General features: G+C 49.2%; 1 protein-coding gene across 2 annotated transcripts; it reads right to left on the reverse strand.

Moving 5' to 3' along the window:
- Positions 1-4936: 4936 nt before the first annotated feature.
- On the reverse strand, positions 4937-233540 carry TNR (tenascin R). Of its 2 annotated transcripts, none has more exons than XM_029081118.2 (23): positions 233301-233540; positions 119147-119226; positions 53672-54218; positions 52823-53299; positions 47838-48101; positions 46911-47026; positions 43949-44099; positions 39511-39780; positions 38591-38776; positions 30239-30328; positions 28380-28643; positions 27563-27835; positions 26103-26222; positions 25794-25940; positions 24994-25113; positions 24296-24439; positions 23946-24076; positions 22875-23007; positions 20026-20177; positions 18238-18334; positions 13290-13451; positions 9997-10160; positions 4937-7988 (listed from the first exon to the last, which is right to left on the reverse strand). In XM_029081118.2, exons 3-23 carry the CDS (start codon positions 54153-54155, stop codon positions 7869-7871), a joined length of 4065 nt encoding a protein of 1354 aa, XP_028936951.1. In that variant the 5' UTR covers positions 54156-54218; positions 119147-119226; positions 233301-233540; the 3' UTR covers positions 4937-7868. The 2 variants fall into 2 exon arrangements, with proteins under 2 accessions (XP_028936951.1, XP_007667106.2); XM_007668916.4 differs by having other exon boundaries at positions 233029-233540.
- Positions 233541-268402: the final 34862 nt, after the last annotated feature.

Raw genomic sequence — 268402 nt, forward strand, 5'->3', positions numbered from 1 at the left:
TCCATCTAAGTGTCGTTTAGTTGGCCTTTACCCACTTCAGGAATAAGCACTGATCGCTAGTTTCTTTTCTTCCTGGGGGTCTCCACGCTTCCCTTCCCAAAAGGCAGGTAGCGGATCTGGCCTTGGGCAATGTCATCGGGACTTTGCTTCTCCACACTCAACCTGTCTGTTGTGAAGGCTGATTTAAACCTCATTTCAGTCTGGACTTGGTCTGGGCTTGTTTTCCCCCAGAGTAGATGAGTGGTATGCAAAGGGCTTGGGAACCTTCAGTCTTGCTCAGTACTTAATATTTATTCCTTAATGTGTTTACCAGCTCTGTTGTAGTCTCCCAAGTGTTTAGTACAGTGCTCTGCACACAGTAAGTGCTCAATAAGTACCATTGATTGATGTGGGGGGATTTTGCAGCTGTGTGGCTTAGTGGGGTGGGGACAGCTGTAACTCAACCTGCCCATTCGGGCTGGCCCCGCTTTCTTCCTCATTTCGGCTCAGTACATTGTTGTTCTGCTCTGAGCCTTTCTCTTGGGCACCACCCAGGGCCTGGGAAACACCTCCTGGATTTGAAGGGGGTGTGGTTGGCGTATGGTTTGACCCACTGGTACAGAAAAGTTCTGTCAGTAGCCCTGATCCAGGAAGCCCGAGACTCTGAAAGCTGCCTTCAGGACAGCTGTGCCAGGTCACCCAAACCGGGGAACTCTGATCTGAGTCAATGCCTATTCACAGCAATAAAGCAGGTAGTAGGTTACTCCTCTTTCCAGGAAGGTGAACCACAGGCAGTATAGTTCAATGGATAGGTCAGAAGAGACTCTGTCGCTATCCACAGATGGCCTCCTCCCACTGGCCTTCAGTCTCCCACAGGGTACCGCTGGCCGATGGGTTGAGAGTGTGGATGATCTAGGGTAAGCCACCACCCCCATACCTGGCTTGGGCATCAGTTCTTTGGAAAATATGATGTCTGGTAGGGGAAACATCACTGTTGATAATGTGGCTGGTAGCAGTAGATGCCAAGGACAAAGACATTGGAATGGCAGAAGAAGGGGGAAGGAGGAGCAGAGGAAGTCCAGACAGGTAGAGAGAGAGTGGAGGCAGGATTTGGGGGAGGGCAGGGTGGGGTGGGGAACTACAGGACAGGAGAGAAGAATGTGGAGAGTATATTTTGATAAATAATGTTGGTATTTGTTAAGCGCTTACTATGTGCAGAGCACTGTTCTAAGCGCTGGGGTAGGCAGAGGGGAATCAGGTTGTCCCACGTGGGGCTCACAGTCTTAATCCCCATTCTTACAGATGAGGGAACTGAGGCACAGAGAAGTTAAGTGACTTGCCCACAGTCACACAGCTGACAAGTGGCAGAGCTGGGATTCGAACTCAAAGAGAGGTGGAAAAGAAATGGGGAAGGAAGCAAACACTCAACAGATAAGTTTCATGCCACTCAGAAAGGCAAGTGCATTCATCTGCCATCTTACTTGACAGACCCACCAATCAGTCCTTCAGAATCTTTTATTAACATATAGAAAATGCATTAAAAAAAGGAACTATACATAGGCTAAGAGCAATCAGGACTAAAAATACAAGTTAACAATGGTTAACAAGCGTAGACCCCATTCTCCAAGCTATATTTCTGTTAAGGGGGAGTTGGAAGGCTGCTTGGTTTTCTTTTCCCCCCATTCTTGGTTTAATTTTGTTTAGTTTTTTAGTTCATTAAAGTGGCCATTGCAAGGGAGTTTTACACTTCCTTCTTTCTCTTAAATAAGCGCCATTCGAGCATAATGTATGTACAGAGTCAGTAAGAAGCTTTTGTTATCGTCTTCCTGAAAAGCTGGACCAAAGTTAAAATGATAAACATAAGCCTGAAGGGAGCTTGGGGGCTTGGAGTTTGGGTGGTCTGGTCCCAGGTGGAGAGAAGCTGGCTGGACTTGCCTTGTGCCACTGGAAACGGGCTTCCTCCAGGTCAGTCAGCATTGGGCACGTGGGAGTCCTCTGGGACACATGTGCTCAGGGAGTGGCGGGGGAGGGCATTCACCCAGTTCAGTGGTTAACTCTGGAGGGCTCAAGGGGTCCCAAACAAGAACTGAAGAACTTCTGGGAAGACTGGGACCCACTGTAGGTTAAACTTATTTGTCAGGTCTGAAAGGTGACTAGATATTCCTGAACTCGTGGTGGGTCTGCATTACTTCCCTTTAGCACTCCCACCCCTCTCCCACATGTGAGCTCCCTCGGACACATAACTTGGATTGGCTGCCAACTCTGGGGCCCAGGTGACTGTTGGGTGGGGCAGTGGACATGGTCATTTTATCTGGTTTATCTTGCGAAGCTGTGGTCGCACATGCCTACTCCCTCCCCCCTCACCCCCCCACCCCAACGGTGCCTGCCCACAAGTGATTAGGTATAGGAGGAGGATCCTATACTCAAAAGTAACCTCGCCCTCCTGGCTCGAGTGATAAATCCTCACTTAAAGCTAATGCCTACAAATGGGGGCACTTGGGGCAAGGGTCAAGCCCAAGTCAGAATCATTGAATCATACACATGATGTCTGAGGGGCTCAGTGGCTCAGCTAGCCAACAGGACACACCAAGTGCTATGAGATTTAACTTGTCACTGAGCCTGCTGAGGTGTCTAAGTGCAGAAGGCTCTCAGCTTGAGAGATGCTACCATCGCTGGGCCTAGTACTTTGAGAGGTTGAGGCTGAGGAGAGAAGAGGTAGTCAGAAGGGAGTGAACAGAGATCCGTTTTAACCTCTGACCTTTGCACTTCTTGACCACTCTGGGGAAGAAAGGAAGGAAAGTTGTGAGCGAGCAAGGGCTTTAAGAAAGAGTGTCTCCTGTCTGCTTCCTCTTTTTCTCCAGGGTGGGGGTCCAGACAGCCAAGCTATATTTCCAGGAGGGTGGGGGAGTTGGATTTTGAACCAGAAAATGAAAGAGGTCCCGATTAAGAGATTCCGTCTTAATGAGGAATGGAAGAAACTATTGAGTAAAACAGGAAATGATCTCCCAGAGTGGAAAAAATAAAGGGAATGATATCAGAGGCCCCTTTAGGACCAACTTTGGTGAAAGCCAAGCTGGTCCCACTCACCTCCGGGCGGCACCTTGGCTCAGTGAAGCCTGAGAGGGGTGAGTTACCTTCCTCGGTCAGGAAGGGTTGTTCTTGCTTGTTAGGTCCCCGGCCACTGTTGTTTTCAGGACAAGCTATGCTAGTCCAGGCCAGCAGCTTAGAGTAACCCGTGGGGCTGCCGGCAGGGATTTTTTGCTGGTGGAACATCTGGAGCCGTTTGCCCTGGGTCTCCGGGAGGGGGCTGAGTGCCTGGCAAGAGGAGGACTGCTGGGGCCCAGATGTGCTTGGAGATGATGAAGCTGTGCCAACCAGCCACATTGGTACAGGGTATAATTTATCTTCCTCCTCCTCCCCCTGGGCCTGAAAGCCTGAAACAGTTAGTTAAATGCATCCGTGAAATGGAAACCTACCATACCATTGGTCAAGGCCAATTTCATGGCCCAGACAAAAACAAGCCATTTTGACTGTTGGCTGGAGGGAGGGTTTTGAGGGAAGTGATGTTGCCCAGAGTGGCTAACCCTTCAAGGATGTTTGGGCAATTAAATGTTTGCAGGCTGGATGAGGTCATGTTTCTTTGTAGGGGAGGAGCTGGAGAGTTGTGTGTGTTTTTTCCAGTGCCTGCTGGCTCCCCCAAGGTTTGTGTCCACTGCCCTCTAGACTGCAAGCTCGTTGTGGGCAGGGACTATGCCTACCAACTCTGTTAAATTGTACTCTCCCAAGTGCTTAGTGCAGTGCTGTGCACACAGTAAGCACTCAGTAATATGGCTGATTGTTGAGCTGGAGGAGTGGCACAGGCAGGCCTGGCTGAGTGAGCGTGGGGTTAGAGGCAGAAACGGTTATGCTCACTCAGGTGTGGCCTGGCAGTCATATTTCCACATATTCAATCTGTCACCCAAACCTTGCTGGTTCAGCCTTCACCTCATCGCTAAAGTCTGCCCTTTTCTCCCATCCAAATCGCTACCATGGTAATCCAAGCACTTATCCTATCCCACCTTGATTACTGCATCAGCCTCCTTGCTGACCTCCCTGCCTCCTGTCTCTCCCCGCTCCAATCCATACTTCACTCTGCTGCCCAGATTATTTTTCTACACAACCATTTAGTCCATACTTCCCAACTCCTTGAGAACCTCCATTAGTTGCCCCTCCACCTCCACATCAAATAGAAACTCCTTACCATCGGCTTTAAAGCACTCGATTTCCTTGCCCTTTCCTACTGCAACCCAGCCTGCACACTTAGCTCTTCTAATGCCAACCTACTCACTTTACCTTGATCTTGTATCTCACTGCTGCCCTCTCACCCACATCTTGCCTCTGGCCTGGAATGCCTTCTCTTTTCACAGCAGACAATTTCTCTCTCCCCACCTTCAAAACCTTATTGAAGACACATCTCCTTCATGAGGTCTTCCCTCACTAAGCCCTCATTTCCCACCCTCTTCTGCTTCGCCCTGACTTACTCCCTTTTTTCACCCTTGCTCCACAGCATTTATGTACCTATCTGTAATTTACTTAAAGCCTGTCTCTCCCTCTTGACTGTAAGTTGTTGTAGACAAGGAATGTGTCTGTTATATTGTTGTGCTGTACTTTCCCAAGCGGTTAGTATGGTACTGTGCACACAGTAAGCACTCAGTAAATATAATTGCACAGCACTGTACAAAGGTCTTGGGAGAGTAGAATACAACACAGTTAGACACATTCCCTTCCCACAATGATCTTAGAGATTTATGTACATAGGTTATTTATTTATATCAATGTCTGTCTTCCCTTCTAGACTGTAAGTTCAGTGTGGGTAAGGAACATGTCTACCAATTCTGTTATATTGTACTCTCCCTGGAGCTTAGTACAATGCTCTGCAATCAATCACAGTAATTGCTCAGTAAATACCACTGAATGATCGATTGACCTAGGGGGATGGGACTTATTTAATCTGAACTCATAAAATCAGGGCTTATTCATTCTTAACTTTCATCTTCCAGGAGTGCAGCTCTCAACCAGAAAAGACCTACATGAATTACCAAGAACAGGCATCCAACTGGAATCCAAATGAAGCAACAGCCAAGGTACCATTGGTGGGGATGGGAGAGGAGGGGGAAAAAAAAAGAAATCAGTTATCCTCACAGGGCAGAGAATCTTGGATCTCAGGGTGCTAGCCCCACCTTTCCCAGAAATCTTGAATGGGATGAACCAAGTCTCCTTCCTGTTCAGCTGCAGCCCCCACCCCAACTAAATCGTTTCTACACTTACACACCCACAACTCTTCTTTGCCTCAGCAGGAGAGGACAGAGCTCAGTGGGGATAACTGAACAGAAACTTTTTCTAGCTGGGGCCTTCAGAGGAGAGTTTGGAGAACCAAGCAAAAAGTTGGTTCCCAAGGGCAGGGAAATTGCCTTTTGGAGTCACTTCCACAGAATGATCATGGAGGACAGGCAATCTGCTATAATTATGTGAACACTTTTGGGGCAGAATGTGTGTGTTAACATTTATTAGGTCAGGAAATTAACAGAACACCAGATGCTTGCTCTGTGTAGTTGGTGTGGTGGGGATTAGGTGAGCTGTAGTAGAGAGGTTGGCTAGACAGTAACTTTTATCTTCCTCATTGCAAGTAACAGACTTCTTTGTCTCTACTTCTTCACCTGACTGGGTGGCAGTTTCCCAGAGGCCCTGGCCACCAGGAGAGAGGGTGAAGGCAAGGAATAGCTTTAGGGGTGGGGAGACAGGGGTTCACGTGGGAAGTGGAGACTGGCCTCTGGGAACAAAGAGAGTGGCTCTGTTGTGAGGAATAGGATACATGCTTTTCTACAAAGTTATCATGGTTGGGCCACCCAAAGGACAGGGTTAGGTTTTCAGTGAGATTTCTTGGCTTTCATTTGAAATCACAGATTAGCTTGGCTGGGTCCCAGAAGTCACTTGAGGTCCCATCTTGAGTCATGTTTGGTGAGTTGCTTTCAAAACTCATTGATTCTATAGCTCAAACGATGTGGGCAACCCTTCCCTGCCCATCCTTGCCCTTTGGGTGGCCCTGGGTCTCCTTCTTTGGTTCCACAATCTACATGTAACTCCTGCACTCTTCTTTGGTAAGACAGGGCCCTCGATTAATCTTCCTTTTCCTCTTAACAATACTTGCTATCTTTAGTCTATTTCCTACTTCTCCAGAGCCAGTAATCTCTCTCCCGCACTCCCATGTTCACTGTGTGGAAGGATTCTGGTTTCTTACTCATTATAGGATGCCTGCGGGGAAACGCCACTCCCGCTGACTCAGCCGAACCTCTGGTCATGTTCAGCCAGGACAAGAAATAGTGCACGGTTGGACATAGTCCAGAAAGGGCAAGTCAGAGAAAGCATTCACTGACCCTATCCCATTTTCCCCAAGCACGCTATCTTCACTCTGCCTTTCCAAGAACGGCAAGGAGACTCTTGTTTCTCCTTTCTGCTCCAGCAAGCCTGAGTATGGTCATTCCCAGTGGAAAATGGGCACTTCCATGACCCAGATTCTTTGCTTTTTGGTCCGAGACCCAAGCTTGGTCTGGGCAAAAAACTGGACTCAGAATTGGAGGTGATGGAAGAGCCATCAAAAGAGTAGGCCAGGGGACTGGGTCAGTAGGGGTAAATGGTGATGGGGGAAGGGCACAGGGTGGTGTATGGATGAGGTAGGGCACTCTGGGACCCTTTCCTGTAGTAGAAGAGCTGTAGAAAGAAGTTTGAGCTCTCTGCTCTCCTTAAGTGGAAAAATCAGAGGGATAGTGAAAATCTCATGCCTAATGGGAGTAAGACTTTTGGCTGTCTCTCTTCATTCTTTCCTCTCCTTGGGGCTAGGTGGAATAAAAGGAGAAGCAGCTAAAGGAAGTGTTTCACGAGCTGTTATTCCCATCCCAGCTGAACTGAGGAAAACAGAATTTAGAGCCAGAGCAGGCTACTCAGGCCCATTGAGAATAGTGGCTTGCAGCTTTATCCCCTTCTCTTAGTGGGTCGGCAAAGGGGAGACTGAACTTGGGGGCGTGGCTTGGGGGGCCTGGGAGCAGGGGGCAGGCAACGGCTGGAGGGTGGGACTAGACGCAGACACATACCTATGGGCACTAGCTATGCCTCGACCTGCTGGGAAATCCATGATTGAGGTTTAAAAGTGGAGTCCCTGTTCTGGCAACTGCAGGCCCAAGGCAATATAATTTGGACAGGGGAGGAGAGGTAGGGAAATCCTTTGGGTACCCTACCACAAATCTGAGCGTCCCTTGGGTCAGAAGTGCTATGAAAGTTGGCCAATCCATGGAAGTGTAGGATCTGTGGCCTCAAGCAAGGCTTTGCTCAGAACCACCTGTTGCCTCCAGCCCTCCTGCTTGAGCACCACTGGTTCAAAAGGATGGATGCAGCCGGGGACGCTGGCTGGAGCTGCCAGCTGAAGGCCAATTAAGCTGCTGTTCTGCTCCAGGGTCTGCCCCATGGCTCTCCAGGTGCAAAGTTTAAGGGAGGGCATGTGGGGTAAGTGGGTGGAATTCCCAACCACCCAAACAATCTTGGCTCTATGCGATTTGCATTTTAGGAATGTTGGAGAAAATTTACCGTTTCCTTTTAATCGTCGAGGGAGAAGGAAAATTTTAGGCAAGTGGGGGGGGGGTAGGTGGTTGGGGTAGGGGGAAAGACTTGGCATCTCCTAGGATGGCAGTGCTGTGGTCACTCTCTCTCCCCAACAGCCTCCCCCTCCATCGCTGCTTCCTTCCACCACTCTTACATTGCTCTTGCCCATTATTATCTCCCCCCACCCACCCATTTCATATTATAAAATACAAACAAATGACAGAAACAGTTGGGCGTCTCTGGGTTCCTCCTGGCTCTCACGGCTGCAGGGACCTCCGTTTCCTCCCTGTCACGGGGCGGGGGGTGTAGGGGCGCATCTTCATTTCCACGAAAGGAATGGAAAACTCATGGCCTTTCCAGTGGTACCAGTTGATCCCCTGAGCGGCAGAAAGACAACAGGGGAGGTCAGAAGCGCCCCTCCCCTGCCCAACCCAATGGTGAGCGGGGAGAGGGGGAGCAAGCAGTGTGAAGTCGCAAGGCACAGCAGAGGTTGGGGTTGCCGAGATCTTCCCTCTGACCCACGCAGCAAAGGGGAGGGCGGATGTGAGTGTGGGAGTGTGTGCATAGCAATGCCCGGGGTCCACTGACACATCTACACACAGACTCTTGCTAGACTGCCAGTGAGGTCAGTTTCTACTCTGCTGTTCCCTAAGTATCTAGTAAGGTGCCCTCTACACATAGTAGGCCCTCAGTCTGTGTGTTGTTGACACTGTGATATGTATTTAAAACTTTCTCCAGGTCTGGAAATGGGTGAAGTTGGTGGAAAAGTGTTTTCCCTTCCAATAAGGCAATACGGCTCAGAAATTCTTCCCAGTGTAGACTGAGCCCAGTCTAGGCCTTTGAATAATAATATTATTATTTGTTAAGCAATTACTATGTGCCAAGCACTGTTCTAAGCACTGAGGTAGCTACAAGGTTATCAATCCCTGTCCCACATGGGGCTCACAGTTGAGGCAGGAGAGAGTAGGCTTTAATCCCCATTTTACAGATGAGGAAACTGAGCCGCAAGGTCAAAAGGTAAGCAGTTGGCAGAGCTGGCATTAGAACCCACATCCTCTGACTCCAAGGTACGTCCTCCTTCCACTAGATCACACTTTGAAAGAGGTAAGAGTTGGTGGGGGTGGGTCTAAGAGAGGTGTACCCATCATACCTGTAATTTATCATCTGTAATTTACTTATATTAATGTCTGTCTCCCCCCAGACTGTAAGCTCATTGTGGGCAGGGAATATGTCTGTTTATTCTTGTATTGTACTCTCCCCAGTGCTTAGTACAGAACTCTGAACACAGTAAGCACTCAGTAAATATGATTGACCGACTGATCGGTGCCAGGAGGGGAAATCTGACATCAGAGAGACTTTCCAGCGCCAACCAGCCTTCGGTTTTATGGCCCGGCCCCATTGGCCTCGGGGTCTAGTTTAGTGCTAGCTCATGTAAGGCTAGAGGTTAGGTTCTGCTCTTGGGGGCATGGGAAGTCCATCCCTCTCCAGACTACAGATAACTTGGGGTCGGACTGAACCCATTCTCTGGTTCCGCTTCAAGGGGTCCATCCACCTCCTGTGGGTAGGTGGGCCCAGGGATTAAGTATGCCCTCATCAGTTCTACTCCAATCCAGCCAGCCGTGGATTTCCAGGTAGAGTAACTACCTCTCTTGCTGCTTCTCACCACAACCCCCCTGGGCACCTTCCTTACCTCTCTCTCCTTTTCCCAAGGCACCTTGAATTGCATGACTGGAAAATGAGCTCTCTCTAGGGGTTATACAGAGCTTTCTTGCTCAGGGGTTTTCAACCATTTTTAAGACTCCTCCCCCTTCCCCCGGGATAGCTCAGGCTTTCCCCTAAGTACCTCGTTCCCCTTCTACTCATCCCTACTCCCACCCCACAGGAAGGGGAACAGTAGCAGCAGCCGGATCTGCTCTGTTTGTGAGGAGTTGGGAGATAGTAGCGGCAATCTCCTCTCTGTGCTCCTCTGCACAGCCATTTCTCCTCTCACCTGCTCTGATTGGCAGTAGACCACTGGAGCCTAAGGAGGGATCCTGGCTGAACCCCCTAAAAACTGCACTGCACAATACCACCCACCCCACTCCTCCAAAACACACCCCTCCCTCCCACCTCCCAACGCTGTACTTGTCAGCTAAAGACTTTGTCACTTCCCTCAGCTTTCAGGGACTGGTCAGCCCTCCATACCCTGAGGAACTAAGAGAGTTTGTTTCCTCCAGCTCCAACATTTTCTGTAGGAAAGAAACCTCAACGTTCAAATCTCCTCAGCCACTGAAGGCCGAGGAGAAGCTTGAGATCCCGGGGCTAGAGCCACGCCGAGAAGGGAGGGCAGCGAAAAGAGAAGTCGGTTCTTTCTGGCCCTCTACTGGTCCCAGGTCTGGTCCTTACCTGACTGTGCCTGGACTCGCCATACTTGCCGTTGAGGTTGGTCCGGTGGCAGTTCTTATACCACCAGGCCCCCTTGTAGGACACTGCACAGTTGGTCACAGCCACGTCGTTGTCCCTGTCCTGGGTGGAGAAAGGGCGTCCCTGGTGATAAGTCAGAGAATCCCCTACGGACAAGGAGAACCAGGTTAGAGCCTCAGCTGCACCTTGCCTTTCTGCCGGCCTTCTCCAAACAGTTAATAATAATAATAATAATAATAATAATGGTGGTATTTGTTAAGCGCTTACTATGTGCTGAGCACTGTTCTAAGCGCTGGGGGAGACACAGGGGAATGAGGTTGTCCCACGTGGGGCTCACAGTCTTCATCCCCATTTTACAGATGAGGGAACTGAGGCGCCGAAAAGTGAAGTGACTTGCCCAAAGTCACACAGCTGACAAGTAGCCGAGCCAGGATTCGAACCCGTGACCTCTGACTCCAAAGCCCGTGCTCTGTCCACTGAGCCACGCTGCTTCTCTAGTCCCAGAGAACTTCCTGGGAGGGATGATGAGAAGGCAACTTCAGGTATGCCCCCCCAAAATTTGGGAATTCTTGTGAAGGCACCATAGGGGAAATATATTGTTTCTTCAGGGAAAACACATCCAAAAGCTGGTCAACAATCTTAGAGTGGGTGGGGTGGCAAGAGCAAGGAGAGACCGGTAACAACATTCAGCAAAAATTAGAATCCAAGCAGAGGCGCGGGGGCCAGCCGTGCCATCCTGATGGATGTGCTCTTTGGCTATCTAACTGCTGACCTTTAGATCCTGCACTTTCTGGTTCAGTTCTGTCCCACTGCTGAGGCTCTGGCTGACAACACTTTGGTCAATGAAGATAGAGACAGAAGAGTCAAAGGTCAGTGCAAGCTCACTGTGAGCAGGGACTGTGTCCACCAAGTCTGTTGTTTTGTACCCAGTGCTTAGTACAGTGCTCTGCACACAGTGCCTCAGTTTCCTCATCTGTAAAATGGGAATTAAGACTGTGAGCCCCAAGTGGGACAACCTGATTGGCCTGTATCTACCCCAGCGCTTAAAACAGGGCTTGGCACACAGTAAGCACTTTTAAAATACCATAATAATAATAATAAGCAGCGTGGCTCAGTGGAAAGAGCACGGGCTTTGGAGTCCGAGGTCATGAGTTCGAATCCCGCCTCGGCCACTTGTCAGCTGTGTGACTTTGGGCAAGTCACTTCACTTCTCGGTGCCTCAGTTACCTCATCTGTAAAATGAGGATTAAGACTGTGAGCCCCACGTGGGACAACCTGATTCCCCTGTGTCTACCCCAGCGCTTCGAACAGTGCTCAATAATTACCATTGATAATGATGCTGTTCCGCTCTTCTCTCAAAGGCAGTCTGAATTGGCTTCTACTTCAATATACTCAAGATGTGGTTGGCTGGAAGTGCTCCCGTTACCTTTAGCGTACTGAATAAAAGCTTCCTACTTCTGACTATTAGTAATTAGGAAATAAGGCAAATTAAATTTAATCATCTCTGCCCCCTCGTTTCTAGGGCTTTTGCTAAAGAATGCAAGTCTGGAGCAAAATCTAGAGTGGAGAGGAGGAGAAAGGCAGTAGTAGATCTGTCTGTTGAGACTAGTTATGAATGCAAGGGTTTTGTTTTTTGGTTAAAGCTGAATGGGAACAGCTATGAGATCCTAATTTACCAGGGGTCAGAGACTGGGGCATCTTCTGAGAGATCCTTAGGATCAGAGCAGAGCTGGCCCACACCTGGCTTGGGTTACCTGGGGACCACCATGGGTGATGGATTTAAAAAAAAAACAACATACTTTTTTGGTATTTAAGTGCTTACTGCGTGCCAGGCATTGTACTAAGCTAATTGAAGATACAGTTTAATCAGTTGGACACAGACCACCATGTCCCATATGGGCTCAGTCTTAATCCCTCTTTTACAGATGAGGTAACTGAGGCACAGAAGTTAAGTGACTTGCCCAAGGTTACACAGCAGGCAAGTGGCAGAGCTGGGATTAGAATCAAGGTCCTTCTGACTCCCAGGCCTGTACTCTATCCACTGGGCCACACTATTAGCTCCTGCCATTAAAATAGAGGGATGGAGGCCCAACTCTTAGGCACTTTACCTAAGTGGTCTATAGGTAACAAAAGTATATTGTTTTTTCAGGGTAAACACATCCAAAAGCTGGTCAACAAACTTAGAGTAGGTGGGGTGGCAGCAGCATGGAGAGACCGGTAACAACATTCAGTATAAATTAGAATCCAGGCGGAGGTGTGGGGGCCAACAGTGCCATCCTGATGGATGTGCTCTTTGGCTGTGTAACTGCTGACCTCTAAGAGGTCTGTAGGGACTCCCTAGTGCCTTAAATAAGGACTGTGCAGAAAAAGTCTCAAAAAAAAAAGGACAAACTTTTAGTGAACCCAGTGATCTTTCTGAGGCCCACCCCAAAGTGGGCTTTTATTAACTTCAACTGGCTCTGTCAAATAGCAGCATGATCTAATGGTAAGAGCATGGGTTTGGAAGTCAGAGGATGTAGGTTCTAATCCCGGCTCTGCCACTTGTCTGCTGTGTGACCGTGGGCAATTCACTTCACTTCTCTGTGCCTCAGCTACCTCATCTGTTACCACATGGGACAACCTGATTAGCTTGTATCTACCCCAATGCTTCGAACAGTGCTTGGCACATAGTAAGCAATTAAGTACCATAATTATTATTCCTATTTTAGCAACTGAGTGAGGGGAATTACTCTATCAAAAAAAAAAAAATCATTAGTGTGAATGGCCAAATACGGATAGGTCTTGAGCTCAAATTTCCTCCCTATCACCCCCAGGAAACCATATGGGGAATTTTCCTTCTCTCTCAAAAATCAGCTATTGGAGTGGGAAAACTCTTGAGTTCAAGATTTACTCTAGTTCACCCTGATGACCTCGCCATAACCATCAAAGTTAAAGAAGGTTGAGAAGCAACGTGGCCTAGCGGATAAAGCACAGGCCTGGGAGTCAAAAGAACCTGGGTTCTAATCTCAGCTTCACCACTTGTCTGCTTTGTGACCTGGGGCAAGTCACTTCACTTCTCTGTGCCTCAGCTACCTCCTCTGTAAAATAGGGATTAAGACTGTGAGTCCCATTCAAGACTCCAGTGTTTAGTGACACACAGTAAGAGCTTAACAAATACCATAAAAAAGGCTGCTCTCTACCCAAGGGGCATGTGTTTTGCACCCCAGGAGTTTTGGATGAGTGGGGACCCTGGGGATGACTACAGTACTCGGGTCCCAGCGAGGGGCAAACGATACCTGAGGTGCCGCTGTAGATTCCTAGCCGAAGCTTGTACAGGCTTCTGCTGTCCCCAATGGAGAACTTGTCATAGTAGGCATAGGCCGCTTCCGGGCCATCCCGCATGTCTATACGCAGCTCATAGCGGCCCTGCGACGTGATCTTGTGCATGTTGTCCAGTCCTGTGGAGAAAAGAGAAGCACGTGATTCATATGGGGGGCCGGTCAGTTCCCAAAACTTGATGGGATGGCGGGGTGTCAGGGTGGCATAATGGAAAGAGGTCAGGGTCGGGAGAGTCGGGAGACCCGGGTTCTAGCCCTTGTTCTGCCATTCACCTGCCGTGTGACCTTCAGCAATTCACTAAGCCTCTCCATGTATCAGTTTCCTTATCTGCAAAATGGGGATAAAGTTTCCACTCTCCCTCCCTCTTAGACTGTATCCGATCAGATTTCTCTTGTACCTACTACCCTAATGCTTGCTATTAGTGAGTACTTAGTAAAGACCATAACCTATTAACGGAAAACGAATCAGGTCCTATTGCAAGGGCAGCTAAACCCATGGAAGGCAGGATGGGTTTAGGCCAGTCAATAGTATGTATCAAGTGACTACTGTGACGTGAGACAAAAAAGACGTCGCCTTACCCGAGTGGTGCTAGTAACAGTTGTAATAGTAATTGCTAAGTCTAAAGAAAACTGGGGCGATGTATCAGGCTACACTGGGAAAGCTATAAACACAGCCAGAGCTAAAACCTGTGACAAAATTCCAATACCAGGCAGCACACTGACCAAACAATGCAGTGATAAATCGGGAAGCAGCATGGCTTTGTTGGAAAGAGCCTGGGCCTGGGAGCAAGAGGATTCAGGTTCTAATCCCAGGCTCCTCCACTTACCTGTGATATGACCTTGGACAAGTCACTTAACTTTCCTGTTCCTCAGTTCCCTCATTTGCAAAATTGGGATGAGATACCTGTTCTTCCTCCTACTTAGACTGTGAGCTCCGTGTGAGACCTGATTATCTTGTACCTATTCTACCGTTTAGCATAGTGCTTGGCACACAGTAAACACTTAACAAATACCACGATAATTATTATTATTAAGTAATAAACTGAATCAAGATGGCCAGCACATCCATTTGAAGACTGTCAAATAGAATGAGGTGGCATCAAGGTATCAGGTTTAAGATCCAAATTAAAGGTCTGCAGAGCTGTAGGGTTATCGAATCTTCTCTATAGTTGGGCGACCTGGACCCCAGCAAAGGCACCATATCCCGCTCCTTGAGCAGCTCAGTCAAGTATCGTTTATGGGCCAGACTCAGTTTCAAATGGCGTGACAAGATCACCAACTACGAAGTTCTAGAACCTGACAGTTTCGTAGCAGCAAAGCTCTGCTCACCTTAACACAGCTATGCTGGGTGGGATATGTGAGGTGAATGAACGACAGCAGGACCTCCAAACGGCCGCTGTGATGGAGAGCTGAAAATGAGAAGCCTAAAGCCAGGAGAACAGAGGAAATGTTTTAAGGACATCATAAAACAAAGCCTCAGACAAATGCTGCATCCCAGCTGAAACTGCAGTCAAAAGCTGAGGGTAGTCCATCAGTGGTATTTATGGAGTGCTTACTGTGTGCAGAGCACTGTACTGAGCATTTGAGAGAGTCCAATACAAGAGTTGGTAGACACGTTTCTTGCCCACAACGAAATTTCAGTCGAGAAGGGGAGACCGTCATGAATATAAATGAAGAAATTATGGATATGTTCTTAAGTGCTGTGGGGCTGAGGATAGGGTGAATACCAAGTGCCCAAAGGATACAGATCTAAGTGCGTAAATGATGCAGAAGGGAGAGAGAGATGGGGAAAGAGGGGTTAATTGAGGAAGGCCTCTTGGAAGAGATGTGACCTTACTAAGGCTTTGATGGTAGGGAGAGTGGTGGTCTGGTGTATATGGGAGGGAAGGGCGGGGAGGTTTCAAGCCAGAGGGAGGATATGGAAAAGGGATGAGATAGGTGGGAGGATAGTCCAGTAAGGGTTTTCTCTGAGCAAAAGCCTTGTAAGGAAAAAGAGTAAAGGAGGCAAAAGAAAAAACGGTACCAGGCGCTGCATGCACTAAGCATGATAACACTACACAACCCAAGGGACAACCTTTCTGTTGCCGAATTGTACATTCCAAGCGCTTAGTACAGTGCTCTGCACCTAGTAAGCGCTCAATAAATACTACTGAATGAATGAATGATCTTTTCTCTGCACACAGTGCATGGGACTATAGGTTCTACATTAGCCTTTCCAGCCACACTTCACTATCGGGACTGCCTTCTTCCAATACAAAAGGAAAACCTTATATCTATATATAGAGTAACTGTGTTGGAATTATTGAGCACAACACATTATACCAAGTCCTTTTAAGAGTGCAATAAGAGCAAATATTTAGGAGACTGTTCTGCACACAGTAAAAGCTCAATAAATAGCAATAAATATCATGTATTGATTGACTGATTAGGCAAAACCTCCCCGGCCCAAAGGGAGCACACCCCCACCCCCACCAAATGGGTCTGTGCTTACGCAAGCAAAAAGGCCAAGTGTTCACTGGTTAGCAACTTCTCGGGATTCAGCCTACAAGCTCAAGCAAAACCAAACCACATCCCTCCCTCCTCCAGGAAGCTCTCCCTGCTCAGATCTACCCATTCTCCAAAGTCTGGAGAAAAAAAAAATCCCACTTCTACTTGTCAACGTCCTCGCTGGGACCGGGCCTAAGCATTAAATTGAGCTCTAAACCCTTAGCATAATCCTGGGCAACCGTGTGACACTCAGAAACACCGCCTGCCTGCCTGCCTATAGGGCTGATCCACTTCCAGACAAGCCACTGCATTCTTTGGCACCTCCCGTTTCCTCAACTCTGAAACTTGGCCTGCCACAGCCCTGGGGGAGATGGGTGGGGTTACTTCTGAGTGAGTAATGACTGATGTCAAAGGCTTATACATAAGTAAAGCCTAATAATCCTTCAGGGGTAATTTTGGTGGGAGGGCAATGTTTTCCTTTGGGATGAAGAAAAAGACTGGAGAATGACCAGCGGTGTCCCAAAGCAGAGGCCCCAGAGGTCCTGGATGTCCCCGGGGCTTCTTCATCCCACCGAACTTCCTATTTATTTCAAATCCTCCACTCTCCTGCCCCCAGCCCCAGACCAAACACCCCTTGACTTCGCCTCTGTGGCAGTCGCCACTCTTACCACTTCCCCGCCATTGAGCTCTGCTTAGGCAACCGAACATTATGTGAACAGGCACTGGCTCTGCCTGCATTTCCGAAAGCCACCCTCTTCACACCCATAGCTTCTCACCTGTTTACACTAAGAGAACAAGAGCAGTGAGGTCTAGTGGATAGAGCATGGGCCCAGGAGTCACAAAGACCTGGGCTCGAATCCCAGCTCTAGTTCCTCCCCTTGTCTGCTGTGTGACCTTGGCCAAGTCTCTTAACTTCTCAGTTCCTCAGTTACCTCCTCGTAAAATGGGGATTGAGACTGCAAGCTCCATGTGGGACACGGACTGTGTCCAACCTGATTATCTTGTATTTACTCCAAGTGCTCAGTATAGGGCCTGGCACAGAGAACACAGCAGACATGTGGCGAAGCTGGGATTAGAACCTAGGTCCTTCTGACTCCCAGACCCGTGGTCTATCTGCTAAGCCATGCTGCTTCTCTATTATTGGCATACATTCATTCTCCCTCAGTGAATATTCCTAGACTTTATAGGTCTTTATAGGTCTCCGGGGCTGCAGGATGGACCAGCCCTCTCTGCTGCCGTCAGACCCGGACCTATAAAAAAATCCCGTTCCCTAAGCAGTTCCATTAGCATCGTCCATACACCCCAGGAACATCAAGTAGCTAGGCGGGCTAATAAATGGTCCCATCTAAACATGGTCAGTCTATTAGCATTGAAACCCCGCTCCCCTGTCCTCAGCTTGGCTCCATCAGGTGGGGCCCGGGAGGAAAAATGGACAGCAGTGGAACGCCCCAACAGCTGCTGTCTGGTGAACTTGAAATGGGATGACTAAAAGCAAGGGGAACAGAGGAAGTGCTTTTGGGATGCAGAAAGTGTCATAGTTGAGACCACTGTGGCAGACAGACCAGCTGGGGCCACCCCAATCAAGAAAAGAGTGGCTCTTTTCAAGCTAAAGCTCTGAAAGGACAGTGAGAGAAAGGGCCAAAAATGGACACGGTGCTAGGCCCTGCAAACAGTGACTGCATTAGTCCAACGGGGCCTGGGCTTTATGGGTACATGGTGTGGCCATGTTTGTCGGTTCAGTCATAGAAACCTGGATTCTAGTCCCAGATCTGCCTCTGATCTGCTGTGTGACCTTGGACAAAGCACTTAACCTCTCTGGGCCTCAACCTCCTCATCTGTACAACGGGGGCAAGACTGTTATTGGCATCACCTCTGCCTTTGTATAGCGTTGAACTCATTCAGTAAGTTCAGGCCTAAGTCCAGCCTTCCTCCCTCACCACCTCCATGGACTGGAGGAAATTGCCCATCGCCATCTAGGACTTTTCTCCCCTTTCCTTCCTGAAGGAGAAAGCAGCACTTGTCCCCGGCTGCAAACGGCGGGCACTGTACTCTACTCATTTCTCTCACGAGACTACCTGGTGCCTTGTGCCTTTCTCGGGGACGAAAGGCCAGGCCGCTAACTCTCCATACTGTCTCCCCAGCCTGGTAAGTCTATTCCTCTGTAGTTCCCTTAGATCCCGCCAGCACAACAGACTGTTAATGACAGAGAAAAAGAGAGGGGGTGTTGAGGAGAGATCTAATAGCAGCAGGTGCTTCACAATAAGATGAAAACAGATCAATAGATGAGCGGCGCATAGAGGAGAACAATTCACCGGCGTAGGCCCGGGGCAGGCGGTAAAGTGGGAAGACACAATTGTTTCCCAAAGGGAGGCAAAGCCCCCGATAAAAGTGTGAAGCATTCCCCGACGGGAGTCCTTACCCAGCCAAAATTCATCCTCTAGGTTTCCAAAACCGACACGGTAATCCGCCCATTTCCGGAAGAAATCAGTCAGGCCATTCTGTCGCCGTTGGAACACCTAGCGGGAGACAAAATGAGAATGAACGACTGACCGAGGCTGACTGAGGGAGGAGGGGTAGCTCTCTGCCATGAAATGTTTTCCCCCATCCCCAGGACGAGAGAGAGGACCACTCCGTTCACTCCTGAGGGTCGAGGAGCCCTCTGCCGGCTCTGGCCTCACTTCCCTGGGGTCCGATCGGTGTGACGGATCGGGTTGGCCAGGCCCTAGGGCAGAGGAGCTCCCTTAGGTTCTCCGGCGATCAGGAGCTCCTTGTATAGACAACATTAGCCTGGCAAACAGCATAACGTGATGATGCCACACTCTGTTTTGCAGGAGTGCATCCCAGTCCGCCTCAACCTGGACCGCTGCTCTTGGGGGAGCCTCAATCCCTTTGCTTCCAGAGTATTTCCAGGACCTTCCCAAGTGGGTGAAACCAAGCACTGCTTCTGAGCCAGGCGCTAAAACTAAAAACAAGAGACCCAGAGGCAGCCGGAGCCAAATTTGTGCTTGGACCGGGAACAGGGCGGCTGGAAACCAGGACTGCCTATGTGAAAAACCGGACCGACAGCCACCTTAATTTCCACCCAATCCAAACCAGCCCCATGGTGGCCTCCATCTGAGGCCTACTAGTGGGCAGCTCAGACAGTGACTGACACCGCCAGCTTGCAGGCAAAGTAGCTACAAATGATTAATTTCCTAAGCCGTTTAAGCTTTAATTCCATTTACCCTCCAACAATTCAGCTTTAGCTGCCATTTCAAATTGCTCTTTAAGAAGGAGTCACAAATGTGTCAGAGATATGAAAGTGGATGGGTCTCAAGAGCGGCTGTTAGGAATAAAACTGCTATTTAACTCTGCTCAATGAGCAACTTGGCCTGTGGCCCCAAAAGCCTGGCTCTGTAGCTTGGCAAGGCTGTGGGGGCCTTGGGAGAGAGGATTTCTGCCACCCACCCAACAGGCTGTTACTTCCAGGCCAGCAGAGAAGCCTGTCGGGAGTCTTAGGATTTGGCCAGGGGCCACTATCATTCTGGATCCCCTGGGGGAGGTTGGGTTGTTTGGGGGCCGGGAGACACCCTCAGGCAGAGGGGCTGCCCCCCAAACCCCTCCCCACACCCCATCAGCTATACTCTTGCTGTCTTACTCCTCCCACAGCCTTAACCAACACAGAGATACTTTTGGGCACTTGTCTTCTCTTCCCACACCAGCAGCCCCCGGGAATCAGCCCAGTGACCTCCGCAGACTCCTGCTCATTTCCCACCCCAGCCTAGTTAGCCGCCTCCTGCATGGCCTGAGATAATGATAATAACCTTGGCATTTGTTAAGCGCTTAATATTTGCCAGGCATCTGTGTCCCACGTGGGGCTCATAATCTCGATCCCCATTTTCCAGAAGAGGTTACTGAGTCCCAGAGAAGTGAAGTGACTTGCCCAATGTCACACAGCAGACAAGTGGCAGAGCTGGGACTAGAACTCACAACCTTCTGACTCCCAGGCCTGTGCTCTATCCACTATGCCTGTCCCACCCCGTGGTCCCAGGCTGGGGAGACACCTGAGACCTGGTTGAGTTGTGGTGTTGGGTGAAGAGTTCAGAGTGTGGGGGGTTTGGGGAGTGGGCTCCTTTAGAAAGAAGCGCTGGGTGAGGGATGTTGGAATGGGGCAAGGAGGACCTCAGTAAGAGTCTCCCCTCCCTCCGTCCCCAGGGGGATGACTTACAATCCAACCCCCGCCGTCTGTGGTCATGTCACAGTAGACTTGCATCTTCTGGCTCAGGTCCCCGTGGATGGAGATCGTGTAAACCCCACTGAGGGTGTCTCCATTGATCAGGTGCTGGGCGCAGTCCTGAGGGTGGGTGAACACTCGGCCCCCTGCAACGGAAGAGAGGAAATTGTTCCAGAAGGAATCATACCTCGCCCCCATCCTCAATCCAGGTCCCAAAGTGGGGGCAGCACAGTGGTCTGACCCTCCCCAGGGCGGAGAGGGAAATGCAGGGAGAGAGGCTCAGTCCCATTGGTTGCTGAATGGAGGGTGACGCCAAGGAGCCTTCGGGGCCATATGTGAGGATCCAGGTGGATAAGCCTTAAGGGCCTGGCATTGTTCTCCGGAGGGACACTTGCGATTGTACTCCCAGACAGCATAAGAGGAAACTGGTGCCTACCTTGGCTGCTGTCCTGGGCAGTGGCAGAGAGGCTGCCTCTGACAGTGCTTTCCATAAGCCACTCTGCCCCCAGAGCAGCGGTGCCGTTTGATCCGAGCTTGCCAGGCCGGGTTCTGGCCTCAGCACCGAGGATATCTCAGGAGAGAGGAGGGGTACTACTTTTCTGCTGGGTGGTCCTCACCCTTCCTAGGTTCCAGGCTCCACCCTGGAGAGGGGAAGTGGGCTAAAACCTTAAACTGGGATCTTGACCACTCTTACAATTGCTACAAAGTCTCCAGAACATCTCCCCCGTATGGGGAGCTAGGGAGGGGATCCAGTCCTGTCGGTAATTGCCCCTGTACCCCCTCTAGGCTGTAAGTTTGTTGTGGGTAGGGAATGTGTCTGTTTATTGTTATTTTGAACTCTCCCAAGTGCCTAGTACAATGCTCTGCACACAGTAAGTAGGCACTCAATAAACAGGATTGAATGAATGAATGAAAGCTGCATAAAGCAGCATGGCCCAGTGGAAAGAGCACAGGCCTGACAGTCGGAGGACCTGGGTTCTAATCTTCACAATGTGAGCCCTGGGCAAGTCACTTAATGTCTTTTTGCCTCAGTTTCCTCATCTGTTAAATGGGAATTCAATACCTGTTCTCCTGCTACTTAGGCTGTGAGCCCAGTATAGGAAAAGGACAATGCCTAACTTAATTATTGTGTACATGCCCTAGCACTTAATACAATGCTCTCAAACAGTAAATACTTAACCAATATTATTATTATTATCATCATCGTTATCTTGGAATGTCAACAGATTTAGGATCCCTACCTATGACTCTGGGATTTTCCCTCTACCCTGTAGATGTGATGCTGTGTTCTGGTCCAGAGTGAGCAGCAGTGAGTAGACATTCCTCCATTTGGAGATGCGCAGGCTCTCAGTGGGGCCTCAGAATAGCTCCAGGTGACATATGGTGGAGAAATATTAGGAGATGGTTTCATAAATGCTTCCATAACTGGCCATGGCGTCAGCAAACTGAGGCATTAGGCGCCCGCTCTGCATTTAGCAGGCCAGGAAATAAAATGCAATCTGGGGATGTCATTCTCAGTTTATGTCTGATAACTACGCAAATAGGCTAGTTGTCTGTATGTTGTTTCATGTGAGTAGATTCTGTTTGAAGTGGCAGCTGTCTTCCCCAAAGAGTTTCAGATGGGGGGCCTCGGCCTGGACTATCCCGAAGAGCCGAGCTGGGGTGGGGCCTGGGAACCCGGCTTCTCCCATGGAGAGCTGAACATCCTGGCTGGGGACAGGCAGAGTTCAAAACGGAAATCTCTAGGAAGGGAAGAGGGCTGAACTTCTTCGGCCTCTGATCCAGGAGGGGAGCAGAGCACCCCTAGAGGGTCCCGTGGAATCCCACACTGGCCGAGACCCTGAATCACTGTGGACCAACTTGGCGGGGTAAGAGGCGTGGGGCAGGGGGATGGGGGTAGGTCTCTCTGTCGTGGAGACCGCAAACTTGCTCAGAACATGGCGCGGGACTACTTTAAGATGACAGGGCTCATAAGTAAGTGGGAATGGCTGGGATCTTTCTATGGAAACAAAATGGAATGCAGGGAGTGTCTCCATTAATGGGAGAGGTTGGGGACAGAGGGTGCCACCAGAAGGAGGGGCCCAGGACAGTAAACCACCTGGGATAGGAAAGTGGATGGAGAAGGAGTTTTGAGAGAACCTGGCCAGCTGCTTAGAGCTGCAACCTCTGGAGTCCTGCAATAGCATGTTGAAGGTCATCTCCCCTGTTCTTCCCTCCCTCACTCCTTCCCACTCAGCCTCATACAGGCTGTCCAGGGTGTCCAGAAACTAATGATTCTGGAACTTTTTTTGGCAAAAAAAGCCCAAGGCAAAGCCCCACACCTAAGATGGCACAGCAAAGAATCCCGCCTGAGAGGCAGATATATATATATATATCCTGGGGACCAGTGCCGACCTTAAGGCGCATCTGCCTGCTCCCTGCCAACTGGGACCAAGATTGGAGGAGATTAGAGACCACCCCGACCCCCAACACACACACAAATTTATGTGGCAGGAGAGACTGAAGGGCCATCTGCTGACCCTCCGTACCCCAAGTGCAATCTGCACAGACAGCTGATATCTTCACTTGGGAAGAATAGGCTGGGTCTCCGACCCTGTCTGCCGTTTCTTTGGTTGTGAACAGGCTTGTTTAGCAGGGGTCTGTGGGAGGAGAGGGGATTACATATTTCTCTGGCAGGGAGAGGTGATGCAGCCTCTCCAAAAGCTCAGTTCTGGGCTAACTCTAATTGCCCACAGACCAGAGGCAGGGGTGGGGGAAGGAGGCCAATGAGCGGAGGAGCATGCTCTCCATCTCTCCCACTTTCTCGCTCGCTCTCTGCTCTCTCCCCTCTCGCTCTCACTCACCTGTGGTGAAGACGGCCGAGGTGACCCCACTCCTGACCGCATCCTGGGCTGACTGCAGAAGCACGGTGTACTCCGTGTTCTCGGACAGGCCCTCGAGGCGAATCCATGTGTCTTCTGCATCCACTATCAGCTCCTGCACATGGGATTGCAAGTGGGGGTACGGGGGGAAGACCGAAGAACAGCTGGAGCATCCGAGGAAAGCTTCTTCCCCGTCTGAGGAAAGGGGTGTGGTAAGAACTAATATTGGATACACCCTCATCTCCAGCCAAGGCGAGGGGACCAGAGATCCAGGACACAGTGGAAATAAAACTAAACGACAAGTGCCATTTCCTTTGACCCCTTTCTAGGAAACGGGGCAAGCACAGGCAACCCTTAGGTCAGACTGGGCCAGCCACCTACTTGGGAGGTAGGGCATTAGGTATCTCTAAGAAGGGATGCAAGCTACTCACTTTGTTACTTTATAATAATAAAGGTAATACTAATTTTGGTATCTATTAAGAGCTTACTGTGTCAAATACTGGGCTAAATTCTAGGGGGGAGATAGGATGCAATCAGATTAGGCACAGACCCCGTCCCACAAGGGTCTCACAGTCTAAGGGGAAGGGAGAACAGATATTGAAACCCCAACATGCAGATGGGGAAGCTATGGATGGAGAAGTCAAGCCCTAGGTCAAACACCAGGCTCCCAGTCCTGGGTTCTTTTCATTAGGTCATATTAAATATCACTCAACTAGAGCTTTTTATTGAGCACCGCCTGAGTCCAGAGCAGTGTACTAAGAGCTTCTGGGAGTACAGCAGCAGCAAAGTACACATTCCCTGCCCACGAGGAGCTGGCAATCTTATTTTATCTGGGTCAGAGCAGAAAACGTACGAACTCCAAGTCTTCTCTCGCTAAGTTTTTCACGGGCAGGGATCATGTCTACCAACTCTGTTGGACTCTCCCCAGCATTTAGTACAGTGCTCTGCACACAGTAAGTGCTCAATAAATCCGACTGATTGACTGACAGATTGACTTTCTCCTCTCAGCAATTCCCACCGGCTGACTCTCTCTCCCTTAGCAGGAAAACTCACCTTGCGGCGCCCATCGGTGGCTTTGTAGTTGACGATGTAGTTCTCCACCTCTGCCACGGGTGGCTGCCACGAGATCCGGGCGCTCTGCCTGGTGACCTCGGTGGCCGTCAGGTTGGTGGGGGGATCCAGCACTGTGGAGGAGGGCGAGAGAGTAGGGACATTGGAGGCCCTGCCCCTGATGAGCAGCTGGCTTCCATTCCCCCATCTCCCGGCTCCCGGTCGGCCCGCGGGCAAGACGGGAGCAATCGGGGCCACTCCGTCCGGAAACGTCGGTCTGTGCACCGACCTGCCAGCTGGGCATTTCCCATCGGCCGCCTGATGACAGGCCAGGCCGCTCGGCATTTACTTACAGGTGGTGAAATTGGTCTTGACGGTGCTGCTGGTGAGAGGCCCGCTGGTGGCATACATCGTGACCGTGTAATGGGTGCTGGGGAGTAGGTCGCTGAGCTGGTGATCTTCGCTCCCGCCGTCCACCAGGATGGTCTCTCCAGCATCTAAAATCAGACAGACATGGGCTGAGCTGAATAGGAAGAGCCTTCTGGAAGGACAGCAGTTATTTTGCCAGGCAATGTGGCAAAAGGAGCAGTGTTGCCTAGTGGAAAGAGTACAGGATGGGGAGTCAGGAGCCAGCTCCACCACTTGCCTGCTGTGTGACCTTGGGCAAATCACTTAATTTTGCTGTGCCTCGGTGCTCTCTGTACCCCCCTACAGACTATCAGCTCCATATGGGATGGGATGGGACTGTGTCCCATCTGACTGGGCCATGTTGAATTAGTGCCCAGCACATTGTAAGGGCTTAACAGATACCACTATTATTATTAGAGTTACGGTCCTGTTGTATCCGCTTCCATTTATTTTTCAGTGTGGTGGGATCTGAAAAGTGACTGGACACAAATTAGTCCTGTCTGATTCACTCCAACTCCACACGGGGCAGGAGAGCAGAAAACCCCCACTCTCCCACAATCTTACCCAATATCCCATGGCATCCACCTGACCCTTTCATTCCACTTTGCCCGCCAGTGGTCCTGGCAAGCTAGAAGACACCCACCTGTGAAGTGTGTAAGCACAATGATGTAGCTCTCCACTTCACTCACTGGCGCCCTCCACTGCAGCAGGGCTTCCGTTGGGGTGACGTTGGTGGCGGTCAAATCGACGGGACTGTCCATGGCTGAAAGAGAACGGAAGACTGTCAGACACCAATAGGCGGGTCCTCCCCCCGTGTAGTTCAGTAATGTTGTGCTTTGCTGGCCATGTCCTCTGGGCCTACTCTTCTCACCTTGGCCAACCTCAAGGGACTTCCACGCCCTTAGTGCAGGGCTCTGCACTCACTAAGTGCTCAATAAATACCACTGACTGATTGATTGACTCTCATCTGAGGAACTCACGCTGTTAAGAGGTTGGGTCTACTTTCCATTGGCTCTACTGGGGCGGAACTGGGCCCAGAGGTAGGATTTTTTTCTTTTTAAGAATGGACAATACCCACCTGTTGACTCTTCTAAACAATATCTCTTCCTCCCTGGCCTGGAGGCCCGTTCTTTTGGGTCTGTTTCCCCACTGAATGCCCCACGCTCCTGGGGCACTGGGCAAAGATTTCCAGAGCGCCGCCTACTGCCCCCCACCAAAAGCTGCACCCAGGCTTCCTTGGGACTCATCTATGTCGACCATGTCTTCCCACCTCTGAGCATTATCCCAGATTTCTGTGCATGTGGTGTGGTGACTAGACGGTAAGCTCTTTAAGGGCAGGGAATACAGTGCGCCGGGGTGGGGGGTGCACCGGGATAGAGGCACGGCTGGGAAGGGGCAGCCCGGGGCCACCCTGACCCTGGCACCTGGAGAGCCGTCTCTCACCTGTGTGCACAAGGGTGCAGATGCGCTCGCTCTCCTCCCGCCCACGCACGCTGTTCAGGCTGATCTCGTACTCAGTGGCCGGAGATAGGTTGGTGACGGTGTATTTGGTGACGGTGTTCGGCACCACTGAGCTGTCCAGTCTCCCCACTGGGGCAGAGCAAACACACGGTTAGAGGCTGGCCCAGTCCTTGGGGAGCCCGGAGACCCTGAGCCCCAGTTTTGCCCCTCCCACCCCCCAAGCAGCGATCAGGGGATGAACCCTCCAACCCACTCTGTTTCCCAGGAGACGGGGCACATCACGGGGGTTACCTTGTGTCGGTCGATAGGATACCCGATAGTAGTCGAAAGGTGCGCTGGGCGGGGCCCAGGAGACCATCACAGAGTCCTCGGTGACGTTGCCTATTGAGATGTCTTTAGGGGGATCTATGCCTAGAGGGAGCCCCCGTCGGGGACCAAAAAAACACAATGCGGGTAAGGGTGAGATGTGAGATCCAGCCCATCCAGAAGCGCTAGCATCTCGACGCTGACTACCCCCGCCCCCTGTGCGGTCAGCCCGGTCTCCCCTTTGGACAAGCTGAGAGCCCCGTCAGAGGCCTGGGTAGGCATAGAAGCCAAGGTAAAAGGCAAACACAGGGGAGGGTGACGTTCAGGTTAAGCAAAGAAACGCCGATGGAGGGGACCGTCCAAACGAAGAACAAAATAGTTGAGCGTGCTGATCTGATAGGTCCCAGACCTCTCCTCCCTCCCTCCCCAGCCCCATTCCCAGAGCCCTCCCCTGATGCCCAGAGAACGTATTCTGCTTCCTGTGGCGAAGCAGCCAAATCCTGGCAGAAGGACACTGGAGCCACTCATTAATGCCATTGGGATTATCCCGATGCTGCCTATGTGCTTGTTGGCTTGGAAGGGATTTCGGGGCTTGTGATCTCAAGCAGGTCCATTTCCCCCATTTTTCTCACATGGGGTGTGCGCAGGGGGCGGGGGGCAAGGGAGGAGGGCAGTGGATTACAAGAAGGTTATCACATTTGGCTAAAAATCAAATCCACTGTCTCTGCTCCTGCGTTTCCCAAATGATGGGCCAATGGCAGCTGAGGCCCGTCTATGTAATTATATTAATGTCTGTCTACCCCCTCAAGTCTATAAGCTCAGCTTTTTTTTTTTCAAGTGGTGTTTGTTAAGGTCTTACTGTGTGCCAGGCATTGTTCTAAGCACTGAACTTGCATCATCGTACAGCTTAAGGCTCACTAGGTGGCAGATCAACCTCACTGACGCCCATCTGCAACCATGGGAAGCAGCTTGGCGTGGTGGATAGAGCACAGGTCTGGGAGTCAGAAGGTCATGAGTTCTAATCCCGGCTCCATCACTTATCTGCTGGGTGTGGGCAAGTCACTTCACTTCTCTGTGCCTCAGTCACCTCATCTGTAAAATGGGGATTAAGGACTATGGGCCCCACGTGGGACATGGACTCTGTCTAATCAGATTAGTTTGTATCTATCCCAGTGCTCAGTACCGTGCCTGGCACATAGTAAACGTTTAACAAATATTGTTGATAAAAAACAAACAAAACACCAAACAAAAAAAAAAACCAAACCAAAAAAAAGCCACCTTCTCCCTTCCCCTTAGATGGTGAGCCCCGTGAGGTACAGGGACCGTCTCTAATCTGATCGCCTTATGTTTTCCCCAGCCTTGGTACAGCTCTTAACTCACAGTCAGCGCATAACAAACACCACAGTTCCCCCAGCGGGCTATCCAGAGCTCTCAGGTTGGTTCACCTGTGGTGATGGAGCCCACAATGGGCTCCGAGGTGACTGTCCCATGCACGGCCACCAGATTCACAATGTACTCGGTGGCCGGCCGCAGCCCCGTCAGAGTGGCGTGTCTCTTGGTGGCGTCCAGCGAGACCTCCAGTGCCGCCTCCTCCTCCTCGTCCCGGGGGTTGTAGTTGAGGATGAGCCTGTCTGCGGGAGGGGAGGGGTCGCTCCAGGTGATGTTCACGCTGGAGGAGGTCACGTGAGAAAAGTGCAGATGGGTGATGGGGCGGAACCCTGCAAGGCAAAGGAAGTTAGGAACGCTGCAAGGGGGCTGGAACCGGCCCGGGCAGGTCACCCTTCAGACTGCCCGCTACCTGTCGGACTGCAAGTCCCTCTCCCAAGCCCAGCACAGGGTGCTCAGCCCACAGCAGGTGCTCAATAAATACCGCTGGATAAAATGAATGACTCCGAGGAGCGTTCACCCAGAGGGCCGAGGATGGGGTAGATCACCATCAGTATTTACTGAGCACCTACTATGTGCAGAGGACTGCTCTAGACTGCAAGCTGGTTGTGGGCAGGGAATGTGTCTACTTATTGTTATACTGTACTCTCCCAAGCGTTTAGTATAGTGCTCTGCACCCAGTAAACGCTCAATTAATGTGATTGAATTGAATGAATAATCGGGAACAGGCAACAGAAGATGATGACCCCATTCCTGCCCTTGGGGAATTGACAGTCTAAAGAGGCTCCTTCAGCTATAGAATTTCCTGTGCCTGCCTGGCTGAGCCCTGGGGGCCGGGAGGGTTGGTTGGGGGGCGGCCCTGACACAAGCGGGTACCTGTGAAGGCATCAACGGTGGACTCCAAGCTCTGCTGCCGGCCCCGCTCAGCAGTGACCGAGATGATGTACTCCGTCCCGGGCTCCAGCTCCGTCAATGTGTACGCAGTCTTGTCCTTGGGCACGGTAATCTCAGAGGACATCCCGGAGGCCGGGGTAAAGGTGATTCGGTAGTGGTCGATGGGGCCATCTGCCTTGGTCCAGATGAGAGAGATTGATGTTTCCGAAGAGGCTGTCACCATGAGCCCTCGAGGACTGTCCAGTTCTGGGTATTGAGGCCACATCTCATTAGGGCTTATTATGATTATTATTATATTTGTTAAGTGTTTACTGTGCATCAAGCCCTGTTCTAAGCCCTGGGGAAGATATTAGTAAATCAAGTTGGACACAGTCCCTGTCCCAGATGGTGCTTACAGTCTAAGTCGGAGGGAGAACAAGTATTTAATCTCCATTTTACAGTTGAGGAAACTGACACACAGAGAAATTAAGTGAGTTGCCCCAGGTCACACAGCAAACAATTAGCAGAGCCAGGATTAGAACCCAAGTCCTCTGACTCCCTGACCTGTGCTCCTTCCGCTAGGCTACGCTGCTTCTAGGGATTAGTACAGTTAACTAGGAGTGCCTCATTTAAAGGGGTCCCAGTTACCCTCCTGTGCTTTTAAATGGATCTGCTCTTAGGTTTTCCACTCTGAGGTCCCTCCGGGGGCACAGGTTTAGGGGGTGGAGACCCATTCCCAGATTGCTCTAGGGACTTTGGTCTAAGCCCAGGTTGACCTTAGGGTTCCAGAGGGTCCTGGGTGATGAACGGAGCTTCAGTGCTCCCTGGGGCTCAGTGCAAGCTGGAGAGGGGACCCTCATGGCCTCAGAGTTTAGCTAAGCCATGAGAGGATGTCTGAAGGAATACAGGACTTGGGATTTTCATGTCAGTGTGGGTCAGAGTGAGAAAATTGCCCATTAGGGTGGCCACATTCGGGATACTCTAGGAGCGCCTCAGACCCCTTTCAAGATTCTCTGGATAGAGGGAAGCTTTTTCTTTTGGTTTAAAGCTTGGAAGAGAAGTAGTAGAGCTGAAGGAGAGATACCCTCACCCTGCCCTTCCAGGGCTGCACCCATTTGCTCTAACCCAACAGAGCAAATCTTAGAGTGCACCACACCGGCGTTGTCCTACCGTGGCTGATACCAAGATTTCTGTGGTAGAGAACCAGCTTTTTCTCTCCGTGAGGGAAGAGGTCACGCTCCCAGAAAATTTGGCAGTCTGGAAGTCAGGCCTCCAATTTTAAGCAGATTTTTCCCTCTCAATTCTGATCCCCTCTCTGTGACTCGTGGCCTAGAAAACTCCTGTTGAAGCCTCCGCCTTCGCAGTCTCCCTGCCTTGGGATATGAGAACGCAGGTGCTGTCACACTGCAACTGAGGGATGGGCCGCCCACCTCGAGCAAAGGGCAGGGATCTCAGTGCAGATTTCATTCCCGAGGCCTCTGCCCCTGCTCTCGGCGTCGGTCCTCCCGGGTTCCTGGGGAGCTGTGCTGCCAGCCCTCAGAAAGGGAAAGCACAGCTCCCCTCTCTGCTAAGCCCGGGGACCCCTATCTGTGGGATCACCCGCTGCCGCTGCTGCTAAATCTCCATTTACTGAAACCACCGCAACCTCTGAGCCTCAACTCAAGTGCCTCAGTGGGATTTTTCTTTGTTGGCAATGGCTGGCGATCCAGGAGATGCAAATAAGAAGACATTCCTCATGCAAGAGAAGGCTCTGTGCCCCCATCTGACTGGAGTCCAGTCAGTAATATTTCCTAGAGCACCCCAGCATCCCACTTTTTCTTCCTGGCCAGCCCTGCTCAGAAGACTCTGGGCTCTGAACTCACCGGTCCGGGCGTTCATGGTGGCTGGTACACTCTGCTGACTGTCCAGGAGAGCCGAGATCCCAACACCATACTCCGTCCCCGGCTCCAGGTCTACCAATGGGCATAAAAAAAGCAGAGTTAAACTTCCTCCTGTTGGGTTGGAATTTGTGTGTGTATGTGCATAGTGACATGTTCCATTGCATGAAGTTGTTCCTTGCATAGGCATACCCCCAGGTTACAGCCACTCCCTGAGACATACAAGGAGATACAAGCTGTTAGGATTTGATACAGCCACCCTAGGACACACAGGCAGCCTAGAGATACAGCCGTTATTGTTTGACCCCTAGTCGATCTAATGCACCGTTAAAAGGTACCAAAACGAATGAAGAAGTTATGATATCACTATCACCAACACCTAAAATTTGGGGATTAAGCCGTTTGGCACCAATCTTAAGGAAAGCTAATGTATTTCCCAAAATATTTAAAGACGACCCTGATGGAGAAAGGAGTTCAAAACTGTGAAAAGATGTGCAGAAGCAGTTGGTCTGGCAAATGATACTTTTCAAAGGCTGCCATTCCATCTAAATTGGACAAATTCTTCACTAAAGTGGAAAGACCACTTCCACAGTCAGCAGAACAAGCTGCTACTTCTGCTGTCTCTTGCAAGGATTCATAATCATACTACCACTCATTTAATGTGATGTGCTCCAGCTGGCTTTAGTAAAAACTAAACAATAGTAACAACGCTAGCATATAGCACATAAGGGAATTTCATATTTCTCCCATGAACAGCTGTTCACATTACAGTCACATTCTCATGGATGGATTTATTGATGTACCATGGGGGTACGACTGTTCTCATCTCCCCTTTCTACTCCTGCCCGTAAAGAAGCCGAAAAATCCATTAGCATCAATAGCAGGCCCTCCTGAGGTAGCTTCTGGGGACTTCTACGATACGGAATATCTTCTTTTTTAAATGATATTTGTTAAGCACTGACTGTATGTCAGGCACTAGGATAGATTACAAGGTAATCAGCTTGGACACAGTCCTCATCCCACAAAGGCTCCCAGTCTCAATCCCCATTTACAGATGAGAATATAGGCACAGAGAAGTTGTGACAACTTCACGGCCACAGAGCAGATAAGTGGCAGAGCTGGGATTAGACCCCAGGTCCTCCGTCTCCCCGGCCCGTGCTCTTTCCACTAGGCCTCGCTGCTTCTTTCCTGAGACACTATGGGCTGTAAGCTTCTTGAGGCCTTATAGTTAGGTTTCCATAGTGCTTAGTACAATGATGACCCTGTGAGGGTGCTCAGGAAACAGTTGTGATGATACTGTTCTTACCCTGTTGTACTTTGGTTCTCAGACTGAGGTACCAGGCTGCGGGATATGAAGCCGGATCAACCCTTTGGCCTCGCTAGCACTTGCAAACTTATTTTCACCCTCCTCGGCAGTTGGGAATATTTACCATAGTTATAATTATTATATATGTTAAGCACTTACTGTGTTAAGCACTGTCCTAAGCGCTGGGGCGGGTACACGTTAATCAGGTCGGACACGGTCCACATGAGGCTCCCAATCTAAGTATACGTCCATTTTTTCAATTTGTTTTGTAAATCTGTAGTAGCAAATATTTTTTGTTTCCTCCACTAGAAAGTGAGCTTCTTAGGGGTGGGGAACATGTCACTTCTCTATTTTGTGCATCCAAAGCACCTAGCATTGAACACCAACTGAGTGTTCAATAAATGCTACTGCTACTCTTACTAGTACAATTTCTACCACTACTACTAGAGAAGGATCTGATGCTTGGCAAGTCATTCAGAGCGTACTGAATGTCAAAGGGCAAGAAGGGACCAGCAGAGGAGTTGGGTCTTCGGAGCACCTTTTCTCGTTGGCACCGCAGGTAAGACCAAGCTAAGTCTCCAGGGCAGACTTGGGCTTCTGATCCAATCAGGTCTCAAAAAACTTGGCTCAGGTGTTCCTTGAGCCTGTCTCCTCTCCTAAGGGCTTCCTCTGCTTTGGCACACTTAGACTGCTGCCTTTTGTCGAAACCCCCGATTTAAGGGTGCAGGGGACAACTCAGCCTCGCACTGTGGCTTGAGCTGCACGTCGGCTTCCATGTCACCCAGCTGCCTACAGAGCACTAGTTGGGTTCAGTGCCTCCATCGACGCAATGCACAAGGCCTGTCGCATTCTAGTTTACAACAGGCTAGTTTTCTCAGGCAAGTGACTGAGGCCTTCAATTGCCTATAATGAAGTAGACATTTCCAGGCAGAGAAGAAAGGTGACAGAGAGCAAGAAATAAGAAATCGTATGTTATCAAAATGATCCTACAGCTAACACTTTTCTTGGACTTTCTTATTTATAAAGCTTAAATGATGTGTTTAATAATTAATGATGGAAGCATCTTCTCCCAGGAGGCCGCAGAGTGAAATTTCAAACACTCCCCAGGCTGGGCTGAGCCGCGCTTTCTGTCTAGGGGCCGGTGGGGCGGGAGGAGGAGGAGGGGAAGCGGGGAGGAGCGGGGGCGGGCAGAGCTCGGGGCTTTGAAGCCATTGGTTTCCTTAACTCTCCAGGGGCTATATTCCTTGGCTAAATGTGGATGGTTGCTCTTCTCTGCTGAAAGAGACAGTGCAGGCCTAGTGCCCATCTTCCTGCTTTTTCTGATTCAGAAACCCTGGGGCTCCTGTTGAAAGACGCTATGGGATCTCTATATTCATTCACTCATTCATTCATTCAATCAATCATATTTACTGAGTGCTTACTGTGTGCAGAGCACTGCACTAAACGCTTGGGAAAGACAATTCAGCAACAAATAGTGGCAATCCCTGCCCACCAGGGGCTCTACAGGACCTTTAGCCCTTCCAGCTTCATCCCCCCCAATCCACAAATATCAGGGTGTCATATCTAGCTAGTTCTGTTCCTTTTGTTTTCCGGGAATCAGACTCCACCTGCCCACAGGAAAATACTTCTACCCTCTCCATCCCTTCCAGATGGGCCTCAACAGTGCTGTTGTTGCAGTACCATTCCGAAGCGGACAAAGGGGTAGGAAGAGAGTTAAGGATAGCTTTTGGCTCCAATGATGATAATAAATAAAAATAATAACTGTGGCATTTGTGAAGGGCAGAAGTGGCGTGGGCTAGTGGATGGAGCATGGGCCTGGAAGTCAGAAGGACCTGAGTTCTACTTCCAGCTACTTGGCCAGGGAAACCTGAAGATCTAGAAGCAGGTGGGTTGGAGAACCCACTGCCAACCTGCTGGCTCCCAGGGGTACTGAGGACTTCCACAGTGGATGGCAATGGGGAAGGGGTTTTTTGTTTGGTTTTATTTTTTCTTATGGTATTTGTTAAGCACTTACTATTTGCCAGGCATTGGTCTAGAACCATTGGGGTAGAAAAAAGTAATCAGGTTGGACACATTCTATGTCCCATATGGGGTTTACAGCCCTAATCCCCATTTTACAGATGAGGTAACTGAGGCACAGAGAAGTTAACTGGGCCAAGGTCACACTCCCTTTGTTCTCCCCTCCTCCCAGCCCCACAGCACTTATGTACATATCTATATTTATATGTACTGATGCCTGTCTCCCTGCCTCTAGACTCTAAGCTCATTATGGGTAGTGACTGTGTCTGTTTACTGTTGTATTGTACTCTCCCAAGCGCTTAGAACGGTGCTCGGCACACAGTAAGTGCTCAATAAATACCATTGAATGAATGAAAGTGGTGGAAGGTCCTTCTGACTCCCAGGCCTAGGATCTATAACACTAGGCCACACTGCTTTTCTAGATTAGGCTTGATCAGACCGGTGAATTAGTCCTGCATAGGCTGGGGCTTTTTCTTAGCTGCCTGGGCCACCCAGGGTTTTGGGGATATCTGAGGAGCCTGCTTGTCCCCTGGGAATGGACTGACCGAGCGCCTAGAGAAGCAACCTCATCTGCCAATCCCCAGTTGCTGCCGTTAAGGAAGAGGCTGATCCGATCAACTGACGCACAGAGTCTGATTAAAGACAAGCAGTTCTCTTGGGGGGGAATTGCCTTTCTGCCCATCAAATGTCTCGTCAGCCCCATCTGGTTTCCACAACCCGACCGTAAGAATCAGCGCTGCCGGCTACTGGAGCCAGGAAGAAAATGAACAATTCGTGCTCACCCCTTCACTGGCTACCAGCTTCTCCACCCTTCTCAGATAATCCGGTCTTATGCTGTCGAGCCATGTCCGACCCACAGCGACACCACGGACACACCTCTCCCAGAACGCCCCAACTCCTTCTGCAATCGTTTGGTAGTGTAGCCGTAGAATTTCCTCGGTAACAATACAGGAATGGTTTACCACTGCCTCCTTCCGTGCAGTAAACTTGAGTCTCCACTCTCGACTCCCTCCCGTGCCGATGCTGCCTGGCACAGGGGAGTTCTGACCTGTAGCACATTCCTGCCACTCGCCAGCCACTGTCCAAGCTAGGAATGGAATGGATACGCCTCTGATTGACTCTCTCTCCCTCCCACAGTCGAGACTGGTAGAGGACTGGAAACTCTCAGCTTCCATATGGGTTCTGGGAGTCCTCTCCCTGTCGCTTAAGCAGCGTGGCTCAGTGGCAAGAGTCCGGGCTTGGGAGTCAGAGGTCATGGGTTCGAATCCCGGCTCTGCCACTTGTCAGCTGTGTGACTGTGGGCAAGTCACTTCACTTCTCTGTGCCTCAGTTCCCTCATCTGTAAAATGGGGATGAAGACTGTGAGCCTCACGCGGGACAACCTGATGACCCTGTATCTACCCCAGTGCTTAGAACAGTGCTCTGTACATAGTAAGCGCTTAACAAATACCAACATTATTATTATTAATAATAATAATAAACTCACGACCCTTTTTTTCAGGCCTTGGCCCGTTATTCCCAACGCAATTCAGAGGAGCGGCCACTTGGTGTCAGCCTTCCATCGCCCAAAGGGCCTCCAGGGCAGCTGCACCCCCACTCTAACCCCACCGGACACCAGGAGCTAAAGTCGCAGCTCCTGTGCGGGTCGACGGACACCTGATCTGTGCTGGGCCTTGATGTGAGTTGACCTGCTGGCTTGGAACTCTAGGAAGAAGCAGATTCCATCTTGGAAATGCCTCTCCGGTTCCGGAGAGTGCCATCGAAAACCATCCCTCGAGGAGAAAGCCTAGGTGTTCCCACGGAACAAGTGGCTACGGAAAGGACCCCTTTCCCTGGGGGCATCTTTTGCGGGATACTGGCCGCCTGAGGAGGAGATGAGGGAAGGGGGTGGGCTCCCGGGCTGGAGGCGGGAGGGGCTGCTTAGTCTGTGCAGTGGGGTCCCCAGTGTTTGTAAATGTCTTCCCACCCCCCAACTCCATGAGGGGCAGGGAAGACAGGCAGACAGGTGGGTGTGAGGGAGACATTTCACCCTAAGTCTGCCCTCCTCCAACCCAGAGTGCCTGTAAATGCCCAGGCATGGCTTTAAAAGCCACGAAGAGAGAAATGTAAAGGTGCAGAACCTCCCGCCCCAGGAGGCAGCGAAGGGAACATTTCTTCTTGCCTAAGCTTCCCTAGACTACAGAAGTGGGCACAAAGTCAGAAATGCCTACCTACTCTGAGATGGGTGGAAATGCCAGCTAAGTTAAGGTCACCCAGCCCATATCCCCTCACTGGGAGTCTGGGTAAAGAGAGATGATCAGACCTACATTATAGTACTAGGCCGTAAGCTCATCGTGGGCAGGGATTGTATCTATCAACTCTGTTGTCCTGTTCTCGCCCAAGCACTGAGTACAGAGCTCTGCACACAGTAAGTGCTCAATAAGTACCATCGATTGATTTACCGATGCTGTAAGCTACTCCCTTAGTTTCCATCCCTCTCTGTATTTTCGGGCTGAAACCCGGGGACACCCGAGCCTGGGATGGTGTCGCTGAAGGAAGGGAAACCGACTCATTGCCAGAAGCCATGTGATTTGAGTGGACCCTATGGAGAGTTAGTAGGGGGTGAGAGATCACCCATTCCTGCAGGTTAGAGCCCGCCTAGATTCTGAGCTCTCTGACCTAGAATAAGGTGGTGTTCATTCAGTACTTCCCAGAGGCCAGTTAAGGAAAAGCCTTGGGGCAAATACAAGATAACCAGATTGGAAACTGTCCCTATCCCACACGGGGCTGATGATAAAAGGAGGAGGGACAGCTGGTATTTTAACCCCTGGTAATGCCCTAGGTTAGCCTATCTTGAGGCCCAGAATCATGGGGCGGTAGGTCCTAGGCCCTCATCCTCCAGCCTCCCCTTAACTGTTGCTGTCAGCAAGAGAGCTGATAATCTTTGAAATTCTTATTCCTCTTTGTGTAAATGCGGATTCCTTCCTTATATGAGTCTAATCCCTTCTTGGATCACATGAGGTTATTTGCTTTTTTTCCGATCTTCTCCAGGAGGGTGCTGTGGGGGTTAATTACAAGTGAGGGTCCTCCCAAAATTCCAATAAAGCAATTTTCCTTTCATCCTGGAGAAATCTGTGACTTCTTAATTCTGATGACCTGTACTCCTGTGTGGGGAGGTGGTAGCAGGTGCTCGACTGGCCTTTTCTCACTACTATTCATTGTTCAGTAGCACATCTCCTTTCCAGCAGTGTGGTCCTAGACTTGGCAGACTCTGTATCTACCGAACCAGCACCGAGGTCCAGGCAGACCTAGCTGGGGAGGAGGCTCGCTGCACGATGCTCTTTCCAGCCCAGTCCCCGGAACTCGGTTTAGCTTCGTTTTCTCCACAGCTCCAAACTCTCAGAAAGTGCCACTTGACCAAGTTGGCATGTTCCTGCTACGCTGCATTAACCCCATGCCCCAAATGACTCCCCGGGGGGTGGGATGGAGTCTCCCTTTCTCTCTCTCTTCATCCACCTTCTTGCTGCCCCACTCCTCATCCACCTTCTGTCTGGAGAAGGTGCTTATTATATTTATTTTTTCCAGTCCACCTGGCCAGAGAGCTCAGTCAAGGGATTAAGTGCAGAGTAGCTTTGTCCGCTCTCAGCCCTGGGTGCTGTCTGTCCTCCCTCCCTGGTGAGCATCGCCCACCTACCTATCCAGGTGGCAAGATGACCAGGGAGCCAAGATGTGGGTTTGGGAAAAGTATTACCAGAGAGCGCATGGGCAATCCCTGATCCAGTTCTGCCTTTTAGAGAGTCTCCCCCATATCCTGAGTGCTAATTCTGCCAAGGCTCTCTTGATCACCTCAATGGCAGGAGGCACTGTTCTGCCCTAGGGAGCCTCGGGGCCCCAGAAGTCCCATTTGCCACGTGTTGCAGCTGCAGACCCGGGGTTGCTCTGCCCCATGCAAGATTTTATGTTTAGGCGGGATTTTTGAAAAATTCAGCCACAAGAAAAACCAACTCCCATAATCCCCCATGCCTCCCCCTCACCTTTTCAATTCTAAAGTTTCAGTGTGCCGGTCATGTTGTTAGTGCCCCGCTGGCCACCCAGCGGAACACACTTCCCTCCTCCTGGGACCCTGTAGACTGAAAGCTCCTCCTCTAGACTGTAAACTCCTTTTTTATGGCATTTGCTATGCACTTACTATGTGCCAGGCACTGTTCTAAGCACTGGGGTAGATACAACCTAATCAGATAGACACGGTCCACGTCCCATGTGGGGCTCACAGTCTAATCCCATTTTACAGATGAGGGAACTGCGGCACAGAGAAGTTAAGTGACTTGCCTAAGGTTACACAGCAGACAAGTAGCAGAGCTGGGATTAGTACAGTGCTTTGCACCTAGTTAGTGCTCTATAAATATGATTGAATGAATGAATGGGATGAAAAGCCAGGTCCTTCGGACCCCCAGGTCTGTACTCTACTAGGTCACGTTGCGCTCAGCTGATCCTTGTGGACAAGGATTACATCTACCAACTCTGTTGTACTGTACTCTCCCAAGTGCTTAGTACAGTACTCTACACAAGTAAGCGCTCAGTCGATACCAAGGAGCAGAGAAGCTGCTGCCAAGGGATGCCTTCTACATAGGTCCCACGGCCGGCTTGCAGCACTGAGGCAGAGTGATGTCTGGTGCCAAGCGTCTGCTGAGATGCACCATGGTGGCGGAGAATAACGTGGACTGTGAAGCCCATCTCCGCTCGGCCGAGAAATCTGTGCTGAAGAGAGGACCTGGGGTTTGAACCTCTCGGGGAGGCGAGGCAAAGCAAATCAGCTCGACGAGCACAAGGCCCTTGCGGCTAGCGGGCCGTGCTCCGAGCTCACCCAGCCTCAGCTGGGTCTCGCGTTCACACCCCCTTCTGACATGAAAGAACGGGAGTGGCCTGGCCGGGGACCGAGTCAGGAGACAAAGGCCCTGCCCAGCTGGGGACGGGAGTCCAAGGCAAGCAAGTGTGAGTGCAAGGTTGGGGGTCGACGAGCGGGGACGACTCACCGGCGAGGCTGGCTTTGGTAGTTGGGCCCGGGCTCCTGGGGACCAGCAGCTCATGGTACTGTTCTCCGGCCAGAGTGCTGAACACCACCCGGTAATCCCGCACTTCCGCCTCACTGTTGTCCCATTCCAGGTCCAGGTTGGTGGCTGTGCGGGAGACCACCCGCAGGTTTTTGGGAGCGTCGATCTCTGCACAACAGCAAAGGAAACCTGATTCAGTTCTCTGGGGGCGAGGAAGAAGGATTGTTCAGAGTGATCCCTCGTCTGGCTTCGGGACATCCCTGAGACGGCTGCCCTCATGTGAGCCATTTATGGCTGTACATATCTGGATTGTTCAGACTCCCAGAATGCCCTTGGACGATGAGGAGGAGGAAGAAAGTAGGTAGTGGCTCTAACCGGGTCCTGGTCCCCACACTCGAGCCCTGCCACCTCCCCTAGACAGAGAGTCCCAGCAGCACTAGCTGTGCCGGTTACCGGTCAAAATGGAGTTGCGGGCAGTTCTCCCAGAGGAGGACTCTCACTCTTCTGTTGCCAATCCAGTCCGGTGGGCAGCTGTTCTGTTAACTGCCACTCATGGTGCAGGCTGCTGGGGAGGTAGGAAGGGCCAATGCCAGGCCCTCTCAGGGGCGGAGGAAAGGAAAGTCTTCCTTCCTGCTCTTCCCGACCGGGCAGCCAGATCCTCCTCCCGCCATTCCGGAGGGGCCTGGTGCCAGCTTCCCACGGGCTCCGATGCCTCTTACCGCAGCTCCTGGTCGGCCCGCTGGTCTACCTGCCCGGTCAGCCGGAGAGGGCGGTGAGTCAGAGCGGGGTTCTTGCCTTTCAGTCGCCATGGTCAGCACCCCCGGGGGCAGGGCTTGGGGAGCAGGGACCAGGGTCGGCCCAGCGGGGGAGGATTTGGAGCTACAGCCCAGTCCCGGCCTCACCTGTGGTGAAGTGGGTGGTGGTGGCGTCGCTCTCGTTGGCCCCGCGCACTCCGCTGACCGAGACCTCGTAGCGGGAGCCGGGCCGGAGGGCCTGCACCGAGTACTGGCTCAGGGGCGGCTGCAGCCGGAAGGTGGTTTTCCCGCTCTCCCCGCCCACCAGGCCGTATCGCAGGAGGATGAAATCGACTTTGGCTCGAGGCGGGGTCCACTCGACGAAGGCCACTGTGTCCGAGACATCACGGACTAGGATCTGGGTCGGGCCGTCAATCACTGGACCAAGTAGAGCAGTTTGTTAGAGACCTGCCAGCGAGAGCTGAGGGAGGCTGCTCCATGTTGACACGGCAATGCATATGCGTCCTCTCACTAGAGCTTCACCCCATCCCGGAGAGGTTGGGAGCATGGGAATTCTTACAGATGGGAAAACTGACACCTGGAGAGGTCGACTCACCTTGTCCCAGGGAAGCTAGGTGGGGCAGCAGTTCTTATCCACATTTTACATATGAGAAAACTGACACCCAAAGAGGTGTCAAGAGACCTGTCACAGTAGAGATTAGAACCCGGATCTGTCGTCTTGCAGGAGGTCCCTCTCCTCTAGACTAGGCTACTGGGTGTGGGCATGAGGTCATGGCTGGGGAGCCTCTAGACCGTAAGAGCTGGCCGGTCATCTCTTGCCCTGGGGCACAAAGGCCAGAACCGGACTTCAGGTGGGCACTTTTCCCTCACAACCCAACACCCGCGGCTCCCTCGCTGGCTAGCGGAATAGTCTCCGGGTTTGACCAACAGATGTCCCTGCTAAGCTGTGGCGGCCACCCAGCTGCCTCTTCTGCTAAGTTTAGTAACACACCAATAGGCGGTTTGCCTACTCGGAACAATTCCCTCACAGTCAAGTCTTCTCTCCTGTGTTCCCATCCCTGCACCCTCCCCACATGAGGGGCAGCGTCACTTCCCACCGGGAAGTCTGTCAGGGAGTCTGGGGCCAAGGAAGCCCTGTGAGGCCTTAGTGTATTCAAGCCTTTGGATCCTCAGGAAACCCTTCCCCCAAAGCCCTGACAGGATCTGTAGCCCCGAGCAGATGTGTTCTGGTCCAGGATGGCCTGGGGATCTGTGCTATCCTAGGGCCTAAGTGGCTTGGGATGGCCTGGCATGGTCCCAGCATAGCCCTGGGGATTGGAATTCACTTGGCCTGTGCGGGGAGGGATGCCCAGGAACCGGCCTGGGCTGGCATGGCCTGAACTGGTAGCTTCAGCCATCGTGAATCTGCCTGGCTGGTCACAGGGCCGCCCCCTGCTCTAGGGGTCCTGGTTGCTTGGGAACTGGGCTGAGCTCCAGGCATGCCCAAATGGCTGGGGTGGAGAGCCTTGGGCATCTTTCTCACCTCAGCCCCAGCTTCCTCGTTTACACAATGGGGGCGGGGGTGGGGCATCCTTGTTGCTGCTTGGCCCCATGGGCTGGGAAGTATAGAGAGACACTTCTGAGTTCTGAGCCTGAAAGGTGCCGTCAAGCCAAAATCATCACAGCGCGATGCGATCCTGTCCTTCAACTCCCTCAATCCACAAAACTTCCTGAATAGCCGACCTTATCAGATTGCGATTATAAAACCCACTGCAGGCTGCTTGTAATTTGCATTCATAAAACAGCTCATGTTGAAAAAGCTGTGTGAGCGTCTGACAAGGATCCAGGCCCTCGCGGGGTGCAGTTTGTACAGGCTAGCCGGCCAGCCGGAAGAAAAATATCAAGCGGCAATCTTGCACACAGTTTTGCACACACAGTCCTGACCGCCTGGGCCGAGAGGAAACGCTCCCTCACAGAGGCTGCACCCCTCAGGTCCGAAGGGCTGCGGCTGGCTGCCGCCACCCAGCCTCCAGGATGACTTTGGCCCTCAGTAGTTCAAAAACAATCAAGTTTTTAAGGGTCTTATTAGGACTACTACCAGGTCTATTCAGCCCAGGATTCTATTCATACAGTGGCAACAGGAGGCTGGAAGAAACAGCACGTCTCTTGCCCTCCTCGACTCCTTCCCTCATGGTCCATTTGACATCCCTGGAGAAACCATTATGGGCCAAGAATGTATCCAATGTCCTTGCTGAGCCCCCTTATATTTTCCACTGCCTCCCTTGCGGCAGCTTACCCCTTAAATGTACGCTAGTAGTTGGATCGGAACACTCAGCATTTGAAGTTCCTGAGTTTTCCTCACCAACTGTCAAGAAGACCTCGTCATCTCTCAGTCAATCAATAGATAAATTGATGATAGAGTCCTCCTCCCCACTAACTGCCACCAAGACCTCATCATCCCTCCTTACCTAGGGTTTAAAACTTGGGTTCTAGTCCCGGTACCAAGGCCGAACCCGTGCCCGGGAACTAGCCACTTAGCTCTGTGTCTCTCTTTGAAACTGGGGCTAGTCACAGTTCCTCTGGGGAGCTCTTAATTGCAAGGCGGAGGAATGTGGACTGATACTACATTGAGAGAGTTGAAGAAACAACATTGCGCTCATCTAAATCAAAGCTGGGATGACTAGAGCTGGCAGCAAGCCTAATAACTTTGATTTTATTCTCTTCTGTCGCTGACTCGGTTGCTCATCCAACTACTCTGTGTCTTAGTTTTCCCATCTATTAAGTGGGAAACTGGATGATAGTTGCCTCAAGGTGGCATTTAGAGCCTTTCTGAGCTACTTGACTAGAGTGCATGGCCTCTCCTGTAACTTGTGGGTTGCAATCTTCTGAACCCCACTTCTGAACCCGCTCTGCATCACGTTCAAGCCAGATAGACTTGTGTTGTTGGTCATAGTAGTGGGAATGGTATTGATCGGGCACTCACTTGGCGCAATGCACTGTACTGAACACTGGGGAAAGTCCAACCGAAGTCCGAGGCGCAAATGTTCCCCAAGTTCCTTAATGCATTTTATCCAAAATGAACAGTAAAGGCATATATTATAGAAGAATTGAGTGAACGAACATGATCTCTAATACCTCTCCTCAAATACAAAGAAAGCTAGTTAGGCAAACAGGCAATTAACCAATCAAACTTCTTAAGCATAATGAGCACTGAAGGGGAACTCGTGCAGGTGAAATAGGAATTAACCTGAGGTGCTACCGGGAACCCTAAACAAACTATCAAGTCTCCATTGAGGTCCAATTAGTGATGTTTCCTCTTGGTTTTCATTTCATCATTGCACTTTCTGCTCTAGGTAGGGTGGCGATGCTAATGACCAGAGGTAGGGAATATAAGAGCACGGAGGAAAGCTGGGCCTCTGGGCTGCCCCGCCCTAGCCCAGCCTGCCTGGCCCCTACCCAATCTGCTCTTTTATCCCTGGTAGCCCACGGAGCCCTCTGTCTGCTCTGCGGGGTCCTCTAGAAAAGAAAAGAATCCTGAGCCACTGCCACCCCAACTCACTTCCAGTGCTTGACCACAAGACAGAGGGCTGTGGGATCAGCTGAATGCTGTTCAAACTGTGCAGGCTGACACAACCTGGCCCCGGGGCTCAAGGCCCAGGCTAGTCGATTCCTGTGCAGAGTCCTGCAAGGGAGGGTCATGGGTATTCTCACCCAAAACCTGTCTTCCCACAATTTCCAGCTGGACCACTGTAATAATAATAATGATAATTGGAGTATTCGTTAAGTGCTTACCATGTTCCAGTCACTGTTTTAAGCACGGGAGTAGATACAAGATAATCGGGTTGGATACGGTCCCTGGCCCTCACAGTCTTAATCCGCATTTTACAGATGAGTGAACTGAGGCATAGAGAACTTAAGTGACTTGCTCAAGGTCACACAGCAGACAAGTGGCAGAGCCGGGATTAGAACCCATGTCCTTCTGATTCCCAGACCTCTGCTCTTTCCACTAGGCAATGCTGCTATAGGGCGACTACCGAATGCAATGCATTGTACTAAATCCATGGGAAGCAATGGAAATAAATCCCAAGAAAGCTTTGGGCTCTGGGTTGAAAATGTTCAAGCTGGCTAAGGTTTCCTCAGAGCCCAAGGAATATGTCCCCAGAGCAGGTGCCAGTTCCAGTTAAAGGTGGTAGACGGCATGACCAGTGTCCTAGAGGTCCCACCTGGCAACTACGGTCCCCAGGGAGTGGCCCCAGGGCAGGAGGTGAAATAATAAAATATAATAATGGTACTTGTTAAGCACTTACTACGTGCCAAGCACCGGTCTAAGCACTGGGGTAGACACAAGTTAATCAGTTTGGACAGTCCCTGTCCCAAATGGGGCTCACACTCTTATCCCCATTTTACAGATGAGGTAACCAAGGACCAGAGAAGTGAAGTGACTTGCTCAAGGTCACAAGGCAGACATGTGGCAGAGCAGGGATTAGAACTCAAGTCCTTCTGACTCCCAGACCTGTGCTCTATCCACTAAGCCACGCTGCTTCTCCCAGAAAGGTCAGGTGCGGGGGGGCGGGGGAGAGGAGGAGTGGTTAGGGAGGACACTCACGGGTGGAGACACTGGCCGAGGTCGGGGGGCTCCGGGCTTGCTCCTTGAGAGCCACCACGTTGACAGTGTACTCCTCCCCAGGCTTCAGGCCCGTCTGGTTGAAGGATGTGACGTCACTGGGGACCTGGGCGATCACGCCCCCTTCGTTATTCTGGGGAGAGGGAAAAGAGAGAGAAGCGGTGGTGGGATGGCCGGGGCCGTACAGCTCGCGTCCAATCTCCATGTCCAGGGGTGGCGTCTAGCCAGCGCACCCCTCATCTGACTCCATACGGAGGGAACCTCAGAGAGCCTCTTTCACCGTTCCCTCCAGTGTAGCCGTAGTAATAGTAATGGGATTTACTAATGATCTGTATCTGATGCTTATCAACTCCTCGGATGCCTCCTGCTCCTGCATATCTGTTCATGTCCAGCTGCAGTTTTGGGTAAACGCATACATTCGTTACTTTTCTTTCTGCTCACTGTGGACTCTTCCAGCAAGGCTTCCCAGGGTTTTTCAGAGTCCGGCCCCAGGACAACCACCTGCCCACCTCCCCCTGCAGGTGACTCTTTTTTTGTTTTGTTTTTTTGTTTGTTTGTTGATTTGGTTTTTTAATGGCATTTAAGAGCTTACTATGTGCCAGACACTGCACTAAGCACTGGAATTGATATAAGCTAATCAGGTTGGACGCAGTCCCCTTACCATAAAGAGCTCACACTCCCAATTTCCATATTACAGATGAGATAACTGAGGCATAGAGAACTTTAGTGGCTTGCCCAAGGTCACACAGCAGACAAGTGACGGACCTGGGATAAGAAACCAGGTCCGACTCCCAGGCCCGTGCTCTATCCACTAGGCAGCACTGCAGGGAACGTGTTTACCCATTCTGCTCTGTATAGTGCTCTGCCGCAGTAAGCACTCAAGAAATACCACTGACTGACTGATTGATTGACTTGGCTAGGACTTCGTTTCCCTTCTCTTCCAGGCCAGTCTTCAGAGCGGAGCCCTGCCTGACCTAAGGAGAACCTCACAGCAGCTGGAAAATTCTACTTTTCACATTTAAGGACACCTGCCGATCTGTTCTCCCCTGACATGAAATGGAAGATCTTTGACCAAGGGCGCTTAGGCTTCAACGATTTCTGGGCCATTCTCTGGTCTGGCAAATGACAGTGATTGCCTGGGCCCTTCTTTGCATCGCCAAAGACTCTACTTGAGGGTTACAAGTTGGAGGCGCTGGGGGAATCTGCTTTGTCTGTGAACCAAAATGCTCACTACCCTCCGATATAATATGACAAGCTCTCAGTCAATCAAGCAATGGAATTTGAGCAATTACTGTGTGCGGAGCACTGTACAAAGAACACAGGGCACTATACTAAATGCCTGGGGGATTATAAGAGAACTAGTATAGGCATTCTCTGCCCTCAAAGAGCTTTCAGTCTGGGGGAATGATGGACACTAAAAGGAAGTACAGATAGGAAGGAGGAAAAGGGGATAAGTACATGGATTAGTGCCTAAGTGTCATGGAAATTATGTACAAAAGTGTTGAGGGAAGATGTGAATACTCAGCATTGAAGAGATTTTGGTATCTGACTTGCCACTTTCTAAATAATTTTTTAAACTCTTCATGAATGTGCTGAGCTTGCCAATAAAAATTAGTCATTTGCTGATGTAGATTGTTCACGGCTACAGTTAAAATGGTTGATGTTAAGGAAATGTTAATTTTGTAGGCACTCCATTCTTAATCTGGAAGTGTATGTATGCCTTTGGCTATTTAGAACAGATGTGTGTGTGTGTGTGTGTGTGTGTGTGCATTTTAAAATCAGAGAGCTATTTGCTTTTATTTTGATAGGAGAGCAACTATCTTGTTCTCTCTGGCTGTTCTCTGATGGAAGTGCAGTTCCTCTACTAATACAGCCCAGGTGTTGCTTTATTTTGTTTTTTTAATGGTATTTGTTAAGTGCTTACTACATGCCAGGCACTGTACTAAGCGCTGAAGTAGATATAAGCTAATCAGGTGGGACACAGTTCACATCCCACATGGGGCTCACAGTCAATCCGCACTGTAAAGATGAGGTAACTGAGGCACAGATAATTTAAGCGAATTGAACACGGTCACAAAGCAGACAAATGCCGGAGCCGGGATTAGAACCCAGGTAACCCAGGTCGTTCTGGTTCCCAGGCTCGTGCTCTATCCACTAGGCCACACTGCTTCTCAATTGGCTGGCTGTTAGAAACTCCTGTGCCTGAGCAGGGCTTTCTAGCCAGTGAGCAATCTGCTGCAACTTGGCCAAAGAGAAGGGTTTTAGGAAGGGTCAGTAGGGTGGCTTATAAGAAACAGGGCTCAGCTGCCAGGTCTCTCCAAGCCCCCATAGGCTGGCTTTCCCTGGCTGCCGCTCCCAGGGCTTCTCTCTCTTCCCTTCTCCCTCTTTACTGCTTCCCACCAGGCATATGATGAGGTCTAAATCTGCAGAGATCTTTTTTAAACACCCCCCGCCCCCATACACACACACATATTCAGCTACACCCACTCACCCTCACTGAGATTCATTCAGAAATACACCATGCTGGTCCAGATCTACACACTCACTCTCACTGAGACACCCAATATACACACAAGCACAAGTGTGCACACAAACACAGGCGTGCACACACACACACACACACACACACACACACACACGCACCCATACTCAGAAGGCAGATCGCTTGGCCCAGATCGGAGTGGCGGCCCCTGAGACTGACGGTTTCTAGAGTTCCTTCCGTGCTCTCCTAGGCCCGAGCCTGAGGCAGCCCGCAGAACGTTTCTCTTCTGCTGCTTCTCCTCCCTTATTGCTTAAGCTAGCTCTTACTGAATGAGTGACACAATGAATCCTGATAGCGACCACCGCAGTGATTTGGAAAGGCGGGAGGAGTGAGTGACATACATCTTCCCCTCTTCCCCAACCCCTGGGGCTAGGGGTCGGGCTGCTTTATGAGCGGCATTACCTTTGGGATGAAGCTAATCTCCCATCCATCGAAAGAAAATGAGAAGGGTTCCCACTGCACCTCCACAGTGGTCTCTGTGATGGTCTTGAACCGCAGCCCTTGGGGAGTGGAGAGATCTGAAATAGAGCCAGACGGATGCCAGTCGCCATGAGCTCAACTCTCTGCCCTCTGCCCCGGTGGATCACACTGAACACCACAAAGAAATTTCCTCCCTCCCTTCCCCAATCCCTCCCTTTGTCTCTCCTTCTCTCTCTCTCTTCCATTCCCTCTCCCTCCCCTTCCCCGCTCTCTTCTCCTCTCCTGGGCCAAAGCCAGGATGGCCACATCTTGCCCATCAGATTTGCAACCTTCTGTTTTGTTCTGTTCTCCAGGACTCCTGGGAATTTCCCCTCACTGGCCATTCTCCTAGGAGGCAGAAGATTTCCAATCCGTCCTGCTTGGGGAGCCTCCACTAGCCCTCAGACACATTAGAGGCTGGCCAGGTGGGCTTACACGTCTGGGCTTTGATGTCTGTAACCTTGCCCAGAGGTGACATCTCATCATTTTGTATATATGTCCCTCCATTTGGCTCATTGTTTTTGCCCCCCCCTTTTTCCCCTTCAAGCTGAATACAACAATAGCCAGTCAGGAACATTCCAGACCTTAAGGGCCCCTGGCCCAGACCCCTGAAAGCCCAGGCCAATTGCTGAGCTGCCATGGCAACTGGGCCACCGAGGGAAGGTGAATTACTTCAGGCCAGCCCCGAGAGTTCTGGGAGGCAGCAGGGAGGTCCTATGGTCCTCAGTTTGGTCTGAGGAGCACCCCCCGACCCCGAAGTCTCTGGTGCCGGCCGTGGCCCCCCAAATTCGGGGGTTTGCTGGCATGGGCAATGGCTGAGAGGTTCTGTGGAGCCCAGGGTCCCCGACTCTTCACCAAGTTGGTACTTACATGTGGCCACCCTGGCCGTGACGGGGAGGCTGAGGATGTCACTGATGACAGCATAGACGCTGATATTGTAGGTGAGCCCTGGTTCCAACTCCCTGAGGGTGACGGTGCTCCAATCCCCAGGCACCCGCTGCTGGAGCTGAAGGCCCCCCGGGACCGTCGGCTGGTAAGAGATCACATATTCCGTCACTGCCATCGGCCCGTCCCATTCCAGCTCAACGGACCTGTCGCTGATGCCAGCCACTCGCAAGTCCTCGGGTGGGGCAACTAACGGGAGGCAATACACAGACAGTGTGAGCTCGAGGGACCCTCTCCCCACCCCAGACCCAGCTTGAATAATGCCCTTCTCCTCTTTTTAAAAATGTTTTTATGGTATTTGTTAAGCACTTACTATGTGCCAGGCACTGTACTGACAGCTGGGGTAGATACAAGATAATTGGGCTGGACACAGTCCTTGTCCCTCACAGGGCTCACAATCTTAAATCCCAGTTTTAGAGACGAGGGAACTGAGGTATAGAGAAGTTATGTGACTTGCCCACTCTTATACAGTAGCTCTGACTCCCAGGCCCTGTTGTTTTCACTAGGCCCAGTTGCTTCTCTCTGACTGAGCTCTAGACATAAATGATGCAAATCACTTTATATATACATATGGTCAGCCTCACACACAATCTGTCAGGATTGGACCCTAGAATATAGTTTTTGAAGGCAAAGGACTGAGGTTGAGGCCCACCACCTCTGTGTTTTTTTTGTTCTCTTGTATGTGAAATGTTGAGGTCAAATGCTGGAAACTGGAGTACTTTGCATTGGTCCAGTGCCAAAAGATTTACTGGGCACTTGGCTCAGGCAGTGCAATCAATCGATGACATTTACTGAGTGCTTACTGTGGGCAGAGCACTGAACTAAGCGCTTGGCAGAGTACAATAGAAGAGTTGGTAGATAGGTTCCCTGCCACAGGACTAGTCTAGAGCCTAGACTGTAAGTAGTTAAGCACTACTAAGGTCACATCTCCTCCAAGAGGCAAACCTGTGGGCTGAGAATGTGTCTACCAACTTTGACTTACTCTTCCAAGCACTTAGTACAGTGCTCTGCACAAAGTAGGCATTCAATAAATACCACTGATGATGACTGATGATGAAGTAATGGATTCCAGAGTGTAGCCTCACGTCTAGAACAACAACGGCTGGAATGACATCACCGAGCCATGCCTGCTGGAAGAAACAGCCGGTCTCACTCCCTTTTCAGCAGTGTGCTTTCCGACACGGCACAGTTGGATGTCAGAATCTACTCGGTGACTAGCTCTTACTTAATAGTGCAACCGAGAGTAGTTGTCGAGAACCCGCTAATTGCAGAACATGGTCCTAAGTGTTAGGGCGTACAATGCTGACAGACGATGCTGTCCCTGCCTTCAAGTAGCTTGCCATTTCTCAAGCCCCAGTCCTAGAGATCAGCTCATTTTCTTCTCCAGGCTCATTTCTCGAGTTCTCCCCAAAGGACCCATCTGTGACAGACTCTCATTGAAAAAATCCACGAGCTTATGGAGAATTTTTCCCCTCTGGCCTGGTTGCCCTGAAGCCCTGCCTCTATGGCGCTCTCCCAAGTGCTTAGTACAGTGCTTTGCCCAGAGTAAGTCCTCAGTAAATACTATGGATTGATTAACTGATTTAGAATTTAGATTTAGAATCTTGCATCTTGGCTAGTCTGGTCTCTGCCAAACAGGGGATGACAAACCAGTACTATAATTAATGGGTACAGCTCCCACATGTAAATGGGCACATTACTTGGATTGGTCTAACAGATGCCAGGCTTCTGGAATGTATTTATTGGATGGCTTCCCCACCTCACACATTCTGGGCCCTACCCACTGCACTCTGGCAGCAGAAGAGAGTGGCTACCATCCTGCTTACTTGTTGAAATGTCCTCTGGGCAGGGAATGTTTCTGTTATATTGTTGGGCTGTCCTCTCCCAAGCACCTAGTACAGTGCTCTGCACCCAGTAAGCACTCAATAAATACGATTGACTGATTGATAGTCATTGGTGCCGGTTCAGATCACATCTCCTGGTTCATCTTGGTAGGATGGAAGAGGGAGGAAAATGGGTGGGGCTGGGGGCAGGGACTTAAGCTGCCCTCCAGGACACTGGAGATTTTTTTAGGCCACCTTCTATTTTCTAGCTGATTCTTTGGCACAATCAATTGTATTTATTGAGCACTTACTGTGTGTTTGGGGGACTACAAGAGTTAGTAGTCATGATCCCTGTCCTTGAGGAACCTATAATCTACTGAGGGGAGAACCATCCAATTTCTGCTTCCTTGCCTTATTTTCTAAAATGGACAGGGAGGAATTTTAACCAGGTGAAGAGGCCCCCAAGAGAAAACTGCTTGATACATGGAAAACAACAGAATCTGGTGTTGTTCTAGTTGCTAGGCACCCCAAAATCTAGAACCCTGTCATAGCAAACTTGGTTTTTACTACACTTTCCACCTGATCTTCTGTTAGGGCAAGGCTTAGAGTCTAGCAGTAACAATAATGACTAACTATGGTATTCACTAACTGATTACTAAGTGTCAACCATTGTTCTAAGAGCTGTGGGTAGAAAGTTCATCAGGTCTGACACAGTCTGGGTCCCGATGGGGCTCATTGGAATAATAATTAAAACAACTGTGGTATATATTAAGCACTTATTATATACCAAGCACTGTACTAACAGCTGGGTTAGATATAAGCAATCAGGTCAGACACAATCCCCATCCCACATGGGGCTGCCAAGTCTAAGTAGACGGGTGAGAAAGCAGCAATTTGCCTCACCCACAACAGGGCGCATGCGATGTGTGTGTCCGGGAGGCCACCACTTCTCTCCCAGGAGTTACACAAACTTTAAATGGGTCTTGCAAATAGCCTCAGGTCTGGGACCAGAAATAATTTGTGGATTTTCATTTCTTACTCCTCTATACAAGATAAAGTGTATAATCCAGGGAAAGGCAGACCTTGTGGGTATATTTTTGGTACGGGTCAGTAAAGATGCTCTCACTTCATTTTTCATGTCATGCACTAATTTCTCTCAGGCTAGGAGGGCAGCTGGGATTTGCACCTTGCTGCTTTCTATGATACTTGTTAAGCACTTTCTCTGTGCCAGGCACCGTACTAAGTGCTGGGGTAGATACAAAGAAATCAGGTTGGACACAGTCCATGTCCCACATGGGGCTGACAGTCATAATCTCCATTTTACAGATGAGGTAACTGAGGCACAGAGAAGTTAAAGACTTTCCCGAGGGGTCACACAGCAGACAAGAGGCAGAGCCAGGACTAGAATCCAGGTTCTTCTGACTCCCAGGTCTGTGCTGTTTCCACTAGGCCATGCTGCTTCTAAGAGTTAACTTTCAGAGTTAAAGAAAGGTTGTGCCCCTGTTCCGATCCTAGACTGCTCCCCTCATCTGCAGTGCTTGCAGGCGTCAAAGTATGGGAAGTGTCCCAGGAGACTCCATTTGTAGTGACTTTTCAGTTGGCTGTGACCATGGCGTTCATTCAATTGTATTTATTGAGGGCTTACTGTGTGCAGAGCACTGTACTGAGTGCTGGGGAGAGTTCCATAAAACAGTAAGCAGACGCATTCCCTGCCCACAACGAGCTGGGAGTGAGGAGCTTCAGGGGCAGCCTGGCCCCTGCCCACATTCAATTTCCTGCAGCAGGCCGAGGCTCCTACTTCCGCCCCCTGGGAAGGTCAAACCCAGGCCATGGCAGTAGGCAGAACATTGGGTCAGGCAGATCAATAGCCTGATCTGATCTGGAAATGAAGAAACTAGGCCAATAGCGGTCGGGGATTCAGTCACAGTGGGCTGCGCGTTTGACTGAATGTTGAAATAATTTTCTCAATGAAGAGTTCCCGGCCACTGCCAGTGAGTCAGGGGTGGTTTCCCGGAGCGGGATAATAGGCTGAGGGGTGTGTTTCCTCTGTTCCGGGCCCCCCCCACTGGGAACAGTTATTCAGTAGCACAGCCCAGGATGAAGTGGGGGTGTGCTGGGGCCCTGGCACAGCCACCAATAGGATGAGATGAATGAGTCATCCACCCTGCACTTCCTGCCCCTGCTTCTTCGGTCTCGATCTACTGAATGCTGGAAAGTGAATCGCCTCTGGTTAATGTGGGTGATTTTCTGTGTACTCGATGCAAAATTCCCTTTCTAGAAAACGCCCTCCTTTCTGCATGTGTCTAATGGAAGAGTTTGGGAACGACACCCTCACGTGATTCCTTTCGCTGGGACTCTGACGCCGTGAAACAGACTGGCATGTGGCCGGGAGCTGGGACAAGATGTCGGGGTTCTTGGGGTGCAGGGGAGCACTCGAGGGACTGGTGCGGTACCGTGGGAGAGCCGGGAATCGGACACTCGATTCCTCCTCCCGGCGTGGTGCTCCAGGCGAGAGACCCCCTTTGCTCCTGATCCGGACTAGGGGTGCAGGCTGAGAAAGAGCACTGGCCCATGAGCCGGGAGACTGGGTTCTAGCCTCGGCTCTTGCTCTCTCTTTTCTCCTCTCGCTCCCTTCCTTCCTCCCAGGTTAGGCAAATCACTTAACCTCCCTGGGCCTCAGTTTCTTCATCTTTAAAATGGGGATAAAAATACCTGCCCATCCTGCTCCCCTAAGGGCTGCTGAAGGGACTAATGAGACAGTATATGTGAAGGAGCTTGGAGCTCCAGGAAATCAAGGTATTATTGGCCCCTGACCACTGGCTTTGGTTCTCAGCCCCGGTGAGGGCCTATGTCATTCCTTAACCTTTCCTGCTTTCTCCTCTTTGCTCTCTCTCCCTCTCCTCCACCCCACCAGCAGTGACTGAGATTGGAAACAGATTCACGTTCAAAGCAGAGGACTGGCTTTCTCTGCAGGCCAGGAGCTGATGGTCTCTGCGTGGCCTGTCCCCCGCCCCAACGTCCCGACCCGGCCCCACTGCCCCGTCCCCACCGGCCCGGCCTCTGTCCCGCTGCCTCTCTCTCTCTTACCCGCCGAGCAGTCCGGGCCCCGGTAGCCTTCCTCGCAGGAGCAGCGCCCGGCCTGGCAGATCCCTCGCCCGCTACAGGCGTTCAGGCAGCGCCGCTGGCCGCAGTCCTCACCCACGTAGCCCTCCTGGCAGAAGCAGGTGCCGTTGGCGCAGGTCCCTTTGCCCGAGCAGTCTCCGGGGCATCGCGGCTCACCGCAGTCCTCTCCGGAGAAGGCCTCCTCACAGACGCAGCGTCCGTCCACGCAGAGGCCCCGGGGGCCGCAGCCAGCCGGGCAGCGGTCCTCGGAGCAGTCGTCGCCGCTGGAGTCGCTGTCGCAGACGCACTGGCCGTCCACGCACACACCGCGGCTGGAGCAGCCCAGGGGGCAGTCGGGTTCCGAGCAGTTCTTGCCTAGCCAGCCCTCGTGGCACACGCAGCCGCACAACTCCAAACTGAAGTTGCCGTGGCCGCTGCAGTGAGGGACGTAGTCCAGCTGCCCTGGAATGAGCAAGAACTGGGTCAGGTGGTCCTGGCACCCTTTTGGATGTGGTCCCCCTCCCTAAAGGACACGTGCTGTTGAAATGCTGTCCCATAACCTGACTCCTCCCCCCCCAAAATCGGGTCCGTGTATCAGACTGGCTGGGCAGTGGGAAAAAAATCCCTGGACTGAGTCCCTCAGGTCGGCAGCAAGCAAAGTCTTACAGAGGCAGTCACAGAGGGCTGCGTACAAACAGGCCTTATTTTTCCCCCCAGCCCCCTGAAGAAAAGCAAGATCTTGGCCCATGGGACTCATTCACCTCCATCCAGTCTCCTTCCTCAATCCAAACCCCCCTCACTCCCCAGCAAGACCTCTCGGCACCAGTTAACTACCTGTGGCTGCATTGTCTGGACAGCAATTAGAGGTGCATTGGTCCCGGAGGATGGAAACCTCCCTCTCCAGCATCTCGATTCGACTCAGCAGCTCCTGCATGACCCGGACAGAGTTGGAGCACTCGCAAGCCTGCTTAGGGAGATTGATCCTGTGCGTGAAGGTGACCTGGCTCCCGCCGTCTGCGGTCTGGTCCGTGAACTCCGTCCTCCTCTCCTCTTCGGCACTCACCTCCCGCTCGGCCGAAGCCTCCAGCCCCGAGGAGCAGAGGCTGTCCAGGGGGACGTTGATGTTGTACACGTGGTTGAAGACCATCGGCCGCTCCGCGCCGGCCACGCCGCCCCCCTCGGCCGCCGCCGGCCTCCTGACTCGCTCGGTCGTGACCTCCAGCTGGCCGTCGGAAGGCGTGAGGACGGAGCCCAGCAGAATCAAGTTGATGCTGATCAGCAGGTTCTTCAGGGCCCCGGTTTCGCCGTCGGCCCCCATCCTCTAGCGAGGAGAAGCTGCGTCCGGGCCCGTCCGCGGCGGGGAGCCCGGCCCTGTGGGAATCTGGAGGACAGACAAACCAACAAGAGAGACCCGTTGAGATGGGAGCCTAGCCCAGGATAGGAAACAGATGGTACGTTTCCAGTGGGAAGAGACAGAGGCAACTAGGCACAGAAAGCAGAGGCCCATACTACCAACATGGCTGCTTCGTTTGTGGTATTTATTAATCATTTACTAAGGGGCAAAGCACTGGGTTAAGCACTGGGCCAGATACAAGATACTCAGTTCAGACGGTCCCTGGTCCAAATGGAGCTATGAGGTAGGGAGATTTTAAATTATTATTAATACACTATTTTATTATGGAGATTAAAAATAGTAATAATAATAATGGTATTTGTTAAGCACTTACTATGTGCCAAGCACTGTTCTAAGCCCTGGGGCAGATCCAAGGTAATCAGGTTGTCCCATGTGGAGCTCACAGTCTTAATCTCCATTTTACAGATGAGGTAACTGAAGGCTAGACAAGTTAAGTGACTTGCCCAAAGTCACACAGCTGACAAGTGACAGAGACAGAATTAGATCTACCCAAGCACTTAGTACAGTGTTCTGCGTGCAGTCAGAGCTAAAAAAATCCACTGACTGATTGATTGAGCATCTCCACTCTCAAAGGAACATGTTTGCCGCCTGCCCAAAGTGCAAATATTCAATACCCATTAGCACTCTTACAATAATCAACTAGGCAGATAACACAGTTCCAGATTATCACTTGTGCTTAAGTGCTTATGTGATTATCAGGAACAGTGAGAGCTGATTTTCTTTATAATCTTTTCTTTCATATCCTAATAGTTCTCTGGGTTTACAGAGGACTTTTCGTTCAGGTCCTGCCTAAACTACAGAAATAATAAACTTCAAACACCTCTGCCCTATGATTAGGTACCAAGAATCACAACTACTGTGAAGTGTCACACGCGGAAACATGCACACACTCTCAAACACATTTATATGTTAGGGAATATTCATGTTCTATCAATGCCCTTTCACCTTCTCAAGTATACGAACTGAGACTGATCACGAAGGTAGAGAGAGAGATTGGCGGGAAGAGAAATAACTATAGGGGTTGCACTGGATTTAGGGTCAGACTTCCCCAGGGACACCTTAATCCACTGTCTGTTTCTCCTTGCGGTGAGGCCCCCCTGGGAGTCAGATGGTTGCGAAGGGCCTCCCAGCCACACAGAGCAAAGGCTCGTGAGTGCTGTCCGGCTGCTCCTGCTCGGCTCTGAACCGCGGGATCCAGATCCTGGCACTGGAAAGGTTTGCAGCAGGGCCGACTTCATATGGAAAACCAGTGGGTGACCCTCCGGGGGCAGGGGGTGGCCGGCAGGGCAGTGGCAGGGGGAAACTTGATAGGGCCTAGCCTATCATGTCCCACCTGATTATCTTGTGCTTCATACAGTGCTTGGCATATAGTAAGCACTTAAACACCAACATTATTAATATTATTACTAGTCTCATTCCTGCACAGGTTTGCTCTGTGATCTTGGGCAAGTCACTTAGCCTCTCTGTGCATCAGTTTCCTCATCAGTAAAATGGGGATAAAATGTCTGCTCTCCCTGCGTCTTTGACCACGAATCCCATGTGGGACTGTGTCTGAACTGATTATCTTGAGCCTATCCTGCACTTAGCACAGTGCTTGGCATGCTGGAAGCGCTTACCAACCCTGACGATTACAGTTAAAATTAGAAGCGGCGCTTGTGTTCACAGGGACCTGGGAGGAGGATGGGATGGTTCTGGAGGTAGTGGGAAGGTCCTTAGAGAAATATTCTGAGCTCAGAAGGGAGGACAGATTTATGCGGTATAATGTCATGATGGGTGGCAGGGGGCAGCTCAGTCCCTTAGCCGGGCTGCCTACTCTTACTTATAACTGTGGCCAATATTCTGGGCTAAGTGCTGGAATAGATAACAAAGCAATCAGATTGGACACAGTCCCCCATTTCACAGATGAGGAAACTGAAGCACAGAGACGTTCAGAGACAGAGATGAGGCCAAACAGCAGGCACGTGGTCGAGCTGGGATTAGAAACCTGGCCTGCTGGCCCCCAATCCTGTCCTTTTTCCACGAGGATTTCCTCCAGGTGCATTCCTGAGTAGCAGCTTCTCTGTCCCCTGAGTATCCCGACCCCTTTCCTCAGGTGAAGCCCCAACATGTAGCAACCACACTGTGGACAGCCTTGTTCTCTGTTCTCTGTGTGTTCTCTGGCCAAGAGGCGGAAACTGTGGGAGACCAGTTTCCGGGAAGAAATTCCCTGACGGTGGCAGGTAGGGGAAGGAGCCGGGATTCCCCGACCTTATTCCCTTCCTTGAGCTCTGGCCTGGCCTCCTGGGCTCTCGACTGAGAGAACCGCTATCCCCATGGTGGACGGTGGCCCAAACGCCTGATCTCTTGCTCGACCTTCGCTGCTCACCGTCCTTTCAATCTGCAGCGGAGAGTCTCTGTCACCTCCTAATGAGCGGGGCAGTCTGCTAACCCCCAGTCACCTTGGGCCCATCTGGGCACTAATTACAGCTGCCTGGCTTCCAGCAAAGCTGTTGCCATTTGTCTCTCTTTGATGCCCACCTTCTAGGGAAGCCAACTGGCCACTCCTTGCCCCCTGGCCGCCTTCCAGGAGAGGGACTGAGACAGGCAGTGTGGCTCTAAGCCAGGCCCTGGGAGGCCCAAACAAGCAAAGCAAACCTGATTCTCAGATTACAGGAACGGTTGAGAGGACAAACGGCAAATCCCTCTTCCCTTCCTCTCCCAAACTGAACGAGGCCTGAATCAATAAGAGGACTGGAGTCAGCTTAGAAGAACAGAGAGGAAATAAAATTGTGGTAGTGGACTAGGCCGGTGAGGGGAAATGGGCAGAGGAGAAGGGAAACAACAGAAAGAAAGAAAATACCCCAGAACCAGCCAGAGGAAGGAGAGAGGAAGGAGGCGAGGAAGGGAAGCAGGATGGAGCGGGGAGAGAAAGACTGATTAGTGATTTGCACGTAGGGAGAAAAAAGAGGGTTACAGTGGCCAGGTAACTCAGATGGGAAGGCAATGATACACTACCAACTGTGAGCATGACAAATCGCTAATGATTCTACAAATGATAGCACAAGAGCATTGCCGAATTCGATAGATTGAATGATAAGGAGAAATCTGCCTGGTCCTATTGATTACTTTCCTCCTCTCCCTGTTTCCTTATCAATATAATTATCAGGGTAGGCACGGAGAGGTGTTCCCCTGTCATTTGAAAGAGGCAGATACCAGGTTCTTCCCTAATTCTGATTTAATGGAGTGCTAATGAGGTGTTTTCGCAGCTGATTTGCGGGGGGAAGAGGCGTGGCGTCACTCGCTCTTTCTGCTTAATGAGCTTCTCTGTCTTGTTGCTTCTCTTCCTCTGGCGTTATTTTCTCTGAACTACTGTGTTTTGAAAAGGTCGGAGAGGTTGTTTTCTGACTATCTAAAGCCATTCAACTAGCTCAGACAGGGGAGTATGGGGCAGACAAGAAGAGAAAATGCAAGCAGCAGCCTGCATTGAATAAGCATCACCAGCGGAGTTTGGTGGGTACCAAACCAATGCAGAACACAGTACTAGATGCTTGCCGAGGTCATACAGAGAGAAGAGCCTTCCCTGCCTTGAAGAGTTTACAATCAATCAACCTGTGGCATTTATTGAGAACTTACTGTGTATAAAGCACTAAGCGCTTGGGAGAGTACAATACAACAGCTGGGAGACATGTTCCTTGCCCACAGCGAGTTTACAATCTACAGAAGTTTTTGATCCCAATGCCCCTTTTTATTGGGCAGTCTCATCATCTGTGGCTTTTTCCTCTCGGCAGCAAATGGCTTTGCTGCCCAAGTGGAAAGGAGAGGCTGGAGGCAAAAGGGAGGTTGGAATGTTCCCCTGGCTTTAATAATAATAATAATAATAATAATTATGGTAATTTGCTAAGAACGACTGCAACATCATGGCTTAGGGTGAGAGGCCCATGGGGGAAGGTGAAGCAGGTACAGAGACCTCAGAAGAAGGAGGAGCCCAAATCCAGAGCGAGGTGAAGAGCTTAGTTCAAGCTCTACACACAAGGGTACATGCTCCATAAGTACCCCTGACTGATTGAGGGGAGAGGGTGCATGGAGAGAGGCAATCCCAGACACACAGCTGTCTAACCCCAGGCAGCCCGCCCGGCCAACCCCTCAGGGACCCAGAGCCCGGGGCTCTCCACTGGGATCAGGGCCTCATTCGGCAATCAGTGGGGGGGGGGGGGGGCTTTAGGGAACAGAACTTCAGCCCCATCCTCAAAAGCCCTGCCTATCACTCCACCTCTCTGCCACAGGAGTCGGAAGCTCTGAGAGCTTTGCCCTCATTGGAATTGGGGGGGTGAGTGAGGAGAAACTTGGCAAATTGCCACCTTGGTTGTGGGCAGGGAGAAGGGGAGCCGAAGGTCAGGGAGGCAAGGCCTCTGATGCCTGGCTGTTCCCCTGCCCTCCTCCCTCCGCCCCCCACCTTGCAGTCCACCTCCCCACTCATTGGGAGAGGCGGTATCCTCCAGGGTTAGGGGCCTGAGCAACTGCCATGGATCAGCCTCGGGTTGGGGCAAGATGGAGCTTGCCCAGCCGCTGCTGAGGTGATTTGTGCCTTTAGTCCCTCTTGGCTCAAGCTGCTCGCTGAGCCAGAACCATGTCCCAGAAGGAGCAATTCCCTTCCCTTTCTTTCAAATCTGAATTAGGATAAAAATCTTCTCCCCACGGATGGAAGGCCCCAGTGGAGGAGGAGGGTGAAGATGAATGGTGTGACGGTAATGCTGTTACCTTCGGCCTCACTGTGTCAGAAGAGAGTTGCTGTCGGCGTCTGGGGGAGTTCCAAGGGAGCTCAGATTTCTTGCCTCTCTACCGACGGTGGCCTTCATCGGGCCTGTCAGAATTCCAAAAAGGACCCAGGGGCAGAAAACTCCCCACAGACCAAACCCGGAGCTGTCAGGGAGGAGAAGGGAACCAGGGAATGGATGGATGGACTGAGCAGAGCTGCGATATCATGAGTTCACCCTGCCGGACCTTCGACTCCCCTCCGGGGGCCGATTTCAATTTGGTTTACACTTAGGCAGTGACAAGCCGGACTGATTTTGAACTCAGTCAACCTCCCTCCCACTGCTTTTCCTCCAACCACGAGTCCAGCCGATTTATCCTAGAATTCTAAGTGGTCGGGACTGGTTCGATCTCTGAGGGGTCACCTAGTCCTGCCTTCGGGCGGATCCGGCTTTCAATCCCTCCTACCCGGATGAGAATTAATTTGGTTTGTAAAGACTTTCAGGAAATGGGATTTCACAGCTTCCCTTGGGAAGGCATACTAACAGATAACACTCCTCAAGGTTTAGAAATTTTCCTTCTAGCTAACCTACATGTCTTTTGTTCATTTCCTGCTCTCTTACCCTTTGTAGAGATGAAGAACAAGACCAACAGAAAGCTAAATGACTTCTGACATTGAAATCAACGGAATGGAAGTTAGCGTAACAAGTGCACAACAGACTGCTGTTAGAATAAGGTGGGAATATGAGGTGAGTAAGAAAAGCTTGTCACTAAACTCTATTCTCATGCAATAGGGATTTCCCTTCCTCCCCCACCCCCCACAATCTCCTACTCTTTTGGGCGGAGAAAAGTTGATGCAGGTGCCAGAGCCTCTGAAAATCAGAACCAGAAGCACTCACTCAGAAAGCAGTAGAGATGATGACTTCGCGAAAATCTGTTCCTGAAAAGGGCAGGACAAAAATGGGAATTTATGTGGAAGAACATTCCTGAAAAACTCTCCCTGGGAAGCAGCCAAGCAGGAGGGAAGAACCAGGAATTACTAGGGCCAGTGGGAAGATGATCTGATTGTTACCCTTGGTGCTGGGTGCTTGAAGATTGCCCGTTGGAAACAGGGTGACGAAATGGGGAGGAGGCAGCAGGGGAATGTAGAGCAAATCTTTACAGCTGAGATAGATGGTGAGCCCCATATGGGGCAGGGATAGTATCCAATCTGAATACCTTCTTTCTCTTCCCCAAAGCTTAGCACATAATAAAGGCTTAACAAATGCTTTCATTTAAAAGAAAGTCATATAAGTGGAATTTTAAAAAATGCCCTTCCCCCACTGGCAGCAGGATTAAACTAACATGGTGGCTCATCCCAGCATTCCCCTGCTGTGCAGTAGCTGATCATGCTGCCTCCCACCATCTAGAAGACTCTTTCCGTGGCTCTTGGCCTCTAGATCCCAGAGTTTTGTAACCTGCCTCTGACATCTGTCCACATAGCAGCAGGGGCTAAGCCTCTGCTGTGTCCTTGCCAAGTTCCTATGCCTGATCGAGCTAATTCCTGCCAGGCACTGGCATCCTCTTGCTGTGCCCGTTATAGACTCTGCCTCGCGACAGGCTGACTCTTTGCTGCTGACCCCTTGGCAACAAAACTTTGCTGGGTTCCCTTAGTGCTGCTAAGCGCTGGATTCTTGGTGGTCATCCCCCTGCCTGCAGTTCTCCTCGCCTCCTCAGCTGGTTGGTGACCCATGTGGTCCAGCAATAGCAATTAAATGGTCGGAAAGGACACTTTCTGGATACAGAATGCTCACCACAAATGACTACCTCGACTCCTCTGGAAGGGAGTTTGTCTAAATACAAGTACCGTATCTGTCGATAACTAGCTAAATGAATCAAAGTTCATGGATTAGGGCTGGCATGTGAAGATCACAACAGAACCCGGGAAGGGAAGCAGCACGGCCTTGTGGAAAGAGCACGAGCCTGGGAGTCAGAGAGTCACACCACTGTCTGCTGGACAAACTTGGGCAAGTGACAACTTCTCGGTGCCTCATTTAGCTCATCTGTTAAATGGGGATTAAGACTGTGAGCCATGTGGGACATGATCTGCATCCAACCTGATTAGCTTGTACCTATGTGACTACAGTGCCGGTCACAGAGTAAGAACTCAATAAATACCATGGAAAAAAAGAAAAAAGGGTGAGGAAACAGGGTTAGAGTGACTGTGATGCACCCGAGGGGGTGAAGGAGCGAGACGGTGTGGCCTTCCACAGTGGCATTTCCGTGGGCTTGCGTCGGACGCCGGAGAAGGAAAATGACCATCTCTGCCTTCATTTTCTGGGTCAGCGGTCAGGAGGTTGGAGAGCTGGCCATGCCAGCAGTGCTGCTGGAAACTGATTTATGTGCCAGTGAGGCTGGGAGCCTAATCCATGGCAACTTCAATTTGCAAGCTCAGAGGCCGCATTTCTAATTAATTAAAACCGTACACAACCACACCGTCCCATTATAGCTATCGATTTTCTGATCACTCATTGCACCATTAAAAAAAACCCCAACTATATAGAGGCATATTCTCTTGGAAAGAAACCCCTCAGAATAGAAAGTTGCCAGTGAGCTCCTCACTTCCAAGAGCCACAAGTGAAAATTAGGGGTTTAATTGACATGCAAATGCCAAGTTGATGCTGCCTTTTCAGAAAATGTCTGAATGCCCTGTCTTGGTCATCCCGAAGGAGGGAAGGAGCAAGTCTGAGACTTGCCTCCACTTGTTCAGGTGCCTGAGGCCTCGTGGCTGTTAAAATGAATGCCCTTTGGGGCATCAATAGCCCTCTAGGTGCCTGGAGACTTAATGCACCTCCAAATCGACAACAGTTTATATTTCTTGACACTAAGCTCGGGCCCACTTCTAATAGTACAAGCTGCTTCTGGACCATTAAGGCCCTTTCCCTGAGGAGGCCAAACCCTGGCAAGGGCTTAGCTAATTCCAGCTCAACATTTATCTCTCCCCTAACTCCTGGGAAGCCCAGTTAACCCTGGAGGGGCCAAAATGCATTGTGAAGGTCAGTAGTTTGCTCCTGATTTTCAGACAAATTAAGATTGGGAGTCCATTTGTGAGAGCTTGGTCTAAATCTGCTTTCTCTCTTAATATACTGGTATTCAGGGCTTCATTGTCATCACTTGCTTTCTTCCCCCATATACAAGGTATTGGAAACACCATCTTTGAAAAGGAGAGGGTGTGTGTGTATATACATGAGGTGTGTTCATATACATATTATAGATATATGATGGCTCTTCTTTTCAAAGGAGAAATATTATACTCCTATATATAATGTATAATACACTCCATATATATCTATGCATATCTTTCCTTCTTTTCAAAGATGGCTCTTTTGCCATTGAGATCCTAGCCACACATTTGAGTGCAACCGAGAAGACCCACGTGGGACTGACAGTCCCTTCTGGATTATTTGCATGTAAAGCTAAATAATAATATTGGTGTTTGTTAAGTGCTTACTATGTGTCAAGCACTGTTTTAAGCGCTGGGGTAGATACAAGGTAATCAGGTTGCCCCACGTGGGGCTCACAGTCTTAATCCCCATTTTACAGATGAGGTAAATGAGGCACAGAGAAGTTAAGTGGCTTACCCAAGGTCACACAGCAGGCAAGTGGTAGAGCCGGGATTAGAACCCACATCCTCTGACTCCCAATCCCATTCTCTTTCTACTAAGCCACACTGCTTCTCTAGGCTCTCACTGGGCTAACAGGTCTGTCCCGTTCAGGGCTCTCTGTTTTTGAGAAGCTTGGCAAAAGCTTTTGCTCTAATCAATAAATCAGTGGTATGTACCAAGCGCTTACTGTGTACAGATCACTGTACTAAGTGCTCCAGGAGAGTAACCCTTCTTTTGGCTACTGCAGTCCAGGTTTGGCCTGGGGGGGCCGTGACAGTGGTCCCTGTGCACAGATGGGAAATCCCCAGGTAGCTGAGGAGCAAGTATTATTAACTTCAATTTGATTGGTCAGAAAGAGGCCTTGGGATCCAGGGAAGGGACTCGAGTTCACTCAGCAGGCCAGGAATTGAGAGATGATTGCTTTTACACTGCCATGGGTATTTCCCGAAATAAATGAGCATCCGAGAGGGACAGACGGCCCGGGCGGCAGCCTTTCTAAAAATTCTCCTGGCAAAAGCAGTTTGGGTACTGACTTGGGCATCAGAGATTAATTCTGGGTGGTTTTTCTCTTTAATAAAATGTGCATTTTGCCTCTTATTTAACTTTGCACTTGTCCGGTTTGACTGTGAGACTTCAGGATTTCTGTCTTCTCCATTACCTTGGAACTCATAAATCTTTCTAGTCATATAATTTCTTATATTCCCATTTCCTCCCTTTTCTAATCCACAAAATACATTCTGCTTTCCATTAGATTAGATGGGATCATCTTTGACTCATTATTGTTAAAGGAAGAATTCAATGTAATTCAAATGGTATTTTATTAACTATTACTTCTAATGACATGGAGGGATAATTCCTGTAAAATATATTATCACTACATATCTTTAATGCAGCAACAAAAGGGAAAATTGAGTATTTAGCTGCAAAGGGACCCTGCCATTCTGATGCTTTGATAATGGGGGCATGATTGAGAAGACTCAGTTTCCCTTCCAGAAACAAAACCCAGGAGAAATTCAAAACCAGCATAGGAAATTTTAGACATTTTTAAAGGGGAAAGGCTAATTCAACACCTCCCTTACTCTCTACTCTCTAAAGTGTTTTTCCCCAAACAAGTTAGAAAAATACAGCCAAATAAAATGAGATTTGCCTAGCAACAGCTCTGAAATTTGTTCACTGCCCCTGCCTTCTAATAAGAAAACCTATCCTTTCCCTTCTAGTTTGCATTATCAAACAGGGTCCCTGCGGGGAAGTCATTTTGGAAATCCTTCCCCTACTGAGAGAAACACCCGCTCCATTCACTGAACAAAGTGACTCATGCGGGTCAGATATTTCTAAAAATGGTTCTGAAAATCCCTTACTGTATCGGCCATCTGTTACATGTAAGCATAATTCGGATATGCACAGAGTGACCCCCTCGTGGTTGGAGCCTGGAAGATAATGTTTTCTAACGTAGGATGCTCTTCTAAAGGTTCCCATTCAAATTTTTCCTCCATGAAGCAATTGACATTCTTAAGCTCTGGATGTTGCCGGGAAGTGAACAGGATCAAATGCACGAGGGCTGTTTCTTTATTTCCTCTCAGGATGGTAATTACTGGGGCTCTCCTTGAAGGCTTTAAAAATGTTTCAGGTAACCTAAGATTTATGTTTCGGGTTCAGGTTCATGATACTGGACTGGGCTCGCTATGTACGTGGTATGGAGCACAATAACAATAATAATAGCATTTATTAATCACTCACTATGTACTAAGTACTGGGATAGAGTTAAGTTGTCAGAGCGGATGCAGTCCCTATGCCACATGGGGATTAAAATCTATTTTCTCTCCTATTTAAAGATGAGGAAACTAAGGCCCAACGAGGTTACCCAGGTCACCCAAAGGCCTGTTGGCTGAGCTGAAGCTAGAACTCTGGGTCCTGGGTTCTTTTCACTAGGCCACCTGGCTCAAAGGAGTAGGGGAACCTTGGGATGTTGCGAGACACCCTCATCGGGGCCACACATAGTCTGAGAGGGGCCCAGGCTGCCTCAGCAAGCTTGTCCAGGCAGGCTTCCTCATTCCAGGGTTGATGGGCACTAGATTGGGCCAAGGATCAGCTCACGACACTATGGACAAAGGGATGTCGTGACCTTTTCTGGGCCTCTGTGGAAAACATTTTAACTACTCCATACCCCAGTTTCCTCATTCATAAAAAAGGATAACGATACCTCTTCCTATCTCACGGGGACATTGTGAGGACAAAAATGGGATAAGTAATTGTGATAGCCTATTCACAGGCTCGCCAAACCCTGTTGGTCTATCTTTGTAACATTTCCAGAATCAACGCCCCTCTATCCAAATGACTTCCATGCTGGTCCAATCACTTGTCATATGGTGTAGTGGATAGAGCACGGGCCCGGGAGTCAGAAAGTCATGGATTTTAATAGCACCTCTGCCGCTTGTCTGCTGTGTGGCCTTGGGCAAGCCACTTCACTTCTCCATGCCTCAATTACCTCATCTGTAAAATGGTGATGAAGACCGTGAGCTCTTTGTGGGACAGGGACTGTGTCCAACCCGATTTGCTTGTAATCACACCAGCTCTTAGTTCAGTGCCCGGCACACAGTACGTGCTTAACAAATACCACTATTATTATTATCAGGCTCCAGGCCGATCTCCTTCCCTCCAGCATCTCTCCTCTCTGGTCCATACTTTAATCTCCGGCCGGGTTCATTTTTCTAAAAAAATTTCTCTGCCCACCCATCTCATCAAACAGGACCTCTTCACCATTGCCTTTAAGACACTCATTCAGTTCTCTCCGTGCTACATAGCCTTGCTCCTCTCCCATTACAGCCCAGTCCACACACTTCACTCCCCTAACAACCAACGTACTCACCGTACTTCACTCTCATTTCTCTCACCCTCAACCCCTCTTGCTAATGCCTCTTTTGCTCTATTGAGTTTCCTGCCTCACATCCGACAGATCACTACTCTCTCTGTCTTCATATCTCTTCCAGGAAGCCTTCCCTGCCTAACCTCTCATCTCCCCACCCTCTTCTTTCTCCCTATCAAATCACCCACTAGGCACTTAGGTACTCACCCCATCCCTTCACCATTTATACGTATTATCTTTATACTCGGTTGCTTTCCCTATCTGTAATTTATTTTAACGTCTGCCTCTCCGGCTAGATCGTAAGCTCTTGTGATCAGGGATTATGCTTACCAACCAACTCCAGTGTAATAATAAAAACAACTATAGTATTTGCTAAGTGCTTACTACGTGCCAGGCAGTGTACTAAGCGCTGGGGAATACAAGCAAATCAGGTTGGACACAGTCCCTGTCCCACTATACTCTTCTAAGTATCTGTTCAGTGTTTTACACCCAGTAAATACTCAATAAAAACCACTGATAGATGGAAAAAAGGGCTCTGGAAAATAAAAGTGATACATAAAATTCATAGTAATCTCTCAGCCTGTGCTAAACAGCTTCACTTTGAATCGCAAGGTTTAACATATCCCGCTGCTCATTTTACCTTCGTGTTTATCTGAGTACTTCCGGGTGGCCACTGGGCAGTGTGGAATAGTTAAAGCAGCTCTGAGCTCAGCCAGGCAGCAACCTGATCCAAACCCAGCCCCCAAGAATGGAATTACATTCAAAAGCAGGTGTGAAAACCCCCTACACCGACTTCCAGCAAGAAAATAAAATGAATTATTGACTTGAAGTCAGAGCCAAGACCCTCCCCGGTTCTATTGCTTCCTCCAGTCCTGACTTCTGTCACAGCCTGGAAGTCTGTTTAATCTATAGGTCTTGGTTTCCTCATCTGCACAGGAGGGGCCACACGCCATTAGATTGTAATTCCCCGAGGGCAAGAATCTTGCCAACTAATTCTTTGGTACTCTCCCAAGTGCTTAGTACAGTGCTCTGCACACAGTGGGTGCTCAATAAATGCGCTTGCTAGATTCTGCTGCTGGGGAAACTCCTCAGCATGACACCTCAGTCTCTAACCTCTGAAAGCAACTTGCGGCCAAATCTTGCTGAGAAAATCATAGTGCTGCCTAGAGGAAAGTGCAGCTGCTAAACTTTCCTGATTGCATTACCGGAAGGGCAGAATTGTTGGCAGCCCACATTTGCTGACAAATATGGAGCAACAATTCTTCTTCCCTCCACAGCTGCTCTGCAGGGAAGTACAGTCCATCCCACAGATAAAATTAGTAACGTAAGATCCAAAATGCCTTCCGGGGGTGGGGGGGGGGGGAAGCAGTTCGCCTCCTCCTGATTGCTTTGATGGACTTCCTGCTTCACTGCTTTCAACAACTCGGTTCATCGGTAACTAACTATTGATGAGGTCATGTTGGCTCATGTCAAACTGTGCTGCATCGGCACCACATCCCACTACAGTGCGAAGTTCATCCTTGACATCCTGGGGATGTCTGCCGGTGCCCGGCTTCCCTCCCTGTACTGCCCTCGGCGGAAAAGTTTCAAAGATCCAGATCAGCATCGACAACTTGCAGCAGTGACCTGATCTCTCTGGTCAGTAAGGGTGCTCGCTCATCAGTATTTACTGAATTCTGATTGGGCACCAGAGCACCATATGTTGTAGAAGGAGCATGGCCTAGCAGAAAGAGCAAAGGCCTGGGAGTCAGTGGCCCCAGGTTCTAATCTTGGGCCTGCCATTTGCCTCGCGTGTGACCTTGGCCAGTGGTACAACTGAGGCAGCTAGGACCCGAGTCTCCTCATTTCCAGGCTCACGCTCTTTCCTCTAGGCAGAAGCCCTCACCTATAGCCCTCCCATCCTTGCCCAGTCCACAGAGATTTTGGGGACCTTTGGGCTTACAGTTGCTATGGGGACAGAGTCCACATCGGAATCTGCTGAGCTGAAGCACCGCTGGGGAAAAGCTAGCTGAGGCAGCTCCTCTCTGACTTTTTTCCAGAGTCAAAAACCCTGGGTGAAATGGCAGTTTGCAAAGACCTTCCGACACTGGGGATAAAAAAGGGTGCTGGGTCAGGGAGATCTTAGCAGCTCCTCTGTAGGTACGTTTACAGAGAAATTTATAGTTTCCTTGGAAACATGAAGCAGTTTGGCTCTAAATTTAGAACGTTCATTCCGAGAAGAGGTTGTTTTGAACTCAGAGAACATCCAAGCAGAGGACCAGAGTGAAAGGTTTGAGATGACTCCCCAATACTTTCGCATGCATCCAGCCAGGGTGGCTGATCACCACAGCCAGAGTGGGAAGCCCGGGGCCTCACCTTTAATTTTGTGACCCTCCCTAATTGCTTCCTTAAGATGTTCCACGTGGTCTGAGACATTTGTCATCAGGCAACACTTGCCCCATCGTGTTACATCTAGATCTACCCTCTCTGAGAGCAGGCAGGAACCACCTCTCCCAGAATAAGATCTACTGCTATTCCAAGTTGAAGTCTGGTTCATAAATTCCATTCTCCAGCCAAGGAGCTGCAAAGCCAACAGGGATGTGGCAAAGGGCTGGGTAAGGGGAGAGTGAATAGAGCAGGAAGGAAACACGGCTGGAAGAATTAATCAGGGCTAGAGTGATAGAATCGGTCCCCCCGGGACCGATGGAGATGGACAAATGGACAGACCTGGGGTGATCGCGACCCAGCCATGCCCTCAAGTGGCATTCTGAGCTCACGGTCAAGGCCGGTCCGGTCCAGCTCATCTGGAAGAGAGAGATGTCTTGGGAGGCAGAATAGCAAGGCTAAGTGAGGTCAAACTCCAGGACATCTGTTGCTCTTGTGGCCTGTCACCTAGTCAAAGACGGAAACTGAATTGGTCCATCACTATTTGCTCTTCCCCAGGCTATTTTGCCTGCCCCAGCGCAGTAATCAAGCAGCGAACACAGTTTAATCAGCAACAGAATCAGTGAACTCAACAATAAGAGTTGTAATAATAATAATAATAATGTTGGTATTTGTTAAGCGCTTACTATGTGCCGAGCATTGTTCTAAGCGCTGGGGTAGACATAGGGGAATCAGGTTGTCCCACGTGGGGCTCACAGTCTTAATCCCCATTTTACAGATGAGGGAACTGAGGCACAGAGAAGTTAAGTGACTTGCCCACAGTCACACAGCCGACAAGTGGCAGAGCTGGGATTCGAACTCATGAGCCCTGACTCCAAAGCCCGTGCTCTTTCCACTGAGCCACGCTGCTTCTCAAGCAGCGTACAAGCAGCCACGCTGCTTGTAGTATTCAAGTGTTTACTAAATGCCAAGCACTATGCTACACTGCAATCAGATCAGGTCTAAGGAGGTATTTAGTTCCCATTTAAGCCCCCAAAGAGAAACAGTGTGGCCTAATGGAAAGACCATTGGCCTGAGAGTCAGAGGAGCTGGATTCTAGTCTTGGCTCTGCCTCTTGTCTGCTATATGACCTTGGGCAAGTCGCTTGACTTCTCCTTGCCTCAGTTTCCTCATCTGTAAAATGGGGATTCAATATTCTCCCTCCCCCTGAGAATGTGAGCCCCATCTGGGATAGGACCTGTGTCTGACCTCATTATTTTGTATCTACCTCAGTGTATCTACCTCTACTTGAGTGCTTAATAATACCTTTATCATTATTTTTATCATCATTTTACAAAGTAGGAAACTGGGCACAGAGAAGTCAATGACTTGCCCAAAGTCACACAACAGGCAAGTGGCAGAGCTGGGATTAGAACCCAGGTCTTCTAATTCCCAATCCCATCTTCCCTGCCTAAACATGAAGAGGATCTGCTGCTGGTCTGCCCACATCTACTGTCTTTCACTTCAGCGCTTGAGCAGCCCCGCCCAGTCAAAGCCCCAGGCCGAAGACCTGATTTTCTCTGAGAGTTCTCAGGAGGTGGAAATCCTTTTCCCAGGAATAGAGTTGTAAAGGTAATCATTTCTTACAAGGCCTCAGCCTCACCTTTTCAATAAGAATTCATATCCTAAAAGTTTGCCAATTGAGTGCGGCTTTCAATTTGGTAGGGCCTTATTGAAGTATTCCCTCTTCTGCCTTAAACATGTTGGGGGATCTCCCGACACCTCCATAAACTGGCCTACTGCAGGCCAGGGTGAGAGCCAGGTGCTCCTCTCTCTCTGCAGAGCCTGAGGGTCCCCATTCTCTAAGGAAGGATGGGGAGGGTGGGAGGTGGGGCGTCTTTCCACAGGGGGGAATTTCTGGAGCTGAATGGGGATGTAACAGTGGGCATCCTCAAGTGTTCTGGTGCCAGACGAGCTCTGGGAAGAGGCCTTGAGCAAGTGAACTCTTTGAGCCAGAAGGTGGGACTGTTGGCTCTGCCACGGATAGGGCTTGTGCCCACCCAGAAAGGATGGGGCTTCAGTTCTGCAATCCAGGCATTCCCTGTACTGGAGTAAGGCTTTTACCCCAGCCAAAGTCACACACTAGCCAGCCCCTACCTTGTGCACTGGAGAAGGAGCATTGCCTAGCGGAGAGAACACGGGCCTTGGAGTTAGAGGACCTGGGTTCTAAGCCCAGCTCTGCCAGTTGCCCGCCTTGGTCAAGAGACAGTTAACCTCTCTGGGTCTCAAGTTTCCTAATCGATAAAACGGGGATTCCAAACGTGCTCTCCCTCTCCCTTAATCTGTGAGCTCCATATGGGGAAGGAACTGTATTGGATTATCTCCTATCTACCCCATTGTATCTACTGTACTAAGATGAAAATTTCACAATCATTATTATTATTATTATTAACTAGGCAGTAAATCCCCAACTCTCCCAGGAGCAGAGGGTGGGCAGAAGCCATCTCCCCAAGCAGCTGTATGCAGGGTAGACTGAAGAGAGGGGAGGCTAGAGGGGGAAGGAGCAGAAATAAAGGCCATTACTGAAATCACCCAAGAGGGGAGAAGAGGGAAGAGAGGAAGGGATACAGTGAAGGGAAAGGATCAGAATCGAGAGCAGTTGGGTGGGTTGCAGAGGACTACCCTGATGGGTCACTCTCTGAGATAGGCTAAACTCACCCTGATGATTCAGCCCTTGTGTTGCCAAATGACTCCATAAACCACCAGGACTTTAAAGTCGGGAGCTTGGAGAATAAAGTTATCGGTGAGGATCTCTGCAGAAACAGTACAGCAGCCTGTTGCAGCCCCAGGGGAAACACAAGAGACTGTCTATAAGCCACAGTGTACACAGTGGCTGGACTTCTCCATGGCACTGCTGACCAGGGAGCCATCAAGACCCTGAGCTAGGCTCCCTGAAGCCACCAAGACTAGTTTATTGATAACGACTCAGGGATCAAAGGATTACCTGCCACAAAACAAAAAAAACATTTTCCACCTAGCATCCCCTCTCGACCCCAAAAAGAGATTTTTGGAGAAACCTACATCGTGATATGCAAATCAAGTTAAAGATATGTGCAAACGTGGTGGGAGGCCAGAGCAAAAGGGTTTGGTCAATTAATCCATCGGTCTATCAACAGTATTTATTCAGTACCTAGTGCATGCACAGCACTATTCTTAGTGTAAGGGAGAGTAGAACAGAATTAGTAGACACGATCCCTGACCTCAAGGAATTTACAGTCTAGCAGAGGGAAAAGACGAGGAAATAAATTACGGGTAAGAGGAAGTACTAGGATGGCAGGTGGGTTGATGTGGGACACCTGAAGCGCTTTCGGCAGGTGCAGAATGTGCCGATGGCCCAGCCTACCATTGTTATGAAACAGCCTCAGATGGAGTAGAGGCTGGCAATGGTGGACCTGAGGAAATTCTTAGCTTTCTTCCCTTTCTTGCCCCTGGAGATTTTCAAGCATTGTCACCCCAGCTGTGTACAAAATCCCCGAAGAAAGAGAAACAGCATAGGAGGGAAGGAAGAGGTGGGCAGTGGGGGCCTGGGTGTTTAAGCAGGGGTAGTGTGTGTTGGGGGGAGGTGGGGGGAAGAGAGAGTGTGCATGCGTGCGTGCGTGTGTGTGTGTGTAGGAGAGAAAGTTGTTATCCTTGAAAGGCAGGATATCAGAAAATACCTGAAAACAAGCCTTCCTGATTCTGAAATCCTGGGTCTTCATCCCTTGAGTCTGACTACTATGGACTTACAGGGGACAAAAATGTGTTCCTAGTTTAGATAGCTGATTCTCTGGGACCCAAGGGGAATGTCTTGATTCAGCAAAAGGCCCGGACATTTATCCACTTTAAAGTGGAGGTCAGAGAGAAGCTGGGAGGAGGAGTGCCATGAGGCAACTGGGACAGTAAATTGAACCTTGCCCTACCGAATCATCTTTTGAAATCTCACCTGTTCTTCTGTCTTCTTCTTTTAATCCCTTATACAAAATTCACCAGGTGTGGGAAACCCAAAGGCCCGGGAACATAAAACAGGCCAATAAATCAGAACCAGACTGCTGTGATTTATGGATGAAACTAAAGCGGCCATTGTTCACTCGTGGGAAAGGAGGGTGACTGTGTCGGGCACGAGAGCTGTGTCTGCATAGAACCATAGAGTTTTTTGTTTCAGATAGTCAGGTACAACTGAGGTGGAACTCCAAGATGGGTTAGCAGGATGGAGTGTGTGTATGTGCGGGCGCGCGCGCGTGTGCACACACACAAATAAAAATCGAAATAGATTTTGGCCAGGTTATTTAGAAGTTCTAGGACTGGGTTATTTGAAAAGCTTCAGAAAGGACAGAATATAAAAGGACAGATTTTAGTGTCTGTCTCTGGACTGCAATTCTAGGTGATTTGAAGGTCAAAACAGAGGAGGATTGACAGAGCTGAGTGAGTGCGGAGGAAGCTTCCAATACCACTGTGCTCTGTTATGGTTATAACTTAAGCTATTAGCCTTGATGCTTCCCATGCATTAAAATTCAATAAAGGACAGATAAGAAAAGCTGAACTCAAATGAGAGACCGTGTTGACTGTCATTACCATGTGCACTCATATCCACCAGAAGGGGTTTCTAAAAACAAATGAAGAAGCAGTGACATCCAGAAACTGGGGGAGAAGGAGGAAGATGGTACCAGAGCTTCCGAAGGACAGGTGGCTGTGTCCCAAATGGGAAGGATGTATTTCCAAGGCAACACAGGCCTAGGGGGTATGAATTTCACTGCCCACCATTTTATTTGGACATGCTGGGGTAAAACGTCTCCACATATCTAAGGGCAAAATGCTGCCTGTGTTTTAAGAGGCTGCAATAAAGGTGAAATGAGTTGTGATGAGAGTAACATATTCAGCTACGTATATTTACTGACACGTTTCTTCAGGCATGTTGTAGCTCTATTGAACAATTGCCGCAGAGGATAATTTTTCAATGATATTACATGGATTAATAAAAGCAATCTACAAAGCATTCTACAGTGTCATCTGACTCCTCCACTTGCTGAATATTTTTTACTCATGTCGCAAACTAAAAGCTGCCCCTTTTGCTCAGCTGCCTAGTTTCAACATTTGAAATAGAGAATCCTGCAGTTCCCATAGCAATGATGGACTCTGGGGGGCTTTGCTGCCTGGGGAAGGTACTGCCTTGATGACCCTGGGGAAGGGAAACTACTGAGACCCCGAAGGAACAAAAGTGGAAAATGGAGGGAAGGGAATGCTGGGATCTTCCAGTTCCAGGGATATGTAAAGGATGCAACCGAAATCCAGTCCCAGAATCTGGGCCCATTCCCATTCCCACCACTGGGATGAATCAATGTGTCATTCTCATGGGAGTTAAGTTTCCTGGTATTTTATTACACTTGCCTATAGAATATTTTTGCATAAAATCCAAGATTTGCTTTAAGAGGAAAGAGCTTCATCAGATTTTATCATCTGCAAACTGTATTTACTGAATGCCTCCTATCTGAGGAGCATTTTACCCAGTGCTTCGGAACACATAATCAAAATAATATGCTGCCCATATCCTCGAGGAGCTTACAATCTAACCAAGGTAGTAAATTTCTAAGCAGAGGTAACTGAGGCACAAAGAAGCTGAGTGACTGGTCCAAGGTCACATAGCAGACAATTGGCAGAGTCAGGATTCAAACCCAGGCCCTCTGATTCCCAGGCCCGTGCTCTATTCACTAGGCCATGCTGCCTCTCAATGAAAACTGTGATATTTGTTAAGCGCTTACTCTGTGCCAAGCACTGTACTAAATCCTGGGGATAGATATAAGATAATCAGGTCCCACATGGGGCTCACAGTTTAAGTAGGGAAGAGCACAGGTTTTGAATCCCCATATTCCAGATAAGGGAACTGAGGCACATATGATGAGTTGAACCTTTATAGCGCATGAGGAATTGTTCAGAGTAGAATCTCCCAGCCCCTGCTTTACCCACAAAGTTTGGACCAGGTCTATTTATTTGCTATTGTTTTAATGAGATGTTCATCCCCTTAAATCTATTTATTGCTATTGTTTTTGTCTGCCTGTCTCCCCCGATTAGACTGTAAGCCCGTCAAAGGGCAGGGACTGTCTCTACCTGTTACCGATTTGTACATTCCAAGCACTTAGTACAGTGCTCGGCACATAGTAAGCGCTCAATAAATGCTATTGAATGAATAGGCTCCAAGGAAGGGTTTATGACCCCCAGTTTACTGGCTGCATCAGGGTTAACCCTAACCCTCTTCATATCTACCTGACTAGCTTTCGGTGATTTTTCCCTTCTGAAATGGGACACACATATCTGCAGAACGGCCTACGCAAGAAGCAACCTAGAGCTTTCCAAACTGATAGAACATTCACAGGGGTTAATAATTTATGCCTGGCTTGTGATTGCAGTTATCTGTCATATCTGTTTTCATTAGATGTTTCCTTTTATTGTGTTTTCACCACACACAAACCAGTAGTTTAGGGAAGCTCCTGTCTGAAATAAGCCACTTGCTTTTTTAAAAGGTTCTGGATGGTATCATTTCATTTGCAACATTACAGTAACACATGGTTTCCTGTGGTTTGGATTGTTAAATCTTCTCAGAGAGCTAGCTGGGAACGGAGGATTAGGTGTCCAGCTAAAAGCTAGTCTTTGAGGCTCAAATAGGAGAGGCAGAACTGCCACCTTATATCTGAATCTGTCAACCTCCTCCCTGCCTGCTTCCCTTTGGGATCCTTGGAAGGGTTCACTCAACTCTGGCTCCCTTGGCAGCATCCAACAACTCAGGAACGAGTACACTGAAGCCCTCTGGTTCTGTCCGTGCACATTTAGAGGCTCCTTGCCCAGGGCAGGCAGGTGGCTGGGCACCTATGGTCCCTGTGGCCTGTCCCTGCACCTCGAAAAGTAATACTGCCAGATGCACACTGTTTATTCTCTTATGTTTCCCTGTAATAATAATAATAATAATGATAATAATACTGATGCCACAAGCATCAGGTCTGTCTCTGCCTCTTTCTTCTCTCTCTCGGGTTTGGAGGGGGAACAATACGTAAAATCCTGCTCAAACTCAAGCCCTCTAACAACTCTGTCCTGGTGGCTTGGAAACACAAGGAAAAAAGCTAACCACTTGGAACATTTCAGATATTTTACTTTGATGGCCTTCAAGGTGCTCATTAAGATCGTCAACAGCTTCGAATTATCCACAGTTTGGGAGTGTAATTTTCCTTGTCCATTCCTATTTCTAAAATGAATATTCCTTCGGCTTGAAAAGCCCAAGGCCAGTTGAAAACTGTAGGGTGAGTTACACTGGGCTTTCTCTGAGTTTGAATTAAAGATGGTGATTCTACTGATGCTGCTGGAGTCTCAAATGGAGAATGATGGCCGGGCCTCGGCCCCACGTGATGGAACCGGTTGTCCTAATAGAACTGGGGGAACTCCCCCAGAGCTGGAGCGATCTGCTCTAAACCTGGCAAGACAGTAGTTCTCATTGAAAAAAGAGACATCGGATCAAACTTGGAAAATTGCTTAGCATCTTAAAGTGTGGGTATGCCCGAAAATGGATCAACTCAAAACCTGCAGGCTGTCTGGTTTCAGTGGAGAGGGGAGATTTGGAATGATGGTATTGAGAAGCAGCATGGCCTAGTGGAAAGAGCACCTAGGATTTAATGCTGGCTCTGCCAACTGTCTGCTGTGTGACTTTGGGCAAGTCACTTTACTTTTTTTGTCTTGTTTTAAATGGTATTTGTTAAGTGTTTACTAGGTGTCAAGCTCTCTTCTAAGTGCTGGGGGAGATACAAACTAATCAGGACAAAGTGGAGCTCACAGTCTAAGTAGAAGGAAGAATAGTTATTGAATCTCCATTTTGCAGTTGAGGAAACTGAGGCACAGAGGAATTAAATGACTTGCCTAAGGTCACACAGCAGGCCAGTGGCAGAGCCAAGAGTAGGACCCAGTCCTCTGGCTCCCAGGCCTGGGCTTTATCCACTAGGCCACACTGTTTCCCTACTTCTCTGTGTTTGTTTCCTCATCTGTAAAATGGGGATGAAATACCTTACTTTCCCACCCCATTAATAATAATAATAATAATAATAATAATAATAATAATTTAGACTGTGAGTCCCATGTGGGGCAGGGACCATGTCCAATCTGATTAACTTGCATCTGTCCCGGGGCTTAGAACAGAGCTTGACACACAGTAAGCACATAACAGTAAGCACATAACAAATACCATAATTATTCTTGAGGAGGTCAGTGTGGCTTGTGGGGGTTGTAGTGAACTAGAGATCAAAGATGCTGGTGGAAGCCAAATCTGGGGAATCTGGGAGAGCAGGGAACCCTTCGAGTCCCTCAGTTTCACTCATTGCTCTCTCAACTGGAGCGGAATCAGGAAGCTGAGCATTGGTAGGGGATGGGCATAAACCCCAGAGAAAACAATGTGGCCTGGTAGAAATGATAACAGGTCTTGGAGGTGGCCCCAGCTCTGCCACTGGCCTGCTGGAGCAAGTCACTTAACCTCTCTGGGCCTCAGTTTCTTCATCTTTAAAATGGGGATAAGATGGGGCTAAAATGGGGATTCCTCCTCTCCCTAGCTTTTCGACTGTCAACCCTATACTTGACAGGTCCATCGTCTGTCCTCAGCACAGCTTTCCTGGGCAGGGTAGGCTCCTGCTGGACCCACTGCTGCCCTGGGCAGCCTGGACAGGCTGGGCCAGAGACAGGGCCAGCAGCTGGGCTGGGGTCGGGTGAGCAGCGACTCGCTGATTTTCCCCTTGGCAGCTGCAGAGTGATGTTCCTCCACTGGAAGCCATGACAGTCCAGACAGACAGAGCGTGTCCAGTCAGACCGGAGGATCCGGGATGAGGAAGAAGAGCTTCGAGGGGAGAATTGGATGCTTTCCTCTGATCTTGCAGCTGGGGAAACTGAGGAGCAAAATGGCCAGTGGAAAGAGCACAGACCTGAAAGTCAAAGGACCTGATTTCTAATCCCGGCTCTCCCGCTTACTTGCTGTGTGACTTGGGGCACGTCACAACTTTTCTCTGCCTGTTTCCTCATCTGTAAAATGGAGATTCAATGCCTCTTCCGCCTTCTGCTTAGACTGAGCCCCAAGTGGGACATGAACTGGGTCCAACTTGATTATATTGTACCTACCCCAGTGCTTGGTGCATAGTAAATGCTTAGCCAATACCACTATTATTATCAGCCACTTGGCGCTGCCCCAATTTCTCCACCTTCCAAAGGGCACCTGCTTATTTATGGAAAGAGCATGGAGGGAATAGGCACAGGGGCCCTCAAGACTGTGGCATGAAAGTACCCTGTATGCACTTCCTAGTCTCACTGGATGAACAATCTGATGATGAGGGTAGAAGGGAGCAAATAGGGGTGGGGAGGTGCCAGTTTTGAGACCCCCTCCTTAGCCCCACAAAGCAGCATGCAAATTATTTAATAGTAATACAGTTGGGATTCCCAAACAACTCTGCTTTCCAGTGTTAATAATGAAATGGTTCAAAACCCACTGGTCAACCTCTTGCTTTGTGGAATAAAGCATGGAACTACTGAATTGACTGACTGACTTACCTGTCTTTCTATCCCCCCATGTTCTCCCCCCTCAATCAATCCATCTATCAGATTTGCTTCCATTTCAAAGCCTCTGGAACCAAGCAACAGCCTCTCTCCCTCAAAGACTTATTTAAGCTCCTTCAGTCTTTCCGCCAGTGCTTCCTAGATCTTTATAAGGAATTACGCTTCCCTTGTATTTTCTTACTATCAAATGATGGCCCCTTTTCCATCACAAAGAGTTTATTAATTCCAGACCCTGCAATATTCCAAAATATATTTCAATAATTATCTGTAGAGAAAGCCACGCATAAATCATCATTAAGACTGATTAGCATAGCATTTTGCAGGCTTGTGGATCCTGAAACTAGCTAAGACCCCTGTTGGGATTGAACTCTGTGGCCTGTGTCTGCCGTTTTTCATTATAAATCTTCACCCGTTCTCAATAAGCTTCCATCACATTAATTAGACCCGACCCCCGCCCAGCCAGGGCCAGACGACCTTCTCCAAAAAGACCGGAAAGCACCTTTTCAGCCGTCACCCGGCAGGGGCAATAAATGTGAAGTACTCGCCTCTCTTTTATGATAGGGAATAGATGCTTTTCTGGGGAAAAAAAAGGGTGAGGGCAGGCCTAGGAAGGGAAATTGAGGTGGGCAGACCACTTCAGCCTTCCCTAGCTAGCTGGCCAGTTGGATTTCCTCCATTTCTCTTCGGAATCCTGCACCCTTGCCGGTGGGAATAATGTCCCTTCATTTCTAAAGATGGCAGATTTGTTGGATAAACTCTGACAACTCTTGGCAGTCTCACTTATTTCTGGGGTATTAAGTGAAAGTCCCATTAAGGGTGTTCATTTTTTAAAAAATGAAACTTTTATTAACTTTTTCCCCTGCCAATGTGATAAGAATTCAATTAATTTTGAGAACTTTTTTTTAGAGAAATAGGATAAAAAGGGAAAATTTCAAGTGCTCCCACCAGGCCAGTTCTGCTTCTGGTTCCAACAGGAAGTATGAGCCAGCATTGGGAAGAGTAGAAAGTTGGAGAGTATATAGTGCAGAAAATGTACAGCGTAGAAACGTGTATTTTCCAAATTCAGGCGTGCCCCATGACACAACAGGCTTCTATTCCTTGAAAGTGAGGTTGCCCGGTGAATGGCTATATTGTTTATGTACTATATACAGTAATGATAAACGTCACTAAACTATTTCTTAATCCTTATTAAAAGTAATCCCAAGCAGAGTATCACAATATTAAATAAATGAGAAGTTGTTATATTATTACAAGTCTTTGCAGGAGACCGTAGAAACAGAAGCTTGTTCTGCTGGCTTTGCTAGTGATTTTTCAACTTTAGTGACAGGTCCTTCTTAAAGCACTTCGCAGGAGATGACGTCCTTCAGAACACTTCTGAGCAATGGTGAACTCCTCTCTCCACTAGGGTTTTCTTCAATCATATTCATAAATTCAATCAATCAGTGGTATTTATTGACTGCTTACTGTGTGCAGAGCACTGCACCAAGCATTTGGGAGGGTACAATACAATAGAGCTGGTAGATATGATCTCTCACGCAAGGAGTTTACAACCTAGAGGGTGAGGCAGGCAATAAAATAAATTAGGGGGAAACGGCAAATGTGAGGATATGTTCTTGAGGCTGGGGGTGGGATGAATATCAATTTCTGAAGGGGTACAGATCTGATTGCATAAGCAAAATAGATGGGAAGGGGCATAGGAGGAATGCTTACTAAGGGAAGGTCTCTTGAAGGAGATGTGATGTTAGGAGGGTTTTGAAGGTGGGGAAAGGTGGTGGTCTGCCAGACACGAAGTGGGAGGAAGTTCCAGGCCGGAGGTTGAATGTGAGAGAGGAGTCAGTGGTGAGAAAGGAGAGGGAGGTATAATAAATAGGTTGGTGTTAAAAGAGTGAAGTGTGTGGACTGGGAGGTAGAGGGAGAGAAGTGAGGTAAGGTAGGAGGGAGTGAGCTGATGGAGTGCCTTAAAGCTGATAGTAAGGAGTGTCTGTTTGATTCATTTCCTTTTCTCCTCCCCCTAACTTTCCCATTGTTACTGACCAAACTCTCCGTCTCTCAAGCCTACAACCTTAGCATTATCCTAAGGTTCCTTTCTCTTTCTCTCTAGTTCCCTCTGAATATACGTATTTGGTCTCCAAACGCTGCCAGTCCTTTCTTCACAACATCTCCAGAATCTGCCCTTTCCTTTCCACCCAAACTACCATGCTGGTCCAAGCTTTCGTCAGATTCTGACTTGCTTACTGCATCAACCTCCTCATAGACCTCCCTGCTTCCAGCCTCTCCCCACCCCAGTCCATACTTCACTCTGCTGCTTGGATCATTTTTTAAAAATAGAACTTTTGTGCATCTCTCTCCTCACGCCTCTCCAAATCAAGCAGAAACTCCTCACCGTTGGCTTTAGGACACTCAATCAGCTCAACCCTCGCACCTCTCCCATTACAATCCAGCTCACACTTCACTCCTCTCAAGTCAACCTGCTCACTGTGCCTTGTTGTCATCTCTTTTGCCATTTACCTCTTGCTCCCATCCTCCTATCTGCCTGAACTCCCTCCCCCTTCTCATTTCACACACCACTGCCCACTCCATCTTCGAAGCACTTCTAAAATCATGTCTCCTCCAGGAGGCCTTCCCTGACTACTCTCTCATCTCCCCATCAGCTACTGGCCCTTCAGCGCTTCTGAGTCACCTAAGCACTCCTCACACTTCTGTACGGTTCTTTAATCTCTGCGGCTTCCCACAACCTATAAATTACTGTAAAATCCTTAAAGGTAGAGGTCGCGTCTACTCACTCTATTGCACCCTTCCAGTGGCTAAGACCAGTGCACTGCACAGAATAAGCACTCAGTGAATACCACTGATTGGTGGAAAGCAGATACAGATTACTTAATCCCATTATCTGACATGGTAGAGGAGAAACCTAGCTACTTCATAATTATGGTCCTTATATGTATGTGCCAAGCACTGTACTATGGACTAGAGTAGATACAAGATAATCAGAATAGGCATAGTTCCTGTCTCAAATGGGGCTCACAGGCTAAGTAAGAGGGAGCAGGATTTAGTCCCCATTTTACAGATGAGGAAAATGAGGCAAAAAGAAGTTAAGTGACTTGCCCAAGGTTTGGTGGAGTCAGGAATAGAACCCAGGTCCTCTGATTCCCAGTTCTGCACTAATCTCTTTCAGCATTTGGCAATAATGCACTGGGCTGACCCTCGACGAGGCCCTCATTGGACAATGACTCTTTTGAATAAGATCCATCAATCATATTTATTGAGCTCTTACTTTGGGCAAAGCACCGTACTAAATGTCTGGGAGAGTACAATATAACAGAATTCCCTGTCCACAAGGAGCTTATGCAATTAGCTCGCCTACTGCAGCGTGGCTCAGTGGAAAGAGCCTGGGGTTTGGAGTCAGAGGTCACGGGTTCGATTCCCAGCTCTGCCACTTGTCAGCTGTGTGACCGTGGGCAAGTCACTTAACTTCTCTGTGCCTCAGTTACCTCATCTGTAAAATGGGGATAAACTGTGAGCCTCACGTGGGACAACCTGATTACCCTGTATCTACCCCAGTGCTTAGAACAGTGCTTGGCACATAGTAAGCGCTTAACAAATACCAACATTATTATTATTAACATCCATTTCAACACTGAGTCACCTCTTCTGTTCAAAAGCTTCTTTAGTTATCAGCTCTGTGAAAAGCTGACACAATCTGTCTAAGGCCTATACACTGCTGATAGCCTCGTCTCAGCCTGGAGGCGTGGGAAGAGGTGGGCGGGAGGGAATCAGACAAAGGTGCTTGGACGCATAAATGGGGTCAGGGAAGCAGCATGACCTAGTGGAAAGAGCAGGGGTCTGGGAGTCAGAGGATCTGGTTTCCATTCCTAGCTCTGTCACATGACTGCTGTGTGACCTTGAGCAAGTTACTCAACTTCTCTGGGCCTCAGTCTCCTCATCTGTAAAAACGGGGATAAAAAACCTGTTCTCCCTCTTATTTAGGCTGTGAGCTCCATTGGGATCTTATTATCTTGTATCTAGCCCAGCGCTTAGTACAGTGCTTTAAAAAAAATTTTTCAATGGTATTTGTTAAGCACTTCCCTATGTGGCGGGCACTGTACTAAGCTCTGAGGTAGATACAAGCTAATCAGGTTGAACACACAGTCCCTGTCCCACATGGGGCTCACAGTCTTAATTCCCATTTTACAGAAGAGGCAGTGGAGGCAAAGAGAAGTTAAGTGACTTGTTCAAGGTCACACAGCCAACAAGTGGCAGAGCTGGAATTAGAACCCGGGTCCTTCTGACTCCTAGGCCCATGCTCCATCCACTAGGCCATGCTGCATCTCTTGGCACATATGTGCTTGGCATACAGTAAGCACTTAACAAATACCACAGTTAACATTATTACTGTCAGGCATCAAACAATATAAGTGTATCCCCAGGGTGGTTGTAAACTGAAGCGTAGCAAATACTTCATCGTTGAACTCAAGGTATATCCACAGCCACTGTTTGACCTAAATTGGACACGTTCTTCAATAAAATGGGAAAAAAACCCAATACCACATTGGCACAACAAGCTTCTACTTCTGCAGGCTCCTGAAAAGATTTATAATCGTACTCTAACTCCTCATTTAGTTGATGCTGTAATATTGTGCTCTGCAGTACTTTAATAAAGATTAAACTATAGTTTAGTAATGCTGAATATAACAGTAGAGCGCACATACAAGAATTTCATATAATTTTTCTAAGGCTTTGAAATTGATCCCAATTTATAAGACGCATGTCTAAGGGAAAATATACCCCATGATACATTTTCAAAGAATGCATTATTGCTGTATCACAGGGTATGCCTGAATCTTCCTTTTTTTAGGAAGATTTTAAGCGTTTTATTAAGACCTAAAGGTAAGTTGGGTATCTATGTCCCTGCTATTGCCATTCTCCCAAGAAAGGGGATGGGGACCAAGACTGGTGTTGGAGGTGTTTTTCAAGTGTTTGGAGAATGGGAGAAAAACTTAGGTAGGAAAAAAAAGCAACTTGTAAAATTGGGATACTCTTTCTGGTGAAACTTCCTAAAGCTGGCTGTGAGATCCCTGATGGATGAAAACCTGATGCAGATTCTTAGTCTGGGTTCTGGGGGTTTTGGGTTCTACCCCCTCAGGCGAAGGCATCTTCAACCTCAAACTAAGCCTGTGTAATGCCCAGGGAGAGTCTATAAATGACTTCTTTCATCTTCTATTGAAATGAAAGAACGAGAGAGAGTTGAAATGAATTGCATTCCTACTGCAGAGGCTTCATTTGATAAATAATTTATATAGAGTTTGTGGTAATAACTGCTCTTTTCCGCTTCAGCTTGGTAAGGTGAGTTTTGACATATATTCTATGTATTCCTAACAGGCAGTGACTGATTGGAGCCAACTCCGATGTTATGAAAGGGAAAGCAGGCTGTTAACATTCTGTGCTGTGTCAGAAAGGTTAATCTGGCTTTTTACCTGAGAAGGGTGTGACAGTATTTGCCACTGAATGGAGATGCCGGAGGAGACAGATGGGGGAGGGAGGAGACAGATGGGGGAGGTTTGTCTCCCCCCAGGAGGCTCAGAATGACTGGGAGGCTAATTCACGCCACCCATGGTACTGAATTAGGACCAGGAAAGTGACGCTGTAGGGTGGGATCCTACTTGTGGCAACTATACAGGACATTAGCAGGATCTTGGGCACCTAATGTTGGTATTTGCTAAGCGCTTACTAGGTGCAGAGCTCTGTTCTAAGAGCTGGGGTAGAGACAAGGGAATCAGGTTGTCCCACGTGGGGCTCACAGTCTTAATCCTCATTTTACAGATGAGGTAACTGAGGCACAGAGAAGTTAAGTGACTTGCCCACAGTCACACAGCTGACAAGTGGCAGAGCCGGGACTCAAACCCATGACCTCTGACTCCAAAGCCCGGGCTCTTTCCACTGAGCCACGCTGCTTCTCACCCTCCTATTGACCACTGTTGGAGTGGCAGCACTTCTCTCCCACAAGCCTTCGCTTCTACTCAGTGCAGTCTCCCTCTGAGGGAAACGGACAACAACCAAGACTCTTGAAAACAGGTTGACCCCACTGGGTATTCTGGTGGACAGGCCCTGGGTTAAAGGTGAGGAGCGACAATGCAACCAGTAATCCAAGAATTCACATAGAACCCCAGATTGTGGGGCATTTGCACCTCAGGGTTTCCCTCGTGCTTGTCGCCACGCATGTGTGCACAGCCATTTCTCCCCAGGCTGCACTAGGTCCTGGCAGACACACCTCATCAAATTGACCTTCCCTAAGAACCTTCCCTAATCTTGCCGTCACATTCTGCCCAAAGCATACAGTGAAAACCCACGAACTGGCAGTTTAGGCCAGAGGGACAAAATATCATTAAAATGTGTAATTCTAATAATAATAATAATAATGTGGGTATTTGTTAAGCGCTTACTATGTGCCGAGCACTGTTCTAAGCGCTGGGGGAGACAGAGGGGAATCAGGTTGTCCCACGTGGGGCTCACAGTCTTCATCCCCATTTTACAGATGAGGTAACTGAGGCACCGAGAAGTAAAGTGACTTGCCCAAAGTCACACAGCTGACAAGTGGCCGAGCCGGGATTCGAACCCATGACCTCTGACTCCAAAGCCCGTGCTCTTTCCACTGAGCCACGCTGTCCTTCATCTACGGAGACTGTGCTTGTGAGTACCCTAAATGTGAGCTTCTTGAGGACAGGGACAAGGTTTGAATCCAAGATGCTTCTCACCTAAATCAAGAAGTAAACACGGCCTAGTGGTAAGGGCACGGGACCAGGGCTAGGGCTCAGGAAGTCTGGGCTCTAATTCCAGTCCCGCCACTTACCTCCAGGGTGACGTTTAGCACAACGCTGAACATTTCTGTGCTTCAGTTTCCTCATCTACAAAAATGGGGATAAGATACTTTTTCTCTCTCCCCCCTAGATTGTGAGCCCCATGTGGGAAGGGATGGTGAATGATCTTCTATTGTACATATTGCAGCACTTAGTACAGAACTTGACACATAGTTTAACAAATACCACAATTATTTCTTACTACAGTGCTCTGCAGCAGACATTCAGTACATCATGATGGTGATGGGCAGATGGCAGGTGGGAATTGGGCAGGCCCTTCCCCTGGGTATATGGATGAAGACCCTTTCACTGTTTGGGGCTTTGTCGTGACTCTTGAGCAGATTATAGATGGAGACTGGGCTTGGTTTGGAGGCAATTTTTCCCCCGGAATATGTGTGAGCGAAAACTTTCTCTCCTAACATTGACTCTGGTCTGTCACTGGTTCAAGCTACACCAAGTGGAAAGGTAAGAGAGTCAGGATCCCGCTCTAGAGAATTTGAATAGTAAGCTCTCTTCCCCCAGATCAAAGAGCAAAGCCAAGCCAGTGTTTCAATGAAGACCTTATGCTAGGAAAACTTACAGCAAACTTTCGGCAAAGTAACAGAAACTGAATTTTCTATCTGCTCTCTGAACCTCTTGAGTTGGGACTCCTGGGTAGGGTAGATCTGATTCTTTTGTATCACCCCACAGCACTGAGGTAGACCCACAGTAAAGGCTTAAATACCATTGCTCATCTTCATTTTTGGTTCTAATCACTTGATCCAGTTTTCTTTTCATTCATGATATCTACTGAGGTCTCTTTTTGCGGTTGTGGTATTAACTGTGTGTGCTCACACTTTTCCCGCCTGATTCTCATTTTATTCTTTGCTTTGAGATGCTTTCCTTTCACTTCTCAGGGCTCTTGAAGGCATAAAGAACCCTCTGTGTTCTCTCCTATTTCTTTTATTCACCACACTCATTGATGCTTTTCTTCCTTCCTTTCAATCTATCTCTCCATCACTAGGCTTTCTTAGCCTTCTCCTCCGCTACAGCTGCCTCCTTCCTCTCTTCCTCTCAAGCCTCTTCATTCCATCTTTCGTCATGCCTCGCCAGGGCATCTGAATGACTTGGGTGAAAGGTACTTCATCAAATCAAAGATGAGGTCTCTGAATCACTCTTTGTTCGCACTTGGTCATTTCTGAACAGAGATGGTTTTGATCTGTTATCACCCTCAATAAATACAGAGCAGTTACTGAAACGAGGGGGAAAATTACAGGGCTGAAACCAGTCAGGAGACTTTATCCCGGGCACTTAGGGAGTACACTGGCAATAGTCTGATGGATGAAGTAAATGAAAAATTTAAATTTTCTGCTCAGTTCAAATAAGCTGTCACCACCAAGGGAACGAAGATGCAAAGAGCCCGGGGAAGAAAATTTGTAGTCCCCCCCCCCCCACTATTATATCCACATGCACCCTCCAAAGCCTCAATTGGCAAAGAAACTGGCAGAAGTGGCTCTTTCTAACTCCCGCATATCTGACTTCCATGATAGAATGAATGGTCTGAGTATTGTCAAACCATACATGAGCTCTGGAAAGGAGTGATAATGAAGTATGGAAATGATAATGGAACATTTGACCTGTTATTATTTCTACACTAACATGCGAAAAATGGGGAAGATGCAGTGCCAGGAAAGCTGCAGGCAGGGTTTCTCTTCCCAGAACATTTTGCGACTTTGCGCTGAGTTTTTCCTAGAGTTAAAGGTCTGGGATTCAACCCCACAGGGTGGCCAAGTCCAGAGGAAAGAATGGGGATGAAGCATGGGTGAATGATCTGAAATCCTATCTGGGCTGAGAAGTAATATGGCCTAGTGGAAAGAGCTTAGGCCTGTGAATCAGAGGACCTGGGTTCTAATCCTAGCTCTGTCAACTGCTTGCTGGGTGACCTTGGGAAAGTCACTTAACTTCTCTGCGCCTCAGTTTCCTCAATGGTATAATGGGAATTAAATCCCTATTGTCCCTCCTACTAATATAAACCCTAAGTGGGACAGGGACTATTTCCAACTTGATCTAGCCCAGCGCTTAGAACAGTGCTTGAAACAAACCATGTGCTTAACAAGTATGATGATGATGATAATAAATGGCAAATATGATGACACCCAATCCCTTGGAAGCAGAACTTTGCTGGTGCCTGTCATAGACAAAGTCAACAATCTTGACTGAGGAAGAGTACTTGAAAGAGCTGTCCTTCGAATTTGGCTGCTGACAGCAAGACCCTGTCAATACGGGCTCCATCTTACTTCAGAAATCTCTCTGACCCATTGTTGGCAATTGCTAGGAAAATGTGAACCAACCTGAGGAGGGAACTGAGCTCTGCGGCTAGAAGAGAATTGGGAAGGCTCGGCAAGTTTCAGGAGCGATGGCAAAATCAATCACATGGGCTGCAAGAAGTGGGAGATGGGGACAGGAAATAGGACTCTAAGATTCAGCTTGGAACAATCAGCAAAAAACAATTCACATACAGATCATATGATCCTTCCAATATGCTGGGTTCCTGACACTCCAATAACTCCAGGGATCCTTGCTAGTTAGCTAAATTTCTGGACAAAATGTTTTTATACTTCCATCATTTGATTTCTTAGCCACATACACTTCTATTAGCAATGTTATACCTATCACATTTTGAATGTATCTATACTTCGAGTTAGGCCTTTGGATTTATCCTCTCTTCCCTGATTGGTCTCAAAGGTCTTAGAGGGCACGGAGCACGTCTCATTTTTCTTCTGTAACCCTTTCTGTGCCTTGTTCAGTGCTCTGCCCTCATTGGGAGCTTGGGTCTACCGTCTTGGAGCAAATCCCCTTTGACTGTTAGTCGAAGACTAAAACAGATGTTACAAACAGGCAGTACTGTTAGAAACACTGCATTTTAGGCTGGCCATTTTTTTGGAGGAGGGAAAATCATTTGCAAGAGGGCTTGACAACAAAAACTGATTATTTATAAATACTATTCAATTTGCAATTGTCTTCCCAAACCCTTGGCAGTTTAAATTTTTCAGCAAGCACAATAGTTTTGGAAGGTTCTGAAAATGAAGAGTATAATTCAAGAGCAGGCTGAGAAAAATCCAGTCACTAGCTTACTGCTTGGGAAAAGGGGTCTTAAAGCTGGGGAAGGGGGAGCCCCTCCCACCAGCCTCTCCTGCTGCTCTGGCCAAGCGGATTTCAATGCACCATGAAAAGCAACTGGGACTATGGATGCTAATTCATTTCACTACACTGTCAAATGGACTCTATGGAAGCTGGCAGTCATACAGTGCTCTGCACAGAGTAAACGCTCGATAGGTACCACTGATTGACTTTTATTGAACATGGTCACAAAAGTGCTTCTTTTCCCCTAAGTCCAACACACCTCCTTCCTCACATAGGGGATCTTTCATCAGTCACCAATGAATCATTCCACATAATGTCACTCCTTCCCTGTTGTCCCTGAAGAATTACCAGAAAGGCCCTAGATATCAGCCCAAAGCTCAGCTCTTTAAGCCTACTGTGATGTCATCTGGGTCCCTTAACCACAAGGTGAAAGGGGAAGGGGCCCTAGGCCCCCTAAATCAATCCAATAGCATCTTCTCTCTCCCCTCCATTTCATCTCACCTCTGAGTCTGCTGGGCTAAAACCATTTTAACTGTGTTAGGGAGGGAAGCATGTATTTGAGGATGTCTAGAAGAGCCAACTTTAACTAGGGAGTACCACCAGGCAAGCTTTCTCTTTCTCAGGGTTACCAGCCCCTAATCTAGCCCTGGACCCCACATTCTCAGATCTCAATGGAGACTTTCATTAAAGAGCCCCAATCTGCATTAAAAAAAAATCAGAATAATCCAGAATGTATAGCCTACTTTTAAGGGAAAGACTCCTCCAGCCCACGGGGATCCATGGGGTAGAGGATGGCCAAGCCAAGAGTCCAGTGGAGAGTCCTGAAGAATGCCACAGGCCCCAGATGTTCTAAACAACAATCAGACCGGGGAGCTGGGGGGGCTCTTCACCACCCCCACCCCCACCCCATATTGCTCAGTCCCTTTGAGTACTCATGGTCATATCCGAGGGATAAGACTGGACCACTTTGCCTTTGATTTTCCTTTCCTTTTATGTGTAAAGCAGGTTAACAGAGAGAGAGGGAGAGCACCCTTTAAGACTCAACGGGCACCGAAAGATCAATGGCAGCTTAACATGCATTTGTGTCTAATATTCACTTTGGCAGACCTTTGTAATAAAAATGCTGTTTTTAATGAAGTGCATTAAAATGAGGTGATTCATGGCTGGGCTGGGTGGTTTTTTTTAATCACTACTTCCTCCCCCTGAGGTGTTGGAGCAGAGTTGGTCGGTGGGAGGCAGGCAGGGGGATGACATTTTGAGTGGCACCAAATTTTCCCCCTGCCAGAAAGAGGCGCATTATTGGAGCACATATTTCAATTTGGTTCGGCTTATTTCTTTAATATGATGTTCTTCCGAGGACGCATCTCCGACAAAGTGCTTCCTAAAGAAAAGGAGCAATAACCGGAGGCACCATTAGAGGGAAGAGGCAGAGGCCTGGATGGAGGTGCCTGCCCAAGAAAATCTGGAAGAACAAGCTCTGCAGAAATGGAGTGGACGGCGGGAATGGGGGACCCCTGGCTACTCTGGGGGTCTGGAGATGTAGGGGGTGAAGGATAACAACTGATTAAGCAGATTGAGTAATAATAATAATGGATAATTAGGGTATTTGTTAAGCACTATGTGTCAGACACTGTGCTAAGCACTGTGGTGGATACAAGCAAATCAGGTTGGACACAGTCCCTGTCCCGCGTAGGGTTCACATTCTTAATCCCCATTTTACAAATGGGGTAACTGAGGCACAGAGAAGTGAAGTGACTTGTCCAAGGCCACACAGCAGACAAGTGGTGGAGGTGGGATTAGAACCCATGACCTTCTGATGCCCAGGCCCACGCTCGATCCACTACTGAGCCACGGGGCTGGAGTCGGGGCACAGCGGGCAGGAGGGTAAGAGGGTTCTTGGATGGAGATGCTGCTGGAGGTCAGAGAGATGATGGGTTTGGGACTTAGAGGAGGCTAGATTGTATATCCATTGTGTATGGGGCACATGTCTACCAACTCTATTGCACTGCACTCTCCCAAACACTTAGTACAGTGCCCTGCATACAATAAGTGCTCAATAAATACCACTGATTGATCCCTGGGTTGCTCAGCTGATAAAGAACACGGACTGGTCATCTGCCCCTGACACTAGCCAACCTGAGCAGTCACTCAATGTGTTGAGCCTCCATCTCTTGGTCAACTGGTCCATGATATCTATCTCCCATCTAGAGGGTAAGTGTATGGGACAACTTTGGGCACAGCCAGTTAACTTTCTTCACTCCTCTTTAAAGGTAATCAGATCGGACCCAGTCCCTATGCCCTGCGGGACTCAAAGTCTAAGACGGAGGGACAGCACGGATCTTATGTCTATTTTACAGCTGTACAAACTGAGCCCACAGAAGCTGAGTGACACAGCAGCGAGATCACACAGTAGGCTGGGGCCAGAGCTGGGATTAGAATCCCAGGTCTGTGCTCTTTACGCCAAGCCACTTTGCCTCCCTTCAAATGTTAGAGGTCTTCAAGATATCCATCTCCTACCTATCTCTCAATAGAGCAGTCATTACTATTTATGTACTTATTCATTCACCTATTCATCTTTCCATTCCCCTTTTCCTCTTAGCAGTACATTCTTTTGTGCCTGTCTCCATTAGATTATAAACTACTTGAGGGGAGGGATGTTGTCTTTTACCTTTACTGTACTCTCCCAAGTGCTTAGTGTAGTGCTGGGCACATGCTAGGTGATCAATAAATATCACTGATCGATCAATCGATTACTGGAAATGTATATCAGCAAGGAGGGCAGATGGAGAGCAGTTTAAACGTTTTTCATTTTTTGTTTGACCCACCAGCAAAAAATAAGTGAAAAAACACTGCCAAGATAAATGAGATAGTAAAAGTGAATCACCTTGAGTTTCTCACTAGAAAGATGCCATATAAATTCCAGGGACTAATATTATTATACAGAGAGTATGCATAGATCCTCTATACCTATTTGCAGTGACACCCTCTTTCCTCCATTCCTACTAATAACACTTTCTTTGCTTGGTCTTCCATAAAATCATCTAAGCCAATTTCACATTTCCAAACAGGTTCGGAGAAATCTGCATAAAATGTTCTAACCGGCAATGTTTTAGGGTTTTACCATTTGTCTTTTTGAAGCCCAGATGGAATGTTGCTCCTTGAGATGTCCCTTCTTTTTCCTACTTAGAGAAGCAGGGTGGCTTAGTGGAAAGAGCATGGGCTTGGGAGTCAGAGGTCATGGGATCTAAACACAGTTTCGCCACTTATCAGCTGTGACTTGGGGCAAGTCACTTAACTTCTCTGTGCCTCCTTTACCTCATCTGTAAAATGGGGATTAAGATTGTGAGCCCCATGTGGGACAACCTGATTACCTTATATCTACCCCAGTGCTTAGAAGAGTGCTTGGCGCATAGTAAGCGCTTAACAAATCAGCGTAAGCGCTAACAAATTAATATCGCCAAGATCCGCCCTTTCCTCTCCACCCAAACGGCTACCTTACTATTACGGGCTCTCGTTATATCCTGGCTAGACTACTGTGTCAGCCTTCTCTCCGACCTCCCTTCCTCCTCTCTCGCCCCACTCCGGTCTATTCTTCACTCCGCTGCCCGGCTCATCTTCCTGCAGAAACGATCTGGGCATGTCACTCCCCTTCTTAAACAACTCCAGTGGTTGCCTATCGACCTCCGCTCCAAACAAAAACTCCTCACTCTGGGCTTCAAGGCTCTCCATCACCTTGCCCCTTCCTACCTCTCCTCCCTTCTCTCTTTCTACCGCCCACCCCGCACGCTCCGCTCCTCTGCCGCCCACCTCCTCGCCGTCCCTCGGTCTCGCCTATCCCGCCGTCGACCCCTGGGTCACGTCCTCCCGCGGTCCTGGAACGCCCTCCCTCCTCACCTCCGCCAAACTGATTCTCTTTCCCTCTTCAAAACCTTACTTAAAAATCACCTCCTCCAAGAGGCGTTCCCAGACTGAGCTCCTCTTCCCCCTCTACTCCCTCTGCCATCCCCCCTTTACCTCTCCGCAGCTAAAGCCTCATTTTCCCCTTTTCCCTCTGCTCCTCCACCTCTCCCTTCCCATCCCCACAGCACTGTACTTGTCCGCTCAACTGTATATATTTTCGTTACCCTATTTATTTTGTTAATGAATTGTACATCGCCTTGATTCTATTTAGTTGCCATTGTTTTTACGAGATGTTCTTCCCCTTGACGCTGTTTAGTGCCATTGTTCTTGTCTGTCCGTCTCCCCCGATTAGACTGTAAGCCCGTCAAACGGCAGGGACTGTCTCTATCTGTTGCCGACTTGTTCATCCCAAGCGCTTAGTACAGTGCTCTGCACATAGTAAGCGCTCAATAAATACTATTGAATGAATGAATGAACAAATACCATTATTATTCCTGCAAATACTTATTTTTAGGCAACAAATGCTAATTTAGTTCTCGGAGGTGCTAACCAATTTGCGGTTTATTTGTACTTCTTAGAAAATGCTGTGCACAGGGTTTGTCAATACAAGGGAAACACAAGTCTTTGCCCTGAAGATTTCACAAACTAATGAAGACAGACAACCCCAGCACCTCAGAAACCTAGGGGCAGGAGGGAGGCCCCGCTACAATGGGACATAATAAGCACTCAATAAATACGATTGATTGACTCAGGGCTATGAGGTTGGCGATATTCAAAGGAGACAGACTGTGCTGGGGAAATGAGAGGGCCAAATTGTCATCCTATAAATTCATCTACATCCCCCGTTCCACAAACACATCCATACAGTAATGTGTGCATGGGAGCCAGTAAGGTCTGGTGGAAGAGTCCTGGGCTTGGACCTCTGGAGATCTGGGTTGTAGTCCCAGCTGTGTGACCTCCAGGCAAGTCACCAAACCTCTCTTTGCCTTAGTCTGCTCACTTGTATAACGGAAAAAAACCCAACCCATCCGCCTTTCTTTACCTCCCAGAGATGTTGTGAGGATAATAAAACAAGTGATGGGAAAACTCCTCGGAAAAGTAAAAGTGCAATACAATTTCAAAATATTACATAAAATCCTCACACACATACATAACTGTAGGATGTGTCACACATATATTTGCACATGGGGCCCTGGAACAGTAGGGAAATGGAGAAGGGTAAAAACAGACAAGAAGAAAACAAGCAGGAGGGCGGGAGGAGATTGAGCTGCAGACAATAAAGAGCCCAGAGAAGGAGTCTATTACCTTAATGCTGAGCTACTGTCTGACCCTGTGCAAGGCACCTACCCTCCCTGCGCTCCAATTTATCCATTTCATTACTTACTAACTAAACAGGCAATTACCTGTGAGTGAGGGTCAAGAGGGAAGGCAGATACAACTCTGCTCTTTAGTTCACCCATCTGCCAACAGAGTGTTTCCAGCCGGATCACCCCGGTCAGTGACACGGCGGCAGCAGGCTCGTCTCCTGCAGGCTGAAGGACGACAGGAACCAGAAGCGAGATGGTAGCTCTCACTCCTGCTACCAGGTGATCACTCCCCAGGACCACGGCACTTCATATCAAATGAGGGCTGCAGGGGGAAGTGTCCTGGAGCCTCAGGGGCTAGGGTTGGAAGGGAAGAAGGCAGGACTGGGGCCTGCCATAAAAACTGGGTCAAGCCTGAGGTGTCCCAGGAGGGTGATTTGCTCTGGGTCAACCCCAACCCCAGGATTGACACAGGCATCACAGCAGAAGTGGACCTGAGTCCTTGTCACTGCCAGCAGGGAAACAGAAATGAGAAACAGCATGGCCAAGTGGGTAGACCACATGCCTGGGAGTCAGCAGGACCTGGGTTCTAATCCCTGCTCCGCCTTGTCTGTTGAGTGACTCTGGGCAAGTCACAACTTCACTGTGCCCCAGTTACCTCATCTGTAAAATGGGGATTAAGACTGTGAGCCGCACGTGGGACAGGGACTGTGTTCACCCTGATTAGCTTGTATCTGGCCCAGTGTTTGGTTCAGTGCCTAGCATAAGTTCAGTACTTAACAAAGACCATAAAAAAAAGTGAGCTTATCTCCCTAGGGTCAGTGGGGCTGAGAATGAAGCAGGGCTGGTCTGGAACTCACCCTGAGTTGGCTACTGGATCGGTCTGGACTTCACTTTAAGCCTACTTACAGAGAAAGGAAATTACAGTCCTTTCATCTCAAATCCTCCCCTTGAAAAAATGCTAGAACACAAACTGCCCTCCTCCATTTCATGGCAGGGAAAGGGGTCAAAGTCATCACTACGTTCATGATATAAGTTACATTCTGAGTTCTCTACTCCCCTTCTCCAGGTGAGGAATCTGCCATCGTTAACTAGTGGGGATGGGATTCTTCCAAGGGGCAGGATCAGAGCTCCTGAGTGAGAAAGGGGAGGGGAAAAGGAGGCAGGATGAAACAAAAGGAAAGGCTGTGGACAGAGGTCATGGGTTTGAATCCCGGCTCGGCCACTTGTCAGCTGTGTGACTTTGGGCAAGTCACTTAACTTCTCTATGCCTCAGTTACCTCATCTGTAAAATGGGGATTAAGACTGTGAGCCCCACGTGGGACAACCTGATTCCCCTGTGTCTACCCCAGCGCTTAGAACAGTGCTCGGCACATAGTAAGCGCTTAACAAATACCAACATTATTATTATTATTATTGAGAAGAGGAGAAAGAAGAACGAGGTGTGGTTTGATGGGGGTGGGGTTGGGGGGCGGGGGAAATAGAAATTGGAATGTGGCTCTGAGACAGTAGAGGGCACTGTAAGTATGCCGAAAACAGCACCATTCTCCTGGGTAAAGTGGATAATTGAAATCCGCAGATAAACCAAACATCTTGGCCATTCCCTGCAACTTGCTTCCCTTTACTGGAGCTGCTATCAAGTAGAACCAACGGCTGATCGAGAAGCAGCATGACCTGGTGGATAGAGCACGGACCTGGAGTCCGAGGACCTGAGCTCTAATTCCACTCCACCACTTGATTCTCGGGCAGCCAAGGAAAGAGGATGTTGATGGACGTTGTATCGGTGGTATTTATTAAGTGCTTAGTGTGTGTAGAGGACTGTACTGAGCACTGAGTAGAGTACAATACAAGACATAAGAACAATTCTATGTCCTTAAATCTTTCAGGAGAAGATTTGAATTGTAGATAATAAAAGAACTTCCTCTGAGAGCCCAATGCACAGCCTTAAGCTCTTGTGGAGGTATAACAGAAGCACCAGATATATAACCAGTCACAGAGTATTGACATTATGGTGAATAAATTAAACTACATACAGGTCTGTCTCCCTCTTCCTCCCTCATCTCCATCTGCCTTTTTTCTTTTTCTTTCAATCTCCTCTCATCTTTTATCTCCCTCTCTTCTTTTTCCATTCTTTTCACAGTCAGAGCATGGGGGAAAACAGGTTTCAACCCCATTTTCCCTCTCTCCTCTCTTCGCCTGGTTTTCCATCTCCTGCTTTTCTCCTGCCCCTCGCTCCCAAAACTCTTTCACTGTTTCCTCCTATTGGAAAGAACACAGGCCTGGGAGTTCTGGATTCTCATTCTGGCTCTGCCACTTGGCTGTGTGACCTTGGATAAGTCACTTAAACTTCTCTGTGCCTCAATTTCTTCACTTGTAAAACAGAAACACTTGTTCTCCCTCCCCCTTGGACTGTGACCCCATGTAGGACAGGGACTGGGTCCAATTTGTCTATATCATATCTATCCCAGTGCTTAGTACAGTTCTTGGCACACAGTAAGTGCTTAACAAAAACCACAACTAGTACTAGTCTCTGCCTTCCTGCCTTCCTTCTACTCAGGTGGTTTTTAACCAGGTCAGATTTGTTATTTTGTTGTTCTAGCTGACCCGTGGATTCGTTGCTCTATTCCAAACAAAACAAATGGATGGTAATGATGCTACTGATGCCATTTCAGTAAAGGAAAAAAAAAGAGGAGTAAGCATGATTGGGGAAGGACAAGAAGGTTAGAGAGGGGAATGAGTAATTTTTTTTGACTTAGAATAGGACGTACTTTGGTGAAGCTACAGAGTTTCAGAACATATGATGAGCATCTGGAACTGTTTCTTCAAGAAAATGATATATCACAAAACAGAAAAATAATTAAGTTCCTCTCAGTGATTTGACCAAAGACGTTAGCTCTCCTCAAGGACCTCAAGGCACTCATAAAACTAGGAAACTGAGTTAATGCTTTTATTAAACCATTAAGAGATTTTTTTATTCCACTAAGAAAACTGTCTTCACTGAAGGATGCAGGTTCTGATATTAAAGAAAATACCCAGGTGATAACTTGTCCAAATGTATTAGTTTAACTTGCTTGACTTTCACGTGCCCTAGCTGTAGTTCTAGGCATTCAGAACTCCAAGAAGCAGTCAAGGGTCCACAGAATGAAAGTTGTCTCAGTGATATTTCTGCAATAATAGTTACTGAACACCTACTCAGTGCTGTGCACTGATCTAGGCACTTAGGTACAACAGAAGCATAAGGCATACAGACAGACATTGAAATATTCCCAAGCAGTGGAATCAGAACAAACAAAATTAAATACTCAATTCACAAGGGCTTAGCTCTGGCAGAGAAGCGGGGAGGGGGATAGTTTTGGGGGCCCACATGAGCAAGGGGCCAGAGGCAGGCTATGAGAGTACGGTAAAACTATGGAGTGTTAGGTTTGGGACAAGCAGAGTGCAATAGCCCATCAGATGGAGAATCAGTTCCCAGACTGAGTTTTCAGTCCTCAACACCAAACCCAATCCCCAACTGCAGCCTCATGCAGGATGGCACTGGCTTGGGGTGGTGGAAAATGGGAAATCCCTATAGCCACTGCTCCCGAGGCCAGGGTGGCTGTTTTGACCTTCAAATGGTTCACAGAAGCTCCTTCGCTCCTCTGACCCTGAGCTCATTCTTGCAATCATCCTAGCAAAGTAGAACCAGGGCCTGTGAGGGGGTGGGAGATATCAACGGGGTCACCTCAGGAGTAGGGACGAATGAATCCAGTCTACCTCAACACTCTCCTTCTCTCACAGACCCAGGACTGTTGTTGCCCTTGGAGGGGTCTGGGTGCCACTCACCAGCTCCTCCCCAGCCAGAGAAAAAGACAGAGGGGAAGCTGAGTAAGTCTGTTCAGAGTCCAGAGACTGGAGGGAAAACCTGGGGCTCAGAGCCAGGGGCCTCAGCGGCCTCAGTCACTCTGGGACAGAGAGAAGCTGCCAACCCGGTGAGCAAGGAGAGATGGGATGATGATGATGATGATAATAACAATACAGTATTTGTTAATAGCTATTTATATGCCAAACACTATACAAAGGGCTGGGATAGATAGAAGATAATTAGGTCAGGCACAGAGCTTGCCCCATGGGGCTCACAGTCTAGGGAAGAGAGAGAACAGCATTGAATTCCTATTTTACAGATGAGGAAACTGAGGCCCAGGGAAGTTAAGTGACTTGCCCATGGTCACACAATAGGCAAGTGGCAGAACCTGGTTTAGAATTCAGATCCTCTTACTTACAGGCCCACGTTCTTTCCACTAGGCCAAGCTACCTCTCCTACCTGGGATAAGAAGCCAGTCATGGACCACCACCTCAGTTCGTTGGTCCTTTGCTCTAACATAACCCTAAAACAACACACATTTCCACCAAGCCACAGGTTCACTCACAGGTGAGACCTAAGCCTTTCATTAGCCTCAACAAACACCTCAGGTGATAAAGAAAAATATGTTGGTGATCTCCAACCAAAGCACAGGCTGTAGGCTCTGAGAAGAGTTTACCCTGCCACTAAGGTATTTCTCCAGAGCACTCGTTGACTGGAATGGCTGGAGATTTCCTACCTGCCGATGCTGCTCTGGGTTTTAAATAAGCTTCAGTAGTTCCCAGCAGTGTCCCTTGGAGGGAGGGAATTTTATTTTTTTTTTGGTTTTGTGTGTGTGTGTGTACACAAAGCAGCACTGGAATGGGGGTGGTTCTAAAAATAAGAATTAATAACATCTTAGAGAGAATCCAGCTTAGAGATTGGTATTCTCTGTAACCCATCGAGTGGGGGGTGGAGATGAGAAAACTCAATTGATTTCAAAAACAACTCCTCAAAGTTCAGCCTGTTTGGAAGAGGCAGCCAGCAACTGAGCAATCTATAAGCCCCTGAAACACGTGGTCCTCAGCTGGGGTGACAATGAGAGACGGCTTGTTTTCTGGGGATCAAAATTTCTGGAAATAAAGTCAGGTTTATATGATGTCGCTATTGGAACTGCTTCTAATTGGAGGTGATGGAGGGAGGTGGTGAGATTTAATTTCTTAAAATGATCACTTGGGAAGATTAAATCTGGTTCGAAGACAGAGCTGGAAATCGCTAAAATTTGGGAGCTCAATGAAAAGCAGTGGAGAGGAATAGACTCAATACAAATTCTGCCCAGCTGAGAAATTGATTCAGGGGAGCTGAAGTGAAATCTCCTGGGTCCCACATGGGCTTCTGAATGCAGATACCGGATACATTTGCTGTTGGTTCCAGCCCTAATGCACTTGTCAGCTTAATTCGCTCCCTGGAGGAACACAGAGTTTAAGGTCACCGTGGCCCCCGCCCAAGCTCAGGACCTAATACTTATACTGTAGGAGGGAAATTAAGACAATGACCAATCCAAAGAGCTTGCCAGTGATAAACTGGGGCAGGCTATGTTGGAAGAGGACCTTCCGGCCAGCTCTCTGTAGAGAGGATTAAATTCTTTCTGAAATGGGTCCAGCAAGAGAGTGGGAAAGGTTGGGGAAACAGAATGTGGGATACTACCAGGGGGTGTGGCCAGAGGATGCGGAGGAGGGTGGTTAGGGCTCCGTTGGGGTGTTGGTTCAGCTGAATTGCTCACAAAGTGAGGACAACGACGATCATCTCAATGATGACTGAATGTGTGGTCTTCATCCTCGGGCCTCTTTGCCTTTCAGTTTATGATCGGGTTTGTGGTTGACCCACTTTTCCCCAGCCCCCTCTCCCTTCTGCGTCATCTATGCACTTGCAACTGTGACCTTTGCCCCACCCTCAACCCCGCAGCACTTATGAACATATCAATAAATGATACATTATAAATTATATTGTCTGTCTCCTTCTCTAGACTTTAAGCTCCTTGTGGGCAGGAAACAAGACTACCAACTTTGTAGCATTTACTGTCCCAAGCACTTTACCACAGTGTTCTGCAACCAGTAAGTGCTCAATAAGTACCACTGACTGACCTTCTCTTTAGCTTTCTGACTCCTGGTCCGCATCTGGACCCCACTCTTCTGAATCTTCTAGGTGTGGCCTAAAGGCCTGCTGTCATCTATTCGCTCAGAATGTGCGAGTTATCCTTAAATCAAAAGATCTTCAGCTTTTCTCATTGTACAACTAATGGAATCTGTTGTTTTGCTCAATGCAGCAAACAAACGGAAAGCCACCAAATTATTGAAAGGCAAGTATGTGTTTTGTTGTCTTTTCCTCTCTGGAGAGAGCTCTAGTTTATTTTTCCCAGTGCTTTTAAATATTGTATGTACTACTGCCATTTACCATTTGCAAGATTCATTGGATGATCAAGTTGCATGTTTCCTTGTTCGAATAGCTCTGCAGACAGATCAGCAGTTGTTCACATATAACTGTGCACATCTGGCAAACAGGTGGGCCGTGCGATAGGCCAGTTAGCCAGCGAGATGATTTCTTCTGGGAAAGAAGATGAGAAATCACCCTCAGGTCCCGCAGAGTGCTGTCCCTGACTAGTGGCATTGATTTATTTCCGATGACAGTTTCCTAAGTAGGACAGTAATGGCACAGGCCTGGATCCAAATGCAGAAAAATTCAGGGAAGACAAAGCCCCCATCTCCACAGGCTGGACAAGGTGGGTTCAAGGTTCTTGGGTTCTTATTGTTCAGGCCATTTGTTGGGGCTTGGCAGCGGTTTGGGTGGGGGGTTCTGCTGGCCAAGAACAGTGACGGGGGCCTCTTGGTGCCCCAGGCTTGCTGCCAATCACCAGGGGAGAGGTGGATAATGACACTTGTCTGCTGTGTGATCTTGGGCAAGCCACTTCACTTCTCTGTGTCTCTGTTTACCTCATGTGTAAAATGGGGATTGAGATTGTGAGCCCCACGTGGGTCAGGGACTTCGTCCGACCCGATTTGCTTGTATTCATCCCAACACTTAGTTCAGTGCCTGGCACATCCCAAGCACTTAACAAATATTATTATTAGGCTGATGACTAGAAAGAGAAAGCTGAGAAGAGATGGAAATGGGGAGAAGGAGGAAAAGGAGGAGGGAGGAAGACTGGGAGGGAGAGTGAGCATATTAGAAAAGTATGAGCACAAGTGATCCAGGGCAAGAGAAAGAGATGGGTTGTGCGTGGAGAGGAAGGCAGAAGGTGAGGGAGAGGGAAAAAGCATGTGGAAAAAAGAATCAAAGTAAGGGTGGGGGGCAGGGGAAGGAGGGGAGAGATGGAGGGAGAGATAAAGAAAAAGGAGAGAGAAAGACAATGGGTTTTGCATATCTGTGTGTCAAAGCGGTCTCTCCTCTTTTTTAATGTAGTTCGGCTGTCCTTTATCTTTGCCTCTCATTAGATCTCGGGCCCCTGGCTCAGCCCTAAATGTCAGCCAACCTCTGCAAGCAGGAAAGGTTATCAGTGAAGTCTGTCAGTGAGCACTTGGGGAAAGCACACAAAAGCTTGTTCAAGACACGTTCCCTGCCCACAAGGAGTTCATACTCTAACGGGGAAGACACAAATACAAATTTAGAGAGGAAGAGATTTACCCTGGGCTGCTGCAGAACCAGGTGTTGAGGTCACCTACAGACCTTCTCTAAGGCTTAATTAAAAGGGGGAAAATAAGGACTCAATCTCCCTCCCCTCTAAGCCAGCTCAGGCTGCATTTCCGAATCCCTCTTCTCTGTTTTCCCATCCCAGAACGATTCTGGATCTGAGCTCTTTTGAGTTCCTGCCTGTTTGGTTGATCCAGCTTATTTTTTTTAATTACAGGGTTTTATGACTTTGGCAGAGATACATTTCCTGAGCTAGAGGGGGCCCAGATGCAGGATACCCCATATAGCAGAGTGTGCTGACTCTCTGGGTCTGTAGGTATGTAGAGTGGCTGTCGAAGAGTGAATCCATATGGCTCCCATCCCCAAATAGCAGCACTAACATTAACAGCCCTCCTACTCTTCTCTAAAGGCTCTCGGGGCTTGAGTCAGACACAGGCTGTTTTCTCTGTTCACTCCTAACACTGAGTGACTGTTAGATCCCCTCTCTGTCTCTCCCCTCTCCACACCCAAGGCTTCACACTACACACCTTTTTTACTGGACGAGGGGTGGGTGGGGGGAGGGGAAGGGTTTACCCTTCCCCATTACTGTGTTGGGAGAAACACTGGAGGTGGGAAGGTGGCTGCCCCTGCCCCAGCTGGGGACTGGGTACCTGGAGGAAGCATCCAAATGGGAGCAAAGAATGCTGGGGGGGAGGGGGGTAATGGTCCAGGATTTGGTTCAGACAAGAATTTCCAGGATGAAGAAAAGAGCACAGGGCTGCTCAACCTGCCAGATGTGGGCCATCGGGCTGTGCACCGGGCTCTAAAACGGCAAGGCAGAGGAGCCCGTTTGTTATCTTGCATGGCTGGGAATCTGGGATGGGGAGGGGGGAGGGGTGGGGGAAGCAGGGGTCAGGCTGGATCTGCAGCTGGGCACAGGTGGCCCAGCAGCTGCAAGTTCCTTCCCCATCCATGTGGGTAAACAGTAAACACTGTATTAAAATATTCAGCACTCAAGGCCTCTGTCTGAATGTTAATGGAGGCGGGAAGCTGATTCGCAGTCTCCGCCGCCCCAGGTTCCTGGGCTGCAGGCGGCACAAGCGATGTGACTTTGCAGCAGAGGGGTTCGGAAAGGTCGGGTCCAGTGGAAGAGCGGCATGTTGATTTTGCATCTCTGCCTGGTGGATAGACCGAGGAGCTCCCTCGCCAGACAGTCTGTATGCCTGGCTGCCGTCAGGACTAGCACTTCCTGGGAGTCAGCTGGCACCGGGGACACGGAGAGCATAAATTCACCAAATGGGACTCTTTGGGGTTTGGGGGGGGGGGGGCTTTCTTCAATGTTTTAGATCCTTGAGTGGACCCCTCTGATCATAATATTCATTCTTTATCCCTAGTGTGACCCCATTGGGTTTAGGAAGGCTGTGGATGGTGCTAACTTCCTCCTTTAGACTGTGAACTTCTGGAGGACAGGGAGAATGTCTTTTCACCTCCATTGTACTCCCCCAAGTGCTTAGTACAGTGCTCTGCACAATGCAGGTGCTCAATGAATAATTGATTCAAATACAGCTTTCTGCTGCTTTCCCTCAAGCCGATCCAGTCTTTCCCAATAAATGTACCACCTAAAAGCTAAACCTCCAGCTCTCTGAGCTTCTTAGAAACAGGCAAGAAGCAGAGGTGGTGGAGCAGAAGCCAGTGAAATCTACAGGGTGACTATTTTAGATTTTCTTTTTTTTCCCCTTCTTTCTCTTGAAACATGGGATTCTCTCCTTGTCTATGTGTTAGCCACTCGCCGAGGATGAGTCATAAAAATCGTTTTTTTGGCCACCTGATTATTTACCAAGGTTAGATGTCTGTCTCTGAGGGAGGAGGAGAACAGAAGGAAGGATAGTCAAAAGTGTTTCAGGTCGGGCTGCGCTTATTTGCCTGGGCATCTATTCGTCATATCTTTACACATGCCACATGTCTGTGGCGGGTACATTAAGATTGTGTCACAGACTGAGTGCCCTACCCTTCAGTGGAAAGAGCACTGCCCTTGGCAAATGGGAGGATTTGGTTTCTAATCCCAGCTCTGCAATAGCCCCAGCTTTATCTGCCGGGGTTAGGCCATCAATGGTGAATGATTCTGAACCAAGAACCATCGGAAGAAATAAGAAGCCTGTTGTGTAACGAACGGTGGGATGGTACAGTGTTGGTGCCAGGCTGCGGTCACTTTGCCTATCAATGGGACCTGCATGCAGAAAACCTTGGCATCCACATTGCAGTGTGCTGCAGCCCAGCCCAGCCCAACCACTTGCTCAGGGCACCCTGTGCCCAGGTGGCAACATGATTGGCAGGGGCAGAAGACTGTAATTGGTGCTGTGCCAAACAAAACCACTATAATCAATTTCTTTATACATATTCTTGATCCTTTGGTCTTGGAATGGGAGACTCATTCCAAATCATCAAAATGATTTGGACTGGAAAGACCGGGAAAGATCACACCTCAACCACTCCAGAGTTGAATATTCCCATGTAATAAATTCTAGCAATTAGCCATTCGTAATACCAGCGGATTCTTCCATATAAAATTATCCATGTTCCCGTCTAAACCTGTCCCTCTTTTTCACGGAGAAAGAGATAAATTGGTCACCAGCCTCTCTACGAGACCCTTTTATGTCCTTGAAAACCATGATTAAATTCTCCAGGATCTTTAAATCCTTTCCTTAATTCTCATTTTCCAAATTTTCTAATCAAATGAGTGCCTCTCTTCTGACTCCTCTCCAAGTTCTCCATGTCCTCCTTTAATTGTGAAGCCCTGAACTCATGATCCAACATAATGGGAGGATTATCAAATGCATTCTTATTTCACCGCACTTTCGGGATGCTGACTCATGATCAACTTGGCATCTCTCCACCCCCACTTGAAAAGCCTCCACAGATCCACCTGCAGAGCGCCAATCTGAATCGACTCGATTTGTTTTGCCTCCCAGGATGAACTAGGATTGGCTGCTGATGACTGTTGAGGGGGAGGGGGTTGCCTGGGACCCCGTATCTGCAAGTAGGAAAGGTTAGATGAGGCCTTCAGTTGACCAGCCTCTGTCAACAAGTGACTGACACTCCTTGGGTCCAGCATCAGCTAACAGGCTTCCCCTACCCTCTCCCTTCTTGTTCCAGGTTATTATTAGTAATAAAGATAACTGTGGTGTTTTAAAATGACTACTTGGTGAGAAGCAGTGTGACCTGGTGGAAAGAGCACAGGCCTGGGAGACAGAGCATCTGGGTTCTCATCCCAGCTCTGCCACTTGCCTGCTATGTGACTTTGGGCAAGTTACTTCATCTCTCTGTGCCTCAGTTTCCTCCTCTTTAAAATGGGAATTCAGTACCTGTCCTCCCTCCCCTTAGGCCACGAACCCCAGGTGGGATGGGGACTGTGTCCGACATGATTAACTTCTACCTTCTTCAGTGCTTAGTACCATGTTTAGTAAGTACATAGCATTTAAATGCTACAGTTATCTTACTATTAAGCACTTACTATGTGCTAACCACTGTGCTAATAAATGCTATGTTATACTACCAGAATTGGTGGTAATAATATTATTTGGGGTATTTGCTAAATGCTTACTTTGTGCCAAGCACTGCACTGAGCACTGAGGTAGATACAAGATAATCCAGCCTGAGTTCCTGACCCCCAGCCCACCACGACTGAGGTCTCCCTGCACCCTTGTTGTGTGGCCCCTACCACCAATCCCAGCTCTGCCACTCGCCTGCTGTGTGATGTTGGGCAAGCCACTTAACTTCTCTGTACTTCAGTTACCTCACCTGTAAAATGGGGATTAAGACTGAGCACCCTATGTGGGACAACTTGATTACCTTGTATCTACCCCAGAGTTTAGAACAGTGCTTGGCACATGGTAAATGCTTAACAAATGCCATAATTATTAAAGCCACTGGATCCTGAGACTCCACAAAAATCAGAGAATCAAAGGAGACAGAACAGGTTCAACTGGGGTAGATGGTGACTCTGGTAGATGGTGACTCTCCTGCCTTTTTTTAAAATGGTAGTTTTTAAGCACTATGTTCCATACACTGTACTATGCATTATGCAAGATAATCAGGTTGGACACAGTCCCTGTTCCATATAGGATCCACAGTCTTAATCCCCATTTTTCAGGTGAGGTACCTGAGGTACAGAGAATTTAACTGACTTGTCCAAGGTCACACAACAGACAAGTGGCAGAACTGGGATTAGAACCTAGGTCCTTCTGACTCCAAAGCCCATGCTCTATGTACTAGGCCAAGCTGCTTCTGGAAGAAGAGTCTCTCCGTTAATGTGCGAGAACTCCTCAACCGGAAGCAACTTCTTGACTGAGTGGCCGATCTGATGCAACCGTGCTTCTTCCTGACTATAGCAGAGGGAAAGCTCAGATTCAGGTCACTGACTCCTTGTGGAAAATTTTCTTCACATTTCTACTTTTCACTGTATGGACATGAAATATCTGAATGGCACAGAGCTCTTGAGGGGTCCTGTGACTTTGACCCAGCTGTTAACAACCCCAGCTCCTTCCCACCACAAATGAATGTAAGTCATGCAGGGGGATGGCCGCCGAGGATGCTGGAGGAAAGAGTGCCAAGTGAAAGGCCCGGGCACCAGTCACTGCCAGCGAACTGAAGGGTGGGGACATGTGACGACTACCTATGCCTCTCCAGCGAACCCCGCAGAGGGTTTCTGTTTGAGGAACAGAAAAACTTCCCCAAGTGCCTCACAGTTGAGTTCTGGGGGTGAACATTAATTAGGAAGAGACCTGGTTCTACCCGGGGAGGAACAGGGACACCGAAAACCAGGTGAGCCAACAGCACAGGGAAAGACTTGGGGCCGAACCGGTCTCCTGTGGGAAGATGTGTGTGGCCAGTATGTGCGGTGCGAGAGGAAGCTCCTGACTTTCTTTGCCACTTGCCCTGCTTTCTGTTCTTGATTCTCTGAGAAGAAATTTGTACATCTGGAGCAGCCGCCACCGGGTGACTCAGGCAAGGAGTGCCTACTCGCAAGGCAGCTATAACTTCAGGGTGGGAGGACTGCTGACATTGTGCTGCCCAAGCTGGGCGCCATTAGACCAACAGGGGAATTACAGTATTTGGACTGAGCAATTTGCAGAAAAGTATGTGTCGGGGGGGAGGTCTCCTGTAAGAGATCCTGGGAGGAGGAAGAAGGAGGGAGAAGATGTTTCTTAGAGAAAAGGTTTCAGAAATATCTGCCATTTTTTCCAATTTGGTGAATAGCTAAATGAAAGGGGGAGAATTACAGTGGGGAGCTGAGAACTGGAAACATGTCTCAAAGGAGTGTTACTAGTACGTGTGTGTGTGTGTATGTTACTATGTGAACAGGGGACCTTAGCCCCCTGAGCAAACCAAATTTCTAAACTGCATAATATCCTGATCCCCAGAGAACGAGTTGCCCGGATTGAGAGCAGAGAACACACACTTAGAAGAAGTTATTCTGGTGTCTGGTTTGACAACCTGCATTTGGAGTTGCTTAGCAGGATTAAGGCCTAGCTGCCTCTCAGTCACTCATTCATTCATTTCTTCTGCCTGGAGAATCCTGATAACCATGTCAGGAGAGATTTCGGGGGTGGAAGGGGGGCAGCCCTCCTCCAGTAACAGAAAGCAAAGAGCTGTTCATCTCACCAGACAGGTGTGCATGAATACAAAACACCTGTCCATCAAGGCCAGAAGGAGAGAGTGCTGTGGGGAGAGAGAACAGTGGTGGGCTGGGAGGCAGGGGGAGCGAGTCTCTCCAGGAATAAAAGGAAAATCTCCATTCAGCTCAAAGATGGACTGCGTCTGTCACACGGAAGCCGATTTGGCTGATAAGAAAAAGGCGGTGGGAGGAGGAAGAGACCATAGAGGGAGTGAAAGGGGTGGGCCTGGTGAGGTTCCATCAGACTCCCTAGGTCATTCTGTCCCCAAGGAGAGATGGTGTGGACTCCATCCTGGAAGTGGGAGGAGAAGCAGCATGGCTTAGTGGGTAACAGCATGGGCCTGGGAGTCAGAAGGACCTGGGTTCTAATCCCAGCTCCGCCACCTGTCTGCTGTGTGACCTTGGGCAAGTCACTTCACTGGGCTTCAGTTTGGGGATTAAGAATGTGAGCTCCTTGTGGGACATGGACTGTGACAGGACAGACATTAATATAAATAAATAAATGCCAGGTATATACGTAAGTGCTGTACATATCTTTGTTTGAAGCCTGGGCCTGGCTTCTCCCTCTGCAGCCAAGTCTTATCTAGCCACATTAGAGAAAACACCTCAAGAAACTATGAAATTACTTTGTCTTTTGGTGCTAACAAAGTTATTTAAAGTAAACTAAACTCTGTCACAGAACTGATTCTCCCCACCTTCTCCCACCGACCCCACTGCCTGACTTTTGAAATCCCACGTGGGGGAGAAAATGGACTTTGGGCGATAAGCCATATTCCTGGGTTATCTTGCAGAAAAGGGTAATCTACTGTATTCTTTGGTTTCCAGTTTTTCTCCTTTTTCTCAATTCCGTTAGCTCTTATCTTCACTTCTTTATTTCACAGTTGCCTGAGCATTTACAAAATTTATTTTTCCTCTGTTCGAAGATTCATATACGACTCCTCAAAACGCCACCACTGCTGATTGCTACTCCAGAGGAGGGGCGAGACTGCCTGATCAACAGCGGAGATACTTTCGGAAGATCTTCCGCGGCTAGATTTAGTGCTCGTCCTGGTGGTAAGCGGAGCCGGCAGAGTCTGGAAAGCTTCTGGCAGGCCGAAGGCCCAGTGGCTAAACATTTCTCCTCTAATATGAAATAAGCAGTCCAGAGACCCTGTGAGTTATCGCATGACCTAATGAAGAGAGCCCAGACCTGGGATTCAGAGGATTTGGGTTCTAATCCCAGTTCTGCTACTCGCTTGATATGTGCGATCTTGCGCAAGTCACTTAACTTCCCTGTGCCTCAGTTTCCTCATTATAAAATGGGGATTCGATACCTGTTCTTCTCTCTCCTACTTAGCCTGCGAGCTCCATGTGGGAGAGTGACTGTGTCTGACCAGATTATCTTGGATCTACCCTAGCACTTGATACTCAGTAAGTGCTTAACAGACACCACCATTATTAGAAGACTGGAGTAGGAGGCAGGTGACCTGAGTCCAGTGAGACACTATAGAGTAGGGTCAGCCTTAGAGAGCATCTCTAGCTGGACGGAGTGGTGCGAAGGGCACTGGAGTTTGGACACTGGATTTCCTGCTGTAGGTGATCACTGTGTGGTCCTAATTACAAATAAAAATAATTTAGAGAAGTTGGCTATAGATCAGGTTTGTTAAAAGACCAGATATGGATAAACCTCTGCAGAATGGAAACACAACCCTGGCCCTACAGCGTTTTCTGTAAGTGCTGTGAGCAGGGAATGTGTCTGCCAACTCTGTTATATTGTACTCTCCTCAGCACTTAGTATGTTGTTCTGCACACAGTAAGCGTTCAATAAATACCATCGATTGATTGATTGAAGCGTGGTCATAGGCAAGCTCCTTGACCTCTCGGAGCCTCAATCCAAAAATAACATTAGCCACTCCTGGATCAGACTAACGTTCTATCCAGCTCAGTATTTTACCTCTAGTTTTGGCACCAGGATGCCTGGAGGAATATAGTGTGGAGGCCACCCTCCTTTGCAAAATGAGGATGACACTCCCTAAGAATGCTGGGAGAATCAGTGAGTTAGTACCTGGAATGAGTTTTGAAAGGAAGGGAAGGTTTAAAACAATCCAGTGTTTCTGGTTCTTCAGTACTGGCAGAGTAAACTCACTAGACTGTAAACCCGGTGTGGGCAGGGATTGTCTCTCTTTATTGCTGAAGTGTACTTTCCAAGAGTTTAGTACAGTGCTCTGCACATAGTAAGCGCTCAATAAATACGATTGAATGAATGAATGAATGAACTCAGGATTATGAGATCTAGCAACCTGCTTGCGTAGCTACGGCCAGGGTCTCCACACACACGTTGGCGTGTTTCTCACTATTATCTTAGAATGTAAACTCCCAGAGGGCTGGCACTGGGTCTTTTGAAACTGTCTCGAAGGAAGCACCTGGCATACGGCTAGCTGCTAAATGAACACTAAATCTAATGAAGTCAATGAACGGTAACATATTTGAATGGAGCCAGCAAGTCGCTCCACTAGAGTTGGCTTTTTAACAGAACTAGTTGATAGCTGAAATAGAGGTCTTAAAGGTGACCGTTTTTCTGGAGTGGAATAAGGGAAGGCCTAATTGGAGGCAGGAGGATGGCTGTGTTGATTTTACAGGTTCCCCTCCGCCTGGTGGACCTGTCATTTTATTTCAGCCATAGGATTACCCAGGTTGGAGGGCCTTAGTCTGGGAATTTGCCACTGGTCATGTGATTAGGGGCTCTGAGCAGCCACAATGTTCCTGGAAGAGAAACCCAAGATTTAGAGACCAGGATGACAAGGCTGGGTGAGAGAACGAACAGGACTGGCCGATGCCTGAACAGACTTGATTTTAAGCTAAGTGAGCATGACAAACGCGATGTTAAAACCTCAACCCTGATTAAACCTCTGATGAAGCACAGCATGATAAGTGCCAGGCAACCACAGCTCTACGAAAGCCCAGTGCATTGCAAAAACCGGGAGCTTCTTCCTGCTGCCTCGAAATGCCCACTCTCTCTGACAGGGGCTGATGACAGGGGTTGATAGACCCTCCCGATCAGTAGATCGTCACTTATTTCCTGAGGTGGTCCTAGTGGGGAGAATCTAGCCACGAGCCAATAGAATGAGGAGCAGAGACCATGGAGCTGTCTTCCACTGTGGGGAGAGGCCCTTGTTCCTGGAGTCGATGGGTGGGGACGGAGCCCGGAGGGCAAACTCTTCCTATTATAGCTTTCAGACTGTTAGTCGAGTCCTTCTGCTCCTAATGATCCCCACAGTGACTGCCCATAGGAATCTGGGGAGGGGCCTGCACTGGGAGGGAACCCCATTATCTCACAAGTGGACTCATTTACTAGGGAAGGGCCCAGAGGGTTAACCCAGAAACATAAGCAGTGCCTGCATTCAGTCTCTCCCCACTCCAGTTCATATTTATCTCTGCTGCCTGGGTCATTTTTCCCAGAAGGGATGGCGAAAAGGCAAGCGCAGAGTAAAGCACCTCCATTTTCTGGAGCTGAAGGTGGGCTGTGGATGGGACTTCCTGGGGTGGGGACGGGTGGGAGGGGAGTGGAGTGGCGTGGACTCTGCAAAGGGCTTGAGTGACATCAGTGCAGATGGGAGCTACTGGACTCTCAAGGGCTGCAGCTTCCAGGGGATGGCGTCAAAGGTTGAAGCATCATGGGGAGAAAAAGCAGGATTAGGAGGCCAGAGAGAGTGACCAAGAAGGACAGAGACTGGTGGAATTAGACAACAAAGAGGCAGAAAGGTTAAGAAAGAGTCAGACAGACAGATGGAGAAAGAGGTGGAGAGGGACAGAGATAAAGAACGAGATAAACCGGTAGGCGGAGAGAGACGGAGAAAGGCAGGGAGAGAGAGACAAACACACACATAGGCCGGGGTGACAGGGCAAGGTTGCTTTGGATGTTGCTGGGTGTCGTCCTAGCCTAGGCTCTCCATCACAGCGGCCAACTCTAGGGCTGCCACTGAGACGGCAGCTGTCTAGTAGTCGGCCGAGACAGGGAGGGAAATTTCAGGACTGTCCCACCCAATGCGGGATTCCTGGTCACCTTAACGAAGAGGAGGAAAACAGTAGTTTCTTCATCAGAGAGACCACAAGAGAGATTCTAAGACCCTTCAGGAAATTTAAGAACCATCTTCGTCTGGGTGTAAAACACAACTCTGAGCTGTCATCATCTACTGTGATTATCAACTTCACTTAATTCCCTACTCAGAGCCTCTTATTCAGAAAAAAAAAATCTCTTATTCAGAATTTTGACTCATTCCTTATTAATTCACTGGCAGCTTTCTGTAGTCAGTGATTGAATTATCTAATAATACCTGCCTAAGATGATTAATGTAAGAGGAAGACGTGAGGTTACTTTTTTATATAAATGATTTGTTTCCTGGAATCGTGATTTTATTAAACAGAGGTACAGATGAGGCGGTGAGTGAATTAAGAAGAACGTCTGGCGGTAACAAGGCATTCGTAGAGTTAATAAATGATAACCAGTGCCACAAGTGATTCCACAGAGCTAGCGAGAGAGGCAACGTTTATCCCAATGAGGATCCCAAACTCCAGTGGCTTGTGGAAAGGTTCCCGAGAGAGGGTAGGCCTGGGTATTTCCCGGCCTCACCAGAATGTCAGGGCATATCTTCCATTTAGGATAAATTAGGGAGGGAGCAGAGAATGGTGGACAATGGCAGAGGAGGCAAAGACAGAGAGAATGATAGACTGGAGAAGAAAGGAGGGGGAGATGGCAGTTTGGACTAGGGGAGATGGCTGTATGGAATGATAGAAAGGGTTTGAAGACTCCCAGATTCTCATCCCAGCTCTGTCACTGGCCTTCTGTATAACTCTGGGCAAGTTGCATTTTATCTCTGGGTCATGGTTTCCTCTACTGTAGAATGCGGCTAAAACACTGGCTCTCCCTAACTTTTAGATTGGGAGTCCCAGGTGGGACAGGGACCGTGTCTGCTATAAATGCTGCATTTACCTCAGTGCTCAGTCCAGGGTTTGGCACCTAGTAAGTGCTTAAAAAATACCATCATCATCGTCATCAGTCTCCTCTCTGGCCTCTCTACCTCTACTCCACCCCAATCAACATTGGCCAGTACTTCCCAGATCATCTTCTTTAACTGCTCCCCGGCACACAACTCTCCAATCTTCAAAATCCTCCTCTGGCTTCCCACATCCCTCTGCATCAAACAAGATATCTTCACACGTGACTCTCTATCACCTTTCCTTAATATGCACACTCGTTTTACCTGCCACTCCCTGGTTCACTCTATTCCGCCCTGGCTTCTAACTGAATTTGGCGCTCACCTCACCGACCCCCGCCTTTCATTCTTCATAAATACCTTAATTATCAAATGGGCAATGGGAACAGGTTAATCAGTTCTACCGCTTCCCTCTTCTTCCCATAGCCATGCTTGCCTGTGGGAGGTGAGTGGATTGTTATTTGCTTGGAATGTCCCCCACCTCATGCAATCCCAGAGATTGGGCCCAGGGCCACTGAGTCCTTTGGGATGGCTCTGCTCCACCTTCAGTCTCTGAAAGTGTTTGTGTGTGAAAGTGTGTGTCTTGGCAGTCTGGGTTGCCTTTTTGCTGGTGCTTGTTTAATTCAAGGACGTTCCTGAGTGTATCTCTGAATGCGTCTGAGCTGACAGCCCGATGGTTGTCTGTGGGATATCCCCCGATCAGTACCAGACCTTACACCCCCAAAAAGATGCTAATGTGCAGAGGAAGTGGAGTAGGCACTCTGAGGTCCCATCTAATTTAAGCCTTATGCTTTGACTGAAAACCCAGAGAGAGGTCAAAATCACACCGCACCTTACTCTTTCTCTGCCTAGTGCATGGTAATTCTCATTATGGATTCAGTTGTAGCTGTAGCAATAATGATAACATCCCCAAACCATCCAGGGTTTCATCACAGAGTCCCGGGTTTCATGAGATTGTGACTAAAACCCAAGAAATTTCCCAGAGTTAACGAGTCCCTTCAAAACCAGATCACTGATTGTAATCTCATCATCATTATTCCCACCACCTCCTCCATTATAGTTCCAAATACCACGGCAGAGGTCTTGATTTTCAGTTCGGTTACCATTATTTCCATTAACGCTTTTATCTTATTTCAGGTACCATTAGGAATCCTTCTTTAATGAGGACCTTTGGTGCACGCGTTCATTCGTTCATGTTTCGGGTCAACCCCACCTTCAGCTGCACCGATGAATGTTCCAAGTTCGATTCTCCCCAGCATCATAGCCCTACCCCTTCTATTACATTGACCATCCCTTCCCATTCAGTAGCCATCACCTCATTATAATTCCATTACCTTTTAGCATCGTCCCTATTATAGCTCCATTACCTTTAGCATCATCTCTATTATGCTCCTTATCACCTTCTTTGCAATTCAGTTGCCTTTACCTCTTCCTTCGCAGCCACAAGCTCTTCAATTACAGTTCCATTACCTTTATTATTACCTCAGATGCAGTCATAATTGTTCCCATTGCAATTTCAAATTCTATATCTTCATCTCTACAATTCAAGACTTTTATCCTCATTGGGGTGCCCCAATTAACATTAGATATCTTCTTCACCCTCCCTACTACTAGTAGAGGCCCTGAAGTTATCTTTAACATCTAATCATCTGCCATCATTGTACCCGCAATCCACTTTTAATGAGCTTGACTATTTTCCATTTCTTTGTCGTCATTCTCCTCTAACAGCCTCTTCTGTCGTGGTTTATGGCTGTTGTCCCGCTTTCCTTAAAAGTTATCACCTTCACCTTAGTGCCACCACTAGAGAAGCAGCGTGACTTAACGGATAGAGCATGGGCCTAGGAGACAGAAGGATCTGGGTTCTAATTCCGGCTCTGCCACTTGTCTGCTGTGTGGCCATGGACAAGTCACTTAACTGCTCTGTGCCTCAGTTACCTCATCTGTGAAATGGGGATTAAGACCGTGAGCCCTATGTGGGACAGGGACTGTGTCAAAGCTGATCAACTTGTATCTACCCCAGCGCTTAGTATAGTACCTGGCACATAGTAAGCATTTAACAAAGAACAAAAAACCATCCTCTGCTTCTGCTGCCCTTTGACTCTAAATGCAACTATTACTCCATTATCATTTCAGTTATTCTGGGTTTTTGCAACTCTGCTGCAGTAGGGGCCAACTCACCCCCCATCATCAGGTTATCTCTACAATTCCTCCCCATATTCTATAGGAAGAGACATCTCCTCTTCCACTATGGCATCATTACCTCAATAATTGCAGTTACCATGTCTGCTGTAATTCCATTTCCTTCTCTTGCTGGAGGAGATAGGCCAAAATGCTGTCTTGTTTCTATTTTTAGAGCCTTCAAAGAGCTCTCAGAACCCCATTAGGTTCCCACCTTATTGTCTTCACTACTGATACTGGGAATCCGTCCCCTCCCAGATTTTCGCCACCGAGAGCAGTCACCATCTCCACTGTGAGTCCATTACAGTCCTATGTTAGACTCCCTTTCCTGGAAGGACTCACTGCATGTCTTATTGAATCACCACCTTAAAGTTCTCAATTTCCAGTGTGTTTGACAGTGAGTAGTCAGTTATTAGAAGACCCCAACAAATGGCAGATTTTGATTTTCTAACCATTTCCTGGGCTATGCTCTTGGAGCAGTGGGTAGAGCAGGAAGTGGGTAGTCAGGAAGTCAAGGGTTTAAATCCCAGTTCTGCCACCTGTCTGCTGTGTGGGCTTGGGCAAGTCACTTAAGTTCTCTGTGCCTCAGTTACTTCATCTGAAAAATGGGGATTAAGACTGTGAGCCCTATGCGGGGCAGGGATTGTATTCAACCTGATTTACTTGTATCCAACCTAGCACTCAATACAATGCCTGGCACATAGTGAGTGCTTAAAAAATACCATAATAATAATTTTTATTATTACCCAAAGGTCATCTTGAAGAAAAACTTATCAGGCGCCTCCCATAGCTCTTGGAACAAACCTCTGGACTTCGAATGGTTCTAAATTAGCAATATTACTCAACCACATTTCATTTTTTCTTTTGAAAAATGCATTTTGGAGGTTGCTGGGTGCAAGACCTGACCCTAATGTTGGAAATGCCTAAACATACCAAGCGAAAGGACAGATATTACATTGGATGAGTATGAAACACAGCTAGAGAAACATTCTTCCACTTTATCAGTCCATTATAGTGTTTGACTTTGGCAATCTCATTTTTTTTTTTTTTTACTAGCCTTGGCTAATCAAGCAGGCATAATGGCTAAATTTCTGTGCCTGCTTTACAACCAACCGTCAGTAATCTCCTAGATTTCTCAACTGTCACAGATGAGGTTGAGATTGGGATGTGTATTTGTATAAATAACAGTCCAGTCAAGTGGAAAATGCCATCATATGCAGTGTCTTCCTAGCGGTTCCCAATTTAGTGATGGGCTTCAATTATTTGAGAAGATGCCTGGGTGACTCCAACTATTTTGGCAAAGCATCAAAGGTCAGGTTAATATGTAAGTGCCTTTCCTTTAAACTCATGTCTTGCTTGTGATAACTTCTCTGAATGATGGAAAGCAATTTCAGTAAGTGCTTAACTTAATCAATTTGCATTCCCACACAGACCTCCAGGACTTCTCTGGCACACCCCATCATGCAGGGTGCTTCTACAATTCTCTGCCTTGCCCCAAATTTATAAGACTAGTCTTTGCATAAAATTTGGCTTTCTGCTCCTTCCAATTTCCGCTACTTTCCGTGCCCTCGACCTGAACTGTCAACTCAGCAGCTTCTAATAGTTCTCTATGTAAAGAAGCAGTTTAGCCTAATGGAAGGAGCATGGGCCTTGGAATCAGAGGACCTGGGTTCTAATCCCAGCTCTGCCAATTGCAGAGCTGTGTGACCTTGGGCAAGTCATTTAACTTCTTTCTGTGCCTCAGTTCTCCTCTTCTCCCTCCTCCTTAGACTTTGAGCCCCATGTGGGAAAGGGACTGAGTTCAACCTAGTTAATTTGTATCTAGCCCAGCACTTAGAACAGTATTCAATGTATAGTTAGCGCTTAACAAATACCATACAAAAGACCTAGATGATTCCACCAGTGAGATAGAGAGAAAGCCCAGGAAAAGGCAAGGGGAGAGAGACAGGGACAGGGTATACCTTATGAATTTAGTTTAGCAAATGAGCTAATAAAGTGAAAGGTAAGTCAACTTCCCACTTCAATTTGGAGCACTGGAAAAAGGGCATAGCTGTTAAATACAAGCGCTTTAAATTGGTTCTCGTGTATTTACCTAGCTGTCCTTCAATATGTAAGACACCACTGTGGAGGGTGAGATTTGCTAGTGGAGGTCGATGAGACGGATAAAACCGACGCATGTGACTGACATATCGTTCCCGATCAGATACACAATGCATTAGGCTTTGTTGTGCTGTTGCATTTGTTACCCGAGTAGTAGTAGTAATAATGCTATTTATTAAGCACATTGCATGGTGCTAAATAGTTGAAAAGTATCTGACACTGTGTCTGTTCTCTCTCCGTGTCCCGATATTCTACTCCAAAGCCAGTTGCCCCATTTCTAAAAGCCGGAAGTCAGATTGGCCTATCTTCTTCTGCTGGACCCCAAATGACCATAACAAAGTCTCATCACTGAGATTTATTATTAATAATAATAATAATAAATTATGGTACTTGTTAAGTGCTTATTATGTGCCAAGCACTGTCCTAAGCACTGGGATAGATACCAATTAATCAGGTGGGACACAGCCCCTGTCCCCCATGGGGCTCACACTTTTAATCTCCACTTTCCAGATGAGGTAATTGAGGCACAGAGAAGTGAAGCAACTTGTCCAAGGTCACACAGCACACTAGTGGTGCAGCTGGGATTAGAACTCACATCTTCTGACTCTCAGTCCCCTCTATCCACTAGGCCACGCTGCTTCAGTATTTGGTCTAGGAAGACTCTGGCTAGAATCCTGCCAGCAATGGAGAGCAGCAAGATCTCACAACAGTAAATTCCTCAAAGTTTGCGAAAATTTCCTGAAAGTGCTTTAGTGTGTAACTATCCTCTTGAGGAACTTGCTCTTTAAAAAAAAAACAAAAACAAAAAACCCCCTGCCGAGGTTAAGCAGACCTGAATAAAGGTCTTGGGTTTTCTGAGCCTGGAAATGCATCTGGACTTTCTGGGTAAATGTCTGCAGAGGTGGGCATGGAAGGAAGCTCCAAGCCACCTACACTATCCTCTTGCAGTGCCCAGTGTGGGCCAGGTATCCAGTTTGACTACAGTGGTGCACTTTACAGCTGACTGTGCACTGCCTAGTACGGATTCAATCCTAAGCACTTCCAAGCCTCCCTCTGCCATATCTCTTGCCACTGAATTCTGTGGCTTGGACATGGCAGAGAAGCAGCATGGCTTGGTGGAAAAAGCACGGGCTTGGGAGTCAGAGGTCATGGGTTCTAACCCTGGCTCCGCCTCTTATCAGCTGTGTGACTTTGGACAAGTCAGTTAACTTCTCCGTGCCTCAGTTACCTCTCGTCTGTAAAATGAGGATTAAGATTGTGAGCCCCGTATGGGACGACCGGATTCTAAGTGCTTGGCATATAGTAAGAACTTAACAAATACCATCACTATTATTATGGCACCCTGGTTATCCCCAACCTGGAAAGGGAGTATGAAGGGTCTGGATTCCCCCTGATAAATGCATGAGAAACAAGGGAGAGGATATGGGTGGGGTCAAGGAGCAGCTGGAAGGTTGCTTCTTCCGCTGGAGAGGAGATAATCATTCCAACACAAAGCCTTTTGGGAAGTCTGGGAGGGGAAAAGTCTTAAATCTTGAACCACTTTCTCCGGGGAAAAAACAACAAAAAACTACCCATCAGAAGTAGTTGCAGCCATTATAAAGCCTGGTGCTAATGTAGCAGATGACTATTTGAGGCTTTTTATGATTTATCTCCATGATCCATTCTATTGATGAAATGGAGTATTCCTAGCCTCTGCCCTACCTGCTGTCATTACGCACCCATAAGTCTGTGGTGTGTATAGGCATACCCAAACAAATACTCTCTCTCAAACATACAAATACGTACACCACTTGTAGTCTCTCTTCCTCTCTCTCCCCCTCCCTCCTAGTATGAAGACATTGCTTGCAAAGCTATCTCAATTCCAGGAATAGTCTTGAAGCTGGGAGCTCAGCTTCCCAATATCCCATTCATCTCTATTTGGTGGGAAGTTGAAAGCTTGCCTGGGACCATTTAAATTCTAATGCTATTAAGGGCTCATCTGCGCAGTGGGGAAAAAAAAAGATTTAAAAAAAACCCTGCTATATTCTAGAAAGGATGAGCTCTGAAGGTGTGTTCTGCAAGACAGTCTAACCAACATACCTTCCATCTGCCCCGCTAAAGCACGCCCTCAGATAAAGAGCCTTTTGGCACATTCAGATAATTTCAAATGCTCTGCCCTCTCTCTCCCACACCACCACACCAATCTTATGATGAAATCAGTGAAAAAGCTGTATACAAAGGCAATGGGAAGAATCTGAGCCTAATGAAACATGCTGTCTCTGAGATCAGACACGAGATGCACTATTGAGTTGGTAGGAAAGGATGGCCCGGCCTTCCTCAGACCCCTATCTGTTCCACTGGGGTGATCAGCCCTGTCTGGGGGTGTCCCCTGTCCAGCATTAGGTGGGAAACTCATGCTTTTGGGAGGTCTGCTCAGTCACCTGGAAGGCCCAGGGTGAAATGCATTAGGGTTCTGCCTTTGGCTGGGTGACAGGAATTCCAAAGCTGCAGCAATGGCTGCCAAGGCATGAAGGCGGGGGAAGAGAAGGATTGGGGGGGGGGGGAGAAGAAATTGGAGGAGAGGCAGCCTAGCCTCCTTCTCCTCCTCATTTGATCACAAAAGTAGTCCCCTCTGCAGCCAGTCGCTGTTGCTGCCTTTGCCACTCCCACCACTAAGCTAGATGAGCCTGGGGCTGCTCATGGCAATTTCCAGTGTGGCAGGAATGATTTGTTCTGCTCATTCTGGGCACTCCTATGAAAAGCCCCGGATGGTCCAGTTCAATCAAGGCTATGGTAGTGACCCTATCCACCTGGGAATTCTCTCCCGGCACTTACTACAGCGCTTTACTTACAGTAAGCACTTAATAAATACTATCACTACTACTAGTGGCAGGTGGTGAAGGTGGAGGAGGGGATGGTGATGGCAGTGGAGGACAAGAAGATAGGGGAGAAGGAGGGAGGAGGAGAGGGCACCTGGTAGTGAAGCAGTACTGGCAGAGGATGGTGCCAGTGCTCCTGTCCCTTTCCCCTCACCCCTTCCTCCTCTTCCCTCTACTTTTCTTCTCTTTCATTCTCTCCATTGACTCCCTTGCTCTCTGTGTCAACCCCCTTCTCTACTCTCACTGCTCTCCATTTCTCTCTGTCCCTCTCTTTGCTCGGCCCTCCGGAGGCCTCAGTCCCTTCCTACCCCAAGGGATTCTGGGATCTGCTGGACACTGGAGCTTCCGAGCTTTCAGGTGCCATGAAGGTGTTCTGAATGGAAATGTTCTACTACTCTGGGAAGGACTGTGAGGTGCTTCTGACATTCGTTGGCAACCGAGGAATGGGGGAAGGGCAGGGGTGGATGGGACGGTAGCCTGGAGCATCCTTTATGGAAAAGGTCTCTATCAGACTTCTTTCTGTTCAACCCACAAAGGTTCTGATTCGATGAAAAACTGTTATGAGAATAAAACATGTACTTTGGCAAGTACCAGATTCCTATAAGTCTTTGCGGTAGACCTTTTTATTATTTCCACTATAAATTCTTCTGATATATATATATATACACACCCCCTCACACACCTCATGAAAAAAGAATTAGGAAAGCTTTAAAATTAAAAGAAAAAATGACAGGTTTTTCCTTCAGCCATATAAATAATTACGGATGGAGATAAAGAGATGGATATTTCTTCATATCATGGACGGCGAACTTTATTATAGGTTTGGAAACTCAAGAATTTTTTAAGTCAGGGCTTCTGAATAATTCAAGACTGATTTATACAGGCCCATTGCTGGTTCTGGTGGGCTGGGACTACAGGCCTTAGCAACCCTTAGCATGACTGAGCACAGTAATACACTTTTATTACAGGCTGCAGCACCAAGTCGCTTTCCAAAGGGAACTATGGGAAACCACTGGATCGGAACCTGTCTCCTTCCTGCCAGCCAGCAAACCAGCGTAACTGGTTCCTGCAGAGGTACCACTGAAGTGTGAAATAGACAGTTTGGCTTCCTGGCCCCATCCCCCGACAGGTGGTTCTGAAATTGAGGATCACTCAGCCCGGCAGCAAAATGTACTGACCAGCAAGCTACATCAAAACTCCAAGAGGTCAGCGAAAACTGGAGTAGGGGCAACTGGGAAGAAACAAGGGGGTACAGTACCTCTGGAAGCAGTCTTTGTTTTCCTCTCTTTTCAGGCTGGCTCTTTGATCCAGTTTCTGCAGCGAGCCTGGTGGGTTCACCTAGGCGAGAGAAGGGAGAACGGTGGTAAATGGTAAAACCCTCCCAAGGTATGTGGAAGTTCATTAGGTTAATTTCCCAAGCAAAGCTTGCTCCTGATCTCAAAGGAGCTTTATCAGTTTCATTCCTTTCATTTCATTACTCCTCACCATCTCCCCGTGAAACAGGTGGAGAAAACACTGAAGAAGCCCTGATATACTGAGCATTTGTAAAATCGCCCCTATATTTGCTAGACATCAGAATAACCACAAGACCGCAATGACGCCCTTCTTCCTGGAAAGAGATTTTGGGGAAACTGGGTAATTATTTTGACCTCCTCTGGATGTGAAACTGGGGAACCATGCCAGCTGTTGAGGAATGATGCCTGGGGAACTGGGATGGGTGACCCAGATTTAACAAATTATCTTTAGCTCATGCTTATGAGCAGACTTATCTATGGAGGGTTCCCAACACAAGTAAGTACTCTGGGTTTCTGGGTGGGGGCTCCAGCTGTGGGTTCAGAGTAATCAAGAGGGTATTGAACCCTGCCCTTTCTATAGAGAGGGTGGTGACACATAAAGGTTACCAATAATGCCTTTTTTCCTTCTCACTGCCCTCCTCTTATTGAGGTTCTACTTAGAGTTCATTTGCAATGCAGAAAGGGAAACCAAGAGCCAAGGAGGTCAAAGGGATTACTGAGTGCAGAATGAAAATCAGAGACCTGCAATTGAAAAAAGCTCCAAATAACTACTCAGGAAGGCATTTTGGGGAGTGGGGGAACAAGAACTGTATTCGACAAAGCATCTCTTCTCTTGGCTTACTTCAGCATGGAACCACTTTGCCTGGAGTTACTCTTACTCATTTGCCAGAGGAAAAGTAGCACCGTTAAGATGGGTCAAACCTGCCTACTAATGAGTCAGCAATATTATTAACCCAAACAGATGTTTCCTCTATCCGGCCAGTTTCTGGCTCTTCCCCCTCCTGAACTGAATCAATGGGAGCTCAGTGAACAATAATACTCTGGCAGCATTGGTCTTCCAAGGTATTTATAAGGGTTTACTCTGTGCTGAGCATGTGTTAAACACTGGGGTAACAACAAGATAATCAGATATCCAGTCCCTGCCCCACATGAGGTTCACGGTTTCGAAGGGCAGAACGAGTATTTTATCTCCATTCTACAGGCAAGGAAACAGAGGCACAGAGAAAGTAAATGACTTGCTCAAGAGCACACGGCAGGAAAATGGAGGAGTCAGGACTAGAACCCAGGTCTACTGATCCTCAATTTGGTATCCTCTAGGCTGCAATGATCCCTTCACTTCTGGGCCCCAGGCTGGTGGCCCAACCCTGGACTTAACAATAATAATAATAATTGTGGCATTTGTTAAGCGCTTATTATGTACTAGGCACTGTACTAAGTGCTGGGGTGGATACAAGGAAATGAGGTTGGACACAGTCCCTGTCCTACAAGGGGCTCACAGTCTCAATCCCCATTTTACAGATGAGGTAACAGGCATAGAGAAGTGACGTGACTTGCCCAAGATCACACAGCAGACAGTGAGATAAGCTGAGAATCAACAACCCCCAGCCATACAAAACGTGATGAATTTAGAGGGGGAAAGAATAGATAGGTGGCTGGGGAGCCCCACCAAGCTTTATGGGGAAATCCTGAGTCTGTAATTTATCCCTTTGTAAAAGAAGGCTAAGGTCATTTTCTCTAAACTATGATCCAAGTAATAGCAGCACTGCCATCCAGCAAGTCTGGGAAAATTGCTCCAAAGTCAAGACATTGGTTATTGAAATATTATTTCTGCCCTATAGCATCTCTGAACATAATGAAAATACGATGTGGACGCGTGCTTAGCCATATGACTTATCACACTAATAGATCCATTCAGTTTAGCTGGCAGACCCCTCCTAAATCTCTGAAGAGACCACACATGAACCTCATCTTGCAGAAGGTTCTCTTGTAGTTAGATACCCGAGAAAGGACTGTTATTCCAGACATCCCGGCTGGCTGCTTTCCCAAACAGCTGTGCTTGCAGGTACAGATACCAGAGGCAAGATGTCTGGGGGGGGGGGGGCTATTCATACTGCCAAAGGTTGTCCACCAGACACTGTCAAATGCCTAGGAAACAGAAAGGGATGAAATAAGAGGCAGAAAAGAATTGTGAGGAGGCTCTTCTGCTTCCTACCAAATGCTCTGGTCCTTTTCCATCCTGCTTTAGATCCATCTGTCCGTCTGCTCTCCGTCAGAAATACTTAGAGTAGTCACAACACTTGTTTCCTCATGATAGTTTGCAACATCCCAGGACTAAATTGCTTCTTTGCAAACTGTCCTTTGACATGTGCATGGGTACGGAATTAACCTTTCAAGTAAGTGAGTTTTTCCAGGATTCTGGGTGCACCTTTCACACCCTGGGAGAGACTCTTGACAAAAAAATCCAGACACCAGGCCACTCGATTCTCTCCAAATAGGAGAAGAAGTATGACCTAGTGCTTGGGAGCCAGAGGACCTGGATTCTAATCCCGGCTCTGCCACTTGACTGCTATGCATGACCTTGGGCAAGTCATTTAACTTCTCTGTGCCTCAGTTACCTCATCTGTAAAATGGGGTTTAAGACTGTGGGACAACCACTGTGTCCAACCTGATTAGCTTGTAGCTATCCCATCACTTAGTACAATGCCTGGCACATAGTAAGCATTGAACAAATATCACAAAAAAATACCCCCATGTTAGATAACAATGAAGACTGTTCTACCACGCTGAGGGAAGAAGTATTTGCTCGGTGGCCCTAGGGTGGGGCCACTGGAGGATGAGTGGTCTCTGAGAGCAAAGTCTGTATCTGGTCACACCCAGAGCCTGTACAGCCTGCTGTTTTTTTGGGCATACTCTCTTCCCATCTTACATCTTGGAGCCTGGATGGAATATGGCCAGGAGGTGGCTGTGTCCCCCGCCCCCCCCCCCCCCCACCGATGCAACTTTCCCTGATTCTGTCTTCAGTGCCCAGCTGGGTGAGGCTCAGTCAATCCCCTAAATTTGGACTGTAGGAATCTGTCATTTTTGATTCCTCTTCCACTTAGGTTCAAACCCTGGTTCTTGGAATGTTTCTCTGAGGACATTCCATGGTCATCCAATTAGGCCACTGGTCTCCCGAGTGCTGTACCAGTCAAGGACTGCTAGGCTCAGGAGGCTGGCACTACCATCCAGGGCCCTGCATGACTAGGGTTTGTGAAACCTGGGGTGAGAAGGGCCAGGTCAAATCTCCCTGCTCCTAGCCCCTATAGCCCATCCCTCCTCTTGGAAATCATGTCTTGCAGCCAATCTCTTACAGGAAGCTTTCCCTGATTAACTTCCTAACACAGTCTGTGAGCTGCGTTTCCCTTAACTCGCTTTTCTAATTACTGATTCCAAATGTCCTAATCTATGATGACTGTAAGTTTTGCTCATCTCTATAAGGTTATCAGCGTCTCAAGGGCACGGATCGTCTACTCCAAGCTCATGAATTTACATACTCTTAGTTCAATACGCTCTGATACTTGCCTGCCTGCCTGCGTTGTTTCTTCATCGTTTTTGTATCCTGCCTGGGTTGGACTGCCCAGGTCTCTAGGATGGGCAATGTACTGACCATGCATATGGCACACAAAAAAGGCCCTGAAGGCCCTGGGCCCCTCCTCTCCCTCAGAAATATGTCTGTGGACAGGGACTCCATCCTTGTGGTCCTTTCAGCTGGACCTCAGGCTGGATTACGATGCTCAGGGCATCTTTCCGAGCAACTTTTCCAGGCTTTATAAAATCTGCATCTGGGAGAGCCCCTGTGGTCTTTTCATACCTTCATTTTGCAATTAATTAATCTTGAGGTAGTAATGGCTGGAACATCTGACAGGCAGGCCCATAATTATCTTTCATTATTATTACAAACAGAAAGAGGGGGCAAGATGGCTCATATTTTTGTGAGTCCTGGGCTTAATGGAATGACCCAGCAGAGGATTAAAGTAACAGGCTGCCCTTTCCACCTGGATTTTATTAAAAAGACTTTGAAATTGGGCTGTACCTTCCCCCAGAGAGCAAAGGCAGAAAGCTGTGGAACTGGATGAGGCTGGGAGTTTACTCTGTGGAGTTGTCAGAGGGAGGCAGTCTCCCTTCTTTCCTGGAGGAGCCTGGGACCCAGTCCCAGTGCCCTGCCCTGTCAGAGTCAGGGGTATGATCAGAGAGGGGACAACCCTGCAGAAAGTGATGTCTCTATGCCAGAGCAACATCTGGCCTGAACACCCAGAGAGGGATGGAAAGTGAGATGATCACTTGAAAAGGTGGCTGGGTCTGTGACTTGGCCATTTCCTTAAGTGGCATAATCCAGGACAAAGAGCCTGGTCCCGGGAGTCAGGAGACCTGGATTCAAGTCACGTCTCTGCTCTTGGCTTGCTGTGAGAGTTTGGGCACATCACTTAACTTCTCTGGGACTTGGATCCCTCATCTGCAAATTAGGGGTAATAATACCTGCCTCTTCCTAGTAATAATAACTGCCTCTTCCTATCTTGCAATGATGTTGTGTAGTTAAGATGGGATCACTGATGTGCAAGTGCCTGGGTTCTAATCCCAGCTCCGCCACTTCTCTGTTGTGTGACCTTGGGCAAATTGCTGCACTTCCTTGTGCCTCAGTTACCTTCTCTGTAAAATGGGGATTAAGACTGTAAATCCCACAAAGGCCATAGACTATGTGCAAACTGATTAGCTTGTATTTACCCCAGCATTTAGTACAGTGCCTGGCACTGACTTTAAGTTTTCTAGCAGGACCTGAATCTTGCCCGAACTGTAGCCTAACAATCTGATGGTGCTCCACAACAGTCGGCAAAGCTTGATACTAAGCTTGTTATGGACAGAGAATGTGTCTGCTAACTCTGCTGCAGTAACCTCTCTTTAGCACTCCATACAGTGCAGAGCACTGATGAAGATGATGATTATGGGGATTCTAAGCCTAAGTCTCTAGAGCTCACTTTCTGTAGCAAAATTCCTACTTTATAACCTCCCTCCCCCAAGGGAGCTGCATTGTTCAGGGGACCCTGTGAGATGAATGGAGACATAGTCATTTCAGATATTCTCTGTCTTACTGCTATCCTGTTACCATTATTTCCAAATTAATTATTTTGGTAAGTTCTCATACTCTGTCTACACATTAGGGATCTGATCTGAATAGCGGGGCGGCTTTGAATAGACACAATTGGTGCCACTCAACAAATGGGCAATTTCCATTATTCACAGATAATTCTAGACTTCAAATAATTTATCGCAACAGTCTCGGCTTAGAAGGAGGTGTTGGGGGGGCTCCCACCAACGAAAAGGAGATCACACATTTGTCTGTACCTGTCGACTTATCAGATTGCTATTTAAGAAATTACACAACCACATATCCATCTTTCCATTCTCTTCTTCCCATTTGTAATACCGTTTGCATTCGTCCGTCCTTCTAAATTGTAAACTCCTTGAGGGTAAAGATTTTGTCTTCTAAAAACGTTTTTTTCTAGCAAGTGCTTAGAATAATGCTCTGCACGCAGGAGGTGCTCAATAAATACTGTTGACTCATTTGTTCCTGCTTGTTGGGCCATTTCTGTGTCCCTGTGGCTTCCTGTCCACAGAATCGCAGGGGCAAAGGCCTGCATGGAACTGGACAGTCTGTGGGTCCCTTTGGTCCTGGATCTGTGCCTTCTCCAGACCCTTGAGAAGCTCAGACTCTGGGTGTCTTCCCTTGCTCCTTATTTTGCACCTGCCTAGGGCATGATGGACTATGGAGTCTAGTGTGTCTGCACATGTGCAAACGGCCCCAGTAGGGACTGCTGGGCCTTACTGACCAGCACACCCACCCACTGCCTTGGATGAGCCAGATCCAAATGGATCCAGGCCGAATTCTTAGCCTAGGTTCCCAGGGCTCAGCTCAGGTCCCGCCTGGCCCGAGAGCTAGGACTCGGCCTAGTGGGCTGGCATTGGTCTAGAAGCCCCAGCCCTATGACCCTACCCTGGGACAGTGGGGCTGGAAGATAATAATGTTGGTATTTGTTAAGCGCTTACTATGTGCAGAGTACTGTTCTAAGCACTGGGGTAGACACAGGGGAATCAGGTTGTCCCACGTGGGGCTCACAGTCTTAATCCCCATTTTACAGATGAGGTAACTGAGGCACAGAGAAGTTAAGTGACTTGCCCACAGTCACACAGCTGACAAGTGGCAGAGCTGGGATGATGCGATGGCTCATTTTCCCGAGCCTCAAATCGGCACCTCTTTGGCTTGGTTCTCTTGTAAATTAGTTTTCCCTCATAATTAGTCATTATTGTGTCCTTCAGTCTGTATCTTTGGGTTAAAGTGCAGTCCCAAACGCATTGCACTGGAAATTTTGGAGGCAAGAAGGCTTGAGAACCAATTAGCCATGTGTAACAAAGAATCTTCCATCAGCAGGCTTCTTTATGAGTCATGACAGTCCCTCCCTGCTTCAGTGGCATTTGCAAGAGACTGTCCTCAGACTCAAGTGGACTAATTTAGATCCTTTTATCTAGAACGAGGGTCACTAGGGAGTTTGTTCCTAAACATCAGTCCCATTTTCAGGCCAATCCATCAACAGTATCTTCTGAGTGACTAATAAGTGCAAAACTCCATACTAAGTGTTTGGGAGAGTTCAATAAAAGCAAGGCACTAGTTGCCTGGCCTCAGGGGGAGCTCATGGGGAAGACAGACAAAAAGGATTTGCAGAGGGAACCTGAAGGAAGGACAAGGATGTACACAGTAGCCCTGCAAATAAATATGCCAGGATGGCAAAAGTCACTCTGTACCCCTGGGCAGAAAACCTAATTTTTGCTCTTCTACTTCTTTACTCCTTGGGTCAGACTCACCACCTCAAACAAGTCTGCAAGAGATCACTCTTGCCCAGCTTCCTGCATTGGGATTTGGGGATGGGGATGGGGAGATCCAGCCATATGGATGGCCTTCAAAAGAGACAAATAAGAAACAACATGGCCTAGTGAAAAGAGAAAGGGTCTGGGAGTCAGAGAACCTGGATTTTAATCCTGGCTCTGCCAACTGCTTGCCGTGTGACCTTGGGCAAGTTGCTTAACTTTTCTTTGCCTCAGTTCTCCTGTTCTCCTTCGGTCTTACACTGTGAGCCCCAAATGGACAGGGACTGTGCCCAACATAATTAACTGCTATCTACCCCAGCGCTTTAGAACAGTATTTGACACTTAGTCGGTGCTTAACAAATACCATCAAAATAAATAAATAATTAAAACCAAGCAATCTCCAAATCAGCCACACTACCCTGGAAGGAGGCCCCTCTAAGGGCTTAGCCTAAATGCATTAATTATCCATTAATCACCATGGGGGTGGGCATAATCTCCAATCTGCCTGTGGGAAAAAAACCAAAGAAAATATTCATGCAATCATATTTATTGAGCGCTTACTGTGTGCAGAGCACTGTACTAAGTGCTTATAATAATTATGGTATCTGTTAAGCACTTACTATGGGATAGGCATTGTACTAAGAGCTGGGATGGATACAAGCTACTTGGGTTGGATACTGTCCCTGTCCCACATGGGGCTCACAGTCTCAATCCTTATTTTACAGATGAGGTCACTGAGGCATAGGGAAATGAAGTGACTCGCCCAAGGCCACACAGCAAACGCTTACTATGTGCCAAGCACTGTTCTAAACACTGGGGTAGATACAAGGTAATCAGGTTGTTCCACACGGGGCTCACAGTCATAATCCCCATTTTACAGATGAGGTAACTGAGGCACAGAGAAGTTGAGTGACTTGCTGAAAGTCACACAGTTGACGAATGGCAGAGTCGGGATTAGAACCCACAACCTCTGACTCCCAAGCCCGTGCCTTTTCCACTAAGCCAAGCTGCTTCAATTCTGCGGGAGCCAAAAGCAACCTCGAATATCTGATGCCATAGTTTCCCTGGGACTTGATGAGTCTGCAACTTTGTTTCCGACTGGCTGTGGAAGAGGTGTGATTCTAAATGGCCTGTGTAAGATGGGTAATGGGCCATGTTCAGTGCTGTGAGAGAATCAACTGTGCTTGAATGGTGGAGCAGGTCTGCAAAGACTGAGAGACTCAGGTCTTCCTAGAGTCAGCTCATCTCTCCTCAAAGGGGCTCACCCCGAAGGCACAACTTTACAGCAGTTCAAGAAGACCCAGACTTCTTAACAGGATGGTGGATTTCAATATAAAAAACCTGGCCATCACAACCTGGATGTCTAATAAAAATCTCCTTTCTCTCTCTCCAACTCATGAAAAAGAACCAGACCTAACGTTTCTGGGTGCCTCTGGGTAGTGGATACTCCTCTGAGTCAGTCAGTCAATCGTTTTTATTGAGCACTTACTGTGTGCAGAGTAATAATGATAAGGTTGGTATTTGTTAAGCGCTTACTATGTGCAGAGCACTGTTCTAAGCGCTGGGGTAGACACAGGGGAATCAGGTCGTCCCACGTGGGGCTCACAGTTAATCCCCATTTTACAGATGAGGTTACTGAGGCACAGAGAAGTAAAGGGACTTGGCCACAGTCACACAGCTGACAAGTGGCAGAGCCGGAATTCGAACTCATGACCTCTGACTCCCAAGCCCGTGCTCTTTCCACTGAGCGCTTGGGAGAGTACAATTTAACAGGAAACAGACACATTCCCTGCCCTCAGTGAGCTTTTACAGTCTGAGTCTTGAGCTGGGCAGTGGTGGGGAGGGCAGAATATTGAGGCAGCTATAATGGCTGTGAGTAGGGTCTGGGAGGCTGAGGGAGTGATCATATAACAACACAGACTCAGCTGGCCGGGCTGGGAGGGTGTTCTTGTCCAGCAAAGGTGAGTGGATGGTCACTCTTCTGCCTCATTCAGACATGGAGGAGTCTTACCCCAGCCAGGACCATCGGGTCAAATCACGGGGAGAGAAATCAGATCTCCAAGGCCTAAAAGTCATTTGGCTCCACCGTCATCATCAATGGTATCTAATGAGCATCTGCCGAGTGCCAAGCCCCCGTCCAAGTGCTTGGGAGAGTGTAACAAAAGCTTGGGGCATACAAGACCTTTGGCTTCCAGGAACCAACCATCGCAATAGTGTTTAAAAAAAATGGAAAAGAGAAGTACACCAGCGACATTGCACGTCTTCAAGCTACTGACCCTCTCGGTCATCAAGTGCATCTTTTGCAGCTAACTGGGAAGAGTGGGAAGGGCTGGAAAGAATGGGATAGATGGGTAAAGGAAGTCAGCAGCATCGGAAAACCTAAAAAAAAATCCATTTTTCCAGGCTGTTCCCCTCTATTCTCATCAGAAAGCTAAATCCAACTGAGTTTCTCTTTCCTCTTTCTTTACAATTCCCTCAAGTCCGCAGATTGCTGAGTAAATGTGCTGCAACAGGGAGTTAATTTTTTGGTTTTCTGAACCCTCCTCCTCCCTTCCCCCACCCTCTCATTGGGGAGATTTTCCCTGTGGTCTGGATTCACGTGTAACACGCCGTCTCTCCTTGGAAGGTCAGACAGAGTTTATTAGCCTTCATTGCCGGCTGTCATTTCAAAAGTCAGGATCAGCTATAAAGTTCTAAATTATGGGGGCTCTGGCTCCCTTTGAGATGGCCCATCTCCCTGCCTTCCCGGTGACTGCTGAGTTCAGCTGGAACCCTCTGTCATCCCTCCCGCCCCTTGCTTCCACTTGGGGACTCTGCACTCAGAAATGTCTTCTGCCCACCTCACATCTGGTGTCTGGCTCAGCACATAACAACAATAATAATAATGGTACTCGTTAAGTGCTTACTAGGTGACAAGCACTGTTCTAAGCCCTGGGGTAGATACAATGTGATCAGGTTGGACACAGTCCCTGACCCAGTGGGGCTCATAGTTGAGGGAGCTGAGGCACGGAGGAGTGAAGGGACTTGCCCATGGTCACACAACGGACGTGGCAGAGCCGGGAACAGAACCCAGGTCCTCTGACTCCCAGGCCCGTGCTTTTTCCACTAGGCCATGTTGCTTCTCAAATTTGCTATTGTTTATCTGAAGGAGATGAAGCTTGTTATTGTCATGGCAATTCCCAAATCAGTCACCTCGGCATTTGGTCTCGGGACAATTTGCTCCCGCTGATGTCTGGAACCCATATCGCTTTCCCACATTTGGCTTCTTGGCTGTTGAAGTGTTTTGGCATTTTCCATTTGCACGCAGAGAGCACTCACGTCATCTGCTCTAACAGCCAATGTGGCGGTGTTCCCAGCCCTGTTCCAGGTAACTCGCTAACAAGGAGGAGCTCTAGAGTCGAAACAGAATCCTGAACCCTGGCTGCATCGTCCCAGTCTACTGTGCCAAGCAGGCAGGGTGCGAGGATGGTAAAGGTTCCCGGTCTTTCCCTGGTCAGGAGTCCCTACCAGCTGGACTCAGGCTGCATATTCACTTATTCCTCTGCATCAAACAGCAGCTTCTCAGTAAGTCCCTTGTATGCACCGAGATTGCGGGCCTGCGGGACGGGAAGGATGGTCGTGCCATCCACGGTGATGGAGAAGTCTGGGAGCGGCCCGGGCTTGGGAGGGAAGATGAGGAGCTCAGTCTTGCTCATGTTGAGTTTTAGGTGGCGGGCCGACATCCAGGTGGAGACGTCCCGGAGGCAGGAGGAGATGCGAGCCTGAAGGGAGGGGGAGAGGACAGGGGCGGAGATGTAGATCTGCGTGTCATCTGCGTAGAGATGGTAGTCAAGGCCGTGAGAGCGGATGAGTTTACCGAGGGAGTGAGTGTAAATGGAGAACAGAAGAGGGCCAAGTCCCTCTCGTTCACCCCACACATCCTATCCATTACCAAGACCTGCCGGTTTCACCTCTACAATATCGCCAAGATCCGCCTTTTCCTCTCCACCCAAACGGCTACCTTACTATTACGGGCTCTCGTTATATCCCGGCTAGACTACTGTGTCAGCCTTCTCTCTGACCTCCCTTCCTCCTCTCTCGCCCCGCTCCGGTCTATTCTTCACTCCGCTGCCCGGCTCATCTTCCTGCAGAAACGATCTGGGCATGTCACTCCTCTTCTTAAACAACTCCAGTGGTTGCCTATCGACCTCCGCTCCAAACAAAAACTCCTCACTCTAGGCTTCAAGGCTCTCCATCACCTTGCCCCTTCCTACCTCTCCTCCCTTCTCTCTTTCTACCGCCCGCTCCGCTCCTCTGCCGCCCACCTCCTCGCCGTCCCTCGGTCTCGCCTATCCCGCCGTCGACCTCTGGGTCACGTCCTCCCGCGGTCCTGGAACACCCTCCCTCCTCACCTCCGCCAAACTGATTCTCTTTCCCTCTTCAAAACCTTACTTAAAAATCACCTCCTCCTAGAGGCGTTCCCAGACTGAGCTCCTCTTCCCCCTCTACTCCCTCTGCCATCCCCCCTTTACCTCTCCGCAGCTAAAGCCTCATTTTCCCCTTTTCCCTCTGCTCCTCCACCTCTCCCTTCCCATCCCCACAGCACTGTACTCGTCCACTCAACTGTAAATATTTTCGTTACCCTATTTATTTTGTTAATGAATTGTACATCGCCTTGATTCTATTTATTTGCCATTGTTTTTACGAGATGTTCTTCCCCTTGACGCTGTTTAGTGCCATTGTTCTTGTCTGTCCGTCTCCCCCGATTAGACTGTAAGCCCGTCAAACGGCAGGGACTGTCTCTATCTGTTGCCGACTTGTTCATCCCAAGCGCTTAGTACAGTGCTCTGCACATAGTAAGCGCTCAATAAATACTATTGAATGAATGAATGAATACAGTGAATTGCACGTTCAATAAATACTGTTAATTGACTTGCTAGCTAACCATTGGTTTGAAGGCACTCAATTAGCTCTCTCCCTCCTACTGTATCCACTCTTTTAGCACTACATCCCAGCATGTATTCTTTGTTCCCCTCAAAGCTACTTACTCACTGTGCCTTGTCCTTGTCTCTCTCGTTGCTGACCTTTGTTCACACCTTCTTCCTACCTGAAACGCCCTCTTTCTTCAAATCCAGCTCTACACAGCTCTCTCTATTTTCAAAGCTCTTTTGAAATTACATCTCATGCTGGCCTAGGAGTCAGAGGACCTGAGTTCTAATCTCAGCTCAGCCTCTTGCCCGTTGGGTGACTTTGGGCTAGTCACTTATCTTCTCTGTGCCTCGATCTCCTGATCTGTAAAATGAGGATTCGATACCCGTTCTCTCTCTTACTTAGACCGTGAGCTCCATATGGGACAGGACTTTATCTGACTTGATAATTCCATAGGTACTCCAGCGCTTAGTCCAGTGTTTGGCACATAGTAAGCACTAAACAAATACCACAATTATTATTATATTACTGTTTCCCAATTATTTTTAATCTCCCCACTCTGTGCTCCCCACCTTCATCTTTGGGTACTCATAACCCCCTGTAGCACTTACATTCATATATTACAGACCCAGTAACTTAAGCACTAACTCTTATACACATTTTTTCCTTCTTCCTCTCATCTGTAAAATGACTGTGGTGGTCTTGCTGCTCAATGGCAAATTTCTCGAGAGCAGACATCAGTACTCTTCCATATACTTAATACAGTACTCTGCACTTTGTAGATGTTCCATAAATACAATTGATTGATTGATATTTGGGATCCTGAAAGCTGACTAGCTGATGGCTTAGTTCAACTGCCTGCCTCTTCTGGAATAGATATTTTTCCACTCTTCTGCTCTGCCTGGCTTCTGGCCACTTGGGCTTTCCTCTTATCTTGGAATCCTGGTGGTCTCAGAGCCTTCCCCCCTATGATTAAACACTCTGAACTCCCATCCTGCCCCAAGAAGCTGAGCACTGTCAGGGAAGAGTCAGACTTCACTCCTAAAAGCTTTTTCCCGCAGATCTGTGGCAAAGGGGGATTTCAACCCCCAGGGCCACTCATCTGGCTCTTTCCAGACCCAAATCCACTAAACAAAGCAAAACTCCCCGCATTAATTACCAGAGGTGCCATTAGGAACTGTGTGCACAGGGAAAACAAACAAGTGATTAAGTATTTCACCAAGACCTATCCAAATAAAATAGCAGCTAAAAGGGCCTCTCAGGCACTGATTAACCACATTTCAGATTTAAAGATCTTTCCTAACCAGTCATTAGTCAACTGATTAAAAATGAATAAATTGATGTAGAAAACAGGTCTCAAGTCCCTCCCAAGTCCAGTTGTGACTGAAGACAAGGGAAAAGTCTTTGCTATTCTCCCAATAACAAGGATTTGACTGAGCAAGAGCAGTAATCTCAAGGAGGATAATTTACTCAAAGTAAGGCCAGGGCAAAACGACTGTCTATGCTGTCTGACCCACTCTAATTCCCATCCCTGGGGTCACATCAAGGCAACTAAAGACTAAAAAGGGCTCTTCTGGGGCTACCTTCATTGTGCCAAGAAACTGCAGACCTCCCACATGCCTCAAGGGCATCTCTTTGGGCAGGGATTGCCAGACATTTTGTGGAAAGGAGCCAAACAACAAGAAATTTTTGATCAGGTGCGCAAAGAACCAATCTGGCAATTTTAACACATGGATGTAGCTTATTTCATTGTGAATTCAATGGTTTTAAATTTCTTGGGCCCCACCCCCAAGCAATGCCTGCTCAGTGACAGCTGGGCTGGATAGACCATCCTCTCCTGGGAACTCTGGGCTACTCAGCTTTACGGGGCACCATGTGATGTTGTACATCATGAGCGTGATGCAGTGAGATGTCTCGGCATTGTGCAGCTGCTTCATAACAACGGCTGTTGCTTCTAGTGGGTAAGAGTTGGGAAGTGGAAGGGTAGGGAGGGGAATGGAGGGAAGGAGAAAGAAGGGAAAAGATGAGATGAAAAGGAAGGGGTGGAAGATGGTTAGGAGTTAGCAGACATTAGACTCTTCCCCATTTCCCCCACTTGCCCCTTTCTCACCAAAGCTGGATTTATTCTAGGGCTCATGGAGATGTAGTCCAGGAGTCTAAAGATAAAGGAGGCCCTCAGGCACCCCACAACGTAGGCTCCAGTTGTCACTGCCAATGCTCCATCCCCACCTCTGACAAAACCTGGCTTCACCCATGAAGGGATGGAACATAATTTCCCTGCAATTATTCTTTCCCATCCCAGAGTTCTAGGCTGTACCGGGATCAGAGTACGGGAGGCTTGCGGGAGACTGAGCTTTGGTAAATCATCAAGGGGATAGTGTCTCCTAGTCTCTCCTCTCCTTACCCTGACCCATAAAATCTTAGCTGGGAAGAAGCCAACTCAGGAGGTGCCACATCACTTGCACCTGGAGAAAGCACCTGCCCTGGAGCTGAGTATGCTAATTTTCCCATTAGCGACAGTTAATAGTCTCATCAATTAGCAAGGACTAATTGACAGGGGATTAATGATGTTCACGGAGCGACAGTTGGAGCATACTCCCAAGCGAACAACCCCCTCTGGACTTGGAGAGTGGGGCATGGGAGCCAGCATGGGGCTGATGGGTGTCAATCAGTTAAGCCTTCTTCTCTGACACTGTGATATATAATGGTGTTCCACATCATGTTAGAGCCACACAAAATCCGTTAGCTCCAGGCCCGCAGGGGATAAATGAGGCCCTGTTCCTCTATTCGGGGATGTGAGAGGACAATCCCATATGGCTGGACACGGCTAGCAGTGGCACAGACCCCACTTCACTACTTGGACCAGCAGCAGAGGGCAGGAGTCCCTCTGCTTCTCCACAGGGAGCTGTAGTAAGGTCTCTGGAAAAGGGTGAATCCCGTTCTACCCAGATCACAGTAGGACACCACCCCTTACCACCTTCTGATCAATTACTTGCCGGAAGCACGCTGTCTTAAAAAAAGCAAAAACTGGAGTAAGTCTTACCAGCCACCCTCCATCCCCATCATCAGAGTTATATGAGGTTGGCTAACGCCACCAATGGAACCAATCGAAAACTCACTTGTCATTTTGCATCGGCACCCCAATTTTTCCATCCAATCCCGGGAGCTGACTCTTCGTTTAAGGGATAGCAGTATTCAAATAAACACACTAAGTAGTTACTCTGGACTGTAAGTGACAAGTGCATATCGCCTTTATCGTCTCCAGTTTGCTGAGCGTCTTCCTCGTGAATCTGCCAGGTGGAGTCCAGACCCTCCCCCAACATCTTCCTCTCACCTCTCCCTCTCCCTCCTGAAAACCCCCTGGAGACTTTGAAAATGTCAGAACACATCTGGGCATTAGTGGGTGGAGTGCCGGATGGTTTGTTCATTTGACACAGCCAGCCCTTTACTATGACACTCTCGTTTGGAACCAGCATGCTGGAAATCCTCTAGGAATTCCTCCCTAATAAATGAATTCAATCCCATATATTTTCTAGGAGGGGGTCGGTGGCCTCCCTTACCCATGAATGGGGAACATTCTAGTGACATCAAATCACTAAATGGAAATATAAGCACAGCTGAGCTACCAAGGCAGCGAGGTTCTTCTGCTGCTCCATTTCCTGCTTTATCCTCTCCATTTCCCCGTTCCCCTCTACTCTTCGGCATGGATCAATCCTATTCTCCCTTTTCAACTTCCTCTCCTTTTCCTCAGAGCCCTCCTAGCTGCCTTCTAGTACAGACAGCTCTCCAGTATCGTGGAGGAACTTACAATGAGGAACCTCATCTTGTTGAGGCATTAGTTTGTCTGAGGCTTCTCGCTTGTTATCGGACAAACGTCTGGACAAAATTAATAGTGAAAGCACATCCTCCGGCAGAACTGAGAGTCCTCCCTTCCAACAACAAATCTGGAAGGAATGGGGGTAGGTGGGAAGGCTTCCTCTGTGGAGTGCCTCTGTGACAGGAAAGGAGCAGAAGGACCGGAGGCTGATGAACCAGAGAATATTGGTTTTAGCTCACAGAGAGGTAAAAGCCATCTGTGAACGGTGACTGACCATTTGTCTTCAGTCACGTTCAGAGCACCACCCTGATGCACATTTATCTTTCGCCTTCAGGTTCCAGTCAAAGTTTCCGGAAATTAGTCGTTCATCATCAAAAGCGACAACGCATGACCGGGATCTGCCAGGCCGGGGAAAAGAATCGTGTCCCGATGCCAAGATGCTGTCTTTCAGTGTCACATCTTTGTGTTGTCTTTTCGCTCGGCGTCAGTGTTTTGCCGACGACAACGTGAGTGCAGGACTCAGATGATCACTCTGGTTTGTAGGTGGAGTGCCCCCGTCCTCCCCTTCCCACTACCACCACCACCCCAGATCAAGGCAGACCCTCAAACTCTGGGACAGATGCAGGATTCTGGTTGAAATCTGTGGGGGGCAGGGCTCTTATTTGGCCTGGGGATCTACAGTAGAATATTTTGATTCATTTGGGGAAAATAGACAGGGTTCTTACCCCCATCTGCCTCTTCAGTGTTTGCAACAGTTGCTGCCATTTGCTCTTGCAGTTGAGGTGTTCTCTCCCACTACCCCAACCTAAAGAGGATCCCCTTGGACCAACTGGCTGGGGGTTGGAAGACAGCGGGGAGAAGAGACCCATAAAGAAGCAGTGTGGCCTAGTGGAAAGAGCCCAGGCCTGAGAGTCAGAGGACCTGGGTTCTAATCCCGGCTTTGCCACCTGTCTGCTGTGTGACCTTGAGCAAGTCACTACGCTTCTCTGAGCCTCAGTTTTCTCATCTGTAAAATGATGATTAAGACGGGGAGCCCCATATGGGTCGGAGACCATGTCCAACCAGATTAGCTTGTACCTAGCCCAGGGCTTTGTACGGCGCCTGGCACATAGTAAGCACTTAACAAAGAGCACCTAGTGACCTCTGGCTACCATAACGGCCTCTTACAGGCCGGTACCACGGACACCCCCTCCACCAGACTCCAAGAAGCTACGGGACTGAGAATTCAAGCCCAGCAGACAGCAAACTTGGATTGGTGCTAAATGCACATCGGGTTCCACAGGGAGCTCCCACAGGACACAGGTACAGTTGAAGGACCCACGCAAAGGATCGGGCAAAAGAAAGGGAGGACTGGAATCTCCCGGGGCCAAACGCAAGTGAATGGCAACCCAGGCCTCTCTGGACACCTCTCCAGCCTGCTGTCTTCAGACAACCGCTTTCCCTGTTTCTTTCTGGCACAACGCGAAGAATCTGTATCTATCTCAGGGCTTACATTGGTGGTCGACACATAGTAAGTGATTAACGAATAACATAATGACAACAGTGGGAAGAGGCAACTAGACGCTGAAAGAAGCGGCAGCAACTGGTGGGTAGCTGAGCCTGGATTCTCAGCTGACAGGGAGTAGGAGTTTTTCTGCTTTGTTTTAGCAACTTTGCCTCGGCTGAAAGCTATTTTTTCTAAGTGCACTACATATCCTCCCCTTCCCCCCAATCAAACCCTGTGCGAGTGTTTTGAATGTCAGTGCCCATCTGTGCATTGCTGCATGATGGGTTTTTTTTATGAGCTCTGCAGAGCGGCAGCCCACCAAGCGAGTTGCCTGAAGAAATGTAACATACTCCGTCTGGCAAGAGAGAGATCACATGGTTCATCCGCCCATCCCTCATCTCCTGTCTTCCCTACACTGGTTATGGGGTTGGATTCTTCACTGAGGTGGGATCAGCAGAAGATAAGCAAACCCAGAGCTTTGACCCTTGACTTTTTGCCCCTGGGTCGTGCCTTTCCCGGACCCACTGGGCCATAACTTAACCCAACCCTCCCTCTGACTGAGAGCTCACGGTTCACGTCCCCACCCTTTCCCCGGGTCTCTACAGCAATGACTCATGGAAGGCTGGTTAAGGGGGCTGGATGAAACTGGGATCAGTCTCGATAGCAATGCATCAGGGTTTGGCACATCAGCCTCTGCTTCATCTACAAGATTGAGCCTTCTACAGCCGAGGTGTCGGATTGGAGCTGGTGTTTAGATTGGGGTTCAGGCCGGGGAGAAGAAGAGGATGGGTTTCAGGTGTCACCTTTGCCACTGTACCTCCTCAGGGAGGTTAACCCTATCATAGGCTAGAGGGATCAGTGAGAAGAATCTCAGGGAGTCCTAACCCCACTCTATATGGCTAACAACTTGGCCTCAGCAAATGCAAACTCTGGGAAGAAGTCGCTTGAGCCCCAATTTCCAGGACTTCCCTGGAGTTCTCCGGATCCTACCTGGTATTTAAGGTGGTTAGGATCACAAGACACAGATGTATAGCTGCAGGCATAATTCCAACATTTTAGAAAATTTCCCACGTAGATACTTAATTTCTCTTATCCACAATTTTCCCGCTGAGGCCAGACGAAAAATGTTTCATGACTCTCTTAAGTTACATCATTTTATCCTCCTCTGCAAGACCTTTATTATCCATTGGAAAATAATGTTGTCTTTGATCATGAAGCCAATCTCTTTTCCTGCCTCTTGTTTCTAATTAGCAATATTTCTGGGTTAATTAAAACAGGAGCTGTTCCTTAATTTGGAAGCAGTTTCGATCCAAAGGAAAAAAATGAAATAAGACCAGGGAGATTTTCTTCCCTGCCTTGACTGAATTGGAATATCAGTGCAAATAAGCACGACAAAGACACACACAAACACACATCACACCCACACACCAGACAACCACCTACTAGTGGAGAAAACCACTATTATGCCCCATTTAAGGCATAACGAAGTAAAATATCTTACCCAGTGTAATACAGTAGGCAAGTGACCCACCTGGGACTAGAACCCAGGTCCTCTGACTCCCAGGACCTGTGCTCTTTCATTCATTCATTCGGTTGTATTTATTGAGTGCTTGCTGTGTGCAAATCTCTGTACTAAGCACTTGGGAGAGTACAATACAACAGACACATTCTCTGCCCATAGTGAGTTCACAGTCTAGAAGGGGAGACAGACATTATATACATAAATAAATGAATTACAGATATATACATATTTGGTATGGAGACTGGAGGGAGGATAAATGAAGGGAGGCAGAATGGAGTGAGAAAAAGAGAGGAGGGCTTAGTCAGGGAAGGCTTCTTGGAAGAAATATGCCTTCAACAAGGTTTCGAAGTGGGGGAGAGCAATTATCTGTCTGATAGGAGGAGAGAAGACAGTCCAGGCTAGAGGTAAAATGTGGGCAAGTGGTCAGAGGCGGTTCTCTTCACTAGGCCATAATGCATGACCCCTGACATGAAAGAATTAAGGATTTGGCATGTCTGTACAGTTTCCAAGGTTTGCTGCATACATTTCCCCCTCCCCGGGTTCACATCTCTGCTCTGTTCTGTAAGGAGGGTGGTCTGTGACTTGCCAGAAAAGAGCTGATATTCCTAACTGAGCCAAGACAGTCAGAAGCTCTTTAATTTCCGTTTTAGAGCCGGTGCTACTGTGCTCACGCGTGTCTAACAAAAAAAGTCAGTTACGCTCGTCAAAAAAAAAAATTCCTATCCTTTAGCATTTCAAGATTATTTTACAGGCACTTAGTCAAGGTGGCTGTCGAGAGAGAGCAGGTTAAGAGGCCTTGCTCGTAATTTTTGTTACAGCAACTTGACAGATAGTATGGGGCTTTATTTGTTTGAAAATTGTAATTAATTCAGGCAATTTAGTAATTGCTTCTCCAGCAGTTTGTTACTTTGTGCCACTTTGCACTGAACTGGGTTTTGCCAAGAGACAGTGCTGAGTCCTGGGTGACATTCATGTCTGCTGGCATCCCACACTGCAGTGTATCTAGGGGGGCATGGGGATGGACCACCTCCCCATCTACTTGGTCCCAGTACGGCCACTAAGGAGATGCCCCAGTGCATTAGGCACCTAGGGCACTTGCATGGGCTATTGAGATGACTTTTATTTTGGTCTTTTTTATGTTATTTTTTTTTTTGGTGGGAGCGGGTTAATGGTATTCATTAAGCGCTTACTATGTTCCAGGCACTGTGCTACGTGCTGTCCAATCAGGTTGTCCCACACAGTCTCACAGTCTTAATCCCCACTTTACAGTTATGAGGTAACTGAGGCACAGAGAAGTTAGGTGACTTGCCCAAAGTCAGACAGACGGTGGAGCCATGATTAGAACTCAGGTCCTCTGACTCCCAGGCCTGTGCTCTATCCACTAGGTGATGCTGCTTCCCTACTTAGATGGTTATTTAGATGGTGTAAACCCTGGACATAAATGTAAACAATGTTGTGCTGTCCGCATTATCGTTTACATGTATTTAAGCATTAGTACTCACCACTGCATTTAGTAAATTACTTTCTCTCCTCCTCTAAACCTACTCTTAGACCTAGGTAAGCAGTACCTGGTGCCCAAGTGAACCCTTTAAAACTCAGAGACCATGTCCAATTCTTACTCATGTATTATTTCCCAGTGCTTACTACAGTGCTCTTCACACAATATCAATCAGAGGAATTTATTGGGCACTTACCATGTGCAAAGCACTGGATTAAACACTAGGGAAAGTTCAATACAATAGAGTTGGTAGATGCCAAGCCTGCCTTCTGGGACCTTACATTCTACAGGGGGAGACAGACATTTAAATAAATTACAGCTGTTTAACAGGTAAATACAATCATTACTACTATTTATGACCACACTATCTACCCCTTTTGGGCAAGTGGAAGGGAAGAGTTCCCTGTTATCTTGTGCACAGAGGGGAAGACACATTTTCATCCCTATATACCCTTCCAAAACACCTTATCATCAGCAGCACCGTCTTCAAAGGCAAAGGACTGGTGAGGACATCTATGTTTACAGTACAGCGAGTTAACAGCACAATTCTGCCTTGAGTAACTTTGTCTGTTTGGGGTTCAGGGAATCGGGGGTGATTCAGGATAAATTCTGAGGGTTTCAGGAACTAAGGGAAATTTTTCAATTTGCAGGTTTCTTTGCAGCTGTTTGGAAAGTTGCTCTACCCCAAAGCCCAAGGTTACTGAGTCCTGGAGTGTGGACTTGGGCTAAACCTTCCGAAGTGAAGCGTCTCATGAGAGACTGGCTTTGGGCTGACTGCTCAAAGACTCTGCTGGACAATCCTCCCAAGGTTTAAACCGCAGCCCAAGCCTTCAAGGGACCAATGGGTGCCTGGATCTTCTCCCCCACCCCCAACAAGCAGAACAGGCCAGTGCCTGGCATGCCAGCCTGACTCCATCTCTGATCTTCTTATGTATCTGAAGCAATTTTTCAACAGGACCATTGTCCAAACATAGAATTCTGGCCAGGAGCCAGAACATCTGAATTTTAGCGTTGGTTTTCTTGGTAAAATGTATTTCCTCCTCTTAATCTCGATATTTTGATTTTCCAATTGGGAAAAAAAGAAATGGCCCCAACCCACGGCCAATCAATGATATGATTTAACACAACCGTCTTTGTCAGAAAAGAACTGCAAAATTTCAGGCCACCCTGCCCAACTATTTTCCCGCTCTCATTTCCATGGCACAGATCGGTCCAGTAGCTGGGAGCCTCGACCAGAGTTCGGAAGAGCTGCACCATTTCTACTTGCCATTCCATCAATAGAGATTCCAGATTCAGACCCATTTTATGTCCAGATTCCACATATAGCCAATAATCCCCGCATGCTAACCAGATGTGTTCTTGCCCTTGTTTTTTGAGTCTTTGGAGCGGGTTTCAGATAATTTAAGTGCCTCTTGCAATAGAAGGCACCTGAAAGTCAATAGAGATAAATGTAAAATATTGACCTAGGGAGGTGAACCACCGGCAGGGCAGGCATCTAAATGGAAAGGTTATAGCTGAATGACTGGGAGTGGGTGGGGGAAACACCCAAGTTGTTCCTGCAAAAACACAAATCCCCAGCATGCCTTACAGAGAAGACAGAAAGCTGCAGAAACACAGGGCCAAGGAAATATCATTTTAACTCTAGGGGATCAGTAGCTGGTGCTGAGAAATTCTCACTGGAACAGGGTTCCTGCTCAAGGGGGTTTGCTGCCATAAGGTGGCCATGTGGAGCTAACATTCATTAGCTCCTGAGAACTGTTTTGCACACTGCCAAACTCCTCCCTAAGGCCTTTGGGTGAGAAATTCCAAGTCATCTGCTGTTAAGGGTTGACTATACCTGGGACTGGGTGAATCACCTGGCCTTGACATTTTCCCAGAAAAGAGGGATTAGGAGGGCTCTTGGGGCATCTGAGGGGAAAATGATCACTCTGGAGGAAACAGCTAACCAGAAGGGACCTGTCAGACTGGAAAAAAATGGACCTCAGAAAGATAGAAAGGATCCAGGCTAGGCCGAAGGTCCTGGGTAATAAAAGGCTGAACCCAAGAGGAAGGGTTTGCAGACTCAGGAATGTGTCTCCTGTGTTTATTTGTATCTCTGCCAGCACTTAGCACAGTTCTTGAAACAAAGTCAGCGTTTGATAAATTCCATAACGAGGGAGGGTAGCTCCACAGGAGAAAGAATTGCCACTACAATGCCACTTGGGGGGAGATAGCTAGCCTAGGGTCTGCACGACTGGAGAGAGGACTGCTGATTCTACAATTTGCTGGGTCACCTTGGGAAAGTCACATAAGTTCTCCGTACCTCAAGTTCCTCAGTTGTCAAATGGGGATTCAACACCAGTTTTCCCTTTTACTTAGACTGGGAGCCTGTGCAGGACAGAGATTTTGTCCGACCTGGATTAAATTGAATCTACCCCAGCATTAAGTAGAGTACTTGGCACATAATAAGCAGTTAATAGATATCATAAATACTATTATTATTATTAGTTACATGACTCTGGAGCATCACAACTCCTCCAAGGGACCTTCCCCAACTAAGTCCCTATTTCCCCTGCCCCCTTTCTCATGTCACCCTCGCACTTGGGTTCGTCTCTCAGTCCCACTCAGTCCCACAGGACTTACCCAAAATCTATTTATATTAATGTCTGTCTCCCCCTCTAGTCAGTAAGCTCCTATGGGCAGAGAATGTGCCTATCAACTCTATTGTCCCCTCCCAAGTGCTTAGTACAGTGTTCTGCAAGCAGTAAGCGCTCAACAAATACGATAGCTAGACTGATTGATTGTTATTATTAGGAGTAGTACAGAGATCAGAAACCAGCCCTTCCAAAACCACCAGCAGGACCAGTGGTGGTAAGATGGTGACAGATCTTTTTCCGGGACAGTGGTTTATGGGGAAATCATATTTTCTCTTCTGGGATGGTAAAGAAAGAAATAGGCTATCCCTTTTTGTGGCGTTATCTTGGGGTTCGGGTATGTTCCCCAGCAACCTTATAAACATTGAATAAATTCTCCTAATCCTATACTTTGGAGTGGGTTCCTCCCCTGGGCAGCTATCATCATCCAGGTCTCTGGGTGGAGGCTGAGCCCCACAAGAGGGGACTACCTAAGGTAGCCGTCAGGCCCTGCCTATCAATCAGCCCATCAATCAACATTATCTATTGAGAACCTGCTGGGTGGAGGACACTGTACTTGGGTTTAGAAGATTACGCTAAAGTTAACAGACCTAGTACCTGTCAAAGGGGAGCTTATCATCTAAAGATTACTGTTATGGACCTGAGTAACCCAATGAGGTCAGACTATGGACAAAGAATGAATAGTATGGTCAGAGGGGTTCCCTAAAGGGCCCTAATGCCACAGAAAGCACCCTTCTCCCTGCAAAGGGCCCCCTTCGGGGAACTGGTGCTCACCCTGTCCCTGGTGCCAGCTGACTGCGAGCAAGTGCCAGGTCTGATGAGAGACCCTCTGTAAATCCTCCAGGAGATGGACAGGAAGACTGTCTGGCAAAGGAACTCCACGGTCTATCCACCACGATACAGACGCACAGTCAAAGTGCTGTTATTTCGCTGGACATGAAATTTTCTAACCCCTCTGCTTCAAGACTAAAATGAGATACCGAGGAGTGTTGGCAGGGGCTGGGTGAATTTGGCGAGGCTAACGTAGGGCAGGACAAGGCTTGCCAGGTGGGAAAGGAATCACGCTGGGCCAAAAGGAAACTGGGTTCATTTGTTCCTCTGTGTTAGACAAAATTACATTAGTTAATAGTCCGAAGGTTGAAAGGGTGGAGGAATTGAAGTGGGTCCATGAGAACTTTTTTTTAAATGGTATGTATTAAGTGCTTACTGTACTAAGTGTTGGGGTTGATATAAAATAATCAGGCTGGACACAGGCCCATGTCCCACATGAGGCTCAGAGTTTTAATCCCCATTTTACAGATCAAATAACTGAGTTACTAAGAAGTTAAGTGACTTGCTCAAGGTCACTCAGCAGTCAGGTCCTTTCCACTAGGCCACACTGTTTCCAAGTTGAAGCCCAGGTGTGCCCCATAGTACAGCCATAATCCAGTCCTCGAAAACACGGCTGTATCAGGAATGGCCTTACTGAGTGGACTTATTTTCCTTTAGACTAATGTGCAATTAGCTTGGTTTGGTTCCACAAGCAGCCCTGATGGGATAGCCGAGTCCTCTAGAGCCAAAGACTCCAGGGGCACGAGTCAGGACCTCTGGGCAATCCAGAAGGAAAGCTGAGCTTTCCCAAACTAGCCAGTGATCGTCAGGCCGGGGACAAAGTTGGTATTCTTTCCCCTTCACAAGGTAATAATAATCGTGGCATTTGTTAAGTGCTTCATCTGTGTCAAGTGCTGTTCTAAGCACTGGGGAATTTACAAGATAATCCAGGTTAGACTAACAAAACAAACCAAGCCCACCTTCTCCCTGATTGGCTGCAGCAGGGTTAATTACGGAGCATAATCTTGGTTGGTTCTTCTAATTGGAGCACTGGTTGTTGATTCAGTCCAGGGCCTGGCTAGAACACAATTAGTGTCATTAAATGTGCCCCTGCAGGTGACCCTTAAATATAAATAAAACCAAACAGCAGAGGCAAACATAGCCTCCATGCCCCTAACTTCTCAGAGCCATTCAGCATTTTACTAACTTATAATTTTCCTGTCCATTTGCAAGCCTCCTGCCCCTCACCCACTGCAGATGGCATTTCTATTCTCACCGCAGGTCACTCTGTGACGACAGTCAACACGTCATGCCATGACGTTCATCTGCATGATGGACATAACCTTCAGAGTGAAAACCTCACTAACTCTGGTGAGTAGGATTCCCTTATTATTTTTGCTGACTCCGTGATGATCCTATTCGCATATCAAATTGTTGCTAGCAGTCCAGAATTCCTAGCAGAAACTGGCAGCAAGGATTCCGTGCATCGCCTTTGCCCTCTCTAGACTGTAAGCACATAGTGGCCAGGAAATGTGTCTACCAACTCTGTTGTGGTGCACTCTCCCAAGAGCTTAGTGTGGGGCTCTGCACACAGTAAGCGCTCAATAAATACCACTGACTGACCCTTTGCCTTTGAAGATGACCCAGATGATGAGGAAAGCCACTGCTGGTACTCAAAGATATAAGATGCCCCTTTGCTGACCAGAATGGAGCGAACCTGCAAATGTGGATTTAGTAACGTCATGTCACGCACACATGCGAAAATCTACAGAGTCCAAAAGACTGTCTCGGGGCCTCCTGTTCGTTGTGGGCTATTTATTGCTATGTTGTACTCTCCCAAGTGTTTAGTTCAGTGGTCTGCACACAGTAAGTGCTCAATAAATATGATCGACTGACTGGACCAGAGCATTCCGCTCCTTTCTCGGGTGCCTCCTCACCCAGATGCTGTTTCCGAGCCTGACAGGAAACCTGGGGGCTTTAAATTTAAAAAAACCCCACAAAGCTGGACCACTGGTTGGGTGAGAAAGAGGCCTTTGGATAAGCCATTCTACTGAATCCACTGAATCTGCCTCTATTCACGGAGGGCAATCGCAGCCCTGATGGCCACTCCCCCGTCGGTATGCTTGCTGTTGGCACTGCGCCTTAATGTGCTTGTTCTGCCCTCTCTGTCTGCAGGAGTCCCATGGCTACTTGATGATCCTGCTGCCAACTAATTCACCTCATGTGCTCCGCTAAATGATGCAGTGTTGGGATAAGGACCACATCAATCCTGGTGAACTGAATTAATTCCATGAACTCTTTGCTGGGGGTCTTGTCTCACCATTTGGTGCTGAGAAATACTTGTTGATAGCAAGGCCTTTTTATTTTTTAATGGTATTTGTTAATAAGTGCTTACTATGTCCCAGGCACTGTACTAAGCGCTGGGTAGATACAAGCTAATCAGGTTGGACAGAGTTCATGGCCCATATGGGGCTCAATCTTAATCCCCATTTTAAAGATGAGGTAGCTGAGGCTCAGAGAAGTTAAATGACTTTGCCAAGGTAACACAGAAGACAAATGGCAGAGCGGGGATTAGAGCCCAGATCTTCTGGCTCCCAGGCCCATGCTTTTTCTAGGAGTCCACACTACTTGATTTCCACATGCTGCCTCGCTGATTTCTGAGATCTAAGCCAGGTCATTTAATGGAATTCCTCCCTGGCCAGAATCTGCTTTGGCCAATCAAATTGATTTTATGAGCTCAATATGAAACACATTTCCCTCGTGTTGGTCTGTCCCCCTCCTCCCTGTCATCCTTTCCCTTTAATCCCATCCCACCTCTCACTCCTGTTCCTCATCTGTGTCTGTTTTTGTTTTCTCGCAAAGTGACTAGTGTCAGGGTTATTGGTAGGCACACCCAAGGGACAAGATTAGATCTAGAATTATGAAGCAGTGCCCACAGCTAAGAGTTGAGATAACTTTTCTAGTCTGAAGACAACTACTGTGCATGACTTCACTAAGTAAAGGGGTCTGCGTTTTAGGATGGATTTTTTTTTTTATTGCCCCTATACGAAGAAGCAAGCTTGTAAATCCTTGGTCGGGTTCCCTGAAATCGGCCTGTGTGATCCACCTGGCATTTTATTTTCCACGAGTGTAGTGCATCAGAGCACGTCCGATAATTTATTGCCTCATTTTGGTATGACTATCCTCATTTTTTTCTGCAGGTAATGGTCCCGAATAGAAATGGCAAGTCGATAAGCCAGGCCCGTTAAGGCAGAGGAGGATGAAAGCGATAGATGGACATTTAGAAGCATGTAGGATTGGGGGTCCTACCTGACTTAGGAAAAGGGGAAAAGGGGAAGACTATGAAGCAACAGACCGCCTGCACCCGGTAATCACTCAGCCAGACACTGGAACGAGCATTTCCTGCACAACCACGGTTCTGGAAATGATTTCTCCTCTAGAATCTCTCCTCCCCACCCCCAGAAGTCTTCCTCAGCAGTTTCTCCACACCACCACCCTTCCTCACTCTCCAAGCACCTCTTTTAATGTTTAATGTTAATGTTGGTATTTGTTAAGCGCTTACTATGTGCAGAGCACTGCTCTAAGCTCTGGGGTAGATACAGGGTCATCAGGTGGTCCCACGTGAGGCTCACAGTCTTCATCCCCATTTTACAGATGAGGTAACTGAGGCACAGAGAAGTCAAGTGACTTGCCCACAGTCACACAGCTGACAAGCGGCAGAGCCGGGATTCAAACCCATGACCTCTGACTCCCAAGCCCGTTCCACTGAGCCATGCTGCTTCTCTTTTCTCTTTGCACTGCAGAGAAATCAGTTCCCTTCTTCTCTTCAGTGTCTTCCTTCCCTAAGTGCAAACTTCTCACTCAAAGCACATCATTTTGCCTTGGCCAATGAGAGTAATGGGTCTTTCTCCACAACATATGTATGTGTATGTTGTGGATCACAGTTTAAAGTTTAATGTTTCTTTCTCTTTCTTTTGTTTAAAAGAAAGACTCAGCCTCAGGTCCAAAACCAATATACGACACACCATGCTCAGAGCCTCTGTTCTTGGGAGTACGTATAGCACTCGGGTATATTACAATGGCAGTCACTCAGGATGTCATTCTTGGACCTGGAAAGTTGAGGAGGGAAACCCTTAACCAACGAGCACTATTTAGTCAGAGTTAAAAGATATTACTTCTTGGTTGGGGTGGCCAAAGAGCAGAGAGAAATCTGCTCATCATAGAAATCACTCAACTGTCTTGCCCTCATTTATGTACATATCTTTAAATTATTATAACTTATTTATATTAATATTTCTCTCCATCTATTCTGTAAGCTCGTTACGGGCAGGAATGTATCTGCAACTCTGTTGTACTGTACTCAAGAATTTAGTACTGTGCTCTGAACATAGTAAGTGCTCAATAAATGCCACTGATTGACTGATTGATCCTGATCACCGCTCACACATCTGGCAGATAGCCCCAACATAATAACAATGATATTCATTGGCCACCTCCTGAGTGCAGTATACTGTATGAGGTACCCAAGAACAAAAAAGAGAAATGACACATTCCCTGGCCAAGAGGCCCTTATGCTCTTGGGCTTGTAGGGGGGATTTGCTGCTCCCTCCTGGAGTCATCACGCTGAAGATGTATCCACTGCAGAGCCGGGGCTAAAGGTCAAAGTGTAGGATTAGATGGGTAGGAGGTGCCCTCAGGAGATGTGACTGCTTTAGGCCTGCAGACAACCAAAAGTATTCATCAGCAATGTTAAACAATCTTGTCACTGAATTCTGCCTAAGCAGAAGGCGATCTTGTGATATCTGGATAGGCAAAAAAGTAGGAAACCAAATCGAGAAGGCTGGCACATTTTTGGTCATACTGACAGGGTTTGGGAGCAAGGGACATCAAGCTCTGTTCCAAACTGAGGTCCAACCTTCTTTAAGGATGTACATGCCCAGTCCCTTAAGCAGTTTCATCAGGGGCACCTAGAGCCAAAACGATTATGAAATGAGTTCAACAACACATTCAGTGGACCAGCACTGCTGGAATGCTCAACTCGGCCCCACTGGGCAGGACGTGGGAGGAAAACGAACAACGACAGGGTCCCCAAATAGCCACTGAATGGGGACTGACATGCGGCACGTATAAGGACAAGGTGTGGCACAGTCTCAAAGTGGCTGGGAGCCAACCAAATCACTCGGTCTAGCCAGGAAGGCAGCAACTGGGAGAGAGATAGCTTTCCTTTGGCAGAGGTTTCAGGAAGATTGGGACGCCAAGAGATAGATTCAAAGCAGCCTCGAGCCACGCAAGTGGCAAATGCATCAGCACCTCAGAGGGCAATCGTTGGCAGGCGGAGAGCATAATGGCTTGTACGCATACGCGTGGAGAGAATCTGGTCAAGGATAGCATCATCTTCAAATAAAAAGGCAGCTGAATGAGTATGATCATGCTTGAACCTAGAATTGGGGCATCAGGTTAGAGCACGCTCAGAGCTGGGACACTGACTTTCTGCCCAAAAGAAGCTCAAAGGGGCAGCCAATGGTGAGCCTCTGGCTTTTAAGCCCTTAGGCTGGGGTGGTACCTTCTTCTTCTTAGTGACAGCCTAACACAGAACCACCCCCATTGCTTTTGGGGAGGGAAAGAATGCTGCCACTATTTGGTTTCAAAAATTCTGGCCCATCCACAGCCCATTTTTGTTTAGCGCAGCCTGAGTTCTTTCTGACCTTGAGGTCTCTCAGACCTAGAGCAAGTGGGTCTGGGTGAATTTGCTCAGCTGCTCTGACTAATAAAGGAGCAAATGATTTTAGAAATGCAGGCAACATGACCACAAAAACAGAGGAATGAGCGAACAGCAACCGCTTAAGAATGGAATACCTCACCAAGCCGGTGAAGTTCCAGGGACCGAGTTTGGTGCCTGGATAAAAGGGAATCTTGGGACGCGTCATTCATTAACCTGATGCAAAACCAGTGAACGCTCAATTAATCACAGGGTGGCGACCCCGTTTATGGATTATCCAGACCCTTGGGCTCTCTGTGGCTGCTCACTAGCCCTTCCACCTGAGGGAGGATGGAGAAATAAATGGAGAGAAAACTCAAACCAATCAATTTTCTGCATGTGGCAGATAGAGGAAAAAGAGGATCAATAGCCATCTGCCGGGGATAGTGTGGGTGTTACCCACTAAAGTCAGGGGGGGCTGGACCAAAGAACCTGAAGGCCCTTTCTAGCTTGGTGATTAATTTCAGAGACAACGGAGGGACCTAGAGTGGGAGTGAAAATTGAAATTATTGACAAAAATGAGGCTTCGGGAGGATCTAAGGACTGGAGATCTCCAGATTAGCAATGTCCTTCATTAGCCCACCTAAGAAGGGGCTGGTCGCTCATGTATAACAGACACGCTCAACTGGGAACAATTTGAACCTCAAGACACAAGAGCCCATGTCATTGACCAAGGCCACTTATGGGAGAGTCTCTTCAAAATGGTGGCGGGAGTTCCAAGAGGCCCCGGCTGAGCAATGGGGATGGTGAAGAGGGGGTGACAGATTCAACACTCATTCTTCTCCCCAGACTGGATGCCCTGGCTTAATAAATATTTATTTAGCCCTCCTGAAGTATGATGATGAATCACTGCCGTTTCCTTTTAAACAAACAAACCTGACCTAGGGTTTTCTTTCCCCTGTTAATAGCAAGTTTATACCTGCTCCACGTAATTGTTTAAAGAGATCAGACTGCACGAACAGGCGCTGTGGGCATTATTCAGCAATCAATTCATCCTTTTAATGGATCCATCCCTCCTCACACAGTCTCACTCCTTTGAGTTACAAAAGGTGTTAAAGCTGAATAGGGCTCTGTCTGTCTCCATCTATCAGTCTTGTTTATGTTCTTTATCTCTGTCTATTTATGGTACTTAACATGCTTTACTTTTCTTTAGGCTCCTGGTTTAATTTCTCCATCTGGGTACCTGGCGTTCATTACCCCCCCTTATCCAGTCCCGTGTCTCCCACCCCGCCCCCAAATCGATTGCCATTTCCACTCAAGGTAGGTTCATTTCCTTCCGGGATTGCCATTTCCACTCAAGACTGGTTCATTTCCTTCCGGCTCCGGGTGAATGGAGGGGGACGGTGCAGGTAGCTTGCAGTTAGGAGGACATGTATCTCGGGCGTTCTGCTAAAGCCCCAGACGGGCTCAGAGGAAGCTGATGGCGGTGGGAGACCGTGCCTGGGGTAGGCGTGAAAAGGCAGTAAGAGGAAGTGTGCTTTTGGTTCAATGCCTAAGGGGCTCAAGAAGAGTCCACCCTGCCTCTTTCCCTGGCCCCCAGTCAAGTCCCTGCCCCACGCATGGATTTATTTTAAAATGGGCCTCTTCAAGTCTGAATTCCCAGCAGCCGGATTCGTCAGTCAAGTCTGAAGCCTCAGTGTGAGGTGGCAGCATGGAAGTGGCTCCATGAAGTGCAGGCTGCTCAGGCAGAGCAGCTAGGGAGAGCAAAGCCCCGGGGAAAGGGTATTGTGGGAAGAAGCAGAGAGCCATTAATTGATCCTCTTGAGAACAGGGAAACATCATTTTGGCGACTTTAGACAAATTTGCAGCTTTGTTTCACCTGTCTCTGCTGTCCCATTTTTCTCTTTTCCCTTTAATCTTGGGCAATAAGGTTTGGGAGAGTGAGGAATTCGATGCCCTCAGGTAGTGTCTGGAACAGTGCTCAACAATGTTCCATTCACCTCCTACCTTCCTCCCTCCCTACAGCCTCTGCCTGGGCTCCCACTCATTAACCCTTCCAGGCCTCGACCAGCAATGGAGAAGGCTACGTGAGAAAACGGGGAAGTTAACCAATGGATCTAGGTTTCTTTCTTTGGTCATTATGAGTGCTCATCAAGTGCTTATTATTGACACAACTTATTTTGCATTAATAACACCCCATATATGGAACAGTACCATTTTGTAGCAATAACGGAAAATTCCATTTCCCGGCTATGCTAACATTCATACATTAACACCCTTGCCTGGCACTGATTCTTGATTTTTACAATCTCTCTAATCGCCTCCATCCAGCTCCATTCCTGAGTTATGACTTTGGAAATTGTCGGCCGGGGCCCAGGATGAGATCACCAAAGTCACTCCCTTGGGAAGTCTTAGGTCTTCGCTGCAGGGTATCTGAAGTCGAAGACCACAGAAAGTTTCATTGTTAAAGTGTTAAGCAGACAATTTGGCACCAGCAACAGCAGTTAATACCACAACCACAGAGTGCAATTGTTAAACTGAACAGCTTCCTTTTTCCTGTAGTGACTCTACACTTTAATTCTGTAATCACCTGTGGCCATTCTGTAGCCTAGAAGGCCTCCCTGGGAGAACAGGAATGCTCACGGTCGATAATAATAATAATAATTGTAGCATTTAAGTGCTTACTATGTGCCAGGCACTGTACTAAACACTGGGGTAGCTACAAGGTAATTCAGTTGGACACAGTCCCTGTCACACCCTTAATCCCCATTTTACAGATGAGGTAACTGAGGCACAGAGAAGTGAAGTGATTTGCCCAAGGTCACACTGCAGAAAAGTGGTGGAGGCAAGATTAGAACCCAGGTCCTTCTGACATGCAGGCCTGTGCTCTTTCCACTGAGCCGAGCTATTCCGAAGTACTGAGTACAGTGCTCTACACACAGAAAGTGCTCCATTAACGCCACTGATGGACTGCTAGATGGACAAAGAATAAATTTTCGGCAAAAACCTCCTGTAGATACAATCATAAACCCACATGCTCAAATGCTCAAGGAGAATGAAGCGTGGAAGTGTGAGGGTTTTTTTAATGGTACTTAAGTGCTTACTACACATCAGGCACCGTTCCAAATGCTAGGGTAGATTAAAGGTAATCACGTTGGACCCAATCCCTGTGCCATATGGAGCTTACAGTCTTAATCCCCATTTTACAGATGAGATAACTGAGACACAGAGAAATGAAGTGACTCGCCCAAGGTCACACAGCAGACATGGCAGAATCCATGTCCTTCTGACTCCCAGGCCTGTGCTCGATCCACTAGGCCTTGCTGCAGGGTAGTGGGAGGAGAGCGAATCTGACTGGGGCATTAGTGGTGGGCATTAATGACCGCTGGGAGGCGTTTTCAGTTGCAGGCACTTCCCCAGTCTATTTTCATGAGGCTGGGGAGCGAGGGAGTAGGGACTGGTGAGGGTAGGAGAGGCAGTGGGGGGGGGGGGGGAAGCATGGGAGGGGCACCGGAGAGTCAAGCTTCCCTTGGCTCCCACCCTGTCGCCCGCTGTCAGTGGCGACAGCTCGACTGGGGGTGGGTAGAAGCATCTCCCGCCAGCAGCAATTCCTTTCCTGTTCCCTGCAGAAGGTAATAACCTGTCACCAGAGCAAATAAAGTCTGATTTACATGAAATTTAATGCTAAGCATTTTCCTTTATTCCCAGCCACTGCGGTGGCAGGATGGCAACTCTGGCGCTGCCTGGCACGCTGTGCACCATGGCACAATTTCACTGGAGGCAAGTTTAAAAAGGAATTACTTTTCTCTGACAAGGTTTATTACCCTGGATGGGGGACCCAGACAGCTTGGCGACGCCCCACCTATTCTTCCTGCCAGAGACACGGCAACACAGAGATAGACCGAACGGCCTTGGGAGGCAGTGGGAGAGAGAAGTGGAAGACGAAAAAGACCTGTCAGTCAGTCAGTCAGCTAATCATATTTTCTGAGCACTTACTGTGTGCAAAGCACTGTACTTCGTACTTGGGAGAGTACAATACAACAAAAGACAATTTCCCTGCCCAGAGTGGTGAGGGTTAGAGGGATTGATGGGTTCATTACTTGTCACCCTGGCCGGGCTATTGCTTCTGACAGTGAGCCTGGTGGTTATGATAATAATGATAATTATGATTGTATCTGTTAAGCGCTTACTATGTGCCAAGCACTAAGTGCTGGAATAGATATAGGGTAATCAGGTTACCCCACCTGGGGCTCACTGTCTTAAACCATATTTTACAGTTGAGGTAACTGAGCTGCAGAGAAGTTGAGTGATTTGACCAAAGTCACACAGCTGACAAGTGGCGAAGTCAGGATTAGAATCTACAACCTCTGACTCCCAAGCCCGTGCTCTTTCCACTAAGCCATGCTGCTTAATTGTCGTGTTTAAGAGGTATTTTGTATCAAGCATTGTAATAATTAATAATAATTACAGCATTTGTTAAACGCTTATTATGTGCCTGGCACTGTACTAAGCGCTGGGGTGGATACAAGCAAATCAGGTTGGACACAGTCCCTGTCCCACATGGGGCTCACAGTCGTAGTCCCCATTTTACAGTCAAGGTAGCTGAGGCACAGAGAAGTGGAGTGACTTGCCTAAATCCACACGGCTGACAGGTGGCGGAGCCGGGATTGGAACCCAAAGCCTTCTGACTCCCAGGCCTGTGCTCTATCCACTAGGCCACACTGCTTCTCTTCCTTTCTCGGCAGACAGCTGGGGCTGGGGGCTCTCTCGCTAGGAAGATGTGGTAGGGAAGAGGGAGGGGGGCCACCGGGTGGGTCTCCTCCAGGCTGGTTTTTCAGCCCCCAGTGGAGCCCGGTGGTTCCGGGAGCTGGGATCTGAAACACGGATACCGAGACACCGAGAGGCGGGGAGAGAGGTAGATTTAACCAGATAGATAACTAGATGATAGCAAGATGAAGAGACTGATGGAGAAAGTAAACAAGATTGATAAACAGATTAAAAAGTGGGAGGAATAGAAGCATGGATGGGGAATATAAATAGGCAAGATTATCAAGAGGATAGAGGCAGCAGTCGAGAAAGGAGCCATAAAACACAGCAGACGGAGAATATAACAGCCTAAATAGCCAAATGGATAGAATATGAAAATGACAGAGGCAGATAGACAGAAAGTATTACCTAGATAGATACTGATACGGCGGGAACGGCGAAAGATAAATAAGTCGCTGGAGGTGCCGGGGATGGGTAACGTGAGTAAAGCAGGCAGACCGGCTGGGAAGCACGGAGGCGAGATGATCGTCGGCTCGAGCTCTCCCTAGCTAAAGGGTCGGGCCGCCGATGACTGCCGCAAGGTGCCTGGATGAGGAGATTCCCTGGAGCCGAACTACAACGGAAACCCACGGAAATCCAGTCGGGATCGTGGCACCTTCCCTGCCCCTACCCTAGGAGGGGAATTTCAAGGATAGCTGGGGGCGGCAATGGTTGGGTAGCCGAGTGCCTGGTGGCTAGGAGTGAGGGGTGGTCTCAAGATGCTGTTTAGAGCAGTGAGATGTTCCCAAATCCTGCTTCTGGGATTACTGCAGGGTCAATCCTTATGCTCCCCCTCGCCCAAGGCCCCACCACCCGCGGTCCCCCACCCAGGCCACAGCCTTGCCCTGAAAAGCCAGGGGAGGCCACGAGGGTTTGGAACTAAGGCCTGCTTGCCCCGAGTGGTGGGAAGGCTGACTCCCTTCCACCACTCCAGAACTCTTCTCTCTCTTGTCATCCTCTTGAGAAGCAGCGTGGCTCAGTGGAAAGAGCACGGGCTTGGGAGTCAGAGGTCATGGGTTCTAATCCCGGCTCTGCCGCTTGTCAGCTGTGTGACTTTGGGCAAGTCACTTCACTTCTCTGTGCCTCAGTTCCCTCATCTGTAAAATGGGGATGAAGACTGTGAGCCCCACGTGGGACAAGCTGATCACCTTTATCCACCCAGCGTTTAGAACAGTGCTTTGCACATAGCAAGCGCTTAACAAATGCCATAATTATTATCCTCTTAGACCGTAAACTCCTCTAGACTGCAAGCTCATTGTAGGCAGGGAACGAGTCTACCAACTCTGTTTTATTGTACCTTCCCAGGCGCTTAGTACGGTGCTCTGCACACAGTAAGAGCTCAAACAATACAACTGACCGATTGAGGATGTAGCTGGCTTGGTGGGCTGACTCGATCTCTCGAGGCGGTTGGCAAGCCAACGATACCTTCGTTTTTATCCGCCTAGCCTCACTTAGGCTTGGGACACGGATACTGGATCTGGACTGGTCTGTTTATTATGTCCCCCAGGGCTTAGCACAGTGGTTGGCACAAAGGAAGCACTTAATATAAATCTAGAAACTAATATTTTCCGGCCACCTGGTCCTCAGTCAACATCTGTAGACGGCGCACTGACCTAGATATCGTGGGCCTATGGAGGAAAATTAAATTCTTTCTACTAAGGATCCCATAATACAGCAGGAAGACACCACCCCAAATACACCAACCATGGGACAGAAAGGATATATGAGTGACAGAATCACTAAAGCTCATTCAACAGTGAGAAACATCTTTCTCCTACTAATGGCCCCTTTGGCCCCCGTTCCTTTCCCCGCTACCTCTGCTCCTGAGTCCTGTGGTAGCATTCTGGCTCCGAGGGTCCCCAGATCGAACCCAGGGAGACTCCCCCAAATTAACGGTCCAGTGACCCGGAACAGTGCTCTCCATCATCCCAGGGCCTGGAAGGACCCACCTAGAGATGCAATCATATTCTCCAGTTCCTCCAGGAGCCACGAAGGAGAGGTTGAGGACCAATTACCCCAAAGCCCAGCACTCCCACAGGGTGGCCATCCATCCCGAATCAGATCCTCCAGTAGCCTCTCAATGCCACTTCTGACTTAACTCTTCCTTCATATCTGTGCAAACCCAGTTGGAAAGCAAGAGAGTGTAGCGTAGCCATCCCTGAGAGGCCAGGTCTCCATGGTCTGGGATACTTCGTCCACATAGGGTCGGGGCCATGTTCCTGCCACCCGACTGCAAAGAACAGCAGGGAAAATCTACAGCCTTGGGCTTGCGGGCACAACCTGGAGGGGCCAAATGAAGCTGCCCTCAGGTTATCCATTCATCTGCTCTCTAAGCAGGGAAACCAGATTTTCAGGATGGCTGAAGGGCACATACCGGCATCCTGAGAGCCAAACCGAGGCTTTCGGCTTTTGCTGGCAGCCGTCCCAAAGCACGCTGGATCCCTCCGTCTGCATCTCCACCCTGACCAGCTGTGCCACAGAGTGGGGACGGCTAGGCTCGGCACTCACTCCCACTGCCGAAGAAGCCGCTCTGGGGATCTGGGATTTGCAAGGAGGCACGGGGACGGCTTAGAGGGTCTGGTTTCCAACCAGCCTAGCCCTGGAGTACAGGTCTGGCCTGGGACGGTAGCAGGGGAGTGAGCCGGCCTAGCTCTAGAAATTAAAAAAAAAAATGGTGGTATTTGTTAAGCACTTACTATATGCAAAACACTGTTCTACGCGCTGGGGGATACAAGGTGATCAGGTTGTCCCACGTGGGGCTCACAGTTTTAATCCCCATTTTACAGATGAGGGAACTGAGGCACAGAGAAGTTAAGTGACTTGCCCAAAGTCACACAGCTGGCAAGCGGCAGAGCAGGGATTAGCGGCGGAGCCGGGATTAGGCCTGGTCTGGGGCAGTAGTAGGGGAGTGAGGCCTCTGGAGCTGTTGAGGTTGTAGGATTTCCCCTACAGTCTAGAAAACCCCTCCTGGTTCAGGTCTGCCCCGTGAAGGCCCGGCATTCCACTACGGCCCCAGATCATCTTGCTCCTTGCTTTTGAGGCATCTGCCCATGACAGCAGGACACCGTGTCAACCTCACTCCGAATAGTCCCGGTGCACTGCCTAGGCTCAGAAACCATGGCAACCAAGGGCAGCATCACAAAATTCTTATTTGCCCTTCTCAACTAGAGAGATCACACAGACTGAAAGCCTTATCTTCCTTCCTCATTATCCCTCCAAAATCTTTTTTTGCCACCATCACCATCCTCATTTTGATGCCCTCAACCTTGGCATTATCCTTGACTCCTACCTCTCTTTCAGTCCCCATATTAAAGTCTGCTACCAATTTGTGTCAGTTTTTCCTCTGTAACATTTCCCCTTCCTCTCCATCCAAATCATCCAAATAGGCATGGCGCTGGTCCAGGAACTTGTCGTATCCCAGACTGACTGCTGCATCAGCCTCCTCACTCCTCCCCCTCTTCCCTCTTCTAGTCTCTTCCCTCTCATTCAATACTAAGCTCTGCTGCCCCAGTAATTTTTCTAAATCATCATTCTCCCCACGCCTCAAAAACTCTCAAATTGATCTGCCTCAAGTTAAAAATTCCTGGCCACTGCCTTTAAGGCACTCAGTCAGCTCTCTTCCTCCTGTTTAGCCACTCTCTTCTCCCACAGAACCCTAGCTCCCACTCTCTGCTTCTTCCTACCAACCTATTCATTCACCTCATTCTCATCTCTACCATGGCCGAATGCTTGCTCGCACCTTCCCCCCTGCCTGGAACTCCCTGCCCCCTTCATATCCAACAGACCATGCTCTCTCCATTTTCAAAGCCCTCCTAATAATAATAATAATTATGGTATTTGTTAAGTGCTTAACTAAATGCCAAGCACTGTTCTAAGCGCTGGGGCAGAGACAAGGTAGTCAGGTTGTCCCTCATGGGGCTCACAGTCTTAATCCCCATTTTGCAGATGAGGTTACTGAGGCACAGAGAAGTTAAGTGGCTTGCCCAACTTCACACCACAGACAAGTGGCAGAGCCGGGATTAGAACCCATGTCCTCTGAGGCTTAAGCCCGTGTTCTTTGTTCTTTCCACGAAAGCGTGCACAACTCTTCCAGGAGGTAATAATGTTGGTATTTGTTAAGCGCTTACTGTGTGCCAAGCACTGTTCTAAGCGCTGGGGTAGATACAGAGTAATCAGGTTGTCCCACGTGAGGCTCACAGTTAATCCCCATTTTACAGATGAGGTAACTGAGGCACAGAGAAGTTAAGTGACTTGCCCACAGTCACACAGCTGACTAGTGGCAGAGCCGGGATTCGAACTCATGACCTCTGACTCCCAAGCCCGTGCTCTTTCCACTGAGCCACGCTGCTTCTCTAAGGAGGTCTTCCCTGATTAATTTCAAATCCCTCCTACTGCTTCTTTAGCACTCCTAGGCCCCCAAAGCACTTAAGTACTAACTCCTTATAAGCTCCTTGAGGGCAGGGATCACATAAACTAATTCTACTCCACCTTCCCTGGTGCTGAGTGCCACGCTCTGCACCCAGTTAGTGCTCACTATATGCTACTGATTTGATTTATGATGACGAAAGGTTGGTTCTCACTATCTGAATGGGTGCCTGAAGAGCCAAGGTGATGTTGGTGGACGGGGCCGCCAAGGTAACTCTGAGAGTTACTCCCAAGTTATTGCTACTTGGGGCAACAAGAAATGCCTTCCCGGTACAGCAGCTCCTCCCTGGACACTAAATTTGCCTGCAGTATAAAATGCTGACATGAGCCCATCTGTATTCAACAGCTACATGCGAAGTTATTTCATGCGGCTTTTTATTTTCCCAACCATTCCATTCTGACATTTATTTTACAACCAAATAGCAAAGACGTATTCCTCTACAAAGCCAATATCACGTCAACATGATTCTTCCTGCAGTGGAAAGGAATGATAAACAAACACTAGGATGAACAAAACAATACATTGAGGGGTAGCCTTTCTAGGAAGCACCAAACATTTACCATCCATGACACCTTTAACCACCCACACCTCCTGCCCCAGACTTAGAATAGTTACAGTAGTAATCACAGTGTTTATTAAGTGTTTATTATGGGCCATGCATTGTGCGATACACTGGGGTTGGATGCAATATAAAGAGATCGGACACAGTCCCATATGGGGTTCGCCATCTAAAAGGGGGTGGGAAACAGGTATCTTACCCCTAGTGGACAGATGAGGAAATTGAGGCACAGAGAAGTGACTAATCCAAGGTCACGCAGCAGCCAAGGGCCAGAGTCGGGATTAGAACCCAGGACTCCTGACTTTGAGGCCTGTGTTTTTTCCACTAGACCATGCACAATTGGTGCCACTGATTGTAAAAGACTGTCAACATCACTTCTGTTGCACATAAAGTGTCTATTGAAACTAGGCCTGTAATTGATAATGATGGCATTTGTTAAGCGCTACGTGCCAAGCACTGTTCTAAGCGCTGGGGTAGATACAAGGTAATCAGGCTGTTCCACGTGGGGCTCACAGTCTTAATCCCCATTTTACAGATGAGGTAACTGAGGCCCAGAGAAGTTAAGTGACTTGCCCAGAGTCACACAGCTGATAAGTGGCGGAGCCAGAATTAGAACCCACAACCTCTGACTCCCAAGCCCGTGCTCTTTCCACTAAGCCACACTGCAGCCAGGACCCCTTTAGCCGGGATCACAGGAGGCACAGAAAAAAAAAAACTGGTTAATCCAAAAACTCTTTGAGCCACGAGTGTCCACTTCGCCCCCAGCAAGGTCTCTGGAAGAGCTGCTAAAACATTGACTGATCTGCTTTCCCCTTCTTCCCTCTTCCCTTGTCTGACCTCTACTGTACGGGCTCAGAAGCGAGGAAGCAGTCTAAGAGTGGTGGAACAGGAGAAGGAGAAGCAAAGGACAAGGAAAATCTGCAAGCTGAAATGATGGAGAGGTGGCCAGAACTTGTGAAAAGGTCCCCGGGCCTCTTCTCCCTTGGTTCTGGGAAATCCTGCCCCGCCTCTCCAAATTGCTTCAGAAGATCCCAGGGGATGCCACACTGGATCGGACCAACCCACTGTCCAGCTCTTTGTTCTGAAAGTGACCTCAAAGGAAGCAATATTTGTCTTCCTGCGATCTATCCTCACGGTTAGGAATTCACTAGCAGGCAATCTAACCTCCCCTCATTATAACCCACTATCAACAAACGGTTCAATCAGTCGATCGTAAATATCACATGCTTACTCTGCAGAGCACTATACTCAACACTCCAGAGTTCAGCAGAGTAGATGTGATCCCTGCCCACAAGGGGAATACATTCTAAAGGGGAAGACAGACCCAAAAATAAAATACGGGGGGGGGGGGGGAGGAGGGAAGCAATGGAAAGTAGATACCCAAGTGATACACATGGGGACGTGGAGGGGTGTGAGTACCTAAGCGTTTGGGGGATATGGAAATACCGAGGTGGCAGGAAGGGGAGAAACTACAGTGGCAAACTGGGAGATTAACCAGGGAAGGCTTCCTGGAGGAGATGTGATTTCACAAGGGCCCTGAACATGGCAAATGCAGTAGTCCATGGGATGTCAAATGGGATAGAGTTAATGCAGAAGGGAGGGCACAAGAGGTTGGTGGTGAGAGAGAGGAGAATGAGTCACGGTAAGTTGGCCTGAGAGGAGTGAAGCACGTTTGCTGAAGGATAGTAGGAGAGGAGTGAGTATAAGTAACTGGGGAGGGAGCCGACTGAGGGCCTTATTGCCCGTGGTCAGCAGTCTTTGCTTGCTGTGGAGAGAAATGGACAATCACCGGAGGTTTCTGAGGAGTGGAGAGAGGTGTTCTGAATGACCATTGAGAAAAATGATCTGGGCAGCAGAGTCAAATATGGACTGGAGAGAAGAGAGACTGATGCAGGAAGACCAATGAGAAGGCTAATCAAATAGTCAAGGTGGGATATGACAAGTGCTTGGACCAGCGCGACGACAGTTTGGATGGAGAGGAAGTGGTGGATTCTGGAGACTCTGTGAAGAAAGGACCAACAGGATTTGATGACAGACTGAATGTGGGGGTTGAACGAGAGAGAGGAGTCAAGGGTAATACCAAGGTTGCGGGCTTGAGAGAAGGGGAGGATGATGAGGTTGTCGACAGTGATGGGAAAGTTAGCTGGAGGAGGAGTCATACTGCTTTAACCTTGCACCAGCCTTCTAACGTCACCAACTTTTCACTTGAGCATCCGCTGATTCTCCCCATAACAACACATCGTGAACTTTTTCTTGCGTTTATCCAAACCCTGCTTGAATCTGTTGATATTTTCTGCCTGCACTACTTCTTGTGGGAATTCATTCCATATGGTTGCCACCTGCTCCGTGAAGAGTTTTCCCGGTAGGGTGAGCCTTCCCCTTCAAGCTGTCATGGGTACCTCCTCGTTGAGGGGTTGAGGGATTTGGTGAACAACAACGCTTTAAAGAAGCAGTGGGGTCCAGTGGAAAGAGTTCGGATCTGGGAGTTGGAGGTCCCGTGTTCTGATCCCGGCTCTGCCACTTGCCTGCTGGGTGACTGTGGGCAGGTCACTTAACTTCTCTGTGCCTCAGATACCTCATCTGTAAAATGGGGATTAAATCCCCTCCCATCCTACTTGGACTGTGAGCCCCTTGTGTAAAGGAGACTATATACAATTACTTTATATCTACCCCAACACTTAGTACTGTGTTTGACACATTTTAAGCACTTTATAAAGACAATAGCAGTAAGTCTGTGCTGTCCATATACTTTATGACTTTGTGCATATCAATCATGTTCCCTTCTTCTCTCCAAACTAGAGTCTGAATCTTTTCAGACTTCTCCATTCCCCTAGTCACCCAGTCTCCCTGTTTCTATACCTTCTCTGGTTGTACGGTGTCTGATAAGAAGTGGTGACCAGAACTATGACCTAGTGGAAGGAACCCAGACCTGGGAGTCAAGAGGACCTAGGTTCTAATCCTAGCTCTGCCACTTTTTTTTATGGTATTTGTTAAATGCTTACTATGAACCAGGCATTGTATTAAGTTCTGGGGTAGATACATGTTCACTTGCTTGATGTGCAACCTTGGGCAAATCACAACTTCTGTGCCTCAGTTTCCTCATCTGAATGATGGGGATTCAATACCATATTAGACATGTGGGACAGGGCCTGGGTAGAATCTGCTTACACTGCATCTTCCCCAGTACTCAGAGTTTTTGACACATAGTAAAGGCCTAACAGATGCCGCAATTACTGATATTATCAGTAAGGACACCCAGTAATTCAGGTGGAAGTATGCCATGGCTTTATGCTCTCATAACACTAGAGCTTTTGTTCACTCCTCTATCCCCTTCCTGGTGACGCCCCGCCATTAGTTGGCATTTAGCAGCGAGGGCTGCTCCCCTCGGGAATGGTTTCTTTTGCTTCAAGAGAACAACCCAGCCTCTCTCCATGGCTATTTCTTAATTCTGCAGCGGCTCCGGGAGGCCTTCCCAGCCCGAGTCTGGATGGCCGCTAAGGCTCCGTGTCACTGGAACATAATCCCCCGGGAATATCCTTGTTTGCCAAACCTGGCAAACAGGATAAATGGCAGCAGCGGTGAGCTGCCTCATACCGCCGGAGTGGATTCATGAGGCCCTTGTCCTCCATGCCACATGGAAACCTTCCCTGCGTTCCACTCATGCCCCAGCTTTGAAACTTTTCTCAGAAAAAAAATGGGGCAGGAGGAAAGAAGAGTGTCACCTGGCCTCTAGGTTAGAGGGACCATTTGTCTGGTTTTATTTTGGACATTCTGTTTTTCAGCTAGGGGGTCCCCCGTCTGGCACGGAGGCAGCACCGGGCACCTTCAGGTTTGCCATTTTTATTTCCAGAGCCCGGTGTCCCTCTGCTAGACTCCAGGCACAGGTTTCCGTAGTTTAGGGGTGGCGGCCGTGTTCAGAGAGATGAGGGAGCAGAACACAGAGGCTCTGGCATAAGCAGAAGGGTCAGAGGTTTCCCAGAGAAATGCTCTGGGTTTAGGTGGACTCAGGTGATGATATTTGTTTTTTTATGGCATTTGTTAAGTACTTTGCGCCAGGCACTGTACTATATGCTGGGGTCATCAGGTTATCCCCCATGAGGCTCACATTGTAAATAGGAGTACTGAATTTCCATTTTAAAGATGAAGGAATGGAGGCATGAAGATGTTAAGTGTCTTGCCCAAGGTCACACAGCAGGCAAAAGCCAGAATTGGAACCCAGGTCCTCCAACTCCGAGGCCCGTGCTCTTTCCTCTTGGCCACGCTGCTCTATGCCTGGCATAACACATGTAATATGTATGTAAGTCCGTTATCTGTGAGGGCCATCGGTGGCCACCCTAATGCAGGCCTCTGTGGGAGACAGGTGAGGGGGACAGGGAAAAGTGGGAGCAGTGAAGAGGAGATGGCTGCCTTTCCCAGTCTGACCACTGACAGGGGTAGGGTGGAGGGGATGAGCCTTAAAGTGCAGCCAGAAAAATGAACATGGGCCTTCAGGTTTGCAGCCTGAAGGAACTCAGGTTCACCTCAAAGGAAGCTGAAAAATTGACTGTTGATTCACAGAGTAGGCTGTTAGGTAAAGGGGACTCACAGGTTCCTTGGTCAGGAAGAACAGAAGGGTTTCAGTCAGAGACTCTTTTCAGTAGTAATAATAATTGCAATTATTAACTGCTTAATGTTTGCAAGCCACTGTACTAAGTGCGGGGAGAGTAATACCCACGTGGATATTAAACACAGTCCCTTTCTCTTGTGGGAGTCACAGTCCAGAAGGGTTGATACTTTGTGAATGGCAGAAACAAATATCCAGATGTGGTTGGAAGAGCCCCAGTTAGAGACTGTTTTCTCTGGCTGTTTCATCTTCCAAGCTCCCTTAAACAGAGACCCCACAACCTCGGTGACAGCCCTGACTTCCAAAGCCCTCACTGTTTCAAACACAACGGAATTGTAGGGGGAGAGCAGGGGCAGCAAACAGAACTGAGGTGGGGATGGTAGGGACTGGCTCCTCAGAGGCCCCCTCAGATCCAGATGAAAACCCTGGGACTTGTAGTGTCCAAGGAATTGCCACTGCTGAGGTCCCCGGACTTGAACCTGGTCTCCCTGGAGAAACAGAGTCCTCGAGTTCCGGTCTGTCCAAGCCGGCCCCGGAGAAGTGGATCATGGCAGCCGGAATGCAATGGGGGTGTACCCTGCCCTATCCTTCCCCTTTCAACATCTTTCTCTTGTACTGACTGGGACTCCAGAAGACCACCTGCCTGCAGCTCAGGGCCTCTCTCTTTCCTCAGCATTACTCATGCATGAGTAATGAGTCACAGCTCATTGACAGAAAGATAAAATGCAGCCCTCCAAGTGCCTGCCTCAATTGTGCTGATGTAGCACCCTTCACTCTGGCCAAGAAGGAACTGGATATGTCTGCCATTCATTCAGTTTCCTTTCTTTCCGAGCTGGTCACACCAGTTGTGATTTTTTTCCTCACCCTTCTCTATTCTTTCCTTTCTCTCCTCTCCCTCTCTCCCTCTTAAAAACCTTGTCTTGTCGTAAGCTGTCGAGCCATCTCTGACCCACAGCAACACCATAGACACATCTCTCCCAGAACACCCCACCTCCAACTGCAATCATTCTGGTATACATACAGTTCTCTTGGTAAAAATACAGAAGTGGTTTAACATTGCCTCCTTCCGCGCAATAAACTTGAGTTTCCGCCCTCGACTCTTTCCCATGCCGCTGCCGCCCAGCACAGGGGAATTTTGACTTGTAGCAGATTGCCTTCCACTCGCTAGCCACTGCCCAAACTAGGAATGGAAGGAGTATATTAAAAACCACAGAGATGCATTTCAAATCAAGACACTTCCTTTAATCGAATATTACCCACGTGGACATCTGGTACCTCCAGCAACCCTTCTCTAACTCTTTCTTCTTGGTCACTTACTCTCTGTCATCATGTATGGAGGGGGGGAATAGAAGGGGAGGAGGAGGAAGGGGGGCGGTTGTGTTTGGGGGGGTGTGGAACTTGAATTTTGTATTTACTGAGTTCCAAAGTGCATTTGCTTCCTTTGCTTATAGGAGCAGAATTGTTGCCCACCATCTCCTCCAGTGCCGTGTCTCAGCTGGAGACGGAATATTTCACATTGATGGGTGTGCGGCTTAGGGTTGACACTGGTGCTGAATTTCTTTTATTTCCCTCTATTTTCTACAGTAATTACGCACTGTAAATTCAGTCCATAGATCTTGGGAAGGACCAGCCAATGGGGGGCCCTATATATTTTAATAGCACCTCCCTCTCCATTCCTGCAGGAATCCTGTTCTTCCCCTACTGCCCTCCCTCCCTCCCTCCCTGCTATTCCTCATTTGGGCTGCTTCCAACTTCTCTTCCCAGGAGCTGGGAAGGTGGAAGGAAGCAGGGTGGCCCTCCCAAATAGTACACTATACCATGGGATCTCAGCCAGGGAGGTATAAATGCTTTCTAGTGGTCTGCAGAAATTGAGCCTGATCTTTCCAACACTGTCCTTGGCCTGAGAGTTAGGCACAAGGCTAAGGGACTGATTTTTCTGCCATGTGTTTATGTGAGGGCACACTACAGTAAGGGTCAGATTAATTCCTATCATAGCTCGCTGGTAGCATGACTCTTAATTCCAACTCCATTCCTTTAGATCATCACAATGACAGATTCTAAGTGTGAAGAGTGAAAGTTGCGATCTGTCTGATCTTTGGGGAATGAGGTCTTTTCCCCACGTGGTGGGTGGATTGCTAGTGCAACAAACTAAGGATCCACGTTTTCACTAGAATTTTGGAACATCATACATCACTCTTTGGTGGTACAGAAAGAGTCTCTGGGATAATTCCCCGGGGAGTTTCATTGGATGGATATTCGGCTTATTATCACCAGGCTCCAAATGGCCTATTCAAACATTAATAACTTGGCTAAACCAATTTTTTTTCCAAACTTAGCACTACTCCATTTGCCACAGTGGGGACTAAAGAGCAGCTAAATGTGAAATCATAAAGCTCAGCGCTTTCTGAATGATTTCAGTCAAAATACCTCTTTTGTAAGTGGGGAAAATGTGCTTATTTGGTGTCTTTCCCATTCAAAAGAGACTGAAGAGAAATTTCTTAAACTTTCCCAAAATAGTTCACCTTTGGGTTGATGATAAAGACCAAGAATTTCAGGTCCCTCCCAAAAAGGTGAATATTTCAGAGGGTAATCAGTTCCTGGAACTGGAGAGATTGTGATGAAATAAGGGAATTTGGATTATTTTTTTCCTCTTTGCTTGAACTAAAATGAATGCTCCTGCGATCGCTATAATAATAATAATGTTTTGCATTTATATAGCCCATTGTCCTGAAGAACTCAGAGTGCTTTACACCCATTATCTCATTAAATCCCCTAGGCAGGCCTGGGAGGCAAAGCCTCCACCAATACAATAATCTTCCTGGCACAGCATCCTTGAGGCTCAAAGGGGTGAAACCAGCTTCTCAAGGTCAAGATGGGATGAGACAGAAGCAAAGTCAGGAAGAGTGCTGGGCTGGCTGTATCTCTAACATGCGAGGGTTTTGGGCATCATACAAATCAACCTCCCTGACCTGAGAGGATGTATTTTCCTGGGGAGGGAGGGAGGGAGGATGGGTTGGGAAGGGAGGAAAGGAGAAAAAGAGGAAGTGGGAGGAAGAGAAGTGAGAGAGCGGAGAAGAAAGAGGGAGAGGTGGAGGTTAGAGGGACAGGGAGGAGAGAGATGGAGAAGAAAGGGGGAGGGAGAAGAGGGAGAAGAGACAGAGGAGAGAGGAGGGGGAGAAAAGAGGGAAGAAGGGGAAAGGGAAAGAGGCAAAGAGAGAGAGGGAAGGAAAGAAAGAGGGAATTAATTCTCTAATAAGAAAACCTTGGAAGCTTCTTCACTGTTCAAGACGGAACATTTGGAAAATTTCTTGATAGTCTCGAAAGTGCCAACTGCACATAGTCTTAGACTACTGCCTGTCTCTTGAGAAATACTGGGACATCTCTTCCAAGGAAGTCTGCAAAAGCTACTTCCAACCTATTCCCTTCTGTATCACCCTTGCACTTGGATGTGCTCCCTTTATTCACCCCTCCATCATCCCCACAGCACTTATGTACATATCCACAATGTATTTATTTATATTAATGTCTGTCCCTCTCTAGACTTTAAACTTGTTTTGGGCAGGGGCTGTTAAATTGTAATCTCCCAAGTGGTTAGTACAGTGTTCTGCACACAGTAAACGCTCAATAAATATGACTGATTGAGAGTGTTAAGAATTGAGCTGACAGCTCTCCTCCTTAAATGATTTCACTGCAGGCTGATCAGTTGGGCCAGGAGGAGGACCAGCAATGACCTGAGTCCGAAGACCTTAGGATCAGGCAGTGGGCAAGAGGGTAGTCTACAGTACTGGTATTCATTCATTCAATTGTATTTATCGAGCACTTACTGTGCACAGAGCACCTTACTAAGTGCTTGGCAGAGTACAATACAACAATAAACAGACACATTCCCATCCTACAATGAGCTTACAGTCTAGAGAGGGGGGAGACAGACATTAATAGAAATAAATTAAAGATATGTACATAAGTGGTGTGGAGTACTGCTTTACTAGGGCACAAATGCTGAGTGCTGCCCACCCGACATCTCCAGGACATTGGTAAGAATGGGGCTGGGGCCTCCCTAGAGTGGCCACAGATGGACCTCCCAAATGCAGGACAAGGAAACTGTTGCCGAATTGTACATTCCAAGCACTTAGTACAGTACTCTGAACATAGTAAGCACTCAATAAATACTATTGAATGAATAAATGTGGTGAAACACACCAAATGCCCAATACACAGTGCACCACAATACAGACACGCCATTTTGTGGAAGCACAATGATTCTGCACAACTCTAGAGCATTTCTCTATGGGGCAGGTGAAACCTAACCTGCTCCTGGGCCTTTGGGTTCCCCTCCCAGGAACAAATGAACAGTGCCACTGAGTCTAAGCTTGGGCCTCGGTAGAAGAGGCCACTGTGAAGAGAAGCTCAGTGCTGAAATTTTTGAATTGGACGTAAAAGTGTCCGCTGTCACTGCAGAAGCAGACACAGAGACAAGCCAACTGCAAACCAGTGCTTGCTGGGAAACCAGAGGATAGAGCAGCCGAGGTGTCTGTCCTGCCCCAGCCGAGCCCAGCGGGTTCATTTTTGACCCCTCTTTTCCCTTTCATTCCAGTACATTCTTTAACTGCCTTATCCTACCATCAGCCCACCCTCTCCTCCTCATGCAAGCCGGGACTTGTTCTTTGAGCCTCATGGAGGACTGGGCAATCAGTAATTATTCACCAACCAATAATGCAATCATACTTACTGAACATTAATAATGATAATTGTGGTAACTGGGGTATACGTTGTCCTTAAGCTTAGTTCAAGCTGCTGAGGCAGTATTTTGAGAAGCAGCATGGTCTAGTGGCAAGAGCACAGGCCTGGAAGTCAGAAGGACTTGGGTTCTAATTCTGGCTCCGCCACTCATCTGCTGTATGATCTTGGGCAGGTCACTTCATTTTTCTGGGCCTCAGTTCCCTCATTCTAAAATAGGAATTAAGACTGTGAGCCCTATATGGGACAGGGGCTGTGTCCAGCCTGATTATCTTGCATCCACTCCAGCGCTTAAAACAGTGCCTAGCGCATAGTAAGCACTCAGCAAATACTACAATTATTATTATTATTGTTACTATTAAATGTTAAGGGCTTATTACGTGTCCAGGGTTTTGCCAAGAGCTTCAGTAGATACAATACAATCAGGTCAGAAACAGTCCCGGTCCCACAGGGGGCTCACAATCTAAGAGGGAGAAACAACAAGTATTTGAGGGAGTGCCTGCTGTCACAGTAATATTCACTATATTAATTATAGTAATTGTGGTATTTAAGTGCTTACTATGTGCCAAGCACTGGGCTAAACTCTGAGGTAGGTGCAAGGTGGGACAGAGTCCCTGTGTCACACGGGGCTCACTGCCCAAAACGGAGGAAGAACAAGTATTTGGGGCAGGGCACGTAAGCTTGAAAAAAGACACGCTCCGGCAGAATTCTGACAGGGTTGACGGGAGCTGGACAGACTCTATCTTGGATTGTTTGAGCTTTCCTCTCAGCCTTGAAAGTGGTAGCAGAAACAACAACAGCCGCCACAGCAATAGGAAACTCAGAGCCAACAATGACCCAGAGCAACAAAGTTCCCCTATTTCTTTCCACCTCAGGTAAGGCAGGGATTCCAGGAACCTTTGCCACCCCTGTTGCCGTGGCAACCAGAGTGAGCCATTAGAGCTTCCCTGGAGAATGTGAAGACTTCTTCGTCTTGAGATTTGTCACAGAGTGATTGAATAATGCGCATATGCTACCGAATGTCCAGGTGGCAGGATTAATGGGGATTTTCTGCCTTCCTCAGCTTGGGTGGGTGTTGTCAGGGAATAGTAAGGGAAGTGGCCCTGTCTGCCATCTTCAGAGCGAGCGCTCCCTAAAGTTGATGGGAAGGAGAGGCTGTAGTGAAAGCCAGTCAACCTGACTCATGCCAACACATCTGGGAGGATGTCAGGCTTAACAGGGACCACTGCTCTTTCCACTAGGCCACGCTGCTGATCGGAGAAGCAGAGTGACCTGGAAAGAGCAAGAGACTGGGGGACAGAGGACCTGGGTTCTAATCCTGAACTCTCCCGCTTACCTACTGTGTGACCTTGGGCAAGCTGTTTCACTTCTATGGGCCTCAGCTCCCTCATCTGCAAAATGACTGGAAAATCTTACCCTTGTCCCTGGGGTTTACTGGGAGGATTCTCTCTGCCTTTGCTGTCTATGACTTTTCTGATTACCTGATCTTTTCATTCAATAGTATTTATTGAGCGCTTACTATGTGCAGAGCACTGTACTAAGCGCTTGGGATGAGCAAGTCGGCAACAGATAGAGACAGCTCCTGCCGTTTGACGGGCGTACAGTCTAATCTTACTATCTTCTAACTATCCTAAATCTTAGCACAATTCTTGACATGTAAGTAAATGCTTAAAAAACACCAAAATAATCATTCCTTGTCCCTGGAAGCCCCCATCGGAATTTCCTGGCCACACTTAAAGAGATACCACCTTTACAATAAGCACAAAGACATTAAACAACCAGGAGCCCTGGTACAGATTGAGCGTCCTGACTCTTCCTCCCTCACCCCCGTCAGCCCCCCAACACCCCGCCTCCCAGCCCCGCCTTCTCCCCCTACACAAGTAGAAGCCTAGTGCATAGAGCACAGGCCTGGGAATCAAAAGAACCTCGTTCTAATCCCAGCCCCACCATCTGTCTGCTATGTAACCTTGGGCTAGTCATTTAACTTCTCTGTGCCTCTGTTTCCTGACTGTGTCCAATCTGATTAGCTTGCATCTACCCCAGTGCTTAGTACAGTGCCTGGTACATGGCAAGCACTTAATAATATCATTAAAATACATACACACACACAAACACACACCCATCTGTCACACAGGGCACAGCAGCTGGCCCCAAAGTTCAATTAAAGACAAGAGTAGAGAGGGCACTGTTTTCCCTTTAAATGACATTTTTTGATCTTTCCTCCTTATCCCCTTCTAGAACCAACTCCCGGAGAGTTGTGAGCAAAATGATTTTGCCTTCAAAAAAAAGGCAAGGCCACCCCCACCTCCTCCACCACCAGGACTCCCATAAGCCTCCTCTTCTCCCACTGGGAGTTTGAGGAAACAACATCGGTGTGAGGCCTTCTCAACTTCCACAGCGTCGGGAAGGTTGGGCTGAGGCTGCAGCTGGGACAGTCAGAATCTGAGTCGCAAGGCAGCTGAACCTCCTCTCCTTTAGCCCCAGAGCCCCAACCCTCTTAGTGTACATCACGTTGTCATCTTTTAAAATGTTTTTGTGCTCTTGTTCTTTCTTCTCTCTTCAAGTATCTGTCTCCTGTCTCCCAACTCCCCTCCCCTGTCCTTGTGAGCCACTGGGGGGGGTCAGAGACCCTGTCTATTCCCCTTGGGTATTTTTTTCCCCAGCACTCAGTAAGGTAGCTCTGCACAGAGTAAGCACTTAATACTAGAGTTACTATTTCTAGAGTCTGGGGCAGGAAGGGAGAGAGGCTGGGGTGACTGCCATCCTAAGATTGCCAGGTCCCTTCATTGCTTGAACTGTCATTTGAGATTTCGGTTCTGAGGGCTGAACATCTTCCTCCTCCCTTCTCTTTCTGTAGCAAAGGTTCAACTTAAAAGGAAATGATAAAAAAAAAAGGGAGTAAGCAGAATTGTTCAAGAAGGTTTGCATTTCACTAAACAGTTAACTGTATGCGGGGCTGTGGCCTGTCAGCCCTGGAGGGTTTATTTTTGTATAGCCCCATGCACGTGGAGATGCCAAATGAAACGTTTGCTGTTCTTGGGTTGGCTGGGAACTCAGGAGGTTTGTCCTCAGCTGAGCTGCACACTAGCATGGGTCTGCTCAGTGGCATTCAGCCATCTTCCCTCAAGGCCTTATTTCGGGGGCAGTGAGAAGTGGCAGGTGGGCTAAGATGGGATGCCCAAGAGCCCTGGACAATGCACACTGATTTGCTCTTTGCAGAATAGCCTCCAGCGCTGGGTGGTCCCCACAGCTTTTCTAGTTTCAATTTTCTTGGTAGACGTGGGTCAGGCCCCACGGTCGGTCGGTGCCAGGAGAGTTTGGGGGCTTTGCTCAATGTGGTAATTTTTCACTGGAGGGCTACCACTGGGGCCTGGCTGGCCTGCACCGATAGGTGTTTTTCCATTAGGAAAGCATCTAAAGGATGGAAGTGATTTTGCAGGTGCAGCCCTATCTATCAACGGCCTCTTTGAAAATGCCCAGCCATTGATGGCAGCGAGACAGCAAGAGACTCTAATCCCAGCTCTGCCACTTGTCTACTGTGTGGCCTTAGGCAAGTCACTTCACTTCTCTGTGCCTCAGTTACCTCATCTATAAAATGGGGATTGAGACTGGAAGCCCCGTGTGGGACAGGGACTGTGTCCAATCCGATTTGTTTGTATCTGTTCCAGTGCTTTAATACAGTGCCTGGCACAAAGTAAGTGCTTAACAAATACCACAATCATTATTATTATAAAGAGAAGGAGGGAGAGGAGGAGGAGGAAAAGGGGAGAAATGAAGCGAGGAACACACAAAGCCCTGGAGGTACTTCACTGAAACATCTCTTTCCCACACATCGGAGATCCTCTTTAGTCTTTTGGAACATGCTTCTTGGTAAATAGGGATAATGTGCAGAAGGATGGAGAAAGGACTTTCTGCCTGGAAGGGCTGTGTGAGACCTGAATGCATGGAACATGTTACTAAGGGAGATTAGGAAATCTCTGGAAATTTTTAAGAAGTGGAGACATTACCCGTCTCTACACAGTCCTGCCTTGGGCAGGGATATGAATAATGTCATCTTGTGGCTCCCTTCGAGTCCTTCGATTTTAGGAAACCAGGTCTTGTTGCTCTTTCTCATCTCTGCCCAGCTAAACACTTGGGTACTCACCCCCAAAATCTAGTCACAGCAGTCTTTAACCTCCATAATATATATCTGTAATTTTTTATATTAATGTCTGTGTCCCCCTCTAGGCTATGAGCTCCCAAGCGCTTAGTACAGTGCTTTGCACATAGTAAGCACTCAGTAAATACAAATGAATGAATTATGTCTTCCTACCTGTAACTTGTTTTAGTATCCATCTCCACCACTAGATTGTAAGCTCCTTAAGGGCAGGTTTCACATCTACTAATTCCCTCTAGACTGTGAGTTCTTTGTGGGCAGGGAATACTCTCCCAAGCACTTACTGCAGTCCTCTGCACACAGCAAGTGCTCAATAAATATGATTGATTAATACTAATTCTATTGCACTCTCCCAAGGGCTTAGTACAGTGTACTACTGGTTGGCTGATTAAGTCCCCGTTGAAAATAGCACTTTCCAAGTCTTGGCAGCACAGAGTGGTTGGTTGGTGAAATGAAACCAATACTGGAACAGTAACTTCCCAATGATAGATAAACCAACCTCTCCTCTCTACCCTCAGAAATGGGGAGATGGCTGAAAGACCACCAGTATAGATCATGGAGTACTCAACCCAGGGATTTCAACATCAATGACCCGGGAAGAGAGTATATTCCCAGAAGACAGAGTAGGAAATGGAGTAGAAACCAAACATTCATGATGAAGGAAGGGGAGAGGTTCGGGAAAGAGGAGGAGGTTGAGAAAGAGAACAGGTCAGGAGCGGACTACTTCAGTTAAAGCTTTTCAGGTCTAAATTGCTGGTGGGACTCCAGTGAAAATAGATAATGGCCAAGAGCCATTCTAGCCTGCTACCTATGAAGTCATCTCAGAGAAGACGAATAGGTGGGCAAGGCCTAGCAAGGAAAATAGTGGACAAATGAGGCCAAGGGTGGATGGAACGGACCAGGTTGAGATCTCCTTTGGACCCCAGAGACTGAGGATTTAGATGAGGCCGCCGCCATCTCTTCCCCCTCTGCTGGAGTCCTGGGCCAGACTTAAGGCATACAGGCCGTCACCCAAGACCCTGATCCTCGAAATGTGGAAGAGCAGAGCAACTCCTGTATTAAACATTAACCCATGGTCAAAGCCTGTTAAGTAAAAATCCTGGGACTTTAGAGCAAACCTGCCAGGTGAAATGAGCTGCTAACACTTCAAGGAGGAGCCCTCTAAGAAGAGGCCTAGACACAGGTGAAATCCCTAGGCTCTTAAGGACATAGTCACCACACACTGGATGAATGCCCCTGAGGGGCCAGGCAGATGCCCCCCTTAGTGTCCTTTGCCTATTCAGGTGTTCGGTTCCAAGCAGTAAATTCACTGTGAGCAGGGAACTCTGTTGTACTGTACTCTCCCAAGTGCTTAGCACAGTCCTCTGCACACTGTAAGCACTCAAATACCGCTGATTAGCTGAGGCTGGTGTTTGTTAAGTGTTTATTGTATGTCAAACACCATTCTAAGTACTGGGTTAGATACAAGATGATCAGGTTGGACACAGTCCCAGGCCCCTAAAGGCTCTCAGTCTGGGGGGAGAAGGGAGAACAGGCATTGAATCCCCATTTTACAGATGAGGAAACTGAGGCGCTCAAGATGCAAGACCTTGGGTGAGTTACTTAGCAGGCAAGGGGCAGAGTCAGAATTAGAATCCAGGTCCCCTGACTCCCAGGCCCACACTCTTACAACTAGGCATCACTGTTTCTCGTAATGCCCTGCACATCTGACTCCCTAGGTGACCTTGAGGAGGTCACTTCTCTCTGGCCCTCAGTTTCCTCATTTTTGAGAGGGAACAACAGAGCCGACGCGCAGAAAGGAATAATTAATGTTAAAGAGCTGAGTACACGTTTGCGTGCTAGATAAATATTAATGAGTTTGTGAGACTTTAACCTGAAATCTAAAATACAGTCATTTTGAGTCCATAATACTCGTATAACATCCACTCTCTAATCTGGCTTCAAAAACCTTATGTCTAGCCTGTCCTAAAACACTGATTTTGAATTTAACTGTAGCCTTGGCTTTACAAAAATTCACTTTAATGGCTGTGTATGGTCTGCACTCTGAACTTCCCAGGCAATACTGTAATTTTTGTTTTTTGCTCAACTAATGCTTGCATTGTAGACACACGATTAAAGTAATTTTTTAAAATGACTGAAGTGACACCTGGAAGTCTATGTTTAAAATGAAGTCCATTCATCCATTGATAAGGGTTAGCTCGGGAACCAAATGGAACCCAGGGAGGACCCAGAGGGAAAGGAAGGCCTTCCTTTCGAGAAGCAGCGTGGCCTAGTGGGCAGAACACAGGCCTTGGAGTCAGGAGGACCTGGGTTCTAATCCCAGCACTTCCATTTGTCTATTCCTCAGTTACCACATCTGTGAAATGGGGATTATGATTTTGAGCCCTGTGTGGGACTGGGACTGTGTCCAACCCACAGCTTGCTTGGATCCACCCCAGTGCTTAGTACAGTGCTTGACACATAAGAAGTGCTTAACAAATATCATTATCATACTCTCCCAAGCGCTTAGCACCTGGCATATAGTAAGCACTTAACTGCAATTATTACTATTATTATTTGGACCGGGAGCCCTCGCCAGTAAGTCCTCTAGATATTTTGCCAGAAGACAGTTTTTCTCCCAGTCTTTCCATTTCTCCATAAGCCTCTCCGACTCTGTTGTGTTGTACAGCCTGGGAGTCAGAAAAACCTAGATTCTAATTCTGGTTCTGCTATTTGTCTGCTGTGGGACCTTGGACAAGTCCCTTAACTTATCTGTGCCTCAGTTTCCTCATCCGTAACATGGCAATTAAGACAGTTTACTCCTTGTGGGACAGGGACTGTGTCCAACCTGATTAGCTTGTATCTACATCAAGTCTTAGAACAGTGCTTGACACATATCATTATAATTATTATTGGACTCTCCCAAGCGCCTAGTATAGCACTCTGCACACACTAAATGCTCAATAAATACCATTCACTGAGTGATTGATCCTCTGACCCAGACACTCTTCTTCTTCCTGAGCCAAGACATGAATGGTCTTTCTGGCGGCTCTATCGTCCTTTCCGGCTATTGCATTTCCGGGATGCTTTTGGAGGAAGAGGACCTAAGCCAGGTCACTGATAAAGGCATGATTCCTCTCTCCCTCGCTTGGTCCACGGCAGCACCTCCTCTGCTCCTCACTTCTGGGCGGGAGCCATTTCCCTGGAATCAGAAGTCAAGATTGCTTCAGGAGAACTCAGCGCTCTGCTCCTCCCCGGGTCTCCTGGCTGGGGCTTCGCAGCCCTCAAATCAGGCACATGGGGCTCAAAGCAGAGGAAACCAAAAGTTGCAGGGGATGCCAGCAAGGACTTCTCCAGTTTTTCCTCTCAAAAATCTTTTTGGCATTTTGAATACTCAAAGGCGACACCACTTTCTGGACTAAACCTGGAACAGTTTCTGGGCAGCCAACAATCCACTCCACCTGCACCCGCCCACAGAAAGTACTGGACTAGATTCAAGATGATCAGTTTGGACACAGTCCCAGGCTCCCATAGGTTTTCAGTCTAAGGAAGAGGGAGACCGAGTACTGAATTTCCATTGTATAGATGAGGAAACTGAGGCACTTAGAAAAGTTGTTCTGCACCAAGCTGGTGCATTTCCCACTTGAAGAGCCTTGATGCTGTTTTCTCATCTTCCTGCTGGCATCTCAACCCTCCCAAAAGCCTCTGCTCCTGGAGAAGTGCCCCCCTCCTCTGGACTGCAACCCAGACTTGGCTGGCAGATGAAGTATATTGGGATAGGTACAAGATTCTCAAATCAGGTACAATCCTTGTCCCATACAGGGTCACCATCTAGCTTGTCCCTTTTTACAGATGAGGAGATGTGAATGGACTTGCCTCTCAGCAGTCAGGGGACAGACCTGGGACTACTCTAGTCTCCTTGCTTCCCAAGCAGTGCTCTTTCCGCTAAGCCACCCTGCCTCCCTACTATCTAGTACAGTGCTCTGCACATAAACACTCGATAAGTATCCCTGATTGATTTTCTTATCAGGTAACTTTCACTGCACGATGAGCCGGTTCCCGCGTGGAGCATCTCTTGGGATATTTATAGGGAGATTTTCCCCACCAGGCAACTCAAACTGGGTGTTTTTATTTTCCTTTTCAGTGCCAACATGTAGTGGAGAGGAAATGGTCTTTGGCTTGGTTGAAAGGTGATTACAGCTCAACAATCAGTAGCAAGTGGCAATTAGTGGGGAGGTGGGTGGTATTTAGAAAGTAATGGCTCTGTAGTTACTATGTAATTAAAGAATAATGATATGTGATTATCTCTTTGGTCCTGGGATTTAAAGTGACAACATTAGGAGCTGCCTCCTATTCCGAGTCACACGGCTAATAGCAGCAGATGAAGGAGGCTGGGCTGGTGGCCCCACTGGACTAGGAGATCACCACATTGCCTTGTCATGGCTGCCACTCAGCTGCCCTTCTTCCATATTCCTTGTTCAGCAGGGGACTGGTACACAGGCTCTTCGGCCCACGGCCATCCCGCTACCAACCCTACCACCCCAACTTCTCCACTAGGCCCGGGCTGAGAAGGCGCCACTTAAAACCTGGATGGAGGAGATGGGGACAACCCCGGAGCCAGGACAGGTAATTTTAAACCAGACTCATGGCGGGGGCAGGTGGATGCAAACCAGCCCCTCGGCCAGGGGAGGTAGCCCCAGGCCAGTCTAGTGTTGAGTGGGAGCTGGCCTCAGACCAGCAGGGGCCAACCCTCGCTTGTCAGTGCCGAAGTTTTTTTTTAATGTATTGAAGAACATTATAAACTAATATTAACAGCAAAATGAACGGATGTAAAAACTCAGGTACCTGAATAGGGCAGAATGGCAGTAGAAGCAGTAATGATATTTATTGATAACCTACTGAATTCCACAGACTATACTAAGCACTTGGAAAGATGAGGATAAGACAAAATCCCTGCCCGCAAAGCATTTGCATTCTTCACAAGGGATAACAGACATAAGAGCCACCAGTCATCCATGCAGATGGACCATTCCAATCAGCATCCAAACAGGAAATGAACTGCCCAACCCTGGAATGGAATCAACTGGGGTGGAATGGCAGTGGGCCCATCCCCCAGGATGATTCAGTCATAGCAGTTGGCCAATCCAGCCACAGAATACCTCCCCCCGCCATCCCTAGGTGAGGGATGGTGAGTGCTAGTTAAAAGACTTGTAGTTGGAGAAGGAAGCTCAGACAGGTAATTTTAGAGTTTTCTCTGAGGGAGCATATTTTGGCAAACCCAAAGTACTACCGAGTTGGAATTACAAGCCATGCCAGCTCCATCCCCTCCCAGCCTTCTTTGCTCCATGTTTTCCTGTGGGCCTTCTCTCCCAATTTATGTAATTAGCTATGGGATTCATTGTGTGTCCACTCCGGGCCAAACAATGAGTTAACCACTGCAGTACAGACCAGATAATGCAATCAGATAAAGTCCCTGTCCCACACAGGGCACACAATCTACCTTCTCCTCATTTTACAGATGATGAACTGAGGCCCAAAGAGGTGAAGTGACTTGCCCAAAGCCCCACAGCAGGCCAGTGGCAGAGCTGTAATTAGAATCCAGGTCTTCTGATTCCCAGTCCCTTGCCTGTTCCATTAAGGCATGCTGCCTCTAAACCCCCTGCTGTCCCGCTCCTTTCCTGAGGAGAAACAGCATGGCTCAGTGGTAAGATCCCGGCCTTGGGAGTTAGAGGTCATGGGTTCGAATCCTGACTCTGCTACGTGTTAGCTGTGTGACTGTGGGCAAGTCACTTAGCTTCTCTATGCCTCAGTTACCTCAACTGTAAAATGGGGATTAAGACTGTGAGCCTCACGTGGGACAACCTGATTACCCTGTATCTACCCCAGCGCTTAGAACAGTGCTCTGCACATAGTAAGCACTTAACAAATACCAACATTATTATCCTAGCCTTGGCATCTCCTGGGTCCTATCACCCCAGTCCAACCTGATGATCTTGTATCTGCCCCAGTGCTCAGTACAGTAGCTGGCACATAGTAAGCACTAAACAAATACCATTAAAAAAACAACAACGGCAACAAAAAACAGGGAATCCCCCAAAGAACTTTGAGAGCTGAACAAGTTGGCTTTTAGAGCTGATGGCAATCTCTCATTCTTTCTCCCAAATCATTTGTGAAAAATGCCCGTTTCCCCTATCTTTTTCAGAAGATATCCATCCACAAGAGCCCTCCAGAAAATCCAGAAGAAAGAGCCCAGCTCTGGGATTAGAAGACCCAGTTTTTAGCCCCGGCTCCACCTGCAGTTGGCTCACATGGGTCAGGCATATGCAAATTCATACATGGTAAATTCCATGGTCTTGGGTGGAGCCAAGAGGATCATAGTCCCATTGATTACTGGCAGAGAGGGGTTTTAGGCAGAGAACTGCCTTGTCTTTTGTTCTTTCTCCATCCAGGGCTGATGGCAGAGTCTTGGCCCCAAAGGACGATTAGGTCTGAAGCCTGGAGCCTACGTCACCCCCCGCCTGCACTCCCAGAGTCACTGTTGGAGACCCGTGGTCCTGCTAGGGTCTAAGCAGAGAGGATGCTGGGTAGACGCCAGCACTGTGGGCAGAAGCTAGGGTCTGTGGGGTCTGCTAGATGGGGATGGGAATAAGAAGAAATGATCCCCTAGGTGGTGACTGACAGGAGAGTCCCTAGAACCTCCAGTAAATTTAATTTGTGCATGAGATCACGTCGGGGCCTGCTGCCAGGCACCCAGCTTCTAGCAAGGTCAAACTTTCAGAGACTCGTCTCCGTGAGACGCCACAGAAAACAAAAGAAATCTCATTTTCTCTCAAATGTAATTTCTCCCTGCACTCAAAGAGTGCGATCTTATCAGGATGGAGTGCAATCGCCCAGTCTGCATGGTTCAGATTGGCTTTTTGACAGGGCTCCTGAACTCTTATCTGGCCAGCGGTACGGGCCCCATCCATGGGCAGGGGGCTGGGGGGGCGGGCGGCACCAGAGACTTCGACAGAGGGGAAGACTATCTTGATGCTGGGTTCTCCTCCTCGCCCACCTCTGCCAATTGAGCTTGTCAAGTCCTGTGCTCCAGCATGGGCAGGGGAAACAAGCTACTGAAAATCTCACAGATCCACATGAAGGAATGTTACCACCAGTTTCAGGGGCGGAGGGGAGCGGGAGGCGGGGGAGCAAACTGGGTGGTTTCTGAAGTTCTCGAGGCCCTGGAGTGGGTATTCATCCAGCTGTTCTGCCCCCACAGCCCCTCAACCACTTGAAGGAGGGGCCAAATCACATCATCCTTTGCCCCAGACAAGAGCTGCTGTTTTGCTGCATTTCTTCTACAGTTTCGCTACAGATGTCTGGTGAGAGGACAATAAAAACCCACTCAGGTCAGTTTTGAGGAAGAGAAACCCAGGCTGTGACAAAAGCCGAAGGTTTTATCCTTGTTTTACATCCGGGGGAACCAAGGCACAGAGAAATGAAGGGGCTTACTAAAGGCACATCATGAGTCCGGCAGAGCTGGTAAAATAGCCCAGGTCTCTTGACTCCTCTGTCCAGTGCTCTTTCTCCTTAAACTGCATTCCCTCTAACAAGAGAGGTAGAGGGCAAATTATATACAGGATGGAGGAAAGAGAATGAAAGGGAAGACAGGAAGACAAATAAGTATGTATATCGTAGGGTAAATAAATGGATGCATACAAAACTGCTGTGAATGGATGTGAGATGTAAGTGCTGAGGTGGCATCTGGGGGGATGTGACCATGGAGAAGAAGATTTATCAGGGAATGTCTTCTGGAGGAGGAGGAGGGATTTCAGGAGGGAGCTGACGATGGGGAGAGCTGAGAGGTCTGGAAGATCTGAAGGGGGAGGGAGTTCCAGAGGGTCAGAGACAGGAAAGCTGGAATGCGACACAGTGAGGGTAGCTTGGGAGGAATGGTGAAGACAGACTGGGGTGTAGTAGGAGGACAGAGATGTATAGTATGGGGGAGAGAGCTGACGAAGTGCCTTAAAGCCAACTGTCAGGAGTTTCTGTTAGATGGTGAGAGGAATGGGTAACCTTTGGAGGGTTTTGAGGAGTGGAGCGATAGATACGAAATGACATTTTTTAAAAGTTGCAGGCAACAGAGTGAAGATAGAAATGGAAAGGGGAGGGGCTGGAGACAGGAATTCTCTGAGGAAGCTACTACTAATAATAATTGTGCTATTTGTTAGTCATTCAACTGTATTTATTGAGCGCTTACTATATGCGGAGCACTGTACGCAGCACTTGGGAGCGTTCAATAATACAGTGGACACATTCCCTGCCCACAAGGAGCTTCATTCATTCATGCAAGCACTTACTGGGTGCAAAGTGCTATACTAAGCATCTGGGAGAATACAATATAACAACAAGCAGACACATTCTCTGCCTACAACGAGCTCACAGTCTAGAGGGGGAAACAGACATTAATATAAATAAATTACAGCTATATTCAGATAAATACAGATGTGCTGTGGGGATGGAAGTGAGGATGAATGAAGGAGCAAATCAGGACGACACAGAGGGAGTGGGAGAAGAGGAGAGGAGGGCTTAGTCAGGGAAGGCTTCTTGGAGGAGATGTGCCTTGACTGAGATATTTCCCCAAAGATATCTATCAGCTTTCAAGTAGGGGAGATCTTTCTGAGATGAGCTTACAGACTAGCTCTTTACTATGTGCCAATCATTGTACTAAGCAAGATTCTCAGGTTCCATGTGGGCCTCACATTGTAAGTAGGGGCAGAACAGGTATTGAATTCCTGTTTTACAGATGAGAGAACTGAGGCACAGAGAAGTCAAGTGAGTTGCCCAAGGTCACACAGCAGGCAGGTGGGAGAGCTGTGATTATTAATGATCTATTATTATTATTATGGGACTTTTTAAGTGCTTATTAGGTGTCAAGCCCTGGGGCAGCTACAAGTTAATCAGGATGAACATAGTCCCTGTCCCACATGGGCCTCACAGTCTTAAAGGGAGTATTCTATTGGTATTGAATCCCCATTTTACAGTCAAAGAAACTGAGATACAGAGAGGTTAAATGACTTGCCCAAGGTCCCATATAGACAACTGGCAAAGTCAGGATTAGAACCCAGGTCCTCTGGCTTCCAGGCCCATGCGCTCTCCACTAGGTCACGGGACAGAGTAGGAAAATCAGGATGTGACAAGCATTTGGACCATGGTGCTGCTGACTGCTTGGATGGAGAGGAAGAAGAGGATTCGGGAAATGTCGTGGAGAAAAAAGCAAGGGGATTTAGCTACAGAGTGAACTTGAGAGTTGAGAGGGATCAAAGACACCACCAAAGCTGCAGGCTCCTCAGACAAGGAGAAAGACAGAGCGCATAGTAGGGTAGGGAAAAACAAAGCACACTTTGCAAAGATTTGCTCTGTGTGGAAAGGGGAGGCGGGTGATATGGCATATGTAATTACAATTAATTAAATATTCTGTTATCCAAATTCCTTAATTACTGGGGCTTGCCACAGTTGGGGAGTTGATTTAATCACACCCACCATAAAAATTAGAACCACATCAGATGGGCTTTAGGCAGGTTCCCTGTTTTTAGTGAGAGCTTGGGAGGGAGATGAGACAGGGAGGGAGATGAGACAGGGAAGAGGGAGGCAGGGCGGAAGAGGAAGGAGAAGTGAAGAGAAGGAAAATGGCTGCCCTGACCCCTTGCTGTGAGGGAAGAGAGGGAGTGTGTGGCCGGGTGGAGTGGGCAGAAGAGAAGAAGGAAGGACTGGCCACAGTAACAGTGAGCCTGTCTTCTTTATCAGGGAGTAGAGTTTGGGTCCCGGAGGGTAGGCCTGGAGAAAGGAGCCCCATAGCCCCATTCTAGCAGCCTGGGCAATTAGCATTTAGATAACGATTAGGAGGATGGTCTTGGGCAACTGGGAGAGGCTGTGAGGGAGGGATGCGGGGCTGGAAAGCGGAATGCCCACCTTTATCAACACCTCTTTTCCAGCACTCAGATGGCACCAACCTCTGTACCTCCAGTAAACCTGGGCTGATCTGTTGGAAAACCAAGTATCGGGGGAGATGTAAAGCCTGGCTCTTTTGGGTTGAGAGTGTGGGGGATGTGTAACATGGCCAGCCTGGGGCGCAGGGTGGGGAAGAGGAGAAGGAGGAGGAGGAGAAGGAGGAGGACGAGCAGGAGGAGGAGCAGAGAGAAGGAACAGTGCTTCCTCAGTGCTGCCATAATCTACAACCAGTATTGATTGAGAACCCACTTTGGGCAGAGAAGAACCAGTGCCCCCAAGTTCCCCTCCTGCTGTGACTCACTGCAACCAGTTTGTGACCGCCTATAAACGCCATCAACAGAGAAAGTAGGAAAGCCCTGGTTGGCTTTACGGGTCGTATTTTCATTGACCCTTAAAATGCTTGGGTTTAAGGACTGGCGATTAATGTTCAATCTCCCTTTCCCCCACCATCAAGCCCAGATTTTAGATTTATGGGCTCTTGATTTTGAAAAGAATAAAAGAAACCACTTCCAGAACTTGTTTTAAAGATACGGTACCAGAAGCCTCACAGCATACACAACCTGCCTCAGCCTTCAGAGAGCTACTCTGTTCCCTGTCCCCCCCACATCTTGACTCGTCTCACTCTCCTATAAGTGGTTGGTTGTTACAAGAATCTCAGATAAATCTGACTACTCAAAAGGAGACTCACATTATCCCTCTGTGAGTCCTGGAGATCACTCACCAGCTCCTCCCCCCAACATCATCCCATCTCATTTCTGTATTCTAAAGATCGATGGCACATGACACTGAGGCATCTCCGGGCTTGGGACGATGCTTGTCACCTTGAAGACATGCTCTAGTACCTTGGCGAGACCTTCTCAGGCCAGCCATTGAGGGAGAAGGGTCCAATCTGATTAGCTTGTATCTACCCCGGCGCCTAATATATGCCTAGTAAGCACTTAACAAATACCATTTTAAAAAAAGAAACCGTGAGATCTCTAAAATAAAAAGGACTCGGTCAGTCCCAGAAGCTTCCTGTCCTACCTCAATGAAAGGCCAAGCCGGGCAAGAGGTTGGCCGGGGGTAGGGGGCCAGCCGTGCCGTCTGGGGTTTCGACCCTCGTGACTGACCATCTGTCTCACTCTACAAGACAATGATGATGTGCTCACCTACCAGAGTGGCACCCAGTCACACTCCATGCTTCCATTCATCCTCACCCAGTTGTCAATCAATCAGTCTTATTTATTGAGCACTTACTATGTGCAGAGCAGTGTACTAAGCACTTGGGAGAGTACTATACAACAGAATTAGCATACACGTTCCCTACCCAAAACAAACTTACACTTCAAGCTTACAGTCTATATATAGCAGACGCATTCCCTGGCCACATCATTACGTACTGTTTATCTTCCTGTCCGCAATCCTGAGCCATCTATCCTGCTGAGAGTCTCCTGTCTTGTCCTCCCACGCCAGCCCTCCTGTTTATCTCTCTTCTCTCACTCATTTGTCCATCCATCTTTAACAAGGCATCCATCTTCCTATGCTCAGTACGGGTGAAGCAAGAAATGACCTGGAAAAACTACTCCTTTCAAGTGTATCTTTTACAGGAGAGGAATCACACCAAATCCTGGGGTTTGGGGGTTGATATTCAGGATTGCCCTGACCCTTTCTGAGAGTTTAGCTGTTTATGCCTGGGATCAGCCAACAGAGAAATTGGAGCTGCTGCTTCTACTGGGGAAAGGAGGTGGTCACATAACGATGCCACTGCTCCCAGGGTCCCCTTGACTTCCTTCTCCAGGGAGTTCGGACACCATTTTGTGGTCACTGGTGAGGGGTCAGCTTTGGGCCTGAATGTTGGCAGAGACAGAATGTCAGGCTAGTAATTCTCGACCGAAGGAACTAGACAAGTTAAAATCAAAATCCCTTAAAAATCCCAACACCACCTAATTAACTGCAAAAGGAGCATGGGCACCCGTGTGTGTGAGTGCACACGTGTGCACACGCATCATGACCCAATCTCTTGGCAGGCTGGACTAGTTCTAGATTTTGTAGTGAAGCAGCTTTCCCCTTGATAGGCAGGCAGTGATGCCTATGTAAGGATTACCTCTCCTCATGCAGAGGGGTGGATTAAAGAAACTGGTCAGTTATTTCCATCTGGGACTCCCTTGCTGACACAGAGATTACAGAGAACAGTGTTAGCCCTAGCCACGTTGGGAGGTCTGAATCTTTATTTTTAAAATGCAAAACTCATTTTTAGTCCAAGAAAATTAATGCCTCCACACACACATGCACAGAGTGTGCATAACTTTCAATAAATGTTTATAATATGCTTAATGGAAGGAATGGAACAAATGTATGAAATTTAAACAGGGTGGTCTAGTGGAAAGAAAACAAAACCGAGTAACCTGGGCACTAGTCCCTGCTTTACCACCGACTGTGACCTTGGATGTCTCTCGATTTATTCACTTAGAAAATAGGGATTAAAATATTGACTCACCCCTGGCCCCACCTCCCACTACCATAACAGGGCAGGTGTGAGGTTAATTGAGGTAACTGATGTGAAAGTTCACAAGCACACCGGGTTCCAATAGTTCCAGCTCACTCTCAATTACTCATTCATTCAATCATATTTATTGAGCACTTACTGTGTGCAGAGCACTGTACTAAGTGCTTGGAAAGTACAATTAAGCAACAAATAGAGAAAATCCCTGTCCACAAAGGGCTCACAGTCTAGAAGACGGGCTCAAAGTCGGCATAATAGCAGGTATGCCATGTAGAACTGAAATATGCAGGTAAACCAAAACGCTCATTCCCTCCGTGAGTTTCAACTTCCCTCTCCAACTAACCTTTCAGCAGAACCTCTTGCAACGTAACAGAATGAACCAATCTGAGAGCCCCTGCCCAGCTTCTAGTGGGAAGGGGCTGGGAAGCAAGCCCCACAAGGAAAACAGAAGGTACGCAGACACTCTTAGTTCACAAATGAGAAAATTTATCCCTGAGACATGGGGAATTGGCGGCAGTCATGTGCAATCTTGTGCAAGGATGAATACCTGAAGATAAAACTCGTCTAAAAGTCATCTAGATGGGTTGGATCCTAAAATGCTTTCGGCTAGGTGTCACAGCCCATACGACAACCTGCTGGCTATTAGAGAGATGTTGGGAAGTGGAGAGAAAAATGGGTACCAATCCCCACCAGAGAGTTACACAGTTCCTCCAAGTCTGGCCACACAATACCGATGGACCTGTGTGCTCCATCCAGAAGAACAAATCATCCAGTTGTGCTGCTGTGAATCACTCAAGTGTCTGAAAGAGAGATGAGCCTCTAAGGAGGAATGGCACTGGAACACTAGGCCTGAGCTCCTCCTGTCACCAGGAAGGAGCTGTGGAGAACAGGCTTCCTTTCACAGTGGAGATCCACGGCCAAGATGACTCACCGGGAGCCATCAATCTCTAATTGTTTAGCAGGCGGGGAGAAGGAATTACGTAAGGTCACCCAGACTTCCACAAAGTCTACTCAGGATTACCACTGCAGAAAGCGCCCGCTCTTCAAGCAAAAGGACCTTTACACCTCACTGCAAGTAAACGGGTCTGCGGCTGACGGGTTTCGCCGCTCAGCGCCCCCCTTGGGCTGGGGGCGGGGTCCCTCCGCAACCGGCCTGATGTGACCCTGGGACGTATTTTCCTGGCTGGAGAAGGGGACGTTGACTGAAGCACCTGCTGAAGGGTCAGAATCTAGTGTGAAGGAGACATCCCGAGAGATGCACCTTACCCTCTGACCCCTGACCTCGAGGAAGGGGCAAAGGCTGAGCTCCATGTATTTGATAAATACTTGGGAGACTGACAAATGATAATGGTCAAATAGCCTAAACCTCAAAATATACCAGGAGGAGACAAGTGAGGTACACCACCCAACACCCACAGCAGAGGAGTTGGGTGGGGGGTGGAAGGGTGGGGATTGCTGTAGCACAGGAGGGAACCTCCCAGAAGAGAAAGCTCTATTCTATCCTAACCAAACCTCATTGCCCCACTTGGGTAGGGCAGGCAAGAGGAATGGGTTAGAGCGGGACACATGAGCATTTGCAGACAGGTGAACTGAGACGGGGCTTAGGTCTTAAATGTTTTAAGGACTGAGTAAAGCACAGTTTCATATAAGGTGACGGAGCAGAGGACTCTCCACAACATACAGGCCAGCTGGGGTTCAGCCTTTAGGGGTCGGGCTATCCTCCTCTGGCAATCAATCAATCAATCAGTGGTATTTATTGAGTGCTTACTATGTGTAGGGCACCCTGCTAAGCACTTGGGGGAATACAACAGAATTAGTAGACTGCAAACTCATTATGGGCAGGGAATGTGTCTACTTATTTTCTTGTCTTGTGTCCTGCACATAGTAAGCACACAATAAACACCATTGATTGATTGACGGTACACATTCCCTCCCTGCCCGTAATGAATCTACAGTCTAAAGGGAGCTTACAGTCAATGACTTCAGGAAGACCAGGACACAAGTGACATTTGGAAAAACACCAACAGGTGCTACAACTGTGGCAGACACATCATCCCGCCAAAGGATTATCTTGACAGGCACAATGGCATGAAATCTGTCATCACTGGCACATCGTCCTTCACAGAAACACTAGCCCGCACCTATAGGATCTCTGTGTCAGTCTTGTCATCTTCACACCTTAAGGACAAAGATACACACACGCATGCACACACAGCCACTGGCCTCTTTCTACAAATGGGCTGTTATTTCCAATAGATACTTGTTTGCGGTGCCAGTTTCCAAATTGACTCTCTACCCACGTCGCCCACCAATTCATTCCTCTAGAGTGACAGGGTAAATGCTCTCGGTAAACACCTTCTGTTATGACCGACTTCCAGAAAAAACCATTTAATCGTGATTCCAGATTCCCTCACCAGCCTCGTGTCTGATCAGGCTACATTGACCACCCAGTTCTCTTTCACCACCCCAGGGGCCGGGAGCAGGGGCATTTGGGAACGGCCTCGAGAAAGGGCTTGAAACTGCACAGAAGCTGCAAGTGAACTTTCCAATCAACTTCCTTTGTCTTCTCTTTTTCATCAACAATGAAAATTGCATAGAAATATGGCAGAAGGCAGGCAGCCAAATTCAATACTCATAATATCTATTCAATATTCAGCAGTGTGACTGCAATATTGGAGGTGGCTTTTGGAAAGTGATTGTCCCTTTTCAAGCGATCCAAAAAGGAGAACGGGACATTACGATCATTAGACACATCCCAATCGTTAAGACCAGAAAGGGCGATCTTAGCCGTGCGCATGCACATTTCTTGTTTAAAAAGAAAAAAAAAAAGGTGGCTGAGAAGACAGCTGTACAAATAATGTCCCATCAACACTATGCACTCATAAACATTGCCCTACGTTTCAGGACCGCAGGCACTCTCAAGAAAGCCAGATCTTTACAGAATGTTATCTATACATCAGGTTAGACTTTCCCTCACTGTCACCACTCTTCCAACAGACCACAGCGACTACCCTGCAAGTGCCCCTGGTTGGAGGAGTTGGGAGGGTAGGGAAAAAGGGAGAGGAGAGGCAGGAGGACGATGTATTCTTTAACAGAGTTAATTTGTTCATTGACAAGCTTTTTTTTTTTTTTAATTCCCCATCTGACTTGTGGAGGAGCCACTGACCTACACCCACTCCTCTGGTTGTCCTGCAGCTCTGAAAAGGCCTGGCCCTTCACTTGGCAATCCGCTCCTCCAGTGGGGTCCAACCACAGCTCAGGATACCCAGGTCCATCCCTACCAGCTACTCTGCCCTAGCCAGGTTTACTGAAGAAACAGGAATAGATTTCTAGCTGGAGTTCTTTAACACAGTGACTGGGCAGATTTTTTTACACATCCAAAAACAGGCTCTGATAATTATCCTTTATAGTCCACTTTCAGACACCAATAGACTTTTGGCTCTCGCAAAAGCAAGGCTGCATGAGCAAAATTTGATGCTCATAGCCAAAAAAGACATTCCCAATACTCAAATCTTGCTCCCCAGTAGAATTTGTCAGTAGCTGGAATTAACCATCACCCAGGTTTCTTCATTTCTGGGGCATGTTTGGATTATATGGAAGTGTAATTTTATTTGCTTACTTTAGAGGTAGAGGTCTTATTTATTCCCAGTACTTTAGCTCTTCATACTTTGTTTCGATACAGTATAGTAGTTGAAAAATGTTTGAAAGGGATAGAACTGACCCTCTTGCCCTAAAGGGAAGAGTTAAAGGGAGAGGACAGAGCAGGGTCTTAGAGGTAACACTGGTCTGTGGTTGAATAAATTGATTTTCCAAGCTGCTAAGCAGCAGGAGGAGATAGTGTCTGAAATAATGATAATGGCATAGGTAATAGTAAAAACAGCAATAACCACAAAGCTCCAAATTCTGCAGTGACAATATCTCCTTATTGCTCTCAGCATCCCAGGGGGATAGGCCGGGGCGGGGATTATCCATCTTTCTTTATGGATGAGCCACCAGAACTGTGCTTTCTTCCCCTCCAGATCCTGGATGAAATGAGGGTCTGGGTCCCAGGAGAACACATTCCCCTGGTGAGTGGAGTTGACCACGTACTCGGCGGAGAGTGCATCAGCCAGAGCAACGTTGTTTTGCTCTGGGGAAAGGAGTACTGGCTGGGCCCCCAGAGTAAACTGTAAACCACAGAAAGCCCCACAGGCCCCAGAGGGCAAGTCCCAGGGAGGTGATTCTTTTGGTGGTCCCTCTGCCCTGTAAAAGGGTGTCTGTTCCATCGACCCAGGAATTCTCTCCTGCTGACCGAGAGAGTTGGAAGCTTCCTGCAGAGTCTGGACTTAGCTCCACCTCTGACATTTCCTAGGGATCATGGGCGTGGTGGAGCAGCAGGGAGGGGGAAGAGGGGAAGAGAGGGAGGGTTGCTGAGGGGAGCTGAAGCTCATAAGAGAAGGAGCAAGTGGGGGCAGGATGAGGAGTGTCCCTGTCAATCACCACATTTTCCAGGAAAGCTTGGGGGGAGGGGAAGGTAAGGTTGGGGAGTTGGGGAGGGGGGGAGCAGGGGTGTCCCTCCAGCCTCAGAGTCCACCCTGGGGACTGAGCATCCCCCCATCCTCCCGCGCTGTCCCTTCAGCTCCTGGATGGAGGCAACTGCTCAGAACCAGACCAGTGGTAGCCCCATGGGGACCACCTAGAGCCAGGCAGTCCTGGAGTGGAGGGGCTTCTTGGGTTTGTCAGGCTCTGAGCTGGCAAGCAAGGGACCAGTTAGTGCCAGCAAAGACAAACTGGGGGGTGGAATTGCAGATAGCTGCTGGTAGGGGACAAGACCGGGATTGCCAGCTCTCTCCCTGGGGTAAGCCCCGGCCGTTCCGAGCCTCCACCAATGGGAGCTGGATCCAAACGGCCGCCGTGCAACAGGAGGCTCTCGATCTGATGGTCTGAGCTTCCAAAGTGCGGCCAGTGTGGAAGGGGGGAAGCGCTAGACTAACTGGCCCAGCTGGTTTGGCATCAGCAGTGGGTGCCAGGAAATTTCCCACTTTCAAGGCCGTGAGAGCAGGAGTCTGCCAACCATTCTCTCACCGACTGACTCCCCCTGCCAAGTTTCTGCCGCCTCCCTCCCTCCCTCCCTGCCGCAGCACCAATTAACCCAGGTAGGGGAAGGGAATAAGGCGCTGGATCAGGAATGGTCCCTGAAGTCTGACGGTGCGTCGGTCAGAACTGTCACTCTGCCAGACTGACACCCTGGAACTGGAAGCTGGGAGGAGAGGAGGACAGTGGGCCCTCAGAGAGCGAGAGGCCGTGGAACACGGAAGAGGGCAAGGGAGTGGAAGACAGACTGAAAAAGAGGCAGATGACAGAAATGGAGTGATTAAGTAGGAGCGGGAAGGGGACATCCATCGGGGGTGGATGGTCTGGGGAAGGGAGTTGAATGGTGGTCATCAGATGGGTGGGTTCCATGGTTCCTGCCACATTTGAAGAGGGGGCAGCATCCGGGAATGACTGACCACCCAGGGCATCTGCCCGTATATGCCCCAAGACCTTCCCTGTCCTAACACTGTGGGTCTTTGGGTGGGGTGGGGGGGAGGAGAGAGACAGAGAGGGAAATGGGGGGGGGGCAGGCATCGAGGCAGCCCAAGGGGAATCAGACATCCAGTAAGATCTAGTAAGAGAGTTAGAAATCCCCTGGGAGTTAACTCTTGACTCACAAAGCCCCCTCCTTCTGCCCAGACTACTCCCCCACCCCCGCTCCCTGCCCCCTAGCCGGTCAGACAAATACAGTGGACCATCCAGGCGGGGAGGGACGGTTACACAGAATGTACCCAGGCCTGCCCCGCCTCCCCTAGACAATCAAGCAATCAAGAGTTAGGCTATTGACCCTCAAGGAGAATTTATTTTAAATGGCATTTTCTAATAACTTCCTATGGGTTTGGCCCTCGGATAGATACGAAGTTATCTGATCAGACTCAGCTCCTGTCCCACATGGGGTCCACAATCTACCTCATCCCCATTTTACAGACACAGCCCAGAGAGGTTAAGTACCTTGCCCAAGATCCCACAGCAGACCAGTGGCTCTGCTGGGACTAGAACTTGGGTCTCCTGACTCCTGGCCAAGCCCTGCAAGGGCAAGCCAGCATAGTGTCTGTTCTCTCAAACTGAATCAAATCAATCAATGGTATTTGTTGAGCACTTACTGTGTGCAAAGCACTACAATAAGTGCTTGGGAGAGCACATACAACAGTTGAAAGACACATTCCCTGCCCCACAACGAGCTTACTTTCTAGAGAGGGAGTCAGACATTAATAAAAGTTATAGATATGTACACAAGTGCTGTGGGCTTGTGGGTGAAGGCCAGTCCCCCAAAGGGTACAGATCCAAGTGCACAGATGATGCAGAAGCGAGAGAGGATCAGGGAAAAGAGGATTTTATTGGGAAGGCCTCTTGGAGGAGATGTGACCTTAATAATACTTTGAAGGTGGGGAGAGTGGTGGTCTGGCCATATATGGATGAGGAGGTAGTTTCAGGCCAGAGGGAAAAGGGTCTGCAGAGTGGAATTCTGACCATCCCATGGGCCACACCGTATGACTGTCGGGGAAAATCTTGAGCCATCTCTTCCTAAAGCTGCCCAAATTGGAGTGTCAGGGTCAGGGCCTGAAGTCATCCAGTATGCCAGTCACTGGGCTAACAGCCTCGAGACCCTTGCCAGATGGAAGTTCAAAGAGCCTCCCCACACTCCAGAGCAGAAGCATCCGGTCACTCGGCCAGGGAGGAGGGCAGAGAGGCCAGCCATCCCAGGGCTCTGGGAGGACACCAGGTTAAAAAAAAAAAAGCCACTGTCTTTGGAGGGTGGTCGGTGCTTCTCAGGATCTTCCCACCCTTCTTTCTTTCCTCTCTCTACAGTTACACCAGGTTGGCAAGCCTGTCTCTGGTAAACAGATTTTCATTGATTGTTCAAGAGTAGATTCCTAAGTGGAGGGAGACCTAAGGCTCTTAGGACCAAGAGCAGCAGCCAGAAATTCTCCTCTGTTCTCCTGCCAGGACCCAGGAGGCAGGACTGAGCCCAAGAACTCCGCAGGCCCATGGTTGGAGGTCACCAACTGGCCATGTACTCGGTGACTTCGGGGGAGGGGGGGTACGGGGAGCAGTCGGTACTCTTGTTGATGGGGCGGAGAGTAACCGGCGATCAGGGGAATGGCTACTCTGCCCTTCCCCTAGCCCTGGGGGTTGACAACCTCTCTGTGCAGAAAAAAAAACCCCAAACTAAAGGACATCTTCGAGCAGTTAATATGCAAAGAGTCAATCACTCAATTTAAACAGAGGGAGCTGAGAGCGGGGAAGGATGGGAAGAAATAAAAAGGTGGAGAGAGGAGAAAGGGACAAAGAGAGAAAATGAAATGGTAAAGAGCTCTGGAGGGGGGAGGGGAGGTGACGGCAGCCCCACTTGATCCGGCCGTCCCTCCGTCTGGTGAGGGAGATGGGAGTTGTATCCTGCCTGGAGAGAGCCCAGCATGGGACAGCACTCATGAACGGCTTGGGAGGGGAGGGGCTGGGGGTGAGGGAGAGTGAGGAGGCGCGACGGGAGGGAATCACTACTTCAATGACCGTCAGCCTGAGCCACTGAATGCCCCCATCCTGCCCGTGGGCTGGGATGTCACCATGCCAGGAATCCAAATCAGAGCCCAATTCTGCCAATCCGGACCGACCCGTCAGGGAGTCCTCCGGCCAGTGCACTGGATCACACCCTCGCCGTGCCTGGGAGCGGGTAGGGGGCGATGCAGCTTGAGCCCCGTGGGAGAGACCACCCCCGCTGCCCGACACCACCCCCGGGGGAGGGAAGCAAATTCCTTTCCTTCGCCAGTGATTTAGCTGCAAATCCACAATCAATAAAGAGAAATTTAAAGAGATTAAGCTTGCTGCCACAGCTGCAAACAAGCTCCTCAACTCTTCCGGCTGGAGAGCTCCCTCCGCCCGCTCTCATTCTGCATTCACAGCCCTGGGTGCAGGGCACGCTCCCAGCTGCCGGGGTCTCCTTCCCAGCATCCATCAGAGCTCGGGGCCTTGGGAGCAAAGATATTTGCCCCACGCTGGAGGATCAAGAAACTCTTTCCCTCTTCTCCCCTGCCCTGCCGGAACCCCAAAACTGCCATCCTAACAGGCCTCAAGAGACACTGCGACCCCACGTCTGTGCCTAATCTAATGTTGTTGGGAAATCGAGGCGCAGCCTGTTGTCAATTACACCATTAGTGAAGCCTGCTGGTTGCTGGGCTGAGAAGCACCTAGGTGCAGCTGCTGGGGAGGGGGCGGCTGCAGACCCCACTGCAGCGAGGCTGGAGGGGTCGTTTGGGCTCGGCTCTCTCCTCCCCGGGACCGCTATGCATGAAGGCTGTGGCCGAGGTGGTTCGCGGCTCGGCTCGGCCTGCACGGGTGAGAATCGGAATGGATGGCAGGATGCCTAGGAAGTGCCTGGATGCCTGGAGAAGCAGCACAGTCTAGTGGATAGAGCATAGGCCTGGGAGTCACGAGGACCTGGGTTCAAATCCTGACTCTGCCACTTGTCTGTTGTGTGTCCTTGGGCGGTCACTTCAAATCTCTGGGCCTCAAGTTACCTCATCTGTAAAATGGGGATTAAGACTGTAAACCCATGGTGGACATGGACTCAAATCAAATTGATTGATTAGCTTGTATCTGTCCCAGAGCTTAGAACAGTGTCTGGCACATAGTAAATGCTTAACAGATCCATAGCAAAAAACCAAACAAACCGAGGTTGAAGCCATTAGTCAGCCTTCAACCTCCCTCTGGAAAGATGGCCTCTGAGCCATCTCCTGTGGTGACAGAAACCCCACCCCCCACTGCTGAAAATGCTTCTTCTGTGGTTCAGGGACTCTGGACTGCCTAGATCTTTGCCAAGGCCGTGACATTTTTCTGGAGAAATGAGGCAGTTGGGTGGAGGCCACCAGGAAAGAAGGCTACTCTAGAGGCTAATTTGGCCATTCTGCAGGCTCAATAGGAGTCCGTGTGGACTAGTGAGAAGATCACTTGAACCTGGTAGCATGAAGGCCTGACCTCTAGTGCAGCTCCTGCTGTGCGACCTCAGGCAGGTCACTTAACCTCTCTGGGTCTATTTCCCCTTGTGAAAAACAGGGAAAATAATGTCTTTGTTTCCCCACCTCACAGGGATATTGTGAGGATAAAATAAAATAATGGATGTGAAATTTTTTTTTTTAAACGGTATTCAGTAAGGTTTTACTATGTACCAGGCACCGTACCAAGCACTGGAGTGAATACAAGTTAATCAGGCTGGACACAATCTATGACCCAACTGGGGCTCACAGTTTTAATCCCCATTTTACAGATGGGTAACGGAGGCACAGAGAAGTACAGTAACTGGCCCAAGGTCACACAGCATTTAAGTGGCAGAGCTGGGATTAGAATCCAGGTCCTGCTGACTTCCGAGCCTGTGCTCTATCATTAGGCCACACTGCTTCTCTGTAAATTCCAGGTATTTTTAGGTATATTTTGAGGAGCCCTAACCGTCAGAGGCTTATTTCAGGACACCGCCTCTCCCAGCCCCTTAGTGGCTTCAGAGAGCTCCCGGACTACCCCAAATGCTCAGCTTGTTTCCTCATCCTCTAGACTGTAAGCTTGTCCCCTAGACTGTAAGCTCACTGTGGATGGGGAATGTGTTTGTTATATTATTGTATTGCACTCTCCCACACACTTAGTACAGAGCTCTGCAAACAGTAAGCAGTCAATAAATACAACTTACTGATCCTCTCTGGAAGCTCTGCAAGGAGTAAGAGCTCAGCCATGGGTTGGTTGACTGATTAATTGATCGACCGAGAGGACGGGCCTGGCTCTGTGAGGACCACCCCCGTCAGCCGGGCCACTGAACTTCGGTCCTGGGAATGAAACACCCTGGGCTCTTCCTACGCAGCCCTTCTCCTTCCACATCCCCTCATTTCTGCGGCTCCCGACAGGTGAGAATGCCTGACCGGCAGGGCCTTTTTCATTACGGGAAAGGTCTACGTAGACACTAGATTGAGGTCAGTAAACTCATTTGGCTTACATCGTGACCTACGGCACTACTGACCCCCCAGCCCTCCAGCGGCACGGGGCTCGTTATTGCATTAACCACCTCTCCTGGAAGCCGCCCTCATGGCCAGGGACAAATTCCTTCAGGGATGAGTGCAACTGCAAGCACTGGACTAGTGAGCAGGTGGGGGCAGAGCTGCCTGCACAGAGAACCAACGCTGGTAGGCTAAGAGCAAGATGCCTACACAGCTGCCCCAGGAAGAAGTATTCATTCATTCATTCAATAGCATTTATTGAGCGCTTACTATGTGCAGAGCACTGTACTAAGCGCTTGGAATGTACAATTCGGCAACAGATAGAGACAATCCCCGCCCAGTGACGGGCTTACAGTTTAACTTTAGCCTAAAGTTGGTGTCAGACAGCACTCACTGCCGACCAGTCAACAGCACCCCTACTGATTTTGATTCCAGACAGAAATCTATATGTGCTGGGATTGACCATGGCTGGGTTGGGGATGGTTAAGGACAGAAGCCTATTACAGCTCTGCATCCCTGTTTAGGCCAAGTCTCGGTCCAAATCCCAGAAACCCACAGGGAGAACCACATTCATTCAATAGTATTTATCGAGCGCTTACAATATGCACAGCACTGTATTAAGTGCTTGGAAAGTACAATTCGGCAACATATAGAGACAATCCCTGCCCAGTGACGGGCTCACAGTCTAAATGGGAGCCATGTTCTCCTTTCCCCTACCCTCATTAGAGACACACAGAGGTGTTCTTGGGATCCGGTGAGGGGACTGAGAAGACTACGGGCAGAGCAGGGCTCCTGGGGATTGAGAGCTGGAGCCCGGCAAGAGGGTTTTTGGATTATATGAAAGGATGGAATGTGTTGAAGTTTCTTAAGGCCACTTAGTACAGTGCTCTGCACAAAGTAAGCGCTCAATAAATACTATTGAATGAATGAATGAACATGGGTGGGTGGGGCAGACAGACCGCTTGGCCAGATGCCCTGCCTTTGCTCAGGCAAATCTCCCAAATGGGCCAAGGGGGTAGGGGGATGTGGTAGAAACGATCCCATCAGCAAAAATTATATTGGTTAAGTGCCTACTATGTGTCAAGCTCTGTTCTAACTGCTGGGTGTGTACAAGTTAATCAGGTCAGATAAAGTACCTGTCCCACATGGGGCTCTCAGCCTAAGTAGGAGGGAGTACAGGAATTAAATCCCTTTTTTACAGCTGAGGAAACTGAGGAACAGAGAAGGGAAATGACTTGACCAAATTTCCACAGCAGGCAAATGGCAGAACTGAGATTAGAACCCAGGTCCTCTGACTTCCAGGCCTGTGCTCTTCCTATTAGGCCACGCTGCTTCCCAAAGCCAACGTCTCCCCTTCCAGAAAGAGGGATCTAATACTGTCGCCAAATTTGCCATCACTGGCCCGTTCGAACTCCAGCCTCTCCAGGCTCAGCCTCCCGTTACCAAATCCACATCGTTATCAGTCTGCGGGCCACAGAAAACCTGTTCTACCAGGATGGATTTTTTAATTGAATTGTGACAAACATTTATACCTAATAGAGCTCTGACCAGCACAGTTAATTAAGAATGTAACTAATCTCATTCGTTGGTAGGAGTTTAGGAAAAAGAAAGGGGACAGAAAGCAAGAGTGAGGGAGGGAAAGACCTGTGGGAGCACCGTTCCTACTGAGTTTCATTTGTTTTTTCGTTGGTTTGACCTTAAGCAAACCAATAGGCCTGGTCAAGCTTCCAAGGAACAGAGGCAGGCAACGGCTTCTGTCCCACAATGTTCTGCCTGTCACCGCGCGGGCAAGAGGAGGCTGGATGGAAAATCAGGGTGGAGGGTTCCTTGTGGCACTGCCGGGCCTCCCTCGGGAAGAGAAGCACCACAGACGGCTGCCCCATCCAAGGTCAGTCCCATAGACCAACTCTGGCAGATGACACCGAGATAGATGGCCACCGTTCAGAAAAAGCCCTTTTTCCACATGCTCACATACAAAACCACTCCCCCTACACAAAACACATTTACCTAATCACATTCAAACACACGCACACTTGTAATGAAAGAGTAGTAGCCGCCTCTGATCCTTCCAGCTGTCCATTCCTGCTGAGGCCATTTCACACCTGGTACGTATCAGGGATTGGTGGGAGGCTGGAGGGTCGTGGGGGGGATAGAGAAGAGGAGGGAGGTCTGGGGAGGCACAGAGGAAATGCGATCTGAGAGGGTGTTGTTTGTAAAGGTTGCTGGGACTCTAGGAGATGGGAGATGGTTTGGAAATGTCAGGTGATGTCACCTCATCTTCCAATGCATTTGTTCGACTGGAGAGGAATAAAGACTTGAGGCAAAGGTTAAAATGTTGTGGGAACTGGGCCAGGGGAAGATGGGGAAAAGAGGAAGCCCTTAACAAATACCATCATCATTATTATTATTATTACAGTTCACTGTAGTACCTGCTCGGGATCGTTGCTCTGTTTTGGACAGTGGCCCCAAGTTCACAGTGGCCTCACAAACACCACCCACATATAGTCTCACCTTTGATAGAGGATGCTCATGTGGCCCTGTTATTATTCTGCCTCTCACAAGTCCTTGGCATCTTCCCAAATGCTTGGCCATAATTTCTATCAGTCAGTCCTTCCAATGGACAGACGCAGTGGGTTGGAATTGTTGCTTGCTCAGTTTACTATGCAGAAGGGGAAACCCGGGGGCAGGGCTGGGTGTGATCTATGCTAAAGGGCCATCCGTCAACTTTAATAATAATAATAATAATGTTGGTATTTGTTAAGCGCTTACTATGTGCCGAGCACTGTTCTAAGTGCTGGGGTAGACACAGGGGAATCAGATTGTCCCACGTGGGGCTCACAGTCTTAATCCCCATTTTACAGATGAGGGAACTGAGGCACAGAGAAGTTAAGTGACTTGCCCACAATCACACAGCTGACAAGCGGCAGAGCTGGGATTCAAACTCATGACCTCTGACTCCAAAGCCCATGCTCTTTCCACTGAGCCACGCTGCTTCTCTTTGACTCCCTGCCTCATAGGGGTGGGACAACTTGTGTCCCTGCCCAAGGGCCCACCCCCACCCTATAGGCATGACCATCTCCGGGACACCTCGGTCCCGGCTAGAGCTGCTATAGGGAGCCCCTTCCCCCTAACATCCTCTGCTTCCCGACATCATCCCCCAACACCCGGGACTGACCACTGTCCTCAGCAGCAGCATTTGCTGAGCATCTACTGGGGGCTTGCAAACATAGCACATGAGAAAAAAGCATACCTGATCCCTGCCCTCAAGGAGGGCATGGTCTGTTGTGAGGGGAACAAGCAAACACAAACTACAAGGCAAAAGAATAAGGAGAGGAAGATCATAGCAAAGGATGAGAGGGTTTTATCTCTCTAGGAATACCCCACCTCCCCACCTTCACAGTGGCAGGATCAGAAGAGCTCCTAGCTAAGTGCAGGTTGTCAAGTGCTGATTAGCCTCTGATCCCTCCAACCCCCAGCTTCAGGTGCCAGGTCCCTTTCTCTCCCCCACTCCCAGTTCTAGCCGCTGGGCTCAGCACTACTGAGCAGACCCCCGTTTCCTCAAACTCTGGGACCCTCTGTGTAGGAAAACAGCCCTATGTAGAAAGCAGGGAGTGGGAGTTTGGATCCCAGGAAGGGGCAGAGTCCAAGGTATGGATCAGGGCACAGACAAACTCCAGCAGGGCTCTAGCACTGGTGTGACAAGCACTTAATAAAGACCATCTACTAAGACTACTAAGAGAGGAAAAGAGGCAGAGGAAAACCCAACAGAGAAGATCTAATCAGAAATTCATATCTGACTCCTTCTCCTAACCCTCTCACGTTTGTGTGCTTTTCTTATTTGATTTCCTTTCACCTTGTATTCATCTTTTCCACCGGTACCGTGTTTCCCTTTGGCTTGGGTTAGACAATAAGGCACTTTTTTCTACCCCGCCTTCATTTTCCCTTAGAAGAGCAGGGAAAACTCATCCCCCCTCAGGGGAGACGAGTGTGCTAGAACTTGCTCGCAGCCTGCGACGAGACATGCTGGGACTGGGGCCATTTCAGAAGAATTTCCCATCTCCCACTGCAGCAAAGATGTCTTTAACAGATGCTTGTGTGACAGCTTCATCTTGGGAGAAAAGGAGTGATAAGGTCGGTGTAAGGGGAGAGTGGGGAAAATGAAGAAAAGTGGTTAGGGGTGGGAACCAGATGGGAAGAGAAAGAGGGGGAAAGGAAGCAGCAGGACTTGAGAATGGATGGACAATTCTGAATAACGACTGGAATTGGGCAAAAGCAAATGTTTGGCTCTTTCTGGGGGCATCAAAGGGGCAATCACAGGGCTGCAACATCGGCTGAGGCTCCAGTGACAGGACTGAATACAGTGAACCTATCAACGCTGCCCGCCGTAGGAGCATACGCTCGATGTTGGCAGGGAGCCTGTTTCGTATTCCCATTGTTCTTTTTCATGAGCGTCATACCCAGTGGGAGTTCAAATACCATTACTACTAGCCCTCCTCCTGTCCAAAATGGTCAACCCAATCAGTCGACCAACGATATTTACTGAGCACCTCTTACCAAGGATAGCAGGAAAAAGAGAATAACAGTAATCATGATGGTGTTTATCATACACTTACTATGTGCCAAGCACTCTATTAAGTGTTGGGGTAGATACAAGCTAATCAGGTAACATACAGTCTCTGTCCCACACGGGGATTACAGTCTAAGTGGGAGGGAGAAAGGTATTGAATCTTCATTTTACAGATGAGGAAACTGAGGCACAGAGAAGCGACTTGTAGAAGGTGACAGCAGACAAGCAGTGGAGCCGGGATTAGAACGCAGGTCCTCCGGCTCCCAGGCCCATGCTCTTTCCACTAAGCCAAATTGCTTCAATAGGAATAGGAAGATGAACTAGTGAATGAAAAGGAGAGTATTTACTGGGTGTCTGAGGGCCAACAGCTGCAGTGGAAGATAGAAGAAAAAACACAATCAGAGAATGTGTCCTGGAGAGGAGGAAGAGGGGTTTCAGTGGGACTGAGGACACGGGTCGGGCTGGCCCTGTCCTTGGCATCACCACCATGGGAGGTGGGCTGTGGGCTGGGGCCCAGGGAGTGACACGAGCAGTGGAGCAGTTGTCCACTGGCTCCCCCAGAGGGAATCGGCCGGATTAAGGTCAGATGCTCCCAGAGACGATGCGGAGTTGGCCGCCTCTGTGCCCCTCCAAGGAAATGGGAAGTCTTGGGTAGAGTGGAGCTATCTCTTCGAGACATCTCAGGGTCACAGAAGAGGAATGGGGCCCAAGGAGTCATAAGGTCAAGTCTCTCTAGGTGTTCTGGGAATAGCCGGAAAATTCTCAGATGGCTTGGGGCTTAGGTCGTCGTAGCTCCTCTCCTTCAAAGTTGAGCTGCTTGGAACTGGGGCAAAACCAACTGAGTTGGCTGGGCTAGAAGGTCACAGCAGAGCCCCGAAAAGACAGGGAGGGACTCTTTGCTACGAAGCACAGTGAAGGGGAAATTTGTATGAGGGTGGGAAAGAGGACGGAGGGAGAGAGAAGTCACAGGACACCTGTAGACACCAAGATAATTTAGACTGAGCTGCATGAGACTCCCGTAAAGTCTCAGCATTCTGCTGGTGACAAGGAGGTCAGCCAGGCCTGGGGAAGTGTAGATGCTGCTTAACCTAGATTCCAGGAGCCATCTGCTTTGACTAGGGGCTAAAGCTTAGGGTTGGGGGGTAGCTGGGCATCCTAATGAGGCATCAAAACCACCACTAGTGCCCACTGGCATTTTCATGCCCTCAACTTCCCACCTCTGGCTCCACTCATAGTCCACCTTGCCGGTAAGGCTTTTTAACCCACTCCATTGCGCAGATGGGGAGGAGGACCAGTGACGGCAGCCTCGGCCCCCTCTCCCAGCTCTAGCTTGCCACTGTACCGGCCGTGTGCATGTTTGCGTGTGCGCGCTGTGGTGTGGGGGTAGAGACCTGAAATCAGAGCCGATGCACTTGACCATTTTGCTCTGAGCTGAGGAGACGTGCAGCTCTGCAGGCAGCTCATTGACAGCGAGGGCACTCTGACTGGCCCTGAGCCTCTCCGGCAGACGGCCCCGCCAGCACAGAGAGTCCAAGACGGCCAAGGCCTCCCCACAAACGACGACCCGGTGTCTGACAGCCCAGACAGACGGAAAACCCAGCAGCCCAAAACCGAGTCTGGGTCCAAGGGCCCTCAATAGGCAGAGCCAGCTGCGGCACCATCTGATTGCCCGGCACTCCCCAACCCCCTAAGTTTATAAATACAACAAGAGAAGTTATTTTGACCCAGGAGACGGGGACGTCCCTCGAGATACAGAGATGTTCTTTCTGTGGATCTCTTCGGGGCTTGAGTTCATTGTTATTCTCTGGCAAAGAACAGGGCTTGGATTGAACATGGTTCCCATCTGCAGCTGAGAACTAGAAAAAGGCGGGGAGAGAGGGAGAGAGAGAGATAATGAGAGAACAAGAGATAGATCGAGAGCGCGTGAGAGAGAGATGCCCTCTTTGTCCCGTTTCAATGTAGAGAATGAACAAGTGAGTGGAAACCAAAGGGAAGAGTGACCTAAAGTAAGAGGGGAAAGGAGGTACTGTCCTGAGGAAGAGAAGGGGGAGTGAGAGAGATAAAGAGATATTGCCAGAGACTTTGAGATGAGATGCTGAAAAATATGTGCCAAGAGATGAGAGCAAAGATGAAGGGGGATTTAGAAGAAGATGATGCAGTCAGCTGCATGGGGGAGAGGAAACTCTCTGGGTAAATGGAAATGAGAGGGGGAGAGGGAGAGAGAGAGAGAGTAAATGGAAATGGGGGGGGGGAGAGGGAGAGAGAGAGAGGTAGCAACTAAGATGGGAGAGAGACAAATTATTAATAATTGTAATAATAATAATAATTGTATTTGTTAAGCACTTACTGTGTGCCAGGCACTGTACTAAATTCTGGGGTGGATACAAGCAGATCAGGTTGGACCTAGTCTGGATGGACACAGTCTATGTTCCACTTGGGGCTCATAGTCTTAAACCCCATTCTACAGATGAGGTCACTGAGGCACAGAGAAGTTAAGTGACTTGCCCAAGATTACACAGCAGACATGTGATGGAGCCAAGATTAGAATTGGGTCCTTCTGACTCCAGCCCATGCTTTATTCAAACTAGGCCATGTTGCTTCTGTTGGGAAGACAAAGATGACTTCGGTATTGTGAAAAGAACTTTGGAAGTATGTGTTGTATAAAAAGGTAATATTATTATGATGATTATGATTATATGTGGAGGTGGTGGCTGCGATGTGAACAGGTATGGGTGGGAGTGTGTGGGTCCAGAGCTCCTTAAAGGGCATTTCAGGTCAAAGGAGCTGGGGGGAGGCCCAGAAGGGAAAGGGAAAGAGAAAGATATACATCCCCTGATGGAGGAGGAAAGATGTTGACAGTGTGACGATGAATGTGTAAGGCGTCTGTACATGCATGTGTGCAGGGTATGAGGCAGAAAGGAAGAGAACGGGCCCCAACTCAGTTTGGGAGTAGTGGGCTGTACTGGGAAATGCAACTAAGGAAAGGGGAAAAGCGAGAGATGCATTCTGGGAGAAAGAGAACTCAAGAAACTCAAGGAAGCCAAGTGCATTTTTGTCTGTGGGGACCAGAGGAACAGAAAGTTAATGTGAGCCAAGAGAAACACAGTTCCCATCTGTCTCGCTTCTGAAGTGACACCGGAGGAGCCTGGGATGGGTGGGGAGGGTGGGGGATGCGAAAGAATGAAACTAGACCCTTGAAGACAACCCTGGTTGGCCTCCTCCAGCCTCCTTAGCTATAGGAATTGAAAGGTTCTGGTAAAATATGCAGGCTTTTGCTCAGAACGTCTGCATCTTCTCCTGTTCCGGGCTGGGAATGGGTTTTTTTTTGTCTTTTCTGAGATTCTTTGGTTCGGCATTCTCCATATGCAGCATCTGCTCTGGGACCCCTGAGCCGCACAGGACTGCCTTCTCAATGGGGCAGGATCCCGACCCAGCATGAGTACATTTTTTCAGGGCTGAAAAGGGGCTCTCGGTAGGGAGACTGGGAATGGAGCCTAGAGAGAGGGGAAGGAGAGGGAAAGGGGAGGACAGACAGGGAGGGGAAAAAAGGAAGAGTAGTTTGGCTTAGGGGCCACTGGTTCCTGTCCCAACTGGGGTGTCAGTGTGTATGTGTACATGTGCGCCACACACACAAGTGTTTTCCCTCCATCACAGGCTGTCAGGGATCCTGAGGGAAAGGAGCTGTCTTGTCAGCATCATTCATTATCATTCCAGGTGGTCATGGAAACCCCTGCCTGTTCTCTTCCCATTCAGCATCAGCAAGCAGCTGTTCCGGTATCTGGGGCCAGAGCAGATTCTGGTAATGAGTCCGTCACTCTGGGGGATGGGGGCTGGGAAATCCCTCAGGGACTCCGACCCGCTGGCACTGTAAGAGAGGAAAGGATCTGAACCAGAAGTAGCCCCCCATTTTTCTGGTTCTTTCCTTGAGAGGAGGAAATTGCCTCCTGCAACAAGTCTGGACCTCAGAGAGCTCCATTAGCCAATGGTTTTAAGGCTTCCTGCTCCGTAAATCAATCATCTGGGGCAGGGTGGGCCAATGCAGCCACCCTCCCCCCGGGTGTCTGAGCTGAGGCCTCCAACTCATTTTCACCTCAGCGCCCAGAAGAGACCAATGAGTTAAGGTCACCACGCTCCTGGCCTGGATTTTGGCCCCCGGCTTCCCAGACATGGGGTCTCTGCTTCAGCCTCAAATCCTCCCAGCGAAGAGCCGGAAAGCCTCGGAACCGGGCATTGGTGAGAAGGGCATGTTCCGGGGTGTTCTCTTCTGGGGGTTGGAGGGAGCAGGGGAAGTGGTTTCTGATTCCCGGGCCCAGGCTGGAGCTCACATCACCAGCAGCGCTGTAAGCCTGCCAGCACCTGCCTGCCTGCCTCCCTCTGTGACCAACATTTCTACCACGGAAACAGGCAGAGGGAGAAAGTGAAGGACAAGGCCAGAGAATGAGAGTGAGTAAGGGCTGGGGGGAGGAGAAGGGAGGAGGGACCAAGGCATAAAGAGAGAGGGGACAGGAAGAGAAGGAGAGGGTGAGAGTGAGAGGGTGAGAGAGACAGAGTGTAGGTCTGTGAGTGTGTTTGAGGAAACCCCGGGAGATAGGCTTCCAGCAGTGATTCATTTAGAGAGAGAAAATAGATTCCCTCTGTCAGCCACTGAGCCTGCAGTGGCTGACAATGAAGCAGTCAGTTCTTTTTCCGGGAGCCCCAGAGCCGAGAGAAGGGCAGTCCTTAGGATGTGGGTGGATGCGGGAGAGTCATCGCGGAAGACGGCCAGAGGGATCCCATGTGGATCAGATCATCTCAGATCAGATCCCAGCAACCCACGGGGCCTCTGGGCCTCTCCTGTCTGGCTCCTGTTGTGTCGAGACCGTCCTCCTGGTTCGGTTGTTCTCATTTCTCAGCCGTAAAGTGACGATTAAGACTGTGAGCCTTATGTGGGAAAGGCACCGTGGCCAACCCGATTGTCTTGTATCTACCCCAGCACCTTAGTACAGTGCCTGGCACTTAGTAAGTGCTTAACCAATGCCATAAAAAAAAAATGTTCTGCGCTGGGCAGCCCCCAAGTGTGAATTTTGATCACTAGAGAGGGTGCAGAGAAAAGTCACAGAAATGTTTCAAGGTTTGAACAAATGGTCCTGGGAGGAGAGGGAAAAGAAGTTGGAATGGTTTGTCTGGGAGCATAAAGGGCTAAAGAGAAATGGAGGTACTATCTTTGAATCTAGGAGGAACCATTGTGGGGGCAGCATTTGACCTCTACCCAAGAGAGAAACTAGGAAGAAGTGGGCCTAAGGAGACTGGAGAGATTTCAGCAAGATTCAAGGAACATTTCTTGGCTTAGTTGGGAACTAGGGTGACAAAACACAGCCTTGGCCCCCCCAGGAGAGCTTTGGATTGCTATCCTCGAGGAGCTGTCAGGAAAGACTACCCTTCCACCTGCCAGCATGAGTCAGAGTTAACTGCCCACTCTGTCAGGGGTCTGGGCCAGATGAAGGACTGGCTTTCTCCTTCAAAACCTTTATCCATCAATCATATTTATTGAGGGCTTACTGTGTGCAGAGCACTGTACTACATGCTTGGGAGAGTACAGTATAACAGAGTTGGAAAGTATGTTCCCTGCCCACAGTGAGCTTAATAGTCTAAAGGTGGAGACAAACATTAATATAATTTATGGATATGTACATAAGGAGAAGGAGTGTAGCTCAGTGGAAAGAGCACAGGCTTGGGAGTCAGAGGACTTGGGTTTTAAATTCAGCTAATCACAAGTCTGCTGTGTGACCTTGGGAAAGCCGCTTAACTTCTCTGTACCTCGGTAACCATCTGTAAAATGGGGATTAAAACTGTGAGCCCCACGTGGGACAACCTGATTACCTTTTATTTACCCCAGCGCTTAGAACAGTGCTCAGCACAAAGTTAGCACTTAACAAATACTACAATAATAATTATTATTACTGTGGGGCTAAGGGGAGGGTGAATAAAAAGAGCAAATCAAAGGGATGCAGAAGGGAGTGGGAGAAGAGGAAATGAGGGCTTAGTCAGGGAAGGCCTCTTGGAGGAGATGTGCCTTCAATAAGGCTCTGAAGGTGGGGAGAGTAATTAATTGTCTGTCAAATACGAAGAGGGACAGCGTTCCAGGCCAGAGGCAGGACCTGGGTGAGAGGTCGGGAGTGAGACAGATGAGACAGATGAGACAGAGTAGGCTGGCACCGAAGGAATGAAGTGTGTAGGCTGAGTTGTAGGAGGAGAGCAGTGAGGTGAGGTAGGAGGGGGCAAGGAGTGCTTTAAAGCCGATGGGAAGAAGTTTTTATTTGATGCAGAGGGGGGTGGGCAACCACTTGGGGTTCTTGAGGAGCGGGGTAACACTGCCGGAATGTTTTGCTAGAAAAATGATCCAGGCAGCATTGAAAAATGAAAATAATGAACAATGAAAAATAGATTGTAATAGGGGAGAGACAAGAGACAGGGAGGTCAGCAAGGAGACTGATAGAGTAATCAAAGCAGGATAGGATAATTGTTTGGATTAACAGGGTAGCAGTTTGGATGGAGAGGAGAGGGTGGATTTAGCGATGTTTTGAAGGTGATTCCTCAAAAGCTCTACTCATCCGATGCCTTGGTTTTCAGCAGTGTCCTAGGGTTGAATTTGCAACGTCGGTCCCCCTGCCCCCCACTGAGAAACAGGAACCACAGCTTCCCAGAAGTAGATGCAATTGTCAGATTTCCCACGCTTCCCCCAAGACACATCCCATATGGCTCAGACAGAGGAAGGCTGAGAGTCTGTGCATCTCCCAGTTCTCCTGCCACCCCCTGCCTCTACTTCCAGAGCGCATTCAACTCTTCAAACGAACCAAGCGTTAACTCACAAGCCATTTCAAATACCCAGGGACTGCAGGGAAAGTGTCGAGAAGGAATATAAACAATTCGTGCTAATTGCTGCGGTGTCACAAATTGTAAATTAAACTAGACAGGCCAGAAAGTGACACTCCTCTAGTCCCCCGGGGCATCCAGATCAACTTGCCTGGTCTATTTAGCACCTGGGGGACAGTGGTGGGGTGGGGGGGAAGGGAGGGAGAAAAGACCAGAAGTCGAAGGACCTGGCTCACCCACAGAGGGCAGCCACCAACCAGCCCACACACTTTCAATCTGTAAGGATGAAATGAAACAGCCAAGATAAACTCTGACCACAGGATCAAGGATAATGATGATGATAATAATAATGCTGGCATTTGATACTTGCTTACTATGCACTAAGCACTGTGAAAAATTTAACATAGGCAGAATGGACTCAGTGGCTGTCCCACACGGGACTCATGGCGTAAAGGGGAGGAAGAACATCTATCACTCCATTTTTTCCAGAGGAGGAAGCTGAAGCACAGAGAAGTTAAGTGATTTGCCCAAGGTCTCAGAGCAGGCAGATGGTGGACTCAGGATTACAACTCATGTCTCCTGTCTCTCCAGCCCAATGTTGTTTCTACTACGTGATGCTGCTTCCCAAAAAATCAGGCCTGGTCAAAATGAAATCTGGTAGCAGAACTAATGAGAAAGTTAATTTTGACTATTCCACTCCTCTTTTTTGCAATCTTTTAATGGGAATCTAAATTGGGTGGAGAGAGGTAAGAGAGTGGAATTCTACACGTGTTGCTCTATCCTGCCGCCACACCTGGCCCCCGAGCACCAGGGCTGGATGGCCCATTGGTTGGTCTGCCTCGACACGAATTGATTCTGGGCTCATAGTCTCTTAATGTGGAGAATAGGAGGAGGGGGAGATTGTGGGGACAGACAGCTGGGAGGGAGATTTTTCCAGCCTAATTATTTTCAGGGCCACTTTGGATGGCAACGGACAGGAGTCAGGAGCCTAGGTCGAAGTTCTGAGGGCAGTCCGAATGCACAGATGGTGCAGGGGGCACCTGTGGACTTGGGGAGGGAAACCCACATACCTGACTGTGCGGTGATGTCACTTTATATGGTTCTCATTACTGCTACCCAATCTTTTCCTGGCCCTCTCCCTCCAGCCCAAGGTGGCTCAATTGAATCCCAGAGCAGAAGGAGACCCTCTCCCTCCCCTCTCCCTCCCCTCTCCCCGACCTCTATCTGGAGCCCAAGCACCACTCGGGTGTTTTACACTGAAACACGTTGTCACCCCCAAGGCCTATGGAGGGAATGACTGCGAAGGCTCAGTGCCCGCAGTTGTGCCAGGACACTTCTTTTCACTCCCCTCTTTGACTAGGAGGCCGAGGGGAACGAGGGGATGATCGCCGGACCACACAAGCTCGGCTGAACCCAGCCCTAGGTGGTGTCAGATGAGACGGGGGTCACTTGCATGGCTCCGATGACAGTTTCCCTTAACTCTGGGATCTGCATGGAAACAACTGCCATATTAAGGGCCAACTAGTTGTACTGTAACTCTGTACAAAAACTGAAAGGATACATTAGACATCGTCAGGATTAAAGAACTCTCTGGTGAGTTCAGAACTCAACATACCTGTGGTGCCTTCCATCCCAAATTCACCCCGAGTCTCAAAAGTAAAAGCAGTGTGCTCACTCTCTCTCTTCACAAATGACTACATGAAATGTTGAAGCCTAGACTTTTCAGTGCCCTCTCGTTTGGAGTCACGTGATCTGACAGGCCTCACCAACTCCTTCTTAGGTGACTGAGTCCTTCCTAGCAGGCTCATCCCCTTCTCCTACTCCCCATGTTTCTGAGCTAAGAGGATCCAAGCCTCTGTCCAAAGCAATTTCACTCCGAATTACCATGACTCCCATGGAAAACAAACCAAGAGATACCAGAAAGGAGAGGTGTCATCTCTTATTGCATGTCTTTGAGATCCACTGCCTGATTCCCATTAGACCTTTTGACTGATATCGCTCAGCCTCACCATTATATGGCGTCTCTGCCGTGAAGGAGAGCTCTAGCAGACAATAATCCAGGTGCCTCCCATGCGCCCTGGACCATGTGCTATATCTAAACAAACACGATGACAGGACAGGATTGGCCTCATGCTGACCCACTTCTAACTCCCACCTAGGACTTTCCCTGCTTTGTAAAGGACAGTGATGTGGAAAGACAGAATTCCTCGACCCACCCCACAATATACGTCACAAAAATCCCAGGAGCCAAGTGTGCTCAAGAGGGCAATAATCTGCCAGAGAGGAGGGGGAGCAGTCCCAATCAGTCATATTTATTGAGACCTTACTGTGGGCAGAACACTGTACTAAGCACTTGGGATAGTAAAATACAACAGAGTTGGTAGACGTGTTCCCTGCCAATGAAGAGCTTACAGTATAGAGAGGGGAAGGCAGACATTAATATAAAGGAAAAAAACTATTATATATAATTTATAGATATGTACACAAAAGTGCTGCAGGGCTGAGGGTGAGGTGAATACCAAATGCCCAAAGGTCACAGATCCAAATACAAAGACGACACAGATGAGAGAAGGAGCCAGGGAAAAGAGGACTTAATTGGGGAATGCTTCTTGAAGGAGATGTGACCCAGGGCTCCCACCACTGGCAAGCCCTCAAAGAGGACGTGGTAAGCCCACCAACTCCTCCTGAATAAGCGCCTTCCCGAGAGGATGAAGAATCAATTGACTTGATGCAACTTCTGGATACTTGTTACAGCCGTGGCTGGCTCAGTTCCCACAGAGGCCCTCAGACAGACATCAATAACCTTCCCTCTCATTGCTGTTATCGTCAGCGGGTCCGTTTCCATTAGAGCACGCCAATATTTATGTATACTGGAACAGCAATGCCAACGGCATTATTAGAACAGGGCAATCCTGGGTGTCCTTTGGACGTGAGCACTCTGCTCTCGCTCACTCTGTCTAGGGTGTGCCCTCCCAGTCTCCCTCTGCCTCTCACCCAGCTCGCGAGGTTCTCCTTGAGTTGTCTCTCTCCCCCTCCGGAGGCTCATTTCCCCGGCTCACTCACCTCCCCACCCACCCCTTCCCAGCCCCACCAGACAACTTCCTACTTCCACTTGGGAAGACATAGTGGCTTAGCTCATGTCGTCCTCTAATGGAAGAAGAAGAAGAAGAGAGAGGCCAAAATGGACCAGATTTTGCTCCCTCTTAAACCAGTTTTTGCCTGCCCACTAAACCATCAGCCGGATTTGGGAATCTGGGCCCAACAGCCCTCTTTTCAGCTCTCCTGACGGTTCAGACTTTTGAAACGGGACAGGGGAGGTACCCATCTTGGCTGAGAGCTAAGTCGACTGCTGCTACATTAGGGCAGGAATTGTGTCTACCAACCGTATTGTATTCGCCCAAGAACTCTGTACAGTGCTTTGCACAAAGAAAGCACTCAATATATACCACTGATTGGTGATTACCTAGTCTGGTTGTCCTTGGGTTGCCTTGAATCAGAAGCACTCGATATCCTGAATGGGGACAGTCTCTTTTACTAAGTTCCAGCAGTGACGAGCCAGACGTCAATTAATCAATAGCATTTATTGAGCACTCTCTCCATGATGACGCAGCCACCCTTGGGGGCCCGGTCGGGGGGGAGTGTATGTTTGTGCATGTGTGTGTGTGTTTCGCGCGCCCTTCCAAGCACTTGGGAAACAGTGTCATCCCTGCCCTCAAGCATCTTACTGTCGATACTAGTCTAACCACGGCATGATGACAGCATGCATCAGAGTGATGCCTGATCAGGTGGAGAGGAGAGAGCGGATATGGCAAGTTTTGTGGAGGAAGAAATGGCCGGATACAGCAGTCTGCTGAATGTGAGAGCTGAAAGACTACAAGGAGATGAGGATGACACCAATGTTGCAGGCTTCTGCGACTGCAAAGCTAATGGTGCTGATAGAAATGGGAAAGTTAAGAAAAGGAATGAATTTAGATGGGAAGATGAAAAATTTCCATTTTATAACAACCTTGAGTTTGAGATGCCAGTGGGATATCTCTAAGTGAGATAGCCTGAAAGGGTCAGGAAATGGGAGATTGTAGAGCAGGTGAGACAAGTGTGTGACCCACGGTGCCTGTGTGGCTCCACCCATTCCTGTAAGTGGGGCTCAATTTGGGCTGGGCCTGGACAACTTGGATTCCAGAATCTTAGGCCAATCAGGGCCCTAGGATGGGACAAACCCTGACATCCCTCCACTACCCAGAGATGCTCCATTAGCCACTGGATAAGAGGCTCTTGGAGGCCCTTAATCTCTCTCTTCGCCTCTGCCGCCCCAACTTCTCTACTGTATATGTTTAGTAATAGGGCAGGTTGTCAACACTGCTGGGTCAGCTTCCAACCAAATCCCTTTAACACTCTCTGAGCTTGGAGCTGAGGCTGCTTTTAATCAGGCCTCAAAAGAAATTCGAGCTGCCCGCTCCCCCTTGACTTGCACTCCTTCATAGGTGCGTGGTTATATATCTTTATATCGACAACGAGAAGGGAGGACTGGGACAGCTGGCCTTAGAAAGAGGCAGTGCTCCTTTATTTAGCTGAGAAAAGAGCTTCAGCTCAAACCCGAGAGGGAGAGTGAGAGGCTGGAGAGAGTGAAAGACTATGAGAGACTGTGCAAGAAAGGAACATTTTTTTTTTTTTTAACACTCTAGAGATAAAAGCCTGAACAAAGAGCAACAAACAGCTCCTTTCTACAAATTTTTCCTGGGTGCCTTTTTGGTTTTTTTTTGTTTGGTTTGGTTTTTTTTTTTTTAAGCCCCTGGCAGACTCAATTCCCTTTCTGCATAATCTTTCCTCATTTCTTTCTGGAGCAGCACATTAGTGCTCAGAATACTCAAAGAAGCTACCACTTGTCTTTCCTCTTCAGGGTTTCAGCTATGGAGGATCCCAAGATGGCATGGTCTGTCTTCCCCCGCACCCGGAAGCCCTCTCATCACACCTAACCAGGTCATTCGGTTCCTTTCCCCATGGCCTACTGATCTTGGGCACTGGTCACACAACCCACTTGCCTGCTTTGTGACCTTGGGTAAGTCACTTCACTCTCTGTGCCTCAAGATACCTCATCCGTAAAATGGGGATTAAAACTTTGAGCCCCAGGTAGAACAGGGACTGTGTCCAACCTGATTAGCTTGTATCTACTCCAGCGTTGAGAGCAGTGCCTGGCACACAGTAAGCACTTAACAAATACCATAAAAAAACTCCTCCCTCTAGCAGGGCTAGGCAAAAGCCCAGAGATATGTATTCAGGGGCTCACCTTCCAGTAGTGTGTGGTGTTCTTGGTGACAGCCTGGTGGGGAGGGAAATAATAATAATAATGACGGCGATACTTGTTAAGCACTACGTGCCTTACAGATAGAAAATGATCAAGTTGGAAGCAGTCCTTCTCCCACAAGGGGCTCGTGGTCTTAATCCTCATTTTACAGATGAGGTAACTGAGGCCCAGAGATGTTAAATAACTTGCTCAAGGTCACACAGCAGGCGCAAGCGGAGCTGGAATTAGAACCCAGGTCCTCTAACTCCAAAGCCCATGCTCTTCCTACTAGGCCATGCAGAATCTCCTAGTCCACAGCGCTTCTTCCCCTCCCTTGGGAAAGGAAGAAGAAGGAGAGGTGACTTGTTCACCCTTCTTCCCTCCTGTGGGAAAATGGCAGAAAGTGCCCCTTGCCTCTTGGCTAACTCTCTCTGCACCGACATTTACTAGCTGGAACCTCTACTGAGGGCCAGATCAGCTGGGAGTCGAAAGAGCCCACCCCTGGGCAAACGCCCACACACGCTTCACACCAGTCCAACCCTGATTACAGGCTGGGGATCTATGCACTTCCCAGGGTGGGTTCTCCATGGGTTATGGCTCTGGGGGTGTCACAGCAGAAGAACGAGACCCAGGCCTGGCCCGTAAGAGCTGGCAATCAATCAATCATATTTACTGAGAGCTTACTGTGTGTAGAGCACAGTAGTAATCGCTTGGAAGAGTGCAATATGCCAGAGTTGGTAGACGACGATGACGATGGTATTCGTTAAGTGCTTACTATGTGCCAGGCACCGTACTAAGCGCTGAGGTGGATAAAAGCAAATCAAGTTGGACGCAGTCCTTGACCCATGTGGTGCTCACGGTCTCAACCCCCTTTTTACAGATGAGGTAACTGAGGCCCAGGGAAGTGAAGTGACTTGCCCAAGGACACATAGGAGACAAGTGGTGGAGCTGGGATTAGAACCCATGACCTTCTGACTCCCAAGCCCGGGCTCGAGCCACTGCATTCTGCTGCTGCTTCTCTATGTTCCCTGCCCACGGTGAACAAAACTTCCCTCCCAGTGCCTCCCTCAACAACGCCTGGCACGTCCAGGCCCTTGCCCGTTTCTAGTTTGTCCCTCGGTACAGTGTCTCCCAAGTCCATCCTTTTCTCTTTATCCCGGCTGCCAAGACACGAGTTCACGCTCTAGTTATTTCACTCAACGACTGCAGCCTACCATGCCAGGGCCCCACCTCCTCTCTTTTCATCGGTCTCGCTCTCTCTTTCGGTTCACCTCAGATATTGCTACCAAATTCGTCTTCCTTTCACCTCCCTCTCTCTACGGCTCTCCCTCTTTGGTTCTCACAGCCCATCTCTTCACTGCCACAAGACTCAGAGAAGCAGCACGACAGACAGCACAGGTCTGAGGGTCAGGGGGACCTGGGCTCTCTGCCACTTCTCAGATTACCTCATGTATAAAATGGGGGTTAAGACTGAGAGCCCCATGCGGGACATGGACTGTGTCCAACCCGATTATCTTGTATCTACCCCAGAGCTTAGTACAGTGCCTGGCACCTAGTAAGCACTTAACAAATACCATTAAAAAAAAGACTGTTTAGGGCGAGGGCCACATCCCTGGGTTGGGCAAAGACAGGTTTTCTTTTTCAGTACCAATAAGGCAGCCCCACACATGACCTCAGGCAGCCCAGACTGGTGGCTAAAGGGAAATGGGCTCCAGTCTGTGTCCCCCTGCCTGGAATTCCCTCTGCTTTCAAATTCTCCACATTCTGACATTCTGGAAAATCCGCCTCCCCCAGGGAGAATTCCCTGATGATTCTGTACTTAGAATCCATTCAGAATGGAAGCTCCTTGAGGTCAGGAAAGATGCATCTTGCTAACGTTGAGCTCTCCCAGGTATTTGGTACGGTGCCTAGCACTCAGTAGGTGCTCATTATGCCCATTAATTGATTGATCGCTTGGTCATATCACTCCAACAGCCACACTTAGGCCTTACATAGAAGTAGTTATGGATTCAGCTGTTCATCTTTCTGCACTCTTGCTGCTACCAGCTGTATCTATATATCAGTACATTTCCTCCCGCTTCCATTACAGGCACTGGCCATCTGTCTTCCCAATTAGATTGTAATCTTCTTGAGAGCAGATACTGACTCTCCTACATTCACAGTTGGCACTCACTAAATCCTACTGAACAAATGAGTCTAAATGAGACCAAGTCACAGGGATCACATTTGCTCAGATTTCTGAGATTCCCTGCTCTCTTGGGACGCTGGTCCGGCTAGGAAGGAGGGCTGGTAAAGTTTTTGCTGAACTGGAAAGACACTGGGAAGCTATTAAGACTCTGAACTTATCTGACGATGTCAGGAAACCATAACATCAAAGTCTTGTGGAACGAGGACAGGGCAGGGTCTCAAGAGAAAAAGCCACTCGGGATCAATAACAACAATCTTCTCCTTCCTCCAACCAACCGGGGGACGGGTACAAGTCTCGCTTATTGCTGGGTTTCTACAGCACCTTTATTCCAAAGGATTTCCACCTCAGTCACCCCATTCTATCCTCACAACTTCACAGTGAGGCTGACAGGGGCAGGGGTCCATTTGTTTCTAAAGGGTTGCTAAATCAGGGTGAGGGGAATTATTGATCAAACCAATTCATTCCCAGCAAAACTTTCCAAACCACAGACATGAAAAGACTCCATTTTACAGGTGGGGATATTGATTCATAAAGCATTTCTTTAACAACTGTGGCATTTGTTAAGCACTTACTCTGTGTCAAACACTGTACTAAGGGCTAGAGTAGGTAGAAGATGATCAGATCTGACACAGTCCCTGTCCCACAGGGGTTAACTGTCTTAGGGGGAATGAAAGCAGGTGTTTCATCTCAATTTTACATGTGAGGAAGCTGAGGCACTGAGAACTTAAGTGACTTGCCCAAGGTCACACAGCAGACATGTGGCAGAGCCAGGACTGGAACTCAGGTCTTCCTACTTCCAGTCCCAGGTTCTTTCCACTAGGCCAATCATGCAATGATTAGAACTCAGAACAAGCCAATGCTCAGTCTATTCCACTAATTTTACACTGCCACTTGGGGAGGCAGAGGAGGAAAAGTCAACCTCAAAAAGGGCAGAGAGGGTCCAAGTTGGTCCACCCTGATCCACGATTACCCTTTCCCCCAACTTGTTCAGAGCAAACAGTGTGCTGCTCAAATAAGTAATTAATCAAGAATTACATGGAAGGTTTATTACGAGGCCAGCCCGAAACAATTCTCCAAGGCATTCCGGTAAATTCTCCATTTCAGTAAATAATGACTTTAGTTAAAATTATTTACTAGAGCAAGTCATAGTGTGATACTTCCAAGACTTTAATTTGTGGTGTTTGTGTTTTTTAAAACTCCTGTGCTACCTAATGAATTAGCTGTGCAATTAGCTATAAATTTCGCACTTCAGAAACACATTTTTAATAACCCAGACCGGGTTAAAAAAGTCACAGTTTCCTCCCAAATCTAGGTGTCATTCTCCATCTCATTTAATGAAATGAAATAGGAGAGACATTAGCATCGTTTAACTTGCTATCATTTCATCGTTACTGAGTGTTAACGGCGCGCTAAACCCTTCCCAATGCACAGAGCAGACTCAGACACCTCCACAGAGGCTGACCCAAACGAACCCCCTCCACCTTCTTCCTTTCTCGTAGCCACGCTCTCACAGTGACCCGGCTCCGAGACACGGGATGAGAACGGACACCCAAGGGGAGGCTCTGTGGCCAAATGAAAGGGGGTGCCCACAGATCGAAAGGAAGGGTGCACAGGATAATGGGTATACAGATCCGGGAAGCACGCTGCCTCTTAGCAGCGGATGGCTGGGAGACCACTGCAGGGATCAGCCAAGCCTGGCAAGCGGCAGCTGGGAGAGGGGCTGCTCTCCTTGAGCAAAGGCCTCGGGAAGACTGGGACACCAAGAGGCAGGTTTGAAGAGGCAGACCCAGAGAAGTCGAGCCCCATGAGCGCTCCAAGGGTCTCTCTGACTTGCCGATCTAAGCTCCCCATTCATTCATTCATTCATTCAATAGTATTTACTAATTATTGAGCGCTTTACTATGTGCAGAGCACTGTACTAAGCGCTTGGAATGAACTGCTCCTCCTCCCCTCCCCATCGCCCCCACTCGCTCCCTCAGCTCTACCCCCCTCACTGCCCCACAGCACTTATGGGTAGATATGTACATATTTATAATTCTGTTTATTAACGATGTGTATATAACTGTAATTCTATTTATATTGATGCAATTTATGCCTGTTTACTTGTTTTGATGTCTGCCTCCCCCCTTCTAGACTGTGAGCCCGTTGTGCGCAGGGATTGTCTCTGTTGCTGAACTGTACTTTCCAAGCGCTTAAGTACACTGCTCTGCACACAGCAAGCGCTCAATAAATGTGACTGAATGAATGAGTGGATGTGGTAAACATGGAAGTGAAGCCTGGTCGTACACCGGGTGTGTTAACCACTATGGCACGGTTGGACTGGGCATCCCCGGTGGTCAGGAGAGCACGGGAATGAGCCACCTCCTTTTTCCACATGTCTTCAGAGGTTCAGCATTGCCCCCACACACAGAGGCAGTGGGTGGCTGGGCAGGGGTCCCTCTCCAATACCAAGATCAGATTCCCTTTTCCTCCTATCGAGCCACCAGCCCACCTCAAGGCAGAGCGCTGAGTTCAGCCCTTCTCTTCAAGAGTCTTGTTTTCAAATCATTTCTTCCAGGCCAAAGGGTCTTCCCAAGTCACAGCCTCCCGGTCCTCCGGCCTCTAGCCCCACTGTCTCCCCTCACCCCCTTCTGCTCCCCCTGCCCCCACACACACCCAGCAACTCCACTGTCAGGAGGCACAACGGGAAAGGTTGATCACCCAAAGGCTCAGAAATCTAGAAGGGACATTCTGAAGAGCCACTTAGCCTGGGTACCCTGCCTCCAGACAACCACACCAGGCAAAGAGAGGTCTGTCCCAGCTCTAATGGCTCCAGGCATGCAATGAGGGAGTCAGTCAACACCCAAAGTGATCATGCAAACCAATCCTGAATGGTTTAGTCATTCAACTATCAATCACCTAACCGGTCAGCCGATCGTATTTAGTGAGCACTTACGGAGTACACTGCACTGTACTAAGCAGTTGGAAAAGTGCAACAGGCTCTCTGCTCAACGGCAGAGAGGCAGCGTAGCTTAAGAAAAAGAGCACGGGCCTGGGAGTCGGGAGATTTGTCTCAGGTCTGCCCTGACCTGCTGGGTGACCTGAGACCAGTCACTTAAACTTTCTGGGCCTGAACTTCCTAAAGAGTAAAACCGACCAAAGATCCTAGCTCTTCGATCTGAGGTCAGAGATGGTGTTCAATCTGATAATCTTGACTCTGCCCTGGCATTTACTACAACGCTTTGGCCCAGAGTTAGTGTTTATTAAGAATAATAATGATAACAATTGCAATATTTAAGTGCTTATTCTGCACCAAATACTATATTAAATGCTGGGGTACGTACAAGGCAATCTGGTCTCACTGGGGCTCACAGACAAAGTTGGGGGGAGAACAGGTGCTGCAATCCCATTTTACAGTTGAGGAAAATGAAGCACAGAGCAGTTAACTGATTTGCCCAAGATCAAGGAGCAGGTAAGTGGCAGAGTCAGGATTAGAACCCAGACCTTCTGGCTCCCAGGCCCATGTTCCTTCCACTAGGCCACGCTGTTTCAGTCTCTAAATACCACAGAATAATAAATACCATCATTTTTATTGTTATAAAAGCAGCACGACCTAATGGAAAGAGCATGGGCCTGGGAGTCGCTTGTCTGCTGTGACCTTAGGCAAGTCGCCTTCTCTGGGCCTCGGTTTTCTCATCTGTAAAATGGGGATTATTCCTATTCAGATTGTGAGCCCCAAGGCGCACAGGGACTGACTCCAACCTAATTATCTTGTACCTACCCCAGCAGTTAGCACACTGCAAAGCAGTACAGTAAGTGCTTAACAAGTAACGTTATTACTATAAAAACGTTCCAAGCCCTCAAGGAGTTTACAGACAGCTCCCCCATTTCGTGGTTGGATACGCACAGACACTTTGCTCAGGTGGGAGTGATATTTAGAACCTTCAAATGTGCTGAAAAAATTCACACTACGGAATGATTTCCTAAGCCAACTGCCAACTTACTTGTTCCCTCTCTTCTCCTGCCTCCCCCTCCCACCCTGCCCCCTCCAAAGTCAAAATGACGGGTAATTGTGACTAAACATGAATAATTCTGAACCATTCTTCTTTGCCCATTTCCTACTATTATTCAAGCCCAGATCCTAATCTTACTTCATCATCATTAAGCAACGAAACCAGCTGCAGCAGTGGAGATGAGTGAAAGGAAGGGAGTGAAGAGATGAGTGACATTTCTCGGAGAAACAGAAGAATAATCTCGATCGGGAGACCCAACATGAGAAGGGGGAGAAGAATTCCGATCTGACTCAAATGAAATTGTCAGTCGGGCTCTTTTCTCATTAGTTTCTCTTTCACGGTTCACATTAACGCTGAGAAAGGAAGATGAATTCAAAGTTAAATGTACCAAAATAACTTAAGGAATCTTTAAATAATGCTTAAATGAGTCTTACACTTCTTATAAAAACTTCCTTTCTCTCCCTTTCTGTCTCAGGCTTTCTTTGCTTCCTTTCACACGTCTGTCCGCTCTCTCCTTTCTCTCCATCGACTTCATGCTCTCTCTCTCTCCTCTCTCTCGCTATCTGCCTCTCTACTCCCCTTGTCGGTGGTCCATCTCTGCTCCTTGTCTGATCTGTGGTGCCCCGCCCTTTACTCTCCCCTCCCCATTTGACTTTTGCTAGTTTCTGGCCCCTTGCCCCAGACCAACTGGGCCACAAGCCAGATCCCTTGTGTCAGGATGCCTGCCGTTGCTTGATGAACGAAGAAGATAAGGGCAAGTCAACCGCCTCAGTAAATCTTTAAAAATAAGCCCGACGAGGCTGAAAGCAGGAGATTCACAGTTGGGCATTTCTACAGACGAGCCACCAGGAGAGACCACTTGTCAACTGTGTGACTGTGGGCAAGTCACTTAACTTCTCTGTGCCTCAGTTCCCTCATCTGTAAAATGGGGATTAAGACTGTGAGCCCCACGTGGGACAACCTGATTCCCCTGTGTTTACCCCAGCGCTTAGAACAGTGCTCTGCACATAGTAAGCGCTTAACAAATACCAACATTATTATTATTATTAGAGACGGCCTTTCTTCCCCCTTCCTCCAGCCAGCGCTCTGCCCCACGACACTATTGACCCGATCAATTTTCAAATTCCTGGCAGATGGGCCGGAGAAAATCGGCCTCTCTTCCCCCCTTCAGGGACCCGGGCCAGCTAATACAAATCAAACAGCATTCCCCATTTTGAAATTCTTTCCCTGCGTAGTGTAGCTTATTCCTCTCCCCTCCCGGCTTGTGTTTCCAGCTACAGGGAACTCCTAAGTAGAAAATCAATAGGCGCTTTAATTACTGGCCCTCGATTCATCAGGCCTCAGCAGTAATTACTCTGTGCAAGCCAGGAACCTCAAGAGCCAATAGACTGAAATAGCAAAAGAGCAAGAACATGGAGCTGTGGGGCGTGGCCCAGGGCGAGGACGTAGGGTTCGGAAGGAGCGGCTAACTCCTGAGAAGAGGAATCCTGGGACTGCTCCCATACCACCAGCCCTGCAGGATCCATTTTCATCTCGGCCTCCATTTTGTTGGCTCTGGATTTAATAATAATAATAATGACGATGGTATTTATTAAGAACTTACTATGTGCCAACCACTGTTCTAAGCGCTGGGGTAGATACAAGGTAATCAGGTTGTCCCCAGATGAGGTAACTGAGGCACAGAGAAGTGACTTGCCCAAAGTCACACAGCTGACAAGCGGCGGAGCGGGGATTAGAATCCATGACCTCTGACTCCCAAGCCCGTGCTCTTTCCGCTAAGCCACGCTGCTTCTCAATTTGGAAGCGGATGCCGGGCGTTGTCATGGCGGGGCGGTGGCTGGGGTTCCTTGCCCATCTGCAGCACCAAGAGATCCAAACTGGCTCTGAGCCCATTCTCCACCCCCCGAACCAGTGGGCTCTTCCTCCACTGCAAAGCAGGCTGCATTTGAGCCGGCCTCGTGGCCCCTCCGCTTCTGCTCCCCCGCCGGCAGGGATCCTCTGGGAAGGGGCCGGCGCAGGAGTCGGGGCACCCTCGCCTTGGAAACCACGGTCAGGTCTCCAACAGGGTCCCAGGCAGCAGAGATCTCCATCTAAGCCCGTGTGGATAGGGACTGTGTGTGATCGGATTATCTTCTATTTACTCCAGTGCTTGGCACTCCGGAAAATCAGAGGACCTGGGTTCTAATCCAGCTCCGCCACTTGTCCGCTGCGTGACCTTGGGCGAGTCGCTTCACTGTGCCTCAGTTCCCTCATCTGCAAAATAGGAATTCAATTCCTGTACTCCCTCCTACTTAGACCGTGAGCCCCCTGTGGGACCTGATTAACTTCCATCTTCCCTAGTACTTAGAACAGTGCTTGGCACATAATAGACACTTAACATCATTATTATTATAAACAGCATCGCCGATATCCCCCCACCCTCTCTCTCCGCATCCTCTAGACTGGAAGCCCATTGTGGACAGGGAACATGTCTACCAATTCTGTTGCACTGAACTCTCCCAAGTGCTTAGGACAATGCTCCGCATACAGCAGGTGCTCAGGAAATACCAGCGGTTGATCAACTGATCCTGCCCCCCCAGTTCTGGGTTCCCACCCTTTGCTGCAATCCCGCACGGGACATCCCGGCTCATCGGCCGCCGACGTCTCTGCCCCCCTGCAGGCTACCGGGGCCGGGCGGGCTGGGGCCGGGTCGGCCCGGTTCACACCAACCCCTGGCTCTCTCCTTCAGTTCAGGAGCTTGGATCGCCACGTTTGGGCTGGAGCATGCTCAGATTAGATCCCGAGGTCAGTCGATCGCATTTATTGAGCACTTACTGTGTGCAGGGCACTGCACTCCGTGCCCAGGAGAATACAATAATAACAGATACATTCTCTGCCCACAACGAGCTTACAGTCTAGAGGACGAGCTTAGGGATTTCTAGTCGGAACTCGTCAGAATGCCAGAGGGACTGTCACCCTAGCTCCTCCTTCACGGCCGGACTATGGAAAGACCGCGGTCGGCCTATTTGGGCTTGCTGATGTCTCGGCCTGGGGGGTCCCTCCGGCAGCCCCAGGCCCTCAGACCCCACCGCGCGTCTCCCACGGCATTCGTCTCTGGCTTTTTTATCCGGCGGCAGCAGCACAGCGTGCTCGGGGCTGGGGGAGACCTCCCGACGCGACCCCGACGCTCGGGTTTGACTCTGCGGCTATCGATCCGGACGATCAATCTCCAGCTGCCGGCCTCCGGATCCCTGAAAAACGACTTCGTCCCCCGCGAGACTCTGGCCTTGGCTAATGCAAATTGAGCAATCTTCCATTTAGGAATCGGCGTGCGGTGCGAGTGTCCATCGTGCGCTCCCCCCCGCCCGCTCCAGGGAACGCCTACGGAGAAAATCAATGGACAGAACGGCCCTACCTGTGCCAGGCGCAGCAGGAGCCCAGGGGCTCCGTGATGGGAGGCCCCAGCTCCAGGTCACCCTAAAACTTCCTCTCCCCACTGGGGAGCACGTATGCCTGGTACACACGTGCGTGTACATCGGATAAGATGGAAACACAAAAGCTAGAGTGCTGACCTCTAGTGGATACCTGCTCATCAAATAAGATGACCAGAGAAGCAGCGTGGCTTAGTGGTAAGAGCATAGGCTTGGGAGTCACAGGTCGTGGGTTCTAATCTCGGCGTGTGACTTTGGGCAAGTCACTTAACTTCTCAGTGCCTCAGTTACCTCATCTGTAAAATGGGGATTAAGACTGTGAGCCCCATGTGGGACAATCTGATCACTTTATATTTATCCCAGCCTTAGAACAGTGCTTGGCACACAGTAAGCGCTTAACAAATAGCATCATCATTATTATTAAACACTACACAAGGTGCTTCAGGCGGGGGCGATTCTGGCCCTCTGACTCGGCCCGGGCTTGAGGAGGGGATGAAGAATAGAGGCTGGACAGCAAGGCCCTCGACTGCTCACAGGGAAAGGCATCCCTGACTTCTTTATAGGCAATTCGCCACCCTTTGAAATCTCTTACCAGTCCAGGGTTCTTGATAACAGAGAAGCAGTGTGGCCTAGTGGAAAGAGCCTGAACCTGGGGGTCAGAGGACCTGGGTTCTAATCTCAGCTCCAGCCCTTTGTGACCTTGTGCAAGCCACTTCACTTCTCAGTTCTTCACCTGTAAAATGGAGATTCAATCCTGTAATGTGGGACCTGCTTATCTTCTTTGCACCCCACCACTCAGTACAGTGCATGGCACATAGTTAGCGCTTAAGAAGCATAGCAAAAAACCCCAAAACTTTGATTGTACGCTTATTTCTAGACAGCAAGTTCCCTGATGGCAGGGCTCATGCCTACCAACTCTATAGTATTCTCCAAGCACTGAGAACATTGCTGTAACCAGAGAAAGTGCTCAATAAATACTACTAATTGAACCTGTTTCCTTTCCAGGGGTAAGATGCAGCATGGCTCAGTGGAAAGAGCACGGGCTTGGGAGTCAGAGGTCATGAGTTCGAAACCCGACTCTGCCACTTGTCAGCTGTGTGACTGTGGGCAAGTCACTTAACTTCTCTGTGCCTCAGTTACCTCATCTGTAAAATGGGGATTAACTGAGAGCCACACGTGGGACAACCTCATTACCCTGTATCTACCCCAGCGTTTAGAATAGTGCTGGGCACATAGTAAGCGCTTAACAAATACCAACATTATTATTATTGTTGTTAAGAAATTCACCTTCTTGATAGGCCACTGACTGAGTGCTGAGTCGGGGGGGGGGGGGGGGGGGGGGTCTGGCCACGTCCCAAGAAATCCCAAGTCTCAAATTCAGATTGCTCCGGGGAAGAGCAGGCTCTTGCCCCTAAGTTTCCATCTGCCAGTGGGCCAACGTGGCCAGTGCAGAGCTGGGTCAGAGGAGCACAGTGGACGGGGGGAGAGGAGACCAGCTAGCCCCGATGCATGGCTCTGCTTTGCCATTGCCCTCCTGTCACCCTGCCTTCCTGCCCTCTTGCGAACAGTCAGGTTAGTCAGTCAATCGTATTTACTGAGCACTTATTGTGGGCAGAGCACTGTATTAAGCACTTGGGATAGCACAATGATGTAATAGGCACATTCCCTGTCCACAAGTTTACGGTCTAGAGGGGGAGACAGACATTAATATAAATAAATTACAGATAGGTACATAAGTGCTGTGCGACTGGGAGAGGGGATGACCAAAGGGAGCAAATCAGGGCGATGCAGAAGGGAGTGGGATAAGAGGGAATGAGGGCTTAGTCGGGAAAGGGCTCTTGGAAGAGATGTGCCTTCAGTAAGGCTTTGAAGGCGGGGAGAGTAATTATTAGGTAGGATCCCTTAATTTTCAAGTAAAGAGGCCCTTCCCCAGGAGGCACCCCACCCCCCGCACACACAGCGAGTGGTGCCTGAGAGGGGAAGGGAAGAGCCCAGGCTCCCTCTGCCTCCCCCTTACCACTGGGGCAGCAGCGGATCTGGGCTCCCGCTCCAGTTTGTGGTGGCCACTAAGACCAGGAAACGGACTCACTTTTCCCTGAGGAGGAGCTGCTGCTGGGCCAGAGAACGCCCCCGCTCCCACTGCCCCGGCCAAGCTCACAGAGGGATCGGGGGTCTAGGGGGATGTCTGGGGTGCTGGGTCTCCCATGGTGAGGAGCCCCTGTGCCCCACCTCCTCAGACCCTCCCCCTTCTCTGGTGGCATCTGAGGGCCTGAAGCCCAACCTCTGGGATTTATTTTAACCTCAATCCCAAACTGCCTGCCTGCCGTTAGAGCTGGTCAGCAGCCTTGACGGGGAGTCGCGTTTGTACATTCATTCAGTCGTATTTATTGAGCGCTTTCTGTGTGCAGAGCACTGTACTGAGTGCTTGGAAAGTACAATTCTGCAACAGATAGAGACAATCCCTACCCAACAACGGGCTCACAGTCTTGTGCAGAGCACTGTACTAATATTCCAAGACCGCGCGGCTGCTGCTCACCCCAGGTGCTCACGGCCCTCCTGCCCCGGCCCGCATTCGGGGTCCGCCGTCTGACATGCCACCTGCCTCCGCCTCCACCCCTCACGCGCTCCCAAGCCCTTTGCGTCTTCGACCTTTCCCGCCGTCTCCCCCCACTCTTTTTCTTCTGTCCCTGTGCCAATTTTGTACCTTGAATAATTCATGTGCTTCTGGGATCTGACCATATTCTCCCCCCATGAATCAAGGCCTGGAGGTGGAGTCGATCCCTCCGCCTGGATCCACCTTGGGATGCTGTGTGGGACAAGGTCTGGCCTCCCAGGGACGCAGGTGGCAGCGCCTTCTCTGATCTGAAGGGAGATGCTTATATTTTCTGGCCAGTTACAAACCATTTTTCATTCCCCAAATAGCTCTGCTTATGGCTCTGCCAGTCCTGGCAGGCGGGAGAGAGGCAATCCAGCCCTACATTTCTGCTTTTCCTCCCCCTCCCCCCTCCGCCATCTCGTTAACATTTCTCTCATTTGTGAACCGGGGTTTCCTGAGATCTGGGGCACCCCAGCTCTTCAACGTCTCGATGGGCTCCTGTCCACAAAGCAAGTGACCTGCCTGTCCCCAGCTGGACTGTCGACTCCCTGAGGGCAAGAATCACATCTACTAACTCTACTGCATTCTCCCAAGCCCTTAGTTCGGCCGCCTGCACACAGTAGGTGCTCAACAAATACTACCAAGTGACTGACTGGTCTGACAGACATTAATATAAATAAATTATGGATACAAACGTAAGTGCTGTGGCGGGGGATGAATAATAATAATGGTATTTATTGAGCGCTTACTATGTGTTGAGCACCGTTCTAAGCACTGCGGTAGATACAAGCTAATCAGGTTGGACACAGTCCCCGTCCCACGTGGGGCTCACAGTCTTAATCCTCATTTTGCAGATGAGGTGACGGAGGCCCAGAGAAGTTCAGTGACTTGCCCAAGGTCACACAGCAGACAAGTGGTGGAGTGGGGATTAGAACCTAGATCCTTCTGACTCCCAGGCCCATGCTCTATCCACTACGTCATGCATAAGAGGAGCACGGTAGGGTGACGCAGGAGAGAGTGGAAGCAAAGGAAAAGAGGGCTTAGTCAGGGAAGGCCTCTCGAAGGAGATGTGCCTTCAGTAAGGCTTTGAAGGCAGGGAGAGTAACTGTCTGTCGGATATGAAGAGAGAGGCAGGACATAAGTCAGAGGTTGGTAGCAAAATAGACGAGATTAAGAAAGAGTAAATTACCATTAGAGGAGCTAAGTGTGTGGGCTGGGTTGTAGTAGAGGAGTAGTGAGGTGAGGTAAGAGGGGCAAGGTGATTGAGTGTATTAAAGGCGACGGTAGCTCTCTGAAACCTGCCTACATCCGGTCCCCATCCCCACTCAGAAGTCACTTCACTTCTCGAGGCCTCAGTTACCTCATCTGTAAAATGGGGATTACAACCGTAAGCCCCAAATAGGACATGGGCTGGGTTCAACCTGACTGGCTCGTATCTACCCCAGTGCTTAGCACACTGCCTGGCACTTAGCGCTTAAATACCGTAATCACAGACAGCACACAGATCCCTCCCGTTTTCACCCCTGCGCTCACAATAAAAAGCTGGCACCCCGTGGTGGGGCTACCTCTCAGAATCTTTTTCTCCCCCAACACAGGAGTCTCTGTAAATTTGGCCAGCCATCTTTCACTAGTAGGTACCGCAAACTTACCGCGTGAGGAGCCTGTTCCATTTCACTTGACAGAGTATAATAAAGGTAGGAAGCACAGTCCTTACCTCGAAGGAGCTTGTAGTCTAACAATGTAGATAAGAGCTACCTGTGGGCAGGGAACTTGTCTATCAACTCTATTGTGTTACACTCTTCCTAGCATTTCGTACAGTCCTCTGCACACATCAAACACTCAATCAATACCACTGATTGACTGAGGAAGAAGAGAATGAAGAATAACAAGGCGGAAGCCGTGGAGACCAGGGAGGAGGCTGGTACAGTAGTTGAAGCGGGATATGACGGAGAGCTTGGACTAGTTCTGTGCCTGCCGGGGGGCCGGGGAGGGGCAGGAGGGGAGGGGAGCGGATCATGGAATGATGCAGAAGCTGAGCCAGGACAGGGATCGAGAGCGAGAAGCTGACAAGGGAAGGGAAAGGGAAAGCCAACCCCGGGCAGACATCGGCAGCATCGACAGCCGCCTGCCAGATGAAGGCGGAGAGGGGAGTCAGGGGAGGACTTGCTCCCCAAAGCCAGTGAACGGAGACTTGGCTTCCTGCTGCCTCCCTCAATTAAGCTGATAAAATACAACTGGGAAAATACACGAGACAAAGAGTAAGACAGAGAAAGACAGAGCAAGCCGGCGGGGGGGGGGATGGCGGAGAGTAGTGTAGGATGGGGCAGACTCTTATTCTGCATTTTAATATCACTGACTTCACGGCCTGGGGCCATTTTTAATAAGAGATTGACTGATACCAGTTTTCCCAACTTACCACGTAACAGCAGCCAGATCAGAATCAAGGCAGGCTCGGCACCCCTGGGGAGGCTCCCCTGGAGACCGGCAGGATGCCCTGACCCTCTGGCACCGGTCCAAGCTCGAACCGGGGCTGCCTCCTCCTGAACAGAAATAGGGAGGGGTGGACTCCCCCTTCCCCTTCCCCAAGTAAGAATTTCAGGCTCAGGAAGGAGCTCTGACATCCACAGTCAATTTCTCCCATCCATCCATCTATGGTGCATACTGATCCCCTGCGAGGCACTATACTAAGCATGTGAGTTCAGTGCTGGGAAGACCCACATTCCCCGCCCTCCAGTTCACAATCTAATGAAACCCTACGATACCTCCTTATACGATGCTGCACATGCCGGCCTCCCTCTCCCGACCCCCTTGCTGAGCCGGAGAGAGACCCGAGTGCAGGCAGGATGCCGCACCTCGCTGTCGACCCCATGACTCACACTGCCCTGGCCACAGCAGCCCTTCGGCCCGCGTTGCCCTCACCCCACCCCCACCGGGCCTTCCCCATATCGGGCCACTGTGAGGTTTGGGAAGAGTCGACAGCTCCCGGAGCGTGACTGGGAGAAGCCGGGGACAACGGTTGTTTGGAGGCCCTTGGGGCTCTCCAGAGTCCCTCTCTCCCACCAAGCCCTTCCAAGAAGACCTCTGGGGGGCCAGAAGCAGTTCTTGGGTCAGACCCTCCCCCCAGCACCCCTTAACCCACCGGGCTTGGCTGGCTTTGGCCAGATCCTGCTAGAGCGTGGGAGGGCGGACTGATCTCAGCTGGGAAATGCAGAAGGCCAGAATTGATCTGCACCTGAAATACAGATACAGATGAAGTCTTTTGCTTTTTATAGCGGGTTTCACCGGCATTAAACTTCATTTATATCTCTATAAATATATATGGCTCTGAACGGGAGGCTTTATTGTGTAGTTTATAAGTTCCATCTATCTGTAGGGCCAGCTGGGCTTCGCAGAAGAGGCGGCCCCTTTATAGACTGGCTTGGCCCTGCCCCTTTCCCCATTAACATCTCATTGCCCGCAGCTGTAACTTGGGACACCGCTTCCTCCCTCCCACTCCAACATTCCCACTCCGTATTTCCTCTCGCCACCGAGCCCGTTTCCCTGGCAGCTTGGGGCAGAAGGGATGCCGAGAAAGATCGGTCAGGCCGTGTCCCACGGCCAGCCCCAGCCCTGAGGCTGACCTGCACATCGGCCAGTCGACAGTAGAGATCGGTGGCCACTTAAACGAGCAGAGCTGACACAACTGACTTATTAAAGTGCCTGTCGGACCGAGATCCGTTTAGATCAACGATGTGTGTATGCAACTCCTGCCATTCTCAGACTGTAGCGTTCAACCGTATTTCACCGGGCAGACGGCATCTTCTCTCGACACGTATTCGTCGGAGATGAATTCAAGGTAATCTATACAAATTCAAGCCTTGGAAATTGCACCTCGTCGAAAAATCCAAACAATTCCCCTAGACCAGCCAGGAGGTGGCGGTTAGATGTTCTACTTATAGAAAACATAATTATAAAGGGGAGAAAAGATTTATAAATAAAACTCAGCCTGGCAGAGGAACGGGGAGGGGAGGGGGCAGCATGCTGATAGGAAAAGCTTCCCTGGTCACAGCCCCCAGCTGAGTGGACAAAAGCCCTTTAAGGCTCAAGTTTACTCCAACCCAGTACAATTTCCAGATAATTGCATTGGGAGGATTATAAAAATATAAGCTGCTCAGGGCCTTCGAGCTAAGAGAGTTGGCCGCCTGGGTGGGGTTCCCCCAGACTCGGTCAGCTCAGTCCCCTCGGTATAGAGGACACTGAAGACCAGTTCACCCAGCCCATTAGCATCCGAGGAAATTCTGCAAACCTGTCTGTCCAGAGGTAGACAGCCAGTTCCAGCCTGTTGGAGGCCAGCAGACAGAAATTACCACAGAACCAAGCCCTTAGTCCACAGAGGAGCGATCCTGGCCCAGCAGAGGCCTCGGGAGGGCCTTGGGGACCATTTGTTCAGGACTACCTATGGAGCGCCTAACTGGGGCCAACCACCATACCGAACCCCCGGGGGAAAAGGAGCCGGATGAGAATTGACCCCCACCTGCAGTCAATTAGTAAGTCAAGTCCACTATCCACTATTGTGGAGGTGGAGTAGGAGGCCGGCCAGGATCTGGAGGCCAGCTAGTGGCCGCCAATATAGCGAAGGCCTCTGGTTTCCAGAGGCTCTCCATGGATTGGGTTCACAGAGGAGGTATCGGGGCCTGCCGGCTTGAGGCGGGAAGAGATGTGGAGCCTGAAGGTTTTCTTCCTGGGCCTTGTCCTCATGCCATGCGGCAGGTGTGAAAGGCCCTAGGGTATTGCCCCCACAGGTCGTCATGCTCCTTCCCGGAAAGTGCCAGTCCCTAGTTGACTCTTTCCAGCGCCCCATGAGGCCTCCTCTCCTCTCCCCCCACGCACTGGAGGGATTAGAGTGGGGGTGCGGGAGAAACTGCAGGTCTCATTCAGCCCCTACACGGGTGCTGGGCAATGGACCCGGCCCTTCCCCCGCCTCCTCCTTCTTCAGTGACCCTGGGCAGTTTGGACAGAGAGAGGGGCCGCAAGGTGCAGGGCTCCTGGGGGAATGCCTTGTCCTCGGGGGAAGCAACTGAGTTTAAAGACATCTGTCTGCTGTTTGACCTTGGGCAAGTCACTTAACTTCTCTGGGCCTCAGTTACCTCATCTGTAAAATGGGGATTAAGATTGTGAGCTCCAGGTGGGACAGGGACGGTGTCCAACCTGATTAGGCTACATCTGCCCCAGTTCTTAGCACAGTGCCTGGCACACAGGAAGTGCTTAACAAATACTGTAAAAATTAGAAATAAAAAAAGACATGTACAGTACCCTATGTTTCTTCCCTTGTGACTATGATTTCTATCTACTGTCTCATCCTTAAATCTGGAATATTCATCAGTTTGTGTCTACTGACTCCCTCCACTGGAGAGATGGCTTCTTTTTCTCCCATCTGTAAGTTCCTAAGTGCCTGGTGATGAAGTCTCCTGCTGAAAAGGATGAAGCTGCCTCAGTCCGCCGGGAAGGCTTCAGAGCGGTGAATGCTCCCGGAGGAACGGATGTCAGTGCCGGGGGTTTGCGTGGTGCCATTCGCACTGTTCCGTCCCTGCCAGCTGGGTCCCTGCTGGGGCAGCGGGTACAAGGAGCCAGAAGGCGGGCAAGGCGGGGCGCTCGCTGCCATGGGCAAGCAAGGACTTAAGGTGCAGAGCCCGGTTCCAGCCAAATTGGCAGAGAGTTTGGTGCCAATTCTGGGTGGCAGGGCCCAGAGGCACTCTCACTGTCTTTGCTGCCCATGGGGTTCTGCACCTCAGAGTCGTCCACAAAAACTGCTGAATCCATGCCAACTGTAAGTGCTTAACAAGTGCCGTAACAACAGGTTCAAGACCGGAAGCTTGGAGCAGAAGATTTGCTGTCGCCCTGGGGTCTCTTCCCGGCACGGCTGGCCTTTTGGGAAGCAGCAGTACTCGCTAGGTCATGGGTTCTAATCCTGACTCTACCACTTGTCTGCTGTGTGGCCTTGGGTAAGCCACTTAACTTCTCTGTGCCTCAGTTACCTTATCTGTAAAATGGGGATTAAGACCGGGAGCCCCATGCGGGACAGGGACTGTGTCCAACCCGATTTGCTTGTATCCGCCCCAGCGCTTAGTAAAGTGCCTGGCACAAAGTAAGTGCTTAATAAATATCATAATTATTATTATAGACTGGAGCTGGACTAGCCCAGTCAGTCAATCGACTGTCTTGATTACCTACTGTGTGCAGAGCACTGTACTAAGCGCTTGGGAGAGTACAATACAATAATAAACAGATATATTCCCATCCCACAACAAGCACCGGATCCAACCTGATTATCCTCTATCTACTCTGGCTTGGTACCTAGTAAGCACTTCATAAATGCCACAATTTTTTACCAGGTCTGAGAGGAGGAACCTGGGTCCGCTGCAGGTCTGGTGAGTTACCTGGTGCCTGTCTCTCACAACACGGAACAGATTTCCTCCACCCCCCACCTGCTCAAAGAGCTCAAGGGTGGAGCACAAACCGAGGTCCCCATGGAGATCACTCGGGCCACTTTCCTTTCATTTCTACAGAACGAGCCCAAGTTTCCATGGCGATGACTTTTCCAGATGTTCCCAAGTGGGCACCTCTGCCCCCACCCCCAGTACACGGCCCGACACCCGGAGGGCGCTCAGTAAATCTGACCGACTGACTGGCTGCCCTCTCCCGCCTTCTCTGTCGGGCCAGGAGATTGCTAGCCACTAGGACCCTGCCCCCTGTCCGAGACCCCCGCCCAAGGAGAGAGACCCCAGCAGCGGCTGTCTGGCCCAGATACCTGAAAGCCGGTTATATGGACACAGAGCCTCTGAGGAACCGTGGGCCTCACAGCCACTCAATTCGGCTTGGATTTCACACATGACACGCTCAGAATGCTAAGGCACACATGACCCCCCTGCATCCCACATTTGCCCAGCCTAGAGTCGCCCACTCGCCCTCGACAAAAACCACTGCAGAGGCCGCTTCCCCTAATCAGGCAGCCCGGGGATCCCTTCAGCAGCGGCACAAACCACAGACGGGCCCTTAAAAGACCGAGGGCATCAAACTCCTGTGTCTCATTAAATGCATGCCAAGTCATGCCAAGTGGACGGTCAGCTCCCCACATCCCATTCTGCCTCCCTACACCTCCCCACTCTCATCCCTCCATCTCCCTAAGACTTCTACCTCACAGACCCACAAGATGCCCGGGCCTTCCCGTCCCTCACGTATCTCGGAGAGTCCGGGGACTGGGATTCCTCATGGAAACAGGGATGAGCCCTGGAAACCCAAGGACTAGCTTCTCCTGAGGCCAACGAGAGGCGGGTAGGGGACGCCCAGCTGGGAGAAAGGCTGCTGACGGCATCCGCCTTCTGCCCTGCTCTGGGGGAAAGTCAAAGGAAGAAGAGCTCCAGCTTCCTCCTTGCCCATCTTCTGCCCCTCACCCCAGAGCACTCCCTGCCGGGGGACAGAGAGAAGAGATAGCCAGGGACCACCAAGAGGAGGTTGAGAACGACAGGAGACACAAAGCCCTGAGACCCTGCATCCCTTCAGGCCCTGTCCACTGACCGGCTCACGGGGGACGGAGCTGGCCCAGAGCACCATGTGCTCTGCACCATCACTGCCCTGCAGGTGGCCACTCACAGGCCCGGCTCACTGCCATAGGCGGGACCAGTCCCTCGACGTCCAGCGGACCCCTGAGCGGGAGCGAGCAGGAACTCGGCGGCTCAAGGGCACCATCCCCAGGTCGGGTGAGAAGCGGCCCCTGGTGGTCCCTGCGCATTTCCCATCGGTCCCCCAACCCTGCTGGGGCACGTCAATATTTGGCTGGATGAGAAGGGTAAGGAAGGAAGGGGCAATCACCACCCCCTGACCTGGCCCTGGAGAAACTGCAGGATCTCAGTGGGGAGCGATCAACCTGGGCTTAAGGTTTAAGGAGACCGGGAATTCTACCCCCTGCAATGGGAGACTTGATCTTTCCCTACGACTCGGTCTCTCCATCTATAAAATGGGCACTCATCCACTTCAGAAGGGCTCTGGGAGGGGTGAGTTATTGACCAGATAGAATCTTGCCTGTCTCCTGAAGAGGAGCTCTGCCCAGGATTTAATCAGATTTCCTGCCTGGACTGGTCCCAGGGATTTGTCAACTGGGAAGTCAGCATACACCTCCCCCTCCCCCCCAACCACCTCCCAGCACTGTGATATTCCAACTCTGAGGTTTCAGGAGCAATAGGAGGCAGGGGTGGAGGGGTATAAACTGGTCTATGTGGGCCGGGCTCTGCGTGCTTGGATTCATTTCCTCCCCTGCCCCCGATCCATCCTCTCCGAGACGGCGACAGCCACTCTCTCCACGACTCCAGGGAGGTGCCAGGGCTTCCGGCTCTGAGGCCAAACAGCTGGTAATATGTAATAACGTCTCACTCTACACAGCCCAGACAGGAACACTTCGCCCGGCTCTAGGGGAGGACTGGCGGGGGGGGGGGGGGGGGAAATACCGAAGGATGGACAGGGAAGGAAGGGCTCGTGTCCAGACGGAACAGAGGGAGTTCAGACCAAATCCCCTTGGCACAGTGTTGGACCAGGACACTGGGGGTAAAGTTCCCTGTGTGCTTTCTCCCTTCCCCCACCCCCCCCAACACACACACACACGCACACACACACACACTATAATGGAAAGAGGGAGTTGTGGGAGGGGGGCTAACCCTGAGGCGGAGGGGACAGGTCTCAGTGAGGTACGGGGGCCCCCGCATCCACACCCAGCAGGCCTCAGCACCGCTGAGTCTGCAGGAACCTAGCCGGGTAGAGGTCCGGGAGATCCAGTCCCCAGGAGCATTTCCAGGAGAGACTGGGCTCTCCCGGGCAAACGATGCTGGGACCGAGCCCGGAGCCCCAGCGGGCGGGAGGAAGAAAAAGAGGTTTGCGGTGGGTGAACCAAAAGTGTGGGGCAGGGATGGGGGCGTCCTAATGGTGGGGTCGGCGAGTGGGAGGGAAACCAAGTCAAAACTGCCTGAGAGAAAACCCAGCTCTAATCACCTGCTCTCCGGCTCCCCGCCAGATCCTCCCACCGACCCGGCTCACCGACGGAGACACCTTCACCGGGCTCCCGCCGAAGCGACAGGTGTTGAGGATGGGAGGACGGGGGATCCAGTCTCTCTGTCCTCCACCAGAAACAAGCCACTAAGGCCAACCACAAGGGCTGGACCTCTCCTAACTCCCCTCTGTGGAGAGGGACCGGGGCGGGGAGGGGGCGGCACCCTCACCCACAGGGTCACGCAACTCCCCCCCCCCCACACCCCCTGCTCCTGACCACGGCGGGGGCGGCCCGGCGAGAGGGGCGGCCCGGCGAGAGGGGCGGGGTGGCTGCCGCTGCCTCCACCACGAGGGCCGGATCATCCTCAGGAACGAAGTCAATGAAAACACGTCCTCCGAGCCGACTTGGAGGAAGAGAACTTTTAGCGGCTCCACCTTGGCCCAGGAGCTCATGGTGGCAACTCTTTTCCATCCATTGCCTGCTTGTTCAGGAAGAGTTAAAGAAGGTGCAAGACTAATTCCCCAAACCCTCCCTCACATCTACATACAGAAAGGACAGCCGGTTCATTCCACCCAGACAGCCGCAGACAGACTTCACCTGCCTTGCAGCGCGCGCGCACACACACACACACACACACACACACACACACGAGTTCTCATTCCACCTCTATTTCTGTGGACACAGCTTTCGTTCTCCCTTTTCTTTCCGATGCGCAGTGCCAGGGAGATGTAAGCTCGGTGTCAAACCTCAGCCGCGCAGCAGAGTCAAGCGCAGACACACACGCAGAGAGACGGAGACGGGGACGGGGACGGAGACGCATCTCCTAGCTCTCCTTGGTGCTGAAGAGCCTAGCGAGGAAATCGGAAGAACGAGGGCTCCGGACTTACCCAGGCTTGGGGATGGGTTGTGGGAGAGCGGAGAGGAGCGGCCGGTGGAGAGGATTCTGAGCCGCTCGGTTCTGAGCCAGCTGGCGAGCCGACCTAGAACACGACCCTTCTCCTCTCCTCTTCCTTCCCCCTTCTCCGAAAGAGAGGGAGGAGGCAGAAGTAAGGTGATAGAGCCCAGACGTCCAAGGGTAGCGGGGGTGGAGGGGTGAGGACAGAAGGAGCAAGAGGAAGAGAAACAACCGAAATCCGATCAAGAAAGTCAGGCGCCTCACTTGTCTGGGGGAGATCGCCCCGGGCTCGCCCCCTGCCCCTTCGCTTTACTCTCTCTCGCCCGCTCGGTCCCGGTCTCGGTGGGCTGGTGCCGCCGGCCCGAGCGCGGCCGGTTCCTGCCACTGCCGTGCGGAGGAGGAGAGGAGAGAGCTTGTGATTGCTTTGCTCTCTCTCTCTCTCGCTCTCTTTTTTCTCTCTTGCTGAAATTTCAGCAGCCCGTTCGTTCGTTTCCTCCGCCTTTCCCCTGCAAGCGGCCCCCTGCTGGACGGAGGCGACAACCGGCCCGTCGCCGCCCGGGGACGGCGCGCCCGGCCCCACCGGCCCCACCGTCCCCGCCGGCCCCACCGGCCCCACCGTCCCCGCCGGCCCCACCGGCCCCACCGGCCCCACCGGCCCCACCGGCCCCGCCGGCCCCACCGACCCCACCGACCCCACCGGCCCGGCCTCGGGAGCCCTCACGGGGGATTTCCTGCCTCTTCTTAGGAGGACGGCCCGTCACGCCCGGTGGCGAGGGAAGAGGCTTCATCAACTCCTTTGGACCCACTCCAAGCCGAGGGACTAGCCCCGGCCTCTCCGTAGCCTTCCCCCACTGGCAGCCTCCGTCCCCGTAACCTGGGGGTTGAGGGGGCTGAGAAGAGGGCTTCTAGCTGAGGGCCGGCTCCGCCGGGAAGGGAAGGGAAGGGAAGGGAAGGGAAGGGAAGGCCGGCCCGGTTGGGAGGATGCCGGGACGAATCTTCGCCTCGGAGCGCAGGGGCCTGACCGGTTCTCTGGACAGCCGGGGCAGAGCCGACAGAGCCGTTGGAGAAGGAGCCCATTCATTCATTCATTCATTCAATAGTATTTATGGAGCGCTTACTGTGTGCAGAGCACTCTACTAAGCGTTTGGAATGTACGATTCGGCAAAGCCCAGAGGCCCCGGGGCATTCTCTTCGCTTCCGGAGCCCGGTCCGTCCAAAGGTCCCCGAGGGTCTCCCCCAGGGTTTCTGGTGCCCCCTGGGAGTTGGGTCTTGGGCCTGTTTCTACAGTTCGACCTGTGGCAAGTCCCATCTGGCCTCCCTTCCTGCCTGAGCTCCCGGACTGGGGAAGGGGCCATCGTGAGCTTCCCTCAGCTGACCTAAAAAGATCATCAGCCCCTGAAGAAACAAGGCAGGGGGAAGGCCCCTCACCAGAGACTCCAAGCCCAGCACCTGCCCCAGCTGACCGGGAGCTCGAAATGGACCTGGGCAGAGGTGCGAAGAGGGATCGTCACTAAGGGGCGGGAGGGCAGTAGCCAGCAGAGAGGTGGAGGGCATGTTGCCCCGTGCCCCTCTCTCTCCTCCTCCTCCCCAGTTTTCCTCTCTCTCCTCTTCCCCAGTTTTCCTCTCTCCCCTCTTCCCCAGTTTTCCTCTCTCCCTCCCACCTCCTCTCCCCACATCCCACACCTCTGCCTGGAAGACCAACTGGCTTGCCTGGAGCAGGTCCAGCCAGCTGGCAGGCTTGGCAGAAAGATGCAGGAGCTAGTGGGTCGAGGGGTTTCAGGCAGGGCTTTCCCCGGGGAGTTGAGGAGACTTCGAGAGCCCTGGCCCATCACCCGTCTGGGAAGACGTGGCCCAGGAACAGAATATCGGTGTGAGTCAGTGCCCGCTTGTTATGCCGCTGCCAGCCCTTCTTCCCAAAGTTGCTCTGGCATCTTTGCCCTAAAACAGCGACGAGTGGCAAGGGTGGAAAGCATTCGGCTTGCGGCGAGGAAAGCAAGAAGAGAGGAGTCGGTACTGAAAAATGTCAGTTGTGGTGATGATCTTCAAGACCTTTACCCTCTAACCCCTTAATTCCCATTGAATCAAACAGAACTTAGTATAGGGCTCTTTCCCAACGACAATGTAAGGAGAAGCATTGTGGCCTAGCGGATAGAGCGCAGACCTGGGAGTCAGAAGACCTGGGTTCTGATCTCAACTCTCCCACTTGTCTGCTGTGTGACCTTGAGCGAGTCACTTCACTTCTCTGATTCCCAGTTGCCTTATCTGTAAAATGGGGATTAAGGCTGTGAGCGCTGCATGGGACATGGAGTGTGTCCAACCTAATTAGCCTGTATCTTCCCCAGCACTTAGTACAGTGCCTGGCACATAATAAATGCTTTAAAAATACCATTTAAAAAAAGTTATTCGCGATAAATCAATGGTAATTATTGAGCACTTACTATGTGCAGAGCACTGTACTGAATACTTGGGGGAGTACAATACAACAGAATCAGCAAACACACTCCCAGCCCATAATGAGTTTACAGCCTGCACATTACAGGAGAGCCAATCAATAGTACTTACTGAGCATCCACTATGTGCGGAGCACTGTAACAGAGGCTTGGAAGAGTGCCGCAGAGTTGGTTAATGTGATCACAGCTGGGGCTGTGGAGGCCAGGGTGTAAGACTGCTTTGGGCGATGAGTCAATCAAGGGATTTATTGATCGCTTATTGTGTGCAGAGCACTGTACTAAGCACTTGGGAGAGGATGATATAGCTGCACTGGGCACAAGAGCAGCTGTTGCTCCTGGTTGCTGTGGCAGGGTGGGTAACGGGGGGTGCTGCAACTCAGAGTCCCAGCAGGGTCTGAGCCCCACACACCCCCTGTTCCACCCCACCCAGAGGGACAGGCGAGGGTGGAGCGGGGGCAGGATGCCCTCCCTGAGAGCTGAGCGGCAGTGCAGGCCTGCTGGAGCCAGGCCTCGACCCTCCAGTGAGGAGAGCTCAGGGATGGGAGTCAGGGGAATGGTGCTCTCTGTCGTGGTCCGGTTCCCAGATGCCGTAGGTGCCGGCCCCTGCCCCGCCCCCCCCCTCTCGCCCCCACCCCCCGCCCCATGCATTCTGGGGTCGGGGGAAGCTGGAGAAAGTGAGCTGCAAACCTCTGGGAGTGCAGAGAGAGAGGTGAACACAAAGTGGGGAGGGAAGGTCCAGCTGAAGTCTACTGAACCAGAAACCCCCAGAAGCCACCACCCTGAGGGCCAGGGTGCCTCAGAGATGTATAAAGAAGCCTTAGGTTTTCCAGTAGGCCCTCAGAAGCCCCATTTCCTTATGATCCATCAGGCCTCAAGTACCCGGAAGCCACCTACTTAAACTGAAGCTCCTTCCATGAGCTTTTTCTCCGCTAGTCCCCTACTGGGGTAGAGTGCCAGATATGTACCCAGAGTTCAGATTAACAGATAAAAGGACTTGCCTTCATTCAAAGCACCCCATTCCTGCCACTGAGCAGCCCTAGGCCATCACAGACACCCAGCAGGGAAAATTCCTCCCCACAGGGCACTCGTGCACACTCCACTGCCTGAGACACACACACACACACACAGGGTTGGTGTGGGGGGGAAAGATGTCAGATGTCAGATCCATCATCCTGGGAGGCCAGGCTGAATCCCACTGCCCCCACCCAGCCCCAGGTTGGGACCAGGCCCGGGACCACCCAGCGAGCATCACCAAACGGTGTGCTTCCTGAGGGAAATAGACCAGTTAATGGTATTGAGTACTCCAGTTGATGGAGTATAACTGAGTGCAGAGCCCTGTACTAGGCACTTGGTAAGTGCTTAACAAATACCACTATCATTGTCATTATCAACCTCCTCTACCATGTTTTCAAAACCACTTCCGCTCTTTCGTGGAACTAGTCAGTCCTCCCTGGAGCTCTAGATGGCCTCAAGGAGCAGGGTACCTCCCCTGGGGAAACAGTCTTTCAGAGGCAGAATGCTGCAACCCTGTCTGCCTACTTGCCTGTAGCACTCTTGTGCCCCAGTGAGAATCTGGCTGGCAAGAAGGGGAGAGAAACTCTATTAACTCTGTAATCTACTCCTCCATGCAGTTTCTCAGCCTTAAAGCCTCAGCAGTCCTGTTCCGGTTTTGCCGTTGCTTCTTCAGACCACACCAGTAAGGGACGACGACAGGGAAAAATGACAACTTACATAAACTTTTTTTTTTTTAATACCTCCGATTTTATCCGCTGCTGGTATCAGAAAATTCTAAATGCACCATGATGCTAGACCTCACTGCGGTTTCTGGAGAGACCACAAAATTAATTATGAATAAAGCCCCCACCATCCAACTATCTACCAGAGATCTCATTTTTAACTTTAAACACCAAACCTGGAAAGACGGGGGCATTTCATTTCATACTGTTGCGACTGTGTGTGGAGAAACCAAGACACTATGGGGGGGGGGGGGTGTTTGGGGATCAAGGGGGAAGAAGAGGGCTGTGGAAGGAAGATAAGAAAGGAAAGGAAGTAGAGAGAGACGTGAGCAGTGACTGACTGAAGTATCTCTGGACTGGCCCACTGGAATTCTGGGAAACTCACTGGACCAATGCCCATAGGTAGCGGTGCTGGTACTTACTGAGCACCCACTGGGTGCAGCACACCGAACTGAAAACTTGGAAATGTACAAGATATACCACTGACCCATGAGAAGTTTATGCTCTAGCCCTGGGCTTAGCAAGAAGCTGCTCATAGCCAGGTAGGAGAAAGTCTCCTAAGGCTCCCCATCTTCTCCACCCACTCCCAATCCAGTGATCATTCAGGGATTTCCTCTAAACTGTACGCTCAATATGGGCAGGGAGCATGTCTACCAACTCTGTCCCACTGTACTCCCCCAAGCATTTAGTACAGTGTTCCGCACCCAGTTAGCGCTCAATAAATATGGTCAGTTGATTGATTGATTTCCCAGTCGTGTTTTGGAGTAGATCTAGCCCCGACCTCACAGTCCTGTTCCGCAGGTCCAAAACGCTGCCACCCGGCCAGTGTCCCCAGACCCTAAAACTGAGGTGGGAGCAGGCAACAGGCCAAGGAGTCCACTAGAGCCCCGGAGTAGGAGGCTGGCTGCCTTGGGAAGAAAGAGGACTTTCTGAGAAGCCCTTTGGCCAGTCTTGGAGCTCTTTCTGCTGAGTACTTAATCGGTAGCTATGTGAGTCCAGGGACAGGGCTGGAATTTTAAGTAGTTCCAAAAGAGTGCGGAGCCTCTTTGCCTAGGATTCGGGTCTACGGGAAGCTGGCGGACTGGAGCACACCTCGCTGACAGGAAGCTATTTCATGGGGGACTCAAACCTGCAACCTGGCCAAGGCCATGAGACCAGCCCAGATGCCCCAGCCCCCCCGACCCCCACCCACCTGCCTCTCCCCAGCTCCAACTTCCCCATTTCGGGGGGGGGGGGGGAACGGGACCGTCCATCCGAACCCCTCCTCTCCATTCTGCCACCCATCTCCTGTCTGGCCCCCGTAAGACCTGCTCAGGATGGGCACAGTATGCCACTCAGCATCTGCCCTTGGGGACGTGGGAACACCTAGTTGAGGTCAATGCTGGGTTCATTAAAACAGCCAATCCCTAGAAGGCAAAGTATCCACTTCTCTGCACACATTCCTAACCACATACCCACTCAATCAACCAGTGGGATTTACTGAATGCCTGTTCCTTGCAGAACACCCTGCTAGGTGCTACAGAGATCCATTGGTCTTAGCAGATGCTCTCTGCCTATGAGGAGTTTATGATTTAGTGCGGGGGGAGCGGGGAGGCAAATCAGACACTAAAATAAAATCCAGATAGGGAGATGAACAGCGCCTAAAGACGTGACCAGAAGCGCTGTGCACTTATGCAGCCACATGGCGGGGCTGCCTGCCCGTTCCCATTCCATTCACTCCCAGATCCTCTTCTCTTCCCGCCATGTGTGCTGGTTGGCCACCTGCTCCCGGCCTGGGCGAAGCCGGGTCGGAACCGGACCCCAGGACCACTTCTTTTAGATAATCCTATGTTTCTACCCCGTTGATCTGCCAAGCCGTACGTGATCTCACTGCTGATCTCACTGCTCTCCTGCCCCACAACCCCCAGCCCCGAAGGACAGGCACGGGGAAGAGCCCTGCCACAGCCTCTGCGACAGCTAGCACTCTCGCTCAAATCCTCTCTGCCGAGGCCCCGCGGAGCCATAGCTGTCGGGTCCGAGACTTAATGTTCTTCTCCGTTCCCAAAGCGGGGTGTGGTCACAAGCAACCAAGCTATGTCCTCCCCTGGAATCTGAGCCATTACTTCAAACACAGCCGGAGAAGGGGCAGCGAAAAACCACCAAGGTGATCAGAGGGATGGAGCAGCTTCTCCAGGACCACCACACCTAAGACATTAGGAGTCTGGAAAGGTGAAGGGTGACAAGGACAGGAAAGCAGTTTGCCTGGATTGGTGGGGGGTGTGGGGAGGTTGGAGGGGCACTAGATTTCCACTTCCGTTCCATCACTGCCGAAAGGAAAGTCACTCAGAACTTTCCTGCTCCCCCCCATTCATTGGAGGGCACTGAAGGTTCATACCAGAGCCCAGCTGGAGGTGAGAACTCATAGCCTCATGGCCTCCTGCATGATGACCATACCCCCAGAGCTGCCCTGTCTTGGCTAGTTAAGCATCTTAAAAGGCAATCAGTCTAGGCACTCTCCCTTTGGCATTTTAGAAGTGGAGGTTCCTCATCCATCTTGCCATAGCAAAGGACATTTTCCCCCATCAGATTCCATCAATCAATCCATTCAATGGTATTTATTGAGCATTTACAGTGCACCGAGCACTGTTCTAAGTGCTTGAGAGAGTACGCTATGACAGAGTTAGTAGATACATTCCCTGCCCACAAGAAGCTTACGGTCTAGAGAGGGAGACAGACATGAAGATAAATTATAGATATGTACATAAGCGCTGTGGCTGCTAAGGGCAAGGTGACTATCAAGGACTTAATACAAATCCAAATGCAAGGGAGAATGGAGAGGGAGTAGGCGGAATGAGGGCTTAGGGAAGGCCTCTTGGAAGAGATGTGCATTAGTAAGTCTTTGAAGGTGATCATCTGTCATATCAAGGGGAAGGACCTAAAATTCTGCTGTGCAGCATAACTGTGATCCCAGGAACCATTTGCAGAATAAGGCCTGGCCCCTGTGTGGAGGCAAGAGCCCAGATATTCAATCCCACTCACGAAAGAAAGCGAAAATCCCGTCTGCTAGAAGAGAAGGGAGCCTTCCTGATGCAGGACAACCAAGCTCGTTGTGGGCAAGGAATGTGTTTACCAACTCTATCATACTATGCTTTCTCAAGTGCTTAGTATACTGCTCTGCAGACAGTAAGTGCTCAAAAAATGCAATTGATTGAAGGGACCTGGCTGAGCAAGGATGCCACCAGAGTGATTTCCACCTTGATCTTCAGCCCCACCTACTCTGGGAAGCCTTCCCTGACTGAGGAGAAAGAGCCCAGGGACTCACCGGTCTGTATCCTAATTACTGATACTCCCTCTGGGGACCAGGAAAACAAAGCAATCACTAGAATCTAGGGGAATTTAGGAAGGAGGGGGTGAGGGGAGAGGAGGGCACTCTGATGCTTTCCTCTATTCTGAAGAATTCCGGGAAGAGGAAACATCTTTCCCACTGAATGGAAGAGAAATCACCATAACGCTTTCCTCGATGATTTTTCCAGCACACAGAATCTACTTACAACCGCTCTTGCCATAGTACAGGTTTTAAAGAACAGCCTAGAAGCAATTGGTTGGAAGGAATTCCAGTTTGACACCTCTGTGCGAGACAGGGGGTCAGTGAGGTACCATTTTTGTGTTCAGGATAAGAACAGCACCACCATATAAACACAAACACATTTGCGGAGTCAGGTCCCTGGCCTCACTCCCTGCCTGCCCCCACCCTTTTCCCCTCAGTTCTCCTGTCCGGGTGCCCTACTGTGGAGCTTGCAGACAACCTCCCGGGTGCACACGAGACTCCTCCATCTTGGCGGCCAGCCCAGCTCACAGCAGAGAGGTGACTGCCACCACAGGTCGGGCCACACAGTCCTCAGGGCCGCTGTGCTGAGGGGAGCTGACTTGGCACCTTCCAAATTCAGACACTTCCTCCTCCTCCTCGTCTCGGGAGATTGTCCTCCAGACCGTCCCAACTTAACCACTGGTCCAATCCCTCTAAGTTCATTGGCCTCCTCAGCACTCACATCACACCTCCCTCCCTGGGTGGCGATGCTGTCCTTCCTCCAGGTGAGCCCAGGCTCCGGTAAGAAGAAAACAGGGGCTGAAATCCCCAATAACAGGCCTGGACATGGCCCCCTTCTCTCCCAGCTTCCCGTCACTCAGAGAACCCTCCCTTTTCTCTGACCTGAGCCTAGCATGAGATTGTTTGTTGCCCAGCAGGCCCTGTCTCCTCTGGCCCAGGCAGAGACCACGAGCCAAGACATTCAGCCCAAATGGCAATGACATACCTGGTCTCCTTCCAGAGGGAAAGCATTCAGCTCCAAGCAGCATCCACATTCCCGGTCTCCTTCCGGAAACAGCGCCGAAGAGGCTGGCCATGCTGGGTTCTCCATCTCCCAGCAGGGAGTTTTCCCCTGAAACAGTGGAACATCTGGTCACCCAGGGACCTAAATAAAATGGAAGCTCCCAGGGAACTGGCACCCAGAAACTTGCAGCAACCTGTGACCCTGAGTGGCCCCAGAGGGAGAGCGACTGGAGAGGGAAAGAAAGGGCCCTCAGGGGGTGTCTACACAAGAGGAGGCCAATAGGGGACCTTGGGGCAAATCTCCCAGGGTACAAACTGTTCATTCATTCAATAGTATTTATTGAGCGCTTACTATGTGCAGAGCACTGTACTAAGCGCTTGGAAGGTACAAATCGGTAAAAGAAACAGTCCCTGCCCTTTGACGGGCTGACTGTTCATCTCACACATCCACTTTGGGTGGTTTCCCCACACAATTTCCAGATTCAGCCCTTCTCATCCATTACTTCTCCCTCAGAGATGGAGGCATTTTGTAAAATCCCTGGAGTCAGAGAAAGACACATTTCTCAGATCAAAACCAAACTTTTTGAATAGTCCTTTTTCCCTCTGGCCAACCCTAGCCTGGCAGGGGTTCAAGCTGAGCATTGCACATCACAATGATAGACCTGGATTAATTCCAACCTGGCCCTTATGGCCCACCCCCCACCTCACCTCACCCCATGCCTACACACACACACACACCTCTCCACCCCGTGAACACCCAAATATCAGCCAGTTTGCTGCAGTTAGAAGACACAATTAGAAGTCATCAGAGAGGCTACAGTAGGGTCGTGGTAGTGAGTGCAACTTAACCAGAGCCTCCTGGGTGACGGACCAGAAGCCTCACTTCTGACGTGAAACATTTAATGTACAGAGGGAATAGGCATGGTGAACTTTAGCTGCTCCTCTAAATGACTCCTTGGGCCATCAACCCTTCTGTAGGTCAATAGCCACCTTGGCCATGAATCTGCAGCCCTCCTCGGCTCTGGACTAAGTCAGTGGTTCCCAACCTCCTTCACCCCACAGCCTCCCTGAGGGTCCCACAGCCCGTCACATCCCACACATCCCCCCGTGCAGCCTAAGAACAGGAAACATTCCTGGTGGCTTATCCCTTCCAGAACTCTGTTCCAGTCAGTGGCAACAGGATGCTGGGAGGAACTAGGCATCAGTAGTTGCCTTGGCAGTCATCACAGCCACTCCCTCATCCCCCCTACCAGCGCCCCTCTCCCCACTCCACATCCCCACTGCCACATGTCCAAGTCTTGTTAGCCCGAGAGTCTGGAAGGGGGGCGATTTTAGGGTTTCTTTCCCAGAATGTTCTTCTCTGGCTTCTGGTTCCACATTCTTTGAAGGGATAGGTTTGACTCTCTAGCTCCCAGCCGCAAGGAGGCCTTGCATGGGAGTTGGGCTTTCTTGTCAAGTATATGTTTGGTAGCAGGGAGCACATTTTCAATTCTTTCTCCCAAGATCCTCTGATCAAGCAAGTGTATTCATTGAGCATTTACTGTGTGTAGAGCACTCCGATACAGTGCTTGGAAGAGTACAGTACAACAGAGTTGGTAGACACGTTCCCCAAGGAGCTCACAATCTAGAGTAGGGGGACAGACATTCAAATAAATTAGGACTACGTATATAAGTGCTGAGTGAGCGGTGAATATCAAGTGCTTAAGGGAAACAGCTCCAAGTGCATGGGTGATGCAGAAGGAATCGCTTAGAACGGTACTTGATATATAGAAAGTGCTTAAATACCATTAAAAGAAGGAGCCTGGCCTATTGGATACAGCACGGGCCTGGGAGTCAGAAAGACCTGGGTTCTAATCCCAGTTCTGCCACTTGTCCGCTGTGTGACTTTGGGCAAGTGACTTAAATTCTGTGCCTCAGTTCCCTCATCTGTAAAATGATTAAGATCGTGAGCCCAACGTGGGACAGGGACTGTGTCCAACCTGATTATCTTGCCTGGCACATAGTAAGCACTTAAAAAATGCCATCATCATTATTATTATTAAAAAAAGAAAAGGGGGAGTAAGAGAAATGAAGGTGCACCCTGAGGGGACTGCAGGAAACTGTTCGGGCTCAGAGCCCTGCTCATCACTAGAAAGAACATCCATGAAATGGATTGGGCTGTTTCAGCCCTCGGGACTCAGCACTGCCCGGATGGCAATTACCACCAAGAGCAGCCCTGAGATGAGGCAATGGGAGACTCCTGATACACACAGGGAGCTGGTTTGCTTCCCAAGTTTTCCTCTGGGCCAATTCCATAAATAATACACCAATCTCAACACACCATTCAGAGACTTCCTTCTCCTGAAAAGCAAATGCCCGGGCTCACTGAGCTCTTCCCGCACTGCCTTGCCAGCTAAGCTGCAGTTTCCAAGAGGAACAGCAGGGACCCTCCCTACAAAAGGAACAGATCTATCCAGTAACAATTAAAACCCTGTGGGCTTCCAGGGCAGAAGGGGCACATCATTAGCCAAGGAAAAATCATAAAGTACCCTCCGCCAATCGGCCTCCAGTTAAGTTTGGGTCCAAGGCCTCCCTCCGTGGGTCTGGAATTGGGAGAACATGGAGAGGCTTATCTCCTCAGTGGCTAAAACGTGTGAAGGGTAACTTGAATTCAACCTTTATCCAACTTCCCCTTGAGGTAGAAAGGAAGTCCTGCCATTTTCCAGGCCCAGTCCCACTAGAAATCACTCCCCTTGGTGATGGAATGGTGGTGGAGGCAGCTGGACCCCGGCCAGCCCCCAGTAGCCACATCTGAGTCGACTGATCCATCAGTCAGTCAATCCTATTTACTGAGCACTTACTGTGTGCAGAGCACTGTACTAAGTCCTTGGGAGAGTACAATACAATGCAATAGTCACATTCCCTGTCCACAATGAATTTACAAACTAGAGAGGGAGGCAGACTTTAATATAAATAAATTACACATAATTGCTGTGAGGCTGAAAGGGAGGAGTGAATAAAGGGAGCAAGTCAGGGTGCCGCAGAAGAGAGTTGAAGAAAAGGAAAAGAGAGCTTGGTGAGGAAAGGCTAATGCTTTTGTATGGCCTTGCTGGGCCAATCCAAGAGGATTATGGGGAAGAGGGTGGGGTAGATACTTGCTTCATGACACCAGCTGTGTCAGGGACATAGAGACCCCCAAACTCAAGCTCATCCAATGAAGGGGGACGAGAAAGGCAGGGAAGTCAGCCCGGAACAGTGAAATGCAGAAGTCACGGTAGTGGCTGAACAACGACAGGAGGCCAGAGTCCAGGGGGAGCTAGTGCTCCTCTAATCGACACGCCGAAGGCTGCCTCCCTCCCTCCTCCCCAGCTGATGCCAGAGATACTTAATTTACCTTATGACTTTGCTTTCTGACTCTGGCAGCTCTATAGTTTTTGAACCACTCAGCTTACAGCAAGACAAATGAATCCCAGTCAATGGAAACTCCTAATCCAATTTTGACGTGAAGCCCGAGTTAGGGGAAGAAAAGACCAAAAACAGGCCATTGCAGCAAAATAGAATTTAGTATAAAAGTCACAGTTCACAGCTCCAGCAACCAACACAAGACATTAAAGGTTACAGTTTCTATTCACCCAGCAGACTTGTTTAGAAAATCTGGAGATGCACAAAATAGCTCTCTGGAGTCATTCAAGTATCTATAGGAAAGAAGAGGCAGAGAGACCTGTTGTCTCAAAATTATCTCAAAAGAGGTACATCTTCTACAGCTTTGCATATTAGCTTGGGTCCCATGCCCAGGGCACTCTCTCAAAATAGGTTGAAGGGTAAAAAAATCAGATGTGGGAAATTATTATTAATAATAATAGTGATGACGGTATTTGTTAAGCACTTACTCTGTGCCAGGCACTGAAGTAAGCACTGGGGTGGATATAAACAAATCGGGTTAGTCAGAGTCTCTGTCCCACATGGGACTCACAGTCTCAATCCCCATTTTATAGATTCGGTAACTGAGGCACAGAGAAGTGAAGTGACTTGTCCAAGGGTCACACAGCAGACAGGTGGTGGAGCTGGGATTAGAACCCATGACCTTCTGATTGTCAGGCCCATGCTCTCTCCACTAGGCCATGCTGCTTACAATCCTTAATAAGAATTTAAAGTATGATTCCCTCACAGCACTAATTCTGTTTTTTGGGATGCATCCTCAATGGAACATTGGTAAATGGGAGAAGCGATGGAGAAAGTTAGCCTTTTTTTTCCACTTTAACCTACTCATCCAATTCAGTGGTGGTTACTGAACACCTACTGAGAGGAGAGCACAGTATTAAGTGCTTGGGAGAGTACAACAGAAACAAGACATATTCCCTGTCCTCAGGGAGCTTCAACCTAATGCACTTGCAAAGCTGCACTGAAATATTCTGCATATATCATCTGGGGGCAAGCTGCCAACTGTTTTGAACTTGAAATTGGCCCTGTTACATAGATGCCCAGTCAGACTGTGAGCCCCATAGGAGACAGGGACTGTGTCCAACCTGATTAATGGGTATCTGCACTGGTGCTTAGAACAGTGCTTGACACATGACAAATGCTAACCAAATAACGTAACAATAATAGTGAAGGGGAAAACAGGGAGCTGACCCACACAGCTGTCTGTCCTGGGCTTCCAGCCTCGCTCCTCCTGGATGAAACCATATGCCTCTATCAATCCAGGGGTATGACTGCCCTCGCCTCATTCTTCCCTCAGGGACACAGTTTTGGAGCTCCAATCTTGCAGAGAGGAGTCTGCCTGATGTGGGCTAAGGCGTTTTCCCAAATTTCCTTTCCTATCCAGCTTCCCCTGGGCTCTGTCTCCCAGTCCTGGTACAGCTCCTGTCCTGAGTGACTCAATGACCCTAGGTGAAAATGTTCCCTTCCCCACCTTGGAGGAGTAACCAATGCCTCAGGAGAAGCAGCCGGTGTCATCTCTCCTGGAGGGGTCCTGCTCCTCCCTCACCAGAGGGAAGAGGCCTGCTGGGCTCGCTCATGTCCATTTGTCTGTTTCTCACTCTCCCCCGCCCCACCCCATGGAAAACTCCCAAACCCCATCCTGCATGAGAAATCTCCCTGGGGCTGCTCTTCTCCTCCTCTCCGCAGTTGGCATTTTAGTGACCAGGACTTGCATTGTGAAAATAGGATCTGAGTGGCCTGGGCGGACATCTTCCTCATTCTTTTCCCTTTCCCAAAGTGAAAATGCCTCAGTCCGGGACATCGCAGAGAGTCACCGTGGAAAGTGACTGTGAGGTTTCACGGAGGGGAAACAACCAGCAGGTGCTGATTGACTGCTCAAGCCGATTGGCCTCTTCCCCACCCTGTCTTCACTTAACCGATGCTTAGGAGTCAACGAGAAGGAGGAAGAGAGAAAGCCAGAAAATAAATGGAATGCAGAGGGAATCATTTCTAATTTGAATGGGAGCAAAGGTTTATTAATGAGGTATCCATCCCTCTTTTTTTTTTTTAGGCAAATTTCCCCATAGTGGCTTTCATTAAAATGTTAACATTTATCTTGTCACCTTACTGCAGTAGGATGGGGGGAAGCTCTCCTGTTCTTTCTATAACAGTCTTTGCAAAATAAACTCCCTGGGCTGAGAGCAAAGCCAAGATTTTCATGAAAACTCAAAGATGGCTAATTTCTGTAAAGGTTTGGGGATACACAAAAAAGGTGAAACGTCAACTAATGGAATTGAGCTAAGGAAGGCAACGGACCCGGTGATGGAGATGATTGGACCTGGAAATTAAGACTCAATTGCCGTTCAATTATTTGTCCAGGAGATCTTTCAGAACTCATCCTCAATTGCTACCACTAGATGACACCTCCTTCCCCATCCACTTTCCCTCCAGCTCAGACCCCAGCTTCAACTGGCCATCCCCAAAATCCCTCCCCAGAAAGGCATCCTGTGCTTGTGGCCAAGACATCTATATCTATCTACAACTTCTTTGTGCAAAATTCAGTTCCCCAAGGAAGTGAGGTTATCCCTGCAGTCGAAGTGCAATCTTCCATGTCCTGCAGTGGGACAGGATGAGCCCTTAAATACCATTAAAAAAAAAATAACCAAATGATCTTTGCCTTGAAACTGGCAACAGTACTCATGTTAACCAAACAGCAGACAGAATTTCTGCCACACTACTCAAGTCACAGAACACAATTAAAGAGTTGCTTGGCCAGGTTATTGCTGATCATGTGTCTAGGAGGCAGGGGGAGCATCTAACCCTCCTCCCTCCCCCCAACCACCACACATATATACACACGCTCCAGAGCCCCTCCGACTCCCTCCCAACCTGTCAAGGTCAGAGGCACCACTTCCGAGCCACACCAACAACCACCCAATCTTCAGTCCCGGGATCCAACCAAGGGGTCTGGTCCAGCGGGGACTTCTGACCTCGGTCCACCACACTGCCCCCCCAAATGTAGGCTGCTGCTACCCAGAGCCTCAGCTGCTCATCCATCCTCCTGCCTCCCACCATTTTCCCCTTCTCTCCCGCCCCACACACCGGCAAACACCATGTATGCACAAGAGGGCGGGTGGAAGAGGGCTTTGAAGAAAAAAACTACAGGCCCAAACCTGGCACTCCACAAGAGCTGTGACTCAGTTGGCTGCAGAAAAACCCAGCTCTATCTAACCATCCCCACCAGTCTCCTTGGCCCTTCTCGATGAATGGTTTGCAGGACTGGCCTTCTCTTCCTCACACCCTGGGACCTTCCGGCCTGTGCCTCCATGCACCCCCGTACCCTACCCGAGGCAGGTCTTTGACAGGTGGACTGGCTCCCCTCAGAGGGAGAGTGTGGTGAGCAGGGTCGTGCGGTCTGGAGCTTGGCCGGCAGAGACCGGGCCTTCCTACCTGTGATTATCTACGTTTTTAATTTTCCCTTGCGCTAAGTGTTTCGGGCCCAGAGGTCTCCGGGAACGAGCATCTATAAATTGCACCTTATTACACTATTAATTACAGTGTTAGCATTCCTGAGACTAACAGCAGATTTCTGTCTCTCTTCTCATGGCCCCAAGCCAGGGACATGAGTCCCTGCCCTCTTTCTCTACCCTTCCAGCTCCCAGAGAGCAGATCAAATAAAATGTATGAAAGGGTTTCGCCTCTTGAGAAAAAAGGGTATTTTATGAAGCTCAGGTATTATGGTTGTTGTTGATATGAGATAAGGATTAGGGGTGAATAAAAATGCACAAGAGGAAAAAAAATCAGCATCTTCAAAATCTATTAATGCCAGTCTGCTCGACAAAGAAATACTGAACATTCTGGTGGGGGGTTGGCAGGGGGAATATAATATAAAATCAAATTATCTTGGATCGCTGTTTCTTCAACACCCAGTGGCATATGTGCAAGGTAAAATGTCACGACTCGGTCCTTGACCTTTGCACTCTTTAAACCTAATAATGACAGGAGAGCTGTTTTGAAATCACCCATTTGGGTCAATCACTTACTGCCACTGCTATCAGTTTTGGCGAGAACAGTGCTTGCAGGAGGACGGACATCTTCAGCACCCGGCCCAGAGCATTCTAGGGAATAAGGGGTCTTTGTTGAAGAGACGATGTGAGGGGGCAGGTGTGGAAGAGGCCAGTGATGCACATTCACACGCCACAACCCCCTGACCCTGGCCCATTCCCGCCACCGGACCTCATCGACAAGAGGGGAGCTGGTCTCCCGACTGGCCACTGCTAAGGCTCTCTTCTGAATCAGACAGGGCCACGACCGGGTACAATCCATCAATATTATTTATCGAGCTCTTACTGCTCCGGAGCACCGTACTTCGCGCTTGGGAGAATACGATCCAAAAGAGTTGGAAGACACTTTCTCTGCTCACAGCAAGGATACACCTGGGCACCTGAGTTGGGGGAGCACCCTGGGAGCAATGTAAAGTGTTAAACTGAAGCCTTGGAAGATAGGGAAGGAGCTGGCTGCTGCTCTCTCCCAGGGCTAGGCTGTACTCTGCTTGGTTCGGGGCTCTGCACACAGAAGATTATAAAATTCTGGAATACAGGGATCATGACCTGCTAGTTCATATCTTTAAACATTGTTATTCCCCCTACCTGTAATTTATTTCAGTGCCTGTCTCCCCGACTAGATTGCAATCTCCTTTAGGGCAGGAATACTATCTCCTAACTAAAGCAGTCTCCCAAGCACACCACTCCGCACACAATCAATTCCATCACACAATCAGCAGGTGCGGAGAGAAGGGAGCTTGCTCTCGACAGAAACTTGGCCCCTGCTTCCTAGGACCAGCTGTACCTCTGAAGTCGGTGCCCCGACCCCCCACCCCTGCCTATCATTCCGGACAATGAAGGGTTGCCTGGGACCACTGCACCCGATTAAGGTGGTGAGGACTGCGTGGGCATGTGGGAGGGGAGGAAGGGAGCCCTCTGGCTTGGTCTGTTCTAGGGAGCATTTCCAGCTAACCCACCCCCAAACCCTGCCCACACTCCACGGAGGCAGGTTTTCCCAGTTGTTCGGGGTCTTTCAATGGTACTCGTTAAGTGCTTACCCCGTGCCAAACACTGCACTAAATGATAGAATAATAATGGTATTTGTTAAGCTCTTACTATGGGCCAAGCACCGTTCTAAACACTAGGGTTGCTGGAAAAGTAATCATTTGGACACCCTCCCTGTCCCACATGGGACTCACGGTCTAAATCTCCATTTTATAGATGAGGTAACTGAGGCCTAGAGAAGTGAAGTGACTTGACTAAGGCCACACAACAACCAAGTGGCGGAGAGGAATGAGAACCCACTCTGACTCCCAAGCCCACGTTCTTTTCCCTAGGCCACTCTGCTTCCCTACTAGGCTGTACAAGCTAATCAGGGTGGGCACAGTCCCTGCCCCTCCCCGGGCTCTCACAGTCTAAGTCAGGGGGATCTGGGGTGGAGACGCGAAGGACGGCAGAACGTAATGCTGTCGGAGATACAGGGGAATAAATAGCAGAACTGGAGCCAAATCGGCAGGGGTTTTTGGCTTCCCAGCCTGGGCTCTTGGGAGAATAGAGAGGGAAGTGGGGCAAGAGGGGCAGGACGGCCTCGTGGTTAGAGCACGGGCCTGGGAGTCAGAAGGTCGTGTGTTCTAATACCAACTCTGCTGCTTACCTGTGTGACCTTGGGCAAATCCCTTCGCTGGACCTCAGTACCCTCATCTGTAGAATGGGCATTGAGTCTGTAAGCCCCAGGTGGGACAGGGACTGTGTCTAACCTAACTGGCGCTTAGAACGGTGCTTGGCACCCAGTAAGCACTTAACAATTACCATTATTATTAAGGAGAGGAAGAGGGGAGGGAGAGGGGGGCGCTGGAGTTTTGGGTCAAGCCCCCGGCCCCTCCTTCCCGAGGATTGGGAGGGGAAGGGGGTCGAGGGGGGACGCCTCGGGGGGTGCGGGGGGCGCCGGGCCTGTCCGGGGTTAGCCGTCCCAAGGCATGAGCAGAGGGGACACTTACGGTGAGGAAGGGGTCGCTTGAGGAAGGGCTGGCACGGGTCCGGGGCGGCAGGATGAGTGTTGCGGGCGGGCGGGCGGGCGGGCGGGCGGGCGGGCAGCTCCCTGCGTGCTCGGGCCGGGCCGGGCCGGGCCGCACGTGGGCCGCCACAGGGGGAGGGAAGCACCACGGGGCTCAGCTCCACCTGCTCCGGCCACGCCCCTCCACCAGCTCCTCCAATGACCCCGGGCTTGGTTAAGCGCTTACCAGGTGCCAGACACTCTACTAACCATTGGGTAGATACCAGCTAATCGGGTCGGACGCAGTCCCTGTCCCACGTGGGGCTCACAGTCTTCATCCCCCTTTTAGAGAGGAGGTAACGGAGGCTCAGAGAAGTTAAGTGACTGGCTCTAAGTCACAAGGCAGACAAGTGGCCGAACTGGGATTAGAACCCAGATCCTCGGACACCCTGACCCCGGGCTCTTTCCCTTAAACTGCGTTGCTTCTCTATGTGATGTGGCATATAGGAGTGGCTCGGCCCCTGCCTTCAAGGAGTTTTCAAGCTAATTGGAGTAAAAAACAGATGGCAGTCATCATAAATACATACTATGATTTTCACAACTTGAGGCACCCAGAAGAAAAATGGTGAAAAGGGGCAGCGATGATGTGTGAGACAGAAGGGGGGGAGAGAGAGGGAGGGGGAGAGGGGGACAGAGAGAGAGTGTGTGTGTGCCTGGGTTTAGAAGAGGAACTCTACCTATAGAAAGAGCAGGGGAGGCTGTGTGGCCTAGGGGAAAGGGTACATACATGGGAGTCAGGGGACCTGGCTTCTAATCCTTAACTCTGCCGCTTCTGTGCCGTACGCCTCGGGCAAATAGCTTAATTTTTCTGTGCCTCAGTTTCCTCAAGTGTCCCAGACTCACAAGGGACGGAGACTATGTCTAACTTTTTTTATCATGCACCTCCCCCAGTGCTTGGCACATAGCAAACCCGTAACGAATACCCGGGTCATTATTTGGAATAGGTTCACTTGGGGTGGGGGCGGGGGGGCCCTGACCATTAGGAGGGCAGCAACCTCCACAACGGGACCCCATGAGGAGAGCGGTGAGAGAGTTACAGTGGACTTGGTGGTTTTTTTCATCTGGTCTCAGCCTCCAAGATCTGGGTCAGCCTTTAGTAGCCAAAAGGGCACGTTAATGGAGGACGGTTGGGGCAGGGGCTGGGGTGTGGAAAGGTGAGGGGGTGAGTCCGGGGAGCCAAGAGAAAGCCAGGGGAAGGCTCTTGGAAAACAAAGATGACAAATAAAGACGAATGGAGATGATCGAACGCCTTCTTCCATCTCTCCTCCCCGCCCCTTTCCATAAGCAGATCAAATTATGACCTGAAATCACTGAATACATATTTTATTAGGTGGATAATTTAAAGGGCGAGGGAGAGGAAGAATTCATAAGCTGCAGTTGCGTTACAAGACAAATTGTTAGCATTAATCTCTGAAAAAGAGAGGGGGGGGGGAAATGTGAGAGCCGGAGTGAAGGCGACAGGAGGAGAAAGTGGGAAGGGGAGAGGGATAAGGGCTGCTCTCTCCTCCTCCTTCTCCCTGTCTCTCGGGGCAGGCTCATAAACAAACCACACTCCGGCTCCAAATAAGCCTGATTTGCATTGCAGATTAATCTCAGCTGCTTTTTGCTCCTGTTGCCAACTGGAGATGTCGTAAATAACGTGCATTGTTCTCGCTGCTTGTACATTCAAATGGCACCCTCAGCTTCCTTATTCCTGAATACTTCTCCCCGGGGTCTGATGTTGGGACTTGGGGGGCAGTGGCAGCGTGAGCTCCTTCCCTCTCTGGGCATCTGTGCCCACCCTCTCCCCTGACCGGCCTGTTTTTCACTTCCACTGCCGTGAGATCTGTGAGGCCCAAGGGCCAGTGAGCCGAAGTTTGGACTGTCCCTCTGGGGACCAGCAGGAACTGCATTCCCTCCGGCACAGAGGGCACAGGAAAGCTGCACCGACTGGGTGGGTGGGGTGGTGGGAGGCTCACTCACCCTAGAGCTGAAAATGCCCAGTCTTCGCTCATCTCACTGCCTCCGCTGCTCCCATGGAAGCAGGAGCAGCCTGGAGTCCAGGAGGGGCTGCATGAGCAAGGAGGCTCCAGGAAATTTTGCTCAGTCACCCCTGCTCCCCTCTGTCTGATGGAAGCAGCAGGGCCTGGCTGGTGGGGTGGCAGTACGGAGAAACTGGGGGAGGGGGAATTTGTTCTTACCTGCACAGATCCCCAGGGAGTCAAGCCTAGAGCAGTTGTGGTGGCGGGGGTTGGGGGGAGGAGGCAAAGGAGCTCAGAGGGGAGACCAAGACTTGTTCATGCCCAGAGGACTGTAAGCTATCAGAGGGCAGGGGCCATGGAAGCAGCACTGGCTTAGTGTAAAGAGCATGAGCTTGGGAGTCAGAGGATGTGGGTTCTAATCCCAGCTCGGCCACTTGTCTGTTGTGTGACCTTGGGCAAGCCAGTTAACTTCTGTGTGCCTCAGTTACCTCGTCTGTAAAATAGGGATGAAGACCACGAACCCCATGTGGGACAACATGATTATCTCATGCCTACCCCAAAGCTTAGAACAGTGCTTGGTGCACAGTATGTGCTTAACAAATACCATTATTAGTATCGTTATTATTATTATTGGGAGTTTTAGCAATACTCCTTAGTGAGGATGCCCAAGAAGGGAAGGAAAAAGAGCAAAGGAAGAAGAGAGTGTGGGCTAGAGGAATGACCACAGGACTGGGAGTTGGGAGACTTGGTTTTATTCCCGGCTCTGCCACTTGCCTGCCTTATCATCTTGGGCAAATCACTTAACCTCTCTGAGCTTCAGTTTCCTCATCTGTAAAATGGGGATTCATTACTTGTTTTCCCTCCAAGACTGAAAACCTCGTGTGGGGCTGAAACCGTCTGATCTGATTTCATTGTATCTACCACAGTGTTTAGCACATAAATGAGTGTTTAACAAATACCATCATCAATGGTCTTAAGAAGGCAAGGTGAAGGAGGAGAATGAAGAGGTAGAAAAGAAGAAAACAATTATTTAGCTGGAAACTCTGAGGGTACTGGGGTCCAAAGACCCCAGAATGGCCTCCAGCATGTCCTCTGGACCTCGTGGTTTCCTTGTTGCTTCCACCACATCTGTTAGAGCACCGGTTGCAGCAGTTAGGTCCCTGGAGTGCAGTAAGTCTTCTCTGTAGGACTCCGTGGCCTGCCCTGGGACCCCCACATCTGTATCCCACCTCTCTTCAATCATATTTATTAAGCACTTACTGTGTGCAGAGCACTGTACTAAGTGCTAGGGAGAGTATAACAGAGTTGGTAGACAGATTTTGCCCACCCATGTACTTTCTGTCTAGAGGGGGTGGCAGACATTAATATATAAACTACGGATATGTACATAAGTGCTGTGGGACAGAGGGAGGGTCTGAATTCAAGGGTGATGAAGGGAGGAGAAGGGGGAATGAGGGTTTAGTCGGGGAAGGCCTGTTACACGAGATATGTTTTTAATTAGGTTTTGAAGGTGGGGAGAATGAGAGCCCGTCGGATATGAAGAGGGAGAGTGTACGAGGATGCGGACAAGAGGTTGGTGACGAGATAGACGAGATTGAGGTATATAGTGAGTAGATTGGCATTAGAGGAGCGAAGTGAGTTGTCTGGGTTGTAGTAGGAAATTGGGGAAGTAAGGTAGGAGGGGGCAAGCTTGATGCTGTTTAATGCTGAGGTGGATGGGCAACTCCTGGAGGTTCTTGAGGAGTGGAGAAACATGAACTGAATGTTTTTTATAGGGAAACGATCTGGGCCACGGAGTGAAGTGTATGGGCTGGAGAGACAGGAGGCAGGGAGGTCAGGAAGGAGGCAAAGGCCGGCAATTTTCCAAGCTGCCCTGACATTTCCCAGGGCTGCTGAGGGCCCCACCCGCCATACCCCGGCAGCCTGAACATGCAGATGGGGCAGAGGCAGGTATCTGAAGTGAAGGGGGACAGCCCCCACACAAAAAGAATTGTAAGCAGCCATGTCACCTAAATGTGCTCTGGAAGGTCCAGAGAGTTTCTGGACAATTCAGCTCATTTTTATGAGCCAAGATGAAGAAATGGGTAACAGAACACTTCCCCTCCCCACTCTCCCTCCCTCTCCTCCACCACACACCTGCCTGCTATCCAAGTGTAAATGGGACCCAGGCAAAACCATCAATCAGTGGTATTTATTAAGCACTCACTGTTTGCAGAGCACTGTATAAAGTGCTTGGGAGAGTTGGAGCTTCCAACAGCATCCATGAACTTCCACAAAGCTCCTTGTTCATTCTCCCTGCTTGAGGGATGGAGGATAAGATGCTGGTTTCAGAAAAGAACCCAGACCTCAGAGGTGATTTGGAGCCATGGTAGAAATGATGGAAGGGGACACTAAGGAAACATGGTCTCAAAGTGACCCCCTCACCAATACCCTCCCCCCCCCCCCCGACTCCAGTGCAGCCCACTCTGCACAGATGCTGTGTGGAACGGTGCCGGGAAGCAGTCTAAGCTCACATAGAGGAAGTGACTTGATGATTACTGCCAGACACCAGAAGCTGCCACAACTGTCTCTTTCTAGAATCTCTGAAGAGCGGATAGATGCGTTATATTATCTCAGATCTGGTCTAAGGTGAGCTCCTATCCAAGCCTCTTCATATTCAGCACCCATCTCTTCTTGGTTCTTCAAACACTCTAAGCCTTTATTGCAGCAGGTAACCCAGTCTCTCTTAGAGGAGAAAATCCCTCAGACTCTGCTGAACTGAGAGGACGGAGCAGGTTTTGTGCTTGCCCTCCTTTCCCTCTCTTCCCACCCTGCCACTCACAAAGCTGCCCGCCTTGGTTATCTGCTGGCCTCTGCTGCAGAGCTGGGAAGTGGAGGGGAGTGGAGCAGAAAGATAGGGGATAAAATCAGTGTGTGAGTCTGCATCTGGCTTAATCTGTAGCAAGAGGGAGAGTGAGCGCGTGAGCTGTGGAAAGAACTGTGGGTGCACCGGGAGCAATGGAGCCCCAGGGTGCTTGGGGTGGGGGAGCCGGTGGAGGGTCGGGGAAGTGGAGAGGTGTGTCAGCCGCCCCCCAAGCAGCAGCAGCAGCTTCTGGGCACAGCAGTTTGTCCGGCCTCACTACTGGTCTATGAGCGTTGTTTCTGCCACTTTTTGTCTGCAGAGCCCCAGAGCTCACGGACCCCTGGAACAGTAGCCAGGCACAGGGGAGAAGGCAGAGGGGACAAAAGAAGAAACAGGAAAGGAGAGGGCTGAGTTTCTGTGGGTTTTATACAGTCAGAACTCAGCTGTATAACCCTTTGAGCTAGGAAAGAGGACATGTTTAATGTACACTTATTGACAGGCAAAAATCAGTTATGACCACTTGGGAGCTCCCTCCCTGTTCCTGCCAGTCCACAAGGTCCAGTCCCCCACAGTGGGTGTGACCTCTGACTCTGGATTCTACCTGGTCCTGCTTTTGGGCCAGGGGAAAGAGCACTGCTCTGGGAATCAGGAAATCTGGGTTCTAGCCCCTGGCTCCATCTGTAGCTGGCTGAGCTAACATGCACTTCACAGTGGGCTGCCACCCTTGCCCACCATTTGCTCATTTTATGCTATGCTCCGGCAGGAATACAACTGGCAAGACTGAAAGAGAGTAAGTGGCCCTGCATGAGACACCAACACTATAATCAATTCTTCTGCCCTGGTTCTCATGCTGAAAGTTTTAGGACTGAGGCTCGTCTTCAATTCTAGTGGAAGATTTCACCACCTGGGCATACCCACAGGTGAGAGAAGGGAACACTGCCCTCCTTGCTACCATTCTTCCATCCTCCTCCACTGTACTACAGGGCAGCAGTGGCGAGGTCCAGGGACTCCCTAAAGCCAATGTTCTAGTTACGTGAGAAAGCAGATGAATCACTGGAAGCAGAATTAAAGTCAACAAAGCTTCAGGGTCAAGAGTATTTTTTTAAAAGTAATTGAAGAAAACAAACAGGGCAAAATGCACTCCATTAACACTTTCTATCTATGATGGGGAAACACCAAGCCTCTGCTGTACTTGTAATAGGAGACCAAGGATCTCAAGGAGCCCAGGCTGTGGATAACAATCTGGGCAGAGGCAAGACCAACAAAGGAAAAGCTGTTATCCATCTTCCCTCCCCCCCACCCATTCTGACCTAAATCAATAAGTGGTATTTATTGAACAGTGTTAAGCACTTGGGAGATTACAGGATAACAGAATCAGCAGACACTTTCCCTGCCCAAAATGAGCATATTATAGTACAGATAGGAAAACATAGTCCTTACAGGGGGCACCGAGATCTGAACCGGGGTCCCCTTGATCTGCACTCAAGTGCTCTATCCCGGAGTTATAGCCCCAACTACACAACATGCAAACAACTTTGTGCTCCTCCCCAGAAAAACCAGAGGCTTCTAGGTTAGGCTGACCCACTGGGATACTGAGGAAATGCCAGTAGGTTGGTCCTGGGTAGCCCAGGGGAGCCTTATCCTGGTAAGTCATCGCTGGGGCAGCCTGCTGGCTCTTAGACCTGGCCAGAGGTCAGGCACCACTTAGTTTCCCCTTCACCTGCCCAATTCTTGCCCCCGGAGGCCAAGGCAGCTGTAGGACATCTTCCCTCCTGAAGTCAACTGCTAATCACACAAAGAGGCTTTTAACAGACCATTGGTACCATGACATTGCAGGGCTGGATGGGGTCACCTGTCCCCTTCTAAGCCTCGGACCCTTCCCCACCCCACCCCACCCCAGATCCCTCCCATCCTAGAGCTATGGGTCCTACTCAGAAATTCTGCAGCGTTCACCCCCCTCCCACTGCATGCAAAACTCATTTCTTCTCGGCCTTGCCTTGAGCCAGGAGGGAGAACAGCTGGCCAAAATCCTCATCTTCACCCTTTATCCACTTGAAGATCATTAATCAATCATCTCTTGGCCCTTCTCTTCACCAGGCTGAGTAATCACAGACCCTATCACCTATTTTCCAGCCCTTTAATCATCCTTGGGGCTCTCCACTGAAGAGCATGGGGGACCGTAATTAAGTCCACTTAATAATCCCCTCAGCAGAACACCCAGGAGGATAATCATTCAGCTGCTTCAGAGAGCCCCAACTCCTTCCCCATCACTGGCAGGACAAGAGTGGTGGTGGCTGGAGCCAAGGGGGATGGGAGAGATGCCCTCAGTGGCCCCCAGTGTTGTCTTCTCTTAGAGGTCCTGGCAGCAGCGGTTACAGGGAGGGGTTTCGTGCCATTGGGTCTTCTGTTGAGCCTCAGTGGTTTAAACCACAGTCAACTGATAACCAAAGGAAGTCATTCTCACACGGACAATGATCTCGGCTGCAGTTGGATGACTGGATGGATAGCTGGAGCTCACCTGATCCCAGGAGGACAGGAAAGCACAAAGCCTGTCTGGGAAAGAGCCCAGGACAGAGCCTGGGACAGCAGTTTCTTTGGGGCCACAGTCTGAACCCACTTCTCCCTTACCACCACCACTGTTGGAGGGGAGGGAGAGAGTTGTATGGCAATTCCAGTATCCTGGCAAAAGCCACACCCTTGGTGCCCCATAGGCTAAAGGCAAAGCACTAAAGGGAGAGGGTTTTTTACCCAGCCTGGCATATATGCCATTTGACTGATGTGTGACCTTGAAAAGTCACTTTTCTATGCCTCAGTTACCTCATCTATAAAATGGGGATTAAGACCGTGAGCCCCATATGTGTGGACTGTGTCCAATCCGATTACCTTGTAATTACCCCAATGCTTAGAATGGTGCCTGGCATATAATAAGTGCTTAACAAATACCAGAAAAAAAGTTTCTTGCCAGCCAGCCACCCACCCCACAGCTTGCACTCGGGGAATAGGGATGAAATTAAGTTCTCCATTGTCACTGGCCCCAAGGGCTCTCGGGTATCTGCAAGCCAGTGTTCCCAGAACCCTCTTCTGGCGATGGGTAGTGTGTCTGCTGGCCCAAGCTACCCAAGGGCACAGACTTCCTCACCCGGGGGCCCGATGCCTCACCTTCCTCCCCGAGCGAATGGTGGACAGGTCATGCAGGAGGGCAGTGGGCAAGAGTTTGTAAGTCAACAGTGCAGGTTAGAGTCGTGGGTAGGTGATTGAGGGAATGTGCTGAAGAAGACACTCAGGCCCTGCCCTCGGAGAACTGACTGTAGAGAGCAGCAGGCAGGGAAGAGGCACACCTCCAACAGAAATGTGGAAAGAGCTTTAAGAAGGAATAACAGGGGTAGAAATGTCTTCTGGTCTCTTCTAATCAGTGGAGAGGCTCCTGGGAGCTTGACTGAAGGAAGTGGTGAATTGCTCCCTTTGGAGGCACAGCTTTATTGTCACTCAGAAGAGAAGTGGGCTAGCCTACACTGAGCTGGCTGAGCTGCTTTAATCGACCCGAACACTGAGAAGCCTGGGCCCAGGTGGAGCTGCAGGAAACCCCAGGTGGCCTTCCAGACTTGATCCTCATGGGATTTCTGGGGCGCTTCTTGTCCCAGAAAACAAAACAAACCCAACAAACCAAGGTTTGTTGGTTAGTGCTCTCAAACCATTGACAAGACTTAAAGTGCTGAGGCCTGTTTCCACTTGGGAGGAGCGGAGCATGAGGGTTGTTTGTTGTGGGCAAACGGGTGACCACAAATAGGCTTGTGGGCTGAAGGCAGGCCTGCCTTGCTGGAGAACAAGAGTAAGCTTGGAGCAGTGAGCTGAAGAGCACTTTCCTCTTGCCCCTACCTTCCTCGAGGCCAGGTTTTTCCTTGAATGGCTCTTTTGGCTCGAGGGTCCCGCTGGCAGGTGCTTCTGAGAGCCACCGCAATCTCCCCATAATCTCCCAGCTAATAACTGTGGTATTTGTTAAGCACTTACTAAACGCCAGGCACTGTTCTAAGTGCTGATTTAAATACAAGATAATCGGGTTGGACACAGTCCATGTCCCTCAGAGGGCTCAGTCTTAATCCTCATTTTACAGATGGAGGCAACTGAAGCACAGAGAAGTGAAGTGACTTGCCCAAGGTCACAACGCCCTGAAGTGGCTGGCTCACTGAGGAGCGGCAGGCCCAGAAGAGCAGGCCACCACTCATCCAGGCATTTGGGGGAAATTCCCCAGCTCCATTCCCAAAGGGGGCACCGGTGGCACTGCTGAATTCTCTGGAGGAAGGAAGTATGGATGAGTGGAAATGGAGTGATACGGAGGTAGGGTGTGCATCAGGAAGGGTAGTGGTCTTTCTGTCCCCTTTGGTCTACCATACTCCACAATCACCTTAACTGTTAAATGCCCCCTCCCAATCAATACCTTCTTTCTCCGTTCATTTTTGGTTACTCGGCCAGTATGCTCTGCCCCTTCGTCATAAGGAGGAAAACAAGCAGCTTTGCCTGGAGGCAGGGGGCTGAATGATATGACCCTTGGAGAATCGTCTCATGTGGTGGGGTCACTGTCCTCTGCCAGGACTCTTAGGTGGAGGGGGTGCTCTTCTGGGGCTCTGGCCAAAGAGCAGGCCCCTCCCTGGCCAGGGATGGGGCAGCCAGTTCCAGTCACCAGGATTGAGGGAGGCTCCAGGGGATCTCGGCTTGGCTTTGCCCCATTAGCATTTTAGTTTAGAGCATCTGTAGAGAGAATGCCTTCGTCCCGGGGGCTGAGAGTGAAGTCTTCCTCGGACAACTGAGGGCTCTGTGAGATCTAACAGAGAATGCTTTCTCCTTTGTCAAAGGACAGGCTCTAAAACTGGAGAGGAATCCATTTTGCCAATTAGCTGCGTGGCGTGTGGGCTTCTTCCTCCTCTGAACAGGTGGTGCCTTTGTTCCAGCAGCTCTGGCTCCTCCCGGGCTGCATAATCCTGTCACAGATTCTCCCTGGTTTTCTCGTTCCTACCTGAGAAAGATGCTTTTATCTCCACACAGAGAAATAGCTCCCCTCCTCCCCTTGTCCTCTCGCCTGAGCGGCACACATCTCTGCAAGCAGTCGCAAAAATCGTCTGCAGGCCCATTGTCCCCATCTTACCTAGACCCCCTCTCTTGTGGGCAGGCCACCTGGGTCTCTGCAACTGATGGACCTCGCTGGGCCCTCAGACTCTTTTTTTTATGGTATTTGCTAAACGCTTACTATCGGGCATTGTACTAAGTACAGGGGTACAAGCTAATCAGGTTAGAAATAGTCCATGTCTCACACGGAGCTCACACTCTTAATCTCCATTTTACAGATGAGGTAACTGTGGCACAGAGAAGTTGAGTGACTTACCCAAGGTCACACAGCAGACCAGTCGGGGAGTTAGGATTAGAACCCAGGTCCTTCTGACTCCCAGGTCTGTGCTCCATCCACTAATCTATGCTGCTTCTACCTGGGCTGGAAAAGCCTAATCTTCCCTTCTCGTGATCCCTGGCTATGGATAGTGGGGAGAAAGAGGTCTGTCCTGTGACCTCCTGGCTTGCTAGATCTGGGGCTGGGCCAACCCTGGGGGAGACTGGCAGGGGGCTTGGATCTCTCTGAGTTAGAAACTTCAGGCCCTAAAATGGAGGTCAACTGGGAAGCTGAAAAATGTAAGTTTAGAGAGCCACCAATCTCTGCCTACATGGGGTTCACAGTCTAAGAGGGAGAACAGGTATTGAATCCCTATTTTACAGAAATTAGGTGACTTGCTCCGAGTCATAAAGCAGGTAAGTGGTGGAGCTGGTATGAGAACCCAGGTCCTCTGGCTCCCGGGCCCATGTTGCTCTTTCCACTAGATCATGCTGCTATTCAGCCCAGGCACCGCCTTCTACCACATAGCTACCCACGGGTCAGCTACGAGATGAGCGTTATTTATGTAAACAGCTTCCAACCACATCAGCCTCCTGGGCAGAGGAGTAGCATGATGAGAATAAATGAGATTTAAGATGCCTAGACTTTAGGGTGTGTTGGCAGCCAATTTCCCCGCCGCTAATAGGCCCTGCTGGAGTGCTGAGTGGGTCTGCCCCTGGCTTCTATTTCTTTCTGTGTTACTTTGAGGAGTTTTCTGCCTCTTTGGGCCTCAGTTTCCCCACCTTTAGAACAGGAACAATCAACCTGGCCTCTTCTTCCTCCTCAGCAATTAGGTCCTGAGGTAGAGAGACATGGTATTTGGAAAGAGACTATGGAACATCTCTTATCTTTTGCCAAGACAATGTTTTTGTACATAGTAAGCAGGCCCTTAATATTAGTGGTCTTTCCACATTAAAACAAGGCTGACATAAGGTAAGGCTACTATAATAATCTGTTCTTGAGAAAATAGGCTCCTGGTCATGTCACAGGCACCCAGAAATACTACCTGGGGACTTGAGGCCAGCATCTACTGAATCTCCAGTCCCAAGGCACCAGATCCATTATTAATCATCATCCTTGCTATTGATAGTATTACAGAGTGCCAGGTCTGTGAAGCAGGACATAAAAGCACACTGTAGCACATTCTGCTTCTAGGGGCTGACCCTCCTGGCCTGCAAACAGGTAGGGCTAAAATGAGATAGAGTGGCATTATGCTCACCACTTTATTGAGTTGGAATAAGTGAAAGTCCATTCTCTACTCAACTGCAAGCTTGTTAAGGGCCGGAATCGTGTCTTCTAACTCTTCTGTACTCTCCCAAGTGCCAAATACAGGGGGCTCTACCCAAGGCAGGTGCTCAGTGAGGGCAGCGGGGTCTCAAACAACGTGCACACCAGCAGATTGTTGGGAAGCCCCTGTAGCGGGCAGCCTGGGCTGGTTGACCGCAACTGGGAGAGGGCTATTCTCTGTGAGCAAAGGCTTTGCCACCACTGCACTTTGTTTGTGCTTAACCATTAAACAGTTACTAGTACTGGGATACCAAGACGGAGACAGAAACAGAGACAGTCTTGTATGGCACCAACTTATTAGCAGAGCAAAGACACAGATCTATGCATGGAAGACCACTCAACTGAGTGAACTGGTATCAGTCGCCAGTGACCACAACCTACCGGCCAGCAGTGACCAAGAGATATTTTAATCCTGCCACCAGAAGCAGTGGTTTTTAATTAAGGTGGAACAGAAACCCCCATGCCAAGGCAAGGATCCCCTCTCCCACAAAAGCACCCTGACTCTGAGGTTGGACTTTCCAGCATCTTCAAGGCTCCTGCCAGCCTGACCCAACCTTTCCCCATCATAGAGCGACCCTCAGCTAACCATAAGAATGATGTTGATGAGGAGTCTTTGCCCTTAATAATAATTATAATGATTGTGGTAGTTAAGCACCTACTATATGCCAAGCACTAGATACAGGATAATCAGGTCAGTCCCATGTGGGTCTCACAGTCTAAGCAGAAGAGGGAACAGGTAATTTAACACCCATTTACAGATGAGGAAACTGAGGCACCGAGAAGTGACTTGTCTGCAGTCAGAAGGCAAGGGCAGAGCCAGGATTAATAATAATCATGGTAGTTGTTGCGCGCTTACTATGTGCCAGGCACTGTACTAAGTAGTGGGGTAGATACAGGCAAATCTGATTGGATGCAGTTCCTGTCCCATGTGGGGCTTGCCTCAAACCCCATTTTATAGATGAGGTAACTGAGGTACAGGAAAGTGAAGTTACACAGCAGACAAGTGGCAGAGCCCGTATTAGAACCCATGACCTTCTGACTGCTGGGACTGTGCTTTTTTCACCAGATCATTCTGCTTCTCTAAACCGGAGCTCCATGCAGCTGGAGGTGTAATGGCTAATGCAGGCCTGAAAGCCCCATCCCGGCCCTCTCTGCGTTTCCCATAAAGTGCTGGGACTTGAAGCAGTGGGCAGGGACCGGGGACACACCTCTCTTTAGGTGTATCTAATATGGTGCTCCTCTTTGCCCGGAAATACTTCCTCTGATGGAAATTGGCAAGAACCACTGTCCTGGGCCCCCGGGAGGGTGGGGTGGGCTCCTGGTTGGGGGACAAGAGGAGCCTGAACACTGCCAGGCTGCAAACACCATCCACCCCAACTGCCTGCGATGCCGATATGTCTGACCCGGGGAGGCTCAGCCCCTTCCCTTCTTCTTCAGGCTTATTATGTTCTTCTTTAAATGCCTAAATTGTTTTATGTGGATTTTGACAAGTCGGATTAGATGGCGTAATCAAGACAAACTAGTTATTTAAACAAGGCCCCTGTGGGCAAATCAGCCCTTCTAAATGTTTGTTTACTGGTATTTTCTCTTCCAAGGATGATGGGGGTGAGGGTTTCTTATTTTTCAGTTGTAACTGTTTTGTTTTTTAAACAAACCTTCTTATCTCTTTGGCTTGTCAACCGCACAGCCCACTTCATCCATTTTTAATATGCTATTTCCCATCTCTGCAGTCTCTGGGGGCCTTTCAGGGATTACACGATATTCATTTCTTTCTCCAGACGGGCTGCTCATCTTTCTCTAGAAGAGAAGGAAGAGAGGAAGAAAAGGCAGCCGGCCTGCAGCCTGGAGGGAGGGAGGGGGCTGAGGTGTGATTGGATCTTGGGAGGACCAGAGGGATGGAAGGATGGGAGAATTCTTAGATCACTTCCCCTCCTGCTCCTGCAGCAAATCTGAACCAGAGTCTGGAGGCCCCAGCCTCCCTTCAGCAAGGGCTGTGGAGCCATGGAAACATGTGGGATTCTAAGGTATTTCTCCTGGACAGTAAGTGGCCCCGGTGTTGGCTTTCACCACTGTTCCCACCCTTTCTTGGCAATAGTTTTGAGACGCAGTCTGATCTAGTGGACAGAGCACAGACCTGGGAGTCAGAAGGATTTGGGTTCTAATACTGGCTCCACTTGTCTGCTGTGTGTCCTTGGTGAAGTTACTTAACTTCTCTGGGCCTCAATTACCTCATCTGTAATATGGGCCTTAAGATCATGAGCCCCCTGTGGGACAGGGACTGCATCCGACCTGATTAACTTGTATCTGTCCCAGCGCTTAGTACAATGTCTGGCACATAATAATGATAATTATGGTATTTCTTAAGTGCTTACTGTGTCAAGCACTGTTCAAAGCGCTGGGGTAGATACAAGGAAATCTAGTTGTCCCATGTGGGGCTCACAGTCCTTACCTCCATTTTACAGATGAGGTAACTGAGGCACAGATAATTTAAGTGGCTTGCCCAAGGTCACACAGCTGACCAGTGGCAAAGCTGGGATTAGAACTCAGGACCTCTGATTCCCAAGCCCGTGCTCTTAGTAAGTGCTTAAAAAAGGGCTGGTTCCTCCAGCTCGAGAAACTCCCACGGGCCAGAGTCTGAGAAGCAATCATCATTTCATTACTACCAGCCAAGGAGATGTGAGGAAACTTTCCCCGGTGGCCTGCCTTCAAAGGAGCCAGCACACTTGGCGCGGGTGTCGGAGGGAGTAGCTGAGGGGAGACAAATAGAGTTAACGTGGCCGTTGCATCCCGACGCTGGGGAAATTCAACTCGGAGGAAAGGAAGGCATCCAGGCCTCTGCTGCTTTTGTGAGGGAGGCTGAGGAAATAATAATAATGATAATGTTGGTATTTGTTTAGCGCTATGGGCAGAGCACTGTTCTAAGTGCTGGGGTAGATATCTAGACTCAATGAAGCAGTTCGTTGTAAACGAGGAGGCACCCCGTTTGTAGTTGCCATGTCTTGGTGTTGAGTCTAGTATAATGTGGAGTCTAGTCTAGTGGTGGTGCCTGTGTTGCGTCCAAATCTGGCAAATGTTTCCAAGGTTAGGCATGAGGAGCATAATGGTCTAGTGGATACAGCATGGGCCTGGGAGCCAGAAAGACCCGGGTTCTAATCCCAGCTGTGCCACTTGTCTGTTGCGTGACTTTGGGCAAGTCACTTAACTTCTTCGGGGCTCAGTTAACTCATCGTAAAATAGGGACTAAGACTGTGAGCCCCATATGGAACATGGACTGTGTTCAACCCGATTAGTTTGTATCTGCCTCAGCTCTTAGTACGGTGTCTGGCACAGAGTAAGTGCTTAACAAATCCCATAAAAGAAAAACAAACTGCAGCCCCAAGGATATTTTTGGCATGGTCTGAACTTAATAACACTTTACAACCTCCCTGTCCCTCCCTGAAAATGTTAGTCTTCTTGGCTTGTTCTCTCCACTCTCCCTATCACTGCAATCAATCAGTGGTATTTACTGAGCACTTACTGGGTACGGAGCACTGTACTAAGCGCTCGGGAGAGTAATACAGAAGAGTTGGTAATCACGTTCCCTGTACACAAAAGTGCATGCCTGGACAGAATTCTGGGTCAGTGTAAGGTTCCCTATTGCAGATGAAGAAAGCCTTGGCTTTAGGAACAACTTGGTGCAGGCTGGTCTGTTACCCAGGTTTTTTTAATTTGTTTGTTTTGAGCTTCCTGTCAACCCATTGCATGGGGATGATTCTGCAAAGTGCTTTGCAGTCATCTGAATGTCTTCTTGGGTGGGTGCTCCCAGGACCCTGTTATTTATATCTAGAAACTCCCAAATAAGTCTTGAAAACCTTTGATGATACTCCCAACTTGCTGGAGGTTGTAATAAAGGACTGAGGTGCTGAGGTTGGAAGCCATTTCTGATCCTCCAGGAGACAGTTTCAATTCAATAGGGAGGAGGTGCATTTTTGATATTTGTATCACTACTTTACATTCATCAATGCCCAGATCTCTTCTGGGTAGGGAATGTGTCTACCAACTCTTCCAAATGTTTAGTACAGTGCTCTGCACACACTAAGCACTTAATGTATACTACCGATTGATTGATGAACACTTTGTTGAAATGATATCATTACAGACCTCTGCCCTATAGAGCGTGCTCTGGAAATGACTCTATGTAGGCATGAAGGTCTTAGAAAAGCTGCAAGACCATGTCCTTCCTGTGGGTTTTCCCCTAAATAGCCCATTACTCCTAGTGACACTTTCCTTGTGGCCACTCTGGTTCACTTCATTCAGGAAGGTGGGCAATTCTGAGGGGAAACACCAGCTGTTCTTTTAATGATTGAACATGTGTTAGTTTGTGAGAAACAAGTGTGTTGTTGGGTTATTTCTCTTTTATCCCAGACGAACCACTGCAAACTTGGGTTATTTACATTATCAGCTTTACAATAAACGTGGGAAATTTCTCTCCAACAATGGTGAAAAATCTACATTTGAAATCAAAATGTGCACTGGGTAGAACAGCCCTCACTCATTTTTCAAAATACCCAGCAGTCCAACAACCTCAGGGCATTGTTTTGAATAGCTCCCCTCTCACTGGACCTCCCCACATTTAACTCTTTTTAACATTAAATTTTTAACTTTTTCTCCAGATCCCTTTCCCTTCTAAGTTAGCTATGCATTTGGATATGTACCCTTTGGGAGCTCGGTATTCATCCCACAACAATTATGTATATAGCCGTAATTTATATTATATGAATGTCTATAAGCTCTAGACTGTAAGCTTGATGTGAGCAGGGAACGTATCTACCATTATTGCTATTGTTCTTGTCTTCCGTCTCCCCTGATTAGACTGTAAGCCCGTCAAAGGGCAGGGACTGTCTCTGTTAGCGATTTGTACATTCCAAGCGCTTAGTACAGTGCTCTGCACATAGTAAGCGCTCAATAAATACTAAATACTACTACTACTGTACTGTACTTTCCCAAGTGCTAGGTACAGGGCCCTGCATACAGTAAGTAATCAACAGATATCATTGATTAATTAATTCTGACAACAGAGGTAAGATGAAGAAAGAGAAACCAATCAAAAATGGGCTTTGGCATCAGCAAGATTCATCAAAAGGAAGGGCTCTCCTGACTTGCCATTTAGATGAAGTCCTGGAAAACACACATTCAGGGATTGATAGATATCTCAAGCATCTGTCAAGAGACCTTCTATATCGTTCCTTCCAAGAGGCCCAATATCTCAGCTGTTAATTTTTTTGGGTGAAACTGACATTTTTTCATGGCTGAGGAATATCAGGTAAGTTGGTTGACGAGCGTCGCTCCCGAATGACATTGGATTCTCCCTGGTCAAAGCTGAACCTGCAATATACATAATGTTGCCCAAGACTGAGAGCCAGGAAACTGAAGTTTTCTTGGAGAGCTGGACTGATGGATTTCAATCATTTGGGGTAAGGTAAATCTGTCACCCCATCACTTTTACATGGGTAGCACCACCCTAAATCAAACATCTGCTCAGTTCTATTCATATCAAATGGATACACCCAGAAATGCCTGGGTCAGGATTGTCTGCTGAAAAAAACAAACAAAAAGCAATCAAACCTTTACATTAGCCATCATCTCCTTCCCTTCACCTTCCTGGATTCCCTTTCAAATTAGTTGCAAAACACATCAAAAGAGGTCAATTTCCTAAGAGATGATTTGGTGACTTAACAGTGATGTAGTTCTGAGGTTATAGTTCAAATCTGGCTCAGTTTGGCACTATCTGAAACCTGAGACAGTTAGCCATCCATGGTTTAAACAAAACAAAAACCTACCTGTTTCCGGCTTCCAACAAAATAACAGGTTAAGGGGGAAGTAGGGGAAAG

The sequence above is a fragment of the Ornithorhynchus anatinus genome, chromosome 16 (assembly GCF_004115215.2).
Source record: "Ornithorhynchus anatinus isolate Pmale09 chromosome 16, mOrnAna1.pri.v4, whole genome shotgun sequence".
Classification (NCBI taxonomy): Eukaryota; Metazoa; Chordata; class Mammalia; order Monotremata; family Ornithorhynchidae; genus Ornithorhynchus; species Ornithorhynchus anatinus.

Excerpts from the sequence above, each read along its gene's own strand:
- TNR (XM_029081118.2), bottom strand. The coding sequence starts at position 54,155 with ATGGGGGCCGACGGCGAAACCGGGGCCCTGAAGAACCTGCTGATCAGC. Across the intron at positions 27,836-28,379 it reads CACCGTTGATGCCTTCACAG|GGTTCCGCCCCATCACCCAT; the intron begins GTACCCGCTTGT and ends TTTGCCTTGCAG. Across the intron at positions 25,114-25,793 it reads CTGCACCCTTGTGCACACAG|CCATGGACAGTCCCGTCGAT; the intron begins GTGAGAGACGGC and ends GTTCTCTTTCAG.